Source organism: Heterocephalus glaber, unplaced genomic scaffold (assembly GCF_053883595.1).
Source record: "Heterocephalus glaber isolate CG9 unplaced genomic scaffold, H.glaber_assembly_v1.0 deba00001613, whole genome shotgun sequence".
In the NCBI taxonomy this organism is placed as follows: Eukaryota; Metazoa; Chordata; class Mammalia; order Rodentia; family Bathyergidae; genus Heterocephalus; species Heterocephalus glaber.
The window spans coordinates 3,815,063-4,103,420 of NW_028258384.1; the positions used below are offsets into that span (position 1 = coordinate 3,815,063).

The window sequence follows — 288,358 nt, forward strand, 5'->3', positions numbered from 1 at the left end:
ACGATTATTCATTTAAGAAAGTTCTTGCAGAAAACATAGGCTGAGAATGTAGATATGTAATTCTTCTGGTCCCCTCAGGGCATAAGAAAAATATCTAAACTGGTAGTTACCTGTGTGGACTATCTTGTCAAAGAGGGATTAGACTTATTTTCTGTTGATTCAGTCAGCCAAATGAGGAACACCAAGAGGCAGATTTTTGGATTGGTCCCAGGAGTAACTGGAATGATCTTAAAGTCCTGAAAATTACCAGGGAAGTTTTAGGGGTTGAAAGTGAGTCATCATTTTGGGGGTTCCTGGAGAAGCAGGGAATTCAAACTGAAATCTGACCTTTATTCCTGCCAGGATTCATTTTTAGTTAAAAAAAAAGATTGCTAGATGTGGGGGAAGTGCTGTGTTCACCAGGAAGAAAGCATAGGAGTATATGACAATGTTTATACTAGTGGAATCTGTCAGGGATTTAACATGTCCCTCTCTATTCTTTCTCTCTTCTCTTTTCCAGGAAAGAAAGAACTCATTCAGATGAAAGAATTGAACTTATTCTCTGAAACACTTATGGTGTAACTTTGTCTTCTTCATGTATATATGATTTTTACATTTGCTAGTGTGTTCAATAATTAGATTTTTGGGCTAAAAGCTACATATTATGTGCCAGGTGCAATAAAAAGCTCTCACTCCCAAGAAATAAATAGAAAAGTAAAATAGGTCTTTAATTAATCAGATAAATTTTAGAGATTTATTATTGACCCATAGAATGTTGAATACACACACATGAAAGTATTAGCTATTGATGTTAATCTTTTTCATTTTATGAATTTCCATATCCAATAATATCAATGCAGTAGTTCATAACAGTTCTACAGCTGACCCATAGAATGCATCATAATTAAAATCATTTATCGTAATTCTAAGTAATCACCCTTGAGACAGTTGATAAACCTTATTAAGTCTTTTGTTGAAAAAAATGTGAACTTCAGTGTTTCATTTTAAAGGCATACCTGTATATATTTAACTTTAAACACACACAAATGATGCATAAATTCATTCTCTTTGAAAATACTCAAACATTATTGGAATATCAGAGGTGCTCTGTAGCAACCCCAGAGGTGGTGGCAATCAGTCTTCTGTAAGGTTCATCCTTCCAGACTCTGTGAATGTACTCAGGCCTGTTAGCTGTGGAACATGGACATACATTTTATAGTTTAAAATTGATTTTCTTTGACTAGTGGATTCATATTATCACAGGGATGGTTCTTCAGTTTTTCTTATTAAATAACCATATCTTGCCTGTTTCCATACCATTACACACAGATCCACCATCATAAAACTGCACTGTGATCTGTTTTATAATATGGTGTACGTAGGTATGTATTTATGTATAATCTTATTTATTTATTTATGACTTTTAGGCAACACTGATAAAGAGAGAGCCAGGAACATCTTTAACAGTGCCTTTAGCAAGCATGTGGTAACATTGTCTAAGCTAGTCACCTAGAATTAGATTTAGTTTCATTTGAAGTAGTACTAATCTGGGCTATAGTGGGATTATACATATAAGTTTATAATATAAAAACTGCTAATCAATGATTAATGTCACCACAGTAATCAGGATTATAGTAAAATATTTTTTAAAAGGGGGTAATTACCTGCTTAACTGTTAAAATTGGCTCAGTGTTTTAAAAAGATCCCACTGTTCTCTTTGTCACAACTAAAACTATCCCATTTCTCATCATTGGATCAGACCTCCTTAGGCAGCAGAAAACCTCTTGGGAAATGGCTTTTATAATACTATTTGACACTGCTTGGTAAAAATCCATTAACTTACTGGTACAGGTAGCAAATATGCCACAGTATGCAGATGACTTAATTAAGGAAGGGGTATTGATTCCTACCATCTCACTTTTCAATTCTTTGCTATGGCTTTTGCTTAAAGCCACTACTGACTTGAAGCTAACTATAGACTAGGGTGAGTTTACAAGGCTGTGCCCTTTATTAGAATATTTCTACCAGATATCATTGCCTGAATGAATGCTATTAAAATAATATAGATAACTTGGTTAACATGTTCTGTTCAGGGAAAATGTCACAGGAAATTCAACTGTAATTCCTCTATATTTGAAGGCCAACAATAAACTCCCCCCCCCATTAAGTTTATTGGTACATTTTAGGTATAAAATACATTTACATACATCATTGGGCTCTTGGATCATTACATGAATACCTTGGTTCTTATTTTTTTCCCCTTCCCCTGCCCTCCCTTCACCCCCTCCACCCTTCCCTATTTGCCAAGACTTTGTTTCCATTTTTTTCCTTTTCTCATATCTTTTCTTTTCCCTTCTTTATTTTCCCCTACCCCTTTCACTTCCCCTGTTCCTTTAGACCTTTACTTCCTATTACACAATATCAATTATACATTGTAAAAATTAAAATATCAAGACCTAGGAGACATTGCCACAGATTTTACAGAATTTAAAATGATATAGAAAGCATATTTCAAAAATCTGTTTTGAAATAAATTTGACCACTTCTAAGAAGTACCTTGGAAGATGAATTAATGAAACTAACTCTGGAGGAAATATAAAATTTGAATAGCACCTATTAAAGAAAGTATATTCCCAGCTTGATAAACCTACCTATATGACAACAGGCTCATATATGTTTTAACTGATAAATTATATCAAACATTTAAAGCAGAAAAAAAAGGAACACTTCTCTCATTTTAGGAACTCAACATTGTGCTAATCCTAAAACTGGATAAAGATAATAGAAGAAAAAAGTATGAACATAGATAGAAATTTGTTTAATAAAACAAACTATTAGAAGTCAGATCTCGCAGGATGTAGAAAGTGGTTTTATTATAGGGATGGCAGTGTTGGATCAGCATTGGAAGATCTACCCCCCAAAGCCATCATTTTAACAGAGGAAAGGAAAAGGCCATATGATCCTGTCACTAGTTGGAGAAAATGTTTGGACTAAATTCCACAGCTGTTCATGGTAAAAGCTATCAGGAGACTAGAAGTAGAACAGAACATTCTCAACAGATTAAAGACATGTTCTCTATACTTCCAGTGAGAATGCCTTATATGAATGGAGAAGATACAATGTTTTCTCCTTAAGGTGGGGAACAAGGGCAGATGTGCTTACTCTTTATCTGTTCATTAAACTTTGAAACCTAGGTCCAAATCAAAATAGTCTGGCAATAAAATGACACAACTAGGATAGGATTGGCAAGGTAGAAGCAAAATCTTTATATGTAGATGAAACGATCTTCTACAGAGAAAATACTAAGAAATCTCTAGGATCCCCTAGAACTTGTATTTGAATTTAGCAGGATTAGAAAACACAAGGTATATATAAAAATTTCAGGTCTATATGTACTTGCTATAAACAAAGAATTGGATATTGAAATTTAAAAGTTAAGTAGGAGTACGAAGGACCTAGAAAAGTAAAAAGAAAAAAAAAACAGTGCTGGAAGACATTTAGTACCTAATTTTAAGACATCTTCTAAAGCTACAGTAAGCTACAGTAATCAAGGCAGTGTTGGTGCAAGGAAAGACATATAGATCATTTGAATAAAACAGAGAATCTAGAAACAGAACCACACATATATGGTCCATTGAGTTTTGAAAGATTATTTAACATTAATATTTTATAGAATATAAACTCAATTCAAGACCCAAGGAAAAGACAGTGTTTTCAGCAAAAGGCACTAGAACACCTGGTATCCATATATAAAAAATTAACCTCAACCCTTTATTTCCATACATAAAAGTAACTTGAAAGGATTTATGAACCTAACTATGAAAGCCTTAAAGTATAAAACTTTAAGAAGAAATTATAAAGAAAATTTTTATGAATTTAGGGTAGGCAAGAACTATCTAGGATACAAAAAACACGATGTATAAAAGAAAAAAATTGATAAATGAGATTCCATCAAATTTAGAACTTTAAATGACATCATTAAAATGAAAAGTAGTCCTTAAACAGACCATATTTATAATGCATATAATCTATGACTAGAATATATAAAGAACTCTTACAGCTCATTAATAGACAACCCAATTAAATAGTAGACATAAGAAGATGATAAATACCCAGTATAGCACAAGGAAAGGTGTGCAACTCTAGAATCAGAAAAATACTAATCAGTACAATAACAGGATTGAATTATACACTCATTAGGGAGATGAAGTTAAAAGTTTTAAAAGCCTTGTCATGACTTTTTCTTTTTGTTGGATTTTCCCCCTTTATGTTTAATTTCTCATACCCAACAAATTCATTCTGCTGGGCTTCCTGGGGTTGTGATCCTCATTGTCTTTTCCTAGGATATTGTCTAAAACTTTTTGGAGTGCTGGTTTGGTATTCATGAAGTTCCTGAGGTGCTCTTTATCACGAACGTATCTTATTTCTCCATCAATTTTGAAAGATAGTTTTGCAGGGTACATCAATCTGGGTTGGAGGCTGTTTTCCTTTAGGGCTTGAAATACATCCCTCCAAGCTCTTCTTGCCTTGAGGGTTTGAGTTGAGAAGCCTGCTGTGATTCTGATGGGCTTTCCTTTGTATGTGACTTGTTTCTCTTCTCTCACTGCTTGTAGAATTTTGTTCCTCTGTTGGGTTTTTGGAATCCTAACAATTATATGCCTTTGTGTAGATTTTTTTTGATCAAGGCTAGTTGGGTGTCCTATATGCCTCACTTATCTGTATATCAAGTACTTTTCCCCTGCTTGGGAAGTTTTCTGCCATCACTTCTGTGAATAGTTCTTTTATGTCATCTGCACTCTCTCCTCTTTCTTCATTGACTCCAATCAGTCTTATGTTATTCTTCTTTACATCATCTAGCAGCTGCTGGATTGGTTTCTCATGGTCCCTTATAATTTTAAAGCAATTTTTCTTTTCCTGGTCACTAATTATCTTCTATATCTGAAATTCTGTCCTCACATTGGTTCATTCTGCTGCGCAGACTTTCGATGGAGTTTTTAATCTCCTGGAAATGTGTTTGCATCTGTTTTATGGATTCCATTTGTTTCCTATGTTGGGATTCCATCATGTTCCTCAGATCCTCTATTTTTTAATCTGTATCCTCCCTCGATTTATTAATCATGTCTTGCACTATGAGCACAATCTTTGCTGTTATCTGAGTAATTATTTCTGATTTCATTTTTCTCAAATCTTCTTTTGTTGCCAGTTCATGAAGAGCAGGTGGTTGAGTACCAGATTGTTCCATCTCGTTTCCCTTTGGGGTGGCTGTAGGTGATCTGGAAGTCTGTTTTTGAGGCTTGTTTATGTGCCTTCTCATTTCCATGGCAGGGTGGTGGTAGTGCTTCTGGCACCTGCGCGACTCACCTTCTCTGCCCTAGGAGCATGGAATGCCAGCAGGGGAGCCTCCTTCCAGGTGCTGGGACAGGTTCACCTTCTCTGCACTAGGAGCATGGAATAGCGGTGGGGGAGCCTCCTTCCGGGTGCTCAACTTTTTCTGATTACCTATGGAGTACTTCAGTATCCTTGGAAGTTCACATGAGTTTTGCCAACAGGCCCTAAATATCTTCTTCACACTTCCACTAGAATCCCTGTTTGGGCATTGTATCAATGACGTGCTTGTCACTGGACCAGATGAAAAGTCACAGGACATCACAATCATGAGAAAACACAAAGGATCTAGGCAATTGCCCACAAATGGTATAAGACCATTCCCAGCCTGTTAAATTTTGGGGCTACATTTGGACCTCAGAAAAGCAAACTATTCCCAGTCTTAGAAAACACAAGCTCCTAGTCTTCCAACTTTCCATATTGGTAAAGAAGGCCAAAGATTTGGTGAGAATGTTTTGATTCGGGCACCAATACTTTCCTCACTTCTAATATTTTCTGATCCCAGTCTATTAAGACATCTGTATGTCTGTCAATTTTAATGGGGACTTGAACATCAATTGGCTCTAGATGAATTAAAGGAGGCTATAGCTTTGACACTCTCTGAAGGCAGGACATAAAATTAAAAGTTTCAGCTACTTAAAAAAATTTCTTTCTGGAACATCTGGACAGAATGGGTAAACTTACATCCATAGGTCTTTGGTGTGAATGTCTCCCAGACTCAGCCCAAAGGTATTCACCATTAACAAAGCAAGTCTTGGTGATATACTTAGTCACTTAACAAAACTGAAGTCTTCACTGGGGCAGAGCCAATTACAATATTAGCTGAGATTTTTGTTGTGCCCTGAATAACAAAAAATGCACATTGTAAAAATGGATCAGCATCAAATGCCTCCTTAATTATGGTACAGTATAAGGCTTTAAGTTTTCTTTTATAAAAATTAGTATTATTTTAAATTGACAACTCATAATTGTATAAATTTATGGGGTACAATGTGATATTTTGATATATGCATATCATGTAGAATGAATAATTAACATATCCATAATTAACATATCCATAATTTCATTTATCATTTTTCTATGGTGAGATGTTTGAAATTTACTTAATTATTTTGGAGCATACAATAAATAGTTTATATTCAACCTGATCTACAAAAGATTTAAGATCTTATTCCTCCAGTCTATTAGACATTCTTTAATTTTCTTTGGTATAAGAAATGTTTTATTTTGATGCAATCCTTTTTGTTTATTTTTGCTTTTGTTGCCTGTGTTTCTTAGTTCATATTCAGAAAAATCATTGCACACACTAATGTCATGGAGATTTCCCCCTATGTTTTTTATTAGTAGTTTTATAGTTTCAGGTGTTATATTTAATTATTTAATTCATTTTGAGTTGATTTTTATATGTGATGGGGGATTGGGATTTATTTATTTCTTCTGGATAAATAATTATCCCAATTCCACTTCTTGAAGAGACTGGCCTTTCCTTATTTTGTATTCCTGAAACCTTTGTCAAATCTAAATTGAATATAAGTGCATGGGATGATTTCTGGTTCTGATTTTTTATCCTGTTACATTGTTTGATATCTCTCTTTTTTGTTGAGTTAACCTAACTTAGGATTTGTCTGTTTTCTTTTTTAAAAATTCTAACTCTTAGGACCATTGATTTTTTTTCTATTTTTTCTGGTCAATTTCATTTATTTCTCTTCTTTCCTTCTCCCTCCCTCCCTTCCTCCCTCCTTTCTTTCCTTCATTCCTTTCTTCTTTCCTTCTACAAGTTTTGGGCTTAGTTTATTCTTTTTCTAGTTCTTTTAAGTGAAACCTTGCTTAATTTATTTGCAATCTTTCTTCTTTTTTGGTACAGGAACTTATTGCTATAAGTTTATTTCTTAGGGCTGTTTTGCTACATCCTGTAAGTTTTGGTATGTTGTGTTCCCTTTTTTTTTTGGTACCAGGAATCGAACTCAGGACCTTGGATTTTGAGGCAGGTGGCAGCACCATTGAACTAAATCCCTGGCCCTTGTGTTCCCATTTTAATTTGTCTCAAGATTTTTCCTTAATTTTTTGTTATTTCTTGTGGGACTGGCTGGTAATTTAGGAGCATGTGTTTTAATTTTCATACTTTGTGTTATTTTTAGATATTCATCTTATGGTTTATTTCTCTTTTCATGCCATTGTCATTTGAAAACAACTTGATATTTCACTCATCTTTAATTTTTTAAATACTTTATTGTGGCCTAATATATAATCTATCTTGGAGAATGTTCTATTTGTTCCTGAGAATAATGCATAGTCTGGTGCTCTTGGATAGAATATTCTGCATTTTTCTGTTGGGTTCATTTATTCTAAAGTGTAATTCAAGTACACTGTTTTCTTTTTGATTTGCTATCTAACTGATGGGTTAATTATCACAAGTACTTTAAAGTCCCCTAGAATTATTATACTGCAATTTATCTCTCCCATCAGTACATTTCATAATTGTTGTATTTACTCCAAATTTGAATTTGTATATATTTACAATTGTTTTGTGCTTTGGTGAATTGACTTTTATCATGATAATGACTCATTTAATCTCTTTTTACAGTTTTTGAGCCAAATCTCTGACCCTTTAATCAACTTTGATTTTTTATAATTTGATTATGATGTGTCTTGGTGAACCCCTCTTTGGGTTGAGTTTGATTGGAGACCTTTAGGCTTCTTGTGCATGGATGTTCTTTTCCTTATTAGATTTGGGATATTTCAGTCACTACTTCCTTTAATATGTCTTCTTGGCCTTTTTGCTTTCTCCTGAACTTCTATTATGGAAAGGTTAGATCCTGTAGGTTTTGTTTGTTTTTTTTTTTTCTCCTCAGACTTCTTAATTTCAGGTGTCCTCACTTAGAGCTTATTGAGTTTCCTCTGTTTGATTAAGTATGTTGCTGTAGCTTTCTGTTGAGTTTACAGTTCAATTATTATATTCTTTAACTGTAAGATTTATTTTTATTATTTTTTTGTCAAATTATTCACTTTTTTATAAATTGTTTTCCAAATTTCATTTAACTTTCTGCTTAAATTTTCTTGTAGTTCCCTAAAGTTCATTGGGAGGATTATTGTGAATTCTTTGTCAGTAATTTCATAGATTGCCATATTTTCAGGGTTTATTATTAGAAATTTATTGATTTCTTTTTTGTGGTTTGATATTTCCCTGACTTACTTAGTCTGAATGTTCTTGTATTGGTGTCTGTTCTTTCAGGACAATAGCCATCTCTTTCTTGGCATTTGCAGCTGTTCTTAGGTAGTAATAGGCTTTCAGTATTTAGTCTATCTTGGTATTCTTGGTGGTTCCTCTAATAGTGACCTCAGACAAGCACACCTTGACATTGGGTTCTCCAGTAGGGCTGAGATGCTGCTTGTGCTCTGAGGTTGAATGGAATGGCTAGCTCTGTTCAGGAACCACCTGCTAGACTCTAGTTAGGATGAACTGCTGACTGGACTCTATGATAACCTCTGATTGGGCAGAGTTTTGCAGGTTGTTTTTCCTGGCTGGGTGGTATTGGTTTTCAGAACATGTAGTTGGGCAGTGCCATGTGATGGGCTCTGAGGCAGGATAAGGCTTCTAGGATCACTACTTGGCCACTTAAGGTAGGCAGATATGTGTAATCTTATGCTTACTTCTTGTCCTACTATATTTTTAAGCAGAGCACTTGGCTGCTGGGTTTAAGCAGGGCAAATGCTCCCTCCATGGATAATTAGTGACCTCCACTTATTTCCTGGCCTGAGAAAAGCTTAAGGAGAGTACTAGGGCTTGGTTGGATTGCCATGTGGCTGTTGAGTTTGAGCAGAGACAGATGGTTATTCTATGGATAATTGCTGATTTTCACTTACTTCCCAGGTTGAGAAAGTCTTAAAGAGAGAACTTGAAGTGGAGAACTTGAAGTGGGGAAGCTGAATAAGGACTTGACCCTGAAAGACCTGCAGACCATGCTTCCTCCAGAGTGATGATGTTGATTAGTCCTTCTAGTGCGGTGATCTCATTGGCCAGAAAACAGAGCCACTACCAAAATCTGTGTACTGATTACTGTGAGCTCCACCCTCCTTTCTTTGTTTCTAAATAATCCCAGATAGTCTACTTTTCTTTGAGACAAGGTGTTAACTTGTAGTTCAGGCTGGCTCTAAACTCACTATGTAGCCCAGGCTGGCCTTGAACTCACAGTGATCCTCCTGCCTCGGTATCCCTAGTGCTGGGATCACAGGCATGTGCCACCATGCCCAGCTCCCAGATGGTATACTTCTGCTGATACCTACAATGTCTCCTATGGTATGAGGTAGGATTGGGCTTCCTCCAAAGGGTTTCAGAAATGGCAAGGCAGCTGAATGTCCACTTCCAATTTTATTTTCCTACTATAGAAACTATTGATCCAGGAGAATCCTTTGTGTTTAGTGCTATGCTAGTTTGTAGAAGAGGCAATGTGGAGTAGGAGAAACTATTCTTACTCTTTTCTCAGTTCTGTAGTTCAAGAAGGCGTCTCAATCCCAGTTTCTATCTCTAAAATACTTACAAATGTATTATTTTCTGTGAATAGTTCTACTTGAATTTCTGTGAGTGAAATGGAGTCAGAGAACTTTTATTCCAACTTCTTGTTGATATCACTCTCCTTAAATGGCAATGGCTCCTATAGGATGGAGCTAAACTCAACCTTAACCAAATATAACAATTCTATGTGATATAAAGATAGTATTGTCATTGAGCTTAACTCATCAAAACACCCAGAAATGTCTCTATTTCTTAATGGAAACTGGAGGAAGGATAATCCACACTATCAAAATAAAAGTGTCCAGACCATGGATCCTTGGGGTAAAGAAATAGAAGAAAAATAATCACATTAGCTTCCATTCCACCCTTCTTAGTGCACCATACCTTGGCTCACAACAAACAAGACTCAGATCATAGGCAGAATACAATGCCAAAGCTAACAAACTGACTAAAACAGCATATCTGATAGGTTTCTTGAAGAAGAAAGAGTTCCCCGAATGTTCTAATCTTTCTCACAGTGGGCACATGAGAGATCAGGATGGTTGGGCATCATGACATTATAAAAGTGGATTATAAATAGAGGAGTGAACCCAGCAAAGAAACATTAGCAAGAGGTCACTACAGACTATATCACATAGCAGAAATCTAGACACCAGGCCTACTTTATAGGAGAAGAAATTTACAAAGAAGAAGGGCCAATCAAAATTGGCAAGGCAATTTCACTATCTTCACTTTGCTGTGGCAGAAGCCTTTAAATGTGCCCTAGAAATGTTGTGTGTCTCTACAGGCCTTTTACTGGATTACCCATGTTATTCGGTGATTAACAAAATAGCTTTTACAGCCTTTGGGAGTGCCACAATTTGCATAATTCGCTTAAGGCTTCCGCTTCATCATACATAAACTTATGTCAGCATTGCAAAATAGCATTGGTTGAATTTTTAATTTTCCTGGTAGCAGAGTAGTATTTCATCATATATTGATCTTGAAGAATTTGTAGTAAATGGATGCACTTGGAAAATATAATATTGAGTGAAATAAATTAGACACACCAACTTAAATACTGCATGCTATCTCTCCTTTGAGTGAGGCAAAGTACAAATATGCAAAATGATAAAGAATGGATAGAAAGGAACAAGGGGACAGATCTTGTTCAATAGGGAAGTAGTTCAAGGGACCAAGGGTGAGTGGTGAGGAGGAGGGGAAGTGAAATGAGAGGAATAAAGACATGTCATGTACAGGATCCTAATAAGTCCAATCAATATAAACATTGTATGCCATAACATGAGCTAAGACAGAAAATATCAACAAATATGAAAAAGGTGAGGGGAACCAGAGGAGGATAGGGGAAGGGAATTAGAAAAAGACAAGCTGTAATATGTACATGTAACCACTCCCCAAGATGATTGTAAACTGCATAAATTGCAAATATGTACTAATAAAATAAAATAAAAATTTTTTTCCTGGTAGCAAGTAACATAGGAAGACAATGAGTTTTAAACAAGTGCAATAGAGAAGACTTGGAGTAAAATGGTCCCCAAAATGTTAAAAAATATTACCCATAGACAATAATATTGTCACTGATTACATGAAAATTATGTCCCTATGGTATATCTGCAGCATACTGAACTTCACAACAAATGAACCCACCAACAGTGATGTTGTAGCCTCTGTTGGTATATTCACTCACACTAGACACAGCCCTTACCAGGTTTGTGAACATAAAAACCATAACATTGCCACCCACAGCAAAGGAACACCCACTTTTACTTTCACGTTACCACTCTCCCTTACAGAACACAATTGGGCTTTGACTCTGAAATATTCCTAAGCCTTTGTCCACCCATTACTCACAATAAGCTGAGAAAATTATTCGGCACTATTTGCACAGAGGCCTTAGCTGCCACAGAACAAATCTGCTTCCTGCTCCCACCTCCCAGGTGGTGGAACTAATTCAGATAACACCATTTTATTGATACCCTGGGAACCATCAGATTCCCTAATGCTGGGTCCAGATAAACTCTGATTTTAACCCATACTCTATTGTTATGTCCAATTCTTACTTCAGAAGTTCTTAACTTCACCAAATTTTTATTCCAAACTGCCTAGACTTTTATAGTACAGTTTCAAAACAATTGCATATTATATTTAAGTAGCACTTCAAAAAATTATAAATATCAATCACATGTAAATTAACTTATATGAAATTATCAATATATTTAAAATAAAACAGTATTCTAATACTCATACTGTTAGTTCTTTGTAGAGAACAAAATAAAGTAGATACCCAGTTGACAGGACATATTTTCTGACCATAGGAAGGAATACCCATCTTAGATGTCCATGCTATACTTTGCAAACAACACACAGGCCCTACTGCAGGAAACCATCAAGGATGAGGTGAATTGTCAAAATTCTCTGTTATTCATTTTGCAACAGCAGCTTCATCATCAGGAAAGCATTTGGACTTGGGCTAGGAAAAATTATCTTATTTGATTCTGTACCTTTTCTTTTAGAATCTAGATCAGAATTTTGCGACCTTGTGCTTGCTTTGGCAGCATATATACTAGAATTTTGCTACCAGGGTACACCTCGCAGCTCTGTCCTTTCTCTTATTATTATGAAACTTCTTATTTTTTAAAATTCATTTTATTGGTACATTTTATATATACATGTTGATAACATTTATCATAGGAAATTTGTAACTGTACATGGTATAACTTGATTCTTTTTTTTTAACCATTTTCCTCCTCTCCCTTAAACCTCTCTTCCCCTCCTTATTTACAAAATCTTTGTTTCCATTTTTTCTTCTATTCTCTTTTTTTCCTATTTTTTTTATTTTCCCTCTCCCCCTCCCATTAGAACATTTTTTTTCATTTCTCAATATCTATTATACATTTTGGTCTTTATTTACACTTTTGGTTTCTCACACCAGAGAAACAATGCGATATTTACACATGTGTGTCCAATTTATTTCACTTAAGAGCATGATCTCAAGGTGCATCCATTTACCTATGAATGCCTCAAGTTTATCATTCTTTATGGCAGGGTAGAACTCCACTGTATAAAAGAACCACATCTTCTTTATCCATTCATCAGTTGATGGGCATTTGGGCCATTTCCGAGATTTAGCTACTACAAACTGAGCCACTATAAACATGGGTTTATATTGCTGTGGTATGATGCTTTTAATTGTTTTCAGAAGATACCAAGAAGGGGAGTGGGTGGATCAAATGGAATCTCTCTAGCTTTAGTATTTTAAGGAATCTCCACAATGATCTCCACAATGGTTGCACTGGTCTGTGCTCCTACCAACAGTGGAGAAGGGTTCCTTTTTCCTCACAGCCCCTCCAGCATTTGTTGTTAGTTGATTTCTTTTCTTTTCTTTTTTTGGTACCAAGGATTGATCTCAGGACCTTGCTCTTGTGAGGCAGGAGCAGTGCCACTGAGCTAAATCCCTGGCCCAGTCGATTTCTTTTTTTTTCCCATTTAATGAAATGTTTATTTACGATGGTAACACAAGATAATCATGCAAAAACTCAATTAAAAAAGAATATAAGAAATGGTAATTGATGCTGCCAATTAAAAAAAATTGTAAATCATTTTACCACCCAAAAGTGATAGAGAAAACTCTGTGAATCTAAGCATGGGCATGGTTATAGTTCATCTTTTGGAACTGCAAGTGAAAGTCACAGATAACTATGTGTTCCATTCCTCAGAGGAGTGATCTTCTATCCAAAATAATCATTACAGTCCCTCCCATCAAACACTCATATGGCAAGCAGCCCAAAACTCCTGCCCAGGAATTCTTCAGCATCCTTGGGACAGTCTCAAATTGACACTTCTCAGCAGGGGAAGAGGGCAGGCACCTTGAGTGACTTAGCTGACACCCCATCTACACTCAGAACCTTAAAATTTTGATAATGAAAAGCATAAGATTTGCAAGTCATCTTCACTAACGTTAAATGTAGTGTTGTGAGGTCCAAGGAAGGATTTCCATGGCAGGTGGGAAATTGGACAGATATAAACAGTAATACCAATTCTTTTTGGAGTGAGGTGGAATCTCAGCATTTTTAAAATTTACATCTCTGGAATGACCAGTGATGTTGATCTTTTTTTCATATATTTATTTGCCATTTCTATCTCTTCATCTTAGAAGTGTCTATTCATTTTAGATGCCCATTTTTGGATTGGGAGTTTAAATTTTGGGGACTCTGGGGAGTTCTTAAATATTCTAGTTATTAGTACTTTGCCTGAGGAACAGGTGGCAAAATTTTTTCCCACACTGTGGGTTGTCTTTTCACTCTGTTGGTGGCTTCTTTTGCTGTGCAAAAGTTTTGTAATGAAATGAGATCCCAGTTGTTGATTCTTTGTGATAGTTCCTGTGTGATTGGGATTTTGTTAATACAGTCTTTGCGTACACCAATATTTTTCAGAGTTCTACCTCTTCTATCTTCCAGCAGATTTAGTGTTTCTGTTTTAATATTTAGATCTTTGATCCATTTCAATTTTAGTTTAGTACATGGTGAGAGATATGGGTCTAGGTTTAGCATTCAGCATGAGGAAAGCCAGATTTTCCAGCACCATTTGTTACAGAGGCTATGTTTCTTTCAGTGAAGGTGTTTGACCCCTTTGAGTATTTGGAGTTGTTTCTGTGTCTTCTAGTCTATTCCATTGATCCGTGGATTTGTTTTATCTGCCCGTACCATGCAGTTTTTATTACAGTAGCTTTGCGGTATAATTTTAAGTCAGGGATTGAAATGCCCCCTGCCTTGCCTTTGTTCCTCAGAATTGCTTCTGTTATTCTAGGTCTCTTTTGGTTCCCAAAGAACTTCAGGATGGTCTTCTCTAATTATGTTAGGTTTGCTATTGGTATTTTGATCAAGATTGCATTAAATGTGTGTATCAATTTTGGAAGCACGATTATTTTCACTATATTCGCTCTTCTTACCAAGATCAAGGGATATTTTTCAATTTTCTTAGATCTCCTTTTTCAGAGTATTATAGTTTTCAATGAAAAGATGTTTTTACTTCCTTGGTTCAGTTGATTCCTTAGTACTTCATTTTTTAGATGATATTATGAAAGGTGTTGTTTTCCCAATTTCTTTCTCAATGAGTTTGTTATTTGTGTACAGGAATGCTATTGATTTTTGAATGTTGACTTTGTATCCAGCTACATGATTAAATTTTGTTTTTAAATAGAGAAGTCTTTTGGTAGAGTTCTACCTATTTTATCTTCCAGCAGATTTAGTGTTCAGTTGACTTCTAATTCTCCCCTCAATTCAGGTATGGAAACTTGAATTGTTTTATTTTTTGAGGCAGGGTGTTGCTATGCAGTTCAGGACAGCCTTGAACTTACTCTACAACCCAGGCTGGCCTCAAACTTGCAGCAATCCTCCTGCCTCAGTCTCCTAGACTGTTGGGATTACAGGGATGCACCACCACACCTAGCTGGCTGATCTTTATAATTTCCTTCCTCATAAAAGGTTTGGCTTGACTCATTCTTCTGTTTCTAGAAGCTTGATGTTCAACATTGGATTGTTTGTTTGAGCTCTTTCTGTTTTCCTGATAAGGGAATTCACTGCTAAAAATTTCCCTCAAAGGACTGCTTTCATTGTTTCCCATAAATTCTGGTGTGTTATATTGGCATTATCATTTAATTGTAGAAGCTGTCTAATTTTTTTTTTAATGTCACCTGTGACCCATTGGTTGTTCAGGAGAATGTTATTTAATTTCCATGTGTTTATATAGTTTTTGTGGTTTCTTATGCCATTGATTTCAAATTTTATTGGAGTATGATCTGATAATATGCATGAGGTAATTTCAGTTTCTTTGCATTTACTTAAGCATATTTTATGATAGTATGTGGTCTGTTTTGGAGAACATTCCACATGTAGTTGAGAAGAATGTGTATGATGATGTGGGGTGGAACACTATAGATAACAACTAAGTCCATTTTTTCACAGGTTTGCTTCAGTTCTGATATTTTTTTGTTCATTTTTTTAATTAGATTTGCCTGTTTGTGATAGTAGGGTATTGAGGTCCCCCACTATAACTGTGTTAGTGCTTATTTGATTTTTCATGTCCATCAATATTTATTTTATATACCTGGGTGGACTGGTATTTGGTGCATATATATTTATGATTGTTATATCTTTGTCTTGGAGTGTTTCCATAGCAAGTATGTAGTGATCTTCTTTTTCTCTCTTGATCAATCTTGTCTTTAAATTCGCTTAGCTTGCAAATAGAATAGTTACTCCCATTTTTTTCCTGGTTCCTGCTGCATGAAGTACTTTTTACATCCTTTGACTTTCAGTCTATGAATTTATTTTTTAGCTAATTGTGTTTCTTTTTCTTTTTTTTAATTTAAATTTTTTTCTTTTTGGTACCAGGGATCAAACTCAGGTCCTTGCACTTGCACAGCAGGTGGCAAAACCACTGAGCTAAATCTCAGGCCCTAATTGTGTTTCTTGTATGAAGGATATTGTTGGATCTTGTTTCTTGATCCATTCTACCAATCTGTTTCTTTTCATTGGTAAATTGAGACTATTTGCATTGATGTTTATAATTGATATGTATTGTCTTGTCCTTGTCATATTATTTTCCTATTGTTGGTTCCCTTTCTTTCCCCTCTGTTTAATTACTTGCCCTGCCAAGTGGGTTCATTCTATTGGGGTTCTTGGAATTGTTGTCTTCATTGTTTCTTTCTAGAATATCCTTCAGAATATTTTGGAGTGCTGGTTTACTGGTCATAAATATCTACATGTGTTCTTTGCCATGGAAGTATCTTATTTTCACATTGATTTTGAAGGATTGTTTTGTGGATTACATCAGTCTGGGTTAGAGGTGTTTTCTTTTAGACTTGAAGTACTGTACTCCAAGCTCTCCCTCACCTCCAGGTTTGTTTTGAGAAGTGTTCTGTGATTCTGAAGGACTTTCCTTTATAGGTGATTTGTTTTTTTCTCTAACAGCTTTTAATATTCTGTATTTGTATTCAATTTCTGGAATCTTGACTATTATATGCATCAGTGTAGTTTTTTGTTTTGTTTTGCTTTTTGGTCATGGATAATTGGAGTTCTATATGCCTCATTTATCTGGATGTCAAATTATTTTTCCATGCTTGAGAAGTTTTCTGCCATTACTTCTGTGAATAGGTTTTGTAAATGCCATTTTCACTGTCTCTTGCTTTTTTGTTGATTCTGTTCAATCCTAGTTGTTCTTCTTTGCATCATCTTGCAGCTGTTGGATTGATTTTTCCTGGTCCCTTGCTATTTTTAAGAAGTCTTTCTTTTCATGACTGATAATGGCAATCTTGTCTTCTAGATCTGACATTATGTCCTCACATTGGTTCCTTCTACTGCATATACTTTCAACCGAATTTTTAATCTCCTGCATATCTGTTTGCATCTGTTTCATGAATTCCATTTTTTACTATGTCAAATGTACATGGTTTCTATCATTTTCCTAAGGTCCTCTATTTTTTATCTGTATCTATTCTAGATTCCCTAATCAAGTCCTTCATTGTGATCATAATCTCTTTTTTTTTAACCTGAGAAATTATTTCTGATCTTATTCTTTTATAACCTCATTCATCTATTTTGTTACTTCTCCTGCTACCATTTCAGAAAATTCAGGTGATCGTTCTGATTTCCTCCACCCTGTTGTTCCCTGGACTTGCCCTGGGTGGGCTGGAATTCTAGGTTTGCATCTTGTCATTTTCTGTTTTAAAAATTTTTGTTATGTGTTGATGCTTCTAAATTTTTTATGACATGTATCATTACCACTAGTATGGAGACTTTCCTAGGAAATGGCTATTCTTCAGAGATGTCTTCTAAGCGTAGCTGGCTCTTGGCTTTTGACTCTGTCCCAAGACCTACCTTCCCACTTTGTTAGGAATGAGAAGTTACTGTCTATTTGGCCCCACACCCAGTCCTTTGGTACTGGACCATGGTGACAATTTTGACTGCAGGCAATCACAGTGTTGTCACACAAGGAAGTACAACTGATCAGAATAGGTATGACACCCTGTCTAAAGTAGCACAACTGGCTACAACAATAGCATCAAGGACAGCCTAGAAATGGACAAATTGTGGTTATTATTAATTTGGTAACATTAACCATAGGAGCAAGATCTATAATATATAACAAAATCCAACACAAACTAGAAATTTGTATTACCCTTAGTAGAGTGATTTTTACCTGGGGTGGGGACTGAGGGAGTTAAGGGGGAAAACAGAGAAATAGATGAAGGGAAAGATATTAGAAGCAATGCTGAAGGACAAAGGAAGTCACCCAAGCTTTGGGGAACTGGAGAAGACAGAAGAGAATGAATACAGAGAAGGCAAAAGATGATCAAAGCAAACTAGAAAAAACTAGGGACAATGATCGCTCACATGAGAACATCCAAAAAGTTGAAAGACAGCCGAGAAATGAGAAAAAAAAATTATGAACAAAACAAAACATATAAAAGAAATAAAATTCTAAAGAAATAAGCACAATTGCTATTACCACAGCCCTGCAGCTATCTTCTGGTGTCTAAGTCAGAGCTCAAATCCGTGTTGGGTGAACCCAGCCAGTCTGCAATAGAATTAGTGTTGGGTGCAGGGCACATGCATCCAGCTTGCAATAGGGTCAGTGAATACCAACTCTGCTCTTTTAGCTCCTCAGACCTGCAGGCTAATCTTGGTCTTTAGGTTTGGGGGCTGGGACCTGAATCTTCACCATCAACTCTCTGGGTGTCCCTTGGTGGCCTGCCCATGTAGTCTCCTTACCCTTCATGTATCCTTGGGCATCACTCACATAGTTGCCATGGACATTCAACACCAGGAGCCCGTAGGCAAAGACAGCCCATGTTCTGATACTTGCATTCGGTTGGGCCCTCCCAGCCCTTGCACAGCCTCCTCTATTCCACTCTGCTGGCATGGCTTTCTCCCCTCCCATGCTGATGGAGGCAGGGTGGGGGTGGGAATGCTGCAGTTGGACTCACTACCTTTGCTGCCACCATGATCCCTTTGCACGCTGTCTCTAGAAGTTCTAACTAGCTGCTATGGTGTGCAGCATTAACTTCTCTGCTCCACTGGCATGTTTTTCACTGGAGGACTCTGAACTTGCTCACACTTGATATGTCCTTGACAGTTCTCAACTCAGTGAGAGGTTGCTTTTTATCCTGTCATAGTGTGAGAACAAACCAGCAGACCATGGGGGAGGGAGCAGCTTCTTGGTCATGTGTCCCTGTGTGTGCTTGCAAAATATGCCAGCATGTTGCAACGACCTTTGTTTGGAGGAGAGGAAAAAAAGCAAAGGGGCAGTATATGCTAAGTCTATCCTAGGTAGTTTGATTCTACCACACTATTGGGGTTCCATCTGCCTTTTGGGAACTTCCTGGAATGGCAGCTCCTGTGCCACAGAGGTCCTACAGGCAGTCTGTGGACTACTTCATCTTTTTATAAACTCCTATGCTTATGCTTTGTTTGGTCTACAAGTCTCTTATTTCCAATTAATTTTGGCATCAGGTTGTATGTTGTCCTTTTATTCAGATTACCTGTTTTTAGTTGATTTTCTCTAGGTACATTCAATGTGGCTCCTCCTCTATTCAGCCATGTTGTCCCTGAAAATTGTTCTGCATGCACTCCAGGTAGATCTGGAGCTCAAGAAGACCAGAGGCCATTCTCAACAGGCAATTGCCTTAGTTATATCCAGCTTAGATGCATCCATCTTTTTCTGTCATCTTTGGAAGGTTCAGAGTTTTTTTAATGCCTTATAATTGTCAATATACATCTCAATATTTTTACACATCTCCTTTCTCAATTCCACAATTTTCTTGCAGGTGAATGTAATTTGTTCTCTGGCTTGTTGTGAAGAGGGGTGTTTTGGTATATTTGGGATGATATCATCTCTGAAATCTTCTCTCAGAAGTCCTGATGTTGGGAAGGCAGTAGTCTTCACCAGAAGCCCTCCCTAGAAGGCAACTGAATAGAAAATGCTTGTGGAAAGGAACTTCACTGCTGTTCTTCTTTTATAAGAATATCAAAGGAAGATCTTGTGACACCTTCTAGAGATCTCATTCCTAGATCCATCCTGTTTTGTGACTGGATTTATCACATTCCTAGCTCCATCCTGTTTTGTGACTGGATTTAAATCCAAAGGTAGCACAAGTCTAGGTTATGAATCATACCTCACCCTCCAATGCTTGTGGCTTCCTTATTGAGTTAAGCTTGAACAGACCCCCTTAATATGACTTCTCTTACAGAAGGGTCCTTGGTCTTCTGCATATGGACTCCAGAACATGCTGCCTCACCAGTCTGCAGACATCTAGCCCACCAGTTTTGACTACACTTCCATGGGTGGATCACCTTGGCCCAGGTAATCTACATTCTATTTGACAAGATATGTCTAGAAACAACATAGCATAGACTCACCACAAAGAGACACACAACATGGGTCAGTTTGGGGACAATGAGAACCACCTAACTGGTTATTTGGATTAGCCAATCCTATTAACATAACAACAGACATTAACACTGAATATAGCACTGCTTCTTCTGTCTCTACTACTACTAACAGCACCCATTCTGGCTAAGATAGACTAACATACCACTTGTGACTCATATTTTCTAAGCCCTATTGTCCAACTTTTACTTCAATATAGAGTAAGTTCATTCGTATTAACTACTGTCATCAAACAAGACAATGGGCCACTGCTTTTAAAGTCCCATTTAAAGAATATGCAAGGACAATGTGTACCCAATATTACAATCAGGATGCTCAAGATTGCTGCAGTGAAATTTAAAATGCTGTCTCAGTCATTTTTCTCATTGAGGAGACAGAATACCTGACACCCAAAGTTAAAGGAAGAAAGGTTTCAGTTCATAGTTGGCTAGCTCTAAAGCAGTTCGTGGTAGGCAGAAGGCAGGAAGGCAGTAATGTAGTGAAGAAGCAGCAAATGAAAAGCAGTGACCCTCTTTCAGTCCTTTATATCTTATCCAGGCTACCCACCCTTAGGGTGAGTAGCACACACACCCAGGGTGGGGCAGCCTTAACCCTAGCACTACACCATGCATCAATCCCAGCATCACATACTTGATGCCAGCAGCACACACCCTAGATCCAGCCACCTCTGAAAAGCCTCATCTGTGACCACATGTGGCTTTGGAAAGACATCTAAACACAAGCCATAATAATCCAAAACCAATGCCAATAAACCCTAAAGGATTTCCAATATAAACATAATTTTAATATTTATGGGATGATGATAAATATAAACAGTGTAAGGCCCTACAATGATCGGACTCATTTCCTCTTAATTATGATATTCTTCCCTCTTCCACAATAAGCCCCATTTATTGAGAAAGAAAAATATTATACTAAGTGACTTTTTCCCAGCTTCCAATTAATATAAATAAGTAAAACAATGTATACAACATGATATCACTTGACTTGAAGCAAATCTGAAAAACCAGGCATTACAATTAGTTTGAGAATTCTTTCATAGCCTAACCTCACTATTCCAACTCTAAGTCTTACGTAATACTCAGTGAAAGCTGGTTTTACAACAACTACAAGGCTGGTTGCTACAATAAATACAGTTATAAGAGAATATTTCAGCAAAGACAATTTTTCATAAAACATATTTAATCCCATGAAGAACTCTCACTTCTCTCTGCATAGGGGTTTCTCTACCCAAATTACCGAGTATTTCCTTACAGATATTAGAAAATTTGTGGGACCCATGAAACCCACCATTAATAAAGGCTTGTGAAATATTTGAGGGAAATTTCTGACTAACATTACTTTTCTGGGGTATCCTAAGAAAACATACTGTGGACATAACAAATGTGAAATGTGAAAAGCACAGGATACTTATTCAGCACTTGGTAGAGCAAGGAAGTCAACCACTGTTACATATATTTTAGCATAGACTGAAATGCAAATAGAAGAGTAGAAAACTATAGTGGAAAAAAGGCTTTAGGTATGTGCTGACTGGAAATTATTAGCATGAGGAAGCTGCAGGCAAGCTAACATAAGTGGGGCCATCTTATGTAATTACTTAAGAGTTGCACACTTGACTTTCTCTGGTTGGTCCAAAGTTGGAAATAGACAAAAACTAGGTAAGTTGTCACTTATTAACGAAGTCCTGGCTATTTTTCACTGATTGTTTCAGAAGTTCTTTAACTTCCTAGATTGTTATGAAAAAGCAGTCTGACATCCTCCAAGTCTGACTTGCAACAGACTAGCTTCCTGGGCTGCTTATTGTAAACAGGGTGGTTGGTTTCCTGAGACAGTTGCTGAAAGATATGGGTTAAATTTCTATTTTTATATATGGGCCAACCATTGTCCATTTGTATTGAATCAGGAAACAATGAGAACACTGGCATAAATAACTCTTTAGCATGAAGATAGGAGAAAAAAGCAGCTTTTAATGATGTCAGTGGCTCAGCCAATGACTCTTGTCAGTCTCAAGAGCCCTGGATAGAAGTTTGTCCTTCCTTTTATATACCTCTTTTTACATCTACAAAGCTAAATTCCATTGGAGTTTCCCTGGGAATGTAGCAAGCAGGATTTACACAAAGCAGAGCAGGGCAAAGGGGAGAACAAAGAGTTCTGGCAGGACTTTCTGAGTCTGTTATGCTCCTTTCGTGGCAGATTACAGAAGTTGTCATGGCTACTCAGGTGCATTCTACAAAGAGCATAGTTACCTAATTAACCCATAGTTGTCTAATAACACAGTTAACCCATAGTTGCCCAATTCCATATGGAGGAGTGGTCTCCTCTCTCAGTATATTTAGTCTCTCAGTACGCATCCTATCATACAAGAGGTAGAAACTATAATGAGAAGTTTGGTATTCAAGTTAACTTGGGAAGAAACTTATTGGTGTTTCACACTACCATCTCCCAATGGATAACCCTTGAGGCTATTAAGACTGTACAAATGAATTCCCTACAAAATATTTCCTGGGAATAGAAATGATGGAGCAAGTGCTCCTCTAGGAAATATAGGAACATGATAAACAAGGATATAAATGGGCCAAATGTATTGCAAAATTGGTGTTTATGTTTTTAAAAACTTGGCTCAACTGTGAGCATCCCCGTGAGTGCTTCACACTTTAGGATCTAATTTGGGATGCAGCTAAATTAACAACTTCTGTTAGACTGCCAAGAGCACCTGTGAAGATTATTATAAACCCATGGAAACACTTTGCTACTATTTACTACTGGAAATCATCAGGAAACTCAAACACCAATGCACACCAATATGAGCAAGAAGGAACACTCGATTTCTCAAACCTGCATATGGCTACAGCCATAGCAATACATAAGATGATAAGTTTAACTGTTTACTGGGCCTTCTGTCTACTTGATTTTACTATACATTTACTTGTTCAAGTTTTTAGTCAACAGACTGACACTATGACCTCTTTGATTCATATTCTTATCTATCAGACTTGGGGAGTGTCTTTTGTCACATGCAGCAAGATGCTAAGGGAAATAGACTTTTCCTTCAGCAGCCAATAAGTAATCCAGGATTAAGCATTTATCTACCAACATAGGTCTTAGCACATCTGAGATTCTCCTGGGCAAACTTTCCCCTAACTCTTGACATCTAATAATAATACCCAGAGGCTAACCTTATGCAGTTATATGGGCATTAATGTAATGGGCCCATATCCAATTCATTTGACCCATGAGAGGAATGCAAGATGGAAAATAAGGAAATTTGTTTGAATATAACATCATATGTCCTTATCAATACCAGCTGGAAATGCACTAAGCATGTAAAACTTAGTTTCACAGGAACACAAAGAATACTGGCAGCAGAGGGTGTCAATTGGGCCTGTGAAGACATCAAATGATTTCCTTTTTCATAAGGTTCTTCCCTACACTCCAGCTCTCAACATTTCCTGAACTTCGGTTTGGCTCAAAGTTCCAGTAGTTTTACACACAAATGAGACCTCCAAGTACTTGCCTCCACAAACCATGCTAGCTGCAACTGACAACTCTGCAGAAGAGTTTTCCTAGCAGTCTGCATTGTAATAACTCCCTGAGGATCACTAATTTTGGGTACAGTACAAGTCCAAGATGCCACACAAGAATTAAAAGATAGATGACTATGCTTAAGGAGTTATCCATACCAATTAAACAGCTGAAGGACTGAAACACTTGAGAGTCTCAGGTGTGCTAAGACCTATGTTGGTAGATAAATGCTTAATCCTGGACTACTTATTGGCTACTGAAGGAAAAGTCTATTTACCTTAACACCTTGCTGCATGTGACAAAAGACACTCCCCAAGTCTGATTGATAAGAATATGAATCAAAGAGGTCATAGTGTCACTCTATTGACTAAAGACTTGAACAAGTAAAAATCTCCTTTCTGATCTATTCTGTCTTTCTCCCACTAAGTTGGTGGTCAGGCTGTGAAAAGACTTTAAAATCCTGGTTTGTGCCCTTATAAGATTCTTGCCCATCTGATCACTGGCTCCAAACTCAGGCACTATAAAATAGCATACCATTTAAGCTGTGAAATAACATGAAGCCAGAGGATAGATTGCTATACACATGAGCCAAAGTTTGCCTCTGTATATTGGCCCTTGTTATTTATTTATTTATTTTTTTTCACTTTTCATTTTATTGGTACAATTTAGATTTACATAATGATCATATTCATCACAGGGAATTTCTACCTTTATATGGTGTATCTTGATTCTTTTTTCCATTCCGCTCCCCTCCCTTCCCCTTCCTTATTTACAAAAGCCCCATTTCCATTATTTCCTTCTTTTCTCATTTTTTTCTTTTTCTTCCTTCCCTCTCTCCACTCTCTAGCTCCCCATTCCTACTGATCGATTTTTTCTTATTTCATATTGTCTACTATGCCTTTTGTTCCCTATTTACATTTTCAATTTCTTACACCAGATAATGCAATATTTACATGTGTGTCCAATTTATTTCAGATAAGACTATAGCTGCAATATGAATTCATTTAGCTATAAATGTCTCAAGTTTATCTTTTTTTATGACTGAATAGTACTCCATTGTGTAGAAAAACCACATCCTCTTTGTCCATTCATCAGTTGATTGGCATTTGGGTTGTTACCAAGATTTAGCTATCATAAACTGTGTCATCTGCTATAAACATGGGTGTTTATATATCATTGTGGTATGATGTTTTTAGTTCTTTTGGGACGATACACAGAAGAGTAGCTGGGTCAAATGGGACCTCTAATCCTAGTTTTTTGAGGAATCTCCACACTGATTTCCACAATGGTTTCATCAGTCTGACTCCCACCAACAGTTGAGAAGGGTTCCTTTTCCCCCATAGCCCCGCCAGCATTTGTTTTTGATTGATTTCTCTTTTTTCTTTTTGGTACCGGAAATTGAACTTAGGACCTTGCATTTGCGAGGCAGGTGGCAGAACCACTGAGCTAAATACCCAGCCTGTGGATTTCTTTATATTAGCCATTCTTTCTGGAGTGAGATGGTATCTCAGCGTTGTTTTCATTTGCATCTCTCAGATGGCCAATGATGTTGAATGTTTTTTCAAATATTTATTTGTTATTTCTACTTCTTTGTCTGAGAAATGTCTCATTTCAGATGCCCATTTTTGGATTGGATCTTTAAATTTGGGAGGTCTGATTTTGTTAAGTTCTTTATATATTCTAGACATTAGACCTTTTTATGAGGAACAGCTGGTAAAAATTTTTTTCCACATTGTGGGTTGTCTCTTCACATTACTGGTGGTTTCTCTTGCTGTGCAGAAGCTTTTTAACAAGAAGAGATCCCACTTGTTGATTCTTTGTTCTAGTTCACATGCAACTGAGGTTTTGTTCAGAAAATCATTTCCTATGCCAATGTCTTCAAGTGTTCTCCTTAATCTCTCTTCCAGCTGATTTAATGTTTCTGTTTTAATATTTAGATCTTTGACCATTTTGATTTTAGTTTAGTGCATAGTGAAAAGCATAGGTCTAGTTTTAGTCTTTCACGTGTAAAAAGCCAGTTTTTTCAGCACTACTCATTAAAGAGGCTATCCTTCTTCCAGTGGTAGTGTTTGGCCCCTTTGTCAAAAATAAGGTGGCTGAATGTGTTTGAAGTTGTTTCTGTGTCTTCTAATCTGTTCTATTGATCTTCAGGTCTTTCCTCTGCCCCCCAATACCATGCTATTTTGATCACACTATCTCTGTAGTATAATTTCAGGTCAGGGATTGTGATGCCTCCTGCCTTGCCTTTGTTGCCCTGAATTGCCTTTGCTATTCTAGGTCACTTCTGGTTTCAAATAAATTTTAGAATTGTTTTCTCTATTTTTGTGAGAAATGCTTCTGGGATTTTGATCAGAACTGCATCACATCTGTATAATAATTTTGGAAGTATTGGTGCTTGTTATGTACTTCTTCAAACAAATGAGGTCTGTTAGCTCAAACACCTGCCAATATCAAACTCAAATTTTAACACAATCAAGTATTTTGTTTTGTTTTTTTCCGAACTGGGGATTGAACTCAGGACCTTGCCCTTGAGAGGCAGGTGTGGCACCACTGAGCTAAATCCCCAGTCCTCAAGTGTTCTAAATATAGCCCTCAATAAGCAGATTTTTAGCCATTTAGAGGCTGTGTGGTTTGGAGAGCCCTATGAAACCATACCCATCAGCTAGCCATAGATTAGATAAACTTGGGAGATAGAAAGAACAAACCCTAATCTACTACCTTTAGGGTTCTCTGACCCAGATATTTCCTGTTGTGCTTCTGAGATACTTTATATATTTACATAGATACATAACTCTCCCCTTTGATTCTTTTCTCCCTTAAAGTTTCCTTGCCCTTCCCATCTTCTGGGTGGTACCCTGAACCCAGGCTCTTGAAGGTCTCAACCTTTGATGAGCTTCCCAACCACCACCCTCTTTGTTGACTAAATAAAATTCATATGGTTTGACCACTTTGGGGTCATGTCTACTTTGATCAGGTACCAACTTCCTTAAACTCTCTACAGTAAGAAGAGGCAAAATGGTGGAGTAGTGAGTGCCAGTAACCAGATTTTCCAGGACAAAATGTCTAGAATTTGGAAAACATTAGCTTTGAGAGGAACCAAAGTGAGAGGAGGGTACAAGGGAACCACAAGGGAACTGACAGAAGAGAAGAAAATAGCATTAAGTGATACATAAGAGGTAGCTATGCCACAGAGGAGAGACGTTGGGGCCATTGAAAGCAGCTGGCTTGCTGCCAACCAGGAGGCAAAGTGAAACTAAAAACTGCTCTACTCATGGAGTACTGCATTAGGGTGAGGAGAATCTTATGCAGTTGGAGACAGCAGAAAGAATGTGAGACACTGCTTCCAAGCAGCACTCCAGAGTCAACAGTTGGTGAGTGATATGGTAGAAGTGCATGAGGACACAGTCATGCAGAGCAACAGCTGAGTGGGACACCACTGTAGGGGAGGGCTAAGTGTTTGAATCTCGGTCCCAGAACAGCCCCTTGGCTGCTTCACACTACCAACTTTCCAGAGTGGATGAGGGAAGGACAGTCACTAGAGACTTCCAGCAGTTGGAGACCAGACTGGGTGGCGGGGAGTCATGCTGAGAGGCAGGCTTGATTCCTTTGGTCAGACACCTGGCAGAAAGAAGTCCTGAGTCTGAGTTAACTTCAGTTATGCAGTGGAGAGATCAGAGGAGTAATTTCAGTATGAGCACTCATACTCTCTGGCAAAGAAACTACTTGGGAATCACATATGCAATGTCAATGTTTCATTGGAATATCTGTATTCTCATTGGACATCTTATTGGTTTAAATTTGTGTATATTTTTTATTTACTTTGTAATGTGGAATTATGTTATGTTCCTTAATTGTTTCATGTGTAAATTAGGTTGTTACTCTTTTTTTTTTTTTGGTACTGGGGATTGAACTCAGGACCTTGCGCTTGCTAGGCAGGCACCGGAACCACTGAGCTAAATCTCCGGCCCCTAGGTTGTTACTCTTGTATATTTGTTTTATCATTAGCTCTGATTTAATAGGTGTCTAGTTTCTCTCCCTCATCTCAGTTCTTTATATGATTTCTTTTCCGCAAAACCCCAAGACAATATTATGAACATATTTCTTTATTCTTTTCCCACACAGTAAACTCCTTCCAACTTTTTAAATTCACCATACTTAGCCTACTCACAGTCACTCCTATATTCACTTGTATAATTCCTTATCCCTCCCATCCTAAGAGGTTGACTCTTCCATATCTTACCTAGCTTATTGTCTTCTCTATCAGCAAGTTCTGATAAACCACATAGCTTTCCTCAATCACAAAGTATATCACTTTCACCCATATTTCACCCTTACTCTAACAAAATATCCTTTGAAAGCCCTCAATACTAAACATTTAACTCAACTAAAAGTACTCTATTAAAATCAGACTCCACATCATTTTATCTTCTCATCTACTACTAATCTCCCTTTCTGCTTAGCACTACTCATCCAAACATCCCCCATTCTTCCCAGCCCAACTCACCTACCTTACAGGATAACAACCACAAATAATAAATGGTCATAGTGTACATAGAGGACAAAGGTCATTCCACCACTCATTCCTAGGGCAGAGGAGGAGAGCTGTGCTGGTGCCACCAGTACAACCCCCCCCCCCACATCATGGAAATGAGAAGACACATAAACAAGTCTCAAAAACAGACTTCCAGATCACCTACAGCAACCCCAAAGGGAAACGAGATGGAACAATCTGATACTCAACCACTTGCACTCCATGAACTGGCAACAAAAGAGGATCTGGAAAAAACAAAACCAGAAATAATTTCTCAGATAACAGCAAAGATTGTGCTCATAGTACAAGACATGATTAATAAATCTAGAGAGGATACAGATAAAAAAATAGAGGATCTGAGGAACATGATGGAATCCCAACATAGGAAACAAATGGAATCCATAAAACAGATGCAAACACATTTCCAGGAGATTAAAAACTCCATTGAAAGTTTACAAAGCAGAATGAGCGCATGTGAGGACAGAACTTCAAATATAGAAGATAATTAGTGACCAGGAAAAGAAAAATTGCTTTAAAATTGTAAGGGACTGTGAGAAACCAATCCAGCAGCTGCTAGATGATGTAAAGAAAAATAATGTAAGACTGATTGATTGGAGTCAATGAAGAAAGAGGAGAGAGTGCAGATGACATAAAAAAAACTATTCACAGAAGTGATGGCAGAAAACTTCCCAAGCAGGGGAAAAGTACTTGATATACAGATAAGTGAGGCATATAGGACACCCAACTAGCCTTGATCAAAAAGAATCTACACAAAGGCATGTAACTGTTAGGATTCCACAAACCCAGCAGAGGAACAAAATTCTACAAGCAGTGAGAGAAGAGAAACAAGTCACATACAAAGGAAAGCCCATCAGAATCACAGCAGACTTCTCAACTCAAGCCCTCAAGGCAAGAAGAGCTTGGAGGGATGTATTTCAAGCCCTAAAGGAAAACAGCCTCCAACCCAGATTGAGGTACCCTGCAAAACTATCTTTCAAAATTGATGGAGAAATAAGATACTTTCATAATAAAGAGCACCTTAGGAACTTCATGAATACCAAACCAGCACTCCAAAAAGTTTTAGACAATATCCTAGGAAAAGACAATGAGGATCACAACCCCAGGAAGCCCAGCAGAATGAATCCCTTGGGCGTGACAAATTAAATGCAAAGGAGGAGAATCCAACAAAAAGAAAAAGCCATGACAAGGCTTTTAAAACTTTTAACTTCATCTCCCTAATGAGTGTATAATTCAATCTTGCTATGGTACTGATTAGTATTTTTCTGATTCTACTGTTGCACATGTTTCCTGGTACTGTACTGGTTATTTATCATCTTCTTGTGTCTACTTTTTAATTGGGTTGTCTGTTAATGAGCTGTAAGAGTTCTTTATATATTCTGGTCATCAGTTATATGCATTGTAAATATGGTCTGTTTAAGGACTACTTTTCATCTTAATGATGTCATTTAAAGTTCTAAATTTTGATGGAATCTCATTTATCAATGTTTTTCTTTTATAAATCATGTTTTTTGTATCCTAGGAAGTTCTTGCCTACCCTAAATTCACAAATATTTTCCCTTATAATTTCTTCTTAAAGTTTTATACTTTTATTCTTTCATATTTAGGTTCATAGATCCTTTCAAATTACTTTTATGTATGGAAATAAAGGGTTGAGGTTAATTTTTTATATACAGATACCAGTCGTTTTAGTGCCATTTGCTGAAAACCCTATCTTTTCCCGGGCTCTTGCATTGAGTTTTTATTCTATAAAATGTTAATGTTAAATAATCTTTTAAAACTCAGTGGACCACATATGTGTGGTTCTATTTCTAGATTCTCTGTTTTATTCCAATGATCCGTATGTCAACACTGCCTTGATTACTGTAGCTTTAGAAGAAATCTTAAAATTAGGTATTAAACATCTTCCAACACTGTTTTCTTTTCTTTTTCTTTTTACTTTTCTAGGTCCTTTGTACTCATACATAATTTTTAAATTTCAATATCCAATTCTTCATTTATAGCAAGTATACATAGACCTGAATTTTTATGTATACCTTGTGTTTTCTAATCCTGCTAAATTCAAATACAAGTTCTAGGGGCTCTTCGAGATTTCTTAGTATTTTCTCTGTAGATGATCATTTCATCTACATATAAAGATTTTGCTTCTACCTTGCCAATCCTATCCTAGTTGTGTCATTTTATTGCCAGACTATTTTGGTGGGGACTAGGTTTCAAAGTTTAATGGACAGATAAAGAGTAAGCATATCTGCCCTCGTTCCCCACCTTAAGGAGAAATCATTGTATCTTCTCCATTCATACAAGGTGTTCTCACTGGAAGTATGAAGTACATGTCTTTAATCTGTTGAGAAGTTTCTGTTCTACTTCTAGGCTCCTGATAGCTTTTACCGTGAACTGCTGTAGAATTTGGACCAATACTTTTTCTCCAACTAGTGACAAGATCATATGGCTTTTTCCTTTCCTCTGTTAAAATGATGACTTGTGGGGGTGGATCTTCCAATGCTGAACCAACACTGCCATCCCTATAACAAAACCAATTTCTACATCCTGCCAGATCTGACTTCCAATAGTTTGTTTTGTTAAACAAATTTCTACCTATGTTCATACTTTTTCCTTCTATTATCTTTATCCAATTTTAAGATTTGCACAATGTTGATTTCCTAAAATGAGGGGAGAAGTGTTCCTTCTTTTTTCTGCTTTAATTGTTTGATATAATTTATCAGTTAAAATGTTTATGAGCCTGCTGTTGTCATATAGGTAAGTTTTCAAGCTAGGAATATATTTTCTTTAATAGGTGCTATTCAAATTTTATATTTCCTCCAGAGATAGTTTCATTAATTTGTCTTCCAATGTACTTCTTAGAAGTTGTCAAATTTATTTCAAAAAAGATTTTTGTAATTTGCTTTCTATATCATTTTAAATTCTGTTACATCTGTGGTAATGTCACTTAGGTCTTGATATTGTAATTTTAAAAACGTATAATTGATATTGTATAATAGGAAGTAAAGGTTTAAAGGAGCAGGGGAAGTGGGAGGGGTAGGGGAAAGGAAAGAAGGGAAAAGAAAAAATATGAGAAAAGGAAAAAAATGGAAACAAAGTCTTTGCAAATAGGGAAGGGTGGAGGAGGTGAAGGGAGGGCAGGGAGGGCAGAGGAAGGGGAAAAAAATAAGAACCAAGATACTCATGTAATGGTACAAGATCCCAATGATGTATGCAACTGTATGTTATACCTACAATGTACTAATAAACTCAATGGGGGAAAAAAAGAGAATAGACAAATGGAGTAAGAGTAACAGCAAGGACTATCATATAGGAGTGTTATAAGACTGAATCTATGGATGATGTTATAAATAGAAGCAATTCTTTTGGCAAAACATAGAGACAGCGTCAAAGTCACTTAAAGTGAATAACAGAAGGAGAAAATACTAGCACTGGACATACAAAGTGGAAAATTATTAATGTGGAGGCAACATCCAACTAAAACTCTCCATGTAAGCCACAAACTCTCCTCACTTCTCTAGTATCCAACCTGCAGTAACTCCACCCCTAGAAAAAAGGGAGGAGAATAAAGAGGGGGCCACATATAATTTTAAAAATATATTTAACCAAACCCAGGTAGAAGTAGGAGAATGAGGAAACAATGAAATAGAAGATCTCCAACATCCCTCCTCTACTCTCCCAAGGCAGAGCAAGGGATCACAAAGGGAGAAGAAAACAAATAGCAAGTAGAAATCTATGAGAAGTTCTTAGAAGGGATGAAGAAAATAGATGAGGAAATGAACCAAAAGTTTACAGGAATTACACCTAATATGCCTGCAATACATTTTTGGAAGATAGGTAAAAAACTGTACAAGGTAATCAAAACAGTTCAAAATTTCAATGACAGATTCAACAAGGATGTGTAATCCTTAAAAAGATGTCAGAGAGAAATACCTGAAATGAAAAACAGTACAAAATTCATACAATGCAGAAATGAAGACAATGTGAAGACAAGAGTGAATTATGATAAAGTGCTCAAAAAAGCCAAAAAGAAAATAAGAGAACAGGAGGAGACTATCCAGAAGCTACTAGATGGCAACAAGACCAATCTAAGGCTAATTGGAGTTAGAAAAACTATATAGAAGATAACACAGATGGATTCACTAACATGCAGAAATTATGGAATAAAATCCCCAAACATAAAGAAACGAGTTTAAAACACAAGTAAGTAATGCTTATAAAACATCAAACAATCATGATGAAAGAAGTTCACCAAGGCATATTATCATTATATTAAAGACCCAATCCAAAAATACACATCTGAAATGAACAGATATTTCTCAGACAAAGAAGTAGAAATAGCAAATAAACATGAAAAAATGTTCAACATCACTGGTCATTGGAGAGATGTAAATGGAAACAATGCTGAGATTCCATCTCACTCCAGAAAGAATGGCTGCTATCAAGAAATAACCAATAACAAATGCTGGTGGGGCTGTGCAGAAAAAGGAGCACTGCTCTACTGTTGGTGGGGGTGTAGGCTGGTGCAGAAACTGTGGAAATCAGTAAGGAGATTCCTCAAAAAACTAGAATTAGAGGTCCCCTTTGACCCAGCTATTCCCTTGCTGGGAAAATGCCCAAAAGAATTAAAAGCATCATACCGAAGTGATATATGCGCTCCCATGTTGTAATAGTTAAAACTTGGAAACAGCCCAATTGCCCATCACCTGGTGACTGGTTAAAGAAGATGTGTGTGTGTGTGTGTGTGTGTGTGTGTGTGTGTGCGAGTGCATGTAAAATGGAGTACAAATCAACCATAAAAATGATAAACTAGAGACATTTATAGCTAAATGAATGTACATTGAAGCCATAATTTTCAGTGAAATAAATGGGACACACATGTGCAAATACCAAATTGTTTCTCTGGTGTGAGAAACTGAAAGTATGAGGACCAAAATATATAATAGATATTGTGAAATAGGAAGAAAAGGTCCAAAGGGGAAAGGGCAGTAGGAGGGGAGTGGGGGAAAAGAAAGAAGGGAAAGAAAATAATATGAGGAAAAAAGGAAAAAATTGAAATCAAAGCCTTTGTTAATGGGAGTGGGGAAGGGAGGGAAGGGGAATGGGGAAAAATCAAGAACCAGTATATATCATGTACAGGTACAAATTCCCAATGAAAAATGTGATCATAATATATACCTAAAATGTACCAATAGACTTAATGAATAAATAAAAGAATGACATATTTGAGACTTTTGTAGGAAAATGGATGCACCTGGAAAATATAATTTTGAGTAAAATAAACCAGACACACAAACTTAAATACCATATGGTGGGGCTGGGGATTTAGCTCAGTGGTTCCGCCTCCTCCCTTGCAAGTGCAAGGACCCAGGTTCGATCCTAGGTACCAAAAAAACCCAAAAACCAAAAAACCATATGGTATCTCTCATTTGAGTGAGACAAAGTGCAAACAAAGAAAATGTTAAAGGATGGATAGAAAGGGACAAGGGGACAGATCTCCTGCAATAGGGAAGTGGTCCAAGGGAATAAGAGTGATGGGTGAGGAAGAGGAGAAGGAGAAATTAGTGGAATAAAACTGTGCCATGTATGGGAACTTAATACCCCCAATTAATGTAAACACTATAAACCATAAAAACAGCTAAGACAAATAATATTAGTAAGTTTGAAAATGGGGATAGGGGAATTGGAGGAGAGGAGGGGAGGAGGAGGGAAGGGAGAAGGGATTAAAAAAAAGAAACAAGGTGTAATATGTACATATAACCATTCCCCAAGATGATTGTAAATTGAATGCATTGTAAACATGTATTAATAGAAAAACTTTCTACAGTTTCTTATATTTAAATACATAATTTACTATTCACTTCTTTCATCTCTTCATTTGCATATTGGAAACTTTATTCTCAGTGTTTAGCTACTTTAATGTGGGCTTGCCAGTGATAAGTTTACTATTTTATTTTCTGGAAATGTCTTTAGTTCTTTCCATATATATATATATATATGAAAAAATATATATATAAAATATATATATATAAATATATATATATATATATATATATATATATATATATATATATATATATATATATATATTGGTTACCCAGGCTGAACTGCAGGGTGAAGTGATTTACCTGACCCTCCCAGAAGCTGAGACTACAGACATAGGTCACCACAGCAGTCTAACTGTCCCTATTGCACCTTCACTTTTGATGGGGAGCTTTGGTAGGTTTAGAATTCCAGATTGTCAGCTTGCAATTTGTTAAATTCCTTGAGTGACAAACCTGCATGCAATGTAAGTTTCACCTTTGTGCACTTTCTTTTTTTTCCTGAGACTTTTCACGACTTTGTTGTCTTGATAGATTTCTGCTGCTGTCTTGCTAGCTTTTGATGCCTTCATTTGGTATTCTCAAAATTTCTAGTTGCTTTTTTGCAGGTCTCTTGATAGCAACTACACATTATCAAAAACAGAACTCTTCAATATCATCATAATAACTTACTGGTATTTCATTTTTAGGACCATAATTTTTTTTTGGTACCAGGGATTGAACTCAGGACCTTGCACTTGTGAGGTAGGCAGCAACACCACTGAGCTAAGTCCCTGGCCCCAGTACCATAATTTTTTAAAAATAAACTTATTCTTTAACGTACATATAATGTTTAGCTGTTACATTAGAATAAATTATATAATGAAAACTATTTTAGTATAATCTTTGAAAATATCACTTCTGATTTTCTTAGGTTCTATTTCTAGAAGTAAACATGCTAGTTTTAAGATTTGAACAACTTCAGCATCTTTGGGAATCACTGGATCCTAGGTTAGGAATATCTATTTCTGAGGCTTAGAAATAACTTGTTTTGGGTTTGCCCTTTTGAATAGGTCTCCAAGCATATCTGCATCAGACCTCCCAAAACTGGAAATGGACACATGGCATAAGTAGGACTGCTTCTCCATTTGGAGAATGTGCTGACACTTTGGCTGTAGCTAGTTATTTTCCTTCTCCAAGAAAGTATAAAGTAATTCTACTTCCAGATTTTTGTGGCAACATTAAGAAAGATCACGTATTGGCAAGTTTGCAGCAAAGTATAAACATATCAATATTCAACAGTAATAATCTCTCTTTTCTCTCTTTCCCTCTCACTCCTTCCCCACCCATCCCCCTCTTTCCTTCTTTGCTCCCCCCTCTCCTGTCTCTCTCCCTCTCCTTCTCACTCTCTCCCTCTTCCTCTCCCTCCCTGCTCCTCTCTCCCCTCCTTCCAAAAGCAACCTCTGAAGGCCACTCTTCCCAACTCACTGCTACTGTGCTGCTTTCAACTGGAATGTTTTTCCATCTTTGTCCTTTTGGTAAATATATACCACTGATCTTTTCAAGAAGTCTTTTATGAAATCTTTTCCAATGTACAGGTAGAACTGACCCTGCTCTCTACTGTACTCTGTACAAACTTCTAGAAAATTTTGCTTCACTCTATTTTTGTCTGATTTCCACTTTTACATCACCAGTTCCTTGAGGACAAAGAAATGAATCCTGTAAATTCTGGACAGATCAGTGCTTATTGAATGAATAAACTAAAGAGTCGGGATTGGATCTTCTCAAAAGTGCAGCAGAATAAAACAGAGAAGTTAGCAATCATCTACACTCAGTATCTCGATTGATTGTCACAAAAGTCTTATTAAAGAGCCAGGTGGGTGGGGAGCAAGAGGATTAAACAAACCTTTGAGTTTTAGTGGATTTCCCAAGGTAGGCTGCAATCCTCTGCACTGGTAAGAGTTGGGCCTGGGAATAGTGAGATTTTCAAGCTTATTTCGGGCTCACTGCCTAGGACTAAATCCCAGGCCCTCAGGGCCTCTAGAGAAGAGTCCTTCCTGTTTCACATTAGGAAAAGAGTTATTAGAAACCTACTATAAAATGACAGCAGATGGGGACAGAGATGAGGGTTGCACCATTCCAGAGACCGTGCACATTTTCTTTGAAACAGTTTTGGGGAAATGGCAAATGTCAAGATACTAGCTACCAATTTTGAGAATCTGCTAAAGTGCCTGGCACTCTGTGTAGAAGCCTTCTAATCATACTGTAACTCAGAAGTAGGTATTATTTCCTCTGTTTTTTATTCCCTATCTGCTCCACTCTCCTTGATGTACCTTACCAAAGCCTCCCTCCTGTCAGTATGTTCCTTGCTTTGGTGCAGAATCACCACATCCACTTTCTCAAACCCAGGGGAGGGGTTGGGCGGGGCGGGGTCTCCCTGTCGCAGAGCCCGACTGCGCCTGCGCGGACTGCGGCAGAAGGAGGGGTGTGAGAAGCTGAGTATACTGAGACTAGCGTTCGCTGTTGGCCAGCACCTTCTTTCTTTTGCATCATCTCTGATTTCAGCTTCAGTAAGTTGCTTGGAACTTTGGCTGTGGCAGCAGCAGCAGCGGCGGCATTACTGCTAAGGGCAGTTTTGTGCCAAGGCACCTTCATAACTCCTGTCTTCTTTCTACTAGATCGCGGGCCTGTCGGTGTCTGCTTCCACACTCCGGTCGACAGGACCTTGTCGCTGGTAAGCCAGAACTCGCGCCGTCGCAGCAGTGCAAAGGCCACTGCGCACAACAGCAGCAGCTGGGGTGAAATGCAGGCCCCTAACGTCCCCGGTCTCCCCGCTGCTATGCCAGGCCCAGACGTCCCCGAGGGTCCCAGCGATCCCCAGATCCTCCAGGGTCTCTGCGCTCCTGAGGGCCCAGGCACCTCCGTGCCATCCACCCCTGGTGAGGGCCCAAGCACGTCTGTGCTGCCCGCTGCCTCTGAGGGCTCATGCGCCTCTGGACCTCCTACAGTCTCCGAGGGGCCAAACATCGACCTGTCGATCGCCGCCTCTGAGCGCCCAAACAACCCTTTGCCGCCCACTGCCTCTGAAGGCTCGAGCGCCTCCGAGCATCCCTCTGTCACTGAGGGGCTGAACACCTCTGAGTTGCCCCTCTCCAACGAGGGCCCGAGCTGTTTTGTGCCGCCCACCTCTGGTGAGGGACTGAGCACCTATTTGCCACCCACCTCCGGTGAGGGCCCGAGCACCTCCGTGCCGCCTACCACCTCTGAGGGACTGAGCATCTCCGCGCCGCCCACTTCCGGAGAGGAACTCAGTATTCTCATGCGGCCCACTGTCTCTGAGGGGCCAGGCATCAACATGCCACCCTTCTCCGGGCAAGGCCTCAGCACCTCTGTGCCCCCCACCCCCGATGAGAGCCCGAGCACCTCGGTGTCTGACGCACCCGGCACCTCGGTGCTGCCGCCTTCTGATGAAGGCCGGAGCATCTTCACTCCGCCTACTCCTGATGAGGGCCGGAGCACCTCCTTGGCGCTCACAGCTTTTGAGGAACCGGTCGCCTCTGTGCTGCTCCTTTCTGGCAACAGCTCCAAAATCTCGGGGTTGCAGACCTCCGGGGAGGGCCCAAGCACCTCTCGGGTGTCCAGTGCTACTGAGGGACTTGGCTTATCTGGGATGCCCACTGCCTCTGAGAACCCTGGTGCATTGTTGAGCTCCAGTGCATCTGGGAGCCCGAACTCTTCCAAGTGCTCCGTTGCTTTGCCAAACCTTGGCGTTGCCAAGGCCTCCGCAGACTCTGAGGGTCCCAAAGGTGCAGAAGGCCCCGTGGAATTCCAGGTCCTGAGAGACCATAAGAACTCTAACTCCATTACCATTATGGGTCTCAGCACCTCCCAGGTCGCCCTTACTCTGAAACCCCAGGACCCTATGGAACAGAATGTAGCTGAATTGTTGCAGTTACTGCTGGTGAAGGATCAGAGCAAGTACCCTATACGGGAATCTGAAATGCGGCAACATATTGTTAAAGAATATCGCAACCAGTTTCCTGAGATCCTCAGGCGAGTAGCAGCCCACTTGGAATGTATTTTTAGGTTTGAATTGAGGGAACTCGACCCTGAGGAACGCACCTACATTCTGCTCAACAAACTGGGACCTGTGCCCTTTGAAGGGTTAGAAGACAGCCCAAATGGGCCAAAGATGGGCCTCCTGATGATGATCCTAGGAGAAATATTTTTGAATGGCAACCAAGCTAAGGAGGCTGAGATTTGGGAAATGCTCTGGAGGATGGGGGTGCAGCGAGAAAGAAGGCTTTCCATTTTTGGGAACCCAAAGAGACTTTTATCTGTAGAGTTTGTGTGGCAGCGTTACTTGGACTACAGGCCAATAACTGACTGTACACCAGTGGAGTATGAGTTTTTCTGGGGCCCACGATCCCACCTCGAAACCACCAAGATGAAAATTCTGAAGTTCATGGCTAAGATCTATAACAAAGATCCTATGGACTGGCCAGAGCAATACAATGAGGCTCTGGAGGAAGATGCTATCAGAGCTGCTGCTGATGATTGGCAGGCTGTCCCTCAGTTTAGAAGGCCCTTTTTTGAGGAAATTCCTGCAGACTTATTATCTCCTGATGCAGAGGTTTCTGGCTATCCCTCAAAATATCCCCCACATTCATGGCCTGAGTCAAGAATGGAGAGCAAAGCAAGGAAGCTGGTGCAGTTATTTCTGCTCATGGATTCAACTAAGCTGCCTATACCAAAGAAAGGAATTCTGTACTACATTGGCCGAGAGTGCAGCAAAGTGTTCCCTGACCTCCTGAATCGTGCTGCTCGCACTCTGAACCACGTGTATGGGACAGAACTAGTGGTACTTGATCCCAGGAATCACTCTTACACCCTGTACAACCGAAGGGAAATGGAAGATGCTGAAGAGATCATAGATAGTCCAAATAGGCCAGGCAACAACTTTTTGATGCAGGTTCTAAGCTTCATCTTTATAATGGGTAATCATGCTAGGGAGTCTGCAGTTTGGGCCTTTCTTCGAGGCTTAGGGGTTCAGACTGGAAGAAAGCATGTGATTACTTGTAGATATTTGAGTCAGCGCTACATAGATAGTTTACGAGTTCCTGATAGCGATCCAGTCCAATATGAGTTTGTTTGGGGCCCTAGAGCCCGCTTGGAAACCTCCAAGATGAAAGCGCTGCGATATGTGGCCAGAATCCAAAGAAAGGAGCCACAGGACTGGCCAGAGCAGTACAGGGAGGCAATGGAGGATGAGGCCAATAGAGCCCAGGCAGGGCACAGGCAAATCCTTATTCACAATGTCAGGTAGAGGAATTTGTGGCATCAGAGGCCTTGATAGGCTGGGCCCTAGAGCCCTGAGTCTTATGTTTTGGGGTGGGGGTCCATATTGTGTTTGATATTTGTGTTCCAGTTCCATTTATGTCTTTTCATATTTAGTTTCTGTTTGGTATCATGAAAAGTTTCAATTGTTTTAATATACTGTCTGGTAAGGTAAATGTGATTGACCACTTGCTATCTCTGTTGTATTTTGGTATAAGAGTTTCAATAGTGTTGTAATATGCTTTGGGAATCTTTCCATCTCATTGCATTATCTGGAAAAGAATATATAGCATATAGCTATAAATATAGGCTTTTTCTTGAAAGCTTGAAAAAATTCACCAGTCTAGTGATCTAGCTTCACAGATGTTAAACAAACAAAAAGTATAACAACTGAAAAAGGACTCTAAGTTGTGGCTGGCCTCCCTTTCTGTCTGCTTTTGTGTAAAGTATACCAATGTTTACCTGTATTTGCTTTGCTGTAATAAAATGTAATGAAAAATAAAAGTATAATAAATTAATGCTGATTCACTAATTTATTCAATAAACATTTATTAAATTTTTATGTGCTAACTTATTCAATAAACATTTATGAAATTTCCATCATAAAATGAACACAAGTAATATATTCTAACATATATATATATATATATATATATATATATATAAATTAGAGTGTTCTATGGGAATTAAGAGGAGGCACACCTAACCTAATTCTCGGGGTTTTCAGATTGGTCCTGAGAGAAAATGATGAGAGTGGGGGGAGAAGATTGCATCTTTAATACACTCATGAGTTAAAGCTGGACTCAGTCTTCAGGAGTACTAGTAGAAAATAAAATTAAATATTTCATGGTGAAAGGTGAGGGGTTTTTCATGTAGTAAGTGGCCTCATTAATATATATGGGGCTTTCTTTAAGTTACACTGTGGCTTTTTAAAACTCTCAAATTTTTGACTCATTTTACATGCCCTTCATGATTTTCTGTATTATTTATGTTGTTTTGATTCAGGTAACCAACCTAATGGAGTAGTCTATATACAGGAAATCTGTTCTTGTTGTAGAGGTAAAAAGAACCACAGTGAAGACATATGATACCTCTTAATGCTTCTGCTCAGACATATTATTGTCATAGTTCATTGGCAAAATCAAATCTCATGGCTAAGCTTGCTGCAATGAGGTGAGAATTGTACTTCTCCCACAATGAGGGACATGTAGTGATGGAGCCTAGCAGAGGAACAAATTATACTTCTATCATAAAATAATTCTATCATATAGTAATTTTGCTTTTTTTGTGAAATGAGAAACTACTGAAAGACTTTTATCAGAAAAACAGAAGGATATGACTTTTTACAGGATTACTTTGGTTCTTGTATTGCAAAATTAAGGAAGAGCAAGGAGGATAGAAGCTCTAATTTTAGCATAGTAGTTCCTTCTTAATGTTCTTGTGAAAAGAGGTGTCATTTTTCAAATTAAGTTGAATGGAAATGAAGTCAGATAGGCTCCTTTAAAAATACTTCCGAAATCAAACCCTATATCAAGATTAAAAGGAATTATAGCATAGTGGTTAAGAGCATGTGATGTAAATTTATAGTAACTGACTTTTTCTGATACTTACCAGACTCAAGACCTTGGGCAAGTTACTTAATCCCTTTCTACCTTGTATCTTCATCTGTAAGTAGACATAATAATGTTACCTATTCCATAATGTTGTGAAGATTCAATGTGTTAAAATTTGAAACATAACAGGATTTGATATATAGTTAGTAATTTATTTATATCTGTTGTACATTGATTTTTCTTTTTTTTTTCTTAAATTCTTTTATTGGCACATTTTAGGTATACAATACATTTACATTTATCTTTGGGTGCTTGTACTTGTACATGATGTATCTTGGTTCTTATTTTTTCCCCATTACCTGTGTGCCCTTCACCCCTAAACCCTTCCCTATTTACATCCTTTGTTTCCATTTTTTTGTCTTTTCTCATAATTTTTCCTTTCCATTCTTTCCTTTCCCCTTCCCCTCCCAACACCCCTACCCCTTTGGACCTTTTCCTATTTCAAAGTATCAATTATTAGTTATTAATCCTTTTAGTGCTTATTTACACTCTCAGTTGTACGTTGATTTTTCTAGGAATGTGACCATGAAGTAGATTTTTCTGAAAAATTTTATTGGGGAGCAGTTTTAGATTCAACACCTATGGGGAAACAAAGGAAGCAGAAATGTGTAGAAGGAGAAGTTGAAAAGCAGTGTCATCACAACAAATAGTTTAGTCAATTTTACAGGGAGCTCAGGTTAATGTGCTCCTGCAGAGCTGTATGAAATTAGAAAAAGGGCCCAAACTTTTATACCTCTCTACTGACCAATCATTGGATGCAGACTGCCTCTTGGAAAGGGGCCATGACTTTGGGAAAGTCAATTCTTTTCAGCCAAGAGTAATCCATGAAAAAGAGGCTCAGATATAAACACAACAATTTTCTTTTTTTTGTTAAATTCTTTTTATTGGTACATTGTAGGTATACAACACAATTACATTTCTCATTGGGAATTGTACCTTTACATAATGCATCTTGGCTCTTATTTTTTCCCCATTCGTAGCCCTCCCTTCACCCCCTCCACCCTTCCCTATTTACAAAGACTTTATTTCTATTTTCTCCATTTCTCATCATTTTTCCTTTCCCTTCTTTCCTTTCCCCTCCCCCTCCCACTACCCCTACCCCTTTGGACCTTTTCTTCCTATTTTGCATTATCGATTATTCACTGTAATAATTGGTACATTTTAGGTATACAATATAATGACATTCATCATTGGAAATTTGCACCTTTACATAATCTCTCTTCGTTAACACAACAATTTTCAACACCCTCAAATGCTAGAGGAATGAGCATCTCAGTCCTGAAGAGTAAGGGCATCTGGATGGAACTTTCCAATATTCACTAGGGTCATTGCTTTCATTCCTCTCCCTTTTATCATTCGTAGTTTTTCTTATTATTATTGCCATAATTACTATTGTTGCTGGTATTTTCATCTAGAAAGATCAAATATCTTCTCATCACTCTACCTGGGATATAACACCCATATTATTGAATCATTTTACTTTTGGCACAAACTTCCTGAAAGAAAAGCTTCTTTTGTCTTTTATTTATTTATTTATTTTTGTACCAGGGATCAAACTCTGGACCTTGCGTTTGCAAGGCAGGAGCGATGCCACTGAGCTAAATCCCTGGCCCAAGAAAAGCTTCTTTTACCTCTTAAGGTATATGTTAATTTTCTATTCTTTCCATGTTTCTAGTAAACTTGTGTTTTTGTCAAGTTGTTCCAGGAATATGTTACCTAAGCCAGTCTGTTAATAAGTTGTTTTTCACTTAGATCTTGAGAACTATTTCATTTCAGGTAATTTTGATTAACATGCAGATTCACAGTATCTGACTAAAGACAATCAAGGTAGAAAATATAGTCTTTCATGTTTTTCTTTCAAAAGTGATTATTTTGGAGAGACATAAAATGTCTAAATAAATATTTAAAATTTAAAGAAGGAAAAATTATTATAGTGAAATTTCTATAAATACAAGTGTTTATTTTATCAGAGGATTAGTGAGTAATGTGCTTGCAAGGTGAAGCTGTGGGTTTATATAATATTTTGAATAATTTAAATTCTCTATTTAGCTTCCTGTTACTATAACAAAATACCTGAAATAATCAACTTAAAAGGAGGAAACATTTACTTCAACTCACAGTATTGGAGGTTCCAGTTTATGGTCAGTTGGCCTATTGCCTTTGGGTCTGTGATAAAGCAAAAACATCATAGTGGGAACTCCTAGTGGGAAAGTCTGTTCACCTCATGGTCAGGACAAAGGAGAGAGAGAGACCAGGGTCTCACACAATCTTCTCCTTCCACTAGAGCCTACCTTTTAAAGGTTCTATCACCCCACAAAAGTACCATGGACTGCCAACCAAGCTTTTAACACACTACCCTTTAAGGGACATTGCAGATTAAACTATACATCATAATTATTGTTTGTTTTGCCACTGTATATAAACCCAAATAAAGACATACAATTGTGAATCTATGTAAAAATAGCAGATTGACTACTTGCAATTCAGGTATAATCCTTGAAAAGAGTAACTGTCTTAGACCTTTTAATAGAAAATTACACTTATTGAATATGATGCATTTAATAAGATATTCATAAAAGAAAGAATCACATGGTAAGAAAAACAATGAAAATATTCACTAACACTATTTAAGCTAATGAAAATGACAGATAATTGAAATTATCCTTAAAATATGTAGCCAGTTATTCTAATTCTTTTTTTTTTTTTGGTACCAGGGTTCGAACTTGGGACCTTGTGCTTGCGAGGCAGGTGGTGGAACCACTGAGCTAAATCCCTGGCTAGTCTAAATAGAAAAATCTAAAACTAAATACTTTAAAATTAATAAGTACTTCTTGTTATCTATATTAATCTCTCGAAGGAAAAATCCCAGCCGAAATAGTTAATAAAAAAAAAAAACTAGGGGTATGTTTCAGTGGTAGAGTTCTTGCCTAGTATGTGCAAGGTTCTGGGTTCAATCACTAGCACCATATCAAAAAATTACTAGTAAAGCAATGTCAATTTGAAAATTATCAATAGGTCCTGAAGATCAGAATTCACCAATTCTACACTTGGGTATTTACTATGTAAACTACTGTTTCCAACAACTTATTTATAAAATCAAAGACATTCACTTCTCTTTTTGCTTGGTTCTCATACATCTTTGTTCAAATACATCTATTCAAATTAGGACACAAGCTTTTGTTTCAAGATTCCATATATTCAGTGGAGGATTATGCTTTCATAATCACATGAATGTGTGCTATTTTGTTGAAATGTGTCTCATTCACTTTTCATTGAGATAATGATCCTTGTCCTGTGCAGAAAAACTCTTGCAAAAACCAATAGCCTGTCTAACTAAGTGTAGTGCTCACCTATAGGAACAAAATGTTTCTGAACTTCAGAGAAGAGACTTCTTTTTACAAGAAGCAGAATCATGGGTGGAACTCTGTTTATTGTTTTCACAATTGTTCAGTCTTGGTGATGAATGACTCTATATTATTTCCATTATTGTCGAAGAACTAATGTGACCACTTAATTCACCCTAAATAACAGCTAAAGTTCCAGGTTATATAATGTTCACATTTTTCAAATGATGACTTATCAAAATTTGGTTAAAAACTATTATTTTCCCAAAACTGATTTGGTATACAGCTTTAAAAACTAGTGGATAAAATAGTATAATTATGGGAATTCAGAACTTTCATTCTTGGTTTATTAAGTAGAAAGTGACAAAGCAGTCATTTTGACATGAATGTGATTCCTTTAGCTAAGTGAAATAAATTTGTTCTATTTCATAGATTGGAATATTTCAAAGACTAATAATGATAGAAATCAAGGAAACAAATGGCAGTCATTAATATGGGTGAAATGTGGAAGCAATGAAATACCTAGGTCTCAGATTATCTATTAAATGTAAAAACTGAAAAGCTAACAAGAAAAGACAATAACTAAGCTTGAAAAAGAGGTAAATCAGATGGTACCAAGTATTTTATCATGGTATTTGCTAAAATTGAAGAACAACAAGTACTTCTTTCCTTCCTTTTTGAGAATTGTTCTTATTGACACTTAATATTTAACTAAAATTATCCTTTATTTTTCTCAATTTTAGAAGATTAACCTTCTTAGCAGATGCCAGAATTCCTGAAATAATTACATAATTGATACCTCCTTTTTATCTCCTATTATTTATGTCCAAACAGTAAATCTAGAATTTCTGCCACCAATCAGCTGTAACTACTCCTCTCAGTATGTACAGTAATCTCTAAATTGATATATTCACTCTCCATTTCTCACACATTGTCTTCATCAGCGACTTGTGACTCAGGTTATGTTTTTCCCTTCCCTTGCCCACATGAAATCATACTTCCCCAATTTTTCTCCTGTTTCTCTTACCTACACTTTCTGTTTCCTTTACAGATCCCTCCTCTTCTCTCAAAATTCTAGAAATTCCCCAGGATTAGTTGTACCAGTTTTCTTTCTCTGTTTAAATATTCTCTCATATTCTCACTAATCTATTTCCTAGATTCAAAAATTATTTTATAAGATAGAGAGTCCACCATTTGCATCTCAAAACTGAGCATGTGTTCCTCCTCTGAATCCCTCTCATATCCAGTTTCTTTCTCCAATTTTCACTTGGATTTGTAGTATGCATGAAATTCTATCATTCCCAAATCTGAGCTCCTGATATTTACCACCAACTCTGTTTATTCTATAGATTTTTTCATCTTAATAAATGATCAGTTCATTCTGGTGTTGCTCAGCATAAAAGTTTGGATGCATATTTGACTGCTATTTCTTTCTATTTTTTTGGTACCGGGGATCGACCTCCGGACCTTGTGTTTTTGAGGCAGGCACCAGAACCACCAATCTAAATCCCTGGCCAGACTGCTCTTTCATTTTATGAATGTTAAATATACTGTATGTCAGCGAAGTTTGATGTCTCTGTCCTGAAAATACATGCAGGATCAGATAACTTCTTTTCAACTGCAGCATTACTGCTATGATCATATCTCACCTGGATTATTGCAGTAGGCTCAGAACTTGTCTTCCTACTACTGATATACCTGTAGTATATTTATTCTCAATACAACAGCCAGAGAGATTATGTAAGAATGCATTTAATTTCTAGGTGTGAATTTTATCCCTCTCCAATATGTTATTTTGCTTATAGTTGAATACCTTTCTTTATGATCAACCCACGGTCTAATTTCTTTTTCTAACTTTCATCTCTTTATTATACTCCCCTCCCTCACATTTTACTTTGTCTGCCTCTTGAACAAGTCATACATGCTACCTCTCTGGGTCCCTGTACTTTCTGTTTTCATTGCCTAGAATGCTTCAAATATATGTATAGCTTATCCATTTTTTTGCCTTTGCTAAAATATACTTATTAATAAAGACACCCTATCTGAAGTTAAACTTATAACCTTCCTTTTTCTTTTATTTTTTCTGCCTACTGCATATTATTATCAATCATCTATTTTAAGGAACTCATAATTGGCTGTGTTGATGTTCTCAATGGTATGTTTGTTATCTGCTTTATTAATTCTATTTAGTATTTACACTTTTCTACTTTTTTGTCTGAATCAGCTTTCCATTGCTATGACAATAAAGCCCCAGAAAAACAAATAAAAATGAGGAAAATTTCTTTTCACTCATGGTTTCAAAGGTATCAGTGCATAGTTATTTGATTCTATTGTTCTAGGCCTGTGGTGAGGCAGTATGTCATGCCAGAAGGGTGTGGCAGAGGAAAACTCCTCACTTTTTGGTGATATGAGAGAGAGGGGGGGGGGGGGAGACAGGGAAAGAGTCAGAGAGACACAGACAGAGAGACACAGACAGAGACAGAGAGAGGGAGAGAGAGAGAAGCAGAAAGAGTCAGAGACAGAGAGAGAGAGAGAGAAGCAGAAAGAGTCAGAGACAGAGAGAGAGAGAGAGACAAAGAGAAAAGGCTGAGGATAAATCTTCCAACCAGGATCCACCCTCTAACATTTCCACCATCTCCTAATAGAGCCACAAGCTTGGACCACACTATATATCTTTCAAAGGCATACCTCACTGATGTTCTTCCTCCAACTAAGATCCACATTGCAAAGTTTTCATCACTTCCCGATAGAGCTACAAGCTGAGGACCATGCCTTCAACACATAAGACATTGGTGGGACATTCCAGATCCAAATTATAGCAATTTAAAAAAAATCATTAAGTTTATTGGTACATTTTAGGTATACAATATGATAATATTCATCATTGGGAACTTGTACTTTTACATGATATATCTTGGTTCTTATTTTTTCCCCATTCCCCTGCCCTCCCTTCAACCCCTCCACCCCTCCCTATTTACAAATACTTTGCTTCCATTTTTTCATTTTCTCATATTTTTTCTTTCCCTTCTTTCCTTTATTCTACCCCTTCCATTTCCCCTTTCCCTTCCCCTTTGGACCTTTTCTTCCTATTTCATGTAGAGGTCCCATTTTACCCAGCTATTCCCCTGCTAGGGATCTTCCCAAAAGAATTAAAAGCATCAAACCATAGCCATATATTCACGCCCATGTTTATAGTGGCACAGTTTGTAATTGCTAAATCTTGGAAACAGCCCAAATGCCCATTAACTGGAAACTGGACAAAGAAGATGTGTTTTTTTTTTTAATAAAATAGAGTACTACTCAGCCATAAAGAATGATAAACTAGAGACATTTATAGCTAAATGGATGCATATTGAGGCCATACTCATAAGTGAAATAAATAGGACACATGTGTAAATACTGAATAGTTTCTCTGGTGTGAGACACTAAAAGTGTAAATGAAGATCAATTTGTTCTTAATTTAATTTTTTCCCTAGCTTCTTGGGATTAAAATATGGGCCACTGATTTTCTTTTTAAATAAATTTTATTGATCCATTTTAGTTATATATAATGATCACATTCATCATAGGGAATTTGTACCTGTACAGGATGTATTTTGATTTTTTCTCATTTCCCTCCCCCTCCCTTCAACACCACTTCCCCTCCTTATTTACAAAAGCTTTGTTTCCACTTTTCCTTCTATTGTTTTATTTTATTTTTTCTATCTTCCTTACACCCACCCCCACCCTTGTTCCCCTTCCCATTTGAAACTTTCCTTCCTACTTCCCAATATCTATTATATATTTTGGTCCTTATTTACCCTTTTGATTTCTCATACCAGAAAAGCAATGCAGTATTTAAACATGTATGAAAGATTTATTTCACTTAAGAGTATGGTCTCAAGGTGCATCCATTTACGTAGAAAAATCTCATGCTTATACTTATCTATGGCAGAGTAATACTCCATTATATATTTTTTTAAAACCCACATATTCTTTATTCATTCATTGGTTAATGGCATTTGGGATGTTTCCAAGATTTAGCTATCACAAATTGTGCTTCTGTAAACATGAGTGTGCATATATTGTTATGATATGATGCTTTCAATTCTTTTGGGAAGATATCAAGAAGGGTAATAGCTGGGTCAAACCGAACCACTAATTTCAGTTTTATGAAGAATCTCACACTGGTTTCTGCAGTGGTTGCACCAGTCTACATTCCCACCAAAAGTGTAGAAGGATTCTTTTTGCCCCACAGCCCAGCCAGTACTTGTTATTGGTTGATTTCTTGACAATAGCAATTCTTTCTGGAGTGAGAAGAAATCTCAATGTTATTTTAATTTACAACTTTCAAATGACCAGTAACGATGAACATATTCTCAAATATTTATGTGCTGTTTGTACTTCTTCATCTGAGAACTGTCAATTCATTTCAGATGCCCATTTGTGGATTGGGTCTTTCAATTTGGGCATGTCTGATTTTTTTTTAGTTCTTTTTATAATCTAGATATTAGTCCTTCGTGTGAGGAGCAGGTGATAACATTTTGTTCTTACTTTATGGGTTGTCTCTTCATTCTGTTGGTGGTTTCTTTTGCTCTGCAAAAGATTTGTAGTAAGATAAAATCCCAGTTGTAGATTCTTTGTAGTATTTCCTGTGTGATCAAGGTTTTGTTCATGAAATGTTTGCCTACACCTATGTCTTTAAGAGTTCTATGTATTCTATCTTCCAGCAGATTTAGTGTTTTTTTAATATTTAGATCTTTGATGCATTTTGATTTTAGTTTGGTACATAGTGAGAGATATGTGTTTATGTTTAATCTTCAACATGTGGAAAGCCAGGTTTTCTAACACCATTTATTAAAAAGGTCATCTTTCTTCCCTTTGTCAAAGCTAATGTAGCTGAGGGTGTGGAGTTATTTCTGCATCTTCTAATCAGTTCCATTGATCCTCGAGTCTGTTTTATTGCCAATACCATGCTCTTTTTATCACATTAGCTTTGTAGTAAATATTCAGGTCAGGGATTGTGTGCCTCCTGTTTTGCCTTTGTTGCCCAGAATTGCTTTTGGTATTCTAGGCCCCTTCTGGCTCTAAAAGAATTTTAGAATTGTTTATTTATTTATTTATTTATTTATTTATTTATTTGGTATCAGGGATCGAACTCAGGTCCTTGCACTTGTGAGGCAGGTGGTGGGACCACTAAGTTAAATCTCCATCCCTTTAGAATTGTTTTCTCTAATTCTGTTAGGTGTGCTATTAGTATCTTGATTGGGATTGCATTAAATCTGTAGAACAATTTTAGAAATCTTACCATTTTTACTGCATTGTTTCTCCCTACTCAGGAAGAAGGGATATCTTTCCATAATCTGACAGCCTATTCAATTTCATTTTTCAGAGTACTGTACTTTTTAATGTAAAGGTTTTTACTTCCTTCATTAGATGGATTCCTAAGTATTTCATTTTTTGAAACTATTGTGAAAGGTGTTGTTTCCTTAATTTCTGTCTCAGTGAATTTGATATTTGTGTACAGGCATGCTACTGGTTTTTTTTTTTTTATCTCATTTAATACAGAAATTTAGTGCAGAATTACGGTAAGGAAAAGGCCAATGTGTAATATTTCTTTTTGGCACCAGGGATTGAACTCAGGACCTTGCGCTTGCAAGGCAAGCTCAGTGCCACTGAGCTAAATCCTTGGCTCAGCCAACTTGTTATTTTGAGATAAAGCTTGCTAGAAATACAGTTCTATTTAAGAAGCGTATTGATAAAGTTCATTAATAATTATCCACTATTGAATTTTTTTGCAGCGAAACATATATTGGTACATTTTAGATATACATAATGATAACATTCCTCATAGGAAATTTGCACTTGTGTGTTTTATATCTTGCTTCTGCTTTTTTTCTCATTCTCCACTCCCTTGAACCCTTCCTCTCCCTTATTTACAAAAGTTTTGTTTCCATTTTTCCTTCTATTCTATCTTTATTTCCTATCCCATGTTTTCTTTTCCCCTCCCCCTCCCTTCTTCCCCTTCTCATTTGAACAGTTTCTTCCCATTTCCCAATATCTATTATACATTTTATTTTTTATTTCCATTTTTGGTTTCTCATACCAGTGAAACAATGTGGGCAAAAGGTGAATTCATTTAGCTAGAAATGTCTTGAGCTTATCTACCTTTATGGCAGAGTAGTACTCCATTGTATAAAAAAACCACATCTTTTTTTTTTTTTTTTGGTACCGGGGATTGAACTTGGGGCCTTGGACTTGCGAGGCAGGCGACAGCACCACTGAGCTAAAAACCCAGCCCCCCAAAGCCCCACATCTTTATTCATTCATCGATGGGCATTTGGGATGTTTCCAAGATTTAGCTATTACGAACTGTGCCCATATAGTCATGGGTGTTCATATAGCGCTGTGGTATGATGCTTTTAATTCTTTGTGGAAGATAAGAAGAATAGCTTGGTTGAATGGAACCTCTTGGTTTATTTTTTTGTTTTTATTTTATTTTAAAAAATTCATTAAGTTTATTGGTACATTTTAGGTATACAATACAGTTACATTTATCATTGGGAATTTGTACCTTTACATGATGTAACTTGGTTCTTATTTTTTTTCCCAATCCCCTGGCCTCCTTTTAACCCCTCCACCCCTCTCTATTTACAAAGACTTTGTTTCTGTCTTTTCCTTTTCTCATATTTATTCTTTTCCCTTCTTTCCTTTCCCCTTCCATTTTGGACCTTTTCTTCCTATTTCACATTATCTATTGTACATTTTTATTCTTATTTATACTTTCAGTTTCTCACACGAGAGAACATCCATGACTATATGGGCGCAGTTCGTAATAGCTAAATCTTGGAAACATCCCAAATGCCCATCGATGAATGAATAAAGATGTGGGGCTTTGTGGGCCCGGGTTTTTAGCTCAGTGGTGCTGCCGCCTGCCTCACAAGTCCAAGGTCCCAAGTTCAATCCCCGGTACCAAAAAAAAAAAGATGTGGTTTTTTTATACAATGGAGTACTACTCTGCCATAAAGGTAGATAAGCTCAAGACATTTCTAGCTAAATGAATTCTCCTTTTGCCCACATTGTTTCACTGGTATGAGAAATTTACACGTGTGTCCTATTTATTTCACTTAAGAGTATGGTTTCAATGTGCATCCATTAAGCTATAAATGTCTCTAGTTTCTCAGACTTTATGGGTGAGTGGTACTCCATTCCATAAAAAAACAACATCTTCTTTATCTAGTCACCAGTTGAAGGGCAACTGGGCTGTTTCCAAGCTTTAGCTATTACAAACTGTGCTGCTATAAACATGGGTGCACATATATCGCTGTGGTATGATCCTTTTAATTCTTTTTGGAAGATACCCAGCAGGGGAATATCTGAATCAAATAGGACCTCTAATCCTAGTTTTTTCAGGTATCTCCATACTGATTTCTACAGTGGTTGCACCAGTCTACACCCCCACCAACAGTGGAGAAGTGTTCCTTTCTCCGCACACCCCAGCCACCATTTGTTATTGGTTGATTTCTTGATAGCAGCTATTCTTTCTGGAGTGAGGTGGAATCTCAGTGTTGTTTTCATTTGCATTTCTTGAGTGACCAGTGATGTTGAACATTTTTTTTTCATATGTTTATTTGCTATTTTTACCATCTTTGTCTGAGAAATGTCTGTTCATTTCAGATCTCTATATTTGGATTGGCTCTTTAGATTTGGGAGGTCTGATTTTAAAATTTTTTTATATATATATTCGTGATAGTAAAACTTTGTCTAGGGAACAGCTGGTAAATATTTTTTCCTACATTGTGGGTTGTCTGTTGGTGTTTATCTTGCTGTACAGAAGCTTTTTAATAAGATGAGATCCCAGTTGTAGATTCTTTGTGCTATTTCATGTGCAACTAAGGTTTTGTTCATGAAATCTTTTCTTACACCAATGTCTACAAGAGTTGTACCTAACCTCTATTCCAATCGGTTTAGTGTTTCTGCTTTAATATTTAGATCTTTGATTCATTTCAATTTTAGTTTAGTGCATGATGAGAGATGTAGGTCTAGTTTTAATTTTTTGCAAGTTGAAACCCAATTTTTCTAGCACCATTTATTAAAGAGGCTATCTTTCCTCCAGTGAGGGTGTTTGGCTCCTTTGTCAAAGACAAGGTGGCTGAGTATGTCTGGAGTTGTTTCTGCATCTTCTAATCTGTTCCACTGGTCCTCAGGTCTGTTTCTTTGCCAGTACCATGCTTTTTCCTTTTTCTTTTCAGCCCTAGTAATAGCTTTGTTTAATTCTATGATGCCATCATAGTGAACAACCTTAACTTTTATGCTACATAATTATATTCAAAGTTTTATGTATTTTTGTTTATAACTGCACAGTAATTATAAATGTCTAGTACCAAACTGATGACAAACACTATTTTGTTGAAAAGATCTTGCATTTAAAAGCAAAACCTGTAAAACCCAAGGCACTAGGCCACAACCAATATCAGAATTTTATGAAAACAATTTATAATGGGGAAAAAATGGGATCTCATTTCAAAACACAGCATACTTGAAATAATCTGAAAATAATATTGTAACTCAAAATCTTCAAGACAGGAAATAAAGTACATATATTTTTATATCTTTTAAAAATTTTTCATAATTGAAATTTCTCTTTATATGTACAAAAATGAAATCAAGAAACACTGAAAACAGCAGGATTCTTCTTCTTTTTTTTCTTTTAATAGATAATTCCAATAACCTGAATAGAAATTTTCAAATTTTCCTTTTGGTAAAATTAGATTCTTGAATTAAAAGTTATGACTGGAATATTAATAAAATAGGTCATCAATTTCAAAATTATGTAAATAAAAAGCAATTTTAATAAGTCATTGTTTCTTGAAATCACTTCTGCATCAGCATAAAATGTACTGATATTCTGAAGTGCATTCCTTTTTGATATCAATACTAGGCCCTAAAGAGTATCTGGATATACCAGGCAAAATCTGTTCCTAGTAAAGACCATAGTCATCCAAAACTTGAAGTTCAGCATTTTAAAATTAGCCTTACAGAAATGTTTAAGAAAGCAATTAACCCTTCTTCACATGACAGTAAGTAAACAAAAATGAGTGCAAGAAAGCTGTTCATGGGTCCTCTAACCAAAAAAATAAAACTAAAAAACCAAAAACGGCAGGGGAGGAGTTCCATGCAAGACAGCATTCTGCTTTGATGTGAAAATGGAGCTAATGTAACACAAAAACAGTAGAGACTAAATAATTTACAAAAATAGAAGCCAGATTGGTATTTTTTTTATCAAGTATATGCTTGTTTGAAAATCTTTGCTCCTGAAGTAAATATTTGCCAACCACAGTGATTAGCAGTTAAACCAATTTCAACAAAATAAGAAGTCGTCAAAAATGGACTACTTGTCTGAAAGAGCTGTACCTATATTACATAGATTGAACTTCATGGCTCATCACAACCATTTCCAAAATTTAATTCATACTATCCTTTCATAAATTAAGAGAATTTCATTTGTGTTCCATAGCACGATGATCAAAAAGGAAGAAAAAAAATAAAAACAAAAATAAATCCTAATGCCTAAATTTAGGATACTGTATTGTATAGCAATTAAAAACATTCAAAACAAATTAAATAGTTTAGCTTATTTGATAGGCATATGAGCATTTCAAAAGGATAATGAAATCCAATTATGTGGTGCATAATGTAGACAAGAGAAGAATCTAACATCACGCAGACATCTGCTAAATAAAAGCTCCCTGTAGGACCATTGGTGAGTGCAGACTATTTCTGTGGAACCTTTTTGAAAGTGAGAGTCTAAAACACAATACATTTTGCAAGTAGGCACCAAGTTATCCTAAAAAATTTTCACAGTTGTTTTGATATTTCTCTCATCAGATATTCTACTTACATCAACAATATATGTGATTTCCCAGGGAAAAAAAAAATCCTTCCAAACCAAAACACCATTCCAGATCCCATACACTTAAATATATCACTCTCATTGGAAGTGCTATCAGCATAGTCTTTTTTTTTTATTCTTAAGTTCTTTTATTGGTACATTTTAGATATAAAATATGTTTACAGTTATCATTGGGTGTTTGTAACTGTACATGATGTATCTTAATTCTTATTTTTCCCCATTACCTGTGCACCCTTTACCCCCTCCACCCTTCCCTACTTACATAGATATCATTTCCATTTTTTTTCTTTTCTCATAATTTTTCCTTTCCCTTCTTTCCATCCCCCTTCCCCTCCCTTCACTCCTACCTCTTTGGACCTTTTTTCCTATTTCAAATTTGTAGCTAAATGGATGCATATCGAGGCCATACTCTTAAGTTAAATAAATAGGACACATGTGTAAATACCAAATAGTTTCTTTAGTGTGAGAAACTGAAAATGTAAAGAAGGGTTAAAATGATTAAAATGAATAATTGGTAATATTAGCATAGTCTTTGCAACTAGCCCAAAGCATATATTTAAGAAGTTTTTATAAATTGTGATATTCATTATGTTTAATTCTTATGCCGAACTGTTTTCTTTTTTTCCCCCTTAAGTTTATTGGTACATTTTAGGTATAAAATACAGTTACATACATCATTGGGATCTTGTACCATTACATGAGTATCTTGGTTCTTATTTTTTCCTCTTCCTCTGCCCTCCCTTCACCCCCTCCACCCTTCCCTATTTGCAAAGACTTTGTTTACATTTTTTTCCTTTTCTAATATTTTTTCTTTTCCCTTCTTTCCTTTCCCCTACCCCTCCCACTTCCCCTGCTCCTTTAGACTTTTACTTCCTATTACACCTCAATTATTACTTTTACAATCATTACTTCCTATAATATCAATTATACATTTTTTAAAATTACAATATCAAGGTCTAGGAGACATTACCACAGATTTTACAGAATTTAAAAGGATATAGAAAGCATATTACAAAAATCTGTTTTGAAAGAAATTTGACAACTTCTAAGAAGTACCTTGAAAGATGAATTAATGAAACTACCTCTGGAGGAAATAAAAAATTTGAATAGCAACTATTAAAGGAAGTATATTCCTAGCTTGAAAAATCTACCTATATGACAACAGGCTTGTATATATTTTAGCTGATAAATTATATCAAACATTTAAAGCAGGAAAAAAAGGAAATCTTCTCCCTTCATTTTAGGAAATCAACATTGTGCTAATCCTAAAACTGGATAAAGATAATAGAAGAAAAATTATGAACATAGATAGAAATTTGTTTATCAAAACAAACTATTGGAAGTCAGATCTGGCAGTATGTAGGAAGTGGTTTTATTATTGGGATTGCAGTGTTGGTTCAGCATTGGGAGATCCACCCCCAAAAGTCATCATTTTAACAGAGGAAAGGAAAAAGCCATATGATCCTGTCACTAGTTGGAGAAAATGTATCAGACTAAATTCCACAGCTGTCCATGGTAAAGGCTATCAGGAGACTAGAAGTAGAACAGAACCTTCTCAACAGATTAAAGACACGTACTCCATACTTCCATCAAAAACGCCTTATATGAATGGAGAAGATACAATGCTTTCTCCCTAAGGTGAGGAACAAGGGCAGTTATGCTTCTTCTTCATCTGTCCAGTAAATTTTGAAACATAGGCCTAAACCATAAAAGTCTGGCAATAAAATGAAACCATTAGGATAGGATTGGCAAGGTAGAAGCAAAATCTTTATATGTAGATGAAATGATCATCCAAACTGTTTTCTGATGAAGACAGTATTGTGCTTTATGCAAGAATGGAAATCTGAAAATAATCACCATAAAGCTTCTAAGACTTATGGGAGAATAAACTATGATGGTCCACAGATATTAATATGAAATCCACAACGTTGGAATTATATATGTTTAGAATGGCCCAGACTAGACAAGAAGCCCAAACCACCATTTGAAGAATGAAATATGATATGGTCCAAAATGTATCCTTACAGTTTTGTCTCAACCTTTATTCTGAATAGTGAAGATTGATCTTCAGTTCAGCCCAGGGAACAGAAATTGACTGTGCAATTTTCCGGTGTATTTATTGTACAGACTATGTACATTCTAGAAATTTCTTTTAGTGCTACACTGTTGTACTTTTTGTCCCAGCAATTTGAGGGCATGCAGATTCCACAAAGTCATCAATGAGAACAGTCCATGCTCCTTCTTCATCATAATTAGACATGTCATCTGCAATCACTGTACTGAGGTCTAAAAGGAGATTCCAAGTATCTTTTGGTATTGATCATTTATGATGTTCCAACAAAAATTTATTACATAAGTCTAAGAATTTAAATCTTCCACTAAGCACTAAGTTCTAGTAGGCAATGGCCATTTCTAGATCTATTCCTTTTTGTCCTGGATTTTTTTCAAAATTAAAAGTAAACTGGTAAAAATCCATAAATCATTTTAACTGATAAATTATATCAAACAATTAAAGCAGAAAAAAGAAGGGACACTTCTCCCCTCATTTTAGGAACTCAACATTGTGCTAATCCTAAAACTGGATGAAGATAATAGAAGAAAAAAGTATGAACATAGATAGAAATTTGTTTAACAAAACAACTATTAGAAGTCAGATCTGGCAGGATGTAGAAATTGGTTTTGTTATAGGGATGGCAGTGTTGGTTCAGCATTGGAAGATCCGCCCCCCAAAGTCATCATTTTAACAGAGGAAAGGAAAAAGCCATATGATCCTGTCAGTAGTTGGAGAAAAAGTACTGGACTAAGGTCTGCCCACACCCTGCCGAGGTCCCCAGTCGCACAGAACACACGCCGAATCAGCCCGCTGCAGACAGGCAGGTCTGTGCACGCCCTACCGAGGTCCTGAGTCATGCGGAAGACACCGAATCACCCCACTGCAGACAGGCAGCCACCTGATTCCACATTACAAAGGCACAGAGGACACCAGACCACCAGATCAAGGTACTGAGTCCCACTGTTCCCGGCCCAGAGGTAGGGGCTTCTGAGCCGTTGTCCCACTGCTCCTGGTCCAGAGGAGGGGGCTTCCCGGTTGGAGGTTGTTTTCTTTTAGGGCTTGGAATATGTCACTCCAAGTTCTTCTTGCCTTGATGGTTTGTGTTGAGAAGTCTGCTGTGATTCTGATGGGCTTTCCTTTGTATGTGATTTGTTTCTTTTCTCTGACTGCTGGTAGAACTTTGTTCTTCTGTTGTGTTTCTGGAATCTTAACAATTATATGCCTATGTGTAGATTTTTTTTTTGATCAAGGCTATTTGGAGTCCTATATGCCTCACTTAAAATCAAAATGGATTAAAGATCTAAATATTAAAATAGAAACTCTGAACCAGTTGGAACAGAGGTTGGGTAGAACCCTTGAAGACAGCGGTGTAGGAAAAGATTTTATGAACAAAACCTCAGTTGCCCATGAACTAGCACAATCAACAAATGGGATCTCTTCTTATTAAAAAGCTTCTGCACAGCAAGAGAAACCACCAGCAGTGTGCAGAGACAACCCACAATGTGGGAAAAAATCTTCACCTACTCTTCCTCAGACAAAGGTCTACTATCTCGAATCTATAAAGAACTTAAAAAGATCAGACCTCCCAAATTTAAAGACCCAATCTGAAAATGGGCATCTGAAATGTAACAGACATTTCTCAGACAAAGAAGTAGAAATAGCAAATAAATACATGAAAAAATGTTCAACATCACTGGTCATTGGAGAGATGCAAATGAAAACAATGCTGAGATTCCACTTCACTCCAGAAAGAATGGCTGCTATCATGAAATCAACCAATAGCAAATGCTGGTGGGGCTGTGGGGAAAGAGGAACCCTGCTCCACTGCTGGTGGGAGTGCAGACTGGTGCAAGCACTGTGGAAATCAGTATGGAGATACCTCAAAGAACTAGGACTGGAAATCCCATTTGACCCCACTATTCCTCTGCTGGGGATCTTCCCTAAAGAATTAAAAGAATCATACCACAGTGATATATGTGCACCCATGTTCATAGCAGCACAGTTTGTAATAGCTAAAACTTGGAAACAGCCCAAATACCTATCAACTGGAGACTGGATAAAGAAAATGTGGTTTTTTTATAAAATGGAGTACTACTCAGCCATCAAAAATGAGAAATTAGAGACATTTATAGCTAAGTGGATGCACATTGAAGCAATACTCTTAAGTGAAATAAATAGGACACACATGTGTAAATACCAAATAGTTTCTGTGGTGTGAGAAACTGAAAGTGTAAATAAGGACTAAATGTATAATAGGTAATGTGAAATAGGAAGAAAAAGGGCAAAGGGGAAGGAAGTGGGAGGGCTAGGGGAAAGGATAGAAGGGAATGGGATTAATATGAGAAAATGGAAAACGAGGAACAAAATCTTTGTAAATAGGGAGGACTGGAGGGGTTGAAGGGAGGGCTGGGCAAGGTTGAAAAATAAGAACCAAGAGATCCTATGTAAAGGTGCAAATTTCCAATGATGAATGTCATTATATTGTATACCTAAAATGTACCAATGATTAGAATGAATAATCGATAATGTAAAATAGGAAGAAAAGTTCCAAAGAGGTAGGGGTAGTGGGAGGGGGAGGGGAAAGGAAAGAAGGGAAAGGAAAAATGATGAGAAATGGAAAAAATGGAAATAAAGTCTTTGTAAATAGGGAAGGGTGGAGGGGGTGAAGGGAGGGCTAAGAATGGGGAAAAAATAAGAACCAAGATGCATTATATAAAGGTACAATTCCCAATGAGAAATGTAATTGTGTTGTGTACCTACAATGTACCAATAAAAGAATTTAATACAAAAAAAAAGAAGATGAAAGTCAACCAAGAGAATATGAACAAGTAGAATTTGCCTGAAATAATATCTGGCATGCTGGACTAGAACTGGTAACCCAGCAGGGTTGCTTCATGCTTGTAGTACCTCAGTGTGACCGAGCAACTAAGAGTTGCCAACAAACACAATGAAAAGCCTTTAATTCCACGCCACTGGGAAATAATGACAGACTACAAAATCCATACATGTGCATGCCCAAGGAATACTGAAATTTCATATGCAGCCTGCCATGGAAGCTGGACTGTAAAAATGAACACAGCCAAGCATTTTTTTTAAATGAAGAATTTCTACAAAAGCAAGGGATAGGAGCTTCCTCAAAGAGGTAGGAATGCAAAAAAATGTATGAGACATAGTAAATAAATATTGACTGTGTATTAAAAAAAAAGAAAAAGAAAAAGTATTGGACTAAATTCTACAGCTGTTCATGGTAAAAGCTATCAGGAGACTAGAAGTAGAACAGAAACTTCTCAACAGATTAAAGACATGTACTCCATACTTCCAGCAAGAATGCCTTATATGAATGGAGAAGATACAATGCTTTCTCCTTAAGGTGGGGAACAAGGGCAGATATGCTTACTCTTTACCTGTGCATTAAACTTTGAAACCTAGTCCCCACCAAAATAGTCTGGCAATAAAATGACACAACTAGGATAGGATTGGCACAGCAGAAGCAAAATCTTTATATGTAGATGAAATGATCATCTACAGAGAAAATACTAAGAAATCTCGAGGACCCCCTAGAACTTGTACTTGATTTTAGCAGGATTAGAAAACACAAGGTATATATAAAAATTCAGGTCTGTGTATACTTGTTATAAATGAAGATATTTATGAGCCTGCTGTTGTCATATAGGTAGGTTTTCAAGCTAGGAATATACTTTCTTTAATAGGTGCTATTCAAATTTTATATTTCCTCCAGAGTTAGTTTCATTAATTTGTCTTCCAAGGTACTTCTTAGAAGTTTCAAATTTCTTTCAAAACAGATTTTTGTAATATGCTTTCTATATCCTTTTAAATTCTGTAAAATCTGTGGTAATGTCTCCTAGATCTTAATATTATAATTTAAAAAATGTATAACTGATATTGTGTAACATGAAGAAAAGGTCTAAAAGAGCAGGGGAATTGGGAGGGGTAGGGGAAGGGAAAAAAGGGAAAGGAAAAACTTTGAGAAGAGGAAAAAAGTGGAAACAAGGTCTTTGCAAATAGGGAAGGGTGGAAGGGGTGAAGGGAGGGCAAGGGAAGGGGAAAAAAAATAAGAACCAAGAAACTCATGTAATGGTACAAGATCCCAATGTTGAATGTAACTGTATTGTATACCTAAAATGTACCAATAAAGTTAATGGGGGGAAAATCCTTAAATTGTCCTGGTTCTTTCAATTCTTTTCCATCTTGGGTATTTGAGCCTTTAGCTTTTCTATGCTATCATATCCTAATTCTGTCATGCTGTCCATGAACTCCTGCTTAGAGAACTAACACTGTGTTGCTGCTCTGAACTTCCATGCAATGATCAAAACACTAATGCTGGCTGGATCAAGTGCCAAGTCATCACAGAATTGCTGTATACTCTCTATTCCAATTTTATTTTCATCTTGAGGATGTTTGTATCTATTTTGTAGTTGTTCTAACTTCGTCCTGTCCAATGATCCTTTTACACTCTCTCATATATACAGTTCAGGATTTTGGAAAAAATTATCTGTTGCAACATCTAACTTCCAGTCATTTTGAGAAAGACAAAGTACTGCAGTTTTTTCACTAGATTGTGTGAAGATCATAAACTGTCGAACTTTATCCTTCTGCGATGATTTCAACTTGTTCGTGTTGGTGTCCTCCAGGCCTCTCCCCTCCTCCTCTGGCTCCACAGCAAATAAGATGCTGTTTTTTTTTTTTATCACAGTAGTTTTGTAGTATAGTTTCAAGTTGGGTATTGTGATAACCCCTACCTTGTCTTTGTTGCCTAGAATTGGTTTTGCTATTCTAGGTCTCTTCTTGTTCCAAATGAATTTTTGGATTGTTTTTCTCAACGTCTGTGAAGTATGCTGTTGGAATTTCAATTGGGATTGCATCGAATCTATATACAGGGTTTTTTTGAGGAATCTCTGTGTTGATTTCCACAGCACTTGCACCAGTCTACACTCCCACCAACTTTGGAGAAAGGTTCCTTTTCCCCCACACCTTTACCAACAATTGTTATTGGTTGATTTCTTGATAACAGCCATTCTATCTGGAGTGGAATGGAAACTCAGTGTTTTGGCAATTTGCATCTCTCAAATTACCAGTGATGCTGAACATTTTTTCATATATTAATTTGTTGTTTCTACTTCTTCACCTGAGAAGTTTCTATTCAATTCAGCTACCCTTTTTTGAATTAGGTCTTTAAAGTTTGGAGGTCTGATATTTGTGAGTTCTTTATATATTTTATATAGCTGTTCTTTGTCTGAGGAATAGCTGGAAAATTTTTTTGCCACACTGTGGGTTGCCTCTTCACTGTTGTTTGTTTCTCTTGCTGTCCCAAAGCTTTTTTTTTTTAATAAGATGAGATCCCAGTTGTTGATCTTTTGTGATATTTCCTGTGTCATTAGGTTTTGTTCAGGAAGACTTTGTCTACAACAATGTCTTTGAGAGTTCTACCTATTTTATCTTCCAGCAGATTTAGTGTTTCTGTTTTAATATTTAGATCTTTGATTCATTTTGATTTTAGTTTACTGCATGGTGAAAGATATGGGTTTAATTTTAATCTTTGGCAACTGGAAACTCAGGTTTTCCAGCACCATTTATTAAATAGACTATCTTTCTTCCTCTGAAGATGTTTGGCTCCTTTGTCAAAGATAAGCTGGATAAGTACGTATGGAGTTGTTTCTGGATCTTCTAATCTGTTGCAATGATTCTCAGGTCTGTTTTTTTTGCCATGGTGTTTTTATCACTGTAGCTTTGTATTATAATTTCAAATCAGGGATTGTGTTACCCCCTGTCTTGCCTTTGTTACCCAAAATTACCTTTGCTATCCTAGGTATCTTCTGGTTCCAAATCAATTTTAGATTTTTTTCTCTAATTCTGTGAGATATGCTGTTGAAATTTTCATTGAGATTCCATTAAATCCATATAACAATTTTGGAAGTATGTGCATTTCCACAATGTTGGTTCTTTCGCTCCAAGAACAAGAGATATTTTTCAATTTTCTTATATCCCCTTCAATCTGCTTTTTCAGAGTACAGCAGTTTTCAATGAAGAGGGCTTTTATTTTCTTCATTAGAGTGATTCCTAGGTAACTCACTCTTTGGATGCTACTGTGAAAGGTGCTGTTTCTGAAATTTCTACTGTGAAAGGTGCTGTTTCTGAAATTTCTCTCTCAGTGAGTTTGTTATTTGTGTATAGGAAGACTATTGATTTTTGAGTTTTGATTCTGCATCCAGCTATGGCACTGAATTTGGTTATTAAATCTAGAAGTATTTTCATGGAATTTTGGGGGTCTTCTATGTAGAGTATCATATCATCCACAAATAATGATAACTTCTTCCTTTCCTATCCTTATTTCTTTTATTTCTTTCTCTTGTCTAATTGCTCCAGCTAGTGTTTCCAGAACTATATTGAATCAGAGTGCTTACAGTGGACATCCTTGTCTTTTTCCTGAATTAAGAGTGAAAGGTTTCAGTTTTTGACCATTAAGTATTATGTTTGCTGTTGGTTTGTCATAGATGGATTTTATCAGATTGAGATAAAGACCATGTATTACAATTTTTTGGTAAGATTTTTTTATCGTGAATGGGTGTTGCACTTTGTCAGATGCTTTTTCTGCATCTATTGAGATGATCATGTGGTTTTCATCATTGGCTCTGTTAATATAGTGTATTATGTATATTGATTTGCATATGCTGAATCATCCCTGCATCCCTGGGATGAATCCTACTTGGTCATGTTGTATAACATTCTTAATGATTTGCTGCATTCTGTTTGCCAGCATGTTATTGAGGATTTTTGTATCTGTGTTCTTTAGGGAGATTGTCTTGTAGCTGACATTGTTGGTTGGATCCTTCTCTGGGTTTGATGTCAGGGTAATGCTTACTTGCAGGAATGAATTTGGGAGTACTGCTTCCCTTTCAGTTTTATTAAAGACTTTGAGAAGTAGTAGCACTAGGCCTTCTCTAAATTTCTCGTAGAATTTAGCAGTGAATCCATCATGGCCTGAGCTTTTCACTGTGCTAAGTGGTTATTCTTCCTGGTATACCAAGACTGAGATTATACAAGGGTCTTATAAAATACTATAGACCAGTGTTAAAGAAACAGAGTCTGGGCCAAATAAGCAGCAACTTTTCATTCTCAATAAATTGAAGAGGTAGAATCATGCAACAAACTCAAAATCCAAAAGCCAGCTACACCTGGAAGACACCTCTTAGAAGTAGTCATTTCCTAAATGTTCCAAATAATAGCAATAATGGTATTCACCATAAGCTATTTAAAAGCATCAACCCAGGAATTAAACTAAAAACAGAAGAGAAAATGAGAAGATACTTAAACAAGATGCCTCCTTCCAAGACTTTTAGCTAGCCAAAGTCAAACCCAGGGGGCAATGAGGTGAAACAAACCAAAAGGTACCCACCTGTATTCTCTGAACTGTTAATTGTGGAAGTAACAAAGCATATGAATGAGGCTCTAGGTAAAAAGTAAAAACAGAAATAATGTCTCAGATAACTACAGATGGTGATGATAATGAAAGAAGCTTAGTGACTCTAGAGCGGACAGATTATATATATAAATCAGGAAAATAATGGAACCAAGAATACCCAGAATAGGAAATAAATGGAATCCATAAAACATTAAAACACATACCCAGGAGATTAAAAATTGCATTGAAAGTATATACAGAAGAATGAGCCAGTGTGAGGACAGTATTAGATATAGAAGACAGTATAGCAGTTAGTCATCATGTAAAGAACAATTTCTTAAAAATGGCAAGGGACAATGAGATGTAAATTTAGTATCTGCTACATGATGCAAAGAAGAATAACATAAGATTGATCAGAGTCAATGAAAAAGCAAGAGATAGTGCAAATGACATTTAAAAAAACTATTCATGAGAGAAATGGCAGAAAACTTCCCAAACAAGGAAAAGGAATTTGATGTATACATAAGTGAAGTATATGGAGCTCCAATTAAGCATGATTAAAAAAACCTTCACCAAGGCATATAATAGGCAAGATTCAAGAAATACAACATGGGAACAGAATATTAAAAGCTGTTAGGGCCGGAGATTTAGCTCAGTGGTGCCACCGCCTGCCTCGCAAGCCCAAGGACCCGAGTTCGATCCCCGGTACCAAAAAAAAAAAAGCTGTTAAAGAAATAAATCACTAATTAATGAAGGCCCATCAGAATCACAGTAGATTTCTCAACACAAGCCCTCAAGTAAAGTGGGGCTGGGAGTGAAGTATTTCAAGACCTAAAAGAAAACATCCTCCAACACAGACTGATGTAACCCACTAAACTCTTTGAAAATTGATGGAAAAGTAAGATACTTGCATGACAAAGAGCACCTGAAAAATTCATGTCTACCAAAACAGCACTCCAAAGTGTTCTGAAGGATATTCTAGAAAGAGATAACAAGGATTACAACTCCATGAACCCCAACAGCATGAATCCACCAGGCAAGACAAGAAACTAACCAGAGGCTAAGAAAGGGAGCCAACAACAGGAAAATAACATGAGAAGAATAAGTCAATACATATCAGTTATAAACATGAATGTAAATAGTTTCAATTCACCAATCAAAATAAACAGACTGGCATAATGGATGAAGAAGCAAGATGCAACAAAATGATGCATACAAGAAGCAAATTTAATTCAAAAAGAAATTCATAGACTGAAAGTCAAGGGATGGAAAATAATACTCCATGTGACAACAACAGGTAAAAGCAGGTTAAGATATTCTATTTGCAGACAAAGTGGATTTCAAGCCAAGACTGATTAAGAGAGACAAAGGTCACTACATCCTTGTAAAGGGAACAATTCAAAAGGAAGAGATAACAATTATAAATAAATATAAACTAAATACCAGTGTATGCAACTATATAAAACAAATATTGACCGACATAAAAAAATCAAATAAGCACTAATACAATTGTAATGGGTTAACCTCAATATCCCACTGCCACAAATAGATTAACTAGACCAAAAACCAATGAAGAAATACCAGAGCTGACCCAAATCTGTGAAAAAATGTACTTAGTGGATGTCCTCAGAGTGTTCCACCCATCAGAATACACATTTTTCTCAGCTGCACATGGGACATTCTCCAAAATAGACCACACAGTAACCCATAGAACATGATTAAGAAAATGCAAAGGAATTGAAATTACCCCATGCATATTACCTGACCATAGTGCAAGGAAATTGAAAATCAGTGGCAAAAGAAATCACTAAAGCTCCATAAACACATGGAAATTAAATAATACCCTTCTTAACAAACAATAGGTCAGATGAAATTAAAGAAGAAATGACACAGTTTCTATAATTAAATGATATTGCCAATAACACACACCAGAACTTATGGGATGGAATGAACGCAGTCCTAGGAGGGAAATTTATAGCAGTGAATGCCCATGTCAGAAAAGAGTGACTTCAAATAAACAACCTAACGTTTAACCTCAATCTTCTAGAAAAAGAAGAGCAAGTAAATCCTAAAGCTTGTATGAGGGAGGAAATTATAAAGATCAGAGCAGAAATTAATATAATAGAGACTAAGTCAAAAATACAAAGAATCAATGAATCAAAGAGTTGCTTCTTTGAAAGATTAAATAACATTGACAAACCCTTAGCCAATCTTATCAAAAAAAGAAAAGACTCAAATACATGCAATTAGGTATGAAAAGGGTGAAATCGCAACAGAGCCTGAAGAAATCTAGAAGATCATCAACACCTACATGGAGAACCTGCATTCTAAGAAGATGGAAAACACAGAAGAAATAGACAGATTCCTGGATACATATGAATTACCAAAGCTTAACCAAGAAAATACAAAAATTCTAAATAAACCAATATCAGTCAATGAAATTGAAAATTCAATTAAAATTCTGCTATTGACATTTGAGTTTTGATCTGGGAACCAGTTACGCTACTGAATTTGCTTATTTAATCTAGGAGTCTTTTAGTGAAGTTTTTTGAGATCTTCTATGTAGAGTATCATGTCATCCACAAATAATGATAATTTAAATTGTTCCTTTCCTATCCTTATTCCTTTTGTTTCTTTCTCTTGTTTAATTGCTGTGGCTAATTGAATCGGAATGGTGATAGTTAGCATCCTTGTCTTGTTCCTGATTTTAGAGTGAAAGCTTTTAGTCTTTGAACATTTAGTATGTTGGCTGTTGTTTTCTCATAGATGACTTTTATCAAATTGAGATAAAGACCATCTATTCCAATTTTCTGTAGGTTTTTAAAAAATCATGAATGGATGTTGGACTTTGTCAAATGTCTTTGTTACCTCTATTGAGATGATCATGTGGTTTTGTCTTGGGTTCTGGAATATGATGTATTATATTTTTTGATTTGTGTATGTTGAACTATACCTTCATTTCTTAGATGAATCTTACTTGGTCATGGTGTATACTCTTCTTGATGATTTGCTGCATTCTGTTTGCCTGTATCTCATTGAGGATTTTTCAAATTATGTTCATTAGGGAGGTTGGCCTGAAGTTTTCTTTTTTGTATGGTACCTTCTCGGGTTTTGGTATCAGGGTTATCCTTGCTTACACCAATCAGTTTGGGAGTGTTGCTTCCCTTTCAATTTAATTAAAAAGTTGGAGGAGTAGTGGTATTACTTCACTGAATTTCTTGTAGAATTCAGCAGTCAATCCATCAGGACTTGAGCTTTCTTTGTTGTCAGGTTTTAAATTACATCTTCATTTCCTTGACTACTATTGGGATATTGAGAATTTTTATATATTCTTGATTCAGCTTTGATAATTAATATGTAACTAGGAATCTGTCTATTTCTGTTTTCTATTTTATTAGAATACAAGTTCTTAACATAGGTATTTATGATCTGGATTTCTGCAGCATCTGTTACGATTTCACCCTTTCATTCCTGATTGCATAGATTTGAGTCTATTCTTTCCTTTTTTTGATCAGGTTAGTTGCTTAAGGGTTTGTTTCTTTTATTTTTTTTATATTAAATTCTTTTATTGTTACAATGTAGGTATACAATTACATTTCTCATTGGGAATTGTACCTTTACATAATGCATTTTGGTTCTTATTTTTTCCCCATTCCTAGCCCTCCCTTCACCCCCTCCACCCTTCCCTATTTACAAAGACTTTATTTCCATTTTTTCCATTTCTCATCATTTTTCCTTTCCCTTCTTTCCTTTCCCCTGCCCCTCCCACTACCCCTACCCCTTTGGAACTTTTCTTCCTATTTTACATTATCGATTATTTATTCTAATCATTGGTACATTTTAGGTATACAATATAATGACATTCATCATTGGACATTTGCACCTTTACATAGGATCTCTTGGTTCTTATTTTTCAACCTTGCCCAGCCCTCCCTTCAACCCCTCCAGTCCTCCCTATTTACAAAGATTTTGTTCCTCGTTTTCCATTTTCTCATATTAATCCCATTCCCTTCTATCCTTTCCCCTAGCCCTCCCACTTCCTTCCCCTTTGCCCTTTTTCTTCCTATTTCACATTACCTATTATACATTTAGTCCTTATTTACACTTTCAGTTTCTCCCACCAGAGAAATTATCCGGTATTTATACATGTGTGTCCTATTTATTTCACTGAAGAGTATCACCTCAATGTGCATCCACTTAGCTATAAAGGTCTCTAATTTCTCATTTTTGATGGCTGAGTAGTACTCCATTTTATTAAAAAACCACATTTTCTTTATCCAGTCTCCAGTTGATGGGCATTTGGGGTGTTTCCAAGTTTTAGCTATCACAAACTGTGCTGCTATGAACATGGGTGCACATATATCACTGTGGTATGATTCTTTTAATTCTTTGGGGAAGATCCCCAGCAGTGAAATAGTGGGGTCAAATGGGACTTCCAGTACTAGTTCTTTGAGGTATCTCCATACTGATTTGCACAGTGGTTGCACCAGTCTACACTCCCACCAGCAGTGGAGCAGGGTTCCTCTTTCCCCACAGCCCCGCCAGCATTGGTTATTGGTTGATTTCATGATAGCAGCCATTCTTTCTGGAGTGAAGTGGAATCTCAGCATTGTTTTCATTTGCATCTCTCGAATGACCAGTGATGTTGAACATTTTTTCATGTATTTATTTGCTATTTCTACTTCTTTGCCTGAGAAATGTCTGTTCATTTCAGATGCCCATTTTTGGATTGGGTCTTTAAATTTGGGAGGTCTGATCTTTTTAAGTTCTTTATAGATTCAAGATAGTAGACCTTTGTCTGAGGAAGAGCAGGTGAAGATTATTTCCCACATTGTGGGTTGTCTCTGCACACTGCTGGTGGTTTCTCTTGCTGTGCAGAAGCCTTTTAATAAGAAGAGATCCCATTTGTTGATTGTTTGTGCCAGTTCATGGGCAACTGAGGTTTTGTTCATAAAATCTTTTCCTACACCGATGTCTTCAAGGGTTCTACCTAACCTCTGTTCCAACTGGTTCAGAGTTTCTATTTTAATATTTAGATCTTTAATCCATTTTGATTTTAGTTTAGTGCATGGTGAGAGATACAGGTCTAGTTTTAATCTTTGGCAAGTTGAAACCCAATTTTTCCAGCACCATTTATTAAAGAGGCTATCTTTCCTCCAGTGAGGGTATTTGGCTCCTTTATCAAAGATGAGATGGTTGAGTGTGTCTGGCATTGTTTCTGCATCTTCTAATCTGTTCCACTGGTCCTCAAGTCTGTTTCTTTGTCAGTACCATGTTGTTTTTATCACAGTAGCTTTGTAGTAGAGTTGCAGGTTGGGGATTATGATACCACCTTCCATGTCTCTGTTACCTAGAATTCCTTTTGCTAGTCTGGGTCTCTTCTTGTTCCAAATGAATTTTTGGATTGTTTTCTCGAGGTCTATGAAGTATGCTGCTGGGATCTCAATTGGAATTGCATTAAATCTATATAGCAGTTTTCGAAGCATGGCCATTTTCACTATATTAATCCTTCCTACCCAGGAGCAGGGGATATCTGTCCATTTTCTGATATCATCTTCAATCTCTCTTTTCAGAGTGCCATAGTTTTCAGAGAAGAGGTCTTTGATTTCTTTAGTTAGGATGATTCCTAGATATTTCAGTTTTTTGGATGCCATTGTGAAAGGAATTATTTGCCCTGTTTCTCTCTCAGTGAGTCTGTCATTGGTGTAGAGGAAAACTATTGAATTTTGTGTGTTAACCTTGTAACCAGCTACTTGACTGAATTTGGTTATTAAGTCTAGAAGACTTTTGGTGGAGTTCTTGGGGTCTTCTATATAGTGTATCATGTCATCTGCAAATAATGACAATTTGACTTCTTCATTTCCTATCTTTATTCCTTTCATTTCTTTCTCTTGTCTAATTGCCGTGGCTAATGTTTCCAGAACTATATTGAACAAGAGTGGTGATAGTGAACATCCTTGTCTTGTTCCTGATTTTAGTGTGAAGGATTTCAGTTTTTGACCATTTAGTATGATATTGGCTGTTGGTTTTTCATAGATGGCTTCTATCAGTTTGAGGTAGAGACCATCTATTCCAATTTTTTGTAGGGTTTTTATCATAAATGCATGTTGGATTTAGTCAAATGCTTTTTCTGTGTCTATGGAGATAATCATATGGTTTTTGTCCTTGGCTCTATTGATATAGTGTATTACACTGATTGATTTTCATAAATTGAACCATCCCTGCATCCCTGGGATGAATCCCACTTGATCAGAGTGTATGATCTTCTTGATGATCTTCTGCATTCTGTTTGCCAGTATCTTATTAAGGATTTTTGCATCTATGTTCATTAGTGAGATTGGCCTATAGTTCTCTTTTTTAGTTGGGTCTTTCTCTGCTTTGGGGATCAAGGTGATGCTTGCTTCCAGGAATGAATTTGGGAGTATTGCTTCCCTTTCAATTTCATTGAAGAGTTTAAACAGTAGTGGCAGCAGTTCCTCTCTAAATGTCTTGTAGAATTCAGCAGTGAAGCCATCAGGCCCCAGGCTTTTCTTAGTTGATGAGCTTTTAATTACATTTTCAATTTCATTGGTTAATATTGAGTTGTTCAGAATTTTTAGGTCTTCTTCGTTCAACTTTGGTAATTCTTATGTATCTAGGAATCTGTCCATTTCTTCTGTGTTGTCCATCTTATTGGCGTATAGGTTCTGGAAGTAGGTATTGATGATCCTCTGGATTTCTGCTGGGTCTGTTGTAATTTCACCCTTTCCATTCCTAATTGCATGGATTTGGGCCTTTTCTTTCCTTTTTCTGACAAAGTTGGCTAAAGGTTTGTCAATTTTGTTGATTCTTTCAAAGAACCAACTCTTGGCTTCATTGATTTTTTTGTATCATTCTCTTAGTCTCCATTGCATTGATTTCTCCTCTGATCTTTATAATTTCCTCCCTTATATGAGCTTTGGGGTTGTCCTGCTCTTCTTTTTCTAGAAGCTTGAGGTTTAGCATCAGGTTGTTTAATTGGGCTCATTCGGTTTTCCTAATATGCATATTCACTGCTATGAATTTCCCTCCTAAGACTGCTTTCATTGTGTCCCATAGATTCCAATATGTTGTATTGTCATTGTCATTTAATTGAAGGAACTGTCTGATTTCTTCTTTAATTTCCTCTGTGACCCATTAGTTATTCAGAATTGTGTTGTTCAATTTCCACAGTTTATGAAATTTTTCAAGTTTCTTTTGCTATGGATCTCCAATTTCATCGCACTATGGTCTGATAATATACAGGGGATAACTTCAATTCCTTTGCACTTACTGAAACATGTTCTATGTGTGAGTATGTGGTCTATTTTTGAGAATGACCCATGTGCAGCTGAGAAGAATGTGTATTCTGATTTTGTGGAGTGGAAGACTTTGTAAACATCTGTTAAGTTCATTTGTTCAAGAGTTTGATTGAGTTCTAGTATTTCATTACTTATTTTTTGTCTAGTTGATCTATCTATTTGTGACAGTGGGGTGTTGAGGTCTCCCACTGCAATTGTATTAGTGCATATATGACTTTTCATGTCCGTTAGTATTTGTTTTATATAGTTGGGTGCACTAGTGTTTGGTGCATAGATATTTATGATTGCCATCTCTTCCTCTTGGATTCTTCCCTTTACAAGGATATAGTGTTTGTTTTTGTCTCTCTTAATCAGTGTTGGTTGGAAATCTACTTGATCTGCAAAGAGGATAGCTACTCCTGGTTTTTTTCGGGTTCCAGTCGCATGGAGTATTGTTTTCCACCCTTTGCCTTTCAGTCTATGAGTTTCCTTTTGAATTAAGTGTGTTTCTTGTATGCAGCATATTGTTGGATTTTGCTTCTTGACCCATTCTGCCAGTCTATTTCTTTTGATTGGTGAATTGAGACCATTAACATTGGTGGTTATAACTGAAACGTATTGACTTGTCATTGCCATGACTTTTTCTTTTTGTTGGGTTCTCCCCCTTTATATTTAATTTCTTGTCATGCCAGATGGCTTTATTCTGCTTTGCTTCCTGGGGTTGTGATCCTCAATGTCTGTTCGTAGGATATTGTGTAAAATTCTTTGGAGTGCTGGTTTGGTATTCACGAAGTTCCTAAGGTGCTCTTTGTCATGAAAGTATCTTATTTCTCCATCCATTTTGAAAGATATTTTTGCAGGGTACATCAATCTGGGTTGGAGGCTGTTTTCTTTTAGGGCTTGCAATATGTCACTCCAAGCTCTTCTTGCCTTGATGGTTTGTGTTGAGAAGCCTGCTGTGATTCTGATGGGCTTTCCTTTGTATGTGATTTGTTTCTTTTCTCTGACTGCTTGTAGAACTTTGTTCTTCTGTTGAGTTTCTGGAATCTTAATTATATGCCTATGTGTAGATTTTTTTTGATCAAGTTTCTTTGGTGTCCCATATGCCTCCCTTATCTGTATGTCAAGCTCTTTTCCCCTGCTTGGGTAGTTTTCTGCCATTATTTCTGTGAAGAGATTTTTTATGTCATCTGCACTCTCTCCTGTTTCTTCATTGACTCCAATCAGTCTTATGTTATTCTTCTTTGCATCCTCTAGCAGCTGCTGGATTGATTTCTCATGTTCCCTTATAATTTTGAAGCAATTTTTCTTTTCCTGGTCACTAATTGCAATCTTATCTTCTATATCTGAAATTCTGTCCTCACATTGGCTCATTCTGCTGTGTAGACTTTCAATGGAGTTTTTCATGTCCTGGAAATCTATTTGCATCTCTTTTATGGATTCCATTTGTTTCTTATGTTGGGATTCCATCATGTTCCTCAGCTCCTCTCTAGATTTATTAACTGTGTCTTGCACTAGGGGCACAATTTCTCCTGTTATCTGAGAAATTATTTCTGATTTCATTTTTTCCAGATCTCCTTTTGTTGCCAGTTCAGTGGGTCCAGGTGGGTGAGTATCAGAGTGTTCCTTCTCATTTCCCTTTGGGGTTCCTGTAGGTGATCTGGAAGTCTGGTTTTGAGACTTATTTATGTGTTTTCTCATTTTGACTGGGGGGGGGGCTGTTAGCACCTGCATGAATTACCTCCTCTGAGCTGGGAGAGGTGGGACAGGGGCCGGGAGCAGTGGTAGGGATGGTGACCCAAAAGCCCTTTCCTGTGGGCTGGGAGCAGCCGGAGGGATGGTGGCCAGGAAGCCCCTTCCACTGGACCAGGAGCAGTGGGATGGTTGCTCAGAAGCCCCTGCCTCTGGGCCGGGAGCAGTGGGACTCAGTACCTTGGTCTGTTGGTCTGGTGTCCTTTGCGCCTTTGTAGTGTGGAACCAGGTGGCTGCCTGTCTGCAGCGGGGTGATTCGGCGTCTTCCTGCACGACTCGAGACCTCGGTAGGGCGTGCACAGACCTGTCTGTCTGCAGTGGGCTGATTCAGCGTGTTCTATGCGACTCAGGACCTCGGTAGGGTGTGCCTTGTTTATTTAATCTTTCAGAGAACTAGCTCTTTGGTTCATTGATTCTTTGTAGTTTTTCTAAATCGCAATCACATTAATTTCTGCTCTGATATTTATAATTTCCTCCCTTGTACAAGCTTTGGGCTTGCCTTGTTCTTTTTCTAGATGTTTCACTTTCAACATTAGGTTGTTTATTTGAGCTCATTCTGTTTTCGTGGTGTGAGAATTTACCACTATAAATTTTTCTCTTAGGACTGCTTTCATTCCATCCCATAGCTTTTGGTATGTTGTATCGGCATTATCATTTAGTTGTATATACTGTAATTTCTTCTTTAATTTCATCTGTGCCCCATTGGTTGTTCAGGAGGCTGTTATTTAATTTCCATATGTTTATGGAGTTTTAGTGTTTGTTTTGTCATTCATTTCCAATTTCATTGCACTCTGGTCAGATAATATGCACGGGGTAATTTCAATTCCTTTGCATTTACTTAAGCATGTTCTATAGGCTAGTATATGATCTATTTTGGAGAATGTCCCATGTGCAGCTGAGAGGAATGTGTATTCTGATGCTGTGGTGTGGAATACTCTGAGAACATCCACTAAGTCCATTTGTTCACAGGTTTGGGTCAGTTCTGATAATTCTTTGTTGATTTTTTTCTAGTTGATCTATTTGTGACAGTGGGGTATTGAGGACACTTATTACAATTGTACTAGTGCACATTTGATTTTTCATGTCCATTAATATTTGTTTTATACAGTTGAGTGTCCCGGTATTTGGTGCATATGCGTTTATGATTGTTATCGCTTCCTCTTGGAGTTTTCCCTTAACAAGTATGTAGAGACTGTCTTTGACTCTCTTGATCACTCTTGACTTGAAGTTCACTTTATCTGAAAATAGAATAGCTTTCCCTGCTTTTTTTCAGAGTCCTGTTTCCTGAAATGTTGTTTCCCATCCTTTGACTTTCAGTGTATGAATTTCTTTTTTCTTTTTCTTTTTCTTTTTTTGGTACCAGGGATTGAACTCAGGACCTTGCACTTGCGAGGCAGGTGGCAGAACCACTGAGCTAAATCCCCAGCCTTGAATGTATGAATTTCTTCTCGAGTTAAATGTGTTTCTTGTATGAAGTACGTAGTTGAATCTTGTTTCTTGATCCATTCCGTCAGTCTCTTTCTTTCAATTGGTGAATTCAGAGCATTTACATTCATAGTTATAACTGATATGTATTGGGTTATCCTTGTCATATTATTTTCCTGCTCTTGGTCCCATGTCTTTTCTTTCTGTTTAATTGCTTGCCCTGCCTAGTGGCTTCTTTCTATTGGTGTTCTTGGAATTGTGGTCTTCATTATCTCTTTCTAAATATCCCTCAGAACATTTTGTAGAGCTGCTTTGGTGGTCATGAATTTCTTCAGTTGTTCTTTGTCATGAGGGTTCTTATTTCTCCATTGATTTTGAAAGATAGTTTTGCAGGGTACATCAATCTGGGCTAGAGTTTGTTTTCTTTCAGGATTTGAACTACTTCACTTCAAGCTCTCTTTGCCTTAAGGGTTTGTGTTGAGAAGTCTGCTGTGATTCTGATGGGTTTTCTTTTATAGGTGATTTTTTTCTCTATAGCTTTTAATATTCTGTTCTTGTGCTGAATTTCTGGAATCTTGATTATTATATACCTTGTTGCAGATTTATTTTTGTCATGGCTAATTGGAGTTCTATATGTCTCACTTATTTGTATGTCAATTTTTTTCCATGTTTGGAAAGTTCTCTGCTGTTTCTTCTGTGAAACATTTTTTTACAGTGTTTGCACTCTCCTGGCTTTCTCATTGACTCTGATCTGTCTTATATAGTTCTTCTTTGCATCATCTTGCAGCTATTGGATTGATGTTTTCATGGTCCCTTGCTATTTTTTTTTTTGGTTCCAGGGATCAAACTCTGGTCCTTGCGCTTGTGAGGCAGGTGGTGGAAGCACTGAGCTAAATCCCCAGCCCTGCTATTTTTAGCATATATTTCTTTTCCTGGTCACTAGCCACAATCTTGTGTTCTAGATCTGATATTCCATCCTTGCCTTTGTTCAATTGTTTTCATATAGTTTCAATGGTATATTGAATGTCCTGGATATCTGTTTGAATTTATTTCATAGATTCCATTTATTTTCTATGCTAAGCATTCATAGTTTCCATTGTTTTCTTAAGTTCTATTTTTTTATTAACGTGTGTCTACTCTAGATTCATTGAACATCTCTTTCATTTCAATCATCATTTCTTTTTATTACTTAGGAGATTATTTTCTCTATAGCCTCATGCGTCTGTGTTGTTTTTTTTTTTTTCACTTTTGCTGCTATAATTTCAGAAAATTCAGGTGAGTGGGTTCCTATTTCCATTATCTCCTTGTCCCCTGGACTTGTCCTGGGTGGTCTGGAAGTCTGTGGTTACATTTTGCTTCTGTGCCTTGTCATTTTCAATTTTTAAACTTTATTTTGTTTTCTGTGTTGATGCTTGTAAATTTCTTCTGGTAGATAGTTTTATCACTAATAATAAGGCTTCCCTAGGAAATGTTTATTTCTCAGAGATTCTTCTGGGCATAGGTGGTTCTTGGTGTTTGTGTCTGTCCCAAGATCTTACCTTCCTAATTTATTAAGGATTAGATGTTGCTATCTATTTCACTCAGCACCCAGTCCTTTGGTACTGGTCTATGGTGATAGCTATGACCCCAGACAATCACAGTTTTGTCATACAAGGGAGAGCAACTGCTTAGAACAAGTGTCACATCCTGGCTAAAATAGTACAATTAGCAATAACAATAGCATGAAGCACAGTTTGGCAACTGACAAAGGGTGGTAATTATTAATTTGGCACTTTTATCGCACAGGTGGTAGTGCCATTGGCAGGCCTGTGTGCTCGTTCAACATTTTATAAAGTCCTATGTCTACATTTTGTTTGAGCTACAAGTCTCTTCTTGCATATTGATTTTGGCTTCAGGATATATGTCCTTCTCTTTCTTCCAATTACCTGTGTTTTTAGTTGATTTTCTCTGAGTAGCTCCAACATTTCTCATCCTCTATTCAGCCATGTTTAATCTTGTTTTCTTCTCTTGCATTTCCTTTGTGTTTAATCTATAAATTTTATTAGTTTGAGATAAAGATGCCAGGATTCAATCATGAGGTCTCGACCCAAGAATTTGTCTCCAAATTCAGAAGTCTTAAGCATGGTAATTTTAGATACCTTCAAAGTCTTAAAATAGTCATATGATGCTACCAATTAAGGAATGCATATAGAAATGAAGACCTGATGATTGCATCCTGTGGCATTTACACATCAGAAGTTAAATAGATGAGAATGTTTGAAGAGCATCTACCACAATTATAGAGGAAAAAAACAGTAAATTTTTGCATCATGTAAGCCATGTAAGTAGTCTCCAAAGCACAGAAAAATAATCAGCTGTGTCCAGTGTTTCTGATAAGTGAAGATGGATGAGTCCTGATAATTTTTTCTTAAATTTAACAACTTGGAGATTACAGTGATTGTATAAAGAGGAGTTGTTGTGGGTTAGTTGGAGAGTGGGGCCAAAGGAAGGTAAGAAGAGAAAATGGTGATGATGAACACAGACTGTCTTTTCAAGGAATTTGGATTGTGCTAAGAAGGCTAATCCTCTAAATTTGAATATCCTGAAAGAGAATAAACCAGTGGGATTCATCATCAAGAAGAAATGCCTAGAAAGAAAGCAATGTAAATACTACTCATCTATCATTTTTACTATGTGGCCAAAACAAAGTATATCTTTTATAAATTTATGGTCTAAATTTCTTCTTCTTGCTTTAAAAATTCTAGTTTAAGTTTAATAACCATCATTGTGTATTTTATTTGTGTCTTTTTATTCCCTTAATTATGCTGAGTGCAGAGATACATCAATCATAAAACTAACACATTCAAAATTTATCATTTAATTCTATCCGCTTTAGCAAGAAAAAAGTTTCACATTTGTACCAAACATATTTTCAAAAATCATCCAACAATTAATGAACTTGTTCTCCAAATCAGGTTTAAAAGAATAATAGTTTTGTACCTATTTCTATGATTCATTTTGAATCTAAAATCAGAAACCTTAGTAATCATCTAGAACACATTGAGTGCATATCAATTCTTAGATGAAAACTAAGTAAAAAATTTAGATTAGTTTGCTCACAAATATTGAAAATATAAAGAAGATAGTCATCCATCATTATCCTTCAGTTCTTTGCATATATAAGAAGTAGATTTCTTTGGAAATTCAAAATCTGTATGTCCTGCCATCAAAAATTAAAACCACACAGAATAAAAAATCAACACAGAAAAATCAACAGTGTTCCTGTTCACTGATGATGAACTCACTAAAAAAGAATTCAGAAAAACAATTCCATTAATAACAGCTTCAAAAATTAAATATCTAGGAATTATCCTAACCAAGGAAGTGAAAAATCTCTATAATGAAAAATACAGAACTCTGAAAAAAGAAATTGAAGAGGACATTAGAAAAGGGATTGTTCTTGGATTAGAAAAACTAACAGAAAAATGACAAAATTAGGAAAAGTGAGCTGCAGATTCAATACAAGCTCCATTAAAATACCAACATTCTTCACAGAAGTAGAAAAAATTTTAAATTCATGTGAATCAGAAAATACCTAAACTAAACAAGGCAATTCTGAGCAAAAGAGCAAGTTTGAAGGCATCAGAATATTAGATTTCAAGTTATACTAAAAAGCTATAATAAAAAATCCCCAACTTGGTGCTGGTACAAATATAGACATATAGACTAATGGAATAAAACTGAAGACCCAGAAATAAGCCAATGCACATACAGTTATCTGATTTTTGAGAAAGGGACTAAAAATATACAACAGAGAAATGACAGCCTTTTTAATAAATGATGCTGGAAAACTGGATATTCACATGCAGAAGATTGAAACTAGATCCCCTTTTCTTCCTGTGTAATAAAATTAAGTCAAAATACATCAAATACCTAGATATAGAAACTGAAACTTTGAAACTACTGAAAGATAACACAGTGGAAACACTTGCAACCATACATACAGGCAAATATTTACTGGATAGACTCAAATAGCACAGGAAATAATATCAAGAATCAATAAGTGGGGTTACATAAAATTAAAAAGCTTCTGCACAACAAAGAAAAAAATCAACAGTGTGAAAAGATAATTTTCACAATGGGAGAAAATATTTGCTAGTGACTCATCTGATAGAAAACAAATATATAGGGCCAGGGATTTAGCTCAGTGGTTTCACTGCCTGCTGCACAAGTGCAAGGACCTGAGTTCTAGCCCCCGTAAAAAAAAAAAAACTTCTTTAGAAAACAAATATATAGAACATATGAAATACTAAAAAATGATCCCAAGACAAATAACCTAATCAAAAAATTGTCCAATGAACTGAATAGACACTTACCAAAAAGAAGAAGCAAGAATGGCTCATAAGTATAAAAAAAATTTACAATCTCTTTAACAATTAAGGATATGCAAATCAACACTATTTTGAGATTTCATCTTATCTGAGCCAGAATAGCTCTTTTTTAGAATACAAAAACAATGGATGCCGGTGAGGGTGAAGGGGGAAAAGGAATCCTCTTACACTGTTGGTGGAGATGTAAAGTAGTACAATCACTATGGAAATAAGTATGGAGATTACTTGAAAACTAAAAACAAATATTTCATCCAGCTATATATCTCCTGGGTATATTCCTGAAAGAATTAAAGATACCATATTATATTGATACCTGCATATCTATCAATGCATATAGAAGCAAAAATTACAATAGTTAAGCTCTGGAAACAGCTTAGATGGCCATGAACATAGGAATGGAATATATATATATATATATATATATATATATATATTGCTATTATTGTATTGATTTCTATTTCTACCTTCAGATTTATCAACATTTTCTTCACATATTTAGATACTGTAATGTTGGCTTTATATATTTATAATTGGTATATATTCTTCTTGATTTGACATTTTAAGCATTATATAATATCCTTCCCTCTTAAAACAAATTTTTTGTTTAAAGATTTTTTGATATCTTTTTATCTTTTTAATCTTTTTTATTACTTTCATCGAATATGTTTTCCATTCCTTCACTTTCAGCCTCTGTGGTTTGTTTTCTAAATTTTAAGATTAGTCTCTTATAAACAACATATAGTTGGAAATTTTTTTTTTTTTTTGGTACCGGAACTCAGGAGCTTGCACTTTGAGACAGGCAGCAGCACCACTGAGCTAAATCCCTGGCCCTTATAGTTGGAAATTTTAAAGAATTCAGCCACTCTTTTTCATTTGATTGGAAATTTTAATCTATTTACACTGAAAGTATTTATTCATTATTCCAGAAACAAAGTTTAGTTTTTAATCTTTAGTTTGATTTAAACATTGTTTTTAGTACCATGCTGACACCAGCTGTGCAGAATGAGATCTAGAGAGATGTTCATATCAGCACACACCTGTACCTTCCCCTTTGGTTCTGAAGGCCCCCGGGGTAGCCAATATTGTTTTATCAAACACATTGTTTAGGCCTTTCTGGGCACAGAACGTTTCACACATTTGACAGCCTTTAGATCACGGACCAGCTTTTCAGGGAGTGACATCATTAAGATGGTAGAACAGGAGTTTTGAAACCTCAAACCCTGTAGAAATGCTGATATTAAATATCACTCATGAACAAAAATATCATTATGGGATTTGAGTTATCCAGCTGAAAGTTTCAGCACAATAGAAGAGAAAAACAGAAGAAAAGAAAAACGAGAGTAGATGAATTGGAGAGTTTAAGAGTTATATCTTACAGTGTCACCCTTTCACAAAAGCAATGGCACATAGTGCCAAGAGATCCTTTTGACCTGAATTTCCACCCATAACCAGAACTCCATGTTTTCCCACAGATGCCCTGCATAAGTTTTCAATGATGGCTTGCACAAGCTTTTGTAGCCCATGTCAAAACCATGTCAGAGACACAGTATTGTTCTCTGCTGCTGGCATATAGGGCACTTATAATTGACTACTGCCAGGTTAGCTTTGATAAGTGGAAGTCAATGTTTTTGAGTTCATGTATGATATTACTGCCACCATGACTAAGTTATTCATGAGTTCTTTGAACAAAGATGAGGTTTTGTCCCTTTCTTGGTTATAGTAAAGGCCAGAAGCAATAAAATATTCTTCACTTTTGAAGGGCTATCCCATCACATCCACCACCAGTGAACTAAAAATTTCACTGAAATTGAGATTTTGTTTTATTTATTTTATACTCTGTGGCACACAAATCTTACCAGTAAGTCTAGAGTCATTGTCACTTGTTACTCAGTAGATCCAATCAGCATAATTGCATCAATATAATGGACTCGAGTTTTATCCTGTAGAATGGACAGAAGATTAAGTTCACTGAAACTAAATTGTGACATAAGGCTGGAGATTTAGTATGTTCTTGTGGTAGTATAGCAAAAGTACATTGTTGGCTTTGCTAGCTGAAGGCAAACTGCTTATAACAGACATTATTAAAGGAAAAGAAATAAAGACACTTCCCTGATGAATAACTGCATGTCAGGTACCAAAAGATGACTTAACTCGCTCAAGCTATGAAACTGCATCTGATGCAATATCTGCAATTGGTTTTACTACCTGGTTAGGCATATAATAATCTATTATCAGTTTGAAAAGATGCATAAATATTCTGCAGAAGCTAAATAGGTTAGTTGAATGGGAATGTTGTGAGAATCCATTGTCCCTGCATCATTTAAGTACACTGTGGTGGCACTAATCTTGGCAATCCCTCCAGGAATGGAGTATTGCTTTTGGACTACTATTTTCCTTAGTGGTAGTTCTAGAGGCTTGAACTTGGCCATTTTCACCACTATTGTCTCCACTCCACAGGTCCAAAGACCAAATAGGGGATTCTGCAATTTTCCCTGTATATATAATCCAACTATCCATTCCAGAGCTGATAGCTTTTTAGACCTAATAGGTCAACTGTGAAATAACCTGAATTAAAATTTTATTGATCAGCTCTCCTCAATAAACTTCTACACTGACTCATGGACCACAGTGATGTTTTGTGTCTCCTTCAATTAGTAACTGATCAAAGTCAGTCATAAGTAGGCCCCAAAAGGTCTGATAATGTCCTTTTCTTGAATGTGCAGCTACTCTGGTAAAAGGCCATCAGTTCCTTGAGGAAGCCTGGGAGAAAAATTAACACTATACTTAAAAAATTTTATTCTATACTTTAAAAAAATATTAACACTAAATTTTCCTTTCTCTAGGTGACCTAGTTTACCCTTTATTCAATGTGGTTTGTAAACTGTCTCATGTCTGGGAATGATTTCAGGATAGAGACTCTTTGTTTTTATGATTCAGTTCAGACTTTTGCTCTTTTGAGAATGAAGAATAAAAATCAAACAATAATCTCAATAGATGAAAAAAAAGCATTTGAGAAAATTGAACACTATCAACCAACTATGTGAAGAAGGAATTTATCATAATCAAGGGTATATATGACAAGAACTCAGCTCACATTGTACTGAATGTTTAAAAGCTGAATGCTCTTCCCCTAACATCTAGAAACAGTCCAGGTTGCCCATTCTCACCAATTCTATTCACCACAGTACTGGAAATCTTAGAGCAATTAGGCAATAAAAATACTAAAAGACATCAAGATAATAAAATAAGATGTAACATTATTTTTGATGGTAGAATACATGGTCTTATATGTAAAAATACTTAACCCTCTATAAAAATGATGTTAGAACTAATAAAATGAATTCATCAAAGTTACAAGACTTAAAATCAACATACAAGATCAGTTGTGACATCTGTTTCCCATTGTACATCTAGGAAGCCTGGAAGTCACCATTCTTTCAATCTACAAGTTATAAAATGAATGAATGAAGTAAAAAATCAAAAATTCTTCTTAGATCTATAAGAGAAATGAGATCACATGTCAAACCACTATCCCCAAAACTGGAGAAACAGACTGGTGAATACAGAAAGCAACTTACTAGAGAATAAAATTCTTTTGGAACCAGTATCTGTGTAGGAAAACCTGAACTGTAATTGGCCTATTTCCAGAGGCTAATTGTGGACATTAAAAAGTTAAAAACTCCAGTGGGTGCCCAGTCACAGAGAAAGAGCTCATACTTTTGTGAGATTTACTTCCAGAGGTTCAATCTGATTCTCATAATAAATAACAGAAAAATTCTCTCATGCTTCCAGCAAGGAGAGGGGAATAAAATCACCATTTTGAAGTGTATCAGAATACTCTGATCTTCTGAACAAAGTCCTCCTTTAGGAAAGGCTAGTTAACCAGAATCTAACCTACTGACATTTTTATCACAGACTAATTTAGGGGGATGGGAATATTCAATTCCAAATAGCTGTAACCTTCTATGTGGAAAGGGTAAAATTCACCTCCAACTCGAAGTGCACTGTAGCTACACTGTCCCACTTAAGGTGAAAGGAAAAAAGGCTGAGAAACACTTGTGACGATCACAGTCCTGAGACATAAGCTCATGAAATAATAAGAGCTAATCATAGGTCTATAGAATGATTTCCCTCCCTCTACACTTTACTACCACATCACTAAATATCCATTTATAAGTTTCTCTTTTACTCAGTGCATCATATCCAGCTATCAACAAAAATTACAATCTTACTAAAAGGTTAAATAAGAACTCATGGAATTTGTGAGCCATAATCAAAACAGGTATTGCAGAGATGTTGGAATTGTCAGATAGGCAATTGAAAACAACTATCATTATTATGTTAAAGATAATAATAGACAAATAGCCTGCAAAAATATATGGACAATATAAGCAGAAAGATAATAATCTTAAACAAAAATAAATACTAGATATCAATGACACTAAAGAAAAAATGAATTTCTTTGATGGACTTATTTGTGGCCTGGACAAAACACAGTAAAAATCCTTGAGGTTGAAGATATAGCAATAGATAAAGCAATTTCCAAAACTGAAAAACAAAGACTGTGAAAAACAGAATGGAATATCCAAGAAATACGGGATAATTACAAAAGGTAAGCATAATGAAATTACCAAAAGAAAAAGAGAAATGACCAGAAGAAATACTTGAAACAATAATAACTGATAATTTCTCCCAAATTAAATTCAGAAAATAGACTGCATATCCAGAAGCTCAGAAAACACTAAGCAGCAAAAATTCTAGAAAAAGTTCAGCACAGCAAATAAGTACATCTGACTTCTCAGAAATGATGCAACCAAGAAAACATTGTTATGAAATATTTAGTGTTGAAAAACCTCACTGATGTATAATTTTATGCCCTGCAAAATTATCCTTCAAAGTAAAAATACTTCATAAGACATACAAATTTAAGAGAATTTGTTGCCAGAAGACTTGTTTTACAAGAAATATTAAAAGAAATTCTTTTAGATAGAAGGAAAATGATTCAGATAAAAATTAAGATCTAAGTAAATTAAAAGTGCATTAAGGAAAGGATAACTAAAATTATGATAAAAAATTTTATTTTCATTTCTAAAACTGACTCAACAGATAAGATTTTTGAAACAATAGCAATTATGTATTTGATTATGAATGTATATATATACGTGTGTGTCTTTCTATGACTATCTATAAATTAAATGATATTATAGATGGGATGAAGAAATTTTGATTATTTGTTATTACAAGGTATCACTACCCATGAAATGCACTTGCTGGAATGTGTATTTCAAACTCTATGGCAACCACTGAAAAAGCAAAAAAAGAAAAAAGTAAAGAAGTATAACTGATTGTACTCAATTGCTTTCCCATTGCTGAGACAAAATATTCAGCACCCAAAACTTAAAGGAGAGATTTATTTTGGCTCACAGTTTTAGAGGCTTTAGCCCATGGCCAGCTGTATCTAAGGAAGAAATCATATGATGAAAGTCCTTGGTAAATGATCATGGCAGTGAGGAAGCAGAGAGAGAAAGGAGAATTCAGGGATAAGAGTACACCTTTCCAAGTCATACCTGCAGTGACCTGCCACTTTTGACTAGAGTCCACCTCTGAAAATGACACTTTCATGGATATTTTATATCTAAACCATAACATTCTGCCCCAATACTTAAAAGGTTAATGTTCACCTCATTATGAAAATTGTATTTAGTCCATTTCTACAAGTTGCCAAAGTTTTAGCAGTTTCAACATTTCTGAAAAGTCAAAGCCCAAAGTATCTTCTGAGAATTAGCTATGAGCCCCTGTAAAAATAAAAAAGAATATTAGATACATCCAACATATATTAGCATAGGGTAAATATTCCCATTCCCAAAGGGAAAGATGGGAATAGAGAGAAATTGGACAAAAGCAAGACTGAAATATGGCAGAGCAAACAATAAGTCCCATAGTCCACGTCCAGAACACAGAGCAAGTGATGTTTTGATGTTAACTGCAAAGAGCTGTGGCAGCCCCACCCCTATGCCCATGGGGAGTTAGCTCCACTTGCTGCCTGAAGCATTCCATGCAGACATTGCACATTCCCAGCATCTTCAAATTTCTGGTGTCTCCACTGAACTTTCTACTTCATGGTCACAGCTTCATACATTGCCATCTCAGGGGCTCCTTCACTGGCATCCAAGGACTTTCTTTGAAATCTTGGTGGAAGCCTCCCTGACCCCCATAATCCTTGCACCACCACCTCAAGTAGTAGCCATGTCCTTTTGGATCATGCTTGAAGAGGCACCTGAGTGCCTGTATGACTGAGAAAGGTGAGATAAATCCTACAAAACAAATTTCCTAGGTGACACTTCACAACAGGGTGCCAAGGAGCTCTCTTCTAAAATAAAAGCTTTAAAGTTTTGCACCACTGATTTTGTGAAGGATGGGGTCTGGTCAACTCCTAAGATGGTCTCAAGCTATCCTTTCTATTGTTCTGATGCAAAGTACTTGGCTTCTTTATAATGCTAATATTTTCAGCAACCATGCTCTCCTTTGACCAAACTATCTAGGCACTTCCTTTTTGGTGAAACTGCAAACTTTTCAAATCAGTCAGCTCTTTCATTTGCACCTGATTTTCAGTAGATCTGACTAAAAGTAGGCAGTAGTTCCAGTGCCACAGCCTGAATATTGGGCTGCTTTGAAATTTCCTCTATCAGATTAATTAGTCTGCCACACTTAATCTCAGTCTCCTGCAAAGCCTCAAAAAATGAGAATAATGTAGACAAATTTTCTGCCAGAGTGTAACACTCATGACCTCTAATCCAATTGCCAATTAGAGTCCTTGTTTACTACGGCAACCTCCTGAACCCGAGGTTTACTGTGCACATTTCTATTAGCATTCTAGCTTTCTGAACTCTGACCAGTATCAGAGATCAAGCACTGTTTATAAAACCTAAGGTTTCTCCATCCTGTATCTTCAATCCTTTTCCAATTCCTCTTGTAAATTAGTTCCAAAATTTACTAAATCACATGATCATGTACAGTCACAACAGCAATGCCACTCCTGGTAATAATTTCTATATTAGTCAACTTTCCCATTGCTGGGACATAATGCCTGACACCCAAACTTGAAAGAGAAAAGGTTTATTTTGTCTCAAACTTTTTGTCTGTGGTCAACTGGCTCCATGGCAGAAACTACATGGAAGAAGTACATGGTGGAAGAATGCTGCTCATGTTATGTTAGTCAAAAATCAGGGAGAGAAGGGAGAAGAAAGGAACAAGAACTATTCCAACCATTCCATCATCATTCCAAGTCATGTCCACAGTGTCCTTCCTCTTCCAACCAGGCATCACTTCTAAATATTAGAATGGGGTGAAGGGCATTTTAGATTTAAGCCATAACAATGATATGCTGAAAAAGAGAAAAATAAAATCATATAAAATATTAAATTAAAGTCACAGAAGTCAGCAAAGGGGTGGAAGACAAATATACGAAAGAGGGAAACAAAAGCAAAACAGTAACATGTTAGCTATTACAGCAATTATATTAATAATCACTAATGCCTCAATTAAAAGACAGAAATTATCAGAAAGGTTAAAAAAACAAGAAAAAATTATATGCTGTCTACCAGAAACTCACTTTATCTATTTATTTTTCTTAAATTCTTTTATTGGTACATTTTAGGTATACAACACAATTACATTTCTCATTGGGAACTTGTACCTTTATATGATGCATCTTGGTTCTTATTTTTTCCCCATTCCTAGCCCTCCCTTCACCCGCTCCACCCTTCCCTATTTACAAAGACTTTATTTCCATTTTCTCCACTTCTCATCATTTTTCTTTTCCCTTCTTTCCTTTTCCTTGCCCCTCCCACTACCCCTACCCCTTTGGACCTTTTCTTCCTATTTTGCATTATCGATTATTCATTCTAATCATTGGTATATTTTAGGTATGCAATATAATGACATTCATCATTGGAAATTTGCACCTTTACATAATCTCTCTTGGTTCTTATTTTTCACCCTTGCCCAGCCCTCCCTTCAACCCCTCCATTCCTCCCTATTTACAAAGATTTTATTCTTATTTTTCCATTTTCTCATATTAATTCCATTCCTTTCTTTCCTTTCCCCTACCCCTCTCACTTCCTTCCCCTTTGCCCCTTTTCTTCCTATTTCACATTACCTCTTACACATTTTAGTCCTTATTTACACTTTCAGTTTCTCACACCAGAGAGACTATTCTGTATTTATACATGTGTGTCATATTTATTTCACTTAAGAGTATGGCCTCAATGTGCATCCACTTATCTATAAATGTCTCTAATTTTTCATTTTTTATGGCTGAGTAGTACTCCATTTTATTTTAAAAAACACATTTTCTTTATCCAGTCTCCAGTTGATGGGCATTTGGGCTGTTTCCAAGTTTTAGCTATCACAAACTGTGCTGCTATGAACATGGGTGCCTGTGAAGGTGTGACATTGGGTGCTTCAGATCTGGTCACTATGGTCCGAGAATGAAAATGCATATTGTGCCAAATTACATACAGCTCAAAAAAGGAGATGGACAAACACATGTGGAGCATGTTGTATCACAGGAAACTTGAGAACCTGAAGGTAGGGACAGTAGCCATGAGTGTTTCATGTGCAGAGTCACCATAGTGGGTCTCTTTGCATATGCAAAACACATTTCCGGCCAGTTGCACAAAGATAATGATGTTCAGGAAAGAGACAATGGAAAGGGAGAAGAAGAGAAAGAAGAATATTTTGACAAGGAATTGTTCAGTTAATAAAACAAAGGAAAGAACAAAGTCAACAAGATAAGTCTTCCAGTAGCAGCCAAGAAATAAACTCAGATGGCAGACAACCCCAGTGGAGATGAGAAGACCAAATCCCTTACCAAGACAGAGATAATTACAGTCAGCCAGCAAGACATCATTATGGACCTCCACAGTGGGATTGGAAATGGGAAAAAGATGGCTTTAATAATACTAGGAAAAATAGCATTTTACATTCTTTGAGGAATGCTGGTGGACCAAGAGCATGTGCTGGGTGGCATAATGGGGTTGCAAAGGGCTCCTCAACTTGGTTTCACAACCATAGTAATTCTGGGGGAAGTTGGCATCCAAATAATGGGATGGTAGATTGGAATTATAATGGTCCAGAAAGGAATTTCAATTGGCATTCTGAAGGAACTGGTGGTTTTTCCCATTGGCATATGAACAATGGTAATGGAAACTGGAAATCCAATGTATGTAATATGAATAGTTGGAAGTACAATGGGCTCAGAGACAAATTTCAGCCAGGGAGAACAGAAATTCTAATTATCAGATGGAAGACATGAATATGCCATGGAACAAGAAATCTAATATGTCAAGTAAATACAATCAAGAGAGATGTAATTGGCAGTGGCAAGATAATGATAAAGTTGGTATGGTTGCAGCATACAGAAGTCCTTCTGAAGGCTTTACCAGTGATAGATTTCCTTCAGAAGACTTACATGACTTCAATTTTGAGCAATCAGAAAGCCAGACTACTGAACAAATAGTGCAGCTACCAAAACTGGTGGAAAGAATGGCACTGTAGCAAGAGAAAAGCTCCATCACTGGACCCCATACCCTTCCCAGAAGACTCTGGATTCAGTCAGGATTGAAAGAAGTCACTGGTAATAAGTCAGAAATGACAGATAAGGCTCTCTTTGACTTTAGCTTGATAACCACAGGAATACAAACACCTCTAACTGATGAAGCTAATAATCCCCCAACACTTAAAACACAAAAAGAAATGCACAATGGAACTCTTAATCACAAAGCCCCTTCTGACTGCCCTGCTTCCTGTGAGGTGGTGAGAGACTGTCCCATTACAGATAACCTTGAACAAGAACGTAACTCAAATAAGATGCTCTCATTGAAATCCTCACTTCCACTTGTGGCCACTAAGCCCATTTCTCAAAAGCAAAACCCAAAGACTCCCTCAAAAAACACCAAAACAAATTCTTTTGCTGTAGGAAACTCAAATTCCTTGAACAAACCCACTTTAGAAGATAACCATGGTTCTTCCTCCCTGTCCCAAATGCGTAGTTCATGTTCTCATAAAGGGAGTAAGACTACCTCTGGCACTCAGGAAGAATCAGATGTTAACTTAAGTAATATAATATAAAAAGTCAAAGAAATGATACAGTGTCATGAGTCATTGAAAGATTCACCTCATAGCACTTCTAAAAAGACCAGGATCTATGCAAAAGCAGGAATGTACAGGAGTCTGAAAAAGGATCTTTGAAAATTGAGTTTCAAGTACAAGCATTAGAAGATGAAAGTGGTGGAGAAACATCTGACACAGAAAAGCATGGAAAAAAATTTGAACCCAAGGTTCTGCAGCTACAGAAGTTTTACCCTGCAGCACTCATACTGTCGGTGAGAAAGAAGAGGAAGACCAGATCCTGAAAACCTAGAAAACTTGCCTTCACCTCATGTAATTTCATGGTTCATGAGAAAGAGTCTGAGTCACAGATGCCATCTGCAGCCAGTCCACACTCTGGCTTATTACTGGATTTGAAAACTTCTCTAGAAGATGGCTAGGGTGATAACCCTGTTAAATCTCACATATCTTATGAAACAGAAGCCTTTGAGAGTACTAGCTTGGAAGCAGAACTTCACAAAAGTGTTATCAGTCAGCCCTCTGGTTCTCTCCTGCTGGCACTAAGAAAGCTTGGCTTTCCTGCCTCACTCCAGAGAGATCTAACCTGGCACATTAGTTTAAAGAGCAAAACTGGAGCACACCTTCCTGAGCCAAACCTCAATAGTGCTTGCCGCATTCGCAATATTAGTGGTCATCAAAAGAGTGAAACAGAGAAGGAGTCTGGTCTCAAGCCAACCCTGAGACAGATTCTAAATGCATCTCAGAGAAACGTCAACTGGGAACAGGTCATTCCACAAGTAACCAGGAAAAAGCAAGAGCTGGGCAAAGGCTTACCCAGATTTGGCATAGAAATGGTACCTCTGGTTCAGAATGAACAAGAAGTTTTGGATTTAGATGGGGAGCCTGACCTGTCTAGTCTTGAAGGGTTCCAGTGGGAAGCTGTTTCTATTGCCTCATTCCCTGGATTGGCCAGAAAGTGAAGCCTTTCTGAGAGCAGTGTGATCACAGACAGGGCTCCTGTGTACAGCTTCTTCAGTGAGGAAGTTACTGGTAAAGAAAATGAGCCCCAAGCAGATTGTTTCACCTAGTAACTCACTGAGTGTTGCACAAAGTCAGAAAGCAACCCTGTGCCTTAAACAGGAACCAACACCTCTGGCTGCCTCCCTCAGAACATGTGAAAGGGCTGAAAACTTTGCTATCTGAAGGCGACATAGTACACAATTGCCATCTGACCATATGATAGTTTTGATTCATTCTGCAAAAGATATGAACAGCCAGGAGTGCTCTATATCACCACCCAAGACTCAAAACTCCCTGGAGAAGGGAGTCATCTGTCATTAAATGCGTCCTCAGTCCTTGTAATCACTAGCTTGGCAGATGCAGCTACAGATAGTAGCTGTACCTCTGGTGCTGAATAAAATGACAGCCAGTGTATTAGAAAGAAGTGAAGAGCCACTGGAGATGGATAAAGTTAGCTCTACTAGTGAGATTGTCACTTCCAGCAAGGATGGCATCCCTGTAAGTGTGGCAGAAACTCAGACTGTGATCTGCTCCCTAAAAGGCTCCAAAAACTCCTCAGAAATATCTTCAGAGCCAAGAGATAATGATGAGCCCACAGAAGGAAGCTTTGAAGGGCATCAAGCTGTAGTGAATGCAATTCAAATATTTGGAAACTTACTATATACCTGTTCAGGAGATAAAACTGTCCGAGTGTATAACCTGGTGAGTCAGAAATCTATTGGTGTCTTCAAGGGCCATACATCCAAACTGTCTCCTGGTCACTCAGACCTCTGAGAAGAATGCCGCACTCTACACAGGTTCCAGTGATCATACCATTCACTGCTACAATGTTAAGACCCACATGTGCATAGAGCAGTTAAAGCTGGAAGATAGGGTTCTCTGCCTCCACTTGATGGTGAATCGTATATGTAGGACTGGTAAATGGCAATGTGGTCACCGTCAATGCAAAGAACAACAAAGAACTCGAGATCTTTGAATGCCATGGGCCGAGGGCTGTCAGCTTTCTTGCCACAGCTCAAGAAGGTTCCTGAAAGCTACTGGTTGTGGGATCTTATGACTGCACCATTAGTGTGTGGGATGCCTGGAACGGCCTGCTCCTTAGAACTCTGGAGAGCCATACCAAGACCATTCTATGCATGAAGGTTGTGAATGACCTTGTGTTCAATGGCTCCAGTGACCAGTCCATCCATGCTCACAACATTCACATTGGTGAGTTTGTGCAGATCTATAAAGATCACAACCATGCAGTGATCATGGTGAATATCCTAGGAAAAGTGATGGTGACTGCTTGCCTGGATAAATTTGTTCATGTCTATGAATTACAGTCTCATGATCAACTGTAAGTTAATGGAGGACACAAAGACATGATTATGTGTATGACCATCCACAAAAGCATGATTTACACTGGCTGTTATGATAGCAGTATTCAGGCTGTGAGACTAAATCTGATGCAGAATTACCACTGTTGGTGGCATGATTGCTCTTTGATATTTGGTGTTGTAGATCACTTAAAACAACACACTAATCCAAACTTTCAGACTCTGAAGTGTCACTGGAAGAACTGTGATGCATTTTTCATGGCTAGGAAAGGATCCAAGCAGGATGCTGCAGGACACATTGAATGACATGCTGAAGATGAGAGCAAAATTCATTTATGAAGTTTTTTGCCTCCCATGTTGGGAAGTCATTAGTTGAATTATTTTTATATCAGCCCCTCACACAGGCCACTGTCTTCCCTCCCTCTGGGAAGTAGGGCAGGAGAAAGTGGTTACCGGCCAGGCTGACCACTAGCATATCTGGGGAGCTCTATGGGATGGTGAGGTACACCCCAAGATCTTGCAGTAGTGTTTAAACAGCCAATTTGAGACACCCTTTAAGGAATCATACAGCAGACATAGGGAGATTTATGATCCCAGCATTCTCTAGATGTTCACTAAAGATATGGATCTTAATTGGTTGCCCAGTTTGGCACTAGTCATTTGTGCATTTAATTGATTTGTTTTTGATATAGTTTATGTTCTTAATGATGGCTTGAACCTATAGTCATGTTTTTAAGTACAAGTTTGTTCAAATGCTAAATTTGCAAGATCATTTTTAATTTCTCTAGTTATAACTGGGTATTTGAATTGGAAGCAAATAGTTTCCTTTTTTAACAATTATGTACAGTGTGTTTCACTGTTCCTGCTTTGCTGAAGGACAGAGGGAGCTTTAAGTGCTAAAGGACATAACAGATTTTTTATAAGCAGCTAGAGTGGCTGCTCTGCTCACTGTTTATTTTAGGAATTCAGAAAACAAGTCCCACAGTGGTGATTCCTAACTGACAGGATTTCCTGGTGAACATCTCTGCTCAGGGTGAGGTGGTGCACAGCCTATCACCTGCCTTTCAGTTTTGCTGCTAGACCTGGGCGCCCATGCTGCAGCACTGTCAGGCTGTTTGAACTGAGGTCCACCTTTATGTCCCTCTCTGGGCTCTGGAAAGCCTCGTGTGGGTCTGAACCTTTTGGTTTGCTCCACTGTCCACCCTGTCTCTCCCTCTGTCTGGCTGGGCCTGGACCAAGGCAGCCATCAAGTGTTCCTTCAGACTCACAGGGTGCTCTCCACCCATCCGCAGCCCCCATGATGAGAGAATTAGAATAAAGCATCTGGATACAGTTTTTAGGGCCTCCAAAGAAAAATGGGAGTGGAACAAGTTGGAGGCTAAGATACTCCAGCAACGTCTCCCCACAGACATGCCAAACTGAACAACTATAAACAAGAGCTCTCCACAAGAAGTAAGGAAATGAGATGAGAGACCACAGTGCCTGTTAGTATAATAATGTGAAAAGATGAATTGAAGAAGGCAGAAAAGTAAGAGATTCTTCTACTACCTCTCTTACAACTTTAACCCGACTAGCACAGAAAGAGGTGCTTCTTGCTTATGGAAGGGAAAGACAGGTGTACATTATGATCACATTAATTGTTGAGAATTTGTACCTGTACATGATATACCTTGGTTCTTTTTTTCCCCATTCCCCTTCCTACCCTTAAATCCCTCCACCCTTACCTATTTACATAAGTTTTGTTTCAGTTCTTTCCTTCTTTTTTCATTCTCTTCTTTCCTTTCACCTGCCCCCTCCCTTCCCTTTTGAATATTTTCTTTTTTAAAAATTTATTTTATTGGTACATTTTAGGTATACAATTTAATGACATTCATCACTGAAAATTTGTACCATTATGTAATCTATCTTGGCTCCTATCTTTCCCCCATTCCCCTTCCCTACCTTCATAACCCCTCCCTTCCCTATTTACAAAGACTGTTTCCATTTTTTCACTTTCTCATATTAATTCCATTCCCTTCTTTCCTTTCCCCTAGCCCTCCCACTTCCCCTTCCCCTTTGCCCCTTTTCTTCCTATTGCACATTATCTATTATACCTTTTAGTCCTTATTTACACTTTCAGTTTCTCAGATTAGAGAAACTATTCAGTATTTACACATGTGTGTCCTATTTATTTCACTTAAGAGTATTGCCTCAATGTGCATCCATTTAGCTATAAATTTCTCTAATTTCTCATTATTTATGGCTTAGAAGTACTCCATTTTACTAAAAAGCCATATTTTCTTTATCCAATCTCCAGTTGATGGGCAATCGGGCTGTTTCCAAGTTTTAGCTATTACAAACTGTGCTGCTATGAACATGGGTGCCCATATATCATTGTGGTATGATTTTTTTAATTCTTCGGGGAAGATACCCAGCAGGGGAATAGCTGGGTGAAATGGGACTTCCAGTCCTAGTTCTTTGAGGTATCTCCATACTGATTTCCACAGTGGTTGCACCAGTCTGCACTCCCACCAACAGTGGAGCAGGGTTCCTTTTCCCCCACAGCCCCTCCAGCATTTGTTATTGATTGATTTCATGATAGCCGCCATTCTTTCTGGGCCAAAATAGAATCTCAGCATTGTTTTCATTTCCATCTCTCAAATGACCAGTGATGTTGAACATTTTTTATATGTTTATTTGCTATTTGAACATCCTCTTCCTATTTTACAATATCTATTATTCAGGGCAGAGTCTTGTGCTTAAGCTTCTACTACCCTCAGTGAATATGGTCCTACACCATTCTAAATTGTCTGAGGTTGGGGTAGTGTTAGTGAAGGCAGATTATTGATTATCTGGAATGACACTAAGCTACAGCACAACTGAGTCTCATATCTTCAAAGATATATACAGTTTCAAAGTTACACTGAAACTTACATTGCAGCTGGTGGGGATGCAAGCCAAAACATATTTGTTTCATTATGGTACAGATACTATCTTCTTGATGCTGGGGCAGTTCTAGTGCCTCATCCATGAGCACTTGCCCTGAAACTTAGTGCTGGGATGATGAAGCCTAACTTTGGGCTGATCCAAATGGCAGCCATCTCCAGGCCTGCCTGTGGACATACCCTCTGGAGCAGCTCCAGTTCCAAGGGACATCATGTTGCCCTAGTATATCTGGCTTCTCCAGCTAGCATCACTTGTGGCAGGTTGCAGTGGTCTTGGGTCATGACTCTACCTCAGCAAAAGGCAGCCCATAAATTAGTGTATATCTTGGTCATAACCCAGTACTGTGCTGGAGTTTGTTGGCTGGGTACTTGAACAGTGATACTGGTGATTTTGGTGAACATAGGTGTGACATACAAGCCTTGGGTTGGCCCTCCCAGAGCAACTCTGTCCAGAATCTGGCAGAATCCTATAATGTCTGACCATAGGACACTAAATATGAACAAAGCATCTGGGACTATCCTGGCCTCAGGCATAGGCTTGTGTGGACAGACTACATTCTCTAGTTACTCTTCTAGTTCTTTCTGAACAATACACTAACAAAGTACTTGGGAAAAATCTGGACTTATATTGTCCTCTAGTACAGAACAAGGACAAAAAATAATTTCAGGGTCCTAGTAAATCTGCACCTCTGTGCCAATCTCTGCTTAAATTTTGGAAGTGACTATAGGCTCAGAGAAAAAAGCAGCCTCCTGAGAATTTCTAAGAAGAGAAACATAAATAATTCCAGATTACAAAGACAAGAACAAGTACCTGAACCTTCAATACTCATACAATGATGCATGCCAACAAACACCAAAAGTTTTCAGGAAACAAAGACCACACCTGTTATTCAAAATAAGGTGCCAGGAACTTAACAAGCAGTAATAAGTATGGGAGAATTATCAGATAAAGAATGTAAATAACTGTATTAAGAAAACTCAATGAGCTTGAAGAAAGCAATATTGTGAGAGAAACTTAACAAAGATGTTTAAGCAAGTTAGAAAAGCAGAGGGGCTTGAGGTGTGGCTCAGGGGTAGAGTGCTTACTTAGTATGTGCGAGGCCCTGGGTTCAATACCAAATATTGCATAAAATAAAGTAAATTTAGAATATCAAACAGAATTTCTTGAGCAGAAAAATACACTCAGCAAAATTAAAAATGCAGCATAAATCATCAATAATAGGTAAGTTCAAACAGAAAAAAAAGAATAATGAACTTGAAGACAGGCTTTTTGAAAATACACAGTTGAAGAGAAAAAAAATATTGAAGAAAGCTACTTGAACTTTGGGGACAGTATTAAAAAAGTAAATATTCAGGTTGTTGGAGTGCAAGAAGGACTAGAATTTAAATTGAGGTTTGAAGATGACATGCTCTTACATATAAAAAGCTCCAAATATTCCACCAAAATTATTAGAATTAATAAATGAATTTAGCAAGTTTGTAGTATATTTTGATACTTAATTGTGGTGTCAGCTTAATAAGAATTGCCTAGCAAATTTGTTTAGCACAGATCTGGGTGGTTGGATGATTGACTTACTGGAGACCGAAGACCTACCCTGGATGTGGGTGGCACAAAGCAATAGGCTTGTATTTTGGATAGAATAAAAATGGAAAGAAAAAAGAAATCTTGCTTCTGCCTCTTCAGAGGAGCTCCAATCTTTGCAAGCTCATTTGGACATCTGACTCCAGGCTTCCAGCTCAAACTCCTCAAAATTCCAGCCTTCCAGCTCAGACTCTAGCCTTCCAGTCCAAAACCATTGGCTTCTTGATATGGACTTGCATGGGACTCTGGAGATTGCTCTAGGCCTAAGGCTTTTGACCAGGTCTTCTGGCTCTCCAGCCCATAGACAGCCCTTTAGTATTGCTCCATAACTGAATGCATGTGGTCATTCTAAGCCTACCTTGTAAATCCCTATATATAATTTATAATATAATATAATACTATATCTGTTCTTCTAGTGAACCCTCACTGATACAGATTTTGGTACCAGGAATGGCTCTAGGGAAACAGAATTGTAAAAATGAATTTCTCTAATGGCTTTAGTGGTTCCTGAAGTTGGCTCTCTAATTTAATGAGACCTAAAGCTGCCATTAACTCTCCTGATAATGTGTGGAGTACAGATAGTGAACTTTTTAAAGTAATATGCAATGTGCATCTATTTGATTACCCTAATTCACCAGTTTTAGGTGCAAGGAATTTAATGAATCTATATATGATACTTTTGAACATTTTTGCAGAGTGGGAAATATAATCATGCTGATTGGTTGCTCTTAGCATTTCTGGACAAACTGGTGAAGGAAAATAATGAGCTCAAAACATGCATAAAAAACTAAAGTATTCTAAGTGTGAAGATAGATTAATAAAGGAAAATAAGGAACTCAAAAATTCAAATTCCCACTTCCAGACACACATAAAGAATCTAAAAGTTTCTATGTGTGTTTTGAAAGAGAATCTTTTCTCCTTTAGTGGCAGTGTTGAGATTGCAGAAATCCAAATATAAGCTCTTATATTTCAATTGCTTGAAATACAGCTTAAATTTAATGCTGCTTCAAAGGTTATATGAAGTGAAAGTGAGGACCCTGATTAGAAAAGAATGGGATCCCACAAACTGAAATGGAGATGTTTAGGAGGATCCTGATGAGGTTGGGGATATTGAACTCCTAAATTCTAATGAAATTATTTTGCTAGAGAGGTTTCTCCCACTACAGTGGCAGACACATCCCCACTTCTGACTTCTGTCATGTTGGCCTCTCCTCCTAGACCTGAGGAAACTAATCCTGTGTTGCTTGAAGTAGTTAGCAAACATGAAAATGCTGACACTCCCCAGGACACACTCACACCAGCCACTTTTGGCTCTAGGCCTATAACCAGGCTCCAATTACAGAGGGCTCCCAAGAGTGAGGTACATAATATAACCCATTAGGGGGTCTGCTGTGCTCTTAAAGAACTTCTTGAGTTTTCTAACTCTTATGAGCAGAGATCTGATTAACAACTATGGGAATGGATTTTAAAGATGTGGGATAATGGTGGCAAAAACATACGTCTGAATTAGGCTGTTTGTCAATATTTGTCCACTAAGTAGAGATTCTAAATTTAATTTTCCAGTTCATGGAATTAAAGAAATGGTATTACTAGTTTATTTGATTGGTTGGCAGAAATGTGGATCAAAAGGTGTCCCACTGCAAATGAGTTAGCAATGCCTGACATTCCTTGATTTATTGTTAAAGAGGAGATTCAAAGACTTAAGGAAATGGGGTTGGGGATTTAGCTCAGTGGTTTCACCGCCTGCTGCACAAGCGCAAGGACCCCAGTTCCATCCCCGGTACCAAAGACTTAAGGAAATGGGAATGCTGGAGTGGATTTGTCATGTTGAATCTAATTTTCCACACTGGGATAAACCAGAAAATGTACCCTTTACTAATACTTTAAGAAATAGATATGTGAGAGGAACACCAGCATCTTTGAAGAGTCTTGTCATTGCTATTCTCTGTATGCCAGACCTTATCAGGGGAATGCAGTTACTCATTTGGGAAACATAAGGATTATGGGTTTAATTGATCTCAGAGTGGCAGAGGTCAAGTGGCAGCACCTAGCAACCAAAGGCAATGTACATGTACTTACTATAATGGACAGCAGAATTGAAGCAATGATTTGAAGAGTTTGATCCATGTAGACCAATGGCATTGGCCAATTAATTGTGATGCTCCCAAAGGTGAACAAGGAAGCCTACTACATTTTTACTAGATTTATATAATTGGGAAAAAGAGCAAATGAACATAAATCCACCTCAAATCTCAGTAATAGAGAATCATAGCCTCTCAACTAATTCCAAGATTTGAGACAGGTTACAAACCCAGAACCCCTTGAATGAAAGAGTGGCTGTATCCCCTTGAGCAGGACTCTGGCGGACTATCAAAAATTTATACTGCCAGTTTTTCTCACACCCTTACCCCAAAGGACCTATAGCCTTTTACCAAGGTAACTGTACACCAAGGGAAGGGAAATGATCAGATATGTGAGGGACTACTTGACACTGGTTGTGAACTAACACTGATTCCAAGGGACTCAAAATGACATTGTGTCCTAGTAAGAGTAGAGGCCTGTGTCAGTCAGGTGATGAATGGAGTTTTAGCAAAAGTCCAACTCATAGTGTTTCCAGTAGGTTCTTAAATCCATCCTGTAGTTACATCGCCAGTTCCAGAATGCATAATCGGGATAGATATACTTAATACTTGGCAGAATTCCCACATTGGCTCCCTAACCTCTAACCTGAAATGTGACTGCTATTGTGGTTGAAAAAGCAAAATGGAAGCCACTAAATTTGCCTTTACCCAGGAAATTGTAAGCCAAAACCAATATTGCACTTCTGGAGGGATTGCACAGATTAGTGCCACTATCAAGGACATGAAAAATGCAGAGATGGTGGTCCCCACCACATCTCTAATTTAATTATCTTATTTGGTCCTGTGAAGAAGACAGATGGGTCTTCTGACATTGCAAAATGTCAATGGATTACCATAACTCAATCAAGTTGTGACTTCAATTGCTGTACCATATGTGGTTCCCTTGCTTGAGCAGATAACCACATCTCCTGGTACCTAGTATGCAGCTCTTAATTTGGCAAATGTCTTCTTCTCCATGTCTGTAGATAAAGCCCATCAAAAATAACTTCAGAAAATACCTTCAGTTTTCTACCTCAGGGTCATATTAACTCTCTAGCCCTGTGTCACAACTTAATTCATGGGGATCTTGATCATCTTTTTCTTCTACAAGGTATCACACTGCTCCATTACATTGGTGATATTATGATGATTGGACCAAGTGAACAGGTGGGTAATAATCATTCCAGATTTTATAGTAAAGCATTTGCATGCCATAAGATAGGAAATAAACCAACTAAAAGTCAAAGTCCCTCTACTTCAGTGAAATTTCTAGGAGTCCGGTGATGTGGAGCATACAGAGATACCCCTTCAAAGGGAAGGATAAGTTGGTGCATCTGGCTCCCCCTACAATGTAAAAAATGGTACAATGCTCAGTAAGACTATGTGGATTATGGAGGCAACAAATACCTTACCTAAATGTTTTACTGTGGCCCATTTACTGAGTGACTTGGAAAACTGCTAGTTTTGAGTGAGGTTCAGAACAAGGGAAGGGTTTCCAATAGGTCCAGGGTACTGTGCGGGTTGCTTTGCCAATTGGGCCATATGATCCAGCAGATCCAGTTTTACTTGATGTCTCAGTGGCAGATAGGGATGGTGTTAATTGTCTTTGGCAGGCCCCTATAGGTTAATCTCAGTGTAGGCCATTAGGATTTTGGAGCAAGTCTCTACCTTCATTGGAAAACAACTATTCTCCCATTGAAAAGCAGCTCCTGGGCCGCTACTGGGACTTAGTGAAAACTGAATGCTTGACCATGGGACAGCAAGTTATTATGAAGCCTGCCCTGCCCATCATGATCTCAGTATTACCTGATCCACTGAGTCATAAACTTGCACATGCACAGTAACAGTATATCATTAAATAGAAGTTGTGTATATATGATTGAGCCCAAGAAGGTCAAAGGGCACAAGTTAGTTACATTAAGAAGTTGCCCAAATATCCATGGTTCCTACTTCTGCCATAATGTCTTCTGTCCCCCAACATCCATCTGTGACCTCATCAGGTGTACTTTATGTTTAGCTGGCAGAGGAAAATAAGACTAGAGCCTGATTTACAGATGGTTCTGCACATTATGCAGACACCATCTTCAAGTGGACAGCTGCATTACATACCCTTTCCAGGACATCTCTGAAGGACAGTGGTGAAGGGAAATTTTGAAAAATGTTTAGAACTTTGGGCAGTCCATATGGTAGTCCATTTTTCCTGTAAGAAATGGCCAGATGTGTGACTATATACTGATTCATGGGCTGTAGCCAATTGTCTGTATGCATGATCAGAGACTTGGAAGAAACATGACTGGAAAATTGGTGAAAAAGATATTTGGGAAAGAAATATGTGGGTAGACCTCTCCATATATGTAAAGAATGTAAAAATATTTGTGTCCTATGTAGATGGTCACCAAACAGCAACCTCAGCAGAAGAAGACTTTAGTAATGAAGTGGATAGGATAATTTGTTTTGTGGATAGCAACCTTTTTCTTTAGTCACCCTGGTCAATGCCCAATAAGCTTATGAATAAAGTGCCCATGGTGGCATGAACAGAGGCTATGCATGCATTCAGCAACATGGAATTCCACTCATGAAGGTTGTTCTGATTATAGCCATTGCTGAATATCCAATATGACAGCAGTAGAGACAAACATATACTCCTCAATATGGCACTGTTCCCCTGGGTGATCAGCCTGCAACCTGGTGGATGGTTGACTATGTTGCACCACTTCCCTCATGGAAAGGGCAGCATTTTGTCTTTTGTGGCAGACATTTATTCTGAGTATGAATTTGCCTTCCCTGCACATAACACTTTTGCCAAGACTGCCATCTATAGACTTAAAGAATGCCTTAAGCACCATCAGGGTATCACACCCAGAATTGCTTCTGACCAAGGAGCATATTTCATGGCCAAAGAAGTGAAGTGAAGGGGTTCATGCATATGGAATTCACTGGTGTTCTCATGTTCTTCATCACCCAGAAGCAATTGAATTGACAGAAATGTGGAAAGGCCTTTTAAAGTTGCAGTTATAGTGCCAGCTAGGTTACAATAACTTGCAGGGATGGGTCAAGGGTGCATATGTGCTTTAAAACATATTACAAAACTGTAGCAATTAAAACAGCATGATCTGGTATTTATTGGAATAAATACAGACACATTACCTAATGGAACAGAACAGAAAGCCTAGAAGAAAAACCACATAACTATGGTCAACTGAGTTTTGACAAAAATGCTAAGAACACATCAGTGAAATGACAATCTTTTCAAATAAATGGTACTGGGAAAATTGAATATCTACCTGCATAGGAATGAAGCTAGACCCCTATCTTTCACCACCACAAAATGATTTAAAAATTGAAATATAAGACTGGAAAGTTTGAAGCTACTAATTGTAATCATAGGGTAAATCCTTCAGTATAATGGAATGGGCAAGAATTTATGAACAAGACCATAAAGCAGAGGAAACAAAAGCAAAAATAGATAAATGATATCACCTCAGACTAAAAAGCTTCTTTACAGCAAAGAAAACATTCAACACAGAGATAAGCTACAGAATGGGGGAAAATTTTGCAGTGCATAGATCTGACAAGGGTTTTAGTATCCCGACTATATAAGGAATGGCAAAACTCAGTAACAAGTAAAATAATGATAATACTAACTTGATTAAAAAGAAGCAGTACATCTAAGTAGACATTTCTCAAAAGTAGACATACAAATGACATGGGTGCATAAAATGATCAACATGATTGTTCAAGGAATAAAAACAAAAAACACAATGTGATATCACCTCACAAGTAAAAATGCTTATTTGGTTTCTATGTATCATTTTGGGCAAAATGTTTGTTAAGAAATTTGGCCTATTTTATTATTGATTAGTGTTTTTTAAATTTTTAACTAATACACAAATGTAAAAGTATATATTAATGGGGGACCACATAATGTTCAATATATATATGTATTACATAATATTTAAATCAGGTAAAACATTTATCTCTTCAAAAATTTATCTTTTTCTTATAAAATTTGCAATATAATTTCCTCTACTTTTGTGAAATGTATTGTACATAATTGCTATCTATAGTCAGCATATTGTGCAGTAGCATCCCAGAGCTTCTTGTTCCTATCTGTGTGTTAATACCCATTGATCAATATTTCCCCATCCCTTTCCTTCCTTCTACTATTACTGATTCTAGTGATCACCATTATATTCTCAACTTCTATGAGATCAATATTGTTAAATTCTATATATGAGTGAGATTATGCAGCACTTGTCTTTCTGTTCCTGGCTTTATTTCAGTTAACATCATAATCTTTAGTTCTAAATATGTTATCATAGGTATTGTAAAAGGTACTGTTATCTTAATTTTCTTTTAGTAAAAGAAATATAGGTCTTTGTTAGTATATAGAAAAGTAACATATTTTAAAGATTTTATCATTTTTAGAGTTAACTTCATATAAAAGTTCAGAGGAAAATACAGAGATATCCACATGTGCAATGATTCCTCCATTTGTGATAGCCAACCTGACTCCATCTTGAGCCTCACCACCATTTTGTACTTGTGCTGGACAAAGCAACCAAAACCCACAACCTGTTTGGCAGAAAACTTCCTGCAGCTGCAGGATGTTGTGTAGCTCACCTAGTATGTGAAACTCCCCTTGCCCCCCACTAATCTGGAATAATTCTGCTTCTATAAAATCCACTTGCTTTCCCCTTAAGCCCTCCCAAACTGTAATCATGGTTTAAAAGGAGAAATCAAACTGCTTCTCAGGGCTGAGAGATCTTTCCAGGCACTAGCCTTTCTCGGTCACCAGCTTTGAATAAACAGACTCAAATCTGACTCAGGTTGTGGCACATCTCTATAGTTACAACTCTCTCGGGTAGAATGCATTATCCACATCCTACACCAGAGCTGAAAATCTGTTATAAGTGATGAAGCTACAATGACACATTATCACCCAAAGTAAACAGTTTATATTAAGGCTCCTTCTGAGTCCTGTACATTCTGTGGGTTTTGATAAACATATAATGGCAGGTATTGACCACTATAGTAATCATACAGAGTATTTTCACTGCTCTAAAAATCATCTGTGTTCTACCTATTTTTGCACTATTGTGCATAGCCCCTGCTAAACACTGATTTTTTTTACTGTCTCCATAGTTTTGTCTTTTCCAGAATATCATACTGTTGCATTTAAACAGTATGTTGCCTTTGCATATTATCTTCATTTACTTAATACACACTTAAGTTTCCTCCATGACTTTGCATAACTTGATAGTTCATTTACTTTATTTTATTTGGTTTTGTTTTGTTTTTGAGACAGGGTCTCACTCTGTAATTCAGGCTGAGTTTGATCTTACTATGTAGCCTGACTGGTCTCAAACTCATGGAAATCTTCTTATCTTAGCCTCCCAAGTGTTGGGATTACAGGCATATGCTACCTTGTCCAGCTGATAATTCACTTATGTAATGCTGAATGATATTCATTGTCTGGTTATGTGATAGTTTATGTGTCCACTCACATACCAAAGGACATCTTAGTTGCTTTCAAGATTTGGAAAACATCTGTGTGTAGTTATTTCTGTGAATATATATTTTCATTTCCTGTAGGTAAATTCTAAGTGATTTAATTGCTGGATCATATGTTCAAGGCATGTTTACTTATTTAAGAACTCACCAAAATATCTTCAAAGTGGATATACTATTTTGCATTCTCACCATTTGTGAATGAATGTTCTTTCACATTCTTACCAGTATTTGTGGCTATTTCTTGAATTTGAACCTTTTTAATAGGTCACTCTTGCATTTCCCTGATGACTTATGGTATACAGCATCTTTTCATATCCATGTGTAAAAGAATGTAATTGAACCCCTATCGTAAACTATAGACATTACCATTATGTCCTAGGTTATTTAGGATGCAGTAACAAAAAAAAGAAACTGTATGGTTTATAAGCAATTGAAATTTATCTCTCATAGGTCTGGAGTCTGGACAGTCTATGACAAAAGTGTAAGCAGATTCAGTGTCTGGAAGATGCTCATTTTCAGAGACAATGCCTTTTAGCCTTTCTTCATGTAGTAGGAAGGGCAAGGAGGCTCTCTGAACCTCTTTTAAAAGGGTATTGAAGACTTCTGGGAGGATGTTGGAGTCGTAACCAGAAACAAATCAGCCTCTCCAAGATTCAGAACTCAGACACTGGAAAATAACAACTGGGAGAAGAAAAAGACAGAGGTGGATCCCTGAAACCCAAGAAAGATCTGATGGGAATATTGAACCACATAGAGAAATTGAAGAGATTGACTGCAATGAAGAAAAAGGAAGAGACAATCTACACTTTCTCCCCTGCTCCTGGCTTGTGGCTTGTGAGACAGGAAGATCAAACCTACAGAGACAGTTTAACTGGATAACTCCAGAGGCCTTCAGAAAGAAATGGATGCTGTGTGCTATAAAATCTGGTGAGTGACTGGAGAGCAAATGTTGGCCATATCTTCTGAAGAGAGTGCTTGGTCAGACATCATTCTAGGAAGGGGCAAATTGAAACTGGGATTCAGAGCAGCCATGAGTTGGCTGGATGTAAAAGTCCTAGAACTGGTACCCTTCCTTAATGCAAATGCCAGCTTGCAGCAGCATGTATCTGGGCTCTGACTGCCTTCTTTGTCTATTAGTGAGAGCAGGGACATGTCTTCAACTGGGCACTGCCACGAAACTGTAGAGCTTGGAAGATAACCATAGGCTCAAAATCACAGAGAAATTTCTTTGTTTCATTTTTTGCTTTTGTTCATTTGGTTGGTTTTATTTTTATTACTTGCTTTTGTCTTTTTGTGACTGTGAATACTGTTTTTAGTTTTATAGCTTTGCTTTGTTATTGCATTTATTTTTTTCTTCTTTCTAGTCTTCCTGCCTTCATCAGTTTCCTGAGCTTTGGATAATATTTCCTTGTCCTTCAGCCTTGCTGCTAATCTCTTTTTCTTTTTCTAATTTTTCTTCTCCATTTTAAATTTTCTCCCCTTAATTACTTCTCTCTAATTTTACTCTCCATATTGTTTCTGTCTTTTTTTCTCCCTCTTTTCCTTTTATCTTTTATTTCTCACAGTTTTTTGACCTACCTTTACCTAATTCTATAGACATCCATCTACTCCTAATAAGGTCCTTTGTACCATTTCACTCTCCTCATATAATCGAGTATAATGTTTCAAAGTTTTCCTTTTGCATCCCTCATTCAGAAACCCTAAATCTTTAATAATATAACCATACAGATTTATAAATCTTTTGATAGTTAATTCTGTAAAATTACTGTTGAATGCAATTCTCCCATTATTAGCAGATATATAGCAGTTGAATTTAGTACGTTTTATCTGTAAGTCTATACCTGGATTGCCTTAATGATTATATCATAGCTAGTGATTTCTTATATAAGACTAAGGGTGGTACATAAATAGTTCTTATGTTATTGAGCAATACTAATGTAGCTGTTTCACTTGGCATTAACAACATCACATAAACGTCACTATTTCTCTGTAAGCAGACATTCAGATTGTTTTGTGAGATTAAAAATACCAGCTAGAGTACATTTCCAGAGAACTTGGTTGCAGGCCTAACTATACTGCATCATCCTTTCTCAAATTAAGCAAAATGGTCAAGTCTTGCAGCTGTGGAAAAAGATTATAGTTAGCTACACCCAAAGTATATCTCTGCAAAGCAACTACAGAAATCTCTATACTAGAAAAAAGTCTTAAGGCTATAAGAATCCACAAACCACAGCAAAAACCAGAATGAACAAACAAACAAACAAACACAATATAAACTTGGGAAGAAAAGGAAACAAAATGCCTCCCAAAACTACCATCTTCCCTGAAGCCAATCCAGGAAGCACCAAGGGACATAATAGTATAAGTCACATAATTAAATAACTCTAAAGCATAAAAGAGGAGTTTAGAAAACAGATCAAAGTGATACTCAACTGGATTAGAGAAGCTATAACTAAACGTGTAATGGAAGTAATAATCAAAAAGATGTGAGGTCTCAGAAGACATTAATAAAAAGCTAGATGAGCTGAACAAAATGAGAGAAAACATGAATGATCACTTTACCAAAGAATTAGAGTCCTTGAAAAGCTTTCAATAAGAAATCTAGGACAGCGGGCTGGCAGCCATCCTAATCCCACACTCCCTCTGGTGTCTGAGGTAAACTTTTCTGTCTCCATGTATGTCACTGCCCAAGAGTGGCCTGGCAGGACAGTGAGGGTGGAAAGGGGAGGCTCCGAGTGCTGAGCCCTCGAGTGGGCACTCGGGAGCTGCAGTGCCTACTCCAAAAGCCGCGGACAAATCCGCCCACCCAGATAGAGCTACTGCCTTGGGCTCAGATCCATGAGGATCCGTGGCAGTGCCCCCATTGCAACCTTGGTGCCCTTTTAACCAAAGGAAAAGCATCCGTGTCACCCGTATCGTGGTGACTGTAGCCCTCACGTCCTCCTGCCCTCACTGACCCAGTGTCCATGTCTCGACTGCAGCTTCTAGTGCAGATACTTCCATCTCCTGATAGGAACTCGCATGGGTGGTCTCCAGTGTACAGACAGACCCTCTGCACTCTTCCTTATCCATCTGCAGGTGGCCACTCATTTCCTCCAGGGTAGGGAAGATGGCTTCTTGGGAATGACAAGTCTTTGACCCCCTATCAAGCAGCCAGAGAATTTCCTCATGAAAATCTCCAAAACAGAAAGGGGCTATGCATGCAAGTACAGTCACACTGGCTGGGTTCTACCATCTGCTCTATCAGTCCTAAGCAGGTGACTATAGCAAACAAAAGGGGCAGAGAAGCTGAGCCAGTCCCAGCACCCTGGAGGAAGCTCACCTGCTGCCATCCCAAGCTCCTAAGGCAGAGAAGGTGAGCCGCACAGGCACCAGAAGCACTCCCCCCCCCCCCGCCACAGTGGAAATGAGAAGACATGTACACAAGTCTCAAAAACAGACTTCTGGATCACTTATAGCAACCCCAAAGGGAAACGAGATGGAACAATCTGATACTCAACTACCTGGACTCTCTGAACTGACAACAAAAGAGGATCTGGGAAAAATGGAATCAGAAATAATTACTCAGATAACAGCAAAGATTTTGCTCATGGTGCAAGACATGATTAATAAATCTAGAGAGGACACAGATAAAAAAATAGGGGATCTGAGGAACATGATGGAATCCCAACATAGGAAACAAATGGAATCCATAAAACAGATGCAAACACATTTCCAGGAGATTAAAAACTCCATCAAAAGTCTGTGCAACAGAATGAACCAATGTGAGGATAGAATTTCAGGTGTAGAAGAAAAGATTGAAATTAGTGACCAGGTAGAGAACAATTGCTTTAAAATTGTAAAGGAACTTGAGAAATCAATCCAGCAGCTGCTAGACGATGCAAAGAAGAATAACATAAGACTGATTGGAGTCAATGAAGAAACAGGAGACAGTGCAGATGACATAAAAAAACTCTTCACAGAAGTGATGGCAGAAAACTTCCCAAGGAGGGGAAAAGAACTTGACATACAGATAAGTGAGGCATATAGGACTCCAAAGAGCCTTGATCAAAAAAATCTACACATAGGCATATAATAGTTAGGATTCCAGAAATCCAACAGAAGAACAAAATTCTACAAGCACTGAGAGAAAAGAAACAAATCACATACACAGGAAAGCCCATCAGAATCACAGCAGACTTCTCAATGCAAACGCTCAAGGCAAGAAGAACTTGGAGTGATGTATTTCAAGCCCTAAAGGAAAACAGCCTCCAACCCAGATTGATGTACCCTGCAAAACTATCTTTCAAAATTGATGGAGAAATAAGATACTTTCATGATAAAGAGCACCTCAGGAACTTCATGAATACCAAACCAGCACTCCAAAAAATTTTAGACAATATCCTAGGAAAAGACAATGAGGACCACAACCCCAGGAAACCCAGCAGAATGAATCCCTTGGGCATGACAAATTAAACACAAAGGGGAAGAATCCAACAAAAAGAAAAAGTCATGACAAGGCTTTTAAAACTTTTAACTTCATCTCCCTAATGAGTGTATAATTCAATCTTGTTATGTTACTGATTAGTATTTTTCTGATTCTAGAGTTGCACACATTTCCTTGTGCTGTACTGGCTATTTATCATCTTCTTTTGTCTACTTTTTAATTGGGTTGTCTATTAATGAGCTCTAAGAATTCTTTATATATTCTGGTCATAGGTTATCTGCATTGTAAATATGGTCTGTTTAAGGACTACTTTTCATTTTAATGATGTCATTTAAAGTTCTAAATTTTGATGGACTCTCATTTATCATTTTTTTTCTTTTATACATCATGTCTTTTGTATCCTAGGTAGTTCTTGCCTACCCTGAATTCCTAAACATTTTCCCTTATAATTTCTTCTTAAAGAAATTATAAATTTCTATTTTTTCTATAAATTTCTATAAATTTCTATTATAAATTTCTTCTTTATACTTTTAAGCTTTCATATTTAGGTTCATAGATCCCTTCAAGTTATTTTCATGTATGGAAATAAAGGGTTAAGGTTAATTTTTTATATACGGATACCAGGTGTTCAAGTGCCATTTGCTGAAAACACTGTCTCTTCCTTGGCTCTTGAATTGAGTTTGTATTCTATAAAATGCTAATGTTAAATAATCTTTCAAAACTCAGTGGACCATATATGTATGGTTCTCTTTCTAGATTCTCTGTTTTATTCAAATGATCTATATGTCTTTCCTTACACCAACACTGCCTTGATTACTGTAGCTTTAGAAGAAGTCTTAAAATTAGGTACTAAATGTCTTCCAACACTGTTTTTGTTTTTGTTTTTTTAACTTTTCTAGGTCCTTTGTTCTCCTATATAACTTTTAAATTTCAATATTCAATTCTTCCTTTACAGCAAGTATACACAGACCTGAATTTTTACATATACCTTGTGTTTTCTAACCCTGCTAAATTCAAATAAAAGTTCTAGGGGCTCCTAAAGATTTCTTAGTATTTTCTTTGTAGGTGATCATTTCATCTACATATAAAGATTTTGCTTCTACCTTGCCAGTCCTATCCTAATTGTGTCATTTTATTGCCAGACTATTGTGGTGGGGCCTAGGTTTCAAAGTTTAATGGACAGATAAAGAGTAAGCATATCTGCCCTTGTTCCCCACCTTAAGGAGAAATCATTGTATCTTCTCCATTCATATAAGGCATTCTCACTGGAAATATGGAGTACATGTCTTTAATCTGTTGATCCTGTCTCCTGATAGCTTTTACCATGAACAGCTGTAGAATTTAGTCCAATACTTTTTCTCCAACTAGTGACAGGTTCATATGGCTTTTTCCTTTCCTCTGTTAAAATGATGACTTTTGGGGGTGGATCTTCCAATGCTGAACCAACACTGCCATCCCTATAACAAAACCAGTTTCTACATCCTGCCAGATCTGACTTCTAATAGTTTGTTCTGTTAAACAAATTTCTATCTATGTTCATACTTTTTCTTCTATTATCTTATTCCAGTTTTAGAATGAGCACAATGTTGAGTTCCTAAAATGAGGGGAGAAGTGTCCCTTCATTTTTCTGCTTTAATTGTTTGATATAATTTATCAGTTAAAATGTTTATGAGCCTGCTGTTGTCAAATAGGTAGGTTTTCAAGCTAGGAATATACTTTCTTTAATAGGTGCTATTCAAATTTTATATTTCCTCCAGAGTTAGTTTCATTAATTTGTTTTCCAAGGTACTTCTTAGAAGTTGTCAAATTTATTTCAAAACAGATTTTTGAAATATGCTTTCTATATCCTTTTAAATCCTGTAAAATCTGTGGTAATGTCTCCTAGATCTTGATATTGTAATTTAAAAAATGTATAATTGATACTGTGTAACAGGAAGTAAAGGTCTAAAGGAGCAGGGGAATGGGAGTGGTAGGGGAAAGGAAAAAAGGGAAAAGAAAAAATATGAGAAAAGGAAGAAAATGCAAACAGTCTTTGCAAATAGGGAGGGGTGGAGGGGTTGAAGGGAGGGCAGGGGAAGGGGAAAAAATAATAACCAAGATACTCATGTAATGGTACAAGATCCCAATGATGAATGTAACTGTATTTTATACCTAAAATGTACCAATAAACTTAATGGGGAAAAAAACCCCAAAAAAATACAACCATGTAAAAGAATTATGCAAAAAAAGAAATCTAGGACATGAAAATTCATACTGAAATTATGGGCAGCAGAACCAACCAATGTGAGGACAGACTTTCAGAACTAGAAGATAGTGATACATTGAAAGATCAACTATTCAAAGATACCTTAAAAAACAAGAACAGAAATTAAAGAATGAAACCAATAACTGATAGATGATACAAAAAAAAACTAATCTAAGAATAATTTTTGTAGATACTGGTAAGTTTGTGCAGATCCCAGCAAGTAGCATTGTGGACCAGAGCTGCAGCTGCAGATAGATCCCAACCAGGGCCCCATCCAGACACTAGTGGCTCAGGCACACAAGCCCAAGCCAAAGGGTGGCCCAGAAAAGAGCTGCACAGGTGCACAACCATCAGCCAGAGGTCCACCCCATACCATTGGTAAGTGCATGGAGACTCTAGCCAGAAGCCTGCTCAGACACCAAATTCTGGATTGCACAGCTCCCAGCCAAAGGCCCTCCCAGACAACAACTACATAGGGGTGCAGGCCCTAGCCAGAGGCACACCTAGATACCATCCCAACTGTGCACAGACCCCAGCCAGAAGCCCACCCAGACAACAGGTAAGCTCAGGGACCCAGAAGGCAACCATTCTGGACCCAGGAATTGGTACACTGGTGAGCATCAGAGAAAAGGTTGCTCAATGGCTTGTTGAGAATTGAAGACCACTGAGTGAGCAAAAAGTTGCCTTAACAAAGGCACAGCAGGCTGCATCTATTGAAATGAGGAGACACATAAATAAGTCTCAAAACCAGACTTTCAGATCACCTAAGGCAACTCCAAAGGGAAATGAGGTGAAACAGTCTGATACTCAACCACCTGGACTCCCTGAACTGGCAAAAAAAGAGGATCTGGAAAAAATGAAATCAGAAATAATTTCTAAGATAACAACAGAGATTATGCCCGTAGTGAAAGACATGATTAATAAATCTAGAGCAGACAGAGATAAGAATAGTTAATGTAAGTGAAAAAAATCAGATGATACAAATGGCATAAAAACCTTTTCACAGAAAAAAATGGCAGAAAACATCCCACATATAGGGAAAGAAAAAGCATAAAATAAGTGAGGCACAAAGAACACCAAATAGCTATGACCAAAAGGGAACTTCCTCATGCCACATTATACTCAAAATTCCAAAAGTTCATAACATGGAGAAAATTTTAAAAGCTGTTAGAGAAAGGCAATGAATCACATACAAAGTTAAACTCATTAAAATCACAACAGAATATTCTACACAAAACTTAAAAGCCAGGAAGGATTGGAGAGAAGAGTTTTAAGCCCTAAAATATAACTTCCAAACCTAATTTATGTATGTTGCAAAACCTTCCCACAAAATTAAGGGAGAAACAAGGAATTTCCATGACAAGGAGCATTTCAAGAAACTCAAAACCATACTGATTTCCACAGTGGTTGCACCAGTCTACACTCCCACCAGCAGTGGAGCAGGGTTCCTCTTTCCCCACAGCCCCACCAGCATTTGTTATTGGTTGATTTCATAATACCAGCCATTCTTTCTGGGGTGAGGTGGAATCTCAGCATTGTTTTCATTTGCATCTCTTGAATGACCAATGATGTTGAACATATTTTCATATGTTTATTTGCCATTTCTACTTCTTTGTGTGAGAAATGTCTTTTCATTTCAGATGCCCATTTTTGGATTGGGTATTTAAATTTGGGAGGTCTGATTTTTTTTTACGTTCTTTATAGATTTGAGATAGTAGATCTTTGTCTGAGGGACCACTGGTGAAAATATTTTGCCACATTGTGGGTTGTCTATTCACACTGCTGGTGGTTTCTCTTGCTGTGCAGAAGCTTTTTAATAAGAAGAGATCCCACTTGCTGATTGTGCTAGTTCATGGGCAACTGAGGTTTTGTTCATAAAATCTTTTCCTACACCAATGTCTTCAGGAGTTCTACCTAACATGTGCTCCAGATGATACAGCATTTCTGTTTTAATATTTAGATCTTTAATCCATTTCGACTTTAGTTGAGTGCATGGTGAGAGATATAGTTCTACTTTCAGTCTTTGGCAAGTTGAAACCCAATTTTTCCAGCACCTTTTATTAAAGAGGCTATCTTTCCTCCAGTGAGGGTGCTTGGCTCTTTTATCAAAGATGAGGTGGCTGAGTGTGTTTGGAGCTCTTTCAGCATCTTCTAATCTGTTCCACTGGTCCTCAGGTCTATTTCTTTGCCAGTGCCATGTTATTTTTATCACAGTAGCTTTGTAGTATAGTTTCAAGATGGGGGTTGTAATACCCCCTTGCCATGTCTCTGTTACCTAGAATTGCTTTTGTTATTCTGGGTCTCTTCTTGTTCCAAATGAATTTTAGCAATGTTTTTTTTCAAGGTACATGAAGTATACTGCTGGGATTTCAATTGGGATTGCATTGAATCTATATAGCAGTTTTAGAACTATGGGCATTTTCACTATGTTGATCCTTCCTACCCAGGAGCAAGGGATGTCTTTTCATTTTCTGATATTATCTTCAATCTCTCCTTTCAGAGTGCTATAGTTTTCAGAGAAGAGGTCTTTGATTTCTTTTGTTAGGATGATTCCTATGTATTTCAGTTTTTTGGATGCTATTGTGAAAGGAATTGTTTCCCCTATTTCTCTCTCATTGAGTCTGTTGTTCATGTAGAGGAAAGCTATTGATTTTTGGGTGTTGACCTAGCATCCAGCTACTTGACTGAATTTTGTTATTAAGTCTAGAAGACTTTTGGTGGAGTTCTTGGGGTCTTCTATATAGAGTATCATGTCATCTGCAAATAATGACAATTTTACTTTTCATTTCCTATTTTTATTCCTTTAATTTCTTTCTCTTGTCTAATTGCAGTGGCTAATGTTTCCAAAACTATATCGAACGGGAGTGGTGGACATCCTTATCTTGTTCCTGATTTTAGTGTGAAGGATTTCAGGTTTTGATCATTTTGTATGATATTGGCTGTGGTTTTTCATAGATGGCTTTTATCAGATTGAGGTAGAGACCATCTATTCCAATTTTTTTAGGGTTTTTATCATAAATGCATGTTGGATTTTGTCAAATACTTTTTCTGTATCTATTGAGGTGATCACATGGTTTTTGTCCTTGGGTTTGTTGATATAGCATATTATATTTATTTATTTGCATATGTTGAACCATCCCTGCATCCCTTGGATGAATCTCACTTGGTCAGGGTGTATGATCTTCTTGATGATCTTCTGCATTCTATTTGCCAGTATCTTAGTAAAGATTTTTGCACCTATGTTCATTAGTGAGATTTGGTTGGGTCTTTCTCTGCTTTGAAGATCAAGGTGATGCTTGCTTCCAGGAATGAATTTGGGAATATTGCTTTCCTTTCAATTTCATTGAAGAGTTTAAACAGTAGTGGCAGTAGTTCCTCTCCAAATGTCTTTTAGAATTCAGCAGTAAAGCCATCAGAACCTGGGCTTTTCTTAGTTGATAAATTTTTAATTATATTTTCAATTTCATTGATTGATATTGGGTTGTTTAGGATAGTTAGGTCTTGTTTGTTCAACTTTGGTAATTCATACATGACTAGGAATCTGTCCATTTCTTCTGTGTTTTCCATCTTATTGGCATATAGGTTCTCGAAATAGGTATTGATGATCCTCTGGATTTCTGTTGAGTCAATTGCAATTTCATCCTTTGCATTTCTAATTGCATGGATTTAGGCCTTTCCTTTTTCTGATAAGTTTGGCTAAGGGTTTGTCATTTTTGTTTATTCTTTCAAAGAACCAAATCTTGGCTTCATTGATTTTTTGTATTGTTTTCTTAGTCTCCATTGCATTGATTTCTGCCCTGATCTTTATAATTTCCTCCTTTCTATGGGCTATGGGTTTGTCCTGCTCTTCTTTTTCTAGAAGCTTAAGTTTCAGCATCAGGTTGTTTAATTGGGCTTGCTCTGTTTTCCTAATATAAGTATTCACTGCTATGAATTTCCCTCATAAGACTGCTTTCATTGTGTCACATAGATTCTGATATGTTGTACTGTCCTTGTCACTTAATTGAAGGAACTGTCTGATTTTTTCTTTAATTTACTCTGTGACCCATTGCTTATTCAGGTGTGTGTTGTTCATTTTCCATGTGTTTATGAAATTTTTGCAATTTCTTTTGCCACTGATCTCCAATTTCGTTGCACTATGGTCTGATAATATACAGGCAATAACTTCAATTCCTTTGCAGATACCTAAATATGTTCTATGAGTGAGTATGTGGTCTATTTTGGAGAATGACCCATGTGCAGCTGAAAAGAATGTGCATTCTGATTTTGTGGGGTGGAACAATCTTTAAACATCTGTTAAGTTCATTTGTTCAAGAATTTGATTGAGTTCTAGTATTATGTTGCTTTTTTTGCCTAGTTGATCTATTTGTGACAATGGGGTATTGAGGTCCCCCACTACTATTGTATTAGTGCTTATATGATTTTTCATGTCCATCAATTTTTGTTTTGTATAGGGTGCACTAGTGTTTGTTGCATAGATATTTATGATTGTCATCTCTTCCTCTTGGATTCTTCCCTTTACAAGGATGTAGTGTCCTTCTTTGTCTGTCTTAGTCAGTGTTGGTTTGAAATCACATGTTCTGCAAAGATGATAGTTAGTCCTGCTTTTTTTCGGGTTCCCATCACATGGAATATTGTTTTCCACCCTTTAACTTTCAGTATATGAGTTTCTTTTTGAATTAAGTGTGTTTCTTGTATGCAGAATATTGTTGGATTTTGCTTCTTGACCCATTCTGCCAGTCTATTTCTTTTTATTGGTGAATTGAGACCATTAACATTGATGGTTATAACTGAAACGTTTTGACTTATCATTGTCATGACTTTTTCTTTTTGTTGAATTCTCCCCCTTTACATTTAATTTCTTGTCATGCCAGATAGGTTCATTCTGGTTTGCTTCCTGGGGTTGTGATCCTCATTGTCCATTTCTAGGATATTGTCTAAAATTTTTTTGAGTGCTGGTTTGATATTCCTGAAGTTCTTAAGGTTCTCTTTTTCATGAAACCAGCAGTACAAAAAATTATCAAGGATATCAAAGAAAGAAACAATGAAGCCAATATTGCAAATAAGTAAAAAGCAATGAATACACATGGCAGGATGAGCAGCTAAGCAAAAGGGGGAAAATTAGAAAATTAGCAACAGGAAAGTAAAGAAATGTCAGGAATAACTCAATACCTCTGAGCACTAACTCTCAATTTGTATGGTCTCAATTCCAGGATCAAAAGACACAGATTGGTAGAATGAATCAAAAAACAATACCCAACAATATGCAGCATACAAGAAACATATTTAATTAACAATGATACTCACAGATTAAAAATCAAGGGCTGGAAAACAATATTCATATGATGGTAATGTGAAAAAGAGCAGGAGTTGCTATCCTAATTTTAGACAAAGTGGATTTTAATCTCAGACTCATCAGAAGAGACAAAGAAATTCACTACATGTTGGTTAATGGAACAGAAAGAGTTAACAACTATAAACATATACACACTAAATACTGGCACACACAACTTCATAAAACAAATGCTACTGGACATGGAAAATCAAATAAACACCAAGACAATGGTAATAGCAGACCTCAATACCCCACTGTCACAAATGGACAGATCAATGAGACAAAAATCAACAAAGAAATATCAGAGTAGAAACAAACATTTGAACAAATAATCTTAATAAATATGTACAGAGTGTTCTGTCCAAAAACAGAATATGCATTCATGTCAGCAGCACACAGGACTTTCTGCAAAATACTAGACCACATACTAGCCAAGAAAGCATGCTTCAGAAATGCAAAAGAATTAAAATTATCCCATGCATATTATTGAACCTCGGTGCATTGAAACTAAAAATCAAAAGCAAAAGATAGCAAAGAAATTGTGCAAATACATGAAAATTAAATAGTACCGATTTGAATAGTCAATGGTCACAGATGAAACTGAAGAAGAAATTAGACATTTTCTACATCCAAATGATAAAGCCAGTATGACATACCAGAATCTATGGGACACAATGATAGCAGTCTTAAGAGGGACATTCATGATTCCCATATTAGAAAAACAGAATGAACACAAATAAATAATCAAAACCTAAAGGTAATACAAGGAAATAAATTATAAAGATCAGGGAAGATATTTAATGAAATTGAAATGAAAACAATACAATCAATCAATTAAAAAGTTGCTACTTTGAAGGATTAAACAAAATAGACAAAGCTTTAGCCAATCTTACCAAAACAAGGAAAGAAAAGACACAAATCCATGCAATTAGAAATTAAAAAGGTGAAATCACAAACTGATATCCAGGTTAGTTGTAACTACTTTAAGAAACTACACTGTAATGAAATGGAAAATTTAGAGGCAATGGAAAAATTTCCAGATACTCATGAACTACCAAAGCTAAATCAAGAAGATATAAAAATCCTGAATGAGCCAATATCAGTCAGTGAAATTGAAGAAGTAATAAAAAACTCCCAACTAAAAAAAGCCCAGGTCCCCACGGATTCACTGCTGAATTGTACAAGAACTTTAGAGAAGATCTAATGCCAGTACTCTCCAATTCTTCTATGAATTCCAAAATGAAACAGTACTCCCAAATTTACTCCTGAAAGCAGATCCAACCAAAAAAGAGAACTACAGGCCAATCTCTATAATGAAGATAGATGCAAAATTTCCTTACTAACATATTGCCAAAAGGAATGCAGAAAATCATCAAACAGGTCATTCATCATGACCAAGTAAGATTCAGTCCAGGTATAGAGGGATGGTTCAACATACACAAATCAATAAATGTAACAAACCGCATATACAGAGCAAAAAAACTATCACATGACCTCAATAGACACAGAAATCATTTGACAAAATTCAACATCATTCATGATAAAAACCCAGAAGGACATAAGAATAGAAGGTCTCTTCTGGCCACCATGCAAGGCCTGTCTGCCACACCACTGTGCCTTGGAGCCAGCCAGTTACGGACTGAAACCTTTATGAACTAGAGCAGAAGTATAAAAGACTGGCTTTTACAGATGCCCCGAGTCAGTCCCCATGAAGATAGACCTTCTGAAGTTGCATTCCAGTATGAATATTAGTTAAGAGCTACCCCAAAACAACATAAGAAGATGTTCAGGTCTGCCCATGCCCTACCGAGGTCCTGAGTCACACAGAACATGCCGAATCAGCCCACTGCAGACAGGCAGGTCTGTGCACGCCCTACCGAGGTCCTGAGTCGCACAGAACATGCTGAATCACCCCGTAACTGGCAATTCTTTAAAATTTCTGATAGTTTGAAAGTGAAGCACATTTCATAGAAAACTTGCTTTGAATTTTGAACATTGATCTCTGCCTAGGCTGGCAAAATACATCAGAATATTCTCTCATAATGTTGGACAATGGTAGTGACTCCCAGTTTCCAGTCAGCTATGTGATCGTGAGAGTAAACAACCAATACTCTACAGTGCACTGTGTTAATAAGCTATAATTTTTTTATAAGATAGGAACATTAAATACAATTTTGACAAATTATTTTCAATTTATAATGAGTTTATTGTAACCCCATAATTAAGTTAAAGAGCTTCTTTGCTATGCTATGTTTTTCCTATACTTATATAGATATGATGCAGTTTAATTTATAAATTAGAAACCATATGAGGCCAACAACAATAACTAATAATAAGAATAATTATAGCAATGTACTGTTATAACATTTATGTGAATGTGGTATCCCTCTGGAAATATTTTATTATACTCATCTTTTATATGATGATATCAGATGATACAATGTCTAAGTGATGAGATAAAGTGAGGTGAATAACATAGGCAATGTGACATAGTGCTAAGGCTGCTGTGTAAGAATTACTTGTACACAAGCACTGCAATATTGTGACAACTGATCTGATAACCTGAGATTATTACTAAGTGATTAATGGGCAATAGCATATGTGGTGTGGATACACTAGACAAAAAGATGATTCACATCCTGGGTGGGATGGAGTAGAATGGCATGCAATTTCCTCATCATACCTCTTTGAACAGTTCACAATTTAAATTTATGAGTAGTTGATTTCTGGAATTTCCCATTTAATATTTTTGCACCATGGTTAGTTGTTGATAACTGAAACCATAGAAAGCAAAACTATGGATAAGGAAGGGGCTACAATATGTACATAAATATACATATCCTGAATATTCAGTGATTTGGCATTACATATTTTTGAAAGTAAATGAAGTGGTTTTTAAGGCTTTCTTTGGACTAATGCTGGAGTTGAAGTCATAGGGCAGGCAGTCAGGAAGGCAAGATACGTGTAAAGCAAGATGACCAAGAGTAGGGTATAGCCCACAAACTTGAGCTGAATGCTCACAAGAATAAACAAAAAAACCTCTCAGTTTTTCTTATTTTTGATTTTTGGTTTTTGGTTTTTTGGTACCAGGGATTGAACTTGGGACCTTGCACTTGTGAGGCAGGTGGCGGAACCACTGAGCTAAATCCCCAGCCCAGTTTTTCTTATTTTTAACATTGGTAGTATGAGTATGCTGCAGAATTTTGGCCCTTCTTCATAGACTCAAACATTTACAATTGGCCTAAAAGCCAGAGAAAATGAAAGAGGTAAAAAGAAAGCAGAGAAATTGCACACTCAGTGCTTCACACTAATGAGGTGAGTCATCAGTTCAATAACAATATCTACAGGTTACAAAATGGCTGCTTCTGCTGAGATGGTGACATCATCAAAGTGGTTGAATAGCAGGTCCCTTGGTTTTAGTTCCCCTCATAGGAAGTCCATGTAGCAACTATCCAAGGACAAGAATGCATTTGGGTAAATTCCAGAATCCAAGGGTAAGACTTAGATATTCTTTTGAACAGAGAGAGGAGAGAGAGAGAGAGAGGGAGAGAGAGAGAGAGAGAGAGAGAGAGAGAGAGAGACAGAGACAGAGAGAGACAGAGGGAGGGAGAGAGATCACTTTAGAAGGACAGTAAGAATAGTTTTAATATGACCACATTTGTCCTCTCCTTGTTCAGCACAGCATCACACACTGAGAGGCTTCCCTTGGGCCTATGGTTTCTCAAGTGGGGAAAGGGGAGTCCAACAAGGACATCCAGATTCCTCAGCATTGCAGGGTTTTTCTTAGAAGGCTGATTTCTGTGTTGCCTCATGGGAAACATTGGGGAGACTCGCAAGGCTAGAACTGGGGTCAGCTAGAGAAAAAGAAGGTAGTAGGGCTCATAGTGAACTCTGCGTAAGTCTTGGTGATGGCATTATGTTCCTGCTAAAAGAGGCACCTTACCAGAGAGAACAGCCAGCAATGTCACTCATTTGCAGAAGTAAGCCTGTGGTTTCATTTGGCCAGGAAATATGGTTGGCAATTATGTTCTGCCTTGGGTCCCTAGATAGTGGTCTAACTTGGGCACATAGCCTAGCCTAAGGTTCTGCTTGGGAAAGGAGCCAAACAAAAAGCCTCAATAAACTATGGAATATATCTAGCTTCACCTGACCAAGGAGCTCAAATAATAAACCATCACAGTCTCAATGGTCAGCCTACAACCTTTCCCAATTGCTCATTTTTTCACTGGGTTTTTAATTTTAGGGGGCCCTAACTTTTGAGTTCTTTTTATATTCTACATACAGTATTAATTTTCTGTCTGAGGAACAGTTGGTAATTTTTTTTTGTAATCCTTACATTGTGTCTTCAGTTTGTTGGTTGTATCTTGTACTATGCATAAACTTTTTAATGTGATATGCTCCCATTTTTTGATTCTTAGTATTATTTCTTGTACCATTGGGGTTCTATTCAGAAAGTCCTTGCTTATGCCTTCAAGATATTTTACCCATTTTATCTTTCATCAGATTAAGTGTTTCTGTTTTAATATATAGAACTTTGATCAATTTTAATTTTAGTTTACTAGATGGTAAAAGGTATAGATCTAAATTCAATGTTCTGCATATGTATCAGCAGTTTTCCCAACAGTATTTCTTTTTGGCACTGGGGCTCAAACCCAGGACCTCATGCTTGCCAGAAAGGTGCTGTGCCAATAAGCTACATCCCCAGCCCACCAGCAGCATTTGTTAAAGATGTTATTGTTCCTTCAGTGTAAGTTTTTGGCTCCTTTGTCAAAGACCAGGCAACTAAATAGCATAGAGATTTTTCTGCAACTTTATTCTGTTTCATTAATTCATATATTTAATTTTTTTGTTAATACTATGGTCTTTTTATTGCTGTAGCTTTATAATATAACTTGAGGTCTGCAATTGTGATTCCTCCTCCTTTATTCTTTTTTTTTGCTTAAATTCTTTTATTGGTACATTTTAGGTATAAAATACATTTACATTTATCATTGGGTGCTTGTACCTGTACATGATGTATCTTGGTTCTTATTTTTTCCCCATTACCTGTGTGCCCTTCACCCCCTCCACCCTTCCCTATTTTCCTCCTTTACTCTTATTGCCCTAGATTGCTTTTGCTATTCTTTTTATCTTCTGTTTTCATATGACTTGGAGGACTGTTTTCTCTACTTCTGTAAGGAATGCTGCTGATATTTTGATTGGGATTCCATTAAGTTGGTAAGTCAATTTTAGATGTATAGTCACTTGACTATATTTGTTCGGCATATTCAGGAACAGAGGTTATCTTTCCAACTTCTGATGTCTTCCTGGATCTCCCTTTTCAGAGTACTCTAGTTTTCATTGTACAAGTCTTTCACTTCCTTGGTTAGGTTACTATTTAAGTATTTAATTTGTCTTCATGTTATTTGGATTGTTTCCCTAATTTTATTCTTGGTGATATTGTTACTTGTGTACAGTAATGCTTTTGACAATCATGTGTTGACTTTGTGTTCTGTATGCAACTGGGTTTGGTTATCAATTCTAGGAGTCTTTTGCTGGAGTTTTTTGTGTTTTCTATGTTGAGGACATGTCATGTGTAAATAATGATAATTTTTTTTCCTTTTCTATACATATTCCATTTATTTCTTTATCTTTCATGATTGTTCTGGCTAATGTTTTGAGAAAGATATTGTACAGGAGTGGTGATATCAGATATATGTTTCTTGTTTCTGATTTTAGAAGAAATGCTTACAGTTTCTCCCCATTCAATATGACAGTGGCTGTTGGACTGTCATAAACGAATTTTATCAGATTGAGATAAAGTTCTTCTTTGCATCCATTGAAATCATTATGTCATTTGTCCTTATGTCTGTTTATTACATTATGCTACTTCTGTGATGTATTACATTTATTAATTTTTATATGTTGTACCAGCCCTCCATGTTTGGGATGACTTTTTTTGTTCATGATATATGATCTTTTTGACAATGTGTTGTGTCTTATTTCCCAGTATCTTGTTGAGGATTTTTGTATCTATGTCCATTAAGGAGATTGACCAGTTTTTTGCTCTTTTAGGGGGAAGGGTACTTTTCTGGTTTTGGAATCAGGGTAATGCTAGCTTCTAGTAACGACTTTGGCAATACTTTTTCCTTGTTGATGTTATTAAAAATTTGGAGGAATATTGGCATTAGATCTTCCTTAACATTCTTTTCCCATTCAGTTTTTTGGTATATTTTAGGTATAAAATACAGTTACATTCATCATTGGGATCTTGTACCATTACATGAGTATCCTGGTTATTATTTTTTCCCCTTCCCCTGCCCTCCCTTCACCACCTCCACCCTTCCCTATTTGCAAAGACTTCGCTTCCATTTTTTTCCTTTTCTCATATTTTTTCTTTTCCCTTCTTTCCCTTCCTCTACTCCTCCCACTTCCCCTGCTCCTTTAGACCTTTTCACCCTATTACACAATGTCAATTATACATTTTTAAAATTACAACATCAAGATCTAGGAGACATTACCGCAGATTTTACAGAATTTAAAAGGATATAGAAACTAGAGTCATTTATAGCTAAATGGATGCATATTGAGGCCATACTCTTAAGTGAAATAAATAGGACACACATGTGTAAATACCAAATAGTATCTCTAGTGTGAGAAACTGAAAGTGTAAATAAGGATGAAAAAGATTAAAATTAATAATTGATAATTTGAAATAGGAAAAGGTCCAAAGGTGGAGGGGTGGAGGGAAGGAAGGGGAAAGGGAAGAAAGAAAAGGAAAAATTATGTGAAAGAAAAAAAATGGAGACTCACGTGGAACACATGCCGAATCAGCCTGCTGCAGACAGGCAGGTCTGTGCACGCCCTACTGAGGTCCTGAGTCGGGCAGAAGGCACCGAATCACCCCACTGCAGACAGGCAGCCACCTGATTCCACACTACAAAGATGCAGAGGACACCAGACCACCAGACCAAGGTACTGAGTGCCACTGTTCCTGGCCCAGAGGTAGGGGCTTCTGAGCCATCATCCCACTGCTCCTGGTCCAGAGGAAGGGGCTTCCCGGTCACCATCCCTCCTGCTGCTGTCAGCCAAGAGGAAAGGGCTTTTGGGCCACATTCTGTCCCGCTGCTCCTGGCCCAGAGGAAGGGGCTTCTGAGCCACCATCCCACTGCTCCTGGTCCAGAGGAAGGGGTTTCCCAGCCACTATTCCTCTGGCTGATCCCAGCCCACAGGAAAGGGCTTTGGGGTCACCCTCCCTACTGCTGCTTGTGGGCCCTGTCCCACCTCACCCAGCTCAGAGGAGGTAATCCGTGCAGGCGCTAACAGCCCCTCACCCCAGTCAAAATGAGAAAACACATAAATAAGTCTCAAAACCAGACTTCCAGATCACCTACAGCAATCCAAAGGGAAATAAGATGGAACACTGATATTCAACCACCTGGACCCACTGAACTGGCAACAAAAGGGGATCTGGAAAAAATGAAATCAGAAATAATTTCTCACATAATAGGAGAAATTGTGCCCCTAGTGCAAGACATGATTAATAAATCTAGAGAGGAGCTCAGGAACATGATGGAATCCCAACATAAGAAACAAATGGAATCCAAAAAACAGATGCAAATAGATTTCCAGGACATGAAAAACTCCACTGAAAGTCTACACAGCAGAATGAGCCAATGTGAGGACAGAATTTCAGATATAGAAGATAAGATTGCAATTAGTGACCAGGAAAAGAAAAATTGCTTCAAAATTATAAGGGAACATGAGAAATCAATCCAGCAGCTGCTAGATGATGCAAAAAAGAACAACATAAGACTGATTGGGCTCAATGAAGAAACAGGAGAGAGTGCAGATGACATAAAAAATCTCTTCAGAGAAATAATGGCAGAAAACTTCTCAAGCAGGGGAAAAGAACTTGACATACAGATAAGTGAGGCATATAGGACTCCAAATAGCCTTGATCAAAAAAAATCTACACATAGGCATATAATTGTTAAGATTCCAGAAACACAACAGAAGAACAAAGTTCTCCAAGCAGTCAGAGAAAAGAAACAAATCACATACAAAGGAAAGCCCATCAGAATCACAGCAGACTTCTCAACACAAACCATCAAGGCAAGAAGAGCTTGGGGTGACATACTCCAAGCCCTAAAAGAAAACAACCTCCAACCCAGATTGATGTACCCTGCAAAACTATCTTTCAAAATGGATGGAGAAATAAGATACTTTCATGACAAAGAGCACCTTAGTAACTTCGTGAATACCAAACCAGCAAGCCAAAGAATTTTATGCAATAGCCTAGGAACAGACACTGAGGATCACAACCCCAGGAAGCAAAGCAGAATGAACCCATCTGGCATGACAAGAAATTAAATATAAAGGGGGAGAACCCAACAAAAAGAAAAAGTCATGGCAATGACAAGTCAATACGTTCCAGTTATAACCATCAATGTTAATGGTCTCAAATCACCAATCAAAAGAAATAGACTGGCAGAATGGGTCAAGAAGCAAAATCCAACAATATGCTGCATACAAGAAACACACTTAATTCAAAAGGAAACTCATAGACTGAAAGGTAAAGGGTGGAAAACAATACTCCATGCAACAGGAACCTGAAAAAAACCAGGAGTAGCTATCCTCTTTGCAGATCAAGTAGATTTCAAACCAACACTGATTAAGAGAGACAAAGAAGGACATTACATCCTTGTAAAGGAAACAATCCAAGAGGAAGAGATGACAATCATAAATATCTATGCATCAAACACTAGTGTGCCCAACTATATAAAACAAATACTAACAGACATGAAAAGTCATATATGCACTAATGCAATTGTAGCGGGGGACCTCAACACCACACTGTCACAAATAGATAGATCAACTAGACAAAAAATAAGTAATGAAATACTAGAACTCAATCAAACTCTTGAACAAATGAACTTAACAGATGTTTCCAGAGTCTTCCACTCCACAAAATCAGAATACACATTCTTCTCAGCTGCACATGGGTCATTCTCCAAAATAGACCACATACGCACACATAGAACATGTTTAAGTAAGTGCAAAGGAATTTAAATTGTCCCCTGTACATTATCAGATCATAGTGCGATGAAATTGGAGATCCATAGCAAAAGAAACTCAAAAAATTTCATAAACTGTGGAAATTGAACAACACACTTCTGAATAACCAATGGGTCACAGAGGAAATTAAAGAAGAAATCAGACAGTTCCTTCAATTAAATGACAATGACAATACAACATATCAGAATCTATGGGACACAATGAAAGCAGTCTTAGGAGGGAAATTCATAGCAGTGAATACACATATTAGGAAACCAGAACGATTCCAGTTAAACAACCTGATGCTGAACCTCAAGCTTCTAGAACTAGAAGAGCAGGACAACCCCAAAGCTCATACAAGGGAGGAAATTATAAAGATCAGGGGAAAAATCAGTGCAGTGGAGACTAAGAGAACAATACAAAAGCTCAATGAAGCCAAGAGTTAGTTCTTTGAAAGAATCAACAAAATTGACAAACCCTTAGCCAACCTTGTCAGAAAAAGGAAAGAAAAGGCCCAAATCCATGCAATTAGGAATGAAAAGGGTGAAATTACAACAGACCCAGCAGAAATCCAGAGGATCATCAATACCTACTTCCAAAACCTGTACGCCAATAAGATGGACAACACAGAAGAAATGGACAGATTCCTAGATACATATGAATTACCAAAGTTGAACAAAGAAGACCTAAAAATTCTGAACAACTCAATATCAACAAATGAAATTGAAAATGTATGTAAAAACTTATCAACTAAGAAAAACCCGGGCCCTGATGGCTTCACTGCTGATTTCTACAAGACATTTAGAGAGGAACTGCTGCCAGTACTGTTTAAACTCTTCAATGAAATTGAAAGGGAAGCAATACTCCCAAATTCATTCCTGGAAGCAAGCATCACCTTGATCCCCAAAGCACAGAAAGACCCAACTAAAAAAGAGAACTATAGGCCAATCTCACTAATGAACATAGATGCAAAAATCCTTAATAAGATACTGGCAAACAGAGTGCAGAAGATCATCAAGAAGATCATACACCCTGATCAAGTGGGATTCATTCCAGGGATGCAGGGATGGTTCAATATATGAAAATCAATCAATGTAATACACTATATCAATAGAGCCAAGGACAAAAACCATATGATTATCTCCATAGACACAGAAAAAGCATTTGACAAAATCCAACATGCATTTATGATAAAAACCCTACAAAAAATTGGAATAGATGGTCTCTTCCTCAGACTGATAGAAGCCATCTATGATAAACCAACAGCCAATATCATACTAAATGGTCAAAACCTGAAATCCTTCACACTAAAATCAGGAACAAGACAAGGATGGCAGCTATCACCACTCTTGTTCAATATAGTTCTAGAAACATTAGCCATGGCAATTAGACAAGAGAAAGAAATAAAAGGAATAAAGATAGGAAATGTAGAAGTAAAATTGTCATTATTTGAAGATGACATGTTACTCTACATAGAAGGCCCCAAGCACTCCACCAAAAGTCTTCTAGACTTAATAACAAAATTCAGTCAAGTAGCTGGATGCTAGGTCAACACCCAAAAATCAATAGCTTTCCTCTACATGAACAACAGACTCAATGAGAGAGAAATAGGGCAAATAATTCCTTTCACAATAGCATCCAAAAAACTGAAATACCTAGGAATCATCCTAACGAAAGAAATCAAAGAACTCTTCTCTGAAAACTATGGCACTCTGGAAAGAGAGATTGAAGATGATATCAGAAAATGGACAGACATCCCCTGCTCCTGGGTAGGAAGGATTAATATAGTGAAAAGGGCCATACTTCCAAAACTGCTATATAGATTTAATGCAATTCCAATTGAGATCCCAGCAGCATACTTCATGGACCTTGAGAAAACAATCCAAAAATTCATTTGGAACAAGAAGACACCCAGAATAGCAAAAGCAATTCTAGGTAACAGAGACATGGAAGGGGGTATCACAATCCCCAACCTGCAACTATACTACAAAGCTACTGTGATAAAAACAGCATGGTACTGGCAAAGAAACAGACCTGAGGACCAGTGGTACAGATTAGAAGATGCTGAAAGAGCTCCAAACACACTCAGCCATCTCACCTTCAAGAAAGGAGCCAAACACCCTCACTGGAGGAAAGATAGCCTCTTTAATAAATGGTGCTGGAAAAATTGGGCTTCAACTTGCCAAAGATTACAACTAGGCCTATATCACTCACCATGCACTAAACTAAAATCAAAATGGATTAAAGATCTAAATATTAAAATAGAAACTTTGAACCAGTTGGAACAGAGGTTAGGTAGAACCCTTGAAGACATCGGTGTATGAAAAGATTTTATGAACAAATCCTCAGTTGCCCGTGAACTAGCACAATCAACAAATGGGATCTCTTCTTATTAAAAAGCTTTTGCACAGCAAGAGAAATCACCAGCAGTGTGAAGAGGCAACCCACAATGTGAGAAAAAATCTTCACCTGCTCTTCCTCAGACAAAGGTCTACTATCTCCAATCTAAAAAGAACTTAAAAAGATCAGACCTCCCAAATTTACAGACCCAATCCGAAAATGGGCATCTGAAATGAACAGACATTTCTCAGACAAAGAAGTAGAAATAGCAAATAAATACATGAAAAGATGTTCAACATCACTGGTCATTCGAGAGATGTAAATGAAAACAATGCTGAGATTCCACTTCATTCTAGAAAGAATGGCTGCTATCATGAAATCAACCAATAACCAATGCTGATGGGGCTGTGGGGAAAGAGGAACACTGCTCCACTGCTGGTGGGAGTGTAGACTGGTGCAAGCACTGTGGAAATCAGCATGGAGATACCTCAAAGAACTAGGACTGGAAGTCCCATTTGACCCCACTATTCCACTGCTGGTGATCTTCCCCAAAGAATTAAAAGAATCATACCACAGTGATATATGTGCACCCATGTTCATAGCAGCACAGTTTGTGATAGCTAAAACTCGGAAACAGCCCAAATGCCCATCAACTGGAGGCTGGATAAAGAAAATGTTGTTTTTTAATAAAATGGAGTACTACTCAGCCATAAAAAATGAGAAATTAGAGACATTTATAACTAAGTGGATGCACATTGAGGTGATACTCTTAAGTGAAATAAATAGGACACATATGAATAAATACCAAATAATTTCTCTGGTGTGAGTAACTGAAAGTGTAAATAGGGACTAAATGTATAATAGTACTACATATATATGGTCCACTGAGTTTTGTAAGATTATTTAACATTAACATTTTATAGAATATAAACTCAATTCAAGGCGAGAGGAAAAGATAGTGTTTTCAGCAAATGGCACTAGAACATCTGGTATCTGTATATAAAAAATTAACCTCAACCCTTTATTTCCATACATAAAAATAACTTGAAAGGATCTATGAACCTTAATATGAAAGACTAAACTATAAAACTATAAGAAGAAATTGTAAGCGAAAATATTTATGAATTTAGGCTAGGCAAGAACTTCCTAGGATATAAAAATATGGTGTATAAAAGAAAAAGATTGATAAATGAGATTCCATCAAAATTTAGAACTTTAAATGACATCCTTCAAAAAATGAAGAGTAGTCCTTAAACAGACCATATTTATAACGCATATAACCTATGACCAGAATATATAAAGAACTTTTACAGCTCATTAATAGACAAGCCAATTAAAAAGTAGATACAAGAAGATGATAAATAGCCAGTACAGCACAAGGAAAGCTGTGCAACACTAGAATCAGAAAAATACTAATCAGTACAATAATAAGACTGAATTATACAATTATCAGGGAGATGAAAGTTTTAAAAGAACAAATGTCAGCTTAGGTGTGAACCAGTTAGAACTTTCTAATACTGCTAATGTGAATGTAAAATGATAAAACATTTATTAAACAATATAGAAATTTCTTGTATTACTGTTAAGAACCAACAGTCATGTTCTTAAGTTTTTACTTGAGAGGAATGAAAACACATGTTCACAGTAGATTTGTACATACTAGTTGAGTATCCCTTACCTGAAATTCTTGGGTCCAGAGTGTTCCAGATTTTCATTTGAAATCCACTTGATCTGCAAAGGGGATAGCTATTCCTGCTTTTTTGGGGGGGGGGGTGGCTTCTGTCACATGGAGTATTTTTTTACACCCTTTAACTTTCAGTCTATGAGTTTCTTTTTTAATTAAATGTGTTTCCTGTATGCAGCATATTGTTGGATCGTGCTTCTTGACCCATTCTGCCAGTCTATTTCTTTTGATTGGTGAAATGAGACCATTAACATTGATGGTTATAACTCATACATATTGACTTATCATTGTCATGACTTTTTCTTTTTGTTGAATTCTCCCCCTTTACATTTAATTTCTGCTCATGCCCGACTGATTCATTCTGCTCAGCTTCCTGCGGTTGTGATCCTCATTGTCTTTTCCTATGATATTGCCTAAAATTTTTTGGAGTGCTGGTTTGGTATTCATGAAGTTCCTAAGGTGTTCTTTTCACAAAAGTATCTTATTTCTCCATCAATTTTGAAAGATAACTTTGCAGAGTACATCAATCTGGGTTGGAGGCTGTTTTCTTTTAGGGCTCAAAATACATCACTCCCAGCTCTTCTTGTCTTGAGGGTTTGCATTGAGAAGTCTGCTGTGATTCTGATGGGCTTTCCTTTGTATGTGATTTGTTTCTTTTCTCTAACTTCTTGTAACTTTGTTCTTCTGTTGTGTTTCTGGAATCTTAACAATTACATGCCTATGTGTAGATTTTTTTTTTGATCAAGGCTCTTTGGAGTCCTATATGCCTCACTTATCCATATGTCAAGTACTTTTCCCCTGCTTGGGAAGTTTTCTGCCATCACTTCTGTGAAAAGATTTTTTTATGTCATCTGCACTCTCTCCTGTTTCTTCACTGACTCCATTCAGTCTTATTTATTCCTCCTTGCATTGTCTAGCAGCTGCTGGGTTGATTTTTTGTGGTCCCTTACAATTTTGAAACAAGTTTTGTTTTCCTGATCACTAATTGCAATCTTATCTTCTATATCTGAGTTTCTGTCCTTACATTGGCTCATTCTGCTGTGTAGACTTTCAATGGAGTTTTTCATGTCCTGGAAATCTATTTGCATCTGTTTTATGAATTCCGTTTGCTTCCTATTTTGGGATTCCATTACGTTCCTGAGCTCCTCTCTAGATTTATTAATCATGTTTTGCACTATGATGACTATCTCTGCTATTATCTGAGGAATTATTTCGGATTTCATTTTTTCCAGATCCTATTTTGTTGCCAGTTCAGGGAGTCCCGGTGGTTGAGTATCCATCTCATTTCCCTTTGGGGTTGCTGTAGATGATCTGGAAGTTTGGTTTTGAGACTTGTTTATGTGTCTTCTTATTTCAATGGGGGGAGGGGGGATGCTGCTGTTGCCCACGCGGCTCACCTCCTGTGTGCTGGAGGGTGTGGTACAGTGGCCCAGAAGCCTCCTCTTGTGCACTGGGAGTGGGTCACATCCTGTGTGCTGGCAGGGGTAGTGCAGTGGCCTGGAAACCTCCTCTTGTGTGCTGGGAGTGGCTTACCTACTGTGCTATGACCTTTTTCATTCTTAATTGCATGGTTCTGAGCCTTTTTCTTCCTTTTTAAAATAAGGTTGGCTAAAGGTTTCTTGATTTTATTTTTTCTTTTGAAAAACCAACTCTTTGATTCATTGATTTTTTGAATCATTTTCTTAGGCTCCATTGCATTGATTTCTGCTCTGATCTTTATAATTTCCTCTCTTGTACAAGCTTTGGGTTTGTCAGGCTCTTCTTTTTCTAGGAACTCGAGGCTCATCATTAGGTTGTTTATTTGAGCTCTGTTTTTCTAATATGGGCATTTGCTACTATGAATTTCCCTTGTAGAAATGCTTTCATGGTGTCCCATGGATTCCTATTTATTGTACTGGCATTATCATTTACTTGTAGAAATTGTGTAATTTCTTCTTTAATTTCCTCTGTGACCAATTGGTTTTTCAGGAGAGTTCTATTCAATTTCCATGTGTTTGTGGGGGTTTTGTGGTTTCTTATGCTATTGATCTCCAATTTTATTGCAGTATGGGCTGATAATATACAGGGGGTAACTTTGATTCTTTTACATTTACCTAAACATGTTCTATGAGCTATCATGTGGGCTATTTTGGAGAATGACACCTGTGCAGCTGTGAAGAATGTATATTCTGATTTTGTGGGGTGGAACACTCTGTAAACATCTATTAAGTCCATTTGTTCAACAGCTTGGTTCAGTTCTAGAATTTTGTTGTGGATTTTTTGTCTAGATGATCTGTCTATTTGTGATAGTGGGGTATTGAGGTCCCCCACTACAATTGCATTAGTTCTTATTTGGTTTTTCATGTTCCCTAGTATTTGTTTTATATAGTTGGGGCATTCATATTTGCTGCATATATATTTATGATTGTCATTTCTTCCTCTTGGATTGTTCCCTTCACAAGGATGTAGTAACCATCTTTGTCTCTCTTAAGTAGTTTTGGTTTGAAATGTGTTTTGTCTGCAAATAACCCTGCTTTTTTTGAGGTTCCTGTAGCGTGGAGAACTGTTTTCCATCTTTTTACTTTCAGTTTGTGAATGTCGTTTTTAATTGTGTTTCTTGTATATAGCATATTGTTGGATTTTGCTTCCTAATCCATTCTGCCAGTCTATTTCCTTTAACTGGTGAGTTGAGGCCATTAACATTGATGGTTATAATTGATAAATATTGACTCATCCTTGTCATGTTGTTTTACTGTTGTTGGCTCTTGTATTTTTTATTTTTCCCCCTTTCCCTTTAGTTTCTTGCCTTGCCTGGTGGCTTCACTCTGTAGGGCCTCATGAAGTTATGACCTTCATCATCTTTTTCTAGGATATTGTTTAGAAGTGCTTGGAGTGCTGGTTTCGTGTTCATGAAACTTCTGAGGTGTTCTTTGTTGTGGAAGTATCTAATTTCCCCATCCATTTTGAAAGATAATTTTTCAGGATACAACAGTCTAGGTTGGAGGTTATTTTCTTTTAGGGCTTGAAATACTTCACTCCAGGCTCTCCTTGACTTGAGAGTTTGTGTTGCGAGGTCTGCTGTGATTGTGATGGGCTTTCCTTTGTAGCTGATTTGTTTCTTTTCTCTAACTGCTTGTAGGATTTTGTTCTTCTGTTGTGTTTCTGGAATCTTGACTATTGTATGTCCAGGTGTAGATTTTTTTGATCATGGCTAGTTTGAGTTCTATATGCCTCATGTATCTGTATGCTCAATTCTCTAACTCTGTCTGGGATGTTTTCCACTGTTACTTCTGTGAACCGCTTTTTTATGTCAATTGTACTTTCTCCTGCTTTTCCGTGGATTCCTATCAGTCTTATGTTATTCTTGTTTGCATCATCTAGCAGCTGCTGGATTGATTTCTCATGGTCCCTTACTATTTTTAAGAAGTCTCTGTTTTCATGGTCACTAACTGCAATCCTGTCTCCTATATCTGATATTCTATCTTCACATTCCCTTAATCTGCTGTGAATACTTTTAATGGAGTTTTTAATCTCCTGGATATCTGTTTGAATCTGTTTCATGGTTTCCATTTCTTTCTTATGCTGTGAATTCATGGCTTCCAGCATGGTTCTGAGCCCATCTATTTTTTTTATGTTTCTGTTCTAGAGCCTCTAATCATATCTTTCACTCTGTTTACCATCTTTGTAGTTATCTGGGAAATTATTTCTGTTTTGAATTTTTGTAGAGCCACATTCATCTGTTTTGTTACTTCCTGTGCTATCAGTTCAGGGTATCAAGGTGGTTGATTATCAGACTTTCCCACCTTGTTTCCTCCAGAATTTTCCTTTGGCAAGGTGGAAGTCTGAGTTTGTGCCTAGTTAAATGTCTTCTCATTTTTATTTTTGCACTGTCCTTGTTTTAATCCCTGGGCTAATACTTCGAAGTTGCTTATTGTTAATATCGTTGTTGCTTATATTTAGAATCCTTATGGAATGATTTCTTCTCAGAGGTGTCTTACAGATATAGCTGGTCTTTAGGTTTTGAGTCTCTAATGATTCTGAGGCTATGTCATTTTCCTTATACTAAGAAGGACATCAGATTAGATCAATCACAACACATTAGCCCAGGTGATACAATCAGCAACAGCATAGCATCAAACACAGCTTAGAAAATGACATTTTGTGGTAGTTATTAATCTATCAGCTTTAACTGTGTGAATTAAATCAAAACTGAGGACTAGCCCAACATATGTTTATAGTGAATGAACTTTTCATTATAGCAACTTTACCCTGCAGGATGAGGAGTTAGAAGGAATTGGGGAGGGAGGGATAGATAGGTAGAAGGATAGGGAAAGGTTAGCAGTGGGGCCGACCAGAGGACACAGAAAGATCACCCCAACTCTAAGCAACTCTTGAGGACAAGAAGAAAAGACAGATTGAAAGAACAAAGATGAGAATAGAATAACCTAACATCAATACGGAGGCTAGAAATTGTATTTACTTTCCCTTAAAGCTAATGACAATCAAGAGAAGGAAAAAGAGAAGAAAAGAAAAAGAAAGAAGAAATCTGAATTAGTGCCAGAACAGGAACAAAAAGGGAGAGGAAGAATAATTTGGGTTAGTGAGAGAAAGAGTGAGAGAGAGAAAGAAAAAAGAAAAAAAAAGAAGAGAAAAATAAAAATGTGAAAAGAGTAGAAAAAATATAAATTAAAAATCAAAAATAAGAGCACAAAATTTTTTTTTGAATTTAACAAAAATTAAGGGCCTCCTTCAGGGTATGTCTCTGCTGTCACAATAGACAACGTGGGCAGCAGTGTGTAGATATAAGTCAATGAGTCAGTAGCAGACCCGTGAGATTCAGGCAGATTTCTGGCTGCAAGTTCCAAGTTGAGCTCCCTGTCCTCCTGCAGGGTTGAACTCTGCAAGGTTCTATTGCAGGTTCCAGCTGACCTTCCCCTGAAGATAGATGAGTTTCTGATGGGAGGTGATGATCCCTCCAACTTACCAAGCACGGTGGTCTGATGTGCCTTTATTGCAGAGATTCTCTTTACTTTTCCAGTGGGCTTCAACTTTCATCAAGGAGCATGAGAGAGGCCCTCTTTCTGTTGTTCACTTCTGCTCTACCTTCTGGAGCTCAGGACAAAGGCATTTATGAACCCCTGTGCCTCTGTTGTGTAAAACCAGGTAGCAGCACAGCTAGGAGGCCAGAGGCCGCTGGGGGTGGGGCTTGGGGGGCTAACCTGCTCACTGGGGGGTGGGGCTGAGGGAGGGAGCTGGGCTCCATGTGGCCGAGGTCCTCACTATCTGCCAGCTGGTCCCTCTGGCTGATAAGAATCTGTTTAATTAAAATAATTACATAACTGCATGGGGTTTCTGAGTAGTTTTATTTTCATGCTAGAAAAATTATCTACTGTGGTCTGAATGAATATATTTGTAGTTGATAAAATATGATGGAGCAGTTTTATAAAGGCTCATTGTTCATCTGATTAGTAATACAAGATCCTCTTGTAACACTTTTAAAAGAAAACAAAAACACTCAAATTACATTTTTAGTGATGTGAGTGCTATGCCAGCAACCAGGAAATGAGCTCTGAAATTAGAAATAAATGAACATTTGATGTTCATGATGGACAGACATCAGACATATGATTAATCTCAGACAAGACTAGATAATGGAATTGAGGTCCAGAAGATAGAAAAGATTTACCAGCTCAGAATGTGATAATACAAGTATCATAAATCAAATTAGCTGACTTGCAGTGAGGAGACTATTTCCAAGAAACAGATACTGCATTGTTTTCCCCTTTTCTTTCACTTGAGGTTATATGATTGAGGATTTATGTTCCAGAAAACAGAAAGAGTATTTTTAGAACATCTAGGACATTCTCATCATTATAATGTCCATGAATCAGTAGTCTTTGAGATCTGAATTCTTTTGTGCCTCTGTAAACCTTTTTAACTCCTTTCCTTTTCCCCAGTCTGCACCACCTTCTGATCCCTATATGTTATTTTAAAAATAAACGTGTCTTTAAGGAATATATTTTCTGTCCAGTTCATTGACATCCTCCTCTAAAATGGCTTTCTCTTCTCTCATACCTGAAACACACATGTTCAAGGTAACACTCTAATTTTGCCATCATTCATAACTTGAAAAATAAATTCAAACATACCACTATTTATTCACCATTTTCTCTCCTTCTAACTCATCTGTATAACTATTCTGTGTTCATTTTGCAACCTCAGATGGACATGCAATCCATTGGCTCATTCATATTTTTCCTGTCCACTAAATATTTTCCCTATTCATTTTTCTGTTTATCTATCTTATATTCTAGGCTATCATTTCAATAATGCACTTTCAGTACTCTGGACTTCCTATTTTTTTAAAAAAAAATGATATGTCTAAACCAAAACTTTGAACAATAAGCCCAATTATCTTTTTCCTATTACTCCTGAGCAGTCTAGGGTTGCTGGAGAAAAAATGTCTCCAAATTGGGTAATTTGGTTATTATGGGAATCCATAGTCAACAATGTCAAATCAGCCCTTAGATATGACATGCAATGCTATTTATTTCCTGTCTGATAACTACTATTGCAAAGTTTTCTGGCAATATCTGTGCTGCCCTCTTACCTCATTTGCACTTACCAGTTGATTACTTCTATTTTACAGAAACAAAAATAATCATATGGACATTACATATCTTACTATTATCAAACATATGTGGACAATACTTATGTTCTTTCTACTCTTCTTTTGTCATTTTATAATGGAGGAGCTGTCACTCTTCCTAAAACTAATCCTTCTCAACCACACAATATTGAGACTTATGTCTCCCCTAGCCTTCTTTTTTTCACTTTAGTTTGAAACCCTCAATTGAGTATTCTTCCATTGCATTTTAAGTATGCTTAAATTTCTCCCACTAAAATTATTTAATATTACTTTTGATTTGGTCACCCTTCTAGTCTCTCAAAACAAAAACTTCTCCAAATTGCCTTTTTTTTCTTTTTTGGTACCGGCATTGAACTGAGGACCTTGCACTTGCGAGGCAGGTGGCGGCATCACTGAGCTAAATCAATAGTGTCACAATAGTGTCAATTAGCATTAAATCCTCTTTCTACTATAATATTGAACATGATACCATCAAAACAGCTTTCACTAATATTATCATTGACCTTTAAGTAACTAAATTCAGTAAATTTTGTACAGTAATCTGTATCCTTAGTAGTGTTATAGAATGTTCAATAGGCTCTCATTTCTGACAAGATTGTCTTTTGACTTCACAACATGATGTTTTCCTTCCTTGTTTCTTTTATAGAAGCATCATTTTTGAATCCGACATTTTATGTTTTACCCTTGAGGCTCAGTTCTTTTCTCATTCTGTTTTCTTTGTCTAAAGAATTTTATTCCTATATTCTGCTACATCCATCACTTAGACATAGTTTATAATATATTTTTATCTCCATGCTGTTTCTATTTCATAAGTTCCAGAAATGTATATCCACCCTTCTATTTGAAATCCTCATCCATGTTTCAGTCATCTAATATCTATGATCAAACAGTTCCACCCCTTCTCACTCATGGCAAATTTTAGAATTGAATTTATTGATCTCTTTAATATTTCTCCTTTTATAAGACCTCAGTATTCACATATGTAACCCTTCCATTACAATGTTTTCTTAACTGCTTAATCTCTTCTCCAATTACTGGGTACTCCAACATTTTCTAGTCACTCCCATGATTATAATCCATACCTTGTTATCCCAAATAGCTGAAATCCACACCAAATTTATGGCATCCCATTCTGTATTAATTAGCTTTCTGCCACTGTGACAAAATATCTGAGAAAATAAACTTAAAGGAGGAAAAACTTATTTTGGCTCATGGGTTCAGAGGCTTTCATACATGGGCAGTTGGCTTCAGTGTTTTGGGATTTGTGGTGAGGCAAAATGCATTATATAAGGAAGCATTATGAAAGAAGGTGTGTTGTGAATCAAAGGTGCTCACTTCATGACAACCAGGAAGGAGAGAGAGAGAGATTGAAATGAAGAAAGTTTCATGATTCCAATATCTCCTTCAAGAGCATGCCCCCCCCCCATGACCTAACTTCATTTCCTAAGGGTTCCGTTACTTTGCCATAGTACACAGACTGGCAACCTTTCCTTAAACAACCACCCTTTCTCTTAGCACAAAAATAAAAGATCCTACCAAACTAAAATATAGCATAGAAGGACATATGATCTGCACAGCCCACTTCACTTCCTGATTTCATTGCCTGGTAATCTCCCACATAGCTCAATATGTTCAATCCAATTTGCTATCTTTGTTTTTCCTGAATATTATAGGCATGTTACATTATCAGGGCATTTGCACTGTCTGCTCCCTCTCCCTGGATTGCTTTTGCCTTAGATATAAACATGGATTACTTTATGTAGTAGGCTAAATAATGCTCACAATTATATCAGATTCTAATCCCTGAAATATGTTAAAGTTACCTTATATGGTAAAGATTTTGCTAATGTGACTAAGGATAGTGAGATGGGAAGATTATCTTGAATTATCTTAGTAGGCCCATAGTAGTACCTTCTTATGTGGATAAATCAAATGTGATTTAAATAATATATGACTTATCCCCATAGGAAGGAGGCAGAGGGAAAGTAAACAGATGCAGAAAAGAAGGCAATGGTTACAGAGGCAGATATTAAGATAATGTAGCCACAAGCCAAGGAATAATATTAGCCCCAAAAAGTAGAGGAAACAAAAAGTATAGTCTCCCATAGAGTTTCTGGAAGGAGTATGGCCATGGTAACTATCTGGATTTTTCCTAGTGACACTGATTTTCAACTTTTGGCCTGCAGAACTAGGACAGAATTTCTGTTTTTTTAAGCCACCAAGTTTGTGGCAAATTGTTATAGTAGTTACTGGAAACATATCCTTTTCAAGCTATCCTCAGTATTTTTCCAATAAAACATTCTCCAAAAGGTTTTACTGAAAATACTTTAAAAAAAATTTAGCACCCTTTTCCCCACCTGCCTCTCCTTTTCTTGCTTTTTTCTAAAAAAAATTCAGTAAACTCTATCATTGACTTATGTATTTATTGTCTTTTATTTTATACAGAAAATTTCATGAAGCAGAGAATTTATTTATTGTTCAACTGCTTTATAAAATGAATACGGAAATTTATTAGGCTTAAAATTGAATGAACACTTTAAGTTGAATCCACAGAAATAAGAGACTATGGATCAAAGATATGGGTAATGATGTAGTTTTGAAAGACAATACAAATATACTATTTACTTAAGTCACTACAAAGATAAATATATAATTATCATTAAATGACATTGCTGTCCTTATAACACAAAAAGATAAAATCTACATGATAATAAGAGCACAGAGGAGCATAAGCCAAATAGAGATGAATTAGAACAACCATTTAAAAACAGATAGTAGGCCAGGGATTTAGCTCAGTGGTTCTGCCACCTGCCTCACAAATGCAAGGACACAAGTTCGATCCCCAGTACCAAAAAAACCCCAACTAGATAGTAAATAGAATTTACAGAAATAAATAATCACTGTAAAGTATAACTACATATATGTAAGTATAAAAATTTGCATATTTTTTACCTTTCTCCTTATAAATTTTAAAAGGTCTTACTCTTTACTAATAATTATAGTATTTTACCATTTGGCTCATAACATATATAGAGCTATTATAAATGTAACAGCATGAAGAGAAGAATGAAGCTAGGTTTAAGCAGAGTTTACACTACTGTAATTAAATTAGTATTAAGCTGAAGTACATTGTGATAAATTCAAATGGACTTTATAACTCCTATCACAAGTAGTAACAATTTAAAAGTAGTTGGAATAGGCCCATGTCGGAACCCTTCCCATGTACGCCAGGAGCTGCCACCCATGTTGGACCATCTGCGCGGGCCAGACAGTATCTGAATATGCACAGCAGAGGTGCCAGGTGGAACATAAAGGCCATGGTTATGAGCCCCAGAAGATAGGGCAGAAGTGAAGAACAGAGAGGGCCTCTCTGAGGCTCATCAATGAAAATTGAAGCCCAATGGGAAAGTGAAGAAAATCTCTTCAAGGAAAGCACGCTGAACCATCGTGGTTGGTAAGTTGGTGGGATCAGCACCTCCCATAGAAACCTGGACTCCCTTAGCGGGGAGGACTGCTGGAACCTGCTGTAGAACCTTGCAGAGTTTAATCCTGCAGGAGGTCAGGGACCTCGACTTGGACCTTACAGCCAGAAATCAGCCAGAACCTCAGCAGACTACAGCTGGCTTGCTGAGACTAATTAACTTAGACACACACACACTGCCGCACACATTGTCTACCAGGACAACAGAGACATATCCTGAGGGAGAACTTTTGTTTTGTTTATATATATATATATTCTTTTCTTTTCTTTTTCTCTCTCTTGCTCCCCCTCCTGGGTCTATATTTCTCTCCCTCTTTGTACCTGTTCCATTTTGAATTGTTTTTCTATCTCCTTCCTCTGACTACCACTATTACGGGAAGGGCAATACAATTTCTAGCTTCTCTATTGTCAGTTTGTTCTGTAATTGTCTCTGTTCTTTCACAGTCTTTTCTTCCTGTCTTCAACAGATTCCCACAATTTGTGTGATCTTCCTGTGTCATCTAGCCTCACCTCTAATCTATCCCTCTCCCTCTATCTCTCTATCCCTTCTTCCCCAACCCCTTCTAAATCCTTATCCCAATGAGAAAATTTGCCATATAGAAGGATTTACTTATAATAAATATATTTTGGGATGGCTGTAGATTTTGATCTAGCTTTCACAGTTAAATGTGACAAAATAACTGCTACCACAAATTGTCATTTTCTAAGCTGTGTTTGAAGCTATTGTTGATGCTGATTGTGTCAATTGGACTAAGGTGTCATGATTGATCTAATCAGTTGTTCTTCCTGGTATACTGAAAATGAGATTGCCTAAGAGTCATTGGAGACTCAAAGCCTAAAATGTCCAGCTATACCTGGAAGATATCTCTGAGAAGCAATCACTCCACAGGGGCTCTAAGCACAAGTAACAAAGATACTCACAATAAGAAATATTGAATTATCAGCCCAGGAATTAAAGAAAAAAACCCACCACCAACAGAATTAAAAATGAGAAGACGCCCTGGTAGGACACAAACCCAATCTTTCAGTTCAACAAAGGCAAATTCTGGGGGAAATGAAGTGGAAAAATATGATAACCACCTGGACACCCTGAACTGATAGCACAGGAAGTAACAAAACAGATGAATGTGGCTTTAAAAAATTCAAAAAGAAATAATTTCCCAGATAACTACAGAGATGGTGAACATAAGACATGATTAGAGACTCTAGAATAGAAGCAGATTTTAAAAAATAGATGAGCACAGGACCATGCTGAAAGCCATGAATGCCCAGCATAAGAAAGAAATGGAAATCATGAAAGCCCAACATGAGAAAGAAATGGAAGGGCTGGGGATTTAGCTCAGTGGTTTCACCGCCTGCTGTGCAAGGGCAAGGACCTGAGTTCGATCCCCAGTACCAAAAAAAAAAAAAAAAGAGAAAGAAATGGAATCCCCAAAACAGATTCAGACAGATATCCAAGAAATTAAAAACTCCATTGAAAGCATTTTTAGAAGATTAAGCGAATGTGAAGATAGAATATCAGGCATAGAAGACAGAGTTGCGGTTAGTGACCATGAAAACAGAGATTTCTTAAAAATAGTAAGGAACCATGAGAAATCAATCCAGCAGCTTCCAGATGATGCAAAGAAGAATAACATAAGACTGATAGGAGTCCATGGAAAAGCACGAGAAAGTAAAATTGACATAGAAAACTGTTTGCAGAAGTAATAGTAGAAAATTTCCCAGACAGAGTTAGAGAATTGGGCATACAGATAAGTGAGGCATATAGAACTCAAACTAACCACGATCAAAAACATCTACACCTGGACATATAATAGTCAAGATCCCAGAAACGCAACAGAAGAACAAAATCCTACAAGCAGTTAGAGAAAAGAAACAAATCAGCTACAAAGGAAAGCCCATCACAATCACAGCAGACTTCTCAACACAGACCCTCAAGTCAAGGACAGCCTGGAGTGAAGTATTTCAAACCCTAAAAGAAAATAAATTCCAACCTAGACTGTTGTATCCTGAAAAATTATCTTTCAAAATGGATGGGGAAATTAGATACTTCCACAACAAAGAACACTTCAGAAGTTTCATGAACACCAAACCAGCACTCCAAACACTTCTAAACAATATCCTAGAAAAAGACAATGAAGGTCACAACTCCATGAGGCCCTACAGAGTGAAGCCACCAGGCAAGGCAAGAAACTAAAGGGAAAGGGGGAAAAGTAAACAATACAAGAGCCAACAACAGCAAAACATCATGACAAGGATGAGTAAATATTTATCAATTATAACCATCAGTGTTAATGGCCTCAACTCACCAATCAAAAGAAATACACTGGCAGAATGGATTAAGAAGCACAATCTAACAATATGCTGTATACAAGAAATACACTGGCAGAATGGATTAAGAAGCACAATCTAACAATATGCTGTATACAAGAAACACACCTAATTAAAAACGACATTCACAAAATGAAAGTAAAAAGATGGAAAGCAGTTCTCCATGCTACAGGAACCCAGAAAAAAGCAGGGTTATTTGCAGACAAAACACATTTCAAACCAAAACTACTTAAGAGACAAAGATGGTCACTACATACTTGTGAAGGGAACAATCCAAGAGGAAGAGATGACAATCATAAATATATATGCACCAAATATGAATGCCCCAACTATATAAAACAAATACTAGGGAACATGAAAAACCAAATAAGAGCCAATGCAATTGTAGTGGGGGACCTCAATACCCCACTATCACAAATAGACAGATCATCTAGACAAAAAAATCCACAACAAAATTCTAGAACTGAACCAAGCTATTGAACATATGGCTTTAATGGATGTTTAAAGAGTGTTCCACCCCAGAAAATCAGAATACACATTCTTTACAGCTGCACACATGTCATTCACCAAAACAGACCACATGATAGCTCATAGGATATGTTTAAGCAAATGTAAAAGAATCAAAGTTACCCCCTGTATATTAGCAGACCATACTGCAATATAATTGGAGATCAATAGTGTAAGAAACCACAAAACCCTCACAAACACATGGAAATTGAATAACACTCTCCTGAACAACCAATGGGTCACAGAGGAAATTAAGGAAGGAATTAGACAGTTTCTACAAGTAAATGACAATGCCAGTACAACATGCAGGAATCTATGGGACACCATGAAAGCAGTTCTATGTGGGAAATTCATAGCAGTGAATGCCCATATTAGGAAAACAGAGAGAGCTCAAATAAACAACCTAATGCTGAACCTCAAGCTCCTAGAAAAATAAGAGCAAAACAAACCCAAAGCTCATAGAAGAGAGGAAATTATAAAGATCAGAGCAAAAATCAATGCAATGGAGCCTAAGAGAATGATACAAAAAATCAATGAATTGAAGAGTTGGTTTTTCTAAAGAATATATAAAATCAATAAACGTTTAGCCAACCTTATCAAATAAAAGGAAAAAAAAGGCTGAAATGCATGCAATTAAGAACACAAAAGTTGAACTCACAAAAGAACCAGCAGAAATCTTGAGGATCATCAGTGCCTACTTCATGAACCTCTACTCTAATAAAATGGGAAACACATAGGAATTGGACAGATTCCTAGATACATACCAATTGCCAAGTGAAAGGAGGAAGATATAGAAATGCTAAACACTCCAATTACAACGAGTGAAATTGAAAATGTAATAAAAAATTTACCAACACAGAAAAGCCCGGATCCTGATGGCTTCACTGCTGAATTCTAGAAGATATTTAAAGAAGAACTATTGCCACTACTAATTAAACTCATCAAGGAAATTGAAAGGGAAGCAAAGCTTCCAAATTCATTCCTGGAAGCAAGTGTTTACTTTGATTCCAAAACCAGGGAAAGACCCACCCAAAAAGAGAACTACAGACCAATCTCCCTAATGAACAAAGAAACAAAAATCCTCAACAAGATACTGGCAAACAGAATACAGAGGGTCATCTAGAGGTTCATATACACTAACCAAGTCAGATTTATCCCAGGGATGCAAGGATGGTTCGACATTTGAAAATCAATAAATGTAATACACCATATTAACATAGCCAAGGACAAAAACCATATGATCATCTCCATAGATGCAGAAAAAGCATTTGACAAAATCCAACACCCATTCATGATAAAAACCCTGCAGAAATTTGGAATAAAATTCTTTATCTCAACCTGATTAAGGCTATCTATGAAATACCAATAGCCAACATCATACCAAATGGCGAAAAACTGAAAATTATCACGCTGAAATCAGGAACAAGACAAGGATGCCCACCATCACCACTCCTGTTCAATATAGTTCTGGAAACATTAGCCACAGCAATTAGAAAAGAGAAAGGAATAAAAGGAATAAAGAGAGGAAAGAAAGAAGTTACACTGTAATTTTTTGCTGACAATATGATACTCTACACTGAAGACCCAAAAGACTTGTAGATTTAATTGACAGATGCAGTAGAGTAGTTGGATACAAGGTCAACAGTCAAAGAACAATAGCCTTTTGTACCCAAATAACAGATTCACTGAGAGAGAAATTAGAGAAACAATTTCTTTCACAATAGCATCCAAAAAATGAAATATCTAGGAATCAATATAACAAAGGAAGCAAAAGACCTCTACACTGAAAACTACTGCACTCTGAAGAGAGAGATTGATGAGGATATAAAAATATGGAATAGCATCCCTTGGTCCTGGGTAGGAAGAACAAATATAGTGAAAATGACCATATTTTCAAAACTGTTATATAGACTTAATGCAATGCCAATTGAAATCCCAACAATGTATTTCACAGAGCTACCTAAAACAATCCAAGAATTCATTTGGAACCAGAAGAGATCTAGAATAGCAAAAGCAATTCTAGACAACAGAGACATGGCAGGGGGTATCACAATCCCCAATTTGAAACTATACTACAAAGCTACTGTGATAAAAACAGCATGGTACTGGCAAAGAAACATACCTGAGGATCAGTGGAATAGACTAGAAAATACAAAAACAACTCCAGACATACACAGGTACCTCATCTTTGACAAAGGAACCAACCATCCTCACCAGAGGAAAGATAGCCTCTTTAATAAATGGTGTTGAAAAAAACTGGATTTCAACCTACCAAAGATTAAAACCAGACCTTTATCTATCACCATGCACTAAACTAAGATTGAAGTGGGTTAAAGATCCATATATTAAAATAGAAACACTAAACTTTTTGGAAGATAAATTAGGTAGAACTCTTAAAGACATTGGCATAGGAGAAGACTTTATGAACACAACCTCAATAGCATGGGAAGTAGCATAAAGAATCAACAACTAGGATCTCATCTTACTAAAAAGCTTCTGCACAGCAAGAGAAACCACCAACAGAGCTAACAGAAAACCTGCAATGTGGGAAAAATTTTAGTAACTGTACCTCAGACAAAGGAGTACTACTTAGAATATATAAAGAACTGAAAATAATCAGAATCCCCAAATTTAAAGATCCAGTTCAAAAATGGGCATCTGAAATGAACAGACATTTATCAGACAAAGAAGTAAAAGCAGCAAATAGACATATGAAGAAATGTCCAACATCACTGGTCATTCGAAGGATGCAGGTGAAAACAACATTGAGATTCCACCTCACCCCAGAAAGAATGGCTCCTATCAAGAAATCAACCAATAACAAATTTTGCCGGGGTTTGGGTAGAAAGGTACCCTTCTCCATTGTTGGTGGGAGTACAGACTGGTGTGACCACAGTGGAAATCATTACGGAGTTACCTCAAAGAACTAGCACTAGAGATCCCATTTGACCCAGCTATTCCCATGCTCGGTATCTTTGGAAAAGAATGAAAAGAATCATACCACCACAATATATTTGCACCCATGTTTATAGCTGCACAGTTTGTAATAGCTAAAGCTTGGAAACAGCCCAAATGCCCATCAACAGGCAATTGGATTTAGAAGATGTGGGTTTTTTTTTTTATAAATTGGGGTACTACTCAGCCATAAAGAAGGAGAAACTAGAAACATTTATAGCTAAATGGATGCATATTTAGGCCATACTCTAAGTGAAATAAATAGGATACACATGTGTAAATACCAAATAGTTTCTCTGGTGTGAGCAATTGAAAATGTAAATAAGGATTAAAATGAATAATTGATAATGTGAAACAGGAAGAAAATGTCCAAAGGGTAGGGGAATTGAGAGGGGAAGGGGAAATGAAAGAAGGGCAAGGAAAAATTATGAGAAAAGGAAAAAAATGAAACAAAGTTTTTGCAAATAGGGAAGGGTGAAGCAGGTGAAGGGAGGTCAGGGAATGTGGAAAAAATAAGAACAAAGATACATCATGTAAAGGTACAAGTTCCCAATGATAAATGTAAATGTATTGTATACCTAAACTGTACCAATAAATGAATTTATGGAAAAAAAAAAAAGAAAGAAATCACCAACAGGGACAACCAGCAAAGTGGAAAAAATTTTTTGCCAATTGTCCCTCAGATAAAGGACAAATATCTAGAACATACAAATAATTGAAAATAATCAGACCCCCTAAATTTAAAGAACCAGTCCAAAAATGGTCATCTGAAATGAATAGACACTTCCCAGATGAAGAAGCACAAATGGCAATAAATATATGAAAAAATGTCTAATATCACTGGTTATCTATGAGATGCAAATTAAAACCATGCTGAGATTGCATCTCACTCCTAAAAAATGACTAATATCAAGAAATCAACCAACAACAAATGCTGGTGGAGCTATGGGGAAAAAGGAACCCTGCTCCACTGTTGGTGGGAGTGTAGACTGGTGCAATCACTGTGGAACGCCCTGTGGAAATTCCTCATAAAACTGGGACTAGAGATCCCATTTGACCCAACTATTCCCCATCTGGGTATCTTCTAGAAAGAATTAAAAGCATCATACCACAGTGATATATGCACACCCATGTTTGTAGCAACACAGTTTGTAATAGCTAAATTTTGGAAACAATTCAAATGCCCATCAGCCACTGAATGGATAAAGAGATGAGTATTTTTATACAATGCAATACTACTGGTCCATAAAGAAAGATAAACTTAAAACATTTATAGCTAAATGGATATACCTTGAGACTATATTGTTAAGTGAAATAAATCAGACATACATAATCACATTGTCTCTCTGATGTGAGAAAGTGAAAGGACAAATAAGGACCAAAATGTATAATAGATAATGTGAAATAGGAATAAATTGTTCAAAAGGAGAGGGAAACAGGGAAGGGAGGGGGAAAAGAAGGAAAGGAAAGAAAAAAATGAGAAAAGAAGAAAAATGGAAACAAATCCTTTGTAAATGAGGAGGGGAGATTTCTTGATAGTAGCCATTCTTTGTGGGGTGAGGTGATACCTCAAAGAACTGGTACTAGAGGTCCCATTTGACCCAGCTATTCCCCTACTGGGTATCTTCCCCAAAGAATTAAAAGAATCATACCACAGCGATATATGTGCACCTATGTTTATAGTGGCACAGTTTGTAATAGCTAAGGTTTGGAAACAGCCTAAGTGCCCATCAACTGGAAACTGGATAAAGAAGATGTGTTTTTTTATAAAATGGAGTACTACTCAGCCATAAAGAATGAGAAACTAGAGTCATTTATAGCTAAATGGATGCATATTGAGGGCATACTCATAAGTGAAATAAATAGGACACCTGTGTAAATACTGAATAGTATCTCTAGTGTGAGAAACTGAAAATGTAAATAAGGATGAAAATGATTAAAATGAATAATTGATAATTTGAAATAGAAAAAGGTCCAAAGGGGTAGAAGTGGCGTAGGGGAAGGGGAAAGGGAAGAAAGGAACAGAAAAATTATGAGAAAGAAAAAAAAAAGGAAACAAAGTCTATGTAAATAGGGAAGGGTGGTGGTGGGTGAAGGGCACATAGGTAATGGGGGAAAAAATAAGAACTAAGATACATCATGTTCAGGTACAAACACCCAATGATAAATGTAAATGTATACCTAAAATGTACCAATTAATATATAAATAAAAATTTTTAAAAAGAGAGAAGCCCGATGACAAGGCTCTTCTAGGATGTTAGTACTCCCCTCACAAATCTGTTTCTCCAGGTGTTAGTGAAGGATTCATTTTCTGGATCAGCCCAATGTGGCAGATTAGGTTTGATGAGACAAATCCACTCCAGCATTCCCATTTTGTAGGCCTCATCAACAGTAAACCATGGAATGTCAGGCATCTCTTAACTCATTCACAGTAAGTCATCTTTTGATCTATACTTCTGCCAACCATCCAAATAAACTATGAACACCTTTCTTTACTCAAGGAACTACAACATTAAATTCAGAATATGTGATTAACAGGCCCATATCAACAAACTCAGCCTGATCCAGGTGTATATATTTGCCACCATTATCCCACACCCATAAAATACATTCTCACACTTGATCATCAGGCTGCTACTTATAAGAGTTAAAAACTTCACGTTCTTTTGGAGAATAGCAGATCTCCTGATCGGTATAGTGTGTACCTCATCCTTAGGAGCCTTTTGTAATTTGAGTTTTGTTATTGGCCTAGAGGCAAAGGTGGGTTCTGAGGGTGGGTCCTGAGGAGTGTCAGCATTATTATGTTTGGTCAACACAGGATTAATTTCCTCAAGTATGCTAATAGAAGCCAACTCCACAGGGTTTGGTGGTGGGGATGCCTCCACCACTGTGAGTGAGGAAATATCTTCCTCTGGCAAAATAATCTTATAAGAATCAAGAGCTCAATATCCTCAGCCTCCTCAGGAATCTCCCAAACATCTCCATCCCAGTTTACAGGATCCCATTCTTTTCTGATGAGTTCTCTGATTAGATACCTTTTGAGGCTAAGCATTAAACTTACACAGTATTTCAGCCAATAGGATTATGAGGGCTTGTGTTTGAATTTCTGCATTCTCAGCCCTGCAGCTAAAGGAGAGATTTACTTTCAGGACATACTTAGAAATTTTAAATATTTTATGTGTGTCTGGTGCTGGGAATTTCAATATTTGAGCTCCTTATTTTTCTTTATTAGTTTATCCTCAAGTTCAGAAGACTTTAGATTTCCTATGGATATTTTGAGCTCATTATTTTCCTTCACTAGTTTATCCAGAGATGCTAAGACCAACCAGCCAGCATCATTATATTTCCCACTGTGCTAAAAATATTAAAAAATTTCATATATAGTTTTGGACCTTGTCCCCAAATTAGATTAGCGACAAACTCTCAAAGCATGACACAGTCCTGGGATCTTACTGGAGAAATTTATTTTCCAGCCTGGACCCATGTACACTCCATCCAAGTCGGAGGACAAAGGCCCCAACTGAAATGAAGACTGCATATTTAAAGGGAAAAACCACAGAAGAAGTCCCTCCTCCCATTCCCCTGGGTTACAGATTGTTGCAGAAGCTGGTTACAGAAGCCAGGATAAGCACAGTTAGTTCTTCCCATTCCCCTGGGTAATGGTTTGTTGCAGATCACCTGAAACACAGTTTCTGTTTATCGGTTAGGGGTGAGGTTTTCTCCTGGGAGACAGAGTGCTGCTGGAAGTCACATATTTGCAAAATGGAGGAGAATGTTCTCAACATGGTGCTAGTTCTGCTAAATTGGGTCTCACTATAGTCCCTAATTTTCTTACAACTCACAAGTGGTGAATTACGATAATCAGGGGATCCACATTATTACTTTAAACAGTTCACACCAAGGACTACCAGTATTCACCACAGAATTAGAAGAAGGGACCATGGTGTCTTTAGGACTCATCAAATTAGAGAGCCAACTCCAGTAACACTAAAGTCACCAAAAATTTCATCTTTACAATTCTGTTAATCTAAAGCCATTTCTGGTACCAAAATCTGTATCATTCAGTGCTTACTAGAGAAACAGATTTAATATAAGATACACAAATATACATAAGAATTTACAAGATTGGCTTAGAATGGCTGCCAACTGAATTGGGTGTGGAAGAGTGACAAAGGTCTGTCTGCAAACTGGGGATTCAAAGGATCCAGTCAAATGCCTGGAGCTCTGAGTAGTGTCCTATGCGAGTCCATATCAGGAGGCTGAAGAGTATGCTGGAAAGCTGAAGAGTCTGCACTAGAAGACCAGAGATGATGTCCAACGTGAAAGAGAAGACTATAACACCTACAACAAAAACAGAAGCAATCCTTCCTTCTTCCTCTTCCCCTTTATATGTTCTGGTGATAATCCTCTCTAGGGTGGGTCTTCCAAATCCAGAACTATGCTGAGCCAATTTTGTTGGGTGTTAATTACTCCAGTTGACACAATGAATCAACCATCACGCAATACTTTCAGAATCATTTGACAAAGCCAGCATCACCCTCACAACAAAGCTAAACAAAGACACTACAAGAAAGGGAAATAGGCCAATACCCCTGTGACAACTTTCAAAAACAATGAACTAAATTCAACAGCACATTACAAAGATCATTTATCTTGTTCAAGTATTATTTATACCCAGGGATGCAATGATAGTTGAATATAGGCAAATCAATAGATGAGATACACCACAGTAATGGAATGAATGATATAAATATAAGCATCTAATAGATATAGAAGCATATGACAAAATTCAGCACTTTTGAAAAAAATCTCTCAACAAATTAGGTATAGAAAGAATATATCTTAACAGAATTAGAAACCGTATATCACAAGTCCACAGCTAGCATTATACTCAGTAGTAAAAAATTAAAAGATTTCCTCTAAAATTAGGAAGAAGAATGCTCATTTTTACTTTTCAACATAGTACTATAAGACTTCACCAGAGCGTCTAGGCAAGAGGAGGAAACAAATGTTAGGCAAACCACAGAAGAAGACACAGTAAGTGAAAAAATAACTAGTGTTCACAGGTTGAAACAATGAATATTGTCAAAATGTTGATATTTCCCAAAGAAATCTACAGATTCAATGCAATACCCACAAAATTTTAATGTCATTTTTTTTGCAAAAATAATAAAAGCAAACCTAAAACTCATATGAAACTAAAGCAGAACTTACAAGAAAATCAGTTCTCTTAGATGCAAGCAGATTTGTTAGCTCCCCACTTAGTTTTTGCCCCTCCCTTTCCTATAACTATTGACCTCTCCCTGATATTGATATGGTAGACAGTCATATTAAGTTTTGTAACCCCTGAGGAACTATATGCCCTGAAAACAACTATGTTCTATAAACAAAGTTTATGACATTCTGTTCTCATATTATTCATAAGACAGTGTTTTCTTACAAGGCTAAATTACTAAACTATTTTCTTCTGTCCTACTGCATCACTAGAAAGAACACTCCCCTTCAACAAGATGTATAAAAAAGGAAACTTTCCTTGTTCAATCACCCAGCACTTTGGCTATGAGTTCAGCTGGGTCAGGGGTACACCTAATAACATCCTCCTGATTCTCATTTTGTTTCTCTTGTCTTTTTGGAATTCTACATTTCTGGTGACCACAAAGGGACTGGAGATGACAGAGTTGCTGTCTTATTGACCTGCAGGTGTGAGAGGGGCCTGAGCTGCAGAAATCTTGAGACCCTGTCACCACCTGTTGAGACCCCAGCTTGGAGAAGGAATTAGCCTTCCTGTAGACTGGAACACCCCCACTCCCCATCACCAGCACAAAATAAATCTGTTGGGATTCAGGATGATTCTAAAACAACAGCATGCTACATGCTTGTGGTAAGGTTTTGGAGCTCATGGGAGAACCTGTCCCATTAGGACAGAAAGGGAGCCCAGTCACTTCTCAGGGTGTATCTAGTATTCCTATTCAGGGGGAATAAGAGGAAACCTACAACCCCAAGTGGAATGTGGGAGTGGCCATCAAGCAAGAGCAGCTTGCAGGTGACTCTCAAACAGCTGGTGGGACAGGCCCACAATGAGAGTGACTCACAAAGTAGGGTGCTGAGAATTCAGATTCAGGGGAATCAAGCAAACCCACACCCAGGTTGAAAAGAACTGAAATGAAAACATACATGAGTATGTTTAAATAAATAGAATGAAAACAGCTGGATAATCTCTAGAGAATCTGAGGCAAAACAATGAAAATGACAATTCTGGCTTTAATAAGCCCAAGGCCAGCACTAGCTCAGTGTCACCAGCCTGAAGCTGCCTTGAGAATCTAGAAGCCAAAACAAACTCAGCCTGGGGATTCATAGTCAAACTTGAGAAACTATGACTATGCTCTGCCAGACATAAAGAGACTTTACAAGAATAATCAAATTACAAATTTTAACTAATTGAAAAATGTTCCTTTGGTTTCTAATTTGAATTGATGTTTAATCGATATGCTTAAAATATTTCTTACACATTACAAATTTTTGAATTCTAATTATAGGGTTAATTTGCACTTCTTTCTACTCTTCAAGATAAGAACAATAATTAAAAGTTACTTAGTCTGTTGCCAGCCAGTCAAATTTAAAATGTAACAATCTAAAAACAAAAATAAAGAAAAAAGGACATTTTAAAATCCAACTGGCTGCAGCCAAGTTTGTTATAGAAGTTTTATAGTATGTGAGACAGAGGAGAAATATTAAGAAGGCTATAAGTACAAGAGATTTATTTTTGATATCAAAAGATTATATATGATAAAGGTTTTGTATTGCTAAAAAGATAAAAACAGTCATAATAACAAAACTAAAAAGCTTACATATGTCAAGAAAGTGTGCAGGATCATCTCAATAGATGCAGAAAAGTCATTTGACAAAATCCAACATGCATTTATGATAAAAAAAACACTACAGAAAATTGGAATATAAGGTCTTTATCTCAACCTGATTAAGGCTATCTATGAAAAACCAACAGCCAACATCATATTAAATGGTCAAAAACTGAAAACTTTCATGCTAAAATCAGGACCAAGACAAGGATGCCCACTATCACCACTCCTGTTCAATATAGTTCTGAAAACATTAGCCACAGCAATTAGAAAAAAGAAAGAAAGAAAAGGAATAAAGATAGGAAAGGAAGGAGTTAAACTGTCATTATTTGCTGATGATATGATACTTTACACAGAAGACCCAAAAAACTCTGCCAAAAGACTTCTAGACTTAATTGACAGATTCAATACAGTAGCTGGATATAAGGTCAACCTCAAAAAACAATAGCCTTCTTATACACAAATAGCAGGCTCACTGAGAGAGAAATTAGGGAAACAATTCCTTTTACAATAGCATCCAAAAAAATGAAATATCTAGGAATCAACCTAACAAAGGAAGCAAAAGACCTCTACACTGAAAACTACAGCACCCTGAAGGAGATCAAGGAGGGTATAAGAAAATGGAAAGACATCCCTTGTTCCTGGGTAGAAAGAACCAATACAGTGAAAATGGCCATACTTCCAAAACTACTATATAGATTTAATGCAAAACAGATTGAAATTTCAACAATATACTTCACAGAACTAGAGAAAACAATCCAAAAATTCATTTGGAAGCAGAAGAGACCTAGAATAGCTAAAGCAATTCTGGGAAACAGAGACATGGCTGGGGATTCCACAATATCCAACTTGAAGCTATACTACAAAGATACTGTGATAAAAACAGCATGCTACTGGCAAAGAAACAGACCCAAGGATCAGTGGAATAGATTAGAAGATGCAGAAGCAACTCCAGACATACTCAGCCACCTCATCTTTGACAAAGGAGCCAACCACCATCATTGGAGGAAAGATAGCCTATTTAATAAATGGTGTTGGAAAAATTGGATTTCAAACTGCCAAAGATTGAAACTAGACCCATATCTATCACCATGCACTAAACTAAGATTGAAGTGGATTAAAGATGTAAATATTAAGACAGAAACACTAAACTTGCTGGAAGATAAGTTAGGTAGAACTCTGGAAGACATTGGCATAGGAAAAGACTTTATGAACAAAACCTCAGCAAAATGGGAACTAGTAGAAAGAATCAACAACTGGGATTTCATCTTATTAAAAAGCTTCTGCACTGCAAAAGAAACCACCAACAGAGCTAACAGACAACCTACAATGTGTGAAATAATTGTTAGCAGTTGTACCTCAGACAAAGGGCTACTATCTAGAATACATAAAGAACTGAAAAAAATCAGACCCCCCAAATTCAAAGACCCAATTCAAAAATGGGCATCTGAAATGAACAGACATTTCTCAGACAAAGAAGCAAAAGCAGCAAATAAACATATGAAAAAATTTTCAGCATCACTGGTCATTTGAGAGATGCAGATGAAAACAGCACTGAGATTCTACCTCACCCCACAAAGAGTAACTGCTATCAACAAATCAACCAATAACAATTTCTGGAGGGGTGTGGAGAGAAAGGAACCCTTCTCCATTGTTGGTGGGAGTGCAGACTGGTGCGACCACTATGGAAATCAATATGGAGATACCTCAAAGAACTAGGGCTAGAGGTCCCATTTGACCCAGCTATTCCCCTTCTGCGTATTTTCCCAAAAGAATTAAAAGAATCATACCACAGAGATATTTGTGCACCTATATTTATAGCACACAGTTTGTAATAGCTAAAGCTTGGAAACAGCCCCAGTTCCCATCAACTGGAAACTGGATAAAGAAGATGTGATTTTTTAAAATAAAATGGAGTACTACTTAACCATAAAGAATGAGAAACTAGAGTCATTTATAGCTAAATGAATGCATAGTGAGGTCTTACTCTTAAGTGAAATAAATAGGACACATGTGTAAATACTGAGTAGTTTCTCTAGTGTGAGAAACAGAGTGTAAATATGGATTAAAAGGATTAATAACTAATAATTGATACTTTGAAATAGGAAAAGGTCCAAAGGAGTAGGGGTGTTGAGAGGAGATGGGGAAAGGAAAGCATGGAAAGGAAAAATAAAGAGAAAAGAAAAAAAATGGAAATGAAGTCTATGTAAATAGGGAAGGGTGGAGGGGTTTACAGGTAATGGGGAAAAAATAAGAACCAAGATACCTCATGTACAGGTACAAGCACCCAATGATAAATGTAAATGTATTGTATACCTGAAATGTACCAATAAATGAATTTAAGCCAAAAAAAAAAAAAAGAAAGTGTGCAGAAGTGATTTATCAAGGAAATATATATTTGTTCGCTTGTTGGCTTGGTGAAAGCCCATAGTGTTCCTCCTAAAAGATCCTTGTTGCCCAAAAGACTCAAAAATATGTATGGTTGCTTGTTAATTTGATACAGCTCAGACTGTTTCTGAAGCAAAAATACTTGAACAGTGATTTGCATCACACAGAGTAAGTATGGGAGGAGAAGCATCAAAACCCACCCTATTAGGATGTATGTTAAAAAACTTTAAAAGAGGCTAAAAGAGGGACTACTGAATAAAACTGAATCTCTAGATGTTGAAAACAGAAATAGATTGACGTAGCATAGCTTGCTGAAGGAACCATTGAGAGAATGATAATTGGACGGGTATACAGGGTGATAGCTGGGGAAAGAGAATGACTAGGGCATCTGGATCAGTTTCCTTACATTGTCTCCTGCATAAATATAGTCCAGATCCAACCAACCTGGCTATAGCCCTGGTTAAAGACATATAAGACACTCATAGCCCAAGCCATGCCTAGAACAAAAGAGAGAGGGGATTTGGCCTTACTAGAAAGCTCAACAACAACAACAAAAAGACAAAAAGGAGACAAAAAACCATTTCTATAAGATCAACCAAAAGAAGAAAAAATACTTTCCCCTTATGCTCAGAATTACCCACACCCCCCACACCCCCCACCCCCCGTTGCAAAGGCCAGCTCACAGAAAGACAGAATCAAATGACAATAAGCACCAGACACCACTGGAGGAGGAAAAGCCAGAGTCAATGCCTCAAGAAAATGATGGAGAAAGCCTAGATAGTCAAATAAGCTGCTTCTGATTGGGCCAAACTAGGGCTTTACACATGCCTCTCTGAGAAACTAGGGGACCCATCTATTATGATATGGAAGGCCAAATTCAAGTGGGCCAATGGACTTTTGTTTACCAGCCCTTCTCAACAACTGATCTCCTAAATTGTAAGCATTATTCTCCCTCTTATACAGAAAAGCCCCAAGCCCTCAGATTTGATGCACTCCATTTTCCAGACACATAATCCAACCAGGCTCAATTGCAAACAGCTCCTTCTGGTGCTGTTTAACACTGAGAAGCAACAGAGAGTGACCAAAGCTGATTAGAAAACAATCCCCAAAGGGTTTGTTAAATGTACAAGCATATGCTTATAGTCAATTCCCAGAGGCTGACCCAAATTTGGATCCAAACAAGGCAGAGCAATTAAAACTCTTAGAGAAATACCTGAAGGCCCTCCTACAAGTTCTCAAAGAGACTGGAAAAAGATAATAAATATGAGAAAGATATCAGAAATACTTCAGGAAACAGATGAAAGTCCCAGCATGTTTTATAAGAGACTTTGTGAAGCGTTCCAGTACTATACTCCCATTTGACCCTGAGGCCACTGAAAATCAGTGCATGGTAAATCCAGCCTTTGTAGGATAAGCTCAGGGAGACATCAGGGAAAAATAACAAAAGTTGGAAGCTTCCACTAGCATGAATTCATCCCAGATTTTTGGAGTAGATGCCAAGGTATATACAAATCAGGACCAAGAAGCTAAATAAGAGGCTGATAAGATTCTCAAAAAAAAAAAAACACCAGATCTGTTGGCAGTGGCACTTACAGGGAAACAAACAGAGGCCACCAAGGGGCAAAGACACAGATACAAACAGAACAAGGGCCAAACTGGACCAAAATCTATCAATCAACCAAATCTGGATTGGGAGAAACGTACAAGATATAGAAATTATAGCCCAGAAAATGATGACAGAGATGATGATAGAAATTCCAAAGTTTAAGAGCTGCCCTGTGTAAAAATTTGCATATGGACTTTACTAAGTTGCCTTGACTGGTGGCAATAAAGGTATGTTAATGCTTGCCTACACCTTCTCAGGATAGACTGAAGCCTTTCCCACAGGAACAACAACAAAAAAGCAAGAGATGACCAAGATGATAAGAGACATCTTCCCAAGATTTGAACTACCCTTGACCTTAGAGTCACACAATGGACCAGCATTCATAGCCAAAAATGTCCAGGAGCTCACATGTTAAAGATATGAGATTGAGTCCTTATCATAGTCCTTCTCTGAGTCCATTACACTCCCACCAAACAAACTGGGTATTTTCCTTGTGGGATTCTATTTGGCTGCTCCCCCATCATAGGTCAAATTAAGGGTAATCTTTGTAAACTACAAAAATTGCCCCTGAAAAAACAAATACAAGTTTTAAAAATAGCACTACAAGATATCCATAGCTGAGTATAAGAAAAACTTACCATGAGTTTAAAAGCCCCAGTACACCCATTCAAACCTAGAGACTTTGTTTGAGTCAAAAAATAATAAAACCCTAGGGTCCATATGGGATGGGCCTCATACTATAATCCTGTCAACACCCACTGCTGTGAAAGTTACAGGAACTGTGTCGTATGTATGACAGTCAGCTCAACCCAATACCTCTAGACAAATAGACCAGCAAGCAGGATCCAAACCACCTGAACCACCTGATCCTGCAACAATACCAGGCTGCCAGCAGAGATGATGGCTCTGCTCTAGTCACCCTGGAAGCTGACTCATCTATGCACAGCTAAAGCTTGAAGATCAACATAGTCACAGCAACAATATAAGTTTCATATCCTCTTTGCTTTAATTTTACTTTGCCTCTTACCCTACTTGTTAAAAATATTCAACCAGGCATAGAGACTGATAAACAGACACATCACCACTTGACTGATGGCCTTAACCAAGCACCAACCTCTGCTCAGTAGGTTGTGCTGAGCACCCCCTTGTGACAAAAATTGATAATAGTAATAATAAAAAGATGATGCTCTCTAATAAAACTTTTTATAAAAACACCAAAGGGAGAATAAAGCAGAACTTTAAAAAAATCAGTTCTCCTAGCTGAAAGCAGTCTTAGCAGCTCCTCACTCGAGTTCTGCTTTCCCCTTCCAGTAACTACTGACCTCCCCCTGGTACTGATAAGGTAGACAGTCATATTAAGTTTTGTAGCCCCTGAGGAACTATATGCTCTGTAAACAAAATTTATGACACTCTATTCCCATATGATTCATAAGACACTGTCTTCTCACAAGGCTAAATTACTAAACTGTCTGCCCTTGTCCTATTCTGGTAAACTCACTGGATCATAAGAAAAATCACCTCCTTTTGACTGAACGTATAAAAACAGAAACTTTCTTTTGTTCAATTGACCAGCACTTTGGCCACAAGTTTGCCTGGGTCAGGTGTACATCTAATAAAATCCTCTTGATCTCCATTTGGTCTTTCTTGTCCTTTTGCAATTGAACTACAACAGTATGGAGAGACTGTGGCTGAAGGAGTGTTGAAAATAAATGCAAAAGTGGAAGAGACTCTCTGGACAACACCTCAAGACTCCTGGAATAAATGGGTTAAGTTTAGAGCAGGTCTGCAGGACAGCATTCAGCAGAATTAAAAGCATGTTATTAAAAAACAACAATAACAAAAAAGCATGTTATTTTCAAAAAATGTTTGCTTTGGTCAGTGTGTTCCCACAGCCTCCAATATGCTTGCCTAAATTAAAGGGTCATATGTCATGTAACAAACTATTCTTCTCACTCCCTGTTCCCTGCCCAAAACTCTTGCAAAAATGTTTTCTTCTACTTCTTTGTTCTCATATCCTTAAGTTACAAATAGCTACAGATGTCTCCAGTAGTGGCTGTTTATTCCTAAGGCTCTCATTAGAATAAGCCAATGCTCTGGTCTTCATAGATTGAACTAAATATTGTCTCTGAGTAATCATTTTTATCCTGTATGCAGCCATGGTCACATGCTGTGGCACAGCAGTGCCTAAGTAGCTATGAGAATCTTGAGCAAAAAGAACACAGCCAGAGGTATCACAGTGTCTTATTTCAAAAATCTACTGTAAAGCTATAATTATCAAAATAGCATGGCACTGGCATAAAACAGGTACATAGGCCAATGGAAGAGAACAGAGAACACACAAACCTACACAGCCATTGTCAATTAATTTTTGACAATGTTGTCAACAATACACAATGGGGAAAATGTTATATTCAACAAATAGTGTTGGGAATACTGAATATTCATATCAGAAAAATAAAATTAGTCTTTTATCTTGTGCCAAATGCAAAAATCATTTACAGTATATTAAACATTTAACATAAGGTCTGAAAATGTAAAACTACTAGAAAAAAGCACAGGAGGAAGCTCCATGTCATTAGTGTAAACAATGATTTCAAAAATTTTTATTATCCAAATATAAGCAACCAAACCAAAACTAGACAAATGGGATTATATCAGATGAAAAAGTTTTATACAGCTGCATTAGTCAAATTTCCTGCTGCTGGGACAAATTATCTGACACTCACAACTTATAGGATGAGGGGTTTATTTGACCAATAGTTTCAGAGGATTTAGTTCATGGTTGACTTGCTCCAAGGCAGAAACATCATGGCAGAAAGGCATAGGAGAGCTACTTAGTTCATGGTGGCCAGGAAGCTTCGCCAGAAAGAAAAAAGGACCAGCTATAGACCCCAAGCTCAAGCCCTTTTGATCCACTCAGACATAGCCAGGAGTGTGATTTACCAATCCCCTAGGTGGCCCCAAGCTGACCAAACTGACAATTGAGTTTAACTGTCACAGAGCCAAGGAAACAATTAATAGAGTGAAAAGAGGATCTACCAAATATAATATTTACAAATCATACAACTGATAATTATACTTAGAAGTCAAAAATTCAATAGAACACAAATACCTGAGTTTTAAAATGAGCAAAGGCCTCAGATAGACATTTCTCAAAAATACAAATGGCCAACAAGTATATATGAAAGTGCCGAGTATCACTAATAATGCAAATCAAATCCATAATGAAATATCACATTACACTTGATAGGACAGCTATAGTCAAAAAGTCAAAAGACAAAAATTGTTGATGAGGATATAGAAAATAAGGAATCTATGCATTGATGGTAGAAAGAAAAGTTCATACTGTCAGTAGGAAAATAGTATGGAAGTACTGGCATATACCTATTACTCTGTGGCCTCACTTCTCTGTTGGATAAAATAATTTTGTTCAGCCTTTTATTTGTCATTACAACAGATTGATTGCTTCTAAATTCCTTAGATGCCATAACATAAACCAGAAATTTGGTATAGTTTGTATTTCAACTTGCTATCACCCTTTTCTACTTTGAAGAAAAAAAATTATTGTGAAATTAACTATTTTCATTTGATCTAAACCCAGAACAAGTGAAGACTCTAAAACAAGTCCATAATGCCACCAAAGCAGCTCTGTAACTTGGCCCATTTGATCCAGAAAATTCAATAATATCTGAAGAGTTAGTGACATATAGATATGGTGTATGGAGACAACAGATCAAATACAATGCAGAACCTTAGGATTTGTGAGCAAACATACTCTGTTAAACATGGAAATAGCAAGATTTGTGCCTCCTCTGACACAGTTCATGACTGTGGCATGGAGCAAAGGAGGAGAGATTATCTAGAGTCAGTGTTCAGTTTAACTTCCAAGAGGGCCCAGAGAGCCTGCCTTAACCAAGGACCCTCAGCATGAGAAAGTTTCAGGAAAAACTAGCACCAAACTGAAGCTTCCATGGGCTTTTATTGATAGAACCAGGAAGCAAGGATAAAGAACAAAAGAAGGATGCCTGTGCAGGAATTCATGTACTGGGGAAGGACAAGGGAAGGACAGAGTTGTCTTCATGACTGATCTTAGGGCCAATCTAAGTAATGAGAATACAGGGAGGATGACTCCCCAGGCATTCATTCCTTAAGGCAATGTGTTTTGACCCCACTTGGACTTGTGGCCCTATAGTCTATCTTGTAATCTCTGACCTTGCATTCTGGGAGGTTTTAGGTTTGTGGTTCCAAAGTCCCTTATCTCTGCATATCCATCTCATACATACTTCTGGCCAATGCCCCCACACTCCTCCACCAGCAGATGGAGAACATACTTAGAGTGGAATAAAACAGGGATATAGCAAGAGACCTGGTAAGAATGAACCATAAGCCCACCTATCAGGGCCTGCAATTTGTGTTGCTACTTTCACTTTCAATTTCTTGAATCATGCACAGAACACAAATGTACTCCTACTGAAATTCATTGGCAAACTGCTTCTGATTCCAGCTCTCCTTGCACTTAGGTTTTATAAAAAGGAAGGCCCCTTACCACTAATAGCATAGGGATAAGGGTATAATTGTGTGTTAACAGGTGATGGAGTCCCAGTGCGGTTGCCATCTAGAAATGTATAACCATAAAGAGAAGAAAAAACTGAGACCAGGGTGATACCTTCCATCAGCCAATCCACTGGTAAAGGCATTCTTCCAGATGAACCTAGAGGAGAAGCCAGTACCACAAGTACTGAGATCCACACAGATAGCACAAACTCACAGACATGAGGACAATGAAGAATACAGGGTGCAACAGGTTGTCTCGGAAGTGTGGGGAGCAGCGGCCTGGAGCTGTGGTCTCTGGGTCGCACTTGGCTCTGGGCTCCCGGGTTTGGGATTCCTGAAGATGGACTGGAACACTCCACTGTGCCTTATTTGCTTCTTGATCTGTTGGAGATAGAAGATCACCCTCCACCTCCCTTCAGTGAAATCCCTTCCAGAAGATGGTCATTTCTCATGGAAATGTGCAAAATCCTAGAGGAAGATTAAACACATTGTTGCCTAAGTCTGAATCCAAAGCCAGAGCATTTTGCAAAGAAACTCTGGGACATACATATTTGTCAAAGAAGGACAGCTGGAGTGAGAAACCAAACCTAGAGCAGTTGCACCTATCAGCCCCCATGCTCCTCGCTGCCCCTTGTAAATTACAGTGGGTGCAGTCCTCAGATTGAATTTGTCCAAACCAACCTTTCATGCATGGAATCTCCTACTTTACAGGAAGGAGAGAGGAATGAGATTCTACACATCATGAGGCCGAACAGATCTGACTTCTGAGATTCATGCAATATCAAGAGAACCTCTTTGTGCATGTAGTTGAAAAACATCTACAATATGATGGAGAAATGAAAATTGGGTCCAGTGATTTTGATCTCAGGAATATGTTCATGTCATAAACTCTTTTTCTGAAGTATGATATACAGTTGGCTGTACATAAAAATCTGGTTGTGCATTTTAAAAAAATTCAATAGCAGTGAAACTTGAATACAGTGACGTAATAATTCAATTATTTTAAGAACATTATTTTGGGATCCGACGCTTTCCCAGCCATGACCAGCCCGGTGAGACAAGCAGCTTGATGCTCCACGGACTTCCCGGGCCCAGCCCACACTGTGCTGAGGTCCGTTTAGCCACATGGGCACCTCCAAGGCCCAGCAACGCCCCTCCCCCACCACATGAGCCTCTGGCCTTCTGGATTTTCTGCTACCTGGTCCCACACTACAGAGGCACAGGGGATTATAAAGACCCTTGTCCTGAGCGCCACAAGATAGAGCAGAAGTTAGTAACAGAAAGAGGGCTTCTCAGGCTCCTCGATGAAAACTGAAGCTCAGAGGAAAAGTAAAGAGAATCTCTACAATAAAGGCACATCACACCACTGTACTTGGTCTGCTGCTGCCTTGCTGAGACTCATTGACTCATATATGCTCATGGATTCCTACGTTGCCTACTGTGACAGCAGAGACATACCCTGAAGGAGGCCCATAATTTTTATTTTTTGCTATTTGCAATAAAGAAAAAAAATTTTTTTCTCTTATTTTTAATTCTTAATTTTTACTTTTTTCTACTCTTCAAATATTTACTTTTCTTTCTTTTATCTTTTCTTTCTCTTTCTCACTCATTCTCTTGCTGTCCCACATTGCTTCTCATCTCCCTATTTGTTCCTTTCTGCACTGAATTCAGATTTCTCCCTTATTGTTCTTTTCTTCTCTTTTTCCTTCTCTTGATTATCATTAGGTTTAAAGGAAAGAAAATACAGTATCCAGCCTCCCTGTTGCTGTTGGGTGATTCTATTTACATCTTTGTTCTTTCCTTCTGCCTTTTACTCTTGCTTTTAACAATTTCTGAGAGTTTGTGTGATCTTCCTGTGTCTTCTGGCCTCACTGCTAATCTTTCCTGATCTTTCTAACTGTCCCTCCCTCCTCAAGTCCTTTTAAATCCCCACCCCAAAGGGGAAAGATGCTATATTGAAGAGTTTATTCATTATAAACTTATGTTGAGTTGGTCCTCGGTTTTAATTTAACTCACATAGTTAAATGTGATAGATTAATGACTACCACAAATGGACATTTTCTAAGCTGTGCTTGATGCTATGGTATTGCTGACTGTGTCATTTGGGCTAACATGTTGTGATTGATCTAATTAGTTTTCCTTCCTGGTATAAGGAAAATAAAATAGCCTCAGAGTCATTAGAGTCTCAAAACCCAAACACAAGCTAAATCTGGAAGACACCTCTGAAAAGCAATCATTCCACAAGGGTTTTAAACACCAGCAACAAAGATACCTACATTAAGCAATTTTTAAATATCAACACAGGAATTAAACCAAGGACAGTACCAAAAACAAAAATGAGAAGACACTTAAGCAAGTCACAATCTCAGACTTCCATGTACACAAAGCAAATCACGGGAGAAATAAGGCAGAAAAGTCTGATAAGCAACCACTCAGACATCCTGAAATGATAGCACAGGAAGTAACACAGCAGATGCATAAGGCTCTAGAAAAATTCAAAACAGAAATAATCTCCCAGATAAATACAGACATAGTGAGCAGAGTGAAAGACATGATTAGAGGCTCTAGAGCAGAAACAGATAAGAAAATAGATGAGATCAGAAACATGCTGGAAGCCATGAATGCCCAGCATAAGAAAGAAATGGAAACCATGATTGCCCAACATAAGAAAGAAATGGAATCCATGAAACAGATTCAAACAAATATTCAGGAGATTGAAAACTCCATTGAAAGCATGCAGAGCAGACTAAGAGAATGTGAAGACGGAATATCAGATATAGAAGACAGGATCTCAGTTAAGGACCATGAAAACAGAGATTTCTTAAAGATAGTAAGGGACCATGAGAAATCAATCCAATAGCTACTAGATAATGCAAAGAAGAATAACATAAGACTGATAGGAGTCCATGAAAAAACAGGAGAAAGTACAATTGACATTAAAAAAACTGTTCAAAAAATTTTTTTTGAAAAAACTGTTCACAGAAGTAATAGTAGAAAACTTCCCAGAAACAGGTAGAGAATTGGACATACAGATAAGTGAGGCATATAGAACTCCAACCAGCCATGACCAAAAAAAATCTACACCTAGACATACAATAGTGAAGATCCCAGAAACCCAACAGAAGAACAAAATTCTACAGGCAGTTAGAGAAAAGAAACAAATCACCTACAAAGGAAAGCCCATCAAAATCATGGCAGATTTCTCAGCACAAACCCTCAAATCAAGGAGAGCATGGAGTGAAGTATTTCAAGCCCTAAAAGAAAATAATTTCCAACCCAGACTGTTGTATCCTGCAAAATTATCTTTCAAAATCGATGGGGAAATTAGATACTTTCATGACAAAGAACACCTGAGAAATTTCTTGAACACCAAACCAGCACTCCAAACAATTTTCAGCAATATCCTAGAAAAAAACAATGGTCACAACTCCATGAGGCCCAACAGAGAGAAGACACCATGCAAGTTAACACACTAAAGCAAAAGGGGGGAAAATAAAAAATAAAAGAGCCAACAACAGTAAAACATCATGACAAGGATGAGTCAGTATCTCTCAATTATAACTATCAACGTTACTGGCTTCAATTCACCAATCAAAAGAAATAGACTGACAGAATGGATTAAGAAGCAAAACCCAGCAATATGCTGTATACAAGAAACACACCTAACTCAAAAGGAAATCCATAGACTGAAAGTAAAAGGATGGAAAACAGTTCTTCATGTGACAGGAACCCAGAAAAAAACAGGGGTAGGAATCTTATTTGCAGACAAAGTAGATTTCAAACCAAAACTAATTAAGAGACAAAGATGGTCACTGCATACTTGTGAAGGGAACAATCCAAGAGGAAGAGATGACAATCTTAAATATATATGTACCAAATAGGAATGCCTCCAATTACACAAAAGTAATATTAATGGACATGAAAAACCAAATAAGCACTAATACAATTGTAGTGGGGGACCTCAACAACCCTCTATCTCAAATAGACAGATCAACTAGAAAAAAACTTAAAAATGAAATTCTAGAACTGAACTAAGCTATTGAACAAATGGTCTTAATAGATGTTTACAGAGTGTTCCACCCCACAAAATCTTATACACCTTCGTTTCAGCTGCACACGGGTCATTCTCCAAAATAGATCACATGCTAGCTCATAGGACATATCTAAGTAAATGTAAAAGAACTGAAGTTATCCACTGCATATTATCAGAACATAGTGCAATAAAATTGGAGATCAATAACATAACCACAAAACTCCCACAAACACATGGAAATTTAATATCCTCCTGAACAACCAATGGGTGACAGAGGAAATTAAAGAAGAAATTAGACAGTTTCTACAACTAAATGATAATGCCAGTACAATATACAGAAATCTCTGGGACACAATGAAAGCAGTTGTATGTGGGAAATTCATAGCAGTGAATGCCCATATTAGGACAACTGAGAGAACTCAGTTAAATAACCTAATGCAAAACCTCATGCTCCTAGAAAAAGAAGAGCATAACAAACCCAAAGCTCGTACAAGAAAGGAAATTATAAAGATTCGAGGAGAAATCAATGCAATGGAGACTAAGAGGATGATACAAAACTTCAATGAACCAAAGACTTGGTTTTTTGAAAGAATAAATAAAATTGATAAACCTTTAACCAAACTTATCAAAAAAAGGAAAGAAAAGGCACAAATCCATGCAATTAAGAATGAAAAAGGTGAAGCCACAACAAATCCAGCAGAAATCCACAGGATCATCAGTACCTACTTTGAGAACCTGTACTCTAATAAGATGGAAAGTGCAGAAGAAATGGACAGATTCCTAGATACATACGAACTGCCAAAGTTAAATGAAGAAGATATAAAAATTCTAAGCACTACCCAGGCTCCTAGGGCAGAGAAGCTCAGCCAGTCCCAGCACCTGGAAGGAAGCTCCCCACCTCCATCCCAGGCTTTTAGGGCAGAGAAGCTCAGCCGGTCCCAGCACCCAGAAGGAAGCTCCCCTGCTGCCATCCCAGGCTCCTAGGGCAGAGAAGGTGAGCCAGTCCCAGCACCCAGAAAGAAGCTCCCCTGCTGCCATCCCAAGCTCCTAGGGCAGAGAAGCTGAGCCAGTCCCAGCACACTGAAGGAAGCTCCCACCTCCATTACAGGCTCCTAGGGCAGAGAAGATCAGCCAGTCCCAGCACCTGGAAGGAAGCTCCCCCACAGCCATCCCAAGCTCCTAGGGCAGAGAAGCTGAGCCGGTCCCAGAACCCTGAAGGAAGCTCCCCCGCTGCCATCACAAGCTCCTAGGGCATAGAAGGTGACCCACATGGGTGCCAGAAGCACCCCCTCCCATGGAAATGAGAAGACACGTAAACAAGTCTCAAAAACAGTATTCTGGATCACCTAGAGCAACCCCAAAGGGAAACGAGATGGAACAATCTGATACTCAACAACCTGGACTCTCTAAATAGGGAACAAAAGAGGATCTGGGAAAAATGAAATCAGAAATAATTACTCAGATAACAGCAAAGATTTTACTCATGGTGCAAGACATGATTAATAAATCTAGAGAGGACACAGAAAAAAAAATAGGGGATCTGAGGAACATGATGGAATCCCAACATAGGAAACAAATGGAATCCATAAAACAGATACAAACAGATTTCCAAGAGATTAAAAACTCCATCAAAACTCTGTGCAACAGAATGAACCAATGTGAGGATAGAATTTCAGATATAGAAGATAAGATTGTAATTAGTGAGGATGAAAAGAAAAATTGCTTTAAAATTGTAAGGGAACATGAGAAATCAATCCAGCAGCTGCTAGATGATGCAAAGAAGAATAACATAAGACTGATTGGAGTCAATGAAGAAACAGGAGACAGTGCAGATGACATAAAAAAACTCTTCACAGAAGTGATGGCAGAAAACTTCCCAAGCAGGAGAAAAGAACTTGACATACAGATAAGTGAGGCATATAGGACTCCAAAGAGCCTTGGTCAAAAAAATCTACACATAGGCATATAATAGTTAGGATTCCAGAAACCCAACAGAAGAACAAAATTCTACAAGCAGTGAGAGAAAAGAAACAAATCACATACAAAGGAAAGCCCATCAGGATCACAGCAGACTTCTCAATGCAAACCCTCAAGGCAAGAAGAGCTTGGAGTGATGTATTTCAAGCCCTAAAGGAAAACAGCCTCCAACCCAGATTGATGTACCCTGAAAAACTATCTTTCAAAATTGATGGAGAAATAAGATACTTTCATGATAAAGAGCACCTCAGGAACTTCATGAATACCAAACCAGCACTCCAAAAAATTTTAGACAATACCCTAGGAAAAGACAATGAGGACCACAACCCCAGGAAACCCAGCAGAATGAATCAGTTGGGCATGACAAATTAAATGCAAAGGGGAAGAATCCAACAAAAAGAAAAAGTCATGACAAGGCTTTTAAAACTTTTAACTTCATCTCCCTAATGAGTGTATAATTCGATCTTGTTATTGTACTGATTAGCATTTTTCTGATTCTAGAGTTGCACACCATTCCTTGTGCTATACTGGCTATTTATCATCTTCTTATGTCTACTTTTTAATTGGGTTGTTTATTAATGGGCTCTAAGAATTCTTTATATATTCTGCTCATAGGTTATATGTATTGTAAATATGGTCTGTTTAAGGACTACTTTTCATTTTAATGATGTCATTTAAAGTTCTAAATATTGATGGAATCCCATTTACCATTTTTTTCTTTTATATATTATGTTTTTTGTATCCTAGGTAGTACTTGACTACCCTGAATTCATAAATATTTTCCCTTATAATTTCTTCTTAAAATTTTATACTTTTAAGCTTTCTTATTTAGGTTCATAGATCCCTTCAAGTTATTTTCATGTATGGAAAAAAAGGGTTGAGATTAATTTTTTATATACGGATACCAGGTGTTCTAGTTCCATTTGCTAAAAACACTCTCTCTTCCTGGGCTCTTGAATTGAGTTTATATTCTATAAAATGCTAATGTTAAATAATCTTTCAAAACTCAGTGGACCATATATGTGTGGTTCTATTTCTAGATTCTCTGTTTTATTCAAATGATCTATATGTCTTTCCTTACACCAACACTGCCTTGATTACTGTAGCTTTAGAAGAAGTCTTAAAATTAGGTACTAAACGTCTTACAACACTGTTTTAGTTTTTGTTTTTGTTTTTAACTTTTCTAGGTCCTTTGTACTCCGACATAACATTTAAATTTCAATATCCAATTCTTCATTTATAGCAAGTATACATAGACCTGAATTTTTATATATACCTTGTGTTTTCTAATCCTGCTAAAATCAAGTACAAGTTCTAGGGGCTTCTAGAGATTTCTTAGTATTTTCTCTGTAGATGATCATTTCATCTACATATAAAGATTTTCTTCTGCCATGCCAATCCTATCCTAGTTGTGTCATTTTATTGCCAGACTATTTTGGTGGGAACTAGGTTTCAAAGTTTAATGGACAGATAAAGAGTAAGCATATCTGCCCTTGTTCCCCACCTTAAGGAGAAAGCATTTTATCTTCTCCATTTATATAAGGCATTCTCACTGGAAGTATGGAGTACATGTCTTTAATTTGTTGAGACGTTTCTGTTCTACTTCTAGTCTCCTGATAGCTTTTACCATGAACAGCTGTAGAATTTAGTCTAATACTCTTTCTCCAACTAGTGACAGGATCATATGGCTTTTTCCTTTCCTCTGTTTAAATGATGACTTTTGGGGGTGGATCTTCCAATGCTGAACCAACACTGCCATCCCTATAACAAAACCACTTTCTACATACTGCCAGATCGGACTTCCAATAGTTTGTTTTGTTAAACAAATTTCTATCTATGTTTATACTTTTTTCTTCTATTATCTTTATCCAGTTTTAGAATTAGTACAATGTTGAGTTCCTAAAATGAGGGGAGAAATGTTCCTTCTTTTTTCTGCTTTAATTGTTTGATATAATTTATCAGTTAAAATGTTTATGAGCCTGCTGTTGTCATATAGGTAGGTTTTCAAGCTAGGAATATACTTTCTTTAATAGGTGCTATTCAAATTTTATATTTCCTCCAGAGTTAGTTTCATTAATTTATCTTCCAAGGTACTTCTTAGAAGTTGTCAAATTTATTTCAAAAATAATTTTTGTAATATGCTTTCTATATCCTTTTAAATTCTGTAAAATCTGTGGTAATGTCTCCTAGATCTGAATATTGTAATTTTAAAAATGTATAACTGATATTGTGTAACATGAAGAAAAGGTCTAAAAGACCAGGGGAATTGGGAGGGGTAGGGGAAGGGAAAAAAAGGAAAGGAAAAAATATGAAAAGAGGAAAAAAATGGAAACAAGGTCTTTGCAAATAGGGAAGGGTGGAGGGGGTGAAGGGAGGGCAAGGGAAGGGGAAAAAAATAAGAACCAGGATACTCATATAAAGGTACAAGGTCCCAATGATGAATGTAACTGTATTTTGTACCAAAAATGTACCAATAAACTTAATGGGAAAAAAACAAAAAAAGTCAAACAAACAAACAAATTCTAAGAACCAGAATTACAATGAGTGAAATTGAAAATGCAATAAAAAACTTACCAACAAAGAAAAACCCAGGTCTTGATGGCTTTGCTGCTGAATTCTACAAGACGTTTAAAGAAGAACTATAGCCATTACTCTGTAAACTCATCAAGGAAATTGAAAGGGAAGCAAGGCTTCCAAATTCATTCCTGGAAGCAAGTGTTACTTTGATCCCAAAACCAGGGAAAGACCCAACCCAAAAAGAGAACTACAGACCAATCTCCCTAATGAACATAGATGCAAAACTCCTCAAGAAGATACTGGGAAACAGAATACAGAGGGTCATCAAGAAGATCATACACCCTGACTAAGTTGGATTTATCCCAAGGATGCAAGGATGGTTCAACATCCATAAATCAATAAATATAATACACTATATTAACAGAGTCAAGGACAAAAACCACATGATCATCTCAATAGATGCAGAAAAAGCATTTGACAAAATCCATCACGCATTCATGATAAAAACCCTACAGAAAATTGCAATCGAAGGTCTTTATCTCCACCTGATTAAGGCTATCTATAAAAAACCAACAGCCAACATCATACTAAGTGGTCAAAAACTGAAAACTTTCACACTAAAATCAGGAACAAGACAAGGATGCCCACCATCACCACTCCTGTTCAATATTGTTCTGGAAATGCTAGCCATAGCAATTAGAAAAGAGAAAGAAATAAAAGGAATAAAGATAGGAAAGGAAGAAGTGAAACTATCATTATTTGCTGATGATATGATACTTTACATAGAAGATCCAAAAAACTCAGGCAAAAGTCTTCTAGTCCTCATTGACAGATTCAGTAGAGTAGCTGGATACAATGTCAACACTCCAAAATCAATAGCCTTCTTATACACAATAGCAGACCCATGGAGAGAGACATTCGGGAAATAATTCCTTTTACAATAGCATCTAAAAAAATAAAATATCTACAAAACAACCTAACAGAGGAACCAAAAGACCTCTACACTGAAAACTACAGCATTGTGAAGAAGGAGATCGAAGAGGATATAAGAAAATAGAAAGATATCCCTTGTTCCTGGGTAGGAAGAACCAATATAGTGAAATGGCCATACTTCTAAGACTACTATATAGATTTAATGCTATGACGATTGAAATTCCAACAATAGGCCTGGGGATTTAGCTCAGTGGGTCCGCCCTCTGCCTCACAAGTGCAAGGTCCTGAGTTTGATCTCTAGTACCAAAAAAAGAAAGAAAGAAAAAAAAGAAATTCCAACAATATATTTCACAGAACTACAGAAAACAATCCAAAACTTCATTTGGAAGCAAAAGAAACCTAGAATAGCAAATGCAATTCTAGGCAACAGAGACATGGCTGGGGGTATCACAATCTCCAACTTGAATCTATACTACAAAGCATGGTCCTGGCAAAGAAACAGACCCAAAGATCAGTGGAATAGACTAGAAGATGCAGAAACAACTCCAGACATACTCAGCCACCTCATCTTTGACAAAAGAGCCAACTACCCTCATTGGAGGAAAGATGGTCTATTTAATAAATGGTCTTGGAAAAACCAGATATCAACCTGCCAAACATTAAAACTAGACCCATACCTATCATCATGCACTAAACTAAGATTGAAGTGGATTAAAGATCTAAATATTAAGACAGAAACACTCAACTTCCTGGAAGATAAGTTTGGTAGAACTCTTGATGACATTGGCATAGGAAAAGACTTTATGAACAAATCTTCAGTAGCATGGGAGCTAGCACAAAGAATCAACAACTGGGATCTCATTGTATTAAAAAGTTTTTACACTGCAAGAGAAACTACCAACAAAGCTAAGAGACAACCTACAATGTGGGAAGAAATTTTTAGCAGCCGTACCTCAGATAAAGGTCTACTATCGAGAATATATGAAGAACTGAAAAAAATCAGACCCCTCAAATTCAAAGACCCAATTCAAAAATGGGCACTTGAAATGAACAGACATTTCTCAGAAAAAGAACTAAAACAGCAAATAAATATATGAGAAAATGTTCAACATCACTGGTCATTCGAGAGATGCAGATGAAAAGAACACTGAGATTCCACCTCACCCCACAAAGAATGGCTGCTATCAAGAAATCAACCAATAACAAATGCTGGCAGGGGAGTGGAGAGAAAGGAACCCTTCTCCATTGTTGGTGGGAGTGTAGATTGGTGCAACCACTGTGGAAATCAGTATGGAGATACCTCCAAGAACTAGGACTGCAGGTCTCATTTGACCCAGCTATTCCCCTACTGGGAATCTTCCCCAAAGAATTAAAAGAATCATACCACAGAGATATATGTGCACCTGTGTTTATAGTGGCACAGTTTGTAATAGCTAAAGCTTGGAAATAGACCAAGTGCCCATTGACTGGAAACTGGATAAAGAAGATGTGGGTTTTTTTATAAAATGGAGTACTATTCAGCCATAAAGAACGAGAAACTAGAGACATTTATAGCTAAATGGATGCATATTGAGGCCATACTCTTAAGTGAAATAAATAGGACACATATGTGTAAATACCAAATAGTTTCTCTAGTGTGAGAAACTGAAAGTGTAAATAAGCATGAAAATGAATAAAATGAATAATTGATAATTTGAAATAGGAAAAGGTCCAAGGGTTTGGGGGTGGTGGTAGGGAAAGGGGAAAGGGAAGAAGGGAAAGGAAAAATTATGAAAAAGAAAAAAAATGGAATCAAAGTCTGTGTAAATAGGGAAGGGTGGAGGAGGTGAAGGGTGCACAGGTAATGGGTGAAAAAATAACTAAGATACATCATGTTCAGGTACAAACACCCAATGATAAATGTAAATGTATTGTATGCCTAAAATGTACCAATAAATATATAAATAAAAATTTTTAAAAAAGAATACAGGAGGCCATTATGCCAGTAGCACAAGTTCTCCCACAAACTCCTGACTATATGTTCATTGTTATGATGGCTATTAGAGCATACACTGTATGTCTCTCTTTTTTTTTTTTTTTTGTACCGGGGATCTAACTTGGGTCCTTGCGCTTGCGCAGCAGGCGGTGAAACCACTGAGCTAAATCGCCGGTCCAGCATGCACTGTATGTATAAATCTAGTAGTTGGAAAAGTGTACTAGGTATATGTACCAACTCCACCCTTGCTCAAACCCATCACTCGGGCAGATTATTCTCCTGAAATTTACCATAAGTCTCAAATCTTATGTGAGCAGGTAGGCTGAGTACCTTGTCTCTTATCATTATTGGATATGCAGGACACAGCTGTTATAAATTATACCTCTCATTTTACATATCCCACATTGTCTGTGGAATATACGACAATACAGTCCAATTACTTCCTACCTGCTAGCCCCCAATATTGCTTGGCACATGATCATCAACAACTAATTCTTTTAGTCCTTGATTCTAGTAATGTGTCAGGCACAGGCATTAATTCTTTTGCTCCTGATGTTCCTCTCTGTAAGTATCATACAATTTGAGAAAATTACACGGAAGGTGCTCCCCCTTCTTGGGACATCTGTAAAGGATAAAGGGGATATCTTGCTTATGGGACAATATTAATTTATTGATTAGGGACCTCAGGGAACCTTGTGAGGAAGGGCTGATAATGCTTCTGAGTGGCATGGTGCTTTATGGAAGAGCATCAGTGCATCAACTAAACAGACCCTCCCTAAAGGACAACTCAATTGGGAGGACACAGGATTTGGCCCACCAATATCACAGGCTATTATTAATGGCAAACCTGAACAAAAAGCCTATTTAGAAACTCACCCTACCTTCCTTTGTTACCGAAAAAGGACAGATTATGATATAAACACTGCCTCAGGCACTATTGCCTTGCTTGTTAGACAACATAGCACTAGCATAATTTCAATATGTATTTACAATCCTTATGTCTTTCTCTACGGAACTGTAGACTAGAATCAAACCTCCCTTAGTTGCAGAAAATGTACCTTAAGTCATTGTATTAAAACTGGGGATGTCTAAAGACTTTCTTAGTCCTGGGACACACGCCTGGTGTGTGGATTCCGTCTTTTGTAGTCCTGGTTGATCACCTTATACATAGAACTAAAAGAATGATAGGACTGATTATTGCTGGAATAGTTTCTTTAGCATTGCTTATTTCTAGTGTGGCCATTTCTTCTGTTGTGCTCCTCTATTCTGTCCAGACAGCAAACTTTGCAGATAATTGGGCAAAAACTGCTCATGAGGCCTGGCAAATACAATATGCTATAAATACAAAGCTACAATCTCAAGTTAGTGTCTTAGAAATTACTATGCTATGGATGGGAAATCAAAATGAGAGCTTGCAGTTACAAGGCCTCAAATGTCATTATAATGTTACTCTACTCTGTATAATTCCTTTACCTTATAATCAATCTGCTCATCCTTGGGAACATATTAAAAAACATATTCAAGGAGCAATACATAAAAATATAACATTCGATATAGACACTCTTCAAAGGAAGTTTTATTTGTGTCTGAACAAACTCAAAATTTTGATAAACAAATTCAAAATTGAAACAAATTTCAGATGCCCTTGATCAACTTAATTTCTTCAACTACCTCAAGGCTCACTTCTGGTTTTATATTGGCATACTTGTGATAACTTGCTTATGTCTTCTGGTCTTATTTTTAGTCTGCCACAGAGGAAGTCAACCAACTGATGCCTATAAGCCTTGCAATCACAGCTCACCCTGATCCAAATTCCGCAATCAAATAAACAGAAAGAGGAAACTCTCAGGGCCCACAATCTGTGAAATAAAGTTAGGGGAGTTTGAGGCCAATGTGTACTTTGCCTCATGGGCCAGTTGGTATGTAGACTCCCCTTCTTCCCAGTCATGGTGAGAAGACCCATAAAGCTGTGAAGCTTACAGGGCAAGATAACATCTGCTGAGGATCTGACTCTTCAGAACAATGCAGTAGAGGTTAAAGTTCCACTTTAGAGGAAGACTCAGGTTCCCTATTAATTTATATTCTACCCTTACAAGAATACTTTGTTCTTTTACTAGCCTGTGGCACCCACAATTGCTATTCCTTGAGTCACTCACCACCCTCTCTGATTGCTTATGTGTATTCAATAAATAGTAGCAAACTTGGAAAGTCTTTGTCTTTCACCTGATATGAGCCTCTGACCTCCCTTCCCCCACCCCATTTATCTGTAAAATTGTCTTTATCTTTTATCCTTCACTGTACCCCTCAAGCAGGTATCAATGGGGCTTGGTCAGTTCCCAGTACCCACCACACAGGCTTTAGGGACTATTTACAGTTGTGTAGGTCAAATAACTGTAATAAATATCTATCTATCATCTCTCTCTTGCTGATTCTGATTCTCAGATTGGACTGAATGATTATTTTGAGATCAGGTCCTTTCCTCTGTCCAATGTCCTGGATTTGTTCTGAGCCTGCCTGTACCTCATCTTATTCCCAGTGACCAGAGCTAGTGAGTATATTATACATGACTTGTTATTTTCTGTATTTGATGATGCTTTGGCTTCTTCAGGCCAAGATGGTCTTCCTAAAATATTGCTCTTCCCAGAGCTAGCTAATTTCTAGAGATAGAAATCAACTCTTTTGTGAGTGTGTCTGTCATATGCAAAGCAACCAATCCAGAGCCCATGCCTGCCAACTGCCTCCCTTATTGAGCTGTCACAGGTTAACATACTATCCTTTTGCCTTATTAACACTCAGGGAAAGGCACCAGGCAAATAGAGGCAGCCCCTACGGCTCTGAGCAAGGTGATGTTATTTCAAGTCTTTAGTCCTAAGTCACTTAGCCTGCCTTTTTGTGTGTTTATCAATGAAACCATAAAGCTTGTGACTACACTTGCCGCTTGCTCCTCCTTCCTCCTGGTCAACTTTGGTTTTTCCCTATATGGCCTTGTGAGGCAAACTGTGCCCTTGTCCCTTGGGAATTGCAAGTAATAAACACTTCCTTTCAAAGCATTTGAGTGTTTTTCATCTTACCACACCTGATTGAAATAAATCCTGGATATTAAAACAATGGGGCAAAATTGTAGTCAAAATGGAAAGGAATACACCCAGACATGATATATTTCTGTCACTCAAAGTGATACTGTCTACTAAACAATTTGTTCATTAAATTTCCAGTGACATGTGAATATAATGATTTATCTGCTAATTTCTCTAACCAGCTCATGAGAAGTGGTCCTCCACCAGAAATGTGAATGTTTGTGGAAAAAGCTAATATCACCATAAATTTTAAGAACTGCATTTCAGAAAGAGAAAATTTACAGTCATATGAGAATTCCAAGTGACAGCCATTAGTTATAGAAATAATGTTGAAAATGCTGATCTTCAGACAAATATTCAACCCTTTCATTTTTAGATCTCCATGGCTACAGTGATTTGTGGACAACTGCATTGATGTCATTCTTGACAAAGTAACGGATATTGGCAGAGTCATCCCTGAGGATTCAATATCTATTCAATTCAGTGTGAAGATATTTCTTAGGAATCTTTGCTTGTTTCCTTTCTCCCCATCATTGGACATTAAAGCCAAGTTTTAAAATTCAAACATGAATGACTTATTTCTTGAAGTTCAGATTCAAAATATTTCATCTCTCACTGTGTTTATACAAAAGATTTCCTTAGAACCATGTGAAATGTACACTTGGTGAGAATTAAATACTATCAACAAGGATGGAGAAGATGGGTGTACATTTGGAACAAGGATATTTTTGTAGTAAACAGAAGAACATCAGTACTTATACCACCTTAAGTTCAAGAAGAAATATTCAGAGAAAGCCAATATCATCATTGGACTAATGAAAATGGGAAAATTGGATTTACTGTGGAAAAGAAATCTAAGTGAAATGGCAATGCTACAAACAATCTTACTTGAAAGGGAGGCTGCAGGTTATGGAAACATGAGGCTGTCTATGAAGAAAATCCCAGATATTGTAATTCTGGAAGAACCTTTGCATATTATCTGAGAGTTAACAAACTGTACTGCCAAGAAAATAAAATTTGCTTTGAAAATGTGTGATATAGTTTCTGCTTGTTGATGTGGAAGTTCAGGAAAGTATTTTGGAAAACTGCCTCACAGTTCATTTCTGTGCTTTACTTGGACACTATAGTCTTTAAAACTGGGTCTGCAAAGTTTCTGTGTTATATGGATAACAGATAAATTATTTTAAAAATCATATGTCTATGATAATGTTGTAAATGCCCATGTAGTGTCTTCCATAGTGAAAATGAAAAGCTGAAGAAAATTAACAATATTATGATTTTCAGGGAGTTTCATGCAAAAACTTCATAATTTTATCGGCAGCAAAATGATCACCTAATAGCAATTATAAGGGCAGATTATTTTAATTACTACCTTTCAAATTTTGGATGCCTTTGAGAATCAACATGTGCAGATTTGAAAAAGAACACTCTGTTGATTTTTCATCTTATATGAAATACTGTGGAGGGCCAAGGTTTGGATTTAAGGCAAATCCAGTGCTCACTTCACTCTTTCATGAGGAGAGACTCTCCATGAGGTGCTGCTTAGGATTGGGGAGAAGGTGCTTCTGGAAATATAAAACTGTCTTTCATACCCTCTTCAATGTATGTTTTCTCACTGTTGTGCTTCACTAAGGTAATATAATCTCTCACCTGATGTCTTAGCTCCTTTGCAAGTATTTTCATACCTGCATAGTTGTTTGAATTGAAGTTTCATTGGGGTGACAAGCACAGAAGAGTCCTATTCCACTGTCTTGATGACATGTCCTAGAAAGAAGTTTTTGAATGATAAACTTCTTTTCTAAAAGGAGTATTTTCTTTAGATTTATATAAACTTCTGTGTAAAATAGATTTTCCTTACAAAATCTATAGGATGCTACTCGTGGGTGTGGAGGTTCAGGAAGGAACCTTGGAAAGCTGCTTCACAGTTCATCTCAGTGCTTTATCCTGACACTGTTGTTCTTAACACTTAGCCTGCAAAATATCTCTGGCAAATGGATAACAGACACATTATTTTAAAACATATGACTATGATGATGTTGTGAATGTTTATGTAGTAACTTCACCAGTAATAAGGAATCCCATGCAGATTTGGTACATAGGACACTCTGGAAAACATGGAATTTTCTTGGAAAAGGTCATTGTTTCAGAGGGTATTAATCCTCATTTAAATTCAAACTGTCATGCAAATCAACATGTTGATATAGGAGTGTACCTGGAGGAATCCTACTCCTAGAACTGTAGCCCAGTTCCACTATTTGACTCACCAAAAACACAGACACAAACTCACAGCCTTAAAATTTTCAAAAACCTCATAACCATTAACAGAAAGTTGTCTTTGTAAAAAGTTCTTTATTAGTGCCTATTATGTTTACAAAATATTGGGTTTCAGTGTGGGCTTTTCATGCTGTGGGATTTTCATATTGTATCTGTTTTTTACTGTGAGATTTTCATATTGTATTCATTTGTCAGTGAGAGATTTTCATATTGCATCTATTTTTACTGTGGGATTTTCATATTGTATCCATTTCTTACTGTCTGATTTTCATATTGTATCCATCCCCCACTACCCTCCCTTACAACATCCTTTCTTTCTACCTCTTATTTCCTTCCTCTCATCTAATAATACTCTTCCACCTACTTTCATGTAATCTTTTTAGATTTCAAATATTAGGGAAAACATGTGATACTTGTCTATGAGTCTGATTATTTTGCATAAAATGATGGCCTCCAGTACCATCCATTTTCCTGCTAGTGACATAATTTTATTCTTCTTTATAGCTAAATAATACTCTATTGTGTATATGTACACATTTTCTTTATCCATCATCTGCTGATAGCAATCTATGCTGTTTCCATAACTTAACTATTGTGAATTGGGCCTCACTAAACATGGTTATGCAGATATCCCTGCAGTATTCTGACTTTAATTCCTTTGGGTACATGCCAAATGAGCATTATAGATGGATCATGTGGATCAAAATATGTTTTATGGATGTAGAAAAATACTATATTGAAATCCAAAATTTTATAAATTAATAGGCAATAATAAAAATATCCTTAAAAAGTGAAAGAGTGGAGGATGTAATTCAGTGGTAGGACACTTGCCTACCATGAGCAAGGCTCTCCATACCACAAAAAAGCAAAGGAAATAAAAGCCTTATATAAGTTGACTTTGACAAATTTTCATAATATACTGTAAGAAAAGAAAGATACAAATGCTATGATAGCATTTCTGTACAAAAGCTATGACAAAAACCGTCCAATCTTATATGTATATGTTTATATACATATAGATTTTTAACTATGGACTATGGATAAAAGGATCTATACAAGGTTATTAATTCTATTTATATATGTAATTGGTTATAGAAGATAATGTTAAATCATAATTAATAATAGAAAAATGTTATCAAAGAGAAAAACTGCAGCATAGTTGGATGCCATTAATATAGATGTAAATCTGTACTTGGAAATATGCATCTGTGTAATATGTGTGGAGTGTGAATTGTACACTTATGTTTATCAGTCAGGGTTTCAAGAAGCAGAGAGCACATTCAAAGTTAAAAGAATTGTTTATAATGGAGTGGCCAGTGTGTCGGCATAGATGGACAGTGAAAATAAAGAAACCCAGAATCAATAATAGCAGCAGATCCATTACTGCTCCTATGCCTAAAGAAACCAGGTGATGAATCCTAATTTGCAGCATTTCAGTCATTTCCATGGATAATGTACTCACTCATTTCTTCTATGAAATAATTTCTTAAATAACCAAAGAATGTCAGTGGGAGGAAAGAGACTTAAGATGTAGGACAATCACTGAAGAAAAACCAGGCAAATTGTTTAGACTAGAGGGATTTTTTTTTCCCAACTGCCTGCCGGCTAACTATGAAATAAACCAAAGAAGTTTTCAGTCTTCAGTTGAAAATTAGTGAATGTTCCTCCCTCCAACACTTACATCAGAAAATGGCTTTTTCCTCCTAGCAAGAAGTACACAGTTTCATTTCTAGAAAATAGCAAAGAATAATGCAGGGCTTCACAATCATATTCATTTCAATGAAATTGTGGGATTTCTATACAGTGTTAAATGGGAGAAGTAAAAAGAAAAGAAAGAAATAGGTTGAGTATTATGATGAAGAAGATCAAAGCAAGGTAAAATCATAGCATTAAAGATTTCAAACTAGGTTTATATCTCACTGGTTGTATTTTATATGAGAAAGTTCAGCTTTAATGATTTGTTTTTGACTCTTGGAACAAATCTATTTCCTGTGCTCCCTAAGAACATAGCTCAAATACAAATGATTTTTCTGGGCCTTCACCCAGATAGCAACTTGTAAATATAAATGAGAAAATATTGAATACCTGGAGAGCCGGGAACAACTGAAGGTTTAAGGAAAATTCTTAGAGATTCAGCCTTAAACTATGGTGAACTCAAGCACCATTTATCAGGCCAGCATGTAGAACTAAGATTTTGGAGAATCCTGCCTCCCTTCAACAGAGACTGAGACTCTTGATGCACATTCACTTGTCTTGGTCCAGTGGTTCCCTCTCATGGCAGATGATACAAATGAAGCTGGTGATTGTAAACTACTAAAATTGAGATTTTTTTTTATAGTAGTTTAACAGTGTGGGCTGATAGAGGAGTTTTGTAATTGATTTTGTAATCAATTGGCAAGGGCTCTGTATATACATCTTTGCTTGTTGTGCATGTTATGAATGCATGCCATAATTTCCAGTATTGTATAAGTATTTTAATCTTGTTTGTTCTGTTTTATTGTTGAGAGACATTCTACATAAGTTTTGGGAAAAAATAATTTCATAATTAAAGTATGACTATAGCTGCCTAAGGCCCAATGTCACCTTGCCCACGAGCCAGCTGCTATGGCATGCTGAGACTCCATTTTGCCTCCAGCCACAGATTGAGGCCTCAATGGTCCTGTGATTGATGCTCAAGAGCAAGTGTACATCAGCTGAAGACACCCTGGTTCTTAGATAACTGGAAAGTAATAAAAAAAGAAAGGATTCCCCTGGAGGAAGGACAAGGTTTTTATTAGCCTGCTATCTTGGACCATCAACTATTATAAGAATGTGCTCCTTACTGCCTTCATCAACATAAGATCCTCATGACCTAAGAACCTCATCAGCATAAGATCTTCATCAATATAGGATTACCACCACTCCCAAGTCACCTCATACTCCCTCCAATTATTGTGTGCACTCAATAAATAATGCCTAGCTTGGGAGTGTTTTTGTCTTTGTCCACTCTGAGGCACTGACCACCTAGCTCCCCCTGTATTTGAAATTATGCAAATCTCTATTGTCTTTTTTTCTTTAGCCCTCACCATCTCCCTTTCTAGATAGTTGAAGGATTGATCACCCTCTGATATTTTATATTGTTATTCTTATTATTATTTGCTATTAAGAAGTTTAATAATTTTTATAGTCAAATCTCAACCATTCCTACCATATTTTGTGCCTTTATGTCATATTTTTTTCTCATTAAGTTTATTGGTATATTTTAGGTATAAAAAACAGTTACATACATCATTGGGATCTTGTACCATTACATGAGTATCTTGGTTCTTATTTTTTTCCCCTTCCCCTGCCCTCCCTTCAACCCCTCCACCCTTCCCTATTTGCAAAGACTTTGTTTCCATTTTTTTCTTTCTCATATTTTTTCTATTCCCTTATTTCCTTTCCCCTAACCCTACCACTTCCCCTACTCCTTTAGACCTTTTCTTCCTATTACACAATATCAATTATACATTTTTAAATTATAATATCAAAACTTAGAGGACATTACCATAGATTTTACAGAATTTAAAAGGATATAGAAAGCATATTACAAAAATCATTTTTGAAATAAATTTGACAACTTCTAAGAAGTACCTTGGAATTCAAATTAATGAAACTGACTCTGGAGGAAATATAAAATTTGAATAGCACCTATTAAAGAAAGTGTAGTCCTAGCTTCAAAATCTACCTATGTGACAACAACAGGCTCATATACATTTTAACTGATAAATTATATCAAACATTTAAAGCACAAAAAAAAAAGGAACACTTCTCCCCTCATTTTAGGAAATCAACATTGTGCAAATCCTAAAACTGAATAATGATAATAGAAGAAAAAAGTATGAACATAGATAGAAATTTGTTTAACAAAACAAACTATTAGAGGTCAGATCTGGCAGTATGTAGAAAGTGGTTTTATTATAAGGATATCAGTGTTGATTCAGCATTGGAAGATCAACCCCCAAAAGTCATCATTTTAACAGAGGAAAGGAGAAAGCCATATGATCCTGTCACTAGTTGGAGAAAAAGTATTGGACTAAATTCTACAGCTGTTCATGGTAAAAGGTATCAGGAGACTAGAAGTAGAACAGAAGCTTCTCAACAGATTAAAGACATATACACCATACTTCCAGCAAAAATGCCTTATATGAATGGAGAAGATACAATGCTTTCTCCCTAAGGTGGGGAACAAGGGCAGATATGCCTACTCTTCTATTAAACTTTGAAACATAGGCCTAAACCAAAATAGTCTGGCAATAAAATGACACCATTAGGATAGGATTGGCAAGGTAGAAGCAAAATCTTTATATGTAGATGAAATGACCATCTATAGAGAAAATACTAAAAAAATCTCTAGGAGCCCCTAGAACTTGTATTTGAATTTAGCAGGATTAGAAAACACAAGGTATATATAAAAAATCAGATCTATATATACTTGCTATAAATGAAAAATTGGATATTGAAATTTAAAAGTTATGTATGAGTACAAACGACCTAGAAAAGTAAAAGAAAAAGGAAAAGAAAAACAGTGTTGGAAGACGTTTAGTACCTAATTTTAAGACTTCCTCTAAAGCTACAGTAATCAAGGCAGTGTTGGTGTAAGAAAAGACATATAGATCATTGGAATAAAACAGAGAATCTAGAACCACACATAATGGTCCACTGAGTTTTGAAAGATTATTTAACATTAACATTTTATAAAATATAAACTCAATTCAAGAGGCGCAGAACAGAGAGTGTTTTCAGCAAATGGCACTAGAACACCTGGTATCCGTATATAAAAAATTAACCTCAGGCCGAGGATTTAGCTCAGTGGTTTTGCCGCCTGCTGCGCAAGCACAAGGACACGAGTTCAATCTCCGGTACCAAAAAAAAAAAAAAATTAACCTCAACCCTTTACTTCCGTATATAAAAATAACTTGAAAGGATCTATGAACCTAAATATGAAAGACTAATACTATAAAACTTTAAGAAGAAATTATGCGGGAAAATGTTTATGAATTTAGGGTAGGCAAGAACTTCCTAGGATACAAAAAACATGATGTATAAAAGAAAAACATTGATAAATGAGATTCCATCAAAATTTAGGACTTTAAATGACATCGTTAAAATGAAAAGTAGTCCTTAAACAGACTATATTTACAATGAACATAACTTATGACCAGAATATATAAAGAACTCTTACAGCTCATTAACAGACAACCCAATTAAAAAGTAGACACAAGAAGATGATAAATAGCCAGTAGAGCACAAGGAAAGGTGTGCAACACTAGAATCAGAAAAATACTAATCAGTACAATAACAAGATTGAATTATACACTCATTAGGGAGATGAAGTTAAAAGCTTTAAAAGTCTTGCCATGACTTTTTCTTTTTTTTGGAATCTCCCTCTTTGCATTTAATTTGTCACTCCCAATGGATTCATTCTGCTGGGCTTCCTGGGGTTGTGATCCTCATTTTCTTTTACTAGAATATGGTCTAAAATTTTTTGGAGTTGGTTTGGTATTCATGAAGTTCTTAAGGTTCTCTTTATCATGAAAGTATCTTATTTCTCCATCAATTTTGAAAGATAGTTTTGCAGGGTACATCAATCTGGGTTGGAGGCTGTTTTCCTTTAGGGCTTGAAATACATCACTCCAAGCTCTTCTTGCCTTGAGGGTTTGCATTGAGAAGTCTGCTGTGATTCTGATGGGCTTTCCTGTGTATGTGATTTGTTTCTTTTCTCTCACTGCTTGTAGAATTTTGTTCTTCTGTTGGGGTTCTGGAATCCTAACTATTATATGACTATGTGTAGATTTTTTTGTTTTTTTGGTACCAGCGATCGAACTTGGGTCCTTGTGCTTGTGCACCAGGTAGTGAAACCACTGAGCTAAATCCCCTGCAGTGCAGATTTTTTTTTGATCAAGGCTAGTTGGAGTCCTATATGCCTCACTTATCTGTATGTCAAGTTCTTTTCTCCTGCTTGGGAAGTTTTCTGCCATCACTTCTGTGAACAGTTTTTTATGTCATCTGCACTGTCTCCTGTTTCTTCATTGACTCCAATCAGTCTTATGTTATTCTTCTTTGCATCGTCTATCGGTTGCTGGATTGCTTTCTCTTGGTCCCTTGCAATTTTAAGCAATTTTTCTTTTCCTGGTCACTAATTGCAATCTTACCTTCTGTATCTGAAATTCTATCCTCACATTGGTTCATTCTGCTGCTTAGACTTTCAGTGGAGTTTTTAATCTCCTGGAAATGTGTTTGCATCTGTGTTATGGATTCCATTTGCTTCCTATGTTGGGATTCCATCATGTTCCTCAAATCCTCTGTTTTTTTATCTGTGTCCTCTCTAGATTTATTAATCATGTCTTGCACTATGGGCACAATCTTTGCTGTTATCTGAGAAATTATTTCTGGTTTCATTTTTTCCATATCCTCTTCTGTTGCCAGTTCAGGGAGTCCAGGTGGTTTAGTATCAGATTTTTCCATCTTGTTTCCCTTTGGGGTTGCTGTATGTGACCTGGAAGTCTGTTTTTGAGGCTTGTTTATGTGTCTTCTCATTTCCACGGTGGGCGGTGGGGGGTGTGTGTGCTGCTGGTGCCCAAGTGGCTCACCACCTCTGCGTAGGAGTGGTGGAATTGCAGCAGGGTGCCTCCTCTTGGGCGCTGGGATTGGCTCACCTCCTCTGCCCTAGGAGTGGTGGAATGGCAGAAGGAAGCCTCCTCCTCAGTGCTGGAATTGGCTCACCTCCTATGCCCTAGGAGCAGTGGAATGGCAGCAGGTGAGCCTCCTCCCGGGTGCTGGGATTGGCTCACCTCCTATGCCCTAGGAGAGTTGGAATGGCAGTGGGGGAGCCTCCTCCTGGGTTCTGGGATTGGCTCACCTCCTCTGCCCTAGGAGCAGTGGAATGGCAGCTGCCTTTATGTCATAGTTAGAAAAAACTTTCCACAAACCATAATTATAAAAAATATTTACTACATTTTCTTTTAATATTTCTGCAGTTTTTTAATGTTAAAATATTTAAAGTATGTGTATATATTTTATTGTAAGAAATGAGGTAAACTAATTTATTTCAAATGCCCAGCTCATTGTTCTAATATCAATAATTTGTTAGTCAATCCTTTTCCTAATGATTTGAAATATTGCTTGTAAATTATATAAACTTGGATTGATTTTACACTTGTATTCCAATTTTCTTTCATTTTATTTCTGCACTTGTACCAAACTTTTAATTACTGTGGATTTATGTTTTAATGTTTTGTAAGCCTGTACCTCATTCCTATACTTTTTCAAAAGTGAATTATCATTTTTAAATGTTTATTTTTTGCAGATGAGATTTAATAATCTTTAATTTGATAAAAATAGAATCCTTATTATGTCATTCTATTTCCTAAAACACTCATGTCTTTCCTTTCCTTGATACTTCCTGAATCTTGTCATAGCAACCTCAGTGAGAAATTGGAGTATATTAGAAAATGAGTTTTGAATTCCCAATGGTACCAAGTCATCATGGAAACCCACATCTCACTTTCAGAACACCTCAGAATATACAGTGAATTTAAAAATGTTAAGGAGCCTACAAATATCCCAATTTCATAGAATTCTAGGGGAAGCAACAAGTAAGGGAAAGGAATGACCCAGTCCTACCCTCACAATTCCAACTGAACCTCTCATATATCATGATACTGTACTGTAAACATGCAAAATCATGAATCAAAACCTAAATGATACTCTCTTCCAATGGTTTTGATTATTGTCTTTTTCTTCAAATAAAATTTCATGTGGAAATTCAATATATAAAATACATAGAGATTGGGCCGGGGATTTAGCTCAGTGGCACTGTGCCTGCCTTGCAAGTGCATGGTCCTGAGTTAGATACCCAGCACTGGAAAAAAATACATAGAAAGGAACTCTTAAAGTGCAGGAGTGAGTAAGGAAGGCAGGGACCACCCAAGAACATGTTGTCTTGGAACCCCTGCCCCATGAATATGAAAATGATGATGACTCTTTAAGAAGTGTTGGATTTAAATGAGTGTGTAAGAAGACATTACTGGTGGAACTTAGTGTTTGATCACCAATCCTGACCTATGATAGAAAAAATAATCAGTAGAATAGTGTGACTGGATGTTGTGTGGAATTTTTATTCTAAAAGTTTGGAAAACTTGCAACATGTACAGTAGATGGTTGCTTTTCCTCTTTCAGATTGCTAGCTACAGTGGCTATGTGCAGATTGACTGGAAAAGAATTAAAAAATGCAAACAAAATGAAACAAAAAACAGATAAAGAAATGAGCAAATAAAGAAATACCTGAAATCAATAATATACTTGAAAGAGCAACAGAAGTATTTATCAAATGGAGTATTGTGATTTGTGGAAGGCTTTTTGCTTGGCCTTGCATCTTAAGGACATGAATGTTCTATATTAGTAGATCCAAATGTGAGAAGAGAAGTGGCCAAAGGGTTAATCTCTCAACAACACATGCCATCAGAGTCTTGGGAGCAAGAAGAAACAACTAGCTGAACAAAATTCACATTAGCATTTTGTCATCTGAAGATTTCCAAATGAGTATCTGCATTTAAACAATGTATGTGGTGTGTGAACAATAGTATTCCTAAGAAAATGTGGCTTGTATCATTTTTTAAAATATGATGTCTATTTAGAAACTAGTCAATACAATATCATCATTGGCTATGAATATAAGAAAAAATATGTGCATCTATTGCCCAATAAAACTATTATTCTTTTTATTTAAATAAGATGTCTATTGGATTATACAGTAGAGTGGCAATAATTAAAATTTGTCTCGTAGTTTCAATATTAGAGCTGACTTTTTAAAATAAAAGATGTATTTGCCATAAGCTGAAGAATTGTAGTTCTCTTTTGTAGAAGACTTTGGAAATGGTAGGCTTATTAGACTTAAATTGACTCTACTCCAGTTTTTGGGTTGGTTATTCCTTGCAATTATTCCTTTGATTATATCATAACAATACCTTTCAGAGAAGATTCATATAAATCTTTTATTTTCTGATGTATGTAGTTTAAAAATATATTCCCATATATTAACTTCTAATTTTGTGATTTGTTAATCCTGTGGCCTGAGAAGTTCTAATAATTTTGGAGGCACATATAGCTGGGTCACTGATTCATTTTATTAAGCTTGAATATACCTTCTTTTCCATTCTAAAAATCCTAATTATTATTTTGGCCCCTTCTTCACCAAGAAGTAAAAAGCATCATAAAATACTTAGTAATGTAGTTTGAACCTACAATCTGAAGAACCATGATTTTCTATGTAGTCATAAACTTGTAGTTTAAAGAGAATGTCTCCTTGATCAAGTCTGAGATGTAAGTGCAATGGCTTTCAGGGTTTAGGTAGCATTATGTTGGTTAAACACTAGACAAATGTACTTGTTTCACAGAGCCAACACCATACTGTCACAGAGTCTTCTTGTCTCCAAAACCTTCCCATATTATTAATTTTGTTCATAGAGTTCTAGTTTCCCCCAACCAACTTGGGGAAAGAGCAGAACAAGGTAGATTGAGTACTTCAGATTGAACAGACTTTGCAGATATTGAGACAATCTCCATTTGAGAAGTCCCCATAGTATACTTTGTGCACTGTCAACATGGGACATGCTTTTAAGATTGGATACAGGCTGCATGCTTTTAGTATAATGAGCCTCCTTAAAATTGAATGTGGGATTGATCTTTAACCTCTTTCTTTATTCTCATTAGTGACTCATATATACTGCTAAATTAAACTCAAACATTCTTAAATAAAAAATGTAGAGGAGATCACTCTGGTTAAAATGAGAAGTTTCCTAAACCACTTCTACTGAACCATTACCAGTCTATGAAGTATAATTTGAAAGCTGCTGTTCAAATATCCACCCAAATATCATGATCCTGACCTGCTTATTTTGCACATACTATCATCTCAACCCCTTAAAAAAGGCTCTTGTTTTCTGTAATGAGAACTTTCAGACCTTCAAAGATCTAATCCTCACTTTGGACACTCAAATGCCTCAAGGCTAAGCTAACTATAAGTATGCTTGATAGTGATCACTGAAGAGAGTAAGACTGGTTCTACTACTACAAAGTGACCCTGGTGAGTGACTTTGGAAAAAGCAGGAAATCAGTTAATCTTGTAGATTGAAAATTTCTCTTTTTCTTATTTCTTTTCTTTTACTCTCCTGTTCTGTATTTTCTTCTCTCTTTTTCTCTCTCTGGTCATGAGAATATCTTCAATATTTTTCTTTTGGTGGCAGCATTGCTCCACTAAAATATTATAGTATTTTTCTTTTACCCTTGCCTCTTGAAAAATATCTACAGCTTTAAAGTTTACTTTATTTGAAAAAGTAGTGTCTTGCATCTGGGTCTGGGATTTGCATCTAAGGGAGATTTCCTGGAATATACCCCTAATAATTCTCTGGCCAGGATTTCTTTATTATATAGTAAAAAAAAATGGTCAAGCAGGTCTCATGATCTTCCCATTTCTTTTTTTCACATTTTTTCAATAACTTTTCTTTGGCTATAAAATATACACCTGCTCATTACAGAAAATCTGGAAAACACAGAAGATTAAAGAAAAATATAAACATCATCCATAATACCATAAACAATAGAGGGCTACTGTTTATAGTTTGCACTACATTTCTGCAAATGTACTTTCTTTGAACACATTTTAGTATATAAGTGTGATCATATGGTACATGTGTTCTTATTATTCTTGTTTTTAGCACTTATACCTCATAGACAGGTTTACAAATTCTTTAAAACTTTTTAAAAAGACTAAACAATCCTAAGAGGGAAATTTATTGATGTGAAACTCAGATTAGAAAAACAGAGGGAGCTTAAATAATTACTCTAATGATGAACTTCAATATCATTGTAAACAAGAAGAGTCCAAACCCAAACCTAGTACAAGAAAAAAAATCATAAAGATCAAATTGGAAATTTAAAAAAATTGAGACTAAAAAGGGAAATAAGAAATGGGGGGACATAAAAAGAATAGAGATGTTTCATGTACATGCACCAAAACCCACAGTGAATGTAATCATTGTTTCACAAACATGGACTAAAAAGAAAATAACTGGAGAAAGGTGATCTAGAGATGGAAGGAGAGAGGAGTAAAGGGGAGGAAAGGCAAATAAAAAGAACTGATATGTTAATTACATGTACCTACTCCCTAAGATGAATGCAATATTAAATACTGTGAACACATAATAATAAAATGTGTAAAAAGAATCAATAAATCAAAGAACTGGTTCTTTGAATGAATAAACAAAATAGACAAAGCCTTAAACAAATTTACTAATAGAAGGAAATAAAAGACCAACAACAATGAAATTAGAAATGAGAAAAAATACATCACAATGGACACTACCCAAATCCAGAACGTCATCAGTAACTACTATAAAAAACTGCTTGTCAACAAATTGGAGAATATTGACTAAATGGACAAATTTCTAGACACATATGAATTACCAAAATTCAACCAAGAAGACATGAAAACTTTGAAAACTTAATAATGGCAAAGAAATTAAGACAGCAAAAAACCCCACACCATAGTAACCAAGAAAAGCTCAGGACTTCATAGATTCACTGCAGAATTCTACAAGAACCTCAGAGAAGATATAATGACAATATTCTTCAAACTCTTTAATGGAATTCAAAAGGAAGGAATACTCCACTCATTCCTGGAGGTTAGCATTACCCTGATTCCAAAACTACACAAATATTCAACTGAAAAAGAAAACTACAGTCCAATTTTTAAAAAGAACATAGGTTCAAAAATCCTCGACAAGGTACCAGGAAACACAATGCAGCAAGTAATGAAAAAGATCAGACATCATGACCAGATAGCCTTTGACCCAGCGATGCAAAAATGGTTCATCATACACAAATCAATAACATACGATGCACCACATAAATACATGCAAGGACAAAAATAACATGATCATATCAATAGAAACAGAAAAAACCTGATAAAATCCAGCATCCATTCCTGATAAAACACTGAAGAAATAGGTACAGAGAGACATTATCTCAGTCTGATGAAAGCCATTTATGACAAACCAATGGCCAACATCATACTAAATTGAGAAAAACTTTCCCTCTAAAATCAGGAATAAGCCAAAGATGTCCTCTGTCAACACTCCTGTTCAATACAGTACTCAAAACATTACCCAAAGCAGTCTGTCAAGATAAAGAAATAAAAGGGATATATATATAATATACAAAAAACATATATATATATAAAAGGGATATATATATATATGAAAGGAAGAAGTAAAATTATAACTATTTGCAGATAACATAATACTTCATGTAGTATAGCCATAAAATTCCACCAACATATTTCTAAAATTAATAGCCAAATTCAACAATGTAGCAGCATACAAAATCAATAGCTTGCCTATACACTAATATTGAGCCCACGAAGAAAGAAAATAGGAAAACAATCCCATTTATAATAGCATCAAGAAAAATTCTCCAGTGTTGTGATTCTACCACGTCTGCCAAAGAGGGCTCCAGTCTACTGAACTGGCACCCTTGCATATATTTTCAAAGGAAGTTGTCCTAACCAAGCAAAACTCTTCTCCTATATTGAAGAATTTCTGTAGATCAGAGACACCTTTAAGGAATGAGATATTAATGGTCAGGTGTCTGGCAGCTGAAGCAGACACAGCTAATGAGAAATTTCAATCTTCTCTAGGTGAGCTCATATTTTTTTTGAAATATTCTTCCTAAATTTATTAAATACAAAAATGATACCCAAATTACCAAGTCTCCTGTCTCCAGTTTTATCTACAGTGATCTCCAGTGATCTATCTACTATTTTATCACTCTTTTATGTCTGGTTCATAATTTTCTTCTCATAACACCATACCCAGATAGCAATCCCAAACAGAGGTGGAAGAACAGCAAATGGTAGAGGAAGTACAAGATTCACTAGCATTGCAGTCAATTGCAATTCCTATTACAATGGCAACAGTATAATCAGAAGAGTATTAACATGACCACAACTATCACTTAAATAGTGGCCCAGAATTTATCAAAATATTCCCATGTACAACTATCCCATTACTTCAGTCCCTAGTTTGCTTCTCATTTTCAGTCACCTCTAAGTTCCTGTCTTCTTATGTTCTAACTAGGTGCAGGAACTATCACTCACAGATCCATGGCCCACATATATTCAGAATTACCATTACTAAATATATTTTGAGAAAGTCTCTTCTTTTCTTCATACCATACCTGGCTGAACAGCAGAGCATCATTTATCCAGATTCTATCTCCCTTACTAGTCTTTCAAATAAACACACATCCTTTGGGTTTTAAAGGTATTAACCACTGGTGAAAGAGTGAAGGAAACAAAAATAGCAAATATGGGCAATGAAAGTTTAAGATTCTTAAAGAATTATAAAAATCCTAGTACAGTCTTACTAAAAACCTCAGTGGTATCAAGGCAGCAAAAATCGTGTTGATGTCTGTCTTGAATCACACTGTACAGTCTAAATTGATTGCCTACAAAACTTGGTGCAAATCTGGAATCTCCCCTTAATTATAAGACTGGTTTTACAATTTGGATCTGGAATGTCCTCAAAGGCATGGCCATGTGTTAAAGGATTTGACCTTGGGGATGAGTAGCACCCTTCCTCCACAAGAGCAAGTAGGCCTACACCAGCAGAGTCTCACCCATTCCTCATTTGAGCAAACACCCAGAACATTGAGGGCAAGCAGGCCTGCTCCAAATGAGCAGTGCTCCTGGACAAAATCACACAAACATCCACCAACTCCAAGCAGGTTGTACATTTTGCTTCCCCACAACATAGTGCACCAGAGATGAGGATTAACCAACCAACATTATCCTAGATGAGAAAACACTGGGTGAGAGAAATGAGCTACTAGATGCTAGGACTGCAGACATTAAGTCCATCAGCCCACTCACTCCTGAAGCTTACAATCTTCAGAGACCAGAGGGTTGATCCTGTTCCCTACCTACCAATAGCAGCGAGGAGACACCTAGGCTTGAATGGTAACCATGATCTGGGGAGAAGGGACAGAGTGGCTTCAGTGGAGGGAGGGCACTTCAAAAAGCCACAGTCTGGATCTAACATGGTTGAAGGAGGAGTCACATCTGAGAGACTCAGAGAAGACCAACTAAAAGCAAAGGACATTAGAAGACGGGGAGGGACATACATGCTGAAACAAAAAATCATTTCTAAAGTAGACACTTATAGATCAAACAAAACATACACGTAAGAGTTAAAAAGAGGAAAAGCACTCTGACAGGGCTGGCCCACAAGGCCTCTGCTCTATCTCATCTTGAAAACAACCATTTTGGGAACTTCCCAGATAGCTGAAGGGATCCAAGGAGTGCATCAAAGTGTAGCCTCACAGGATAGACTGGGGTAATACAGACCCTCTTACCTCATCACCCCCTCTCCAAATACTGAGAAGGTTGCAGCCCTTCAGCATTCTTGCTGACACATACGAGCTGCAGGAGACCAGGGGCAGGAGAGGCTCCCTCCCCACCTGCCTCACCTCAAACTCTGAGAAGGCAAACAAGCAAATGCTACTTGTGACAGAAATCATCAATATTGGACTCCAGGCACACCCAAGTCACCGCTAGGAGCCTTAAACTGATCCTACACCAACTGGAATGTTCATCCAGCACACAAAGCAAATATTGATCTGGTTTGATTTTGTACCCAGAACCCTGGGCTCCCTTGAGTGCACAAAGCTCTCACTGCCCTCCACCAATCCTAGACCTGCCAGACTCTGTCTGACATCTAGCACCACTCCCGGGCATCTTGGATTTCCAAAGGGATCTCCAATCCTACTTAGTCTCTGTTTGGTACAGTTGGACTATGAGAATGCATGTTCAGCACCAGGTGAATTGCCTCCACTCTGGAAACATTAGCCTCCACCCTGCATTTTTCCAGAGTCTTGGGCATAGTCCCTGCCTGGCACATTAAGTCAGTCCTCTACCTAGCTAGCAACAAGGATTAAAGGTCTGCCTGTTTTGCTCAGTGCTCTAGATGACTGTGAGACACCACCCAACACCCTGCCACCTGCACTGGGCCTGCCAGAATCTCCCTACATCAGTCCTGGGAGCAACTGGGTTTCCACTTGGTGTCGCAAGGTGACATAAGGCTCCAGCTGGTCCCACCTGGAGCTGGTCCCATGCACACAGGAATATGCATCAGGTACCCAGTGTTGGCTTCGAATCAGAAGGAATTCATACCAGGAGCCTCAGAATACAATGCTCCACACCTTTCCTGGGCTGGTGCTCCAGCTTGGACAGCTGTGACAAACAAGAGTTTACAGACAGGGGACCAACTAAACTGAGAAATTTTCACACAAACCCACACATTTATAAAGAAGAGAAAAGATGAATGTGACTTATAAGATTAAAGTCTGCAGGCTCTGGAAGAAAATATTTTACTGGAAATATGTAGGAATTTTTTCATCTTTGTTTTTCATTTTCTTTCTTTTCTCTCTTCTTTTAAACCAATTTTTCCTTTTCCTCTATTGGTATATTATTATTATTATTATTATTATTATTATTATTATTATTATTGGTGGAGTTTGGATTTGTATCACCCATTTTCTTATTCGCCCTTTTCAAAAACTTAGTTTTATTTTGAGGGTGAATAATTTTTTCTCTCTCCTTTTCTTCTCTCACTCTCTTTTAACCTATTTCTTGAGTATTTTTTCTTATTTTCTTTTCTGGTAGCAAAATCTCCATTTTCTACTGTTCATCCTTATCCTAGTTGTTTTTTTTCTGCTACTGTTATCTAATGTTACTAATTTTTCTTTACTCCATTTAAAAAATTTTATTAGTTGATGTTTGCAGTACATGCAGGTTACAGTCATCTTGAGGAATGGTTACATATACATACTCAAGCTTGTGTCTTTTCTTTTTTAATCTCCTTTTCCTTCCTTCCCCCTCTCTTTCTCCTCCTCCAGTTCCTCTATCACATTTTTTATTCTTGTTGATATTATTAATCTTAGTTCATGTTATGGCATATAATGTTTACATTAATTGAGGTTATTAGGTTCTTGTACATGGCACATCTTTATTTTCTTTATTTCCCCTTTTCCTTCTACTCACCCCTTTCCCTTGTTCCCTAAGTCCTCTTCCCTATTGCAAGAGATCCAACAACTTCTCCCCCTTTATCTCTCCTTTATTATTCTTTGTTTATACTTTGCCTCACTCAAATGAGAGATACCATATGGTATTTGAGTTGTATGTCTGGCTTATTTCACTCAACATTATATTGTTCAGGCGCATTCATTTTCCTACAAATGTCTCAAATTTGGCCTTTTTTTAGAGCTGAGTAGTATTCCATTATATATAGATACCACAATTTCTTTATCCACTCATCTGTTGATAGGTATACAGGCTGCTTCCAGGATTTAGCTACTATAAATTGTGCTGCTATAAATATTGGTATATATGTATCATTGTAGTATGATATCTTAATCTCATTGGGGAAGATAATCAAAGGTTGGATAACTGGGTCATATAGAATTTCCAATTTTAGTTCTTTGAGAAATCTGCATACTGATTTCCACAATGGTTCTACTAGATTACATTCCCATCAAGAGTGAAGGAAGACACCGTTTTCACCTCAGCCATGCCAGCATTTGTTATTGTTTGACTTCTTGATGTTTGCCATTCTTTATAGAGTAAGATGGAATCTTAGCATTGTTTTAATTTGCATTTCTCTAATGACCAGAGATGTTGACTAATGACCAGAGATGTTGAACATTTTTTCATATATTTGTTGACCATTTGAACTTTTTCTTCTGAGAAGTGTCTGTTCATTTCTCTAGCCCATTTCTTGACTGTGTCTTTAATTTTAGGTAATTTAATTTTTTGAGTACGTTGTATATTCTAGATATTATTCCTCTGTCTGGGAGCTGGTAAAACATTTTTCTCATTCTGTAGGTTGTCTCTTCACACTACTGATTGACTTTTTGCTGTAAGAATCTTTTCAGTCTGATTTAATCCCATTTGTTGATTATTGCTGTTATTTCTTGTGTAATTGAAGTGCTGTTTGGAAAATACTTTCCTATACATATGTCCACTAGTATTTTACATAATTTATTTTCAGGTAGTCTTAATGTTTATATCTTTGATCCATTTTGTTTTTAATTTAGTATATGTTGAGAGTTAAGTGTACAGTTTCAGTCTTCTGCAAACTGGTTCTTACCAGTTTTCCCAACACCAATTGTTGAATAAGTTGTCTTTCTTCCAGCATATGCTTTTGGTACTTTTGTCAAAGATTAAATAGCTGAATGTCTGGGGATGTTTTAGTATCTTCTATTCTGTTCCCTTGATTCAAATATCTGTTTTTATTCTAGTACCATGCCACTTTTGTCACTATTGCTTTGTAGTATAGTTTGAATTCAGGTATTGCTATGCCTCCTGCTTTGTTATTGTTGCCCAAAGTTGCTTTTACTATTCTGGGTCTCTTCTGGTTCCATATAAATTTTAGAGTTGTTTTCTCTAGTTCTGTAAAGTATGCTGCTGCTATTTTGATTTGGCCTGCTGTGAATCTATATAACAGTTTTGGGAGTATGGCCATTTTGACAATATTGATTCTGCCTATCAAGGATCAGGGGTTATCCTTTCATTTCCTAATGTACTCTTCAGTCTCCTTTTTCGGAATACTATAGTTTAATTTGTAGAGGTCTTTCACACCTTTTGTTATTTTAAATTCTTAGGTATTTAATTTTTCCTAAAGCTCCTTTCAATAGTATTGTTTTCATAATGTAATTCTCATAGATTTAATTATTGGTATATGCAAATGCTAATAACTTTTGAGTGTTAATCATGTATCCTGCTACATCACAGTAGTTGGTTATTAATTTTCAAAGTTTTTTTGGTGAAGTTCTTTGGGTCTTCTATATAAAGTATCATGCCATCTGCAAACAATAGTAATGTGTGTTCCCCATCCCCTCCCCCCTCATTCCTTGCTCTTAGACAAGGTCCCATAGACCCCTTCCAATTTGCAAGATAGCACTTTTCATCTTCTATTCTTCTTTTATTATACCTTTGATTTCTTCTGTATACATTCATTGTTCAGTATTGTATTATTAAATTTTCAGGAGCTTTTCCCTTTTCCAAAATTTCTTGTCATTAATTGTTATTCTCATTACACAGTGGTCTGATAGTATGCATGGAGTAATTTCTACTCTGTTCTATTTACTTAAGCAGTCTTTGTGGACTAGTACATGGTACTTTTTTGGAAAAAGTACTGTATGTTGCTGAAAAGAATGTATACTCTGAAAAGAATGGAATACTATGTAGATATCAACTAAGTCCATATGTTTAAGGGTTTGGTTCAGCTATGATATCTCTTTATTAGATTTTACTTTTGTTGATCTATCTCTTTGCAAAATTAGAGTACTAAGATCCTGTACCATGATTGTGTTAGTGTTGATTTGATCTTTTAATTTCAGCACTTTTTATGAAGATAGATGCTCCAGTATTTAGTGCATAAATATTTATAAATGTTATCTCTTCTTGTTGGATTGTTCGCTTCACTAGTATGTAGTGACTTTCTTTATGTCCTCTAGTTTGTTTTGGTGTGAGGTTTACAGTGTCTGATATTAAAATTGCTACCCCTGCTTGTTTTCAAGGTCCTAATTGCTTCTACCTTTTCTGTGATTTCTTCTGTGATTGATTTTTATTTTCGTTGCACTGTAGTCTGATAGTATTCATGGGGTAATTTCAACTCTTTTACAATTACTTATGCAGGCTTTGTGAACTAGTATGTAATCTGCTTTGGAAAATGTACCATGTGCTGCTGAAAAGAATGTATACTCTATTGTAGAGGGGTGGAATACTATGTAGAGATGAACTAAGTTCATATGTTCAAGGGAGTGCTTGAACTCTGATATCTCTTTATTGATATTTTGGTTAGTTGAACTATCTCTTTGCAAAAGTAGGGTGGTAAGGTCCCTTACTATGATTGTGTTAGTGTTTATCTGATCCTTTAAATTTTATGAAGATAGATGCTCCAGTATTTAGTGCATAAATATTTATCAATTTTATCTCTTCTTGTTGGTTTATTTTCTTAACTAATATGTAGGGAAGCTACTTTATCTCTTCTAATCAGTTTTAGGTTGATGTTTACCATGATTGAGATTAAAAATTTTACTGATGCTTCTTTGGAGGTACTGGTGCATTAAATATTGTTTTCCATCCTTCAGTTTTTAGTCTATGAATCTTTTTTATTACATTAATTTCTTGGTTAAAACAGACTGTTGGATTGATTCTGTTTTTCATCCAGTCTGCTCACCTGTGTCTTTTAATTGGAGAGTTGAGGCTGATGATGTTGAGAGATATTACTGAAATGTGTTATTTACTATCATTGCCTTTCTTATCTCTTGGTGAATCATTTGGGTTTTTTTCCTGACAGTTTTTGTTGCTGTTTACCTATTTATCTCACTGGTCTCTTCTGTTTTAGCTGTGTCAGTCCCATTATTTCTGTTGAGAATATTCTTATTTTCTCGAGAGCTGGTTTAGCACTCATATCTTTTCACCCAGATTTTTCCATCAAAATAACTTATTTCTCTTTCTATTTTGAAAGACAGCTTTGCTTAATAAGTTAATCTGGTTGAAAGTTATTTACTCTTGGGGCTTGAAATACTTCACTCTGAGTTCTTCTGGCCTTTGGGGTTTGTGTGAAGATGTCTACTATGATTCGAATTGGTTTACCTTTATAGGTCATTTCTTTTGTTTTTCTCGGCTCATTATTAAAATACTGGTTTTTTTGCTAGATATTTGATAATTTAATAAGAATATGCCTTGGTGAGCTTCTTTTTTGTCATATTTGGCGTTTCATAAGCATCACTTACTTTTATTTTAAACTCTTTTCTTATATTTGAGAAATTTCCTTTGTTTTCTGCAAGCATGTTAGTGAATGCATCTGTGTTATCTTCTAATTTTTATCTAACTGCAATTAGCCTTAGATTGATCTTGTCATCTGGTAGCTGCTGGATAGTTTTCTCTTTTTCTCTTATTTTCTTTGTGGTTTCTTTGAGCACTTCATTGTAATTCACTATTTTGTCCTCAGTTTAGGCACTCTGCTCTCATATTGGTCATTTCTACAATTCATTCATTCTATACAGTTTTATATTTCAGGTATTTCTGACTTTTTTTTAGAGGATTCCATATCCTTGTTGAATCTGTCATTCAGATTTTGAACTGTATTCATTAGCTCATTCAATTTTTTTTTTTTACTTATTTCACTGAAATTCACTATGGGCATACTGGTGAAATTACTGCCAACTTTTGGTTCATTCCCTCTTTGAACTTATATATTTTCTTCATCCCTTCTAAGAACTTTTCATGTATTTATGCTTTGTGGTTTTTATTTTATCCCTTTGTGACCCTTGGTCTGCCTTGGGAGAGTTGGAAGAACTCAGGGGTCTTCTGCTGCACAGCTTCCACATGCTCTTCTGTGTATCTGTGGTTTAGTTTGTATATATATATATATATATATATATATATATATATATATATTTATATATAGCCCACCTTTCCCCCCTCTTTTGAGGGTATTCAGGTTGGGGACTAGAAAACTGAGGAGAATTTGTGGCTTATATGGAGATTTTTAGTAGGATGTTGCCTCCCTGTGAATAATTTTCAGCTTTCTATGTCCACTGGAAGTATTTACATCTTCTTTTATTTACATTAAGTGATTTGGGATCTGTCCTAGGCTTTGCTAAAAGAATTACTTATGGTTATAACAACATTAGCAGATTCAATCATATACCACTTTTATATGATAGACTTGCAGTTACACTTCCTCCATGTCTATATCCTCTATGCATTCTTTGACCATGTATTATTTGTAATTTTTCTGCAATGAGGTAGGTAAGGTGGAGGGAGTAGAATGGAAGGTGGTTCAATGAGGAGTGTAAAATATTAAGGGAAAGTCTTGTGTGGGGATGATAATAGATGAGAAGAAAAGTTTGATGTGGGGACTGATTCTATTGGAGTACTTTTAGTTGAGTTGAAGGGTTAGTATTGAGAGTTTTGAGAGGATATTTGTGGGGGCAAGGGTCAGATCTGGAATGTAGGAGATTTACTTTGTGATTGAGGAAATCTCTGTGCTTTTCAGAACCTGCTAGGTAAGATGTAGGAGAGTCAAAGGATTAGGACATGTAGGTTCAAGTGTTAATACTAGAGAATATAGAAGTGACTGAGGAGAGCTAAGTATGGGAAATTAAAAGCTTGGAAGGAGAAGTTTATGTATTTGGAAAAAATTAAGAAATATGGTAATAATGTTGTTTTGGGAGTTGGAGGTGAAGAAGCTAGATAGGAAGCTGAGACAAAGAAGAGAACCTAGAGGCTTATTAAATCAGGACCAATGGAAGAAAAAATTACACAAATGTGAAAACCTAATAAACACACACACAAATAAAAGAACATAACATAACCTCACACTATTAAATAATTCAAGAAGCAAAACTTCAAAACTATATGATATCTAATGGGAACAAGGATTAAATACTCCAGTGAACATGTGGTTCACATGTAGCTCCTTTTGCCAGAGATTTTGAGTGCTCAAATCTCTTTTGAGATAGAATCTGTTTGGTAAATCTCTTGTCCCTTGTTCCATTTATGATAAATTGTCTTTCTGTGTGTGTTTCTAGTTGCTGTTCACTGAATGTCTCTAAAGTAGCTGCTCCTCTACTCAGCCATGTTGGATCTTCTAGATCCTTCCTTTTTGATCGATCTTTCCTCAGCTTTTATGATGTGACTCCTATAATCAACCACATTGAATGCCCAATTCCAGCCAATCAGTTATAGTGGTATCTGTCAGGGTAAGTTGAAAACATACCATGAGGAATTTTGTATCTCCCTTTAGCCTAGAGAATAAATTCACAGTTATAGTGTAAGCATCATAACAGCCCAGGTACGAAAAGTTTATAGAAGGGATGAAGAAACTAGATGAGTGAAAAGAGGAAACGAACCAAAAATTCACAGCAATTTCACTCAATATACCCATGGAGAATTTGGGGAAAATAGGTAAAAAATTGGACAAACTAAACAAAATAGTTCAAAGCTTGAATGACAGATTCAACAAGAACATAGAATTCTTTTTTTTTGTATTAAATTCTTTTATTGGTACATTGTAGGTATACAACACAATTACATTTCTCGTTGGGAATTGTACCTTTATATAATGCATCTTGGTATAGAATTCTTGAAAATATGTCAAACAGAAATTCCTGAAATTAAAAAAATTATATAGTATTCATAAATTGCAGAAATCACCAGTGTGAAGAAGAGTGTCTGAAATTGAGCACAACATAGTGGACTATAATGAAGTACTCAAAGAAGCCACGAAGAAAGTAAAAGAAAAGAGATGATGATCAGCAGGCACTAGATGATAATAAGAAGACCGATCTAAGGCTAATTGGAGTTTCAGATAACCTCGAAGATAACACAGATGGATTTACCGACATGTTTACAGAGATCATAGAAGAAAATTTTCCAAATGAGTTTAAAATACAAATAAAAGACACTTAAAGAACATCAAACAAGCATGACAAAAAGGAAGCTCCCAAAGCATATCCTTATTAAATTGCCAGACATAAATTGGAGGACTTGATCAAAAAAACTGAATCATAAGATACTTTACATAGAAGATCCAAAGAACTCCACCAAAACACTTTAAAAATTAATAACCAACTACTATGATGTAGCAGGATACAAGATAAACACACATAACTTATTAGCATTTGCATACACCAATAATGAAATCTATGAGAATTATATTATGAAAACAATACCATTCAAAGGAATTTCAAGAAAAATGAAAAACCTAGGAATTAACCTAACCAAGGATGTGAAAAACTTCTACAAAAAAAACTATAGTACTCTGAAAAAGGAGATTGAAGATGACATTAGGAAATGGAAAGATGTCCCTTGCTCCTGGATAGGCAGAACCAATATTGTCAAAATGACCGTACTCCCAAAACTGTTATATAGATTCAAAGCAGTCCCAATAAAAATAGCAGCAACATACTTTACCGAACTAGAGAAAACAACTCTAAAATTTGTATGGAACCAGAAGAGGCCCAGAACAGTGAAAGCAATTTTGGGCAACAATAACAAAGCAGGAGGCATAGCAATACCTGACTTCAAGCTATACAACAAAGCAACAGTGATGAAAACAGCATGGTACTGGAACAAAAACAGATATGTGGATCAATGGAACAGAATAGAGGATAAAAACTTCCCAGACATATTCATTTATTAGATCTTTTACAAAGGAACCAAAAGCATACAATGGAGGAAAGATAGCCTAGTCGACAAGTGGTGCTTCTATCCTTGGAAAATGGAAATGGGTCCTTGGGACTAAGGGCAAGGAGTGAGGACGGAGAGGATGGGGAAATTGGGGAAATGAATAGAATCAACATAAGCTATGTAGAGCATCCTAACAACTTCAATGAATGTAAACGTTATATTCCATGGAGATGGTCTAAGTTTAATATTATCAACAAAAATGAAAAAGGAGAAAAAAACTTAGAAGAGTATGGATAGGGGGAGAAAAGGGGAAGGGGATTAAAAAATGAAGCAAACCATATTATGTGCATGTACCCACTACCAAGATAATTGTTAAATGCATGTACTGCAAACATGTACTAGTAAAAAATTTGGAATAAAAGTTATAGCCCATAAAGTGAGGCATAGAAAGTCATGGCAAACTGGATTGCAAGACTTCAGATCTTGGAAAGAAAGCACTCATTCAAAACACAGAATTTTTTTCCTTTGACTCAATTTTTTTAAACTTTTATATTATGTTTTTTACTAGTACGTGTTTGTAGTTGATGTTTGCATTCTTTGTAGGGAATTGGTACATGTACATAATACATCTTAATTCTTTTTGTTTTCTTACTATTTTCATTAAGTTTATTGGTACAATTGAGATATGCATAATGATCACATTCATTATAGGGAATTTGAACCTGTGCATGATATCTTTTGATTCCTCTTTTATTCCTATTCCCTTCTGCTTCCTTCAGCCCTTTTTCCCCTCCTTACTTACAAAGCTTTCTCTCCATTTCATCCTTCTTTTCTTGTTTTATTCTTTTCCCATCATTCCTTTCCCCTTACCCCCTCCATAGTTCCTCTTTTCTATTAAACAATTTCTTCATATTTTACAATATCTGCTATATATTCTGATCCTTATTTACACTTTCAGTTTCTCAAACCAGAGAGACAATGTGATATTTACACAAGTGTGTCCAATTTATTTAACTTAAGACTATGGTCTCAAGTTGCATCCATTTACCTAGAAATGTCTCAAGTTTATTCTCCTTTTTGACTGAATAGTATTCAACTATATTTTAAAAATCCACATCTTCTTTATCCATTATTTGGTTGATAGGCATTTGGGCTGTTTCAAAGATTTAACTATTACAAACTGTGCTATAAATAGGAGTGTGCATATATCACTGTGGTATGATGCTTTTAATTCTTTTGGGGTGATACCAAGAAGGGGAATAGCTGGGTCAAATGGAACCTCTAATTTTAATTTTTTGAGGAATCTCCACATTGATTTCCACAGTGGTTGCACCATTCTACACTCCACCAACAGTGCAGAAGTGTTCCTTTTTCCCTGCAGCCATTCCAGCATTTGTTTTTATTTGATTTCTTGATAATAGTCATTCTTTCTGGAGTGAGAGATTAAATTAGTGGAAAGAGAATTTTATTCATGTGGTCTGAAATTCCAAGTAAGAGGAATTTATATACCACCATTAATAAGACTGGCTACTAAACAAATATCTTACTGCCATGGTAAAGATCTTACTTAGAACTACAGCCAGGCCCAGTGGTGTATGCCTGTAATCCCAGGACTCCGGGAGGCTGAAACAGGAGGATTACAAGTAAAAGGTCAGCTTGGGCAATACAGCAGAAGGCTTTGGCTCAAAAAAATTTTTTTGAGAAAAGACATCACGTTTGTCATTGTTTCTCAAAATTCAATATATCAAGCTGGGAATGCAGCGCAGGGATATAGTGCCTGTTTAGCATGCACGAGGCCCTGGCATCAGTCCCTAGTACCATAGGAATATGAATTTATATTTCTTCAGTGTGTACATTCTTATTTATTTCTCCAAAGTGTAAATTGAAATATTTTTTCATTAATTTTATTAGTACATTTTAGGTATAAAATATTTTGACATTCATTATTGGGAATTTTTACCTTTACATAATATATCTTGGTTCTTATTTTTCCTCATTCCCCTGCCCTCCCTTCGACCCCTCCATCCCTCCGCATATACAAAGACTTTGCTTCCTCCTATTCCTTTTCTCATGTTAACTCTATTCCCTTCTTTCCTTTCCCCTATCCCTCCCACTTCACCTTCCCCTTTGGACCTTTTTCCCCTATTTCACATTATCTACTATATATTTTGATCCTTATTCACACTTTCAGTTTCTCATACGAGAGAAACTATATGGTATTTACACGTCTGTCCTACTTATTTCACTTGAGTATCCAATCAATGTGCATTCATTTAGCTATAGATGTCTCTAATTTTTCATTCTTTATGGCTGAGTAGTACTCCATTTTATTTAAAAAACACATTTTCCTTATCCAGTTTCCAGTTGATGGGCACTTGGGCTGCTTCCAAGCTTTAGCTATTACAAACTGTGCCTTTATGAGCATGGATGCACATATATCACTGTGGTATGATTCTTTTAATTCTTGTGGGAACATACCCAGCAGGGGAATAGCTGGGTCAAATGGAACCTCTAATGCTAGTCCTTTGAGGTATCTCCATACTGATTTCCACAGTGGTTGCACCAGTCTACACTCGCACCAACAGTGGAAAGGGTACTTTTTCCCCCACAGCCCCGCTAGCATTAGTTATTGGTTGATTTCATGATAGCGGGTGAGGTAGAATCTCAGCGTTGCATTCATTTGCATCTCTCAAATGATGAGTGATGTTGAACATCTTTTCATGTTTATTTGCTACTTCTACTTTGTCTGAGAAACATCTGTTCATTTCAGATGCCCATTTTTGAATTGGGTCTTTAAATTTGGGAGGCCTTATTTTTTATATATTCTAGAGAGTAGACCTTTGACTGGGGACCAGCTCAGCTGGTAAAATTTTTCCCCACATTGTGAGTTGTCTCTTCATGCTGTTGGTGGTTTTTCTTGCTGTGCAGAAGCTTTTTTTTTTTTTTTTTGGTACCGGGGATCAAACTCAGGTCTTTGCACTTGTGCAGCAGGCAGCAAAACCACTGAGCTAAATCCCCGGCCCTACAGAAGCTTTTTAATAAGAGACCCCACTTGTTGATTGTTTGTGCTAGTTCCCTTGCAACTGAGGTTTTGTTCGTGAAATCTTTTCCTACACCAATGTCTTCAATAGTTCTATATTGTTTTTGCTATTCTAGGTCTCTTCTTGTTCTAGATTAATTTTCAGATTGTTTTCTCAAGGTCTGTGAAGTATGCTGTTGGAATTTCAATTGGCATTGCACTGAATCTATATAGCAGTTTTGGTAGTATGGCCATTTTCACTATATTGGTTCTTCCTACCCAGGAGCAAGGGATGTCTTTCAATTTTCTGATATCCTCTTCAACTTTTTTTTTTTTTATCAGAGTGCTGTAGTCTTCAGAGTAGAGGTCTTTGATTTCTTTCGTTAGGTTGCTTCCTAGTTATTTCGTTGTTTTGGCCAGGGCCCAAGTTACTGGTATCTTGGCAGGGCCCTGGCTGGGACCTCTACACCTGCGCCTCACTGTTCCATGGGGCTTCTCGCTGGATCTTCATATACTTACTGATGGTATCTGGGCAGGCCTATGGCTATTACCTGGGGGCATGTATAGCTGAGTTCTAAGCAGGCCTTTGGCTGGGACCTGTGCCCAAGTTGCTGGTATCTGCTTGGGGCCCTGGCTGGGTTCTGTGCTCCTGGGCCTCTCTGGTCTATGGGGCCTTTTTGTTGGATATGTGCACAGTTACTGATGGTATCTAGGTGGGCCTCTAGTTATTTTGCCTGTGCACTTGCACTGCTGTTTTTCAGGCAGGTCTTTGGCTGGGGCCTTAAATTGAAATATTTAAATCACATATCATAAAATTGTTGAGTTTGAAATCTGATAATGAATATAAAACTGTTTGGAACATTGTAAAGTGCTACAACATATACAGGGTTTTTATTGTCAATGTTATTACATTCATTGTTCTGAGTAAAATTTGATATCAAAAAGATAGGTTCTTCAAGCTAGAAAGACACAGATGGTTTGATGAGTGATTCTCTCTAGGGTCTCTGACTAATAATTATTAAACTTATAATCAATCACCTTTAAAATCATCTACTCCTACTGGAGCTATGTGAAGAGACGATGAAGAGATATCATTTAAGATTATGAATAATTGATTGTAGGAGGGTATGGTAGAACATAGGAAAACCAAGGTGAGACAGAGAGTACAGCAACTTATGCAGATATTACCAGTGCTTTCCAAAAGAAAACTTTTAGAAATGATTTATTTTTTTGTGCTAGAGTGATCAAGTGATACTATCTCAAGATAAACAGCATTGTCTTAATCTTGGGAACTCAAGGAGTACAAGTGTCTCTACATTTTTGGCGCAGGTATGTGGGTGGGGACCTTTGTCTCCACAAATGGGTTGGCTAAAGAACCAATATGATGGGAAAGGGAATCAGATCCTTGGAATGAACTCTGAGGTTGGCAAGAAGAGATGATTTTTTTCCCTATAGTCATAGCTGTTTCTAGGAAACAAGCATTGTTTACCTTTCAGAGAACAGAAGAAAAAATTGCATTTCTTTCACTGGGGAGAAAGAAAAAATCTCTGTTTGATAATCTCTGGGCTTGGGCTTGTTTATTTATCAGCTGCTAGAAATGAATTGTTTTCTGATGCCAAGTTTGAGGCCATGTGACCTATATAATGGGAACATGTATCATTAATGAACAAGGAAGATCAGCACCACTGTGCCTAGTGACACCTCAGTAGCCATGATTAAACCCTTTTCAATTACTTTTCTATTTTCCTTTCCAGTCTTTTGCTTTTCTATACTCTCTTCTCATTTCTTTTCCTTTTTGTTTTCATTTTCATTTCTTTCCTATCCTTACTTTCCTGGTCCCCTCTCATCGTCCTTGTTCTGCATTTCTTCTTTTTTATCTTTCCTTGATAGCTGTGGGATTCTTTTGCTTCTTATCATCCTGAAGTGGTTCAGATATCAGGCAGATGAGCATCCATGAAACTTTTCCATCCTCAGCTTAGAAAAAAGGACAAATCCAAAGCCTATACAGCTCTCTTCATTAGTCTTCTAGCCAAGGAAAAGAAAGATTGATCCCCAAATGGATTCTATTTTACTTCAATTCAATATAAAGTGATTCAAACTAAGATGCTTCCATATTTTCCCCAGGGAAGGATCATTGCATGGTTTAGTTCCACTTCCTTTCTATTTTGCCTATTCCTTGGTCCAATATGCATCTCCTTTGCTTCATTTCAACACATTATTCCTGGTTTGATAATCTTGGACTGCTCTAACCTTTCTGCTCTTTCTTTATTGCTTTTTTCTTTTCTATGACATTACAACTTGTGTCTAGATAACCTCATATGCTGGTGCAACCACTATGGAAATCAGTATGGAGATACCTCAAAGAACCCTGGCTAGAGGTCCCATTTGACCCAGCTATTCCCTTACTGGGTATCTTCCCAAAAGAATTAAAAGAATCATACCACAGCGATATATGTGCACCCATGTTTATAGTGGCACAGTTTGTAATAGCTAAAGCTTGGAAACAGCCCAAGTGGCCATCAACTGGAAAGTGGATAAAGAAGATGTGTGTTTTTTTCTTATATAAAATGGAGTACTACTCAGCCATAAAGAATGAGAAACTAGAGTCATTTATAGCTAAATGGATGCATATTGAGGCCATACTCTTAAGTGAAATAAATAGGACACACATTTGTAAATAACAAGTAGTTTCTCTAGTGGGAGAAACTGAAAGTGTAAATAAGGATTAAAAGGATTAATAATGAATAATTGATACTTAGAAATAGGAAAAGGTCCAAAGGAGTAGGGGTGGAAGGAGAAAGGAAAGAAGGGAAAGGAAAAATTATGAGAAAAGGAAAAAACGGAAACAAAGTCCATGTAAATAGGGAAGGAAGGAGGGGGTGAAGGGCACATAGGTAATGGGGAAAAAAATAAAAAACAAGATACATCATGTACAGGTAAAAACACCCAATGATAAATGTAAACATATTGTATACCTAAAATGTACCAATAAAAGGATTTAAGGAGAAAAAAAAACCTCATATGGTCATAGTGGGGCTTTTTAGAGGTGACTGGATCTAGAGTGTGATGTACCATTTAAGTGTGTGATGCTGGGATGGTGCAATGCTAGGATTAAGGGTGTCACATCCTGAGTGTGAGTGTTACCCACCCTAATTGTCAGTAGCCTGGATAGGATAAAGATACAGAAAATCACAGCTGGCTGCTGTTGTCACCTGTTGCTTTTGCTGTCTTCTGACTGCCATGTAGTGTTTCTTCTTTGTGATGCCCTTCTGCCATGTCACCCTCCCTTGGAGACAGCCAATTATGAACTAAAACCTCTGCAAACTGTGAGCCAAAATAAATCTTTCCTCCTGTAGCTTTGGGTGTTAGGTATTTTGTCTCAACAGTGAGAAAATTAACCAAGACATAGGATTTATTTGTATTTATTGTGCTTTCATAGAGCAATGCTTTTGGCATCAGTTATGTTCAATGGCTACTATTCCATGAAAAAGTTATTACTGACATCTTAGAAATGTGGAATCTGATGCCAGAAGGGATGAATAAGTTTATATAAAATCATGAAATTAGAAAGTGGTGGCAGTGAGATTCAAAATTAAATCTGCTTGATTTCAAGGTTCATAGTTGTTGCACAACACCAAAACAGGACTCAGCATAGTTTATGAAAACAACATGACTAAATATTTCTCTCATTATTTAACCCTCCTATCTGATCCAAAATTCACACAAGCAATTTGATTTTGAAACACATGAGGGGTAGCACAGTATATTAGAAGAATTTCTGGGGTATAGTGACACACACACACATAGACTATGTGACATGGATATATATATATATATGTATACATATATATACACACATATATATACATATATGTATACATATACATACACACATATATATACATATATATATTTGTTATCTCCATATCACAGATTGAGAGATAGAAGCAAGTAAAGTACTATTCAAGGTAATCCGAGAATTATGTAGCGAAATCAAGTGCAAGATCAGGTAATCTGACTCTATATAGCCTATGATCTCACCCTCAATATCATCTCTTGCCAAACATTTTTTTTTTGGTACCAGGGATCGAACTTAGGACCTTGTGCTTGCGAGGTGGGTGGGGGAACCACTGAGCTAAATCCCTGGCTCTTGCCAAACATTTTGTATAACCTTGGTGTCATTGGTCCTGTTCTCTGATAAGTATTTTCTTTTTATATAAAATTAGTAGGTTTGGGCCGGGGATTTAACTCAGTGGTGCCGCACCTGCCTCACAAACTTAAGGTCCTGAGTTGGATCCCCAGTAGCAGAAAAAAATAAATTAAATAAATAAATAAATAAAATTAGTAGGTTACAATGATCTAGAGATCTGCAAATTGTGTTTTGCAGAATCTCAGGGTTTCACAGGGGAATCTCATAGGCCAGAACAAATTAAAGAGAAAATAGGAAAGGGGAAATCATCCAACAATGCCCTAGGTCTCCTAACTGGCTGTCAAACCAAACTAGATCTGCTTTAATATGTTTTATATATTGAAGTCCCCCTGCTACAAAAATCTTCAGAACTATGTGTAAATGATAAAATAAATTGCTAGCAGAATGTTTTAGAGAATGACAATTCCCTGTCTTGTCATTTTAATATTCATCTGTATTTAGCCTCAGGATTTAGTCATTCACTAGAAACTATTTTGATGATCTCTGTGTTTGCTTCAAAATACTGCAAGCTGTGTATAAGTTTTCATGATTGATTTTGTGTCCTTTGCACTGCCTTCATATTTCCTTTATCAGAAAGCTAGCTCTAATCTTTCTACCTGATTTTCATCTTAATATCTTCCAATTTGAATCCTTACCTCCATATCAATTATCACCCAAAGACTGAAGGTCCTTGAACTCCTAGAGATATTACACAAGTATTTTAGTGAGGTAAGTGGAAAGATTTATTGGGTCATTATATTAGTCAGCTTTCCTATTCCTGTGACAAACTGCTTGACACCTGTGCAACTTAAACAAGAAGAGTTTATTATTGGCTCACAGTTTCAGAAGATTCTGCACATACTTGGTTGATTTTAAGGCAGAAAACATCATGGCAGAAGGGCTTGGCAGAGTAAAGCTACTCAGTTCATGGTGACTAAAAAGGAAAGCAGGGAAACAGCGCCAGAGAGGAAGGCGCCAGGGACCAGACACAATACTGAAAGTCATGCCTCTGTGACACACCAGAAATGTGCTTTGCTAATTGCCTAGGCTGCTTAAAACCCTTGGTTCCTCCCTCGGAGTAGCAGACACACATACCATGAAAATATGTACTTTAGCCAAATGTCAGCTGTAACTAGCTGTGTGTCTCCGTAGCTGCTCTGGAGGAGTACAGGAAGCAATCTTTCTGTTCACTCACTTGGTACAATAAGCAGTAAGGTGTACAGGTGTTAAACTGTTAACAGGTGAATTTTACCTACATTATCTGCTGTGTTACATTTTTGTATGTTTATAATTTTTATTAAATGTTTTCTTTTGATTTCTCCTGTCGAATTAGCCCAATTCAGTACAATATTGGATGAAAATCTGCTTTTACAACTTTGGGAGGAGGTTGAAATTGAGTCATCAAGTGACTCAGTTACTGATAATGACTTGGATCATATAAGCCAAAGAAGTTAGCAAAATATGACAGATAGAGAAATACAGAATGAAGACTTTGATCCAGATGTGGAAGAAAACAGAAATATAAATACAAATTTGACTAGTCAAAATGCTACACAATAGGCAGGTATTCCTGAATGATCTATCATTAGAACTAGGTCAGAAAATGCTATTAGGTTCTAGCCAGCAGTGAAACCTATTGGAATGTCAGCATTGCAATTCAATGTTGGAAATTGTTTGCATCAGATGTTATGTTGCAAGATCTTTTGAAACACACTAATAATGAAATCCAAGTAAAACATTCTATATGCACCAATAGGTAATACTCAAAAATATATTTATCATGATACCTCACTATAAATTGAAAGCTTTCATAGCAGGACTTTATCATTCTAATCATCAGAATCTAAGGGATTCATGGAGAAGTGACGGATGTGGCATTGAGATTTTCAGAACAATAATGATACCGAAGAGATTTAGTTTCCTTCAAAATTGCCTATGTTTTAATGACGAAAAGACCTACCAAGAAAGAAAAAAAATCCAGCAATTTGACTGCTATTCACTCATGTTTTGAAAGCTTTGTTTTGAAGCAATTTATACATTGTGCAAATACATGACAATTGATAAACATTGGTTGTTGAAGCTTTTGACAATATATACCAAGTAAACCTTCCAAATACAGTATAAAAATATATGCCCTGGTAGATGTGAAGACATTTTACACCTAGAATTTAGAAAATTTATCCTGGAACTCAGCCACCAGATCTTTATTCATGCAGTAATAAACTGTGACTTTGTGGACAGACTTGTCACACCTATTTCAAAAAGTAACCCAAATGTCACATTCGACATTTAATTCACTAGTTACCCATTGATGTTACATTTGCTAAAAGAACACCAGTTATCCAGCACAAGACTATTCAAAAGAACAAAGCTGACATTCCTGAAAAAAAAATTGCAAGTTCAAAACAGAGAAATGCATAGTACAATTTTTGGATTTCAGAAAGACGTAACATTGACCTCCTATATGGTGAAGAAAAAGAAAGTAGTAGTGATTCTGTCAACATTACACTGTGGTGATAAGATTGATAGTGAAGCAAGGTGTGGTGGTGCAGGCCTGTAATCCCAGCACTCTGGAGGCTGAGGCAGAAGGATCCTGTGAGTTCAAGGTCAGTCTGTTCTTTATAGTTCAAGGCTATCCCCTCTCTCAAAACAAACAAACAAACAAACAAACAAGATAGTGAATCCTCAACACAAATGAAGCCAGAAATGGTCACATTTTACAATAAAATGAAAGGCAGAGTAGATGTTGAGTTATACAGGAACTATGATGACACTTGAAACACAAAATGTTGGCTAATGGTTGTGTTTTGCTAAAACCTAAACATGTCAGGCATAAATAGTTTCATAGTTTACAAAGAAGATAACAAGCACAAAATATCATGGAGAAATTTTCTTAGAGGATTGGGACTGGAATTGATAAATGATCAACTACAACAGAAGAACTATATGTAACTGCCCAAAGGATACTCAGAAGAATTCTAGTTCAGACTGGTGAATAGACAGGTGAGACATCCAAGAACCTCCTCAGAAAACAGGAAGACCAGCAAGGTATCAAGTGTGTCCTACCAAAGAAGACAGGAAAACAACACACCTGTGTTGTCATGTAAACAAGACTTGTATGTGGAACATGCTTTTGCCATGTGTGAAGATGGCCTTAGGTGTGATAATTGAAGCAAAGATTATTTATGTGGTAGAGTTTTGTTTGTATTTTCACTATAGTTCACAGAGGAATTTATTTCTGCTCTTTTTTTTAGATCTTGTAAGCAGGTAGAGGTGATGTTGAAAATGTTGATGTTTATTCTAAACACTCACTGCATATAAAAATTTAATATTTTATTTTATTGATATTTTATATTCCTGTTAAGTACACATTGTTTAATATAATAAAACTCATAAAGTTAAAATTCTTAATTCATCAACAGAATTACTTGTACAAAATAAACATGGGTGTTCTAAATCTCCCAAAAAGTGCTTTTCAAAAAGTTTGCCTTGATGCCCCCAGGGACTGGTAACAGTCAAGGATGCAAAAGTTGTTCCTTCTCTGCATGTTACAACCTAAAGCTTATATTTTTATTACACTCAGATACTTCTGAGTATCAAGGATATTTTAAGTGTGGTCTAAACATGAAGCTATCCAAGAATATAGGGTACTAAATGAAATAATTGGGGGAAGATAAAACTCATGCATCAGCTCTTTTATGTAGAATTATACCTGAAGTCCTCATATTTTACCTTTCTTATCTTCTGGCTGATAAGATTAGAAGGACCTCATATGTGTTAGGAGACTAGATTCATTTGATGAACTATTAAGCCCTGTGACATGGAGTTCAAAAAACTTATTAGCACTGCCATGAATTATAGACCTTATATAGAATTATGTCCATTAGCTCCAGTTATAGTCCAGTTTTTATAGAAGAGAAAAATGAAATGATTTTGAAAACTGGTGGCCACAAGTTAATTTCTGAACAAGAAAGTGGGTTAAAAGAATATATTGTTTATCTGTATTTTACTTAATAGTACAATATGTTACATATTAGATAACTCCTTTGAAAGTTATAAGAAAGAAATCAATGAATTTCTCTAGATTACTAAAATCTGAATGGTATGATCATTTTGACTCACCTATCATGATATGTTCACTATAACAAAGACATATTATGAAGCCAGACACAAGAAATGGTAGGAATATTTATTATTTTAAGTGTACATGAAGGATGATTTGACAGATTGCAAAGTGACTGTCCAACACTTTGAGGATCTTTCTAATCACTAAGATCACCTATTTTCCCTTGCTTTTACTTATTTTATATCCACTCTATTATTGTACCATCACAATTTTTTAAATAAATGCCTTCCTGGCACCTCATTCTTTCTGGCTTGTAGAAGAACATTGTGTTATTCCCAAGTGAGAAAGAAATACGAAGTTTAAATTCTACTTTATATTTAAAGAGCTATGATAATTTTACAATCACTCATAGAAAAGTTCATAATCTGGTTTTCTCTCCCATTGGTTCTAATTAAATTAGCTGCTTGAAATAATCACTTTCTGAAATACAGGAAAGGCATACAGAATGAAATGGAAGTGTAGAGATGAATAAAAGGATTTTAAAAGGAGGAATTTCTACTGGTTCCTAGATCCTGTGAAATAGAATCTGTGAATTAGAAAAGCTATGATAGGTTGAGATGTCAGCCTTTTTCAAACTTGATTATTTTCTAATGTTTATTTTCTTATTAGCTGTCTTTTACTTTTACTATATTTTTAGTAATGCTTCTCTGCATGATTATAGTATTTCATCACTGTTAAATGTAACAAGGAAAAGAGATTTGTGTGTATGTGTATGTGTCCAAAAATGGACTGAGTAGAGAAGCAGTTTCTTTTGATATGGATCCAAAAGAGCATATAAGGGAAAAATTATTATAAACCATAGCTTATCTTTTAGAGACGTCTTTCCCAGAATTTTCCTCACCTCCAGATTAGTAAAATTTTGCTTTAAATAACTAAAAAGAGTATTTAATTGCCAAGCTCACTAAAAGCTGCTCTTTGGCCCCAAAGGATTACATAATCTATACTTTCATTGAGAGCTATTACTCTATATGTCATTTTTATGTGATATACTGTTGAAACAATGAAAAGTATGAATTACCTGATATTTGATACTGACATAAGTTTTGTTCCTAAGGTTCACAATAATAGTTGATATTATTAACCATATGAAAGTGCACTGCTACTCTTTAGTTAAAGTTCAGCCTACGAAGAAGAGAAAAATACAGAGAAAGGAGAAGTTTGCAAATTGCTGTAAGCTACAAGTTTAGGCTGGGGAGTTTCAGGACAATAACTTAGAATGAATCTTCTATGGGAGGCAACAAGTGTCATTGGATAGGTTCTTTGTTCAAGTTGCATGAAAAGAAAGAGATTTCATTGAGTCAATAAATAGGAGTGACTCCATTTGTGATCTTGAAAGTCATTCTACACAAACACCCTCCTCTCTTTTGTCTCCCTCACACCAGCCACAATGGTTTTCCAAGGTAAGTGCAAGTTAATTGGTTTATTTTTCTTTATATTTTGTATTTTAAGAATTATTTTATACTGTATAACAGTATTGTAATTATTTTTACATGAATATTTTTGGGTTGTGGAATGAATTATCTGATTTTCCATTATATTTTATGGGGAAATTTGCTTTGATATACAACTGTTTTGGATTACAAGCATGTTTCCAGAACAAATTATGCTTGCAAACCAAGGTTTTACCCTAGTCAAAGTGTCCATATTTCCAAAATTGGTATACAGATTTAACACGATCCTAATAAAAATTCCAACAGTATTCTATACAGAACTGGCAAAAAACAATCCTCAAATTCATATGGAACCAGAAGTGACCCAGAAGAGCAAATGCAATTCTCAGTTAAAAGAGCACACCAGGAGGTATCACCATCCAGGCTGAAAGTTATACTACAAAACTACTGTGGTTTAAAAAAAAAAAAAAAAGCATGGTACCAGCACAAAAACAGACATGACAATCAATGGAATAGAATACAAGATGCAGAAACAGCCCTATGTACATTTACCTATTTGACCTTTGACAAAGAGGCTAAAAACACAAACTGACAGAAAGATTAGCTTCTTTAATAAATGGTTTTGGGAAAACTGGCTATCCACATGCAGATTACTGAATCTAGACCTATATCTCTCACCATGTACTAAACTAAAATCAAAATGGATCAAAGATCTAAATGCTAAAACCGAAACACTTAATCTATTGGGAGATAAATTACATAACACTCTTGCAGTCATAGGCATAGGCAAAGGTTTTCTGATCAGAATCCCAGTTGCACAGGAAATAATTCTGAGAATCAACAAATGGGATCATGTTAAATTAAAAAGCTTCTACACAGCAAAAAAACAACCAATAATGTGAAATGTCAACCTACAGAACAGGAAAACTTTTGTCAGTGATTCCTCAGACAGAGGACTCATGTCTAGAACATATAAAACTCAAAACTATTAGACTTTCAAAATGAAAAACCCAATCAACAGTGGTCAAGGGAAATGAATAGACACTTCATAAAACCACAAATAACAAATAAATACATTAAGAAATGCTCAATAGATAATGTGAAATAGGAAGAAAAGGGGGAAAGGGGAAGGGGAAGTGTGAGTGGTAGGGGAAAGGAAAGAAGGAAATGGTATTAATATGAGAAAATGAAAAAAAGCAAACAAAGTCTCTGTAAATAGGGAGGGATTGAGGGGTTGAAGGGAGGGCAGGGGAAGGGGGAAAATATAAGAAACAAGAGATTATGTAAAGGTGCAAATTTCCAATGATGAATGTCATTATATTGTCTACCTAAAATGTACCAATAAAAAGATATATATATGAAATGCTCAACATCACTGGCTACTATAGAAATGCAAATTAAAATATTATTGAGATACCATCTTACCCCAGAAACAAAGGTTATCATCAAGAAATCAAATAATAAATGCTGGAGAAGCTACAGAGAAAAAGGAACCTTTCTACATTGTAGTTGGGAATGTTAACTAGTACAACCATTTTGGAAATCAGTATGGAGATTCCTGAATAAACTAAAACTAGAAATTCCATTTGACCCAGCTATTCCCCTTTTAGGATATCACCCTGAAAGATTTAAAGATATTATATTACAATGATGCATGTATGGCCATATTTATAGGAGTACAATTCATAATAGCCAAATATTGGAAGTGGTTATATGTCCATCAACACATGAATGGATAAAGAAAATGTGGTATTTATACACAATGGAGTACTAAGGAGTTGGATACTTTGAGTACTTGTACCAACTTCACAAAAGGAATATAAACATTACATAGTGCAAAGAGGTACCAAAAAAAGGAAGACAATTAAGAGATTGGTGGAGGGAGGAGGGAAAGAAGGGAAAAGATATGAAAAAAGCATTAAAATGTGCTATGTACATATACCAACTTCCCACAAGGAATGTAAACATTATGTACTACACAAATGTACTTATAAACTAAAATTTTAAAATGTCAGCTAAAGTGGAAAAATTCAAGCAGTTGTCCTAGGTCTAACAGTACAAGTTGCAGACTCAAATAGCCAGGGGCTACATAGGTAATATAGATGAACAAGGCAAGCTAAGAAGAGAGAAAATAACCACCTAAAATGTGGAAGGTACCACTTAGCTCCAGCCAATTGCTTACATGTCAGAATGCATGCCCAGGATTGCCAAATTCTGCTTTTCAAGAGAAAATAATATTGATGTTTTTCAACTGTTAATTTATTTGCGTTTCTCATATAAGAGAAACCACTAGGAACAGAAATAAAGAACAAAATAGAAGACAGATAAATAGAAAATAGAGGGAAATTTGAATACTTCCCCAAATTACAAATTCCATTATTTTAAGATATTTCAATATATATGGAAATTAATTTCATTTATACTACCAGTTTATTTTAGGTCTTTGAGAGGAAAGATTTATTAATTATGTTTGTTTCTTTTTTATAAGAATCTTTTTGGTTTATGTTTTGTACTCTGAGTAACTACTTTAACATAATGATACACAATGTAAAAATACACAATGTAAAAATATAGAGGCATGTATGCACATGACATATTTTGACAATGAGTACAAGAGCTGACTCCAATAGAGAAAGTTTATGCTTAGAAATATAGGGAATTCCTTTTTAAACACTGAGACCTAATTGTGAAGAACCTTAAACTTCAAGCTAAATAATATTTTCAGAAGATATTAACAATTTTAACCTAAGGTTAGTATTATCAACTAAACTACTGACCTGCTATTCTTTAGCATTCAGCTAAAACCATTGCCAATTTCAATTTCCCAAGACTTTCTGTAATATCCATGCAAGCAACCTTCCATATGTAAATCATTCTGCCAAGTATTTCAAGAAACAGATAAAAATGAGGTACTGTGTGGTTTATAGAGATAACAATGGGGTTTCTCTCCCCGTGTGTATGAATGTGAAGGAACTACCAAAGAAAAATCCCTTTTTTGCTGTCAGTGTTACCCAAAGGTAGAGAGCTTGCCTAGCATGCACCAGGGATTGGGTTCAATTCCCAGCACTTCAAATAGAAAAAAAAAAAAGGGAGAAATATCCATTTTCATGGGAAATTACATTCTACCCTCCACTCACCCCCACTTCTTTTTGTCACCCCTCAACCCCTTTACCCCTTTCCTCTGGCATAATCAACAGGTTCAGATTCTCCATCAATATTTGTATTTTTGCCATAAAAGGATGTAAAAATATATTCTGACTCATATTGTCCCCTTAAAGAAAAACATACATGAGTCGTAACTACATTCCAGTGTGAATGTTGAGAAATCACCTTAAATTGTCATAAATGGAACTTACAGCAATATTTTTACTTGAATTTTTTACAGAAGAAAAAATAATTTCTGGGAATGCATAAGCTAACATGATTCTTTGGAAGGGAAATGAGCAAGAGAGACTGTCCATAAAACATAATGGTAGAGTTGCTGTTATTCAATAATGGTCCTTCTAATGAATCATAAAAATGGAAGATGGAAACTTTGTGTGCATGTATGTGTGTGTGTTTGCTAGTTATATTCCCATCGGAGAGAGAAAGAAGAGGATGGGAACAAGAATATATCATTCCAGGTTATTCCTCAGTGTGCATGTCTGTGTTTGTGTGTGTGTGTCTGTGTGTGTGGGGTTGAGCTCAAATCCCTAATGATAAACTAAGTTGATTCTTTCCCCAGTGAGTTTGAAGTATTTGCATTTCATCTTTTCTTTTCCTTGCCTAGTTCATTAGCTATAATTCAAAAAATAAAATGAGTCAGTGCTTCATGGTTCAAAAGCAAAGGAAGCATTCTGCTTTAGGGACATTCTATCACAGTAGTTAATCTTTGTGTGTGTTTATCTTTTCAGCCATATATAAAAGTTATCATTTTTCTGATAAAGGTCACTTGGTGGCCTTGGATAGCAAGAAAATGTCACAAGCTTCCTTTTAACTGTAGGAACCTAAGCTAGAATGGACTCAAATGATCCACAGATGTTATATTGAGGCATACAGAGTAGGTCAGTGAAACACCCAGGAAGCTCTTCAAGGATAGGCATTGCTTTATCCATTTGCAATATTATTCTACAGGTAGTTGACTTTAAGGTCCTGAGGCTGAGCCCATTTTTTTTTATCCTAACTTGAGTTTATTTCTGATACAGTTTTAGAAGGTTGACTTTATTAACCTCAAATGAAAATCACCCTTCATAGTATTATGGGCCCATAATATCTACCTTTAGTCTTATAGATTCACACTCCATGGGACTGAAATAGGTGTATGTGTTGGAAGGGGGGAAAGAAAAATGAGGGACACATTAATTCAGCTAGAGAATAATGGAAGGAGAAAATAAAGGCACCACTATGTTGGTAAGGCACCTTCTCTGGATACTAAAGTGGTGGGAAGTGAACAAAATCTCAAATATGCCACTACATTCCTTGAAATACAATGTATAAATTGAAGTCTCACAACCACATTTTAGGAGTAAGAATACATTTAGAAAAGTGCTTGACTAAGTCTATCTGAATCACAAAGCCACCCTAAAAATAGGAAGAATAAGCAGGATTGACCTTCATGGTCTGATATGAGAACCTCTATTCTCCCCTCCATGATCCAGGTATGAGATGTTCATGTTGCTACTGAGGTGTTATTCCTTTAGGCCCTCTCAGCTGACATATTAACCTGTGTATATACATATGTGTATAAATATTTCTACATGTAACATCTGTACCCATATTAAGCTAAACATGAATTCATATTGATGTCTCCAACTCTACTACCAACTGGATCATTCTAACCTCCTCTCATCTATATAAACTCCTACTCTATTCCCCATGAGAAATCTGGCTTATACACTCCACCATGAATTTATTTAATTGTTTGATTTCAGTAATATATATATAGCCATGAGAATTGTTAATCCACACCCCGATGGGAAACGACTTTTTTTACTAGAGTACAATACTTGTGTACAGCTTTATTTACCTTTAGTCTTATAGATTCAACTTATTTCCAAAAGTTACTTAGGTCGGCACCTATTCTCTCATTCCCTTCACCGAGGTTGTTTCATACATGCATAATACAGTTAGGTGGTTTTGTCCCTTTGGCATCTCACTCTGGAATCCACAACCTCAGGAGTGATGGGGTTTTTGCATATATTGAGGTTTACTCTCTGTGCTATAAGGTTCTATGGATTTTGACAATTGCATAGTATTATGGGCCCATAATATCAGTATCATTCAGAACTCCCCAAATGCTCCTGTGCTTCACCAACACTACCCTCCCTGATCCCAGCAACCACAGATCTTTTTGCTGTTTTGATAATTTTACATTTTCCAGAATAGCATGTAATTTGGACCATACAGTAGATAGTTTTCAGACTGGCTTCTTTCATTTACCATATGCACTTAAGATTAATCTATATAGGCTGGGGATTTAGCTCAGTGGTACCACTCCTGCCTCACAAGCTCCAGGTCCTGAGTTTGATCCCATTACTGAAAAAAAAAAGATTAATCTATGTCTTTGTATGGCTTAGTTGTTCATTTCATTTCATCACTGAATAGTATTTCATTACATGTAGGTAGCAGTTTACTTATTGTTTCATCCAGTGAAGGTCAATTTTTGTTGCTTACCAACTTGGGTGATTATTAATAAACCCTGTGTATATATTTATGTGGAGATAGGTTTTTAAGCACACTGATAAACTGTCTTCCAAAGTGGCTTCCCTTAACTTTTCAAAAAACAAATATCAAAATTTTTAACATGGCCTACATGGTCTCTATTGGTCTGGATAATTCCTATATCTCCAGCCTCATATATCAGTTTTTCCTTCATAATAAAAAATTCAGATATACTCCACAGTTACTGTGCTCCCTAATCCTTGAGAACCTACTCTTTTACCTAGGACTGGAAGCCACTCCCTCCACCTCTGCATGTCCTCCCCGCACCAACCTGGTTATCACCCCAATCTTGTAATAAATCACTGATTAAGCATATTTTCCTAGGGAAAGCCTTCACTGTCATCACTGGCTGGGTGAGTTACCCCTGATAAAGGTTCAAATGGCTCAAAAAAATCTTTAATTTGTAGCACTTAGAATTCTTTTTATCCTATCTGCTATACTAGATAAGACCAGGTTTTTGTCACTATTATCTTCCCAGAACCTAGCTGGATCTAATTAAATAGAAAGATAGATAGACAGACAGACAGATAGATATATAGAGAGGTATAGATATAGATATATAGACAGATAGAAAGACTCATATGAACAAAGGAATGAATGAATGAATAGAAGTTATCAATTACTGTTAAAAGTTATTGGCATAATGTTTTTACTTAGAGATGCCTGATAAATTTGTAGAATCAATGCATTCATAATTTTTTTTTCAAAATATACCACTTTCAACATTCTCTAACAGTACTACTGTACTGTAAAACCCTAGTACTTTTAAAATAAATGGTAAATCTAACTACAGCTCCAAGTTTATTCAAGCTATTTATTATTTAAAAGACCTATACTGAAACATGTTTGGAAAAGACTAGATTGTAATATTTTTCATCACAGTACTGAACTTTCCTAACTTTTTAAAACCAGCATTTTATTCAGCCAAGTTGCACAAGAAGTATGAGCATAGCAGAGCCAGTGTGATTTTATTACTACCAGTAACACCACACAACCAGAAGTAAATAAGCTGAGTCTAACATTTATACAACTCCTTGGTTCCTCTGAAGGAGTCAATCATTCCTGTGAGTATTGCAATAACAGGTTGATAGGTGGAGGGGGTGGACCAAACTCCTATCCCATCTTCCAACTCCAAAAATTCATTGAATGTTTTGTCTTCAGATAGAGGACACATCAGATATTGAATTGATAAGGAAGGATTCTACACTCGATCTTAGCCAAAAGGTCAAGAAGTGACCACATGACTTTTTATTTATTTATTTATTTAATTTATTTATTTGCTTATTTGCTTAAATTCTTTTATTGGTACATTTTAGGTATACCATACATTTACATTTATCATTGGGTGCTTGTACTTGTACATGATGTATCTTGGTTATTTTTTCCCCATTAACTGTGCACCCTTCACCCCCTACACCCTTCCCTATTTACATGATTTTATTTCCATTTTTTTCTTTTCTCATAATTTTTCCTTTCCCTTCTTTCCTTTCCTCTTCCCCTCCCACCTCCCCTACCACTTTGGACCTTTTCTTCCTATTGCAAATTATCAATTATATATTTTAATCATTTTAATCCTTATTTACATTTTCAGTTTCACATGACTTTTAAAAGAATTCATCAGTTACCAAGTAGGAACAAAATTATATAAACATTTACCTAGAAAATCTATGTCTTAAAAGTCATTTCACTTGAATTGTTATCAAGAATTAAAGCAAAAGTGGATGGATAGACTTCTTCCAATAAAGTGATTTGACCATTATTTCTCTGTTGGACTTTAAGAGTTCAAATGTAGTTAGCCAAAAACTTGATCTACTAAAGAATAAAAACAATTTCAGTCTTAAACTACATTGTCTCACTATTTTCACATTTACTTATATTTGTTTTTAAAGTTTTATTTTATTCTATGAAAAAACAATTTCACAATGAAATAATAAGAGACCACTAGTTAATACACTGTGAACTTAACTTACATTTGTGTACTTTTTAAACCTAAGTACAAAAAGACATATCTTCCAAATTTTGCATTGTTTCACCCATCATTTCAGAGTAGTCAAAAAATCACAGCCTCAAAGAATCTTAAATTTGGAAAGAGAATTAAATTTTACCTCATTAAAATTCTCATGCACTGTATAATTTCTTTTAAGAATAATGGCCTCTTATTGATTATCTCCAGTGATAGGCATCTCTTTTTTCAATGGACACATTCTATTTTAATATTAGAAACTTGTTGGGCCGGGGATTTAGCTCAGTGGTTTCGTTGCCTGCTGCGCAAGCACAAGGACCTGAGTTCGATCCCCGGTGTGGAGAGTGAAGGGTTGAAACAACCCTGAAAGACTCCTAAGCCCCTTGAGATTCTTGAGTCAGATAAGAACATAATGAGCCAGGATATGAAACTGGTACAAAAACAAGGATGTTGACTTTTAAAGAAAACAACGGATATAGAAAGGATTTGAATGTCTGCTGGACAAGAAAGTAACATTCCCGGAATTGTAAAGACATATTTAACCTTTTCTCTGTAAAAATAATTAGTCACCAGATCATGAGGGGAGGAAGGGAGGGGGGCTGTGGGTGATGAAGGAGGATATATAAAAGGCTCAATAAAGTGGGAAGGGGAAGGCCCTCGCTCTCTCCTCCTTTTCTTTTCTCTCGAGTTTGTGTTGTTTTTCTTAATCCTCACCCGTCTCCTCAGGTACTGTTCGACTAGTGATGGCTGGCTCCGTCACAAGTGGCACCCGAACAGGGACCTGAGAATTGAGGACAAGGTGAAGGACGCCGCTGGATTGTGAGCTCGGACAAGTAAGTACGGAGCGGCGATATAAAATATGGGGACTACTAGTAGTCAGATGCTGTTCGCTCAGATATTAAAAAAGATGCTCTGTAATCGGGGAGCTAAGGTTGGGCAACAGCAACTGTGTCACTTTTTAGAATTTGTAGAGAAAGTCTGCCCATGGTTCCCCGAAGAGGGATCAATTGATTTGGAACTTTGGACTAAAGTAGGAAAACAGTTACAAGATCACTATGATCAGGAAGGGCCTTCTAAATTTCCTGTTGATGTGTTTAGCCTTTAGGGTCTTATCAGGGAGAGCTTGGATCCTCGTCAGGGGACTTCGGTGAGTAACTCACAAAGAGACCCGGCTGCCTCTAGTCCGGAGGACATTTCGTGCATAGGTAGAAAAACTGAGTAGGATATTACAATTCAATTTGGCCAAATATATTTGAGTGCACTCTTAATTTTATAAATTGTCGTATATGTTTGTCTATTGTCTGTTGTCTGTCTGTTTGTACAGTTGAGCTCAATTTTTTTTCTTTTCCTTTTCACCTTTTGAAAAAATTTTTTCTTAAAAGATATTCACCTATTATTAAATTGGCTTACAGATAAATGTTATTAAATTAAAGGCATGCCCTCCTTCCCAGGTTGCTAACTGATCAAAGTGCCACCGAGATTTATTTTATAAAAGTAATGTGTATTGTTACCTACATGCAATAATCAAATTGCAATAAGCAGTTGTAAAATAAGAAGATATATATATTCTTATTCTTTGTTTGTCAGAATAAATAGAGACTGTGGGTACTCCCTTTGGTGAATAAAGAAGTGGCCACCCAGAAAATAATTATTCTGGTCTTAATTCACTAAAGGGACCCCTAGTAATTTTTATAATCTTATGGGAGACACACCACAACAAATATTGTCTCAATATGTTGTTATAAATTGATTACATTGGTTATCATTGAAGTTTAAATTCTAACTATGTTATAAATTGATTACATTGGTTATCATTGATGTTTAACTGCTAAATATGTTATTGTAAAATGTTTACATTGGTTAAGTTCTGAATATGTTATTGTAATATGTCCACATTGGTCATCCTCAAAAGCTTAATTTCTGTGTCATAAAAAAGTGTTATTAGAAAGATGGTTTTGGTACCAAACTACAGTGAAGAACATAAGGTTTTATGTAACTGTGATATTTATTACTGCTCCTTTTCTGGTGTTCAAAATGTATTCATGCCCTCTAATTATATGGGTCTTCCAACATATTGTTTATGGTAATAACCTTTTGATTCAGGTATTTGCCCTTCTCTTATGCTCCAGCCACCTATGAAAATAGGTACACTTGTATGCTGATACATAAAACTGGTATACCCTATAATCTCTAGGGGAGGGGATTGTTGAACGAGCTCATAATACCCTTAAACATCAGCTTCAGAAAATAAAAAAGGGGGAGTTATACCCCTTGTCTCCTCAGAATCTCTTAAACCATACCCTTTTCATTTTGAATTTTCTTACCTTGGATGCACAGAAATTAACACCTGCTGATCGATTATGGCATCCAAACACAAAAAAATCCTATGCACAAGTAAAATAGAAAGACTCCCTCACGGGCCGATGGAATGGTCCTGACCCTGTACTAATCTGGGGACGAGGGCATGTCTGTGTTTTTCCACAGAATGAAGACAGTGCGCGATGGTTACCGGAACGGCTCGTGCATCAGGTGGATGTCTCTTCAGCAGATTCTCCTCCTCCTCACGGTGATGGTCACAATGACTAGGTGTGAGATGTTTTGGGCCTATGTCCTTGACCCCCCTTTTTTTGCATCCTGTCACCTGGGAGGATTCACCAGTTTCAGTATATGTAAATAATACTGCAATAGCTGGCCCCCCCTCGCTCAGTCATATAAAAGAAAAGATAAAAGAAGGTTTTAATTATTCAGGGAAAGGATGGGGAATCCCTATATGTTTTTCACAAAATGGTACCATAAAGGGTTGTTTAAATTTTACATGGGATGCTTTTAATGGAGGGTCTCTGTATGGCAACAAGAGACACAATATTCAAATGCCATGGCCAAGTTGTGGAGGCTCTCTAGAGATAGATGATCCTCCCCAAGACTACCCCCAATGTATGAATAAGACACTCACCAATAACAGGACCATACCATGGGCCAGATGTAGAGTGGACCAGCCGGCCATCTATAACTTCACCGATCAAGAAGAAGTGCTACAGGATTGGAGTGCCCAATTGGACAATTGTCAAGGTGGGGTGAACACAGAACAGCAGTTGACTGTGGGACTTTGGCAAATGCCTTCCGGCCCTTTTCAGCCCATGATATGGAAACTTATGGTTGCCTTAGGGGGAATAAAAAGGATTGGTGTGGGACCAGACTCCGGGTTGGAGGGAAACATCACAGCTTGTGTGCCCCAGCCCTACTTACTGTTATTGGGAGGTTTTGAGATTGATTATGAAAATGGAACTCATCAATTTAATGTAACATGTGATAATTGTACATTGTCAAATTGTGTGAAATTCGGGTATCAAAATGTTTTAATAATTCATCAGCCCTCTTTTGTAATGTTGCCAGTTAATCTTTCAGAACCATGGCATGCAGAAAGAGGACTTCAAATATTGGAGAGTCTAAATGGTTTATTGAAAAGAGAAAAAAGGGTGGCCGGCATGATTGTAGCTGGAATTGTTACCTTTATAGCATTTTTGTTAGCTTATCTACTGCCGCAGTTGCTTTATCTCAGTCTGTGCAAACAGCAGCTTTTGTAGATAATCTTTCAATGAATATATCACAAGCCTTAGAGTTGCAAGAAGATATAGATGTAAAAATGGAAGAGAAGTTGAATGTTCTTTTTGACACGGTGATATATTTGGGACGCTCCCTTGAGGCTCTCAAACATAGAAACCGTTTACAGTGCCATGCAGAATATTGTTGGATCTGTGTCACTTCACTAGCTTATAATATGACAGATTATAACTGGCAGATGGTCCAGGACCATCTAAAAGGGGCATGGTCGCATGGCAATGAAACCTCTGACCTATTAAAGCTCCATCAGCAGATATTGAGCATTCAGCAAACAGGAAGAACAAGCCTGTCACCTGCACAGGTGGCACAGTCCCTTTATGATCATTTAAAAACCTTGGTGCCTTCCTCATTTTTTGCCAAACAGATAGTGACAGGCCTTGGACTACTGACAGGTGGACTTCTGCTTATGTTTTTTTTTCTCATCATATTCAGTCAGTGTGTTCAATCCATGTTCTCAACATTGGCTGTTCGATTACATTATCAAAAATTGATCACCCCTAAGTAAGAGGCCGGTTAGTCAATGACGGGTTTGAGACCAGGAGAATCCCTTACCAACCTAAGGCAGGGAAGATTGTCTTCCCAGTGACGGGTAAGGTGGGATTTTGTCCTGAGATCTCACCTAAGACAGGCACGGTCATCTAATAAATAAAAAAGGGAGAGATGTGGAGAGCAAAGGGTTGAAACAACCCTGAAAGACTCCTAAGCCCCTTGAGATTCTTGAGTCAGATAAGAACATAATGAGCCAGGATATGAAACTGGTACAAAAACAAGGATGTTGACTTTTAAAGAAAACAATGAATATAGAAAGGATTTGAATGTCTGCTGGACAAGAAAGTAACATTCCCGGAATTGTAAAGACATATTTGACCTTTTCTCTGTAAAAATAATTAGTCACCAGATCATGAGGGGAGGAAGGGGGGGGGCTGTGGGTGATGAAGGAGGATATATAAAAGGCTCAATAAAATGGGAAGGGGAAGGCTCTTCCTCTCCTCTCCCTTTCCTTTCTCTCGAGTTTGTGTTGTCTTTCTTAATCCTCACCCCTCTCCTCAGGTACTGTTTGTCTAGTGATGGCTGGCTCCATCACCCCGGTACCAAAAAAAAAAAGAAACTTCTCATCTATGAGTAAGTGATCAAACTTTAGGAGTCAATAAACTACAAAGAAGTGAGTATGCACCAAAATCAACATTTATTCAGTAGCTAATGCTTTTCAGATTGTGTTCAAATACAAATTCTTCTCATTACTGTTACCAAAACTATATTTTATATCTTACCTGCAAAGATAATATTGCTTTTATGAGCAAAAGTAGGATTTTCCTCATATTCTATCATTCTCCAATGTAAATATATTATACTAGCCAAGGAAACTTGGTTTATCCCCATCCCAACTCTAAATCATTGGTTTTTAAACATCTCAATGTACCAGAACATTTTCTAATTTCTCATTACCTAACCTCATCACTTCTGAAAATCTACATCCCTCACTTTAAATCCAAGGTTAAAAACAGTCCTCCCCTAGAAAGTCTTTGGTTATGTCCTTTCCTCACTCCAACCTTTAAATTCAGTGAACTAGCCAAGGTAAATGGTTTACCCTACCTCCAACCTAGTTTTTCTAGTCTGTATTTATACTCTTTAGATGCATTAGTGAACAAAGTATAGGTAAGGAAGCCTCTCAGCATAATTTAAGCACCAAAGAATGTAAAAATCTTTGAGAATCTGTAAGGGATAGAAGACTGAAGGAACAGGGAAATTTTTTAGGGGAAAGAGTATTAATACTGGCCTCAAAAATGGTTCTGGGCAAAATGTTAAAAGTTAGAAATGTGCAACCACTGTGGAAATACAGTATGGAGATACTTCAAAGAACTAGTACTGGAAGTCCCATTTGACCCAGCTATTCCCTTGCTCGGTATCTTCCCCAAAGAATTAAAAGAATCATACCACAGTGATATATGTGCACCCATGTTCATAGCAGCACAATTTGTAATAGCTAAAATTTGGAAGCAGCCCAAATGCCCATCAACTGGAGACTGGATAAAGAAAATGTGGTGTTTTAAAAAATAAAATGGAGTACTACTCAGCCATAAAAAATGAGAAATTAAAGAGACATTTATAGCTAAATGGATGCACATTGAGGCGATACTCTTAAGTGAAATAAACAGGGCACACGTGTGTAAATACCAAATAGTTTCTCTAGTTTGAGAAACTGAAAGTGTAAATAAGGACTGAAAGGTATAATAGGTAATGTGAAATAGGAAGAAAAGGGGCAAAGGGGAAGGGAAAGTGGGAAGGATAGGGGAAAGGAAAGAAGGGAATGGAATTAATATGAGAAAATGAAAAAATGGAAACAAAGTCTTTGTAAATAGGGAGGCATGGAGGGGTTGAAGGGAGGGCAGGGGAAGGGGGAAAAATAAGAACCATGAGAGATTATGTAAAGGTGCAAATTTCCAATGATGAATGTGATTATATTGTATGCCTAAAATGTACCAATAAAATAATATTTTAAAATAGTTGGAAATACCAGAAAGAAGCCATTTTAGATAAAATAAGCAACTGAAATAGTAACACAGAAATAAAAATGGGAAGAATCTATGTGAGGAGCTTCCTTTTAGCCTTCTGTGACCAAAACAAAAAATTATGAAGATACCAGGGAAAGATAAATCTAGAGAGGTACACAGGGGTTATATCATGGAGGACTTTATTTATCATTCTAAGAAATTCAAACTTTTGTTAATAATGGGGAGCCATGGGGAAAAAGAGAAAAGTATGATGGTCGATTTTATATTTTAACAAAGAGTAAGAATACTACCATTAATGATTCTTTTTTTTAAGACAGGGGTCACACTATGTTGCTCAAGCTGGCCTTAGACTCCTAGGCTCAAGTGATTCTTCTGCCTCAACCTCCTGAGTAGCTGGGACAACAAGTGTTTGCCAGTATACCTGGCTTGCAAGTTTTAGAACTATATTTTTTTAGGAAAAATTATTTTAAACTGATGATAAATGGAAAATTCTTACTTACAAAATAATTAATAAATTCAGAAAGAATACTGCAGTTAGAAAAACTATGATTTTGCTAACATTCTGATGAAATTATTCAGATAAGAATGATCAAAGGTATTACCAAAAAAAAAAAAAAAAGAATGATCAAAGGATGCTAAATCTAGGAAGGGCAAGTGTGATGAGGAGTAGAATTAGCAACATGGTCTCAAAATTCCTCCTCACAAATTACATACTATTTGCAAAAGAAAAAACAGCATACAAGTATGGACATAGGACATCATCTTACCCAAGTGATCAAAATTAACATCACAAATAAGGGGTAAAGGGACATTCTGGATATTTGAATGTGAAACCTGGGACGTGCCACTTACAGTATTCCCACCCCCCCTGCACAACCTAAATCTAACCAGAGGAAACCACTAAAAACCCAAGAAAGAGATATTCTCCTTTGTTACTGTCTCATACTGTTCAAATACATCAATATTACAAAAGACAGAGAGAGGGTGAGAAACTGCTCCAAATGAAATAGTCAGAACAGTACAATATGACTCTGGACTGGATCCCACTGTCGAAATTACCAATTGGACAAATGAAATTAGAATACAGACCATAGATTAAAGTATTATGTCAATGTTAAATTTCTGAATTTGATAACTATACTTAGGTAAAATAGTATGCTTGTTCTTAAGATGTACATAAATAGTATTAAAGAGCAAAGAATATGATGTGTGTTATATATTCTCAAGTAGTTCAAGAAAATATATTATCAAAGGAGAGACAATGATAGCAAGTATACAAAACATTTAAAAAGAAATCAAAGTGCAGAACAATGCACACATTATTCTGCTTAAAATTCTCAAAACAGAGGCATGTAAGTACATATATATATATGTAAGTACATATATATGCATGTATATGCATATTCCTAAAATTCTTCATAATCTTTACATTCCCAGATAGGAGAACTAAGTGTTCAAAGATATTAGGAGTTTGGTATAGGATGGAAAGGGTTAAATCTCTCCCAGAGAAAACAGTATGAGCTTCTAGTATTCAACATATGTATACACAGACTTCTACACACACACAAAATTCTATTGTTTTGGTGGTTAAATAATCAAATGAAAAAATATATAAAACTGACAGGCATTCTATTGGTATTTGTTTCTAGTATTTTAATATCATCTGCGATTTTAAGAAATAGGTTCTATCACTTTTACACTTACTTTAATAAAATTTACATTTGGTCTTAATTCTGACATCTTATTTTATTATAGCTTCTGTTTTTACATCCGCTTTGGGGGATTTTCCTTCTCATCCTAGTAGCTACTTCTACTCAATTTATGATAGTCATAATATTATTTAGATAATATAAAGACTACTAACACATATTCTGTTCTGCGCTATAATACTAACAAAAATTTCCAGAGAAGAACCAACCCACTCATGGAAGGAAGTTACTCAAAGTGTAGACACAAAAGGTGAGTTGTGCAAATACAGGTCCCAGATAACCCTTGAGAAATGTACTTTTCTCAAAGTCAACCAATCCAATTTTCATTGGTTCTGGGATGCCTTATGAACAGGTCCTCTTTTGAGTTCCTTGTGCTATGATTTTAATTAAAAATCCCAAATTAATAAAAGCAGTGGAGGATACTTTTGTTTTCAAAGATATTATTTATTATACTTTGTATTAGCCTTGCAATCTCTCTAGATGTGCATAAATAACAGTATATCCTAGAAACACTATATGAAAAACCTTGTAGATAAGTTGAACCATTAAAACTTTACTTTTCACAGTAATTTTAAGATATTAAAAATGTAAAGTCTATACCATGTGTGCTTTTACATTATTTATAGTAGTCTACACATTTTATAGTATCACATATATATACATATGGCAATTGGAAATAAGAGAATACCTTTTTGTTTTTCGATTGTAGGCTACAAGTTTTAGAAGTCCTGAACCTATGAAAGCAGTATAAGAAAAATCTTCATTTGAAACTTCAGAGTCATCTCTTTACAGTCTACATTATATTTTTTAAAAGTCAAGATATTTGCTTTTTTCTATTTATTTCTTTGAAGGCTGGGGAAGAGGTAATAAAAAAGTTTGTTTTTCTACTTCAAATAGCTTTTCCAAAGACTGGGGATGCATTTTCATTATGCACAAACATGGATGAACACTGTTCTCATGGCCTTTGTGACAATCTAAATTCAAGGTCATACATATGTGTTTTCTGAAATCCAGTATATTTATCTGGACAAATGTTATTATTTACATATGAAAGAAAGAAACTAGCACTTTGTCTTCAAAAACAAATTTAAAATAAATCACAAATTTCACTTGTCTTTGATTTGGGTCTGGACTAATTGCTACGGGACTGTTCAGCTATGGTAACCTCAATCATTATATCTTAGGAAATGGCAATTAATTACTGGACTGATGATTTAAAGAACTATGCCTCCAATAAGGGAATGAGGGAAAAATTCTAAGTCCACATGCCAAATTCAGGACAGAATACCAACAATCTCCTCATTCTTCCAATATTTATAAATAAAGTAAACGAAGGGGATAAGGATTATGAATGTTAAAAAATGCATTGAAAACTCAGAGTTTTTTCATTAAATTTGCCACTTCTTCTATTTCAATAAATGCTTATAAGGAAAATAACCACTTAAAGCAAAAGACTAATTACATTGTTCAGAATTTCTAGTGAGCATAAGAACAAATGAGGAACACCTGTTATCCCAGCACTCAGGATGCTGAGGCAGGAGGATTGCCACAAGTTCAAGGCCAGCTTGAACTTCATAGTGAGACCCCGTCTCAAAAGAAAGAAAGAAAGAGAGAGAGAGAGAGAGAGAGAGGATCAACTACCTTGGTTTAAATTTAATCACCTGTTTTGAAATAGATTACTTTGAAAGTTAAACATCTACATTATGCCTTGAAAATTCAAAGCAGAAAGTAAAATTATACAAAGTCAGAAATTTCATAAGACATACAGACAGATGTTTGCTTGAAGTTTTTGGTATCCAAAACCTTTTTCCCACACATTGCACAGATGTCTTTTTCGTAGGCACAGACTTGGCAAAAATGATAACCTGGCTGGTGCACAGAACTTTTACAAATTCTGCAAGTGGAGAACTTATTTTTTCCATAGGGATCAAATCTTTGTTTTTTGAAGTCAAGGTTTTATTTTTGTTCAGTTTTCTTCCACCACTTTCTGTAGTATTCCTTGCACCATCTTTCCATGTGTCCAGTGTAATAACAGTACCAAGTTTCTTTTCACATTTTTCACACACCATCATTCTACTGACTGTCCTCTGAACTGAAGAAGCTCTTGCAGCTTGAAAACCATTAAGAAGTATAATTTGACATGGTAGAGTAAGTAGTTTTGTTCAGCAACCCTCTTTTTTTTCTCCCCCATTAAGTTTATTGGTACATTTTAGGTATAAAATACATTTACATATATCATTGGGATCTTGTACCATTACATGAGTATCTTGGTTGTTATTTTTTTCCCCTTGCCCTGCCCTCCCTTCACCCCTTCCACCCTTCCCTATTTGCAAAGACTTTGTTTCCATTTTTTTCCTTTTCTCATATTTTATCCTTTCCCTTCTTTCTTTCCCCTACCCCTCCAACTTCCCCTGCTCCTTTAGACCTTCACATTCTATTACACAATATCAATTATACATTTTTAAATTATAATATCAAGATCTAAGAGACATTACCACAGATTTTACAGAATTTAAAAGGATACAGAAAGCATATTTAAAAAATCTGTTTTGAAATAAATTTGACAACTTCTAAGAAGTATCTTGGAAGACAAATTAATGAAACTAACTCTGGAGGAAATATAAAATTTGAATAGCACCTATTAAAGAAAGTATATTCCTAGCTTGAAAACCTACCTATGTGACAACAACAGGCTCATATACATTTTAACCAATAAATTATAACAAACATTTAAAGCAGAAAAAAAAGGAACACTTCTCCCCTCATTTTAGGAAATCAACACTGTGCTAATCCTAAAACTCAATAAAGATAATAGAAGAAAAAAGTATGAACATAGACAAATTTCTTTAACAAAACAAACTATTGGAGGTCAGATCTGTCAGTATGTAGAAAGTGGTTTTATTATAGGGATGGCAATGTTGGTTCAGCATTGGAAGATCCACCCCCAAAAGCCATCATTTTAACAGAGGAAAGGAAAAAGCCATATGATCCTGTCAGTAATTGGAGAAAAAGTATTGGACTAAATTCCACACCTGTTCATGGTAAAAGGTATCAGGAGACTAGAAGTAGAACAGAACCTTCTCAACAGATCAAAGACATGTACTCCATACTTCCAGCAAAAAATGCCTTATATGAATGGAGAAGATACAATGCTTTGTCCTTAAAGTGGGGAACAAGGGTAGATATGCTTATTCTTCATCTGTCCATTAAACTTTGAAACATAGGCCCCAACCAAAATAGTCTGGCAATAAAATGACACAATGAAGATAGGATTGGTAAGGTAGAAGCAAAATCTTTATATGTAGATGAAATGATCATCTACAGAGAAAATACTAAGGAATCTCTAGGAGCCCCTAGAACTTGTATTTGAATTTAGCAGGAATAGAAAACACAAGGTATATATACAAATTCAGGTCTATGTATACTTGCTATAAATGAAGAATTGGATACTGAAATTTAAAAGTTATGTAAGAGTCCAAAGGACCTAGAAAATTTAAAAAAATAAAAAAAGAAAAAAAATAGTGTTGGAAGACATTTAGTACATAATTTTAAGACTTCCTCTAAAGCTACAGTAATCAAGGCAGTGTTGCTGTAAGGAAAGACATAGATCATTGGAATAAAACAGAGAATCTAGAAATAGAACCACACATATATGGTCCACTGAGTTTTGAAAGATTATTTAACATTAACATTTTATAGAATATAAACTCAATTCAAGACCAGAGGAAAAGATAGTGTTTTCAGCAAATGGTGCTAGAACACCTGGTATCTGTATATAAAAAAATTAACCTCAACCCTTTATTTCAATACATAAAAATAACTTGAAAGGATATATGAACCTAAATATGAAAGCCTAAAAGTATAAAACTTTAAGAAGGAATTATAAGGGAAAATGTTTATGAATTTAGGATAAGCAAGAACTTCCTAGGATATAAAAACATGATGTATAAAAGAAAAAAATAGATAAATGAGATTCCATCAAAATTGAGAACTTTAAATAACATCGTTAAAATGAAAAATACTGCTTAAACAGACCATATTTATAATGCATATAACCTATGACCAGAATATATAAAGAACTCTTACAGATCATTAATAGACAACCCAATTAAAAAGTAGACACAAGAAGATGATAAATAGCCAGCACAGCAAAAGGAAAGGTGTGCAACTCTACAATCAGAGAAATACTAATAATGAACAATAACAAGATTGAATTATATACTCATTAGGGAGATGAAGTTAAAAGTTTTAAAAGCCTTGTCATGACTTTTTCTTTTCCTTGGATTCTCCCCCTTTGCATGTAATTTGTTATGCCCAATGGATTCATTCTGCTGGGCTTTCTGGGGTTGTGATCCTCATTGTCTTTTCCTAGGATATTGTCTAAAATTTTTTGGAGTGCTGGTTTGGTATTCATGAAGTCCCTAAGGTGTTCTTCATCATGAAAGTATCTTATTTCTCCATCAATTTTGAAAGATAGTTTTGCAGGATACATCAGTCTGGGTTGGAGGCTGTTTTCCTTTAGGGCTTGAAATACATCCCTCCAAGCTCTTCTTGCCTTGAGCGTTTGCATTGAGAAGTCTGCTGTGATTCTGATGGGCTTTCCTGTGTATGTGATTTGTTTCTTTTCTCTCACTGATTGTAGATTTTTGTTCTTCTGTTGGGTTTCTGGAATCCTAACTATTGTATGCCTATGTGTAGAGTTTTTTTGATTAAGGCTAGCTGCAGTCCTATATGCCTCACTTATCTGTATGTCAAGTTCTTTTCCCCTGCTTGGGAAGTTTTCTGCCATCACTTCTGTGAACAGCTTTTTTATGTCATCTGCACTCTCTCCTGTTTCAATGATTGACTCCAATCAGTCTTATGTTAGTCTTCTTTGCATCATCTAGAAGTTGCTAGATTGATTTCTCATGGTCCCTTACAATTTTAAAGCAATTTTTCTTTTCCTGGTCCCTAATTGCATTCTTATCTTCTATATCTGAAATTTTGTCTTCACATTGGCTCATTCTGCTGCATAGACTTGCAATGGAGTTTTTAATCTCTTGGGAATGTGTTTGCATCTATTTTATGGATTCCATTTGTTTCCTATGCTGGGAATCCATCATGTTCCTCAGATCCTCTATTTATTTTTTTATCTGTGCCCTCTCTAGATTTATTAATCATGTTTTACACTATGGGCACAATCTTTGCTGTTATCTGAGAAATTATTTCTGATTTCATTTTTTCCAGATCCTCTTTTGTTGCCAGTTGAGGGAGTCCAGGTTGTTGAGTATCAGATTGTTCCATCTCGTTTCCCTTTGGGGTTGCTGTATATGATCTGGAAGTCTGTTTTTGAGGCTTGTTTGCATGTCTTCTCATTTCCATGGAGTGTGGGGGGGTGCTTCTGGCACCTGCACAGCTCACCTTCTCTGCCCTAGGAGCATGGAATGGTGTTGGGGGAGCCTCTTCCTGGACCCTGAGATTGGCTCACCTTCTCTGGCCAAGGAGTTGGGATGGCAGTGAGGGAGCCTCTTCCTGGGCTCGGGGACCCTCTTGATTATTTCTATAGTTTCAGTATCTACTGACATCTTACAATATGAGTGAGGCAATTGGTGCAGGCAGTAATAAGAACCAGAATAATAGTTACAATAAAAAACTTAATAACTTGCCATCTATCAGACAATTTCTGGTTGCTCTGTAATTCTATAGTTATATTTATTTTTATCCCCATATTATATACGATAAAATTGAAGTTCAGAGTGTTTAAAAAGTTTTCCCAGGGTCAGGTAAATAGTAGAATTTGGATTTGAACCTATGCAGCATAACATCAAGGCCTAGGCTCTTAAGTATTGTATTTAATCTTTGATAACTGGGTAGCTTCTAAACTAGATCACAACAATGAGGTATTTGAAACAAACTTGCTCAAAATTCCTATTGTCACATTATGAAACTGAGGATTAGAATATGAAGAACATGTTGCTCAAGTTCATGTAGTACATTAGCAAATGTGCCTGGCTAGAGCATAGGCCTCTTGAGTCACAACTAAGTGTTCATTACATTGTACTATGTTAATTTTTCAGCAAAAGTTAAATATTAGGGTTGGAGATTTTAAAGAAATCTTATTCAAATACAAAGTCCCTAGAATCTAAAGACATAGAAAGTCAAAAATTGCACACGTAGGGTCTTCTGTGTATTATATATGTGGATGGAACAAACTATACAGGTGCAGGTAAAAGGCCCCAGCTTTGGAAAGGAAAGAATTTCTCTAGACAGGGATTGCCCCTCATTAGCCCCAGGTGCATTCCTTCCTTTCTTAGCTCCTAAGAATATGGCTGTTCCAAGCATGTGACTACTGTTCTCTACAAAATCTGAAGCTGGCACCTATTTCTATTAGAGTACAACTCCAGGTGTTAAACTCAATCAATTTTAAAGGCCATAAATTTTTTGGGCAAGAATTCCCGGAATAGTTACCTATTCCAGTTCAATCTTCTGTGTGACCATTACAAAAGATTACCAAAATTCTTGATTTTAAAAAAGGAGGCCAGTAATTCTCTTATACTCCTCTTTACTCCTGCTAAAGTGTAGATGGGTAATTTTCACCCTCCTATAGCTCGCAATTGTCACTATCTTGACATTTCAAGGTTTAAACGTAGCTGGAGTTATCTCAAGTAGGGTGTTAGCAGAGAAAAAATCTTTGAACTAAGAGTTTCTAGCTATTGTGATCCTCCTCAAACTTTGCTGAACACCAAATAACTTGGGCTGCTTGTGAAAAATTCAAATACTCTAACTTCATCCCTAAATATTCTGATTCAGTCAATCTGGAGTCAGAGTCAGAAATCATTGTTCACAAGTACCACCTATGATTTTATTATGCACCGAAGTTTGAAAACTGTTGGTGAGTGGCTTGCACATTGAAGAACACTGGTGCAGGAATTCTGAGAGTTATTGTGTCTAAAGCCATGGATTGATGCAGATGCATGTATGTGAGCTTGGAAACTTCCTCTTCTCTAAACTTATTCTTGAGAGTCTTGGTTGTTTTTTCCTGACTTCCTCTACTCTGAAGTGCTCCCCACTGGTTCAACCTGGACAATTAAATGGGTTCAACACAGGTGCCAGCAAAGGATTACCAATATTGCTAACTTGCCCTATATTCCCAGCTGTATTGTGGCTCCATAAAGAATTGACCTATCAGTCAGCTGACCCAGTTTCATACTTAAAGTTAAATCATACAGGAGGAAGTGAGAGAAATCTGAAATACTGAGCATTACCTGTTTTTGTCTAAGACTACTAGGCAGATAGGTTAAAATATGTGTATGAACAAAATAGGTCTAATGCTTTCCATTGTTAGAATAAAGTTGAAGAGCCACCAAGATGGAGGGTGTGAAGAGGTCAAACAGAGTACTGTTTCGCATACTTTATTTTTATTTTTGACATTTGAATTGTTATTACCTGTTATCTTTGATGAACAGTAAACTATAAATATTCATGTACAAGATTTGTGTTAACTTACATACTCATAGCTTTTATGTTTACACCTAGGGAAACAGTTGATCGGCAACCATGGAAAATTTTATGGTTTGTACATGGAGTGTTCCATCTGAAGCATATGTTAAAATTTAATCCCCTGGGAGAGATGTTAAGAAGATGGAAATTTTATGTGTGGAAGACATGCATAAGTGGAACATTTAAGAGGAAATTAGACATAGACAGGTTGATAGACTTCCCTATCATTGTATGTAAATAGAAAAAGGGAGACAACGGAGCACATGCAGAAACCATGAGGCTCTTCCTATGTGATACCCTGTATAATCTCAGAACTTTCAATAAGAAGTCCATTATGCTATATAATTTTTCAATTTTAACTCATAATGATGAGCAAAAGTAAGTCTCTTTTGTGTATACCACTCAGGGTGTGATGTATTGTATTTAGAATAATAAATGAACAGAAAGCAACTGTGTACTTTACTTCAGTTAAAAACAGCACTTTAATTTTTAATGATGTAAGACCATTGGTACATTTTAGATATATATCTAATGACCATACTCATCATAGGTAAATTGTACCCATACATGATATAGCTTGATTCTTTTTTCTCCCATTCCCTTCCTCTCCCTTCAAACCTTCTTCTCTCCTTATTGACAAAATATTTGTTTCTATTTTTTCCTTTCTTTTGTCATTTTTTTCCATTCCATCCTTCCTTTCCAACTCCCACCTCCATAGTTCCCCTTCCCATTTGAACAATTTCTTCCTATTTCATAAAATGTATTACACATTTTGGTCCTTATTAACTCTTTCCTTTTCACATATCAAAGAAACAATGTGATATTTACAGATGTGTCTCTGACTTATTTCACTTAAGAGTATGGTCTCAAGGTACATCCATTTACCTAGAAATGTCACAGGTTTATCCTCTTTTTTATTTATATATTAATTGGTACATTTTAGGTACACAATACATTTACATTTATTATTGGGTGTTTGTACCTGAACATGATGTATCTTAGTTCTTATTTTTGTCGCCATTACCTATGTGGCCTTCACCCTCACCACCCTCCCCTATTTACATAGACTTTGTTTCCATTTTTTTTCTTTCTCATAATTTTTCCTTTCCTTTCTACCCTTTCCCCTTCCCCTCCCACCACCCCTCCACCTTTGGACTTTTTCCTATTTCAAATTATCAATTTTTTTGGGGGGGGGGTACCAGGGATCGAACTCAGGACCTTGAGCTTGAGCGGCAGGTGCCAGAACCACTGAGCTATATCTCCGGTCCTGAAATTATTAATTATTTGTTTTAATCATTTTCATCTTTATTTGCACTTTCAGTTTCTCACACTAGAGATACTATTTTGTATTTACACGTGTGTCCTATTTATTTCACTTAAGAGTATGGCCTGAATATGCATCCATTTAGCTATAAATGACCCTAGTTTCTCATTCTTTATGGCTGAGTAGTACTCCATTTTATAAAAAACCACATCTTCTTTATCCAGTTTCCAGTTGATGGGCACTTGGATTGTTTCCAAACCTTAGCTATTACAAATTGTGGCACTATAAACATAGGTGAACATATATCACTGTGGTATGATTCTTTTAATTCTTTGGGGAAGATTCCCAGTAGGGGAATAGCTGGGTCACATGGGACCTCTAGTCCTAGTTCTTTGAGGTATCTCCATACTGATTTCCACAGTGGTTGCACCAGTCTGCACTCCCACCAACAATGGAGAAGAGTTCCTTTCTCTCCACACCCACCCCCAGCATTTGTTTTGGTTGATTTCTTGATAGCAGCCATGCTTTGTGGGGTGAGGTGGAATCTCAGTGTTATTTTCATCTGCATCTCTTGAATGGCCAGTGATGTTGAATATTTTTTCATATATTTATTTGCTGTTTTTACTTCTTTGTCTGAGAAATGTCTGTTCATTTAGGATGCCCATATTTGAACTGGGTCTTTGAATTTGGGAGGTCTGATTTTTTTCAATACTTTATATAGTCTAGATAGTAGAACTTTGTCTGAGGTAAAGCTACTAAAAATTTTTGCCATATTGTAGGTTGTCTCTTAGCTCTGTTGGTAGTTTCTCTTGTAATGCAGAAGCTTTTTAATAAGATGAAGTCCCATTTGTTGATTCTTTGTGCTAGTTCCCGTGCTATTGAACTTTTGTTCCTAAAGTCTTTTCCTATCCCAATGTCATTGAGAGTTCTACCTAACTTATCTTCCAGCAAGTTTACTGTTTCTGTCTTGATATTTAGCTCTTTAATCCACTATGATCTTAGTTTAGTGCACGGTGATAGGTATGGGTCTAGTTTTAATCTTTGGCAGGTTGAAATCCAGTTTTTCCAAAACCATTTATTGAACAGGCTATCTTTTCTCCAATGAGGGCAGTTGGCTCCTTTGTCAAAAATGAGATGGCTGAGTATGTCTGGAGTTGTTTCTTCATCTTCTAATCTATTACACTGATCCTCGGGTCTGTTTCTTTGCCAGTACCATGCTGTTTTTATCACAGTAGCTTTGTAGTATAGTTTCAAGTTGGGGATTGTTATAACCCCAGCCATGTCTCTGTTGCCCAGAATTGTTTTTGGTATTCTAGGTTTCTTCTGCTTCCAAATGAATTTTTGGATTGTTTTCTCTAGTTCTAAGAAGTATATTGTTGGAATTTCAATCGATATTGCACTAAATATATATAGTAGTTTTGGAAGTATGGCCATTTTCACAATATTGGTTCTTCCTAACAAGGAACAAGGGATATCTTTGCATTTCCTTATATCCTCTTTGATCTCCTTCTTCAGAGTGCTGTAGTTTTCAGTGTAGAGGTCTTTTGCTTCCTTTGTTAGGCTGATTCCTAGATATTTCATTTTTTTAGATGCTATTGTAAAAGGAATTATTTCCCAAATTTCTCTCTCAATGGGTCTGCTATTTGCATATAAGAAGGATATTGTCTTCTGAGTATATCCAGCTACTCTGCTAAATCTGTCAATTGGGTCTAGAAGGCTTTTGACTGAGTTTTTTGGGTCTTCTATGTAAAGTATCATATCATCAGCAATTAATGACAGTTTCACTTCTTCCTTTCCTATCTTTATTCCTTTTCTTTCTTTCTCTTGTCTAATTGCTATGGCTAATATTTCCAGAATGATATTGAAGAGGAGTGGTGATAGTGGGCATCCTTGGATTGTTCCTGATTTTAGCATGAAAGTTTTCAGTTTTTGACCATTTAGTATGATGTTGGCTGTTGGTTTTTCATAGATAGCCTTAATCAGGTTGATATAAAGGCCTTCTATTCCAATTCTCTGTAGCATTTTTATCATGAGTGGGGGTTGGATTATGTCAAATGCCTTTTCGGCATCTATTGAGATGATCATATGTTTTTTGTCCTTGACTCTGTTAATATACTGTATTATATTTATTGATTTATGGATGTTGAACCATCCTTGCATCCCTGGGATAAATCCGACTTGGTCGGGGTGTATGATCTTCTTGATGACACTCTGTATTCTGTTTGCCAGTATCTTGTGGAGGATTTTTGCATCTATGTTCATTAGGGAGATTGGTCTGTAGTTCTCTTTTTGGGTTGGGTCTTTCCCTGGTTTTGGAATAAAAGTAACACTTGCTTCCAGGAAAGAATTTGGAAGCCTTGCTTCCCTTTCAATTTCCTTGATGAGTTTAAAGAGTAATGGTGATAGTTCTTCTTTAAATGTCTTGTAGAATTCAGCAGTGGACCTATCAGGACCCGGGCTTTTATTTGTTGGTAAATTTTTCATTACATTTGCAATTTCACTCATTGTTATTGGGGTGTTTAGAATTTCTATATCTTCTTCATTTAACTTTGGCAATTTGTATGTATCTAGAAATCTGTCCATTTCTTCTGTGTTTTCCATTTTATTAGAGTACAGGTTCTCAAAGTAGGTATCGATGATCCTCTGAATTTCTGCTGGATCTGTTGTGGCTTCAACTTTTTCATTCTTAGTTGCATGGATTTGAGTCTTTTCTTTCTTTTTTTTTGATAAGGTTGGCTAAAGGTTTATCAATTGTATTTATTCTTTCAAAAGACCAGCTCTTCAATTCATTGATTTTTTTGTATCATTCTCTTAGTTTCCTTTGCATTGCATTGATTTCTGCTCTGATCTTTATAATTTCCTTTCTTGTACGAGCTTTGGGTTTGTTATGCTCTTCTTTTTCTAGGAGTTTGAGGTTCTGCATTAGGTTATTTAACTGAGTTCTCTCTGTTGTCCTAATATGGGAATTCACTGCTATGAATTTCCCATGTAGAACTGCTTTCATTGTGTCCCACAGGTTCTGGCATTATCATTTACTTGCAGAAACTGTCTAATTTCTTCTTTAATTTCCTCTGTGCCACTTTGGTTGTTCAGGAGAGTGTTATTCAATTTTGATGTGTTTATGGGTTTTCTGCAGTTTCTTATGTTATTGATCTCCAATTTTACTGCACTATGGTCTGATAATATACAGGGAATAACTTCAATTCTTTTACATTTACTTAGATTTGCCCTATGAGCTAGCATGTGATCTATTTTGGAGAATGACTCGTGTGCAGCTGAAAAGAATGTGTATTCTAATTTTGTGGGGTGGAACACTCTATAAACATCTATTAAGTCCATTTGTTCAATTGCTTGGTTCAGTTCTAGAATTTCATTGTTAATTTTTGTTCTAGATGACCTGTCTATTTGTGATAGAGTGGTGTTGAGGTCCATCACTACAATTGTGTTAGTGCTTATTTGGTTTTTCATGTCCATTAATATTTGTTTTGTATAGTTGGGGGAATTCATATTTGGTGCATAAATATTTAGGATTGTCACCTCTTCCTCTTGGATTGTTCCCTTCACAAGGATGTAGTGACCATCTTTGTCTTTCTTAATTAGTTTTGGTTTGAAATCTACTTTGTCTGCAAATAAGATTGCTATGCCTGCTTTTTTCTGGGATCCCGTCACATGGAGAACTGTTTTCCATCCTTTTACTTTCAGTCTATGAATTTCCTTTTGAGTTAGGTGTGTTTCTTGTATACAGCATATTGCTGGGCTTTGCTTCTTAATCCATTCTGTCAGTCTGTTTCTTTTGATTGGTGAATTGAAACCATTAACATTGATAGTTATAATTGAGAGATATTGACTCATTCTTGTCATGATGTTTTATTGTTGTTGGCTCTTTTCTTATTTTTCCTCCTTTCCCTTTAGTGCCTTACTTTTCCTGGTGTCTTCTCTCTGTTGGCCCTCATGGAGTTGTGACCTTCATTGTCTTTTTCTAGGATACTGCATAAAATTGTTTGGAGTGCTGGTTTGGTGTTCATGAAATTTCTCAGGTGTTCTTTGTCATGAAAGTATCTAATTTCCCTATTGATTTTGAAAGATAATTTTGCCAGATACAACAGTCTAGATTGGAAGTTATTTTCTTTTAGGGTTTGAAATACTTCACTCCAGGCTCTCCTTGATTTGAGGGTTTGTGTTGAGAAGTCTGCCATGATTCTGATGGGCTTTCCTTTGTAGGTGATTTGTTTCTTTTCTCTAACTGCTTGTAAGATTTTGTTTTTCTGTTGGGTTTCTAGGATCTTGACTATTATATCTCTAGATGTAGATTTTTTTGATCATGCCTAGTTGGAGTTCTCTATGCCTCACTTATTTGTATGTCCAATTCTCTACCTCTGTCTGACAAGTTTTCTACTATTGCCTCTGTGAACAGTTTTTTTCTGTCAATTGTGCTTTCTCCTGTTTTTTCATGGACTCCTATCAGTCTTATGTTATTCTTCTTTGCATCATCTAGCAGTGGTTGGATTGATTTCTTATGGTCCCTTACTATTTTTAAGAAATCTCTATTTTCATGGTCTCTAACTGTGATTATGTCTTCTATATCTGATATTCTATCTTCAGATTCCCTTAATCTTCTGTGGATACTTTCAATGGAGTTTTTGATCTCCTGAATATCTGTTTGAATCTGTTTCATGGATTCCATTTCTTTCTTATGTTGGGCGATCATAGTTTCCATTTCTTTCTTATGCTGGGTATTCATGGCTTCCAGCATGTTTCTGAGCTCATCTATTTTTTTATCTGATTCTGTTCTAGATCCTCTAATCATGTCTTTTACTCTGCTCACCATCTCTGTAGATATCTGGGAGATTATTTTTGCTTTGAATTTTTCTAGAGCCTCTTTCATCTGTTTTGTTACTTCCTGTGCTATCAGTTCAGTGTAACCAGGTGGTTGGTTACGGGACTTTTCCATCTCATTTCCCCCGGGATTTACCATTGGTGGGGTGGGAGTCTGAGTTTGTGCCTAGTTAATTGCCTTCTCATTTTTGTTTTTGGTACTGTCCTTGGTTTAACTCCTGGGTTGATAGTTTGAAATTGCTTATTGTAGGTATCTTTGTTGCTTGTAATTAGAACCCTTATGGAATGATTGCTTCTCAGAGGTGTCTTTCAGACACAGCTGGTGTTTAAGTTTTGAGTCTCTAATGACTCTAAGGCTATCTCATTTTCCTTATACTAGGAAGGTTCATTGTCTAGATCAATAACACCTTAGCCCAAGTGATATAATCAGCAATATCATTGCATCAAGTACATCTTCAAAAACGACAAATTTTGTGGTAGTTATTAATCTATCACCTTTAGCTATGTGAATTAAATCAAGATTGAGGACCAACCCAACATATATTGAATAAACTCTTCAATATAACAACTTTACCCTTTGGGATGGGGAATTAGAAGGGGTTGGGGAGGGAGGGGCAGATTGGAAGGATAGGGAAAGGTTAGCAGTGAGCCAGAGGACATAGGTGAGAAGGAAAAAGAGAATAATAGGAAAATAAAGAAGAACTCTGAATGAGGACCAAAACATGGACAAAAAGGGAAGATGAACAATGTGGGACAGCAAGAGAGTGAGTGTAAGAGAGAGAGAAAGGAAAGAGAAAAGAAAGAAGAAAAGAAAAAATGAGAGAAAAACAAATATTTGCAAAGAATAGGAAAGAAATTAAAGATAAGAGGAGCAAAAGAAAAGAGAAAAAAACTAATACTAGTTTTGGGAATAAAAAAATCAATGAAGATGTAGGGCCTCTTTCAGGGTATGTCTCTGCTGTCACAATAGACAACGTGGGTAGCAGTGTGCAGACATAAGTCAATGAGTTTCAGCAAGCTAGTCTCAGACCCATGAGATTCAGGAAGATTTCTGGCTGCAAGTCCCAAGTTGAGCTCCCTGTCCTCCTGTAGGGTTGAACTCTGCAGAGTTGTATTGCAGGTTCCAGCTGCCCTTCCCCTGAAAATACACCCGGTCCTGATGGGAGGTGAAGATGACTCCAACTTACCCAGTACAGTGGTCTAGTGGTCCGGGGTGCTCTGTCTTTGTAGTGTGGAACCAGGTGGCTGTACAGAGAAGAGGCTAGAGGAGTGTGGGGGGGTGTCCAGTGGATTGTTGCTGGGGTGTGGGCTGATTTGGCATGTTCCTTGCAACTCACTACCTCGGTAGGGCATCTGCAGACCTGACTGTCTGCAGCAGGCTGATTTGGCATGTTCCACACAACTCACAACCTCGGTAGGGCATCTGCAGACCTGCCTGTCTGCAGTGGGCTGATTCAGCATGTTCCGTGTGACTTTTGACCTCGGTAGGGTGTGTGCAGACCTATCTGTCTGCAGTGGGCTGATTCGGCATGTTCCCTGTGACTCTCGACCTCGGTAGGGCAGCCACAGACCTGCCTGTCTGCACCAGGCTGATTTGGCATATCCTGCCCGACTCGAGACCTGGGTAGGGCTCAAGTGAATATTTAACCAAAATCTGAAACACTCTGGTCCCAAGAATTTCAGAGAAGGTGATAGTCAACTTGTATGTACAAATCTATTGTGAACATGTGTTTTCATTCCTGTCAAGTAAAAACTTAAGAACAGGACTGTTGGTTCTTAACAGTAATACAAAAAATTTCTATATTGTTTTCCAAAACGGTTTTGTCATTTTATATTCACATTAGCAGTATTAGAAAGTTCTAACTGGTTCACACCTAAGCTGACATTTGTTATTTGAAAACTTTTAACTTCATTTCCCTGAGTATATAATTCAATCTCATTATTGTACTGATTAGTATTTTTCTGATTCTAGTGTTGTACGCCTTTCCTTGTGCTATACTGGCTATTTATTATCTTCCTGTATCTACATTTTAATTGGGTTGTCTATTAATGAGCTGTAAAAGCTCTTTATATATTCTGATCATAGTTTATATGCATTATAAATATGGTCTGTTTTAAGAACTACTTTTCATTTTCTTTTTTTTTTCTTAAATTCTTTTATTGGTACATTTTAGGTATACAATACATTTACATTTATATTTGGGTGCTTGTACCTGTACATGATGTATCTTGGTTCTTATTATCTACCGATTACCTGTGCACCCTTCACCCCTCCACCCTTCCATATTTACATACTTCATTTCCATTTTTTTCTTTTCTCATAACTTTTTCTTTCCATTCTTTCCTTTTCTCTTCCCCTCCCACCACCCCTCCACCTTTGGACCTTTTCCTATTTCCAAGTATCAATTATTAGTTATTAATCCTTTTAGTCCTTATTTACACTTTCAGTTCCTCACACTAGAGAAATTATTCGGTATTTACACATGTGTCTCATTTATTTCACTTAAGAGGATGGCCTCAATAGGCATCCATTTAGCTATAAATGACTCCAGTTTCTCATTCTCTATGGCTGAGTAGTACTTCATTTTATTAAAAAAACACATCTTCTTTATCCAGTTTCTAGTTGATGGGCACTTGGGCTGTTTCCAAGCATTAGCTATTACAAACTGTGCCGCAATAAACATGGGTACACATATATCTCTGTGGTATGATTCTTTTAATTCTTTTGGGAAAATACCCAGCAGGGAAATAGCTGGATCAAATGGGACCTCCAGCCCTAGTTCTTTGAGGTATCTCCACACTGATTTCCACAGTGGTTGCACCAGTCTGCACTCCCACCAACAATGGAGAAGGGTTCCTTTCTCTCCACACTCCCGTCAGCATTTGTTATTGGTTGATTTCTTGATAGTAGCCATTCTTTGTGCAGTGAAGTGGAATCTCAGTGTGCTTTTCATCTGCATCTCTCAAATGACCAGTGACGTTGAAAATTTTTTCATATGTTTATTTGCTGCTTTTACTTCTTTGTCTGAGAAATGTCTGTTCATTTCAGATGCCCATTTTTGAATTGGGTCTTTGAATTTGGGGGGTCTGATTTTTTTCAGTTCATTACATATTCTAGATGATAGACCTTTGTCTGAGTTACAGCTGCTAAAAATTTTTCCCATATTGTAAGTTGTCTGTTAGCTCTGTTGGTGGTTTCTCATGCAGTGCAGAAGCTTTTCAATAAGATGAAATCCCAGTTGTTGATTCTTTCTGCTAGTTCCCATTCTATTGAGGTTTTGTTCATAAAGTCTTTTCCTATTCCACTATCTTCAAGAGTTCTACCTAACTTACCTTCCAGCAAGTTTAGTGTTTTTCACTTAATATTAAGATCTTTAATCCACTTGGATCTTAGTTTAGTGCATGGTGATAGAAATGTGTCTAGTTTTAATCTCTGACAGGTAGAAATCCAGTTTTTCCAACACCATTTCTTAAATAGGCTATCTTTCCTCCAATGAATGTGGTTGGCTCCTTTGTCAAAGATGAGGTGGCTGAGTATGTCTGGAGTTGTTTTTGCATCTTCTAATCTATTCCACTGATCCTCAGGTCTCTTTCTTTGCCAGTACCATGCTGTTTTTTTCACAGTAGCTTTGTAGTATAGCTTCAAGTTGGGTATTGTGATACCCCCAGCCATGTCTCTGTTGCTTAGAATTACTTTTGCTATTCTAGGTCTCTTCTGGTTCCAAATGAATTTTTGGATTGTTTTCTCTAGCTCTGTGAAGTATATTGTTGAAATTTCAATCGGCATTGCATTAAATCTATATAGTAGTTTTGGAAGTATGGCCATTTTCATTATATTGATTCTTACTATCCAGGAACAAGGGATGTCTTTCCATTTTCTTATATCCTCCTTGATCTCTTTCAGAGAGCTATCGTTTTCAGTGTAGAGGTAATGTAATGGCATTAGTTCTTCTTTAAATGTCTTGTAGAATTCAGCAGTGAAGCCATCAGGACCTGAGCTTTTCTTTGTTGGTAAATTTTTTGTTACATTTTCAATTTCACTCATTATATTTGGGGTGTTTAGAATTTCTATATCTTCATTTAACTTTGGCAATTCCTATGTATCTAAGAATATGTCCATTTCTTATGTGATTTCCATTTTATTAGAGTACAGGTTATTGAAGTAGGTATTGATGATACTCTGGATTTCTGCTGGTTCTATTGTGACTTCCCATTTTTTGTTCTTAATTGCATGGATTTAAGTCTTTTCTTTCCTTTTTTTATAAGGTTGGCTGAAAGTTTATCGATTTTATTCTTTCAAAAAAACAACTCTATGATTCATTGATTTTTTGTATTGTTCTCTTAGGCTCCGTTGTATTGATTTCTGCTCTGATCTTTATAATTTCCTCTCTTGTGTGGGCTTTGGGTTTGTTATTCTCTTCTTTTTCTAGGAGTTTGAGGTTCTGCATTAGATTATTTATCTAAGTTCTCTCTGTTTCCCTAATATGGGCATTCACTGCTATGAATTTCCCACATAGAATTACTTTCATTGTGTCCCATAGATTCCTAAATGTTGTACTGGCATCATCATTTACTTGTAGAAACTGTCTTATTTCTTCTTTAATTTCCTCTGTGACCCCTTGGTTGTTCAGGAGGGTGTTATTCAATTTCCAGGTGTTTGTGGGAGTTTTGCAGTTTCTCATGTTATTGATCTCCAATTTTATTGCACTGTGGTCTGATAATATACAGGGGGTAATTTCAATTCTTTTACATTGACTTAAATATGTCCTATGAGTTACCATGTGGTCTATTTTGGTGAATGACCCATGTGCACCTGAAAAGAATGTGCATTCTGATTTTGTGGGGTGGAACACTCTGGAAATATCTAATAAGTCCATTTGTTCAATAGCTTTGCTCAGTTCTAGAATTTTATTATTAATTTTTTATCTAGAAGGTCTGTCTTTTTGTGGTAATGAGGTATTGAGGTCCCCCACTACAAACGTGTTAGTGCTTATTTGGTTTTTCATGTCCATTAATATTTGTTTTCTATAGTTGGGGGCATTCATATTTGGTGCATATATATTTAGGAGTGTCATGTCTTCTTCTTGGATTGTTCCCTTCACAAGGATGTAGTGATCATCTTTGTCTCTCTTAATTAGTTTTGGTTTGAAATCTACTTTGTCTGCAAATAAGATTGCTACCACTGCTTTTTCCTGGGTTCCTGTCACATGGACCACTGTTTTCCATCCTTTTACTTTCAGTCTATGAATTTCTTTTTGAGTTCGGTGTGTTTCTTGTATATAGCATATTGCTGGATTTTGCTTCTTAATCCATTTTGTCAGTCTACTTCTTTTGATTGGTGAATTGAGGCCATTAAGATTGATAGTTATAATTGAGAGATATTGACTGATGTTGTCATGATGTTTTACTGTTGTTGGCTCTTATTTCTTTTCCCCCCTTTCCCTTTAGTTTGTTCCCTTGTCTGGTGGCTTCCCTCTGTTGAGCCTCATGGAGTTGTGACCTTCTTGCCTTTTTCTAGGATATTGGTTAGAATTGTTTGGAGTGCTGGTTTGGTTTTCATGAAATTTCTCAGGTGTTCTTTGTCATGGAACTATCTAATTTCTCCATCAATTTTGAATGATAATTTGCAGGATACAACAGTCTAGGTTGGAAGTTATTTTCCTTTAGGGCTTGAAATACTTCACTCCAGGCTCTCCTTGATTTGAGGGTTTGTGTTGAGAAGTCTGCCATGATTCTGATGGGCTTTCCTTTATAGGTGATTTGTTTCTTTTCTCTAACTACCTGTAGGATTTTGTTCTTCTGTTGGGTTTCTGGGATCTTGACTATTATATGTCTAGGTGTAGAGTTTTTTGATCATGGCTGGGTGGATTTCTATATGCCTTCCTTATCTGTATGCCCAATTCTCCTCCTCTGTCTGGGAAGTTTTCTACTATTACTTCTGTGAACAGTTTTTTTAAAAAAAATTTTTTGAACAGTTTTTTATGTCAATTGTACTTTCTCTCTCCTGTTTTTTTCATGGACTCCTATCAGTCTTATGTTATTTTTGTTTGGATCATCTAGCAGCTGTTGGATTGATTTCTCATGGTCCCTTACTATTTTTAAGAAATCTCTGTTTTCATGGTCCTTAACTGCAATCCTGTCTTCTCTATCCGATATTCTATCTTCAGATTCTCTCAATGTGCTCTGTATGCTTTCAATGGAGTTTTTAATCTCCTGAATATCTGTTTGAATTTCTTTCATGGATTCCATTTCTTTCTTATATTGGGCAATCATGGTTTCCATTTCTTTCTCATGCTGGGCATTCATGAGTTTCAGCATGTTTCTGATATCAACTATTTTTTTATCTGTTTCTTTTCTAGATCCTCTAATCATGTCTTTTTCTCTGCTCACCATCTCTGCAGTTATCTGGGAGATTATTTCTGCTTTGAATTTTTCTAGAGCCTCATCTGTTTTGTTACTTCTAGTGCTATCAGTTCAGGGTGTGCAGGTGGTTGATTATCAGACTTTTGCATGTCATTTCTCCCAGAAATTGCCTTTTGTGGGGTGGAAGTCTGGGTTTGTGACTTGCTTAAATGCCTTCTCATTTTTGTTTTTGGTACTGTCCCTGGTTTAGTTCCTGGGTTGAAATTATGAAGTTTTTTATTGTAAGTATCTCTGTTGATCTATGTAAAACCCTTATGGAATGATTGCTTCTCAGGGGTGTCTACCAGATATAGCTGGTCTTTAGGTTTTGAGTCTCTAATGACTCTGAGGCTATCTCATTTTCATTATACCAGGAAGGAAAACTGTTTAGATCAACCATGACACCTTAGCCCAAGTCGTACAATCAGCAACACCATAGCATCAAATACCTCTTAAAGAATGACAATTTCTGGTAGTTATTAATCTATCACCTTTAAAAAATAAAGGGCCTCCTTCAAGGTGTGTCTCTGCTGTCACAATAGACAGCATGGGCAGCAGTGTGCAGTTATAGGTCAATGAGTCTCATTAAGCTAGTCCCAGACCCATGAGATTCAGGCAGATTTCTGGTTGCAAGTCCCAAGTTGAGCTCCCTGTCCTCCTGCAGGGTTGCACTCTACAAGTTTCTACTGCAGGTTTCAGTTGCTTTTCCCCTGAAAAAAGTCCAGTTTTTGATGGGAGCTGATAATCCCTCGAACTTACCAATCATGGTGGTCTGGTGTGCCTTTATTGCAGAGATTCCCTTCACTTTTCCAGTGAGTTTGTTTTCATCAGGGAGCCTGAGACAGGCACTCTCTCTGTTGTTCACTTCTGGAGCTCAGGACAATGGCTTTTGTCCCCATGTGCCTCTGCAGTGTGTAACTAAGTAGCTGCACAGCCAAAAGGGCAGAGGTGCAGGGGAGTATTGTTGGAGGAGCCTGCATGGCCAAGCCATCATCTGGTGGGCCTGCCCAGAGGAAGGGGGTCCTTCTCTCCCTGTCCTGGTGGGTGGTGGAAAGCTGGTGGAGCAAGCCAGAGCAATCAGGACCCGGTCAGCCTGCAACTGTTTGGCCCCATTCTGACCCACGGGCTCCATTCAGCTCAGCGATCAGCTGGTGGGCCTGCCCAGGGGGATCCTCCTCACCCTTTCCTGGTGGCTGGTGGAAAGCCAGTGGAGCAAGCCAGAGCAAGCCGGAGCAAGCAGGTGCCAGTCAGCCTGCAACCACTTGGCCCCACTCGGCCCCACCGGCTCAGTTCGGCCCAGCAGTCAGCTGGTGGGCCTGTCGCGGGGCGGGGGGGATCCTCTACTTTTCATTTTCTTAACGATGTCATTTAAAGTTCTAAATTTTGATGGAATCTCATTTGTCAATTTTTTTCTTTTATAAATCATGTTTTTATATCCTAGGAAGTTCTTGCCTACCCTAAATTCATAAACATTTTCCCTTATACTTCCTTCTTAAAGTTTTATACTTTTAGGCTTTCATATTCAGGTTCATAGATCCTTTCAAGTTATTTTTATGTATGGAAATAATGGGTTGAGGTTAATTTTTTATATACAGATACCAGGTGTTCTAGTGCCATTTGCTGAAAACACTATCTTTTCCTCTGGTCTTGAATTGAGTTTATATTCTATAAAATGTTAATGTTAAATAATCTTTCAAAACTCAGTGGACCATATATGTGTGGTTCTATTTCTAGGTTCTCTGTTTTATTCCAATGAACTATGTCTTTCCTTACACCAACACTGCCTTGATAACTGCAGCTTTAGAGGAAGTCTTAAAATTAGTACTAAATGTCTTTCAACACTGTTTTCTTTTTCTTTTTACTTTTCTAGGTCCTTTGTATGCATACATAACCTTTAAATTTCAATATCCAATTCTTCATTTTTAGCAAGTACACATAGGCCTTAATTTTTATATATATCTTGTGTTTTCTAACCCTGCTAAATTCAGATACAAGTTCTATGGGCTCCTAGAGATTTCTTAGTATTTTCTCTGTAGATGATCATTTCATCTACATATAAAGATTTTGCTTCTACCTCACCAATCCTATCCTAATGGTGTCATTTTATTGCCAGACTACTTTGGTTTGGGCCTATGTTTCAAAGTTTAATAGACAGATGGATAGTAGGCATATCTTCCCTTGTTCCCCACCTTAGGGAGAAAGCATTGTATCTTCGCCATTCATATAAGGTATTTTTGCTGGAAGTATGGAGTACATGTCTTTGATCTGTTGAGAAGTTTCTGTTCTACTTCTAGTCTCCTGATAGCTTTTACCATGAACAGCTGTAGAATTTAGTCCAATACTCTTTCTCCAACTACTGACAGGATCATATGGCTTTTTCCTTTCCTCTATTAAAATGATGACTTGTGGGAGTGAATCTTCCAATGCTGAACCAACACTGTCATCCCTATAATAAAACCACTTTCTACATACTGCCAGATTTGACTTCTAATACTTTGTTTTGTTAAACACATTTCTATATATGCACATACTTTTTCTTCTATTATCTTTATCCAGTTTTAGTATTAGCATAATGTTGATTTCCTAAAATGAGGGGAGAAGTGTTCCTTCTTTTTTCTGCTTTAAATGTTTGATATAATTTATCAGTTAAAATGTATATGAGCCTGTTGTTGTCACATAGGTAGGTTTTCAAGCTAGGAATATACTTTCTTTAATAGGTGCTATTCAAATTTTATATTTCCTCCAGAGTTAGTTTCATTAATTTGTCTTCCAAGGTACTTCTTAGAAGTTGTCATATTTATTTCAAAAAAGCTTTTTGTAATATGCTTTCTATATCCTTTTAAATTCTGTAAAATCTGTGGTAATGTCCTCTAAGTTTTTATACTGTAATTTTAAAAATGGATAATTAATATTTTGTAACAGGAAGAAAAGGTCTAAAGGAGTAGGGGAAATGGGAGGGGTGGGGGAAAGGAAAGAAAGGAAAAGAAAAAAAATTTAGGAAAAGGAAAAAAATGGAAACAAGGTCTTTGCAAAATGGAAACAAGGTCTTTGCAAATAGGGAATGGTGGAGGGGATGAAGGGAGGGCAGAGGAAGGGGAAAAAAATAAGAACCTAGATACTCATGTAAAGGTACAAGATCCCAGTGATGAATGTAACTGTATTTTTCACCTAAAATGTACCAATAAAATTAATGGGGAAAAATAAAATGGTTTTTTTGTATTAAATTCTTTTATTGGTACATTGTAGGAATACAACACAATTACATTTCTCATTGGGAATTGTACCTTTGCATAATGCATCTTGGTTCTTATTTTTTCCCCATTCCTAGCCCTCCCTTCACCCCCTCCACCCTTCCCTATTTACAAAGACTTTATTTCCATTTTTTCCATTTCTCAGCATTTTTCCTTTCCCTTCTTTCCTTTCCCCTGCCCCTCCCACTACCCCTACCCCTTTAGACCGTTTCTTCCTATTTTGCATTATCAATTATTCATTCTAATCATTGGTACATTTTAGGTATACAATATAAAGACATTCATCATTGAAAATTTGCAACTTTACATAGTCTCTCTTGGTTCTTATTTTTCACCCTTGCCCAGCCCTCCCTTCAACCCCTCCAGTCCTCAATATTAACAAAGATTTTGTTCCTATTTTTCCATTTTCTCATATTAATCCCAATCCCTTCTATCCTTTCCCCTAGCCCTCCCACTTCCTTCCCCTTTGCCCCTTTTCTTCCTATTTCACATTACCTATTATACATTTAGTCCTTATTTACATTTTCAGTTTCTCACACCAGAGAAACTATTCGGTATTTACACTTGTGTGTCCTATTTATTTCACTTAAGAGTATTGCCTCAATGTGCATCCACTTAGCTATAAATGTCTCTAATTTCTCATTTTTTATGGCTGAGTAATACTCCATTTTATTAAAAAACCACATTTTCTTTATCCAGTCTCCAGTTGATGGGTATTGGGCTGTTTCCAAGTTTTAGCTATCACAAACTGCGCTGGTATGAACATAGGTGCACATATATCTCTGTGGTATGATTCTTTTAATTCTTTGGGGAAGATCCCCAGTAGTGGAATAGCGGAGTCAAATGGGACTTCCAGTCCTAGTTCTTTGAGGTATCTCCATGCTGATTTCCACAGTGCTTGCACCAGTCTACACTCCTAGCCAGCAGTGGAGCAGGGCTCCTCTTTCCCCACAGCCTCACCAGCATTTGTTATTGGATGATTTCATGATAAAAGCCATTCTTTCTGGAGTGAAGTGGAATCTCACCATTGTTTTCATTTGCATCTCTCCAATGACCAGTGATGTTGAACATTTTTTCATGTATTTATTTGCTATTTCTACTTCTTTGTCTGAGAAATGTCTGTTCATTTCAGATGAACAAATTCATTTTTGGATTGGGTCTTTAAATTTGGGAGGTCTGATCTTTTTAAGTTCTTTATAGATTTGAGAGAGTAGACCTTTGTCTGAGGAAGAGCAGGTGAAGATTTTTTCCCACATTGTGGGTTGTCTCTTCACACTGCTGATGGTTTCTCTTGCTGTGCAGAAGCCGTTTAATAAGAAGAGATCCCATTTTTGATTGTTTGTGCTAGTTCATGGACAACTGAGGTTTTGTTCATAAAATCTTTTCCTACACCGATGTCTTCAAGGGTTCTACCTAACCTCTGTTCCAACTGGTTCAGAGTTTCTATTTTAATATTTAGATCTTTAATCCATTTTGATTTTAGTTTAGGGCATGGTGAGAGATACAGGTCTAGTTTTAATCTTTGGCAAGTTGAAGCCCAATTTTTCCAGCACCATTTATTAAAGAGGCTATCTTTCCTCCAGTGAGGGTTTTTGGCTCCTTTTTCGAACATGAGATGGCTGAGTGCGTCGGGCATTGTTTCTGCATCTTCTAATCTGTTCCACTGGCCCTCAAGTCTGTTTCTTTGCCAGTACAATGCTGTTTTTATCACAGTAGCTTTGTAGTATAGTTGCAGGTTGGGGATTGTGATACCCCCTGTCATGTCTCTGTTACCTAGAATTGCTTTTGCTATTCTGGGTCTCTTCTTGCTCCAAACAAATTTTTGGATTGTTTTCTCAAGGTCCATGAAGTATGCTGCTGGGATCTCAATTGGAATTGCATTAAATCTATATAGCAGTTTTGGAAGTATGGCCCTTTTCACTATATTAATCTTTCCTACCCAGGAACAGGGGATGTCTGTCCATTTTCTGATATCATCTTCAATCTCTCTTTTCAGAGTGCCATAGTTTTCAGAGAAGAAGTCTTTGATTTCTTTCATTAGGATGATTCCTAGGTATTTCAGTTTTTTGGATGCTATTGTGAAAGGAATTATTTGCCCTATTTCTCTCTCAGTGAGTCTGTCATTGGTGTAGAGGAAAGCTATTGATTTTTGTGTGTTGACCTTGTAACCAGCTACTTGACTGAATTTGGTTATTAAGTCTAGAAGACTTTTGGTGGAGTTCTTGGGGTCTTCTATATAGAGTATCATGTCATCTGCACATAATGACAATTTGACTTCTTCATTACCTATCTTTATTCCTTTTATTTCTTTCTCTTGTCTAAGTGCCATGTCTAATGTTTCCAGAACTATATTGAACAAGAGTGGTGATAGTGGACATCCTTGTCTTGTTCCTGATTTTAGTGTGAAGGATTTCAGTTTGTGACCATTTAGTATGATATTGGCTGTTGGTTTTTCATAGATGGCTTCTATCAGTTTGAGGTAGAGACCATCTATTCCAATTTTTTGTAGGGTTTTTATCATAAATGCATGTTGGATTTTGTCAAATGCTTTTTCTGTGTTTATGGAGATAATCATATGGTTTTTGTCCTTGGCTCTATTGATATAGTGTATTACATTGATTGATTTTCATGTATTGAACCATCCCTGCATCTCTGGGATGAATCCCACTTGATCAGGGGGTATGATCTTCTTGATGATCTTCTGCATTCTGTTTGCCATTATCTTATTAAGGATTTTTGCATCTATGTTCATTAGTGAGATTGGCCTATAGTTCTCTTTTTCAGTTGGGTCTTTCTCTGCTTTGGGGATCAAGGTGATGCTTGCTTCCAGGAATGAATTTGGGAGTATTGCTTCCCTTTCAATTTCATTGAAGAGTTTAAACAGTAGTGGCAGCAGTTCCTCTCTAAATGTCTTGTGGAATTCAGCAGTGATGCCATCAGGGCCCAGGCTTTTCTTAGTTGATAAGTTTTTAATTACATTTTCAATTTCATTGGTTGATATTGGGTTGTTCAGAATTTTTAGGTCTTCTTCGTTCAACTTTGGTAATTCATATGTATCTAGGAATCTGTCATTTCTTCTGTGTTGTCCATCTTATTGGCGTATAGGTTCTGGAAGTAGGTATTGATGATCCTCTGGATTTCTGCTGGGTCTGTTGTAATTTCACCCTTTTCATTCCTAATTGCATGGATTTGGGCCTTTTCTTTCCTTTTTCTGACAAGGTTGGCTAAGGGTTTGTCAATTTTGTTGATTCTTTCGAAGAACCAACTCTTGGCTTCATTGATTTTTTGTATCATTCTCTTAGTCTCCATTGCATTGATTTCTCCTCTGATCTTTATAATTTCCTCCCTTGTATGAGCTCTGGGTTTGTTCTATTCTTCTTTTTCTAGAAGCTGGAGGTTCAGCATCAGGTTGTTTAATTGGGCTCATTCGGTTTTCCTAATATGTGTATTCACTGCTATGAATTTCCCTCATAAGACTGCTTTCATTGTGTCCCATAGATTCTGATATGTTGTATTGTCATTGTCCTTTAATTGAAGGAACTGTCTGATTTCTTCTTTAATTTCCTCTGTGACCCCTTGGTTATTCAGAAGTGGGTTGTTCAATTTCCATGTGTTTATGAAATTTTTTGAGTTTCTTTTGCTATGGATCTCCAATTTCATCCCACTATGGTCGGATAATATACAGGGGATAACTTCAATTCCTTTGCACTTACTTAAACATGTTCTATGTGTGAGTATGTGGTCTATTTTGGAGAATGACCTTTGTGCAGCTGAGAAGAATGTGTATTCTGATTTGGTGAGGTGGAAGACTCTGTAAACATCTGTTAAGTTCATTTGTTCAAGAGTTTGATTGAGTTCTAGTATTTCATTACTTCTTTTTAGTCTAGTTGATCGATCTATTTGTGGCAGTGTGGTGTTCAGGTCCCCCACTGCAATTGTATTAGTGCATATATGACTTTTTGTGTCCGTTAGTATTTGTTTTCTATAGTTGGGTGTACTAGTGTTTGGTGCATAGATATTTATGATTGTCATCTCTTCCTCTTGGATTCTTCCCATTACAAGGATGTAATGTCCTTCTTCATCTCTCTTAATTAGTGTTGGTTTGAAATCTACTTGATCTGCCAAGAGGATAGCTACTCCTGCTCTTTTGGGGGTTCCTGTTGCATGGAGTATTGTTTTCTACCCTTTAACTTTCAGACTATGATTTTCCTTTTGAATTAAGCGTGTTTCCTGTATTCAGCATATTGTTGGATTTTGCTTCTTGACCCATTCTGCCAGTCTATTTCTTTTGATTGGTGAATTGAGACCATTAACATTGATGGTTATAACTGAAACATATTGACTTCTCATTGCCATGACTTTTTCTTTTTGTTGGGTTCTCCTGCTTGACATTTAATTTCTTGTCATGCCAGATGGGTTCATTCTGCTTTGCTTCCTGGGGTTGTGATCCTCAATGTCTGTTCCTAGGATATTGTGTAAAATTCTTTGGAGTGCTGGTTTGGTATTCTTGAAGTTCCTAAGGTGCTCTTTGTCATGAAAGTATCTTATTTCTCCATCAATTTTGAAAGACAGTTTTGCAGGGTACATCAATCTAGGTTGGAGATTGTTTTCTTTTAGGGCTTGGAATATGTCACTCCAAGCTCTTCTTGCCTTGATGGTTTGTGTTGAGAAGTCTGCTGTGATTCTGATGGGCTTTCCTTTGTATGTGATTTGTTTCTTTTCTCTGACTGCTTGGAGAACATTGTTCTTCTCTTGTGTTTCTGGAATTTTAACAATTGTATGCCTATGTGTAGATTTTTTTTGATCAAGGCTCTTTGGAGTCCTATATGCCTCACTTATCTCTGTATGTCAAGCACTTTTCCCCTGCTTGGGAAGTTTTCTGCCATTATTTCTGTGAAGAGATTTTTTATGTCATCTGCACTCTCTTCTGTTTCTTCATTGACTCCAATCAGTCTTATGTTATTCTTCTTTGCATCATCTAGGAGCTGCTGGATTGATTTCTCATGTTCCCTTATAATTTTGAAGCAATTTTTATTTTCCTGGTCACTAATTGCTATCTTATCTTCTATATCTGAAATTCTGTCCTCACATTGGCTCATTGTGCTGTGTAGACTTTCAATGGAGTTTTTCATGTCCTGGAAATCTATTTGCATCTGTTTTACGGAATCCATTTGTTTCTTATTTTGGGATTCCATCTTGTTCCTGAGCTCCTCTCTAGATTTATTAATCATGTCTTGCAGTAGGGGCACAATTTCTCCTGTTATCTGAGAAATTATTTCTGATTTCATTTTTTTCAGAGCCCTTTTTGTTGCCAGTTCAGTCAGTCCAGGTAGTTGAGTATCAGAGTGTTCCATCTCATTTCCCTTTGGGGTTGCTGTAGGTGATCTGGAAGTCTGGTTTTGAGACTTATTTACATGTTTTCTCATTTTGACTGGGGCGGTGGCCTGTTAGCACCTGCACGGATTACCTCCTCTGAGCTGGGTGAGGTGGGACAGGGCCCAGGAGCAGCGGTAGGGATGGTGACTCAAAAGCCCTTTCCTGTGGGCTGGGAGCAGTGCGAGGGATGGTGGCCAGGAAGCCCCTTCCTCTGGACCAGAAGCAGTAGGATGGTGGCTCAGAAGCCCCTCTCTCTGGGCCGGGAGTGGTGGGAGGGATGGTGGCCTGGAAGCCCCTTCCTCTGGGCCAGTAGCAGCAGGAGAGAAGGTGACCCAAAAGCCCTTTCCTCTGGGCTAGGAGAAGTGGGAGGGATGGTGACCAGGAAGCCCCTTCCTCTGGACCAGGAGCAGTGGGACGATGGCTCAGAACCCCCTACCTCTGGGCAGGGAACAGTGAGACTCAGTACCTTGGTCTGGTGGTCTGGTGTCCTCTGCGTCTTTGTAGTGTGGAACCAGGTGGCTGCCTGTCTGCAACGGGGTGATTCGGTGTCTTCCGCATGACTCAGGACCTTGGTTGGGTGTGCACGGACCTTCCTGTGTGCAGTGGGCTGATTCGGCATCTTCTGTGTGACTCAGGACCTCTGTAGGGCATGGGCAGACCTGCCTGTCTGCAGCAGGCTGATTCGCCATCAAAAATAAAATGTTTATGCAAAAGTATATTTAAAAAAAAGAATAGGTTCTTAAAGTAGATATTGATGATCTGAATTCCTACAGAATCGCTTGTGCAGTTTCATCCTTTTCACTTATAATTGCATGAATGAGTATTTTCTTGCCTTTTTTGATAAGGTTGGCTACAAGTTTGTCCATTTTATTTAATCATTCAAAGAACCAACTTTTCAATTCATTTATTCTTTGTATTGTTTTCTTATTCTTAATTGCATTAATTTCTGATCTGATAAGTTCCTCCCTTATAGGAGCTTTAGGCTTGAGTTTTTCTTCATTTTTTTTCCTAGAAGTTTTAGGTTCAACATTAGGTCATTTATTTGAGCTTGCAGTTTTCTTGATGTGGAAATTCACCACTATAAATTTCCCTCATAGGACTCCTTTCCTTGCCTCCCATAAGTCCATCTATGTTGTATGCATATTATCATTTAATTGTAAAAAAATGTCTAATTTTTTCTTTTATTTCATCTGTGATCTATTGAATGTTCAGGTGTGTTAATTTCCATATTTTTATGTAGATTTTCTGGTTTCTTTTGCCATTGGTTTCAATTTCATTGCATTATGGTCAGATAATATGCATGGATTAACTTCAATTCTTTTGCCTTTACTTAAGCATGCTCTATGAGCTAGTATGTGGTCTATTTCAGAGAACATCCATGTACAGCTGAGAAGAATGTATATGCTGATATTGTGGGGTGGAACACTCTGTAGACATCTATTAAGTCCATTTGTTCACAGCTTTGTCTCAGTTCTGATATGTCTTTGTTGATTTTTGTCTAGTGACAGGGTTATTCAGGTCCCTCATTAAAATTGTGTTAGAGGTTTGTGATTTTTCATGTCAGTTAATATTTTTTATAGATAGATGGGTGTGCTAGTATTTGATGTATATATATTTGTCATTGTTATCTCTTGTAGTGATCTTCTTCTTCTTTTTCTTTTTGGTACTGGGTATTGAACTTGGGACTTTGTGCCTGCAAGGCAGGTGGTGGAACCACTGAGCTAAATTTCCAGCCCTGTAGTGATCTTCTTTATCTCTGTTAATCAGTCCTGGTTTGAAGTTCACTTTGTCTCCATTAGACTAGCTACCCATACTTTTTTCTGCTTTCTGGTTCCATGAAGTATTGTTTTCCATTCTTTGACTTTTAATCTATGAATTTCTTTTTGAGTTAAATGTGTTTCTTGTATTCAACATATTGTTGGACCTTGTTTCTTAATTCATTCTGCCAGTCTGTTTCTTTTGATTGGTGAATTGAAACCATTTACATTTATGGTTATAAATGATACAATCAACAAAGGCTTCTTGTCATGTTATTTTCCTGTTGTTGGCTCCCTGTTTTTCCCCTCTGTTTACTTTCTTGCTTTGCCTGATGGATTCTTTCTATTGGTGTTCTTGTAATTGGAGTCTTCATTATCTCTTGCTAAAATATCTTCAACACTTTGGAGAGCTGATTTCATGGTCATGAATTTCTTCAGTTTTTCTTTGTCATGGAAGTATCTTATTTCTCCATTGATTTTGAATGATAGTTTTGCAAAGTACATCAGTCTGTGTTGGAAGCTGTTTTCTTTCAGGACTTGAAATACATCACTCCAAGCTCTCCTTAACTTAAGGGTTTATTTTGAAAAGTATGCTATGATTCCAAACAGCTTTCTTTCATAGTTGATTTGCTTGATTTCTCTCACAACTTTTACTATTCTGTTTTTTGCTGAATTTCAGGAATTTTGTTTATTATATGCCTTAATGTATAGTTATTTTTGCCATTTCTAATGGGAGTTGTGTATGCCTCACTTATCTGTGTGTCAGATTCTTTTTCCATACTTGGGAAATTTTTCTACCATTACTACTATTCACAGTATTTTTATGACATATGCTCTATCTTCTGCTTTATCATTGACTGATCAATTTTATGTTGTTCTTCACATCTTCTTGCAGCTGTTGGATTGATTTTTTCATGATTCCTTGCTATTTTTAAGAAATATTTCTTTTTGTGATCACTAACTTCAATTTTGTAGTCCAGATCTGATATTCTATCCTCACCTTGGTTCATTCAGCTGCATTTACATTCAGTGGAATTTTTAATCTCCTGCATATCTGTTTGAATCTGTTTCATAGATTCCATTTCTTTCCTATGTTTGTCATTCAAAGTTTCCATAATTTTCCCATTTTTTTCTATTTTAAAAATCTGTGTGTATTCTAGATTTACCTCCAAAGTCCTTCATTATGATCATCATCTTTTTTTTAACTCAGAGATTATTTCTTATCTGATTTTCTCTATAGCCTCATTCATGTGTTTTTGGTTTTTTTTACTTCTGCTGCTGCCATTTCAGAAAATTGAGGTGGGTGGCTTGTGATTTCCTCTATCTCATTGTTCCCTGGACTTGTCCTGGGTAGGCTGGAGGTCTGTGGTTGGCAGTTTGTTTCTGTATCTTATCATTTTTCTATTTTTTATTTTAATTTGTTTTTATGTTGATGCTTGTAAATTGCTTATGGTGGGTAGCTTTATCACTAGTATAGAGGCTTCACTAGGATATGTCTATTTTTCAGAGATGTCTTCTAGGTGTAGCTGGCTCTTTGCCTTTGTGTCTGTCCTAAGATCCTACTTTCCCAATTTATTAGAGATGAGAAGTTGCTATCTATTTGGTCCAGCACCCAGTCCTTTGGTACTGGACTACAGTGATGATTATGACTCCAGACAATCACAGTGTTGTCATACAAGGGAGAAAAGCTGATTACAAGAGGTATGACACCATGGCTAAAGTAGTACAATTAGCAATAACAATGGTATCAAGCACAGCCTTGCAATTGACAAAGTGTGGTAACTATTAATTTGGTACCTTTAACCATAGGAACAAGATCTATAGTTACATAACAAAATGCAACATAAACCAGGAAGTTGTATGCACTGAGTTTCCTCTTACTAGAGTGATTTTACCCTGTGTGTGATGGAGGAATTTAAGAGAGACGGGAAAAATAGAGAGATAACACAGAGAAATACAGGAGAGGCAAGGAAGGATGACAAAGGATGTTCACCTAAGCTTTGTGAAACTGGAGAAGAGGTCAGGAGAGAAAGAATAAATGACAAAGCAAAAAGAATTTTGAAGTGAACCAGAAAGACTACAAACAATGTTCACTCACATGAAAATATAAAAATGTCAAGAAAGAGGAAAGAGATAAAAAAGAGGAACAATACAAACTATAAATGTAAAAACCTAAACAACCAAACAACAACAAAAACAAACAGAAAAAGGCCAACAAGACCAACAACAATAAAATTCCTCTGGTTCCACAGTTCTGTGGTAGTATCCAAGTCAGAGCCCAAATCTGTACTAGATAACTCCACCAAGTCTGCAGTAGATTTAATGCTAGGTGCTGGGCTGACCCTGGCTTCTGGATGTGGGAACTGTGGCCAGAGTCTTAGCCAGCAGCTTTTAAACATTACTGATGATCCACTGATGCATACAGTACTCCCATGATCCAACTACCTTCCAAAAGCCCCTCCTCTGAGTGCATGAGTTTGTGGAGCATTCCATATCCAAACCACAACAATCCTTAATATCTACCAATTGGATAATGAACAAATAATATGTGGAATATTAATAGAATGGAACATTTCCAGCAACAAAATTCTAAGTTAAAGAATATGGGCATAGATTATGATTCCATTTACATGAAGATCAAGGACAGGCAAGTATAATCTATGGTGAAAAATTAGAATGGGAGGGTTGGCTCTTTCTGGAATGATGGAAATATTAGTATTTCTTGTTAGACATATGTATTATAGAATTATATGCATTTGCCAAAAGTCATCAAATTGTACTTTTAAGATCTTTGCATTTGTGATTTCTACAATATTTAAATTTTACCAAAATAAAATAATTGTTAACATATTGAACTCAAATTGGTAGGGTTGTTTCTCATAGTGGTACATGGCAGCAATTCTGAAACTACTTTCTGTGTGTTCTAAGTTTAAGCAAATAAGTAAATAAGTCAAATTGCCATTATTTGCAGATGACATGATACTCTACATAGAAGACCCCAAGAACTCCACCAAAAGTTTTCTATGCTTATAACCCAACTCAGTTGAGTATCTGGACACAAATTCAACACACAAAAATCAATAGTCTTCCTGTACATGAACAACAGACTCTCTGAGAGAGAAACTGGAGAAACAAATCCTTTTACAAAAGCATCCAAAAAACTGAAATACCTATGAATCAACATAATGAATGAAATCAAAGACCTCTGCTCTGAAAACTACAGCACCCTGACAAAAGAGATTGACGAGGATATGAGAAAATGGAAACACAACCCTTGTTCCTGGGTAGGAAAAACCAATGTAATGAAAATGGCCATAACTCCAAAACTGCTAGATAGATTCAGTGCAATACCAATTGAAATTCCAACAGCATACTTCACAGAACTTGAGAAAACAATACAAACTTTCATTTGGAACAAGAAGAGACCTAGAATAGCAAAAGGAATTCTAGGCAACAAAGACAAGGTAGGAGGTATCACAATCGTCAACTTGAAACCATACTACAAAGCTACTGTGATTAAAAAAAAAGCATGATACTGGCAAAGAAACAGACCTGAAGATCAGTGGAACAAATGAGAAAATGCAGAAACAACTCTAGACATACTCAATAACCTCATCTTTGACAAAGGACCCAAACACCTTCAAGGGAAGAAAGATAGCCTCTTTAATAAATGGTGCTGGAAAATTTGGGTTTCCACTTGCCAAAGATTAAAACTAGACCTATATCTTTCACCATGGACTAAACTAAAATCGAAATGGATCAAAGATCTAAATATTGAAACAGAAACTGTAAACCATCTGGAAGAGAGGTTAGGTAGAACACTAAAAGACATTGGCGTAGGAAAAGATTTCATAACCAAAAGCTCAGTCACATGTGAAGTAGCACAAAGAATCAACAACTGGGATCTCATCATATTAAAAAGTTTCTGCACAGCAAGAGCATTCAGCAACAGAGTGAAGAGACAACCTGCAATGTGGGAAAAATTTTTACCAGCTGTTCCTCAGACAAAGGTCTACTATCTAGATTATATAAAGAACTTAAAAAAAAATCAGACCTCCCAAATTTAAAGAGCCAATCCAAAAATGGGCATCTGAAATGAACAGCCATTTCTCAGACAATGAAGTGGAAACAGCCAATAAACATAAGAAAAAAATGTTCAATATCACTGGTCATTAGAGTGATGCATATGAAAGCAATGCTGAGATTCCACCTCACTCCATAAAGAACGGCTGCTATCAAGAAATCAACCAATAACAAATGTTGGTTGGGTTGCATGGAAAAAGGAATCCTTCTCTATTGTTGGTGAGAGTGTAGACTGGTGCAACAACTGTAGATATCTGCAAGGAGCAACCTTAAAGAACTTGGGCTAGAGGTCCCATTTGACCCAGCTATACTCCTGGTGTGTATTTTCCCAAAAGAATTAAAAGGTATACGTTCACCCATGTTTATAGCAGCACACTTTATAATACCTAAAACTTGGAAACAGCCCAAATGCTCATCAACTGGAGATTGGATAAAGAAGATGTGGGGTTTTTTTTTTTTAATAAAATGGAGTACTACTCAGCTATAAAGAATGAGAAACTAGAGACATTTATAGCTAAATGGATGCACATAGAGGTCATACTCTTAAGTGAAATAAATAGGATGCATATGTGTAAATACCAAATAGTTTCCTAGGTGTGAGAAACTGAAAGTGTAAATAAGGATCAAAATGTGTAATAGATAATTTGGAATAGGAAGATAAGTCTCAAAGTGTAAGGGAAAGTTGGAGGGGTAGGGGAATGGAAAGGAATAAATATGAGAAAAGGAAAAATTGGAAACAAAGTCTTTGTAAATAAGGAAGGGTGGAGGGGTAGAAGGGAGAGCAGGGGAATGGGGAAAACTAAGAACTAAGATATATGACCTCTAGCCCAGGTACAAATTTCTAGTGATAACTGTCATCATATTGTATACCTAAAATGTACCAGTGAAATTAATGAATTTTAAAAAAAAGAACTCAAGGAAATCAGACCACCCAAATTTAAAGATTTACTCCAATAATGGGTGGCTGAAATGAAAAGACACTTACCAGATGAAGAACAGCAAATAAATATATGAATAATTGTTCAATATCACTGGTGATTCAAGAGATTCAAATGAAAGTAATGCTGAGATTCCTTCCACCTCACTCCAGAAAGAATGGCTAATACCAAAACATCAGCCAATACCAAATACTGGTGGGGTTGTGGGGAAAATAAAACCCTTCTTCACTTTTAGTGGGACCGTTGACTCATGCAACCACTGTGCAAATTGGTATGACGATACCTCAAAGAACTAGGATTAGAGGTCCCATTTGACACAGCTATTTCCCTTCTGGGTATCTTCACCCCAAAATTTAAAAAATCATACCACAGCGATATACATGCACCCATGTTTTTAGCGGCAGTTTGTAATAGCTAAAACTTGGAAACAGCCCAATTGCCTATCAACTGGAGACTGGATAAAGAAAATGCGATTTTTTTTATAAAATGGAGTACTACTCAGACATAAAGAATGAAAAATTAGAGACATTTATAGCTAAATGGATGCACATTGAGGCCATACTCTTAAGTGAAATAAATAGGACACACGTGTGTAACTACTGAATAGTTTCTCAGGTGTGAGAAACTGAATGTGTAAAATAAGTATCAAAATGTATAATATTGGATCTGAAATGGAAAGAAAAGATCTAGGATACAACCTGATCAACTGGATGGTGGCCCCAGTGCCATGGTGACTGCAAAGTGAAGCTGGCCTTCACTTTTGCAGGTCAGAGAACTCCTCTGTTTGGAGGATACTCTGAAGGAGGTCACAATACGACTCTCTGCACTGCATGAAGTTTGTCCTCTATGGCACAAAAAGGAAGTTAAAACACAAGCTAGTGAATGAGCTAAGGCCAGTGTGGGAGAGCAGGAATGAGCACATGGTTCTGAGCAGAATTCAGCAGTGAAGTCATCGGGATCTGGGCTTTTCTTCATTGGGTTCTCAAGAATCCCTGCTGCTCTCCAAGCCATGACCAGCCAGGTGAGACAAGCAGCTTGAAGCTCCACAGATGTCCTGGGCCCTGCCCAAGCCACGGTGAGGTCCGCTTGCCCTCACAGGTGCCTCCAAGGCCCAGTCCTTCCCCCCACCCCACGCATCTCTGGCTTTCTGGCTTTTCTGCTACCTGGTCCCGTACTACAGAGGCACAGGAGATTATAAAGACCCTTGTCCTGAGCGCCACAAGATAGAGCAGGAGGTAGTAACAAAGAGGGCTTCTCAAGCTCCTCGATGAAAACTGAAGCTCAGAGGAAAAGTAAAGAGAATCTCTACAATAAAGGCACATCAGACCACTGTACTTGGTCTGCTGCTGCCTTGCTGAGACTCATTGACTCATATATGCACACGGATTCCAACGTTGCCTACTGTAACAGCAGAGACATACACTGAAGGAGACCCATAATTTTTATTGCTATTTGCAAAAAAGAAAAAAAATTTTTTTTCTTCTCTCTTATTTTTAATTCTTAATTTTTACTTTTATTTACTCTTCAAATTTTTACTTTCCTTTCTTTTATCTTTTCTTTCTCTCTCTCACTCATTCTCTCACTGTCCCACATTGCTCCTCATCTCCCCATTTGTTCCTTTCTGCACTAAATTTGGATTTCTCCCTTATTGTTCTTTTCTTTTCTTTTTCCTTCTCTTATCATTAGGTTTAAAGGAAAGTAAATTCGGTATCTAGCCTCCCTGTTGCTGTTAGGTGATTCTATTCACATCTTTGTTCTTTCATTCTGCCTTTTTCTCTTGCCTTTAACAACTTCTTAGAGTTTGTGTGATCTTTCTGTGTCTACTGGCCTCACCGTGAATCTTACCTGTTCTTTCTACCTGTCCTTCCCTCCCTAACTCCTTTTAACTCCCCACCCCAAAGGGGAAAGATGCTATACTGAAGAGTTTACTCATTATAAGCCTATGTTGGGTTGGTCCTCGGTTTTAATTTAACTCACACAGTTAAATGTGATAGATTAATAACTACCACAAATTGTCATTTTCTAAGCTGTGCTTGATGCGATGGTATTGCTGATTGTGTCATTTTGGGCTAACATGTTGTGATTGATCTAATTAGTTTTCCTTCCTGGTATAAGGAAAATAAAATAGCCTCAGAGTCATAAGAGTCTCAAAACCCAAACACAAGCTATATCTGCAAGACACCTCTGAAAAGCAATCAATCCACAAGGGTTTTAAACACAAGCAACAAAGATGTCTACATTAAGCAATTTTGAAATATCAACACAGGAATTAAACCAAGGACAGTACCAAAAACAAAAATGAGAAGACACTTAAGGCACAAATGCAGGCTTCCATGCCACAAAAAGAAATTCTTGGGGAAATGACGTGGAAAAATCTGATAAGCAACCACTTGGACACCCTGAACTGATAGCACAGGAAGTAACAAAGCAGATGCATGAGACTCTAGAAAACTTCAAAACAGAAATAATCTCCCAGATAAATACAGACATGGTGAGCAGAGTGAAAGACATGATTAGAGGCTCTAGAGCAGAAACAGATAAGAAAATAGATGAGATAAGAAACATGCTGGAAGCCATGAATGCCCAGCATAAGAAAGAAATGGAAACCATGATTGCCCAACCTAAGAAAGAAATGGAATCCATGAAACTGATTCAAACAGATATTCAGGAGATTAAAAATTCCACTGAAAGCATGCAGAGCAGACTAAGAGAATCCCAAGAAAGAATATCAGATATAGAAGACAGGATCTCAGTTAAGGACCATGAAAACAGAGATTTCATAAAGATAGTAAGGGACCATGAGAAATCAATCCAACAGCTGCTAGATGATGCAAAGAAGAATAACATAAGACTCATAGGACTCCACGAAAAAACAGGAGAAAGTACAATTGACATAAAAAAAACTGTTCACAGAAGTAATAGTAGAAAACTTCCCAGACAGAGGTAGAGAATTGGACATACAGATAAGGGGGGCATATAGAACTCCAACCAGCCATGACCAAAAAAAATCTACACCTAGACATATAATAGTGAAGATCCCAGAAACCCAACAGAAGAACAAAATTCTACAGGCAGTTAGAGAAAAGAAACAAATCACCTACAAAGGAAAGCCCATCAGAATCATGGCAGATTTCTCAACACAAACCCTTAAATCAAGGAGAGTCTGGAGTGAAGTATTTCAAGCCCTAGAAGAAAATAGCTTCCAACCTAGACTGCTGTATCCTGCAAAATTATCTTTCAAAATCGATGGGGAAATTAGATACTTTCATGACAAAGAATGCCTGAGAAATTTTGTGAACACCAAACCAGCACTTCAAACAATTTTAAGCAGTATCCTAGAAAAAGATAATGAAGGTCACAACTCCATGAGGCCCAGCAGAGAGAAGGCACCATACAAGGTAAGACACTAATGCGAAAGGGGCGAAAGTAAGAAATAAAAGAGCCAACAACAGTAAAACATAATGACAAGGATGAGTCAATATCTCTCAATTATAACTATCAATGATAATGGCCTCAATTCACCAATCAAAAGAAATAGACTGACAGAATGGATTAAGAAGCAAAACTCACCAAATATGCTGTATTCAAGAAACACACCTAACTCAAAAGGAAATCCATAGACTGAAAGTAAAAGGATGGAAAACAGTTTTCCACACCAGAGGATCCCAGAAACAAGCAGTGGTAGCAATCTTATTTGCAGACAAAGTAGATTTCAAACCAAAACTAATTAAGAAAGACAAAGATCATCACTACATACTGGTGAAGGGAACAATCCAAGAGGAAGAGATGACAATCCTAAATATATATGCAGCAAATATGAATGCCCCCAACTACACAAAAAAATATTAATGAACATGAAAAACCAAATAAGCACAAAACAATTGTAGTGGGGACCTCAACACACCTCTATCACAAATAGATCAACTAGAAAAAAAAATTAACAATGAAATTCTAGAACTGAACCAAGCTATTGAACAGATGGACTTAATAGATGTTTACAGAGTGTTCCACCCCACAAAATCAGAATACACATTCTTTTCAGCTGTACATGGGTCATTCACCAAAATAGATCACATGCTAACTCATAGGACATATCTAAGTAAATGTAAAAGAACTGAAATTATCCCCTGCATATTATCAGACCATAGTGCAATACAATTGGAGATCAATAACATAAGAAACCGCAAAACTCCCACAAACACATGGAAATTGAACAACACCCTCCTGAACAACCAATGGGTGACAAAGGAAATTAAAGAAGGAATTAGACAGTTTCTACAAGTAAATGATAATGCCAGTACAACATACAGGAATCTCTGGGACACAATGAAATCAGTTCTACGTGGGAAATTCATAGTAGTGAACGCCCATATTAGGACAACAGAGAGAACTCAGTTAAATAACCTAATGCAGAACCTCAAGCTCCTAGAAAAAGAAGAGCATAACAAACCCAAAGTTCGTACAAGAAAGGAAATTATAAAGATCTGAGCAGAAATCAATGCAGTGGAGCCTAAGAGAATGACACAAAAAAATCAATGAATCAAAGAGTTGGTTTTTTGAAAGAATAAATAAAATTGATAAACCTTTGGCCAACCTTATCAAAAAAAGGAAAGAAAAGGCTCAAATCCATGCAATGTGTGGAGAGAAAGGAACCCTTCTCCATTGTTGGTGGGAGTGCAGACTGGTGCAACCACTGTGGAAATCCATATGGAGACATTGCAAAGAACTAGGACTAGAGGTCCAATTTGACCCAGCTCTTCCCCTACTGGGTATCATACCACAGCGATATATGTGCATCTATGTTTATAGCAGCACAATTTGTAATAGGTAAGGTTTGGAAACAGCCCAAGTGCCCATCAACTGGAAACTGGATAAAGATAGACGTGGGGTTTTTTTATAAAATGGAGTACTACTCAGCCATAAAGAATGATAAACTAGAGTCATTTATAGTTAAATGGATGCATATTGAGGCCATACACTTAAGTGAAATAAATAGGACACATATTTGTAAATACCGAATAGTATCTCTAGTGTGAGAAACTGAAAGTGTAAATAAGGATGAAAATGATTAAAATGAATAATTGATTATTTGAAATAGGAAAAGGTCCAAAGATGGAGGGGTGGCAAGAGGGGAAGGGGAAAGGGAAGAAGGGAAATGAAAAATTATGAGAAAGAAAAAAAAATGGAAACAAAGTCTATGTAAATAGGGAAGGGTGGTGGGAGTGAAGGGCGCATAGGTAATGGGGGGAAAATGAGAACTAAGATACATCATGTTCAGGTATAAACACCCAATGACAAATGTAAATGCACTGTATACCTAAAATGTACCAATTAATATAAAAAAAAGAATGAAGAAGGTGAAGCCACAACAAATCCAGCAGAAATCCAGAGAGTCATCAATACCTACTTTGAGAACCTGTACTCTAATAAAATGGAAAGCACAGAAGAAATGGACAGATTCCTAGATACATAGGAATTGCCAAAATTAAATGAAGAAGATATAAAATTCTAAACACCCAAATAACAATGAGTGAAATTGAAAATGTAATAAAACATTTACCAACAAAGAAAAGCCCAGGTCCTGATGCCTTCACTGCTGAATTCTACAAGATATTTAAAGAAGAACTATCACCATTACTCTTTAAACTCATCAAGGAAATTGAAAGGGAAGCAAGGTTTCCAAATTCTTTCCTGGAAGCAAGTGTGACTTTGATTCCAAAACCAGGGAAAGACCCAACCCAAAAAGAGAACTACAGACCAATCTCCCTAATGAACATAGATGCAAAAATCCTCAACAAGATACTGGCAAACAGAATACAGTGTCATCAAGAAGATCACACACCCTGACTAAGTTGGATTTCTCCCAGGGATGCAAGGATGGTTCAACATACGTAAATCAATAAATGTAATACACTATATTAACAGAGTCAAGGAAGAAAACCACATGATCATCTCAATAGATGCAGAAAAAGCATTTGACAAAATCCAACACCCATTCATGATGAAATCGCTACAGAAAACTGGAATAGAAAGTCTTTATCTCAACCTGATTAAGGCTATCTATGAAAAACCAACAGCCAATATCATACTAAATGGTCAAAAGCTGAAAACTTTCACAGCAAAATCAGGAACAAGACAAGGATGACCACTATCACCACTCCTGTTCAATATTTTTCTGGAAACATTAGCCACAGCAATTAGAAAAGAGAAAGAAATAAAAGGAATAAAGATAGGAAAGAAAGAAGTGAAACTGTCATTATTTGCTGATGATATGATACTTTACATAGAACATCCAAAAAACTCACACAAAAGTCTTCTAGACTTAATTGACAGATTCAGTAGAGTAGCTGGATACAAGGTCAACACTCAAAAAACAATATCCTTCTTATATGCAAATAGCAGACCCATTGAGAGAGAAATTTGGGAAATAATTCCTTTTACAATAGCATCAAAGAAATGAAATATCTAGGAATCAATCCAACAAAGGAAGCAAAAGACCTCTACACTAAAAACTACAACTCTCTGAAGGAGATCGAAGAGGATATAAGAAAATGGAAAGATAGCCCTTGTTCCTGGGTAGGAAAAACCAATATAGTGAAAATGATCATGCTTCCAAAACTACTATATAGATTTAATGCAATGCCAATTGAAATTCCATCAATATACTTCATAGAACTAGAGAAAACAATCCAAAAATTCATTTGGAAGCACAAGAAACCTAGAATAGTAAAAGCAATTCTAGGCAACAGAGACATGGCTGGGGGTATCACAATCCCCTACCTGAAACTATACTACAAAGCTACTGTGATAAAAACAGCATGGTACTGGCAAAGAAACAGACCTGAAGATTAGTGTAATAGATTAGAAGATGCAGAAACAACTCCAGACATACTCAGCCACCTCATCTTTGACAAAGGTGCCAATTGCCCTCATTGGAGGAAAAATAGCTTATTTAATAAATGGTGTTGGAAAAACTGGATTTCAACTGCCAAAGATTAAAACTAGACCCATACCTATCACTGCACACTAAACTAAGATCGAAGTGGATTAATGATCTAAATATTAAGTCAGAAACACTAAACTTGCTGGAAGATAAGTTAGGTAGAACTCTTGATAACATTGGCATAGGAAAAGACTTTATGAACAAATCTTCAGTAGCACAGGAGCTAGCACAAAGAATCAACAACTGGGATCTCATCATATTAAAAAGCTTCTGCACTGCAAGAGAAACTACCAGCAGAGCTAAGAGACAACCTACAATGTGGGAAGAAATTTTTAGCAGTTGTAGCTCAGGCAAAGGTCTACTATCGAGAATATATAAAGAACTGAAAAAAATCAGACCTCCCAAATTCAAAGACCCAATTCAAAATTGGGCATCCGAAATAAACAGACATTTCTCAAAGAAGTAAAAGCAGCAAATAAATATATGAAAAAATGTTCAACATCACTGGTCATTCTAGAGATGCAGATGAAAACAACACTGAGATTCCACCTCACCCCACAAAGAATGGCTGCTATCAAGAAATCAACCAATAACAAATGTTGGCGGGGGTGTGGAGAGAAAGGAACCCTTCTCCATTGTTGGTGGGAATGTAGATTGGTGCAACCACTGTGGAAATCAGTATGGAGATACCTCAAAGAACTAGGACTAGAGGTCCCATTTGACCTAGCTATTCCCCTATGTTTATAGCAGCACAGTGTGTAATAGCTAAGGTTTGGAAACAGCCCAAGTGCCCATCAACTGGAAATTGGATAAAGCAGATGTGATTTTTTAATAAAATGGAGTACTACTCAGCCATAAAGAATGATAAACTAGAGTCATTTATAGCTAAATGGATGCATATTGAGGCCACACTCTTAAGTGAAATAAATAGGACACACATGTATAAATACTGAATAGTATCTCTAGTGTGAGAAACTGAAAGTGTAAAGAAGGATGAAAATGATTAAAACGAATAATTGATAATTTGAAATAGGAAAAGGTCCAAAGGTGGAGGGGTGGCAGGAGGGGAAGAGGAAAGGAACAAAAGGAAAGGAAAAATTATGTGAAAGAAAGAAAATGGAAACAAAGTCTATGTAAATAGGGAAGGGTGGTGGGGTTGAAGGGTGCACAGGTAATGGGGAAAAAATAAGAACTAAGATACATCATGTTCTGGTACAAACACCCAATGATAAATGTAAATGTATTTTATACCTAAAATATACCAATAAATATATATATATATAAATAATAAAAAAGAAAATATCTAAAGGGGAAGGTGACACCGGAGGACTAGGGAAAGAAAAGAGGGAAAGGAATAAATATGAGAAAAGGAAAAAATGGAAACAAAGTCTTTGTAAATAGGGAGAGGTGGAGGGGTTTAAGGTAGGGCAGGGAAATTTAGAAAAAATAAGATCCAAGATATATTAGGTAATTTATATTACAAATTCCCAACGATGAATGTCATCATATTGTATACCTAAAATGTATCAATAAACTTAATGAATAAAAAAATAAAGATTCACCACAATACTTTCTTGTAAATAATTATGCTGGTTAATTTTATGTGTCAACTTTATTGCAGTACAATATGCAGACATGTAGTCAACCATTATTTTGGGTGTTTCTGTGAAAGCATTTGGAGATGAGATTAGCATTTAAATTGGTGGACTTTTACTTAAAGCATGTTGCTCTCTGTAATGTAGGTGAACCTCATTCAGTCAGTTGAAGGCAGGACTAGAACAAAGGTCTGACAACCATCAAGGAGGAGAATATTACGCAACAGATGGATAGACTTTTGACTTGAACTGCAACATTAGCTCTTTCCTGAGTCTCCAGACAGATGATCTCTGAACTTGAATGGCAACATTGGGTCTCCTATGACTATACAGCTTGCAAGTTCAACCTGAAGATTTCATATTTGCTAGCTTCCATATACATAGTGATATGAGCCAATTCTTTAAATCTCTCTCTCTCTCTCTCTCTATATATATATATATACACACACACACACACACACACACACACACACATATCCCACTTGTTCTGTTTCTCTGATTAATACAGAGGTATATATTTTCAGCTATTACATTTGAGTTGCTGATCTCATTTTAGTTAATTTTGGTATGTGCTTGAGATAAGGCTCCAACTTCATTTTTTTTCATGTGGATATCAAGTTATCTCAGCACAATTTGTTGGAAGAGACTCTCTTCTCTATTGAATGGTCTTGGCATCCTAGGTAATTTATATATGAATTTATTTGTAGATTCTCAATTATATTTCCTTGGTCTATATGTTGATCCTTATGGCAGTAACATTTTATTTAGATCACTGTGACTTGGTAGTAATTTTTGTAATAAGAAGTATTAAGTCCTTCAAATTTTTCCTTTTAAATATTTTTTTTGTTTACAGTCCTTGAAATTCCCTATGAATTTGAAAATTGATAATTGCACTTCTGAAAGATAAGCTCCTGAAATTTTAAGAGGAATGGCATTGAATCTATAGATCCTTTTGGATAACATTCTCAGTCTAAGAATATTAAGTCTTCCAATCCCTGAACATAGTATGTCTCTCCATTTATTTAGACCTTTAATATTTTTCACAAATGTTTTAGTTTTTCAGTTTGCAAATCTTTTACGTACTTTATGAAATTTATCCTTATGTGTTTTATTGTTGTAGATAGTATTGTAAATGGAATCTTAAAATTTTATCTTAGGATTTTCATAGGTAGTATATACAAATATATATAACTTTTGTGTTAATCTTGAAACTTGCAACTTTACTGAATTTAGTATTTCTAATGGCATTTTGCAGAGGATTTTCTATGCATAAGATCATGACATCTGCAAACAGAAATAGTTTTATTTCTTCTTCTCTAATTTGAATGTCTTTATTTTTCCAGTTTAACTGCTCTTGCTAGATATTCCAGGTGCAGGCAATATTCAGTAGAAGAGGTAAAAATGAACATTCATATATTGTTGATGGTTTTAGGAAGAAAGTTTTCAAACTTTTACACTGAATGTGATGCTACCTGTGAATTTCTTATAAGAGCCCTTTGTTTGGTTGAGAATCTTCTATTTTTAATTTGTTATACCTTTTCATCATACAAAAGTGTTGGTATTTTTATTTGCATTGTTCCATAAATAGATATGATTGCAAGGATTTTTCCCCTTAATTTTATTAATGTACTGCATTATATTGGTTTGTTTTCATATGATGAAGCATCTTTGCATGCCTGGGCTGAATCTCACTTAATCATGCTGTGTAATTCATTCAATATGTTACTGTATAAATTTGATAGAATGTTGATGCTTTTTGCATTTATAACTATGGAGATATTTGTCTGTAATTTTCTTGTGATATCTCTGAGATTGGCATCAACATAATGCTGAACTTATGATTTAGGAATGTTTCCTTGACTTTGAAGTTTTGGAAGAGGTTGAGAAGGACTCATGTTAATTCCTCTTTAAATCATTTGTGGCATTCATTAGTGAATTAATCTGTTCCTGGACTTTACCTTTTTGGGAAGGGTTTTCATTAATTATTCAATCTATTTACACGTTACAGGTCTGTTTCAATTTTCTATTTCATTTTTTTAACTGTTTGCACTTAGACACAGCACTTTATTTAATACTCTAATTCACTTCTTTTTTAATTAATTAAGTTTATTGGTACATTTTAGATATACATAATGATCACATTCATCATAGGGAATTTGTACCTGTACGTGATATATCTTAATTCTACTTTTTTTCCCATTCCCCTACCATCCCTTCAACCCTCTTCCTCTCCTTATTTAAAAAAGCTTTTTTCCTTCTTTTCTTGACTTTTTCTTTTCCTTTCCTTCCTTTCCACTTTCCCACTTCCAAGTTCCCCTTCCCATTTCAACATTTTCTATTTCACAATATCTATTACACATTTTGTCCTTATTTATAATTTCTTTTTCTCACACCAGAGAAACAATGTGATATTTACATGTTTTATGAAGATAGGTGCTCCAGTATTTTATATTTTATATATATATATGTATATCAATGTTATCACTTCTTGTAGGACTGTTCCCTTGACTAGTACATAGGGACATTCTTTGTTTCTTCTGATCAGTTGTAGCCTGAAGTTTACCAGATCTGATATTAGAATTGCTACCCCTGCTTGTTTTGGGGGTCTTGTTGCATAAAATGTTGTTTTCTATCTTTTAATTTTTATTCTATGAATATATTTTTGGATTAGATTAGTTTCTTGAATGCAAAAGATTGTTGTACTCTGTTTTTTTATTTAATCCATGTCTTTTAATTGGGAGAGTTGAGACCATTGACCTTGAGAGATATCACTCAGATATGTTGGTTAAAACAATCATTGCCTTCTTTTTCTGTTGGTGTGTGCTTTGTTTCTATTTTCCTGATTGTTTTTGTTACTGTTTATCCATTGACCTCACTAGATTCTTCTATTTTCAGCTATGTCCAATTCCTTATTTCTGTTGAGAATATTCTTAAATATTTTAAGTATTTTCCCTAGATCTGGTTTAGCACTCACATATCTTCTGAGCTGTTTTTCTTTCTTTTTTTTTTCATGGAAATGCCTTATTTATCCGGTTATTTTGGAGGATAGCTTTGCTGGGTAGGTTAATCTGGGTTGGAAGTTATTTGCTTTTAGGGCTTGAAATACTTCACTCCAAGCTCTTCTAGCCTTAAGATTTCTGTTGACAAGTCTGTGGTAATGCTAACTAATTTACCTTTATATGTGATTTTTTTGTTTTTCTCTGGATACTTTTTAAACTCTGTTTTTTGCCTGGATATCTGATAATTTAATAAGGATATACCTTTGTCAGCTTCTTTTTTTCATCATAATTGTTTGGTGTTCTATAAGCCTCACTTACTTGTATTTTAAACTCTTACATTTGGGAAATTTTCTTCTATGATTTCTTTCAGCATGTTAGTGAATCCATCTGTGCTATCTTCTAGCTTTTCTCTAACTCTAATTCATCGTAGATTAGTCTTCTTGTTGTCATCTAGTAGCTGCTGTATAGTACTTTTTCTCTTATTTTATTTTTGGCTTCTCTGAACTCTTTATCTTAACTCACCATTTTTTCCTCAATGTCAGACACTCTGTCTTCATAGTGGTCATATCTGCAATGTATGAATTCTATAGTTATTTCAGGTATTTCTGTCTCACACCTTTTTGAGGACATCAAATCCTTGTTTAATCTGTCATTCAGATTTTGAACTGTTTTGGATAGCTCATCCAGTTTTTCACCTATTTCCCCAAAATTCATCATGGACATATTGAGTAAAATTGCTGTGAACTTCTGGTTCATTTCCTTTTTGAACTCGTCTATTTTCTTCATCCATTCTATGAACTTGTCATAGATTTGTAAAATCTGATGTTTGTTTCCTTTTCCCTTTGTTACCCTTGGTGAGGGGATCTGAAATCTTCTGTTTCCTTGGTTCCCCATTCTTTGTGTATCTATGTTTATTTGTGTGTGTGTGTGTGTGTGTGTGTGTGTGTATATTTAAATTATACTTGGACTCAACTTTTTTCCCTTCACTTTTCAGGGGGGTTACTGGATGTTAGGGAGTTGAGAAGTGAGGAGAGTTTGTGGCTTTTATGGAGATTTTTAGTAGGATGTTCCCTCCCATGAATAATTTTCAGCTTTGTATGTCCAGTGCTAGCATTTACTCCTTCTGTTATTTACTTTAATAATTTTGACTCTGTCCATTTTTTTTCTGAAAAAGTTACTTCTGGTTATAATATCATCAACTGGTTCAAGCTTGCAGCACTTCTCTATGATAATCCCTTTTGTCTCTTCTCTGTGCACTCTAAATTTACTATTTGAGTCTGTTCTGCAATCAGGTAGGTGAGGTGGGGTGGGTAGAATGGGATTTGATTGGATAAGGAATGTTAGACTCAAAGGTTTGAATTGGGAATAGGGGTAGATGAAGAAAAGTTTGATGTGGTTTCTGATTTTATTGGAGTATTTTTAGTTCAGTTGAAGGGTTAGTATTAAAGGTTTTCAGAGGATATTTTTTGAGGGCAAGGGTGACATATGGGAGAAAGGGGGCTTATTTTATGATTGAGGAGTGTTACGTAGTTGGCAAAACTTGCCGAGAGGGAGGACAATTTGCTGGATAAGATATGGAAGAACCAAAAGGAAGAATGAGGAATAATACTAAAGAGGATAGGTGTGACTATGAGGAAGCTAAATATGGGGAATTTAAAACCTTGGAAGTAGTTTACATATTTGGAAAAAGAATAAAAGTATATCAATAATATTGTCTTGGGGGTTTGAGGTGAAGAAACTAGATAGGGAACCAAGATGAGGGAGAAAACTTAGACATCTATTTATTTAGAGCCAATGAAGGAACAAATACACAAAAGTAACAACCTGATAAACACAGGAAATCATAAAAGGAGAAAACATAACCCCAAATTACTAAATAAATCAAGAAACATACAAAAACTTAAACCTATAAGATATCAATGGAAACATAGATTAAATATTTCAATGAGACATTGAATATGTGATTCCCAAATAGCTTCTTTGCCAGAGAGTCTGAGTGCTCACACTCAATAACTCCTTTGATTCCTCCACTGAAAAACTGAACCTAACTCGGACTCAGGATTTCTTTCTGCCAGGTCTCAGACATTCTTACAGAGTCTGATCCTATCTGAGTTCTTGGGTTAGGAACTCTTTTTTTTTCTAAAATAAAGATAATATTTACTATCACAAGTTGCATAAAAACACATGGCTTTTACAAAAATGATCTTTGATAGAAAAATATTTGTTCAGCTATATCATATTTGTGGGAAACACCATACTATTGCTGTACCTTCAGCTAAAGTTTAAAAGAAACTAATTTTCATAATCAAAATATCCACTATTTACCACAACCTGTCTTTGGAAAGGAGTTCATAGTGTGTTACGAACAGACCAAAGCATTTGCTCATTTAATTTACATTCCCATGCCTGGTGGTCATTTGTGTGTAACAAGGTACACATTGTAACAGTCATTGGATGGTAGTGTTGGGGGCAACTTTGTCAATCACTTAGTCTACACCTTCCTTGTACAGAGGGGAAAGCTAAGGTCAAGGAGGCTGAGAGCATCCTCACCTGAGCCCCACTCCAAGGTTCTTCCCATAATTCACGAAGTTGTCACAAAGGCTTACAAAGAAAATGAATGACTTCACTGCCACCTATTCCTCTGCGCTGACAATATTATTTTAGGCTTATTCAGATAAAGAAGAAATGTTAAACACAGCTGAAATGATATGAAAACTCATTGTCAAGGGCACTTTGGTCACATATTGGCTCCATTTCCCCACAGTGTCACAAATGACTCAAGGAAGTGGTAGAAAAAGTCAAGCCTTTCCCAACTAGCTTTCTTGGGTAAACTGATAATAAGGACAGAGCACTGATCTCATGGTGTGAGCCAGTTTTACAGGTAACTGTCATGTGAGAGATGATGAGTTTTGCTTTTCTTTGACAATCTCCATGACAGTTCGAAAGGAGAAGGGAGTGCTATCACATCTCCTCAAAGTTCCTGTGTCAGAACTTCTATTGTCCTATGAATGTCCCAAAGTAAGTGACCCCCCAAAATGCAAAGTCAAGCTTAGTCTCCCACAGTAAGACATGCTAGTGAACCATCTCTGTCTAATGCTGCCTGATTCTAACTGGAGAGTGTACATTTGTTCAGCTTGAAGAGTGACCTGCTATGGGGTGCAGCACGTGTGACAGGCTTTGTCAGATCTTTATTAATCACCTGTCTCTACCTTTGTTCTAATTTTAGATGCCTGGCAGAGAAATTGAACTAGAAAATTATCTAGTCATTACAGTTTTATTCTGTGAAGAATGGAGATTGTCTATTAGTGCCATGGTAACAACCAACTAATAAAATTTAGAGACTAGACTACTTGTCATGACTGGGGTTCACTGGAAAATGTTTTAATGGAACAGTTCTGTCAAAAAATGAGCTTTTAAAATTTGCCTTAATTATAAAAAAAGGATGCAATTTGTTGGGAAGAGACCATTTCTAGACTTGTATGTAATAGCAATAATAAAGCCTTTACTAATGATTTTCTGATCTTCGTATTTTATACCTCATCACTGCATCTTATCATATGAAGATTTAAATATTAAATAGAAACTAACTAGTCTAATAAAATCTGAATATAGTTAATATCTGTCATAAGACTATTTCAAATGAGATTCTTTACTGATACTATTTTAAAAGGTTACTATAAAATGATTTGGTTGGTTTTTGTGAAATGTCCCTTAAACTCATTGAGACACATCCTCTACTATGTATAACATATGTGCTATTTTCTCAGTTGCACTATTTTTTAGAGTACTTAAAGAATTAATCACATGCTTTCCCCTATAATTATATCTAAACTGAGCACATCTGTCATAAAAGATGATCAGCTCTGATCCATATTTACTTATATTAGGTAAACATTAGGCGACGATAGAAGGAAAGCAAAATTAATTCTTTCAAAGTGTCAATGACTTAGAAATATACTTCCCTGTGGCACTAAAACCCTGAGAAGTATTTACTTTTTACTGGTTTTTTTTTTTTTTTGGTACCAGGGATCAAACTCGGGACCTTGTGCTTGCAAGGCAGACGGCGGAACCACTGAGCTAAATACCTGGCCCCAAGAAGTATTTACTTTTATTTACATCCACAAAGATTCAGTGTTTTATTAATAAGAGTACTGAACTGTGACCTTCAGCTTTTACATTAAATGGCATAAGAAAACTTGTATATTAGCCTAATATATAAAAGAGTATCTTTAAAACCAAGGTCCGGAACTGAGGACTATATTGTGTCCTTTTCAAGGTCAAATTGCCCACTTCATTCAGAGATCCACAAAACCTAACGTTATTTCCAAGAACCACAAACTTTGGTATATGTGACCACTGCTCAGACATGTGGTCACACAGCATTTTTCTGAGTCCTTTTTGGCCTGTAGATGTGCTAATTAAGCTATGGAGAGCTACCTTTTAATGCAGATTCAAACAAGCTTTGAGTAACTACTCAAAATTTCTTAATCAGGCCATTTTAACCAAAAATGATTATGACAAATTAGCAAAAAATGGATCAGGATTTAGAAATATTTCTCCTTTTATAAAACAATTTGGTATTATAAAAATAATCTTCCATTATATAAATAAAAACTTTTCTTATGCTACAGTGTCAGTTGATTTTTAAGGAGGAAATCTGTGCAAACATTAAGATATCCACACTGACAACAGGAGAAAGAGCCAGTTGAGAACTCTCCTGAAAGACCATGTATTCTACTGCCAACCTGTAGACTTTCCTCAGACTTACATGGAGTTATCATCTGCCCACCTCAGTCTTTACACACTGTTGGTTTGAGTGATCATGATCTTGCTTCACACTGACAGGGGTCACTGCACAGCTTTTAGCTCCCACAGCTCTGCCAGCTCCTGCAGCAAATACTGTGGGCAGGACAGCATTCCTGTCTCACAGGTCTTCTCACACAGCCATAGGCTGTCTTGGTGTCTCTTGGGTCCTATGGCTCCCATCCAAATGCCCATGCTTACATCTTCACCCTGATAGGTCTTTAATCTCCCAGAGTTGCTTGCCAGCCAGCTGACTATGTCCCTGAAAATCACATAGCCCAACCCACATCCAAAGGCAGGGTAGGCTGGGCTGGAGTACTCCAATTCTTGCCACTTGCCAGTTCAGTCCACTGCCCAATTCAGTCTGAAATTTCCCCACCAAAAGTTAGACCCATCCAGATCCTTCTGGGCAATTCTATTAAATATAGCTTCTAAGTCTATGTAATAGTCATCATCTGTCTTTAGGAACAAATTGAAGCTGGTTGTTTCCACAGTCCATCTATAGAAGTTCAATAATTTCGAAGGAACATTTCGATAAGTATCGACAACATCCACAAACACAATGCCACCGTAGACCCTGCTTTCCTCCTTCAATAAGGCATCTTCCTCATGGAGATTCCTCATATGATCAACAAGTCACTGAGACCGAGAGTGAAGGTTACATAAGAGAGCATCGCCTTCCTGAACAGTGTAAATAAAACCACTTGCAACTCCCTCCACACCTTCCACAAATTCATGAGGCAGCACACTCTCCCCAGCCGTAATGACTCAGAGAACTCCCCCTCCATCATCAACCATTACTTTGTGAAGGTTTCTTGACACAAGACCACGTAGATCTTGGCTCTCCTACACTACTATACCTTCAAGCTCTCTGGTAAGATGAACTGTTCAACAGGTTTGTACTACAGCTTGTTTACCTGAAAGCCACAGCTCGGAGGACTAAAGTGAGCAATGAAGATGGCCTCCTGTTCTGTCTGATAAAGCTTCACTGTGATGTTCCTCTGGAACCCTACATCACTGGTATCGTAGAATACCCCAAGACTGATAATAACAATTGAGTAGAGAACTCAGAAGCTCACACTAGCAACTTGGTTCTCAGAGAGCTCTGATGCAGCATCTTCAGAAAGACTGAATGCCTCAATTTCCTAATTCAAAACTGGACTCGTAATGTTGAGCAGCCTACAGGAGTGAGGGTTCTCTCTGTCTTCCACAGGTACTTCACAGCCATGAAGCACCTATTATGAACTTCACAAGCACACGTTGACTTAATGCTGGATGTTCTGTCAAATGCTTCAGCCAGGTGCTTCTTATCACATTTCGAAGTTCATGGCTATTTCGAGCTGACACACCAACCACCACATCATAGTGACCAGATTTCCACCGAGGAAGTAAGGTAGATTGATCGGCCTGGCCGGCCCCAGAGGCGTGGGTAGGTGGCAGGGAGCTCAGACACAGCCAGAGGTGCAGCGCTGCTTCAAGCACGCACAGGAATAGCAGGACCAACCAGTTTCGCGAATCACACCCCCACCTCTGCGCACCGGGACCGCCAGTGTCGCCGCAGAGAGCGAGGCCCACTAGAGCCAAGCCGACGGGCGGCGCTGGCACCCACGCGACCACTCCGGCGTGCCAGTCACGCGCCCAGCGCCATCGGGCCAGCTCTGCTCCAGTCCGCGCCTCTGGTCGGTTTAGGAACTCTTGCTGTCCCTCTCCTTGGGTATGATGGTGGATTCGGCAGACAGGTTCACTGGCACATGATTGTCTACTCAGCCAGGATTAATTCCAATGCAATTAAGTCAGCTACATTAGTAACAGGATTATTCATTATAGTGGTATCTATCAGGGCTAGTTGAAAAATAACATACCACAAGATAGTGCTTTGGATCTCCCATTAGCCTAGTAAAGAAATCCATGATTATAGTGTAAGCATCCTAACAACCAAAGCCTTGAACCACAGTTAATATGCACTTAATGTGATGGTAGTGTCTCTAATGGTGAAAAACAGCATTCAACAGTAATTTTGTACAATCAGTTATCTAAAGCCCAGGAGGTTGGGGTCTGGGCATTGCCAAATGGGGGAAGACAAGAGAAAAAATGGGAAAAAAAGCGTTTTTAAAAAGTCTTCTGCTTGGGGCCAGGGATTTAGCTCAGTGGCACTGTGCCTGCCTGGCAAGCACAAGGTCCTGAGTTCCATTCCCGGTACCAAACATAAAAATTAAAAAATCAGTCTTCTGCTCTGTTTTATGGGGAAAAAAAAGAGAGAAGGAGGTAATAGATCATAATCTTGGTTATGGTATATATTCAGAAGGGGATAACGGTAAAAAGAGTAAAATAATGGAATAAAATTGTGGGGGAAGATGTACAGAAAGAGGAAAACAACAAAGAATAAAAAATTTAAAAGTAAAATCAAAATGAAAAATAATACAATCAAATAGAGACTAATACAAAAAAAATTTTCTTTTGGACCCATGGCTCTCTTTCTCAGCCTAGTGTAAAGGAGTAGAGCTCCATCCAGGGGGTGTGTCTCTTATGTTGTAAATCTAAGGTGGTAGTCCACCCCCAGAATGGTGCTGAGTGTAGAGACCTGCTTACAGTGAGATCATGGCACCAACATTAGCTTCCAGTCTTGTGCAACTGATGCTGAACCTGGCCTCTGACCACATGTGTCAGGTCTGTTCACCACCTGCTGCCCTCAGCAGGACTCCCCCCAATCTGCTCTCCAGCTGCCGGCTGTCTCCCTCAATGGACTTCCCCACATCCGCTTTAGGAACTTGACAATGTAAAGCAGCCAAGGGGCTTCTCTAGGACCCAGGTTGAAACACTCAGCCCTTGGCTACAGTGGCCTTCCCACCAGCTCTTGCTCCACAATTGTGGCTCTGGGTGCTGTACCAAGGTTACTCACCAACTGTTGAAAGTGGAAGTCCATTCTGGAAGTGGCATCACATGTTTTCCCTGCTGGTTCCAACAGCAGATGATTTTTTCAGGCCCAATGCAGCTCCTTTGTTCTCCATGAACAAGAAACTTGTTACTTTCACTTTACTTCCTTGTTGGAGGTAAGCCAGCCACTGCTGGTGGCACTACATGGTTTCTCTTTCATGGTGTGATATATTTCTTCTGTATCACTTAATCCTATTTTCTTCTTCTCTTGTCAGTTCCTTTATATTTCCTGGGTAATCTCCATACAGTTCAATTCCTCTCCTAGCTATTTTTTTCTAGACTCTAGACACTTTGTCCTAGAGAAGCTGTTACTGGCCCTCACTGCTCTACCATTTTGATACCATACCTCAGACTATTTTTAAGTTGTTAAGGAAGTTCCATATTAATTTCCATGATGGTTATATGGACTTATATTCCCACAAATACTATTCAAGTTTTATCTTTCCTCCACATTCTTGCTAGCAGCTGTTATTTCATCTTTTTTTTAATAAAAGGCCTGCTTGATTGATATTGCATTGTAGCTTTATTTTGCACTTTCACGTGTGTAACACTGAGCATTTCTGTTGCATATACTAGCTATATAAAATGTTTGCTTAGATTTATTGTCTATTTTTAATTTGGTTATTTGGATTTTTGCTATTGAATTTTTGGAGCCACTTACGTATTCTGGATACCAACCCATTGCCAGATACATAGTTTGCATATATGTTCTCCCATTCTGTATGTTGCCTATGCCCTGTGTTGATTGGTGTACTGGGGAACTGTAGCTTATACAAGTTGAAATTAAAATGACAATCACACTGAGTGAAAACCATCTCTGTGGGCTCTTGGCTCAGATCTGCAGATTAGAACACAATAGTAATAAAAAAATCAGGAAAAACAGAAATTAGGAATGACTACCCTAAACATATCCATAAAATGTCCACTAAAAAGCTCACAAATTTACATATATATAATTTATTGTCATTAATTTCTAAGGTTTTCCCTCTTCATGTGGTTTATTCTACCCTATTCCAAAAATGTAGTCAAGATCTTTTCATCCATTGTATTCTTTCAACCCACAGGAACCAAAACCAGAAAATAACTAGAGAGCATTTATTTCATTTTCTAGTAAAAAAAATTTCCTCACCAATGGCTGACACACAACCATTTGAAGATAAGAAGGAGGCCTGGATGATGAGGCTATCACTGATAACCTCCATCATTCAAGGACCAAACAAGCCTTTCATATTCTTTGTGACCTATGGGAGGAATGGATCCACAAAAATCACTTAAAATTAATTTCTCACAAATTGAGAAATTTCTCAACAGAGTGAAGATTTGGAGTCAGATTTGATTGAACTAAAATAAAATGCGGCAGCATTTCTTTCATGTCTATGCAGTTAAGAGTTATATTTGATACACATATAGTAAGTTTGGTGTAAGAAAAAAAAATTTTTTCTCCACCCCAATCCTCAAGTAAGTACCCTGAAAGGCTGGGCTGAGTCTCAGAGTTACCCTGATTGAATTAATTATGATAATAGAAATAGTATAATATTAAAATATGGAATTCTGACCTACTCCTATGACTACATACATAGAGAATATCATTTTCTAGAGAAACAATGTCATAAGGCGAAAATATCCACAACACCACCATCATCTTCTTCTATTCAATTGAATTCAAAGATTTCATCACATGCCTAGGTGATATCTTGTCTCTTCAAAAACTTCAGTTTCAGTCATCTTCTAGAAGTGACTGAAAAAAATCTCTGACCAGAGATTTTTTACTACAGGCATATCTCATTTTATTGTCTTCAGTTTATTGCAGATATTTCACTTTAAAAATACAAGATTTATCGAAACCTCACATCAAGCGCGTCAACTGATAGCTTTTTTTTGCCATAGCATGTGCTCCCTTTGTGTCTCCATGTCACATTTTGGTAATTTTTACAATATTTTAGTCCTTTTAATTGTGTCTATAAGTATTATGATGATCTGCAGCAGGTGATTTTTCATGTTTCTAATATAATTGTTTTGTGCACCACAATGCTCACATAAGACTGAGAATTTAAATGATGAATGTGTGTTCTGACTGCTCTACTGATGATCATTCTGCATCTCTCCCTCTCTCCTCAGGCATCCCTATTTCCAGAGACAATATAACATTAAAATTGGGCCAATGAATAACTCTACAATGGCCTGTGGGTATTCAAGTGAAAGGAGGAGTGGAGGTGAATGTCTCCCTTTGAATCAAAGCCAGAAATGATTAAGCTAAGTAAGGATGGAATATCAAAAGCTATGATAAACTGAAAGCCAAACCTTTTGCACCATGGTTAATGCAAAGGAAAAGTTCTTCAGGAAATTAGAAGAGCTATTCCAGTGAATGTATGAATGGCATGAAAGTGAAATAGCATTATTGTTGATAGAGAGAAAGTTTCAGTGGTCTAGATAGAAGATAAAACCAGTTACATTATGAGTCTAAGCCAAAGTTTGATCAAGAAAAAGGTTCTAACTCTCTTCAGTTCTATGAAGAGAGAGGTGAGAAAAGCTTATAATAAATGCTATAAGATGATCCAAGTTTGTTTAATAAAGGAAGCAATCTCCATATCATAAAAGTACAGTATAAGGGGGAGCATCAGTGTGTAGAAGATGTAGCAAGTTATCCAGAAGATGTAGCTAAGATAATTGAAAGAGGAGGTTACCCTAAACAATAGATTTTAAATTAAGGAGAAAGAGCCTAATACTGGAAGAATGCACTGTCTAGGGATTCCATAGCTACAGAGAAGTCAATACTTGTATTCAAAGTTTCAAAGGATGGGCTGAATCTCTTCTTAGGGGCTAAAAAATTTGGGGACTTTAAGTTGAATCCAATGCTTACTTACCATTCTGAAAATCTTGGGTCACTTGAGAATTATGCCAGATTTACTCTGCCTTTGTGCTATAAAAGGAACATCAAGGTCCAAATATCAGATAGAGCTCAGATACAGATATATAATGAGATTAATATTTTCACTTCTGCTAACACATTTATTCTATGGCCTATGATTCAAGAAGTATTTTATTTTTTGGTACTAGGGATCGAACTCAGGACCTTGCACTTGCAAGGCAGGCGGCAGAACCACTGAGCTAAATCCCCTGCCCAAGAAGTCATTTTTTTTTCTTTCAAGTTTTATTATTTACATTTTGTAACAATGTAGCTGGACTATATAAGAGTTCACCTGATGGATCTGGGCCAACTAAATTGGAAATATTATGGGAAGCATTCAGATGACATTAAGAATATTCACAATTCATTGTAGGAATTTAAAAAAATCAATATTAACAAGAATTTGGAAGAAGTTGACTTCAACCCTCATGCAGAGGTTTGAGGGTATATTAGCTACTTTCCTGTCACTGGGAAAAAAATACTCAACACCTCCAACTTAAAGAAGGAAAGATTTATTTTGGCTCACAGTTTCACTGGATTCAGTCCATGGTTGGCCAGCTCCAGGGCAGAAATAGTATGGTGAAGGAAAATAGTAGTCAGGAAGTAGAGAGAGAAGGAAGAAGCTGGGGAAGAGAATGCACATTTTCAAATCATGCTTCCAATCACCTGCTCTTTCTGACCAGGGCTCATCTTTGAACATGATGCTTGGGGGGTAGCGTTTTAGATCTAAACCGTAACATTTCACTCATGACCTTCAAAATGCTCATGTCTATCTCATTATACGAAAATCATTTAGTCCATTTCTAAGAGTTGTCATTCTTAACAGTTGAAGCATAGTTGTAAAGTCTAAGTTCAAATTCTTCTCTAAGAATCAAGCTAAACCCTTAGCTGTGAGTCCCTGTAAAAAATCAAAAAGAATATTAAACAATTCCAGCACACAATGTCACCGGATAAAGATTCCAATTCCAAAAGTACAGAAGCAAGAGAATAGACAAAAATAGGATCAAAGCAAGTCCAAAACCCTTTAAGGCAAACAAAATTCTAGACATCTCTATCCAGCACCCAGGGCAGATTGTAGTGCGATATGAGCTCCAAAAGGTTTGGACACTTGTGGCCTTGCTGTTTGCAACTCACGTGGCCCCTCTTGGGTTGGTTCTGCATGCTGCCTGTGGCTTTCCTCAGCAACAATTCCATGTTCCTGGCATCCTCAATGTCTTGGGTTCTCCACTGCACCATCAGTTTCACTCTCACTGCTTCATGTATTGGTATCTGAGGAGAAAATTGCCTGGCCTCCAAGACCTTCCTTTGAAATCCACGTGGAAGCCCACATAACTTCAAAACCTTTGAATTCTGCATGTCTGAAAAACCACCACTGCATGCAAGGTCTGCCATCAGTTTGAGCATTTAGATCATGGCTGCATTGGACTCTGAGTGTTCAGATGGCTTAATATGCTGAAATAAATCCTGGGGAAAAAATTTCCTAGCCCAGGGGCTCATTTCTCAAAAGAAAGGTTTAGACTCTTGCACCTTTGAGCTTGTGATGAAGGGGGTTGCTAATTTCTCAGATGCCTCAAACCATCTTTCCTATTGTCCCGATGCAAAGTACTTGGCTTCTGTTTTTTGTTTTGTTTTGTTTTTTGGTTTTTTGGGTACCAGGGATTGAACTCATGACATTACGCTTTCGAGGCAGGCACCAGAACCACTGAGCTAAATCCTCGGCCCAATGCTTAGTGCTAATCTTTTCAGCAATCAAGCTCTACTGGGCCCCAAATTTACACTTTCCTTCTAGCCACAAGAAAAAAAAATTTTAAAAAATATTTGCCTCTGCTTTTTTTCCCTATTCTTATTGTAAACCTCGCTAAAAGCAGCAAAGAAGACCCACACCACAGCCGGAACATTGGGCTGCCTTGAAATTTCCTCCATCAGATTAATTAGTGTACTACCCTTAAGTCAGTCTCCTGTAAGGTCTCAGGACATGGAAAAATGGAGGTAAATTTTCTTCCAGAGTATAACATATATGGTCTTTGTACCATGCTGGAACTTCCTGAACCTGGCCTATACTGTCCAAAAACCTATCAACATCGTACTCTTTTGACCTCTGACCAGTATTGCACATGAAGCACTTCTCAAATATTCTAGGGCTTCTCTAGTCTGCATCTGCACTCCTTTCCAAGCTTCTCCTACTAAACAATTCTGATGTTTTCTAAACCATATGGTAAAATATTTGTCACAGCAATGACTCCTCCGTAAGTACCAATTTTCTGTGTGAGCTACTTTCCTACCACTGGAACAAAATACCCAACATCCATAACCTAAAGAAGGAGATGTTTATTTTGGCTCACAGTTTCAGTTGACTCAGTCTATGGTGGGTTAGCTCCAAGGCAGGAATGGCATGGCAATATGGTATGGTGGAGGACAGTTGATCACTGCAGGATGGTCAGGAAGTAGAGAGAGAAGGGAAGAGTCAGAGTAAGAATATCCCCTTCCAATTCACACCTACAGTGACTCACCACTTCTGCCCAGATACTACCACCAAATGTGAGATTTGGGGGGAGCATTTCACATCTAAACCATAACAAAAGGGTTCAAAACTTCAGTAGAGGAAGCAACTGTAAAATTATTTAAAAAATAGCAAGAGAACTAGAATTAGAACTGAAACTTGAATATATGACCCAATTGCTACAATCTCATGATAAAACTTGAATGGATAAAGAGTTCTTATATGTGAGCAAAGAAAGCAATTTTCTCAAGATGGAATCTACTTCTGATGAAGATGCTGTAAATATTGTTGAAATGACAATAAAGGATTTAGCTATTATATAAGCTTAGCTGAT

At 36.7% G+C, this 288,358-nt stretch overlaps 1 protein-coding gene, 1 non-coding gene and 5 pseudogenes across 3 annotated transcripts; 3 read left to right on the forward strand and 4 right to left on the reverse strand.

Moving 5' to 3' along the window:
• Positions 1–36,644: 36,644 nt before the first annotated feature.
• On the forward strand, positions 36,645–40,050 carry Magee1 (MAGE family member E1). The gene is made up of 2 exons (XM_013066545.3): positions 36,645–36,765; positions 36,874–40,050. Exon 2 carries the CDS (start codon positions 36,999–37,001, stop codon positions 39,519–39,521), a length of 2,523 nt encoding a protein of 840 aa, XP_012921999.1. The 5' UTR covers positions 36,645–36,765; positions 36,874–36,998; the 3' UTR covers positions 39,522–40,050.
• Positions 40,051–56,539: 16,489 nt separating this feature from the next.
• LOC106007927 (DCN1-like protein 1) lies at positions 56,540–61,096 on the reverse strand (annotated as a pseudogene).
• Positions 61,097–79,355: 18,259 nt separating this feature from the next.
• LOC147822459 (zinc finger protein 106 pseudogene) lies at positions 79,356–226,055 on the forward strand (annotated as a pseudogene). The gene is made up of 3 exons (XR_015445580.1): positions 79,356–104,215; positions 220,840–220,946; positions 221,212–226,055. The product of XR_015445580.1 is annotated as a zinc finger protein 106 pseudogene (transcript).
• LOC110346223 (FUN14 domain-containing protein 1 pseudogene) lies at positions 159,889–188,677 on the forward strand (annotated as a pseudogene).
• Positions 219,197–219,387, reverse strand: LOC147822460 (U2 spliceosomal RNA). The gene has a single exon (XR_015445637.1). It is a non-coding gene; the product is annotated as a U2 spliceosomal RNA (small nuclear RNA).
• A 3,635-nt stretch (positions 226,056–229,690) lies between the features above and the next one.
• On the reverse strand, positions 229,691–230,259 carry LOC101707939 (cysteine-rich PDZ-binding protein pseudogene; annotated as a pseudogene).
• A 49,440-nt stretch (positions 230,260–279,699) lies between these two features.
• On the reverse strand, positions 279,700–282,342 carry LOC101707571 (UDP-GalNAc:beta-1,3-N-acetylgalactosaminyltransferase 2 pseudogene; annotated as a pseudogene).
• Between the last annotated feature and the right edge of the window lie 6,016 nt (positions 282,343–288,358).

Coding starts and splice junctions, on each gene's coding strand:
- Magee1 (XM_013066545.3), top strand. CDS start 36,999: ATGCAGGCCCCTAACGTCCCCGGTCTCCCCGCTGCTATGCCAGGCCCA.